Source organism: Spermophilus citellus (genome assembly GCF_964194105.1).
Source record: "Spermophilus citellus genome assembly, chromosome: 7".
NCBI lineage: Eukaryota > Metazoa > Chordata > Mammalia > Rodentia > Sciuridae > Spermophilus > Spermophilus citellus.
The window spans coordinates 24,892,273-25,146,435 of NC_138188.1; the positions used below are offsets into that span (position 1 = coordinate 24,892,273).

The 254,163-nt window shown below is 41.4% G+C and overlaps 7 protein-coding genes, 1 long non-coding RNA gene and 2 pseudogenes across 20 annotated transcripts; 5 read left to right on the forward strand and 5 right to left on the reverse strand.

The window, feature by feature from the left end:
- Positions 1–1,359: 1,359 nt before the first annotated feature.
- Positions 1,360–2,041, reverse strand: LOC308653834 (adrenodoxin-like; annotated as a pseudogene). Its single transcript has one exon. The product of its transcript is annotated as an adrenodoxin-like (transcript).
- Positions 2,042–3,191: 1,150 nt separating this feature from the next.
- Positions 3,192–79,262, reverse strand: PRKAR2A (protein kinase cAMP-dependent type II regulatory subunit alpha). Its single transcript, XM_081302553.1, has 11 exons — positions 78,708–79,262; positions 55,600–55,635; positions 44,429–44,481; positions 41,456–41,539; positions 35,197–35,303; positions 30,555–30,708; positions 24,932–25,033; positions 24,564–24,638; positions 10,700–10,765; positions 7,305–7,446; positions 3,192–6,754 (listed from the first exon to the last, which is right to left on the reverse strand). The coding sequence occupies exons 1-11, from the start codon at positions 78,952–78,954 to the stop codon at positions 6,621–6,623; spliced, it is 1,200 nt and encodes a 399-aa protein (XP_081158679.1). The 5' UTR covers positions 78,955–79,262; the 3' UTR covers positions 3,192–6,620.
- A 6,127-nt stretch (positions 79,263–85,389) lies between these two features.
- Positions 85,390–111,781, reverse strand: SLC25A20 (solute carrier family 25 member 20). 2 transcript variants are annotated; one of them, XM_081302558.1, is made up of 10 exons: positions 111,535–111,692; positions 106,896–107,158; positions 104,332–104,424; positions 99,696–99,823; positions 96,004–96,094; positions 89,233–89,350; positions 87,948–88,020; positions 87,464–87,573; positions 86,628–86,752; positions 85,390–86,208 (listed from the first exon to the last, which is right to left on the reverse strand). In XM_081302558.1, the coding sequence occupies exons 3-10, from the start codon at positions 104,377–104,379 to the stop codon at positions 86,146–86,148; spliced, it is 756 nt and encodes a 251-aa protein (XP_081158684.1). In that variant the 5' UTR covers positions 104,380–104,424; positions 106,896–107,158; positions 111,535–111,692; the 3' UTR covers positions 85,390–86,145. The 2 variants fall into 2 exon arrangements, with proteins under 2 accessions (XP_081158684.1, XP_081158683.1); XM_081302557.1 differs by lacking the exon at positions 106,896–107,158 and having other exon boundaries at positions 111,535–111,781.
- A 17,939-nt stretch (positions 111,782–129,720) lies between these two features.
- On the forward strand, positions 129,721–131,102 carry LOC308652747 (peptidyl-prolyl cis-trans isomerase G-like; annotated as a pseudogene). The gene has a single exon. The product of its transcript is annotated as a peptidyl-prolyl cis-trans isomerase G-like (transcript).
- A 23,298-nt stretch (positions 131,103–154,400) lies between these two features.
- On the forward strand, positions 154,401–220,187 carry ARIH2 (ariadne RBR E3 ubiquitin protein ligase 2). Its single transcript, XM_081302536.1, is given in 18 exon segments — positions 154,401–154,575; positions 160,504–160,565; positions 162,950–163,302; positions 187,438–187,470; positions 187,472–187,483; positions 200,158–200,225; positions 204,329–204,392; positions 206,790–206,940; positions 207,950–208,071; positions 209,435–209,544; positions 211,389–211,506; positions 212,410–212,460; positions 212,551–212,572; positions 214,580–214,731; positions 215,116–215,259; positions 215,862–215,930; positions 217,605–217,688; positions 217,907–220,187. Coding segments are annotated over 16 exon segments (1,527 nt in total). The 5' UTR covers positions 154,401–154,575; positions 160,504–160,565; positions 162,950–163,047; the 3' UTR covers positions 217,979–220,187.
- Positions 220,188–222,843: 2,656 nt separating this feature from the next.
- P4HTM (prolyl 4-hydroxylase, transmembrane) lies at positions 222,844–238,103 on the forward strand. Of its 7 annotated transcripts, none has more exons than XM_081302538.1 (9): positions 222,847–223,242; positions 223,395–223,476; positions 232,579–232,703; positions 233,595–233,691; positions 234,976–235,138; positions 235,912–236,097; positions 236,835–236,925; positions 237,118–237,241; positions 237,712–238,103. In XM_081302538.1, the coding sequence occupies exons 1-9, from the start codon at positions 222,886–222,888 to the stop codon at positions 237,930–237,932; spliced, it is 1,446 nt and encodes a 481-aa protein (XP_081158664.1). In that variant the 5' UTR covers positions 222,847–222,885; the 3' UTR covers positions 237,933–238,103. The 7 variants fall into 7 exon arrangements, 5 of the variants coding, with proteins under 5 accessions (XP_081158665.1, XP_081158667.1, XP_081158664.1 ...); XM_081302537.1 differs by having other exon boundaries at positions 222,848–223,242; positions 232,579–232,769; XR_014023118.1 differs by lacking the exon at positions 237,712–238,103 and having other exon boundaries at positions 222,844–223,242; positions 232,579–232,769; positions 235,912–236,101; positions 236,804–236,925; positions 237,118–237,175.
- A 144-nt stretch (positions 238,104–238,247) lies between these two features.
- On the forward strand, positions 238,248–246,435 carry WDR6 (WD repeat domain 6). Its single transcript, XM_081302498.1, has 6 exons — positions 238,248–238,548; positions 242,743–245,206; positions 245,318–245,401; positions 245,489–245,605; positions 245,703–245,821; positions 245,922–246,435. Exons 1-6 carry the CDS (start codon positions 238,449–238,451, stop codon positions 246,383–246,385), a joined length of 3,348 nt encoding a protein of 1,115 aa, XP_081158624.1. The 5' UTR covers positions 238,248–238,448; the 3' UTR covers positions 246,386–246,435.
- Positions 246,436–246,607: 172 nt separating this feature from the next.
- DALRD3 (DALR anticodon binding domain containing 3) lies at positions 246,608–249,659 on the reverse strand. Of its 4 annotated transcripts, none has more exons than XM_081302528.1 (12): positions 249,429–249,659; positions 249,053–249,348; positions 248,678–248,934; positions 248,516–248,595; positions 248,306–248,434; positions 247,888–247,961; positions 247,719–247,780; positions 247,538–247,620; positions 247,286–247,468; positions 247,097–247,210; positions 246,930–246,998; positions 246,608–246,845 (listed from the first exon to the last, which is right to left on the reverse strand). In XM_081302528.1, exons 1-12 carry the CDS (start codon positions 249,591–249,593, stop codon positions 246,765–246,767), a joined length of 1,593 nt encoding a protein of 530 aa, XP_081158654.1. In that variant the 5' UTR covers positions 249,594–249,659; the 3' UTR covers positions 246,608–246,764. The 4 variants fall into 4 exon arrangements, with proteins under 4 accessions (XP_081158654.1, XP_081158655.1, XP_081158653.1 ...); XM_081302529.1 differs by having other exon boundaries at positions 246,608–246,829; positions 247,286–247,369; positions 249,429–249,657; XM_081302527.1 differs by having other exon boundaries at positions 246,608–246,829; positions 249,429–249,656.
- A 48-nt stretch (positions 249,660–249,707) lies between these two features.
- Positions 249,708–251,488, reverse strand: LOC308653837. The gene is made up of 3 exons (XR_014023122.1): positions 251,448–251,488; positions 251,051–251,134; positions 249,708–249,802 (listed from the first exon to the last, which is right to left on the reverse strand). It is a non-coding gene; the product is annotated as an uncharacterized lncRNA (long non-coding RNA).
- Positions 251,489–252,227: 739 nt separating this feature from the next.
- Positions 252,228–253,770, forward strand: NDUFAF3 (NADH:ubiquinone oxidoreductase complex assembly factor 3). The gene is made up of 5 exons (XM_081302567.1): positions 252,228–252,803; positions 252,896–253,088; positions 253,264–253,330; positions 253,426–253,526; positions 253,594–253,770. The coding sequence occupies exons 1-5, from the start codon at positions 252,727–252,729 to the stop codon at positions 253,708–253,710; spliced, it is 555 nt and encodes a 184-aa protein (XP_081158693.1). The 5' UTR covers positions 252,228–252,726; the 3' UTR covers positions 253,711–253,770.
- The last annotated feature ends 393 nt before the right edge of the window (positions 253,771–254,163 follow it).

Sequence of the window (254,163 nt, forward strand, 5' to 3'; positions counted from 1 at the left end):
CTTCTCCAGTTGCCCATGTGGTGGGCTTTTGGAAGGAATGGTAGACTGTACTGGAGGTGTCCCCTCAAAGCCCGTGCCCCAGGGTTCAGAATGAAAATGTCCAGTATGACTATGATTGGATGTTATGCTGTGATACTTAGTTTTGCTTTATCTACTGGGTCTAGATTTCAGTTCTTCTTCCTTTTTATATTTTTAATAGACAAAAAAACAACTGAACATTCCTGTCCCATCATCATGGGGTCTGGAGGATCCTGTCTATTTTAATTTTTTTCATTATAAAATTAAGTGACTAAGATCATTGAGAACATGTTTGTGTAACTTTGAAGGGACAAATTTCTAGCTTCCTGTTATACTAACACAGAAAGTAAAGTCCTCATGTAATGTTCCTTCTTTAAGACAGAGACTGTAGATATGATTGTGACATTGCTGTGGAACTTTTTGTGTGTGTGTGAACCAGGGGTGCTTAGTCATTGAGGTACATCCCCAGGCTTTTATTTACTTTTTAAATATATATATATTTTTTATTTTTTTGGTACTGGGGATTGAACTCAGGGGCATTTAACCACTAAGTCACATCCCCAACCCCCCCTTTTTTTGTAAGATATTCCTTCATTTCTGGGACTGTAGCATATGCTATGCTACCCAGGCTGCAGACGTTGAAGTGAGAAGAATGGCGCCTCTTGGGCAGTGGGATGCAGCAGCCTGCTCATGTCCTCTGGCTCAGGGGCTAATTCACAAGATTTCCATTCTAAGAATTAACCTATAAACTAACATTATTTTCGAAAGATTGCTAAGACAGTTTGTTTTGCTTGAAATAGAAAAGATGGTTTAGTCAGAACAGACATCAACTTGACAGTGTCATAATGTCTAAGTGAATACTAAACATTTCTCATTGAATAAAATTCTGAAATATTTATAAAGTTAATAGCTATCTTGCAAATTAAGCAATTCACTGAATATTCTTTCACACACATTTACATTTAATTAGTGCTAAAAGTAAGATGTTCATAATTTCTCCAGTATCAATCTGAACATAAAACTAACTTAAAATAATAAGATGCAGGTTCCAGTACAAATTTCCTAGTTAGTCATATCATCCTGGACAAGCCATTTTAGATCTCTGCCTTCACCCACATCAAGCAGGGGTAATAATAGCTTTTTTTAACCTGCCTTCTAAATAAGCAGACATAAGATTATGTGGTAACATTTTGCATAAGTCACTAATCACAAATAAAGTAAACTATATAAGATTTTCATCATTTTCTGCTATTTTCTAATATTTGACTAATATTTTTATAACCAATGCAAAAATCGCATGTTTAATACTACAAAATTCAGTAGTTATACAAGGGTGAAGTAAAATGGTAAAGCTAGTCATAAGAATAAACCCATTCAGCCATGTTCTCATTTAATTATGTTAAAAATTATAAAAATAGGTAAAATTTCACAAAAATATTTCTTCTTATGGTAGTTTAGGAATTCTTGCCCACATCAATAGATTGTCTGGCATCAGCCACGGCCTCAGGTACTCGAACAGTCATATTGTCCATAAGATTTGGTCAAACAGATTTGGCAGCGCAACCGTGATCTGTGAGCCCATAAGCCAGATGGAGCATGTCATTCTCATCAGTGATTGTTTCTAACTTCTCATTTATGCGATCTTCAAAGATGAGGTGACAAGTAGAGCTAGCCAAGGTTCCCTCACAAGCACCAAAACCATCAATATCTAGATTATTTTTAACCACAACATCTAGAAGAGAGTCACCAAGTTTTCCTTTGGTTGTTAATGTTACACCATCATTGTTTATAAAGTGGACTGTTATCTTCTGAGCTGGCGGCTTGCCCGCGCGCCGCCGCCCAGGCCCGGCCCCGGGTTCCCAGGCAGGCCGCCGGCCCCCGCATGGGGTCCAGCGAGCAGCAGTGGGCGGCGGGCCGAGCCACCCAGGGCCGCGGAGGCGATACGCAGGAGCCCGGAACTCCCCGCGGCGGCCATGGCCCACGGTCGCTAGCTGCTGGATGGACGCAGGCCTCCCCAGCGGCGCGGAGGCTGGCTTTGAACTCTCGATCCTCCTGCCTCAGTCTCCTGAGCTTCTGAGATTACAGGCATGTGCCAACCCCATCTTTACTGGTGCATTATTGAGACAGCCCTTTTATTGAGGCAGCATCTTACTAAAGTTGCTCAGGCTGACCTTTAATTTGCAATCCATCTGCCTTAGCCTCTGGAATAGCTGGAGTGACAAGCTGATAACGTACCCAGCCAAGATTAACATTTAACTTGGTGGACCTCCCTAATGTAGGTGGGTGGGTCTCATAAAATCATTTGAATGCCTAAACAGAACAAAAAAGCTGACTTTTGCTGGGTGAGATGGCGCATACCTGTAATCCCAGCAGTTTGGGATGCTGAAGCAGGAGGATTTCAAGTTCAAAGTCAGCCTCAGCAATTCAGGAGACTTTGAGCAACTTAGCAAGACCCTGTCTCTAAATAAAATACAAAAAAAAAAAAAAAAAAAAGGGCTACAGATGTGGCTAAGTAGTTGAGTGCCCCAGGGTTCCATCCCTAGTACAAAAAAAAAAAATTTATTTTTTTTCTCTCTGCCTTTGAACTGGCACATTGATTTCTGTCCTGCCCTCAGACTCAAACTGAAACATTAGCAGTTCCTGGGGCTTGAGCCTGCTGACCTTCAGACAAGAGATACATCATTGCCTGATTCTTGGGCCTCTGGATTCAGATTAGAACTAAACCATATGCTGTCCTGGGTCTCCACACTGCTGACTCATCCTGCAGATCTTGGGATTTTCCTGCCTCTACAATTATGTGAGCCAATTCCTTATAATAAATCTCTCTACAAACACCACACACACACCCTATTGATTGTTTCTCTGGAGAACTCTGAATAGTACATATACCCAGGTTTCCTCCCTAATTTTCAAGGGCTCATACACCAGTTTCAACAGTGTATCTTCCTGATGAACTCTGTGATCCATGGAGCCCCCAAAAAAGAGTACAGGGGCTGGGGATGTGGCTCAAGCGGTAGCATGCATGTGGCCTGTTTTCGATCCTCAGCACCACAATCAAACAAAGATGTTGTGTCTGCTGAAAACTAAGAAATAAATATTAAAAAATTCTAAAAAAAAAAAAAAAAAAAGAGAGAGTACAAACACATGACACAAGACTGCACAAGAAAACCAGACATGATTTGTCAGCCTTTATTAACCAAGAGTGAAATTCTGAGCACTAGAGTTTTCTTTTAAAAAACCCAACCTTGTTTATGGCAAACAATGATTAAATTCTGAATGAATTTTTAGTTATATGTTCAATATCACAGAGCAAGGATTGACTGCTTTCTAATCACTTATTCTTCAGAGATTAAAATACAAGTGTAAAACAGGCTAAAATGAGATTCACCCCAATGATTTAAAAAGTAATTCCAATTTAAAGACACTTCAAACACCATGTATAGAACTCAGGACCAATGACCTTAAAACATTTTTACCTTTGAGGTAGCACTATAATGCTGAATTAGATTTCTTTTATTACAGTGAGTTAAAAAACAATGAGGAATCTAACCTTTGTTCAAGGTGGGCTGAGTGGTTTTCTGCAAATCCCCCATGAGGTTAGTGACAGTTTCACCATTTTTTTTTTTTTTAAGTATAAAGATAGCCCTACAGTGTGTAAAAGGAAACCCATAGGAAGGAAGGCCGCTTCCCATAAAATAGACATTAAAATCACTGAGGAACGTCAGCAGTCAAGACAGGAGCAACAAGAGGTAATTGTAGTGAAAAATCAAAACAACTCATACCTTGGCAAGACTGGTTTACAAGTGCTTGTCAATAACAAAATTTCCACCATCAGCCAAATGAAAACAAAGGATAAAAGATGACATTCATGGGTCCTTTTCCTTTTTCTCTGTGCCAAATTCTTTTACTTTTTCTAAACGAGAGAAGACTGTATACTGTGACACGACATGAAATGCTGTGTGCCCAGGGTGCTGCTGGGTGCCAGTGGCATTTCTTAACTGACCACTTTACCATTGTGAGCAGGGAATATGGGCAAAAAGAGGATGAAAATAATCTCTTGTGACTGGAGAACTATTTTTTTGCCACTTTGCTGCTGAATTTACTCATTAAACTGCTCAAAAAAAATTCTACCCTGATTTCTGAGAATCTATAGAAATTATATGTAACATAATTATATATGAAGACTATGGACTAAGAGGAAAAAAGCACATGAACCCTTCCTTCAGAGAATTAAACGAAGAGAAGACAGTGAGTGAGATAAGCTGGTGGTAAAAAGGAAGGACAATACTGCCAGCTGGACCTCAAGGCTCTCAGGAACCTTCTTACCATTCAAAATCAACAGAGCAAAGCCAGAAAAGAGGATGTGAAGCTCTCTAACCCTTGGAAGCTCTAACAGGATTCTCCCCATGAGGCTCAGCTATCAGTGTAGGTCTTGCTTAGCACAATGGGGATACCTCAGTCCTGAGTCAAACTTGGTCTGCTACATTTGATTCTCCAAGCTGCAGAGATTTGGAATACTGTCCCTGGCACTGTGGTAATGGCTATGTCCTTTTTCGCTCATGTTAGCCTCTGTCTCTTCCTCAGCAACACCCTCATCCCTTGCCACAGGGGCCTTATATGCAGGGAGGGTCTGGACTGATGATCCATATGTTAGACAGTAGTTGGAGCAGAAGGAGTTAGACCTGATGAATTCTGAAACTCTGTAAAACAGCAACCATCAGTGAATCAGGGGTGTCAAAGAGGGCTTGTGAAAGGAAAGACTAGACTGGAATGTGTGAGAACCTTCAGGAGTTAACTCTGGCACAGGAACCACAGCCATCCCTATTTAAGGCTGGCACAGAGGGTGGGGAGGGAGCATTAGCTCAGTGTTCAAATAGTCTTCACAAGTTCTGGGGCTGGACTAAAGTCACTACTGAAGCCAAAGTACCTATTACTTTTGCAAGAAACAGGTGTAGTTCTTGTCTATTAAGAGCATAAGACCTACTTCCTGAATTGTTTGATAAAGCAATACTACAGAAAAGAACCTTAGGAAAATGTGGGTTCACCGCACAGGCAATCCCAGTGCTAGCTACCTGGAGTATAAATTACAGTCTTTCACAAATCTGAGAGTTGCAATGTACGTTGTCTAAGGCAATCTGAAGAGTTTTTCTGCTTTCACTTCATGAAACACAAGAAAAAAGGAGGGATTACCAAGGTTTTGGTAGGTTACTCATTCTGGAAATCTCTTGGCCACAGTGTCTATGGAAAAAGCAGAGTCTAGTTTATGTGGACAATGAAAGGTGACTGGGTGATTCCACCATTACCCACAACATGAATGATTCAAATGCCAACAAATAATCTCTTAGGGATTTACTGAGTTATACACATTTAAAAAAAGGCCTTATACATATATTGGAAATGGCCTCTTGATTTAAAAGTTTTAAATACAAGCTAAACATCTCTAAGGGGAATTTCCTAAATAGAGAAATAATCTTCTTTAATTAAAAAATTAGCTGCTGCTTCTATAAAGTTTAAAAATTGATGTTTCAATAGTCAAGCTATGCAACAACTCTGGAGTAGAACAAAAGTGCTCTATGGGTAACAAACTCTTGTCAGGATATTGTCATGAGCCAGTAGTAGTAACTGGAAACAAGAAATGGCAGGAGTTGCTCAGGAAAGTTTTTAGGTCATAAAAAGCAATGGCACCTCCAGATCCTGGCTTCTTATATCAGCACCATGCTCTAACCATTTGAGCTAACTTGGCTACCCCTGGGCTCCTTTTAAATGGATAGCAATTCACTCATGCAAACTGCACAGAGATTAAACAAAACAAAAACAAAAACCAACTATAAAATAAAAAACTAGAACCCTTAACCTAAAAAAACCTTTCCTGGCTCTCTACTACTGGTAAAAAGTGATGAATCCAAAGTTTCTGTTCTAACATGGGTCTCACTGATTTCAGTCTGTTCTAGAGTACTCACCTTATGGGCCCTAGACAGGGTCTTTCCCTAAGCATCACTGTGGGCTTGGAGACAGCTGTAATGTGTGCAGCTGTCAGAAGACAATACAATGCCACTGGACCACAGACCTCTATTACATCTGCTGCCATTTTCTACCGTAAAACTAAAGGCAGCAACTGTGAACACACTGTGGACTTTCTCAAAAGACAAACAAGGAAATTGAGGCTGTAATCTTCCTTGAGAAAGATTGAAGAAGGATGTCTACAGTTATACAACAGGTTTCTGCAGACCTTATGGGTAATTCCAAAAGCAACAGTAGCAGCAAGAAAGGAAAGGAGGATGTTTACACTTTGGACTTTGTATCAGGCACTTAAATTGTTGGAGAGACATGCCATTCTGAACCAAAGATGTGAAAACTGGGTTGAAGTAATCATTACAAGTCGTCTAATAATGGGCTTTCAGAAGCAAAGTGGAGGTGTGGGTCAAACCTCTCCCCATCCTTTAGTGCTGACTTTCAAGTTTTCTATATGCCCATAACCACAGCAATGGCAGCAGCGGTGGCAACAGCAGGAACAGTTTTGTCGTGTCTGTCTTCTGTGTATGTTCTGCGGCTGACCGAAAGTTTTTGGTGTCACACTGAGAAGGCTCTGGGATGTGGCACATCTACTGCCCAGGGTCAATCAGATCCATGCTAGAGCCAAACATCTTCACCAGCTGTTCCTCGTAGTGTGAGATGTTTCTCTTCATGATATCCATGCAGGGCCCCAGAAGCCTCTCAAATGCTTGAACATCCATAACTGCATTGTTAAAAAGAGGTGAGGGAGAGAATGAATTCTCTTCACTAATAATTTAAGTCATTTTCGTTAAGCAGAACATTAGACTTTGGGATACTGGGTATGTGGATAAAGTGATGTTTCTATATGAATGTAGCAGGATTGTCATTTAAGTTTAAAACTTGCAGAGTCCAGTGGCATCTGCCTATCCTGTTCCCCAACAGCCCTGGACATGTGCCTCTTTTGACATGTTTGGAGGGCCTGAATGCCTTTCTTACTCACAGTGCTCAGAAATATTTTCTAAGGTGCTGGGGTGTAGCTCAGTGATGAAGCATGAGCTCAGTATGTGCATGTGCAAGGCATTGGGTTTAATGCCCAGCACTCCCCCTCCCCCACAAAAAAAGCATGCTGAAAGAATACATTTGTCCATCTCTGGTTGGTCATACAAACTACAAATTGTCCAGGCCTAGATGTGAGAGAGAGCTGGCAGAATAAGTCAAGGATTGCTGATGGGAAAATAGTAATATACTGACATTAGAAAAAAAAGTATTAATGCATAAAGAATTTTTCTTACCTAAGCATTTGACATCTCCAACTGCATAAGCTGAAGCAGCTCTGGGTTTGTTGGTAACCAGTGCAAGCTCTCCAAAGTACTGTCCCTTATGGCAGCGGGCAATCTCAACCTCTTGGTTCCCACCATCCTTGTTTGTTTTAGTCTATAGACAGGTAGAGAACATCACCTGGTCTGACTCTAGGATCACAGCTGGAGAGGTCCAATTGCACACGCTCACATTCTCTTCTCAGCACACTCAACACTAAGGAAATTACCTTGCAGAAACTCTAACTGTACCATATAAACTCCATAGATTATTTTCAGTGCTCTGGCTTAATCAAGAGTTGGCATTTTGAGCCAGGCACGGTGGCATACACCTGTAATCCCAGTGGCTGGGGAGGCTGAAACAGGAGGATCACAAGTTCAAAGCCAGCCTCAGCAATGGAGAAGCACTAAGCAACTCAGTGGGACCCTGTCTCTAAATAAAATACAAAAAAGGACTGGGGATGTGGCTCAGTGGCTGAGTGCCCTTGAGTTCAATCCCTGGTACCCTGCCCTCAAAAAAAAAAAAAAAAAAAAGAGTTGGCTTTTTGGATTTGGCTGGGTATGGTGGCATACATGTGTAATCCCAGTGGTTTAGGAGGCTGAGGCAAGAGGATCATGAGTTCAAATCCAGCCTTAGTAACTCAGTGAGACCCTGTCTCTAAGGATGTAGCTTAGTGGTTAAGCCCCCCTGGGTTCAACCCTTGGTACAAAAAAAAAAAAAAAAAAAAAAAGAAAAGAAAAAAAGAAAAAAGAAAAAAAGTTGGCTTTTGGGCTGGGACTGTAGCTCAGTGGCACAGCACTTGCCTAGCACATTTGAGGCACTGGGTTTGATCCTTAGCACCACATTAAAAAATAAACAAATAAAATAAAGGCATATTGTTGGGGCTGGGGTTGTGGCTATAGCAGAGTGCTTGCCTACCATGTATGAGGCACTGGGTTCTATCCTCGGCACCACATAAAAATAAATAAAGGTATTGTATCCATCTACAACTAAAAAAGAAAAGGCATGTTATCCAACTATTTAAAAAAAAAAAAGAGTTAGCTTTTACCTGGGGGTTTTAACTTCTGGGTGTTTTTTTTTTTTTCTTATAGTTTTTGGTCTTCTGATATATTTATATACTTCTCAAATGTTCATTAGAACTTTCTGTTAAGCATATTGTGAGTGAGACCTAACAAATTTCAGGTAATAGCTAAATATCAACAGTAAGGTATACACTATTGGAAAATTATATTTTCTATGGAAGATCTCTCTCTCTCTCTCTCTCTATTTATATATAAATGTAAAATCTTATCTTAGATAAGAAGTCCAATCCTGAACTACTTTTCTTTGATTCTGTGCCTGTATTGAACTGTTCTTTTCTTTCTTTCTTTTGGAACCAGGGGTTGAACCCAGGGGTGCTTAATCACTTAGCCATATCCTCAGCCCTTCTTATATTTTATTTTGAGACAGTCTCACTAAGTTACTTGGGGCCTCTCTAAATTGCTGAAGATGGCTTTGAAACTCATGATCCTCCTGCCTCAGCCTCTGAGTCACTCAGATTATAGGCATGCACCACCTCACCCAGCTCAAGACTGCATTTTTCTTTTTTTTGAGCAGGGGCTACTAGGGATTAAGCTCAGGGGCATTTAACCACTGAGCCACACCCCAGCCCTATTCTATATTTAGAGACAGGGTCTCACTGAGTTGCTTAGTACTTCTCTTTTGCTGAGGCTGGCTCTGAACTCGAGATCCTCCTGCCTTAGTCTCCTGAGCCACTGGGATTACAGCTGTGCGCTACCGTGCCCAGCTAAGACTGAATTTTTGACAAGCCTTCCAACTCCCCTTGCCATGCTGCTGTTGGTCTCACTCACAATATGCTTAACAGGAAGTTCTAATGAACATTTGAGAAGTACACAAATATATCAGAAGTCCAAAAACTAAAAACCCCAGAAGTTTCAAACTACTGTTTGATGTGAAACTACAGATCTATTTTAAATTAGGAATCACACTATCTTATAGATGTGATTATCTTATATCTTATAATAATCATAGTTTTCTTTCTCCATACTTATTAGACTTTACTAAATGTTTTGCAACAGGTTTCATAATAGGTTGATTTAGTATTAGAGATAACTCACTACTTTAACAAATTCTATGCTTCCCAAGAAAATAAAAAAGAGGGCTGGGGCTGTAGCTCAGTAGCAGAGCACTTGCACATGTGAGGCACTGGGTTCAATCGTTAGCACCACATAAAAATAAACAAATAAAATAATAAAAGGATTCTGTCCATTTACAACTATCTAAAAGAGGAAGAAGAAGAAGGTGGCAATCTGGTAATGATAGATTGGTCAGTAAGGCTCACTCCTTCCACTTACAGGTCATTAGTTTTCTAGTTCTCCTATATATCCTGGAGATGTCCCCCTAACAGTAGGAAGTTTTCTTCATATTCACCCCCTATATGTACATTTGGGGTGGGTATTGGGGACTGAACCCAGGGGTACTTAACCACTGAGCCAGCCCTTTTTTTATATTTTATTTAGAGAAAGGGTCTCACTGAGTTGATTAGGGCCTTGCTAAGTTGCAGAGGATGGCTTTGAAATAGTGATTCTCCTGTCTTAAGCCTCTTGAGCCTCTGGGATTATAGGCATGTACCAATGCACACAGCTCCATATATACTTTTGTTTTTTAATTCACTTCATTCATTTTAAGCTGTGATGAACTTTTTTTTTTTTTTTTTTTGGAGGAGGGGTACCGGGGAATGAACTCAGGGGCACTCAACCACTGAGCCACATCACAGCCCTATTTTGTATTTTATTTTTTTTTTTTTTTAAATTTATTTATTTATTTATTTTTTGGTTTTCAGCGGACACAACATCTTTGTTTGTATGTGGTGCTGAGGATCGAACCCGGGCCGCACGCATGCGAGGCGAGTGCCCTACCACTTGAGCCACATCCCCAGCCCACCTATTTTGTATTTTAAAGTACTAAGTTGCTTAGTACCTCGCCATTGCTGAGGCTGGCTTTGAACTTGCAATCCTCCTATCTCAGCTTCCTGAGCCACTGGGATTACAGGCATGCGCCACCATGCCCAGTTCATATATATGTTTTTGGTTTTTTTTTTTTTATGTAATTTCCCCATTTTCTTTTAGGGTTTTTATCTTTTTCTTGTTTACTTGGAGGGCAATATTCCTCATAACATTTACTACATGACAAATGTAAAGGCAGTAAGTAAGAGGAAATATACCAAATCCATATCAATAGATGGGTTTAACCATGTGTCTCTGGCAGTAACAATGATGGCTTGATCACATTTCACATTATTTAAAGCAAACAGTTACTTCTGTGTATACACCAGGCATCTGGCTCTTTGTAGCATCTCACAGAAACTCACCTTGCTTCTAATCAAGATGCTCACTTCACCAGATTCTATGATGTAAAAGCTATCAGCCTTTTCACCCTGAAAGAGAGGAGGTCAGGTCAGAGCCATAGAGAGTACTGAAGAAAAACAGAAATAGACTGTTTTCTCATTGCCTGATCTCTTATCTATACTTATTTCCAACTCTACAAATAAATCACTGGCTAACAAATTTAGAACAAAATAAGAAGATGCTGGGGAGCAGGAACATTAACCCAACTATGACTGACACCTCTCAAATACTCACATTTATCTCCATGAATATGCCCAGTGCACACAGCATTGCTGCTGATCGCTCATGTTGGTCTGCTACTGAAACCTAAGACAGGGCCAGTGACTAAGAATGCTGCAAATTGGGGCTGGGGATGTGGCTCAAGCGGTAGCGTGCTCGCCTCGCATGCGTGCGGCCCGGGTTCGATCCTCAGCACCACATACCAACAAAGATGTTGTGTCCGCCGAGAACTAAAAATAAATATTAAAAATTCTCTCTCTCTCTCTCTCTCTCTCTCTCTCTCTCTCTCTCTCTCTCTCCTCTCTCACTCTCTCTTAAAAAAAAAAAAAAGAATGCTGCAAATTAATGTCAAATTAGTGTCCTGGCTACACCTGAGTAGGGGGTCCAGGGACAATCCTGATCATCAAACAAAAAGATAGCATGGATCTGAAAGGCACTGCCTTGGTGAAGAAGATACTTTGATGCCACTTCATAAGCCTCAGGCTTTTATTTTGCTTGCTTTGATTTTAAACCACCTGGTCGTTCAGACAACTCAACAAATAATTTAATAAATTACTATGTACCAGGCACTTTTCTCAGCATGTAAGATATCAGTGGATACAACAAATATCCCTACACTTGTGGAATGTACAATCTGGTAAGATAAACAAATTATAAACAACCAACATCACAGTCCTGTTGTGTTAGAAGGTGGTAAGTTTTATAGGAAAAGAGGACAGGGACTGTGTGTAGAGGAGGGGCTGGCTACTGTACACCAGTTTTATTGAGAAGGTGAGATCTGAGCAACAGCTAGAAGGAGGCGAGACTTAAGCAAGCAGACATGGAAGAAGAGGCTTTCAGGCACAATTCAGTTTTTGACCCTTTTACCAACCAAATGGGCACCACATGTAGCTGATATTGACGTTCCCGAGTTAATCTAATCCCAGGACACATTCATATCACTGTCCCATGTAAGCAAAAAACACAGCTTCTTAAAGGGTTTTCTGTGCTGCTATATTAGGTAGCCAAATCACCAGGAAGTCTAACATTATACAAAGAACTACAGGATGGGAGCTGACAAAATATGGGGAGCCACAAGGAAAATCAAGGATCCAGAGGCAGGGTCACCAAGAGGGAAGGATACGTCTAGGTTTAAGAATATTTTCATAAAGCAAGAGCTTCTAGATGTAAGAAGAGAGTTCCATCAGTGTTCAGTACTGCTGGGAAATCAAGAATAAGAAAGATTCAAATGTGTGGAAACATACTGGTAAGTAAGAGGAAGGTAGTGAGTGGTAGGAAGATATGTAAAAGTGACAGATGGTGAAGGATGGTGCCCTTCTTATGTATATCATCCATAATTTAAAGTGCTCAAATTTCAAAGCTATACCTTTATGAAATTTTACATGTATGTAAACCCGTGTAACCACTCTAGATCAAAACAGAAAATACTTCCATTCTCCAAAAGGCTTCTGAAGCTCTTAGTCAAAATCACTACCAACCGCCCATGAAGTAACATCTAATTTCTGTCCTTATAATTTAGTTATGGCTGTTCCTTAACATCATAGTCAGAATTATGTAATCTTTTTTTTTTTCTGGCTTCTTCTAATCCACATTATTAGAAAACACCTTCAAAATGCCTGGCTATAAAAGGAATTAGATAGGCTAGTAGCTGTAGGAGAAACAAAGTGAGAAGAAGAGTGTGTATGTGCTCAGGAGAGATTCAGTCATACATACAGGATAGGAGGAGGTATCGGGGACCCCATATAGAAAAGAATCTGTTAATGTTGCTGTGTATTCCCAGCAGGCACTCTGGTGAGTATTTTACATGTATTTTAACATTCCACAGCCAAAGAAGTCTGATAAAGTGAATACAATTACCACCTCATTTTTATTTATTTATTTTTTTTATGTGGTGCTGGGGATTCAAACCCAGTTCCTCACATATGCTAGGCAAGCATTCTATCACTGAGCCACAACCCCAACCCCACCAACCCTTTTTTGTGGCTTAGTTTCTTCAGAAGCTCTTAAGCCTAGGAGGTAGGGAGAATAGCCAGTGGATTTAGGTTTGAGAGGCACAGGAAAGAATGTTACCTAGAACATATGAGGAACAAACTGGCCTCAGTAGAAAATAGTGGACCTTTCTGTGGACCACAGGAAGGGCAGACTCTGATCCCTTTAACTTTATTGATTTGCTAATACTTCATTAAAAAGGATTAGGATAGCTCACAAACAATGCAAGAAAATAAAATTTAAAATAAAACGATGTATGATCACACAATTGGACAAAAATAATCTATCTTTGTGGCATCCAGGAAATGCACTGTTTTATATTTCCAGCCTTGTGAAACTGCCTTGTTAGGATAGGAGAGAGATAGGCCAGTACACACATTTCCTGCCTGCCTTGCTACAGTGTAATAGACATTCCACATGAGCTGGCTGTTTATAGACTTTGTAGGACTCTGTAGGGTAGACAGAGCAAAATAGGATGGCTCTCTAGTAGAAAAAAAAACAACAACTCATTGTAAGAATATATTGCTTTTCAAATTTTTGATTATATTAATAGGCTCTGAATACAAATCTCATAGGAAGAACATTCAATGCTACCTTTCTACATTCAGAAGTTTAAAAAATGGGGCTGAGGATGTGGCTCAAGTGGTAGAGCACTCAGCATGCATGAGGCATTGGGTTTGATTCTCAGCACCACATAAAAACAAAATAAAGATATTGTGGCCACCAAAACTAAAAAACAAATATAAAAAAAAGAAGTTAAAAAAAATCAAAGTACACTGTATTTTACTTCTTTGTGACCATGCTCCAGGTACTTCCAAAACCAGTTTCTGAATGTCTACTATATGCCAGGGACTGACCAGGTTATTACATACATTCTGAAATTCACTGGGATTTATTAAATAAATATCCTTTTACAAATTATTATATATGAGACCTATATCCTACCATAAGAATGATTAAAACCTGTCACAGGAGGCACTGGTTCAATCCTCAGCACCACATAAAAATAAATAAATAAAATAAAGATTTGTGTCTATTTTTTTTGTTTTGTTTTTTTAAAGAATGATTAAAACCTAATGTTCAGAATACAATCTTTTGATTTAAGGAAAAAAAATCTTTTTTTTTTTTTTTTTTTTTTTTGTACTGGGGATTTAACCCAGGAACTTTTTACCACTGAGCTACATCCCTAGCCCTTTTTGATTGTTGAGACACTAAGATGCTTAGGGCCCTGCTAAGTTGCTGAGGCTGGCCTAGAACTTAGGATTCTCCTGTCTTAGCCACCTGAGCCACTGATATTACAGGCATGCACCACTGTGCCTGGCAGAAAATGGAACTTTAACATTGATAACGTGAAACATGCTTTTTGTTCAATATAAATGAGATTCTATCCACATTATTCTGAGAATAAGCAAAATATTTCATCAATTAATTAAACTGTGCAAATTGTGCAACCATTATAAGGAACAGATGCTGATGAAGTTGGAAAAGACTTAACAGGACAAACTCTCAAGGGGATACCTGGCCAGGGACTTACCTGGCAGCACAAATATGGTCTGGAGAACATCCAGAGACAGGATGAATTACACATTAGGATCCCACCTTCCCTTGCAACTAGCAGTAGGTTTTGTTTTTCCTGCTGTATCCAGGCCCTAGCTGGACATTTGTGCTAAGCAAGGCACCCACTATCATTACAACTCATAAATACAAAACAATTGGGGTTCAGAAAGAAGTTATTGGCAGATTGGTACTGCAGTCACAGTAGTAAGAGCACAGATGTTCAAAGGAACTTAAGAAAAATTTCCAAATGCTGAAGATTAATGTGGTTTTTGTTTGTTTTGTTCTGTTTTTTTTTTTTTTTTTTTGTATCAGGGATTGAACATAGGAGCACTTAACTACTGAGCTATATCCCTAGCCCTTTTTATTTTTAATTTTCAGACAGAGTCTCACTAAGTTGCTTAGGGCCTCACTAAGTTGCTGAGGTTGGCTTTGAACTTTCTATCCTCCTGCCTTAGCCTCCCAAGTCACTAGGATTACAGGTGTGCACCACCATGCCCAACCTGAAGATCAACATTTATAGATAAGATTGAAAATATTACATTCCAAAACTTGAGGGATATAGCAAAATTTCTATCTTTAAAATGCCCATAAAGGAAAATAAGATGGCTGAAAAGAGCTAAGCAGTCAACTCAAGAGAATAGAAAAAAATGTAACAAAAAGAAAATACAAGGAAAGAAACAATAATTTTTTTTTAGTTCTAGGTGGACATAATATCTTTATTTCATTTTTTAATGTGGTGCTGAGGTTTGAACCCAGTGCCTCAAGTGTGCCACAATTCTACCACGGAACCACAATCCCAGTCCCAAGAAACAACAAGAAAACATCCAAGCCAAATAGGGTGGTGCACCCTTATAATCCCAGCTACTTAAGAGGCTGGAACAGAAGGATCACTTGAGTCCAGGAATTTGAGACAAGCCTAGGTAGTATAGTGAGACTCTGTCTCAACAAAACAAAACAAAACAAAACAAAAAAAAAAAAAAAAAAAAACAAACAGACCAAAAACCATAAGGTTGGTTCTTCAAAAAGACTGAAAGAGAGGAAGGCTGCATTTCCAGTTACTCCATGACTCAGAATTCAAGCAGTTAAGAGTACTGCTTCTCAGCAAAGTGGGTAAAAGAGGGAACTCATTGAAATTCAATACTGGATTGTCAGAGACCCTTAGAGACTCAGAAATTTGGGTACCTTGAACAAAGGACAAGAAAGAATATACTGTAGCTAAGTTGGTGGTGGTAGTGGCAGCAGCACTAGTTCACTAGAGTGGAGGGATAACAGAGAAACATAAATTTGGCAAGGAAAAAAACCAGTAGAAGAGAAAAGTTGTCTTAGATGAACCAGAGGCTGCACACTAAGCAGGTATTTGAAAGTTCTGTTTCTCAACTGGTGAGGCAGGAACCATCTTGAGGAGCCATGCTGCAGTTTGTTGTTGCTTGAGCCCGGGAGATCATAGCAAATATTTCCATATTGTCCTGGCAACTGCCAACAGGGTGGCCAAGGATGTACCTAGCAGAACATGTTTTAAAAAGGCACCAACATGGGCTGGGGTTGTGGCTCAGTGGTAGAGCACTCGCCTAGCATGTGCGAGGCCCTGGGTTCCATCCTCAGCACCTCATAAAAATAAATAAACAAAATAAAGGTATGGCACAGGAAAAAAAAAAAAAAGGTACAGACATGATGAACCCAGGAGGAATCAAGTCAGAGATATAGAGTGGCATACAGCTCACCTTCCCTTTGAGACTGGTGATTTGTTCACATGACAGCTGAAGAGAGGTGGAAAACTGAACAGGTGGGTGTGACTACACTCAAGGATTCCCATTCAGGGACTGAGTCTAGGAAAGCCTCATTTGTGGGCAGAGGAATGTGCAAGACCTATAGAGAGTTAGCTCCCCCATACTACTGAAATCCAGAGGTCCAGTAGAGATTGGCATTTAACCTGCCCTAGGGATGAGTTAATCTAATATCTTCAAGACAGATACCAAGGAAGGCCTGATTAGAGCTAAACGCCAGGAGCCAGAACCTCCCATTTAGACTTAGTAGCAGCCCCACCCTGGAAGTACATCAATCTAGTCTGTCAAGGCAAAACTCAATTGACACTACTTCCCTTTCTATCCTTCCCTATAGTGGTGAAAAGGGAAGCTGAGAGATACTTCAACCAGCTACAGTTCCAGGCCAGGTCACTTGACAGCTCAATGAGCAATACAGAAAAGAGGAAGGTTCAACAACTTTCTACCCTTGCTCTAAAGGGTACACAGCCCAAGAAGAAATGGAGGGGCTGGGGATGTGGCTCAAGCAGTAGCGCGCTCGCCTGGCATGGTGCGGCCCGGGTTCGATCCTCAGCATCACATACAAAGATGTTGTGTCCCCCGAAAACTAGAAAATAAATATTAAAATTCTCTTTACAAAAAAAAAAAGAAGAAGAAATGGAAAGCCGATGTCTGGCATAGGGAGTAAACATCCATCTTTTTTTTTTTTTAAATGTTTGTTTAGTTGTCAATGGACTTTATTTTATTTATATGTGGTGCTGAGAATCAAACCCAGTGCCTCACACATGCTAGGCAATCGTTCTATCACTGAGCCACAACCCCAGCCCTGAACATCCATCTTTATCAATAGTTTTGCTCACCCCAACAGAGATAATTCTTTTTCTTCTTCTTCTTTTTGGTACCAGGGATTGAATCCAGGGCGCTTAACCACTGAGCCACATCCCCAGTCCTGTTTTACATTTTATTTGAGATAGGGTCTTGCTGAGTTGCTTAGGGCCTTGCTAAGTTGCTGAGGCTGGGTTTGACTTGAGATCCTCCTACCTCAGTCTCAGGAGTTGTTGGGATTACAGGCATGTGACACAGTGCCAGCCAAGATAATTCTTTAAGAATATTTTTAGGAATTGGGGCTGTAGCTCAGAGGCAGAGCACCTGCCAGGTATGTGTAAGGCACTGGGTTTGATCCTTAGCACCACATAAAATAAACAAATAAAATAAAGACATGCTGTCTCATCTACAACTACCAAAATATATATATATATATATTTTTAAATTAAAAAAATAATTTCTTTTTTAGTTGTAAATGGGCACAATACCTTTATTTTGTTTATTTATTTTTTTATGTGATGCTGAGGATTGAACCCAGTGCCTCACACATGCTAGGCGAGTGCTCTACCACTGAGCCACAACCTGAGCCCCATTTTAAATTTTTTATTAAGAATTTTTTTCCCTCCCTCCGCCAGAGTTCTTGCTGTAATGATTGGTTTGTAGATATACATACTTTTAAAAAAATTTTTATCATTTTTTAAAATGTTTGTTATTTTTCTTTGTTTTGTCTTTTGAGGGTTAGGGTTTGTTTGTTTGTTTTTCTTTCTTTTCCTTCTAAGAGACAATTTCTCTTGTTCTATTTCTCTTTGTTTTATTTTTTTTCTCCTCTTCTTTTATAGCCAGCATTTGCTATATCTCTTCTGATTTCTCTCTGCTCACAATTTGACTATTCTAAACTTTCTTTTACCCATTTTTTAAATTCTTAATTGTTAGGCATAACTTGACACAGGCAATGCCATTTTGAAATATACCCTCCAGGACTAGGGTTGTAGCTCAGCGGTAGAGCACTCACCTAGCATGTGTGAGGCCCTGGGTTCGATCCTCAGCACCACATAAAAATGAATAAGTAAAATAAAGGTATTGTGTCCAACTACAACTAACAAATAAATAAAATATTTATATATACCCTCCATCAAAGAACAACAGTCACCTCATGGTCCCTCTGACCTAGCCTCCCCTTAAACCCAGACAATACTCCATCATTATTCAAAGAAACCACAAGCAATACTCCATCATCATGCAAAGAAAGAAAATTGTTATCTGGGACTGAAATCCTCAAAAACACCTAGAAGGTGACATCACAAGAACCCTGCCCTGACAACCCCCTAGCAATAGGCTAACCACCTCATAGCAAAAATTACCCTCTCCATCACTCCCTTATATTTACCATGGCTTGTAAATGGATGGGTTTAGGTTTATTCTGAATAAACCTGTCTTATTGTTGAACCACCTCACTTCTCTCTTTATTTCCTCATTCAGTTCTTTCCTTACATTAATGAAGTGTACTTGACATTTTTTAGAACTATTGGTCTATATATTTCCTGCCCCCACCATTCATGTTGTTGTGGTCATTAGTACTATGGATGGCACAGCTGACATTTGATAATTACTTTAATGACAAATGTAGTTCAGCCATATTGCTGTTGGCAACTGCTGAACTGCCACTCCTCTTTCTGTAGTAATTAATATTGTAGATGTCATAGTAGGCACCTGGTATTTATTTTAATTATGTATGTCATTTGGTGTTATTGCTGTTGTTGTTTGCTTCCCTCTTTTCTGTGAAGTGCTAGGAAATCTACTGGGACACTATGAGCTCACAGGATAGAGACCCTGCTACTGAGCTACAGTCAAAACAAGCCAAGACAGTGTGCCTTGATTCACAAACAAACTAACCGAGCTCAAACTTCAAGTCCCTGGGATTACAGGTAAATGGTTTAAACCCTCCAATTAAAAGACATAGGTGAGAGAATGGATTAAAAAGCAAAACCCAACTATCCTCTGTTTGCAAGATACTCACCTTATAGGCAAACACAGCCACAGACTAAAAGTAAAAGTATGAAGATTTATATACCATGAAAATGGAACCCCCAAAGAAGCAGGAGTACCTACTCTCATATCTGAAACAGGCTTTGAAACAAAATTAATCTGAAAACAAAGAAGGTCACTTCATATTGGTAAAGGGAACAATCCAATGAGAAGATAAAATAAGAGTAAATATTTATATCCCAAATGTCAGTGCACCTAAAATTACTTGACATAAAGACTCAAAGAGACTCCGGTATAATACTGGGTGATTTCAACATACCTCTCCCACTAACAGACGGATTATCTAGACACAAACTAATTAGACTATCAGTAGAAACTATTTAGACTTTAAAAATCTTATAAATCAAATGGGCTTAAGAGATATCTATAGCCAGTCATGGTGATAATGCCTGGAATCCCAGCGATTCAGAAAGCTGAGGAAGGAGGATCACAAGTTCAAAGCCAGCCTCAGCAACTTAGCAAGCTTAAAGCAACTCAGCAGACCCTATCTCAAAAAAAAAAAAAAAAAAAAGGAAAGAAAAAAGTCATCTATCTACAGAATATTTCATCCAACAAAAGCTGAATTCACTTTCTTCTCAGCTTTCATGGAACCTTCTCTGTTTAAAACAGACCATATTCTAGGACCCAAAGCAAGTCTCAGCAAATACAAGTTAATTCCTTGTATCTCTTCTGATCATAATGGAATAAGATTAGAAATCAGAACCAAAAAATAAAAAAACAAAAGACTATAGAAACTATATAAACACATGGAGACTGAACAATACACTGTTAAATGATGAATGGATAACAGAAGAAATCAGAGGAGAAAATTGTAAGTTCTTAGAATCAAATGAGAATACCAATACAACACACCAGTACCTCTGGGATGTTATGAAGATAAGTTCTAAGAGGAAGGATTATAATAGCTATAAGAGCCTATGTAAGAAAATCAGAAAGAACCCAAATGTACAACTTAATGATGCATCTCAAGAGCCCTAGAAAAACAAGAACAAACCAATTCCAAAACCAGTAGAATCAGAGCTGAGAACAACGAAATAGAGAACAATGAAATAGAGAATAAAAAAAAAATACAAAGAATCAAATAAACAAAGAGTTGGTTCTTTGAAAAGATAAATTAGGTAAACCCTTAGCCAAACTAACCAAAAAAAAAAAAAAAAAAAGAGAGAGAGAAAACCAAATTAATAAAATTAGAAATAAAAAAGGAGAAACACAGAATCAGACATCACAGAAATTCAGAGATCAGCTGGGCATGGTAGTGCATAACTGCAATCCCAGCAACTTTGGAGGCTGAGATAGGATCCCAAGTTCACAGCCAGCCTTAGCAACTTAACAAGGCCCTAAGCATGACCAGGTTGATTTCATCCCAGGGATGCAAGAATGGTTTAACATATACAAATCAATAAATGTAATTCATCATATAATGACAGAATTAAGGAGAAATATATAGTCATTTTAATCAGTGCAGAAAAAGCCTTTGACAAATTCAGCACCCACTCATGATAAAAACACTGAAGAGACAGAAGGGACTTAAATACATCAGTAAGGTGATATGTGACAAACCCAAAGCTAACATCATAGTTAATGATTAATAGGGAAAAACTGAAAACATTTCCTTTAAAATCTGGAACAAGACAAAAATGTCTGCTCTCATGACTTCTATTCAATATAGCACTAGGAATTCTAGCCAGAAGAATTAGACAAGAGAAGTAAATAAAAGGGATAAAAATATTTAAGGAGGAAGTCAAATTATTACATTTTGCAAATTATATCATCTCAAACTTAGGAAATCCAAAAAGTTCTACCAGACGACTACTGGAGCTAATAAACAAATTTAAAGTAATAGGTTTCAAAATCAACTTGAAAATCAATAACTTCCTGTACACCAATAATGAACCTGCTGAGAAAGAAATCAGGAAAACAATCCATTTTACAATAGCTTTAAAAAAGAAAATACCTAGGAATAAATCTAACCAAGGAAATGAAAGACTTCTACAATGAAAACTATAAAACACTGAGTAAAGAAATTGATGAACATACAAGAACATGCAAAGACCTCCGTGTTCATGAATAGGCAGAATTAATATTTTTAAAATGGCCTTACTGAGGCTGGAATTATGGCTCAGCAGTTGAGCACTGTCTCCCATGTGCAAGGCCCTGGGTTCGATCCTCAGCACCACGAAAGAAAGGAAAGGAAGGAGAGGAAGGAAAGGAAGGAAAGGAAAGAAAGGAAGGAAAGGAAGGAAAGGAAGGAAGGAAGGAAGGAAAAGGGTGCTATGAAAAGTGAGCCCAAACAAAGACGAATGGGGGGAGAGAAACGGAGAGAGAAGGGAAAGCATATGGAAATGGTAGGAGACCTTCAAGGATACATAAAATTATAAGAGGTTATGAGGGGCAAGGGGGAGGGAAAAAAAAAAAAAAAAGGGAGAGAATTGAACAACAGCAGGGGAGGTAGAGAGGGAAGATGGGAGGGGAGGGGAGGGGAGGGGGGATAGTAGGGGATAGGAAAGGTAGCAGAATACAACAGTCACTAATATGGCATTATGTAAAAATGCGAATATGTAACAGATGTGATTCTGCAATCTGTATTTGGGGTGAAAATGGGAGTTCAAAGCACAATTTGAGTCTAATGTATGAAAGATGATATATCATGAACTATGTAATGCGATAAATAATCAATAAAAAAAAAAAAAAAAAAGAAAAGTGAGCCCAACGTTTAAAAAAAAAATGGCCTTACTACCAAAACAATACACAACTTCAATATAATTCCCTTCAAAATACCAATGATATTCTTCACAGAACTAGAAAAAACTGTTCTTAAATCATTCTAGGCCAAAAACAAGCAATGCTGGAGGCTTCATTTAAGTCTCTTCAAATTATATTACAGAGCTACACTAACAAAAACTGCATGTGCTAGAATAAGACACATAGACCGAGACAACAGAGGACACAGAGAAAATCACCCAAATATAGTCATCCGATCCTTGACAAAAGAATCAGAAACATATGTTAGAGAAAAGACAGCCTTTTTAACAAATGGTGATGGGAAAACTGGTTATCCACACGTAGAAAAGAGCCTGCACAAAATTCAACTCAAAATGGAGGCTGAGGCAGGAAGATCATAGTTCAAGGCCAGCCTCAGCAACTTAGTAAGGCCCTAAGCAACTTAGTGAGACCTTGTCTCAAAAATAAAAAGGGGCTGAAAAAGAGCTGAGATGTACCTCAGTGGTAAAGCACCCCTGAGTTCAATCACTAGTACCACAAAAATAAGGGGGGGGGAGGGGGTTGAGAGAGAGAGAGAGAGAGAGAGAGAGAGAGAGAGAAGACTATTAATACACAGATACAGAGCAGCTGGTATTTTCAGAAGTTGCTGGGTTGGGAGACATGCCTATCCTTGACAAGGAGGAAGGTCAATTCAGATTGGTTGGTCCATGCCTCCTCAGTCCTGTAGGTAGAGCTGACCTCCCCATAACTGCAAGGACTAGTCAGATTTATCATAAAAAAGGAGAAGGAAGCACCCACTGGAAGGGATAAAGGACTAAAAAAAGTATTTAAGTGTCATCTCTAAATGTCTTTGTTTTCTAGGTACTCTTATTGTTGTTTTAATTCTTTTAATTAGAAATTGGTTTAATTCTATATACATTTATTAAGATAAACTTGTAGTACTAGATATGAAAAGCATATATAGGAGAGTGTGAACATAAAAATGGAATCGATTCATATGATTTCATGGAGGAATGCCATTTGAGCCAGGTTTAAAGAGTAGGTACAATTTCAGAGTCTGGGAAAGATCTTTCAGGGCAAGAGAATGATATAGGCAAAGACCAGTGGTATCGGTGGTCTGAACTGGATTTCAGTGTAGATATCCTAGTGTTAAGAATAGAGAGCTTAGTAGCAGAAATGGGAGAAGCTGGCTGGTCACATTTACCACTGCTGCTGGTTTTTTTTTGTACTTAGCATTTAACTCAGGGTCACTTTACCACTGAACCACTACGCTATATTCTCAATCCTTGTTATTTTGAAACAACTTGCTAAGTTGCTTAAGGTCTCACTAAGTTGCTGAGGTTGACCTCGAACTTGCAATCCTCCTGTCTCAGCCTCCTCAGTCACTGGGATTACAGGTATGTGCCACCATACCTTATTCCACTTTTGCTTCTGAAACTGAAATACTTGAAGTAGTTTTCAAAGGACCTCCACACTTCATCCTGAAGGTCCCAGGCCTGTGTCCTTCACATTAGGTTTTCAGAAGGTATGTCAGGAGATGTGAGAAGCCACAGTACTTTCGAGGGTATCTGCATTCTTTTTTTTTTTGAAGCAGGGATTGAACTCAGGGGCACTCAACCACTGAGCCACATCCCCAGCCCTATATTTTATTTAGAGACAGGGTCTCGCTGAGTTGCTTAATGCCTTGCTTTTGCTGAGGCTGGCTTTGAAATCCAATTCTCTTGTTTCAACCTCTGAAGCTGCTTAGATTATAGGCTAGTACTAGATTGTAGTACTAGATATGAAAAGCATTTTCAGAACCACAGAGAAGCCAATCCTATTTAAGAGAAGCTAATCCTATTTACATATAATTGAAAATGCAAACACAGTAGGCAAAGATAATTATTACAAAATACTTTTTAATTACAATGGTTCAGTCCACTGTGTGGTGAATTTTACAATATACAAGAAATAACACAAGGGAGGAAAAAAGGCATAAAGGAAAGATTAAAGACATCTTACAGATCTGGTTAACCACTGAAGACCAAGGACTCTGGTTTGTGTTTCATTAGCCAAGAGTATGCCTTGTATCAAATGTAGAGAAGGCAGAGGGAACAATCCTCCAATCTTTTCTAGGTTTGAATAGCAATGAATGAAGCTTACTCAGGGTCATAATAAAAAAGACATTCACGAGCTGGGGTTGTGGCTCAGTGGCAGAGCATACTCGCCTCGCATGTGTGAGGCACTGGATTGGATCCTTAGCATCATATAAAAAAATAAATACACAAAATAAAGTAAAAAAAAAAGGCATTCAAAAGAATAAACCCCAGAAGACCAGCAAATTTGAATGGAGCTAGATGCAGTGGTATATGCCTTTAATCCCACCTACTCCAGAGGGTGAGGCAGGAGGATTGTGAATTCATGGCCAGCCTCAGTAACTTAGTGAGATCCTGTCTCAAAAAATAAAAAATAAAAAGGGCTGGGAATGTAGCTCAGTGGCAGAACACCCCTGGGCTCAATCCCTAGGTACAGCAAAACAAAAATAAAAGTGAATAGAAGCAAGAGATCTGCATTTGGTGAGATAGACATAAATGAGCTTCAGAGGACTCTGCAAAAGGCACGACCAAGTACCTTGCAACATGAGCTCTCAACAGTGGAGGACATGGAAATCTTACACTAGTCCTTCCGATGATGACTTCCTGGAAAGGAGCTGTGCAAGGCTGCAACTCACCTGAGTGATTATGCGCTCTCCATCCTTATAGATCTTTTCTCCTATCACATCCACAATCTTCATTCGTTCTGACACCTGAAACAATGGACACACTCACAAATTATAAGGAAAAGACCTTAACTGAAAGTCATAATACCTATACAAGGGTTGGGGTTGTGGCTCAGTGGTAGAGCACTTGCCTAGCATGTGTGAGGCTCTGAGTTCAATCCCCAGCACCACATAAAAATAAATAAACAAAATCATGCATTGTGTCCATCTACAACTAATTTAAAAAAAATAATACCTATACAACATAGAACTGGGTTAGGATAGTATGATTTGAAAAACCTAATAACAATAGTTTTAACAGCTTTTCATTCAGACTTTACCTCTAGTGATTTAAGGAGCGGCACAGACTCAATAAATGATTCAAACATCTTCCTTTTTTTTGCATTGTTTTTCACTATGATTCTTCTAAAAGTCACCCGATCCTACAAAAAAGAACATAAAAATTCTAGTATATGCTTGTTTCAGACCACAGGTTGTTACTTATGGTTTAGTTAACTAGACCACAGAAAATATTAGAGGACTATAGAAGTTTATGTCAACTGAGTGTTAAATGACACGTCAATCTTAGAGTCATCACTGGAAGAAAAAGACCTGTAACCTAAGTCCCTAAGTGCTGCTTACTGTCTAGTGCACAATGGGTGCCAACCATGGGTTCATTCATAGAACATAAAACAAAAAACTTCCATCAAACATTTGTGAGTTCACAGTCATAATTCAATGTCAAAAGTCATCCTTCCTGTGGAGAAAAGGGTACACTTGTACATTGCTGGTGGGACTGCAAATTTGGAAAGCAGTTTGGAGATTCCTGGGTAAGCTGGGAATGGAACCACCATTTGACCCTGCTATTGCCCTTCTCGGACTATTCCCTGAATACCTTAAAAGAGCATGCTACAGGGATACTGCCACATCGATGTTCATAGCAGCACAATTCACAATAGCTAGACTGTGGAACCAACCCAGATGCCCTTCAATAGATGAATGGATAAAAAAAAATGTGGCATCTATACACAATGGAGTACTATGCAGCAATAAAAAATGACAAAATCATAGAATTTGCAGGGAAATGGATGGCACTAGAGCAGATTATGCTTAGTGAAGCTAGCCAATCCCTAAAAAACAAATACCAAATGTCTTCTTTGATATAATGAGAGCAACTATGAACAGAGCAGGGAGGAAGAGTAGGAAGAAAAGATTAACATTAAACAGAGACATGAGATGGGAGGGAAAGGGAGAGAAAAGGGAAATTGCATGGAAATGAAGGGAGACCCTCATTGCTATACAAAATTACATATAAGAGGTTGTGAGGGGAATGGGAAAATAAACAAGGAGAGAAATGAATTACAGTAGATGGGGTAGAGAGAGAAGTTGGGGGGGAGGAAAGGTAGCAGAATACAACAATTACTAATAGGGCATTATGTAAAATTGTGGATGTGTAACCGACGTGATTCTGCAATCTGCATTTGGGGTAAAATTGGGGGTTCATAACCCACTTCAATCTAATGTATGAAATATGATATGTCAAGAGCTTTGTAATGTTGTGAACAACCAATAAAAAAATAAAAATAAAAATAAATTCAAGCCAAAAAAAAAAGAAAGCTAAAATGGAAGATGTCAAAATCTAGATTTAAACTGTATCCCAGGGTTGGGCAATGAAGCTGAAAAGAAAAAGATTAAATTTCCTAAGATTTCTATTTATTAACTATATGGCTTCTATGTGCCAGACAATTTTAGGCCTGGGATTGTAGTAATGAACAAAATACAACAAAAATCTTTTTTTTTTTTTTTTTTTTTTTTTTTTTTAAAGAGAGAGTGAGATAGGAGAGAGAGAGAGAGAATTTTTAATATTTATTTTTTAGTTCTCGGCGGACACAACATCTTTGTTGGTATGTGGTGCTGAGGATCGAACCCGGGCCGCACGCATGCCAGGCGAGCGCGCTACCGCTTGAGCCACATCCCCAGCCCCCAACAAAAATCTTATCCCCTGAAGTTGACCTAGGCAAGGTGGTAGGATGTATTTGGGGAGTTAGACATTAAATAATAAAAAGAAGTAAAACATAAATGCCAGGTGTGATTGAGGAGTCTAGAATGATTTATTGATGACTCTTTCTCTTTCTTTGTACTAGGGATTCAATGAGAGACACTCTACATCCCCAGTCCTTTTATATTTCTTATTTGAGACAAGTTCTGAGTTGCTCAAACTTGCCTCAGTCTCAAGTTGTTGGAATTACAGGCATGCACCTCTGCAATTTTGTGTAAGATGATCAGAGAAATCCTAAGAGAGCTGAATGAAATGAAGGAGCTAACCATGTGGATTTCTAGAGAGAAGGTTCTAGACAGTGCAAAGAACAAATACAAAAGCAACACTGTGGAAAAGTATGCTGTTCAAGGAACAGCAAAAGAGCTAGTGGGCCTGAAATGCAATGAACAAGGGGAAGAATGGTGCAAATTACAGCCAACCGGCAGACCATGACGTGACCTTGGTTTTTCTTGGGATGTTATGTGGAGCCACTAGCAAGTTATGAGGTGAGGAGAGACAAGATGTGATGTTTTTGAAGGCCAGCTTTGGCTGCTGTGTGGAGAATGGACTGCAGGGGGCACACACAGCCTGCCAGGAGTCTGGGCTTCCAGCACTCAGGCTGGGTATATGTGCTCTCTCTATCTGAAGTATACAGTACTCCCTCTATCTGAAGGAAAGGAACTTTTTCCTCTTGTCCTTACTCCTTAACATAACCAACTCCCAACCTTTCAAAGTCACCTCATGGGCCTCCTAGGAAAGGCCTTTAATACCAGCCCCACTCTGGACACCTGTAGCATCCAGCCTTCATGGTACTTACTAGAGCACAGTATAATTGACATTTTATATCCATCTTCTACTGTAGACCCAAAGTACCCTTGGAGCAGGGATCCAGTACCTTTTATAGCCCCAATACCAGACACAAGACAGGCTCAGTGAATACTTAAGAACAAATAAAAAGCATTTTTTCGGGGCTGGGGATGTGGCTCAAGCGGTAGCACACTCGCCTGGCATGCGTGCGGCTCGGGTTCGATCCTCAGCACCACATACAAACAAAGATGTTGTGTTTGCCGAAAACTAAAATAAATAAATAAATATATATATTTTTTTAAAAAGCATTTTTTCAACTATGTTTCAAAATCAACCCTTTTAAGTATAGGAGGGAGGATGCTACCTTATAGGACCCAGTGTAACAAAAAGCAAAAGTTTGGGTGACCTTAATTTCTGCCCCAAGTGCTGGGGATTGAACTCAGGGTCTTGTGCAAGACACACAAGCACTCTACTACTGAGCTAAATCCCCAGTCCTTTTTAACTTTGAAAAAAAAAAAAAAGTCATCCTTCCAAAAAAAGAAAAAATAAAACAATGAGATGGTTCCTGACCTCAAGGAGTTTACAATCTTAGTGAAGAGACAATACAAAATATAAAGAAATTTTAAAAGTGTACAGTTTAAGACAGCATATGAAATGTGCTAGGTGAAACCAGAGAAGACAAGTGCCAAAAAAATTTCCAGGTGAAAGAGATCACAGCAGGCAGGAATAATCAAAGATAATTTTATACCAAAAATATATTTATATTTTGGAATCTGAAGGAGGGGTAAGATTTAAATTAATGAAAAGGGAGAAAATACTTGGATCTGTTGAGTCTGCTGTCTTTTCTCATTGAAGCTGAGAATTTCCTTGTTCTTGGTATGACAAGTGATTTTCAAGTATACTTTAGATATTTTGGATATGATATTATATAATTTCTTTTGTAGCCATTCACCCTGTTTAGGTATACCATACATGTACAGGTGGGGGTACATGTTTAGCTCCCAAGTGGGACCTGTTGACACTACCCTGGCAGAGAAAGCACAGTACCAACTAGTAATAATATGCACCCCTTCATTTTGCCTCTTTGCAATTGGGTATGACTAGTAGTCCAACTTCCTCCTTGGCTCAGTGTATCATGGGGAGACATAATCAGTTTTTTGTTTTTGTTTTTGTATTTGAAGGAGTAAAGGTGCTATTATCAAAAACAGTTTTCTGTTCTGCTGGCCACCCTCTTCCTGATTCTTTGGCTAGAGAGTGCCAGGTTTTCATGCGGCTATTTCTATTGCACCTGTTGACAGATCTGGATTGTAGGCTTTCCTAGAAGCCTACCTTAGTTATATGGAAATATACAGAAACCTAGGGAACTCACTGTTACATCCTTCCTCAAGTCCCAAGATCTCTAGTGAGAATGCCTTCTTCTTTCTACCTTTCAGGGCCTTCCTATGTCCAGAGGTTTGTTTATCACAATAAAATGCTCTTTCATTTCTTTAAAATGTGATCTCAGGGCTGGGTTTGTGGCTCAGTGGTAGAGTGCTCTCCTAGCATGCGTGAGGCACCAGGTTTGATCCTTAGCACCACATATGATGTTGTGTGGGCTGGGGTTGTGGCTCAGCGGTAGCATGCTTGCCTAGCATGCATGGGGCACTGGGTTCGATCCTCAGCACCACATAAATGTAAAATAAAGATATCGTGTTCACGTAAAACTAAAAAATAAATATTAAAAAAAAAGATATTGTGTGCCCACCTACAAATAAAAAATAAGGGGCTAGGGTTGTGGCTTAGTGGTAGAGTGCTTGCCCAGCATGTGTGAGGAGCTGGGTTCGATTCTCAGCACCACATATAAATAAAAATAAAGTTCCATTGACAACTAAAAGAAATATGTTAAAAAAGTATTTATAAATAAATAAATAAATATTTAAAAAATGTGATTTCAATAAGAAAATAAGTTGATAATTCTGTGCTATACATATAATTCTACTTATAAATTAAACAGAAACAAATTACTACAGACATCAATATTCCTTTAAAAGTTCAGAGATTTTGGACTTATAACTTGATGTTGAAGAAAACAAGATGGGTCATGTACAATGGAAGACAGGTATCACAATAGTGTTAAGAGTAAAACATTCTGGAAAAGCTTTCTTTTCTAGAACATGGCCATCAGCCTTTCTAGTGATCCAAGTCTATGGATATTGTCATGGACCAAGGAAGAAGTGAATGGCTAAACATAAAGAAAAGTTGGTCCTGGGACATGTGGAGATAGAAAATGCTACTGACAAAGCCTTTTATGGCATTTGTTTTTCTAAGCTACTACTGCTGCTGATGCTTCTTTTTTTTATTTTGGTCCTGGGATAGAACTCAGGGGCACTCAACCAATGAGTCACATCCCCATTCCTGTTTTGTATTTTATTTAGAGAGAGGGTCTCACGGAGTTGCTTAGCATCTTGCTTTTGCTGAGGCTGGCTTTGAACTTGCAATCCTCCTGCCTCATTCTCCCATTTTTTTTTTGGGGGGGGGGTGATACTGGGGCACCACTTAACCACTGAGCAACATCCTCAGCCCTTTCATTTACATATATATATGAATAAAATATATATATATTTTTCTTAGTTGTTGATAAACCTTTATTTTATTTATTTATATGCAGTGCTGAGAATCAAATCCAGTGCCTCACACATGCCAGGCAAGTATGTTACCACTGAGTCCCAGCCCCAGCCCCCTTTTCTTATACTTTATTAACAGACAGGGTCTCACTGAGTTGCTTAATGCCTAAGTTGCTGAGGCTGGCTTTGAACTCATGATCCTTCTGCCTTAGCCTCCCAAGCTGCTGGGATTACAGACGTGAGCCACCATGCCTGGCTGCTTCTCGTATGGAGAATTATCTTCTCTCTCTACTTGTCTGATTAAAAACAAACAAAATATAACAAGAGCTATATACTACTATGGGGTCATAAGACGTAGTCGTGTCTCTGTGACTTGGAGTAACTGGTTTGTTGATAAATCACCTTAGAAAAACACACTTTCATGAAACCTTTCATTATGTCTTTCAGATAGTTGGCAATAAAAGAATCTCAAAAGAAATACTATGCCACGCAATGGGAACCATTTCACTCACGCACCAATCCCCAAAGGGAGCCTTCTGAGGTGGCGACAATGGTAGCAGCTCTCGGGGTGTTGTACATCAGAGCTAGTTCTCCAAAACTGCCACGGTTATCATACTGACCAACAGAACGTGTTTGATTATCTTTTGTCACTAAAATGTCGTAAGTTCCCCTGGAAGAATGACAAAAAACAATTTAATTAATCACTTCTGATTATGAATTAACATATAATATAAAACATCAATAGGGGATTTCCAACATAATTTTGTTGGTGTATAAACTGCAACAGATCTTTCATTTTGACTGTATCCTGTAATCCTGCTAAACACTAGTACCTATTTTAGGTGGCACTCTCAGGATTTCTCATGATAGAGGATCATGCTACTTGCATGTTGTTATGGTTTGGATGTGAGGTGTCCCCCAAAAGCTCAAGTGTAAGACAATGCAAGAAGGTTCAGAGGAGAAATGATTGGTTTGCAATCCCCCTGGTGCGGTGACACACAACTGTAATCCCAGTGGCTCAAGAGGCTGAGGCAGGAGGATCGAAAGTTCAAAGCTAGACTCAGCAAAAGCAAGGTGCTAAGCGATTCAGTGAGACCTAGTTTCTAAATAAAATACAAAAAAAAAATAGGACTGGGGATGTGACTCAGTGGTCAAGTGACCCTGAGTTCAATCCCTGGTAATCCCACCCCCACCCCAAAGAGTCTTAGCCCTAACCCAATCAATGAATTAATCCCCTGATTGGGATTAACTGATTGATAACTAAAATGGTAGGGTGTGGCTGGAGGAGGCATGGCTTTGGGGTATATTTTTGTATCTGGCAAGTGGAGAATTCTCTCTGCTTCCTGATCACCATGTGAGCTGCTTCCCTCTGCCACACTCTTCTGCCATAATGTCCTACCTCACCTTGAGCCCAGAGGAATGGAGCCAGCCACTTATGGACTGAGACCTCTGAAACCACAAGCCTCAAAATAAATCCTTCCTCCTTTACAGTTGTTCTGTTGGGTCTTTCAGTTGCAGCAGTGGAGAAAGCTGAGTGAAACACATTTTACTTCATTCTTTCCATCTATATGTCTTTCCTTTCTTCCTTTACTGTGGGAGGCTTTCACGTCATGTGACCAGCGTTTTCCCCTTCTGATCGGTTGAGGCACTGTCGGTCATCCTCCCATGATTCTGGCTACTCTTAAGTTGCTGAAGACGGTAGCCGATCTTGAGGTAGAAATAATGCAACCAAATGTGTCTTCATGCGTAAGCGTGCCTTCCTGCAGCCCCATGGGTCGACGAGCTACGCTCACCTGTTCCTTTGTGATATTACCCCTTGCCCTGTTTGGGATAGAATGCTCCAAGGAAACGCCCTTTATATGTCCTCTTCTCTTACTCTGCCCTTGGGTGTGGCCTTCAACCTGCTGACAGCAGATATCATGAAACTAGACTCAGCCCCTTGAAACTTAACTCCTTGCCTCTTTTGAATGGCTTCTCCTCAATAAAAGGGGTCACCACGTGCTCTCGCTCTCTCTCTTTCTGAGGACCCTTAAGGTCAGAGGAGCTGTCACAGCACCCACAAAGATAAAGGTATTTCTGTCTCTTGTGTGGTTATTTCATGCAGCCCAGTTCCCCTGGAGTGACCCTGAGTGTTTTAGTCATAAGCAACGCGACACTTTACTTTGCTTTTTGCACTGGTTAGGACCTCTGGTGCAACACTGACTGGAAGTGGTGAGTGTAGACATCCTTCTTATCCTTATTCTTCAGGACAGAATAATAATACATTCCATAAAATGCTTAAAATAGACTTTAAAGATTAGATTACATAATGTATGACCTAATGTAAAAATGTGTTAATGTAATAGAGACTCCATTTTTTGTTTGTTTGTTTTTGGGTACTGGGGATTGAATTCAAGGACACTCAACCACTGAATCACATCTCCAGCCCTATTTTGTATTTATTTAGAGACAGGGTCTCACTGAGTTGCTTAGTACCTTGCCATTGCTGAGGCTGATTTTGAACTCACAATCCTCTCTGTTTCAGCATCCTGAGCTACTGGGATTACAGGCGTGTACCAATGCACCCGGCTAAAGACTCCAATTTTGATACTTAGTTTTTGATAGTTTCAAACTCTATCATTCACCCTTCTCTCTTCCGTCCGACATCTGGGCAAGGTGATAAAAGTACCTGTGTGCTCCCTCCACTGGTACTGATGGGGAGCTCAAACAATATGCCATCTTATGTGAAAAAGTACCCTAACCCTATCCCTACTTTGTAACAACCATAAAATCCCAAGGAAGTCACCTCTCCCTATAGAACCTGACCTATAGTAGGCCTGGTATACAAGGCATTTTGGGTCCTGCTTAGGAACCTACCCTGCTCTCCTCAAAAAGCCTTGTTATATGAATAATAAGACTTTTATACTCTTTCAGTGGATATGCAGCATCAACAGTCTTTATTGTCTGAACCCAGTTTTGGTTCAGGCATCTGATCTCTACAGTAAAGCATGGAATAAACAATGGAGGGATACATTCTAACAATGAGATTATTGCTAAATTACTTCTAGACTATTTTCATTTCATTTATTTTAAAAAACTATAATGGTGCACACCTATAATTCCAGAAGCTCAGGAGGCTGAGGCAGAAGGATCACAAGTTTGAGGACAGCCTCTGCAATTCAGTGGGGCTCTAAGAAACTTAGTGAGACCCTGCCTTAAAATAAAAAATAAAAAGGACTGGGGATATAGGTGAGTGATAAAGTACTTCTGGGTTCAACACCTAGTACCATAAAACAAAACAAAAAGTTGTCTATAAAAAGATATCACTTTTTAAAAATAAATATCACTTATTACATGCAAAGCAGAGAATAAAACCAAGCCACTCAATCAATTATATGGTACCAAATGTACTCAACAGAGAACCTGACATATAGTAGGCTTGGTATACAAGGCAAGTTATAAGGTCATAAATGAGAAACATGAAATTAAGAATAACTTCAATGAAGTGTTTTTAGTCTCTCTTCTAAAAGACACTAGAAACTTAACTTCAGGGAAGACAAACCAATTCAGACAGAAGCACTGTAGAGGGCATCTCCTGACATCTCCAAATACTTCTCTAAATAATGGGACACATTTTATCACCATTTTACCACCATATTGCATAATAATCATCTATTTAAGGGTCTGTCTCCCTAACTAGAATAAGCTTTTTGAGATCAGAACTGTATCTTTTTACTTGAATGATAATCTTCCATTTTCACTACATATAAAGGATTCCTACAGGTGTTGACATTAACAGAATCATCAAATCCTATTTAAATGTATAATGAATCATTTCCTTTGTCAATAGGCATTTCAAACTTTAAGCTGTGGATGCCTGCAGATGGGTACTTATTTTTCAGATTGTAAAAGCCTGCTGGGAAGTCTATTTTGGTGGGAAATACACAGAAGGTGTAAGGTGACTTCTGGACGTGGAGATAACTAAAAATTATTCTTTCATTATTATCAGCATTTCTATATAGGAAGGATTAAACATAATAGGTAAAAGGTCTTTTCTTTGAAAAGATATATTATCTTTACTGTTTAAGTAAAAACATTTCCTTTTAACTATAATAATCACAGGAATCAAGAGCCAATAGGAAGTGAGAGCATTTTCTATTCAAAAACCTGAACAAGCAAAGGTTTGAGAAGGGGTCAACTGAATGTACCACAGGTACTTGATGGAAATCAAAAAAGCCAAAAAAAAAGAACAAACAAGAAAATGGACTCAATAATCAGGGAAATAATTGGAAATTTAGAATAAAATCTGTACATTAAACAATTCGATGCAGTAGTATACAATTATTTGAATGTTTTAACTGTTCTGTGCATAAGAAAATGTCATTTTAAGGAAATGCAAATTGAAGTACTTGGAGATAAAGAGCATTCATGATATCTGCACCTTACTCTCAACAATTTGATAAAGCAAATATGGTAGAACATTAACTTGGGGGACCTGTATTTATAAGAATTTTCTGTACTATTTGTACAAGCTTTCCGTAACTCTGAAATTACTTCAAAATTTTTTTTCCAAAAGATTAACAGATGATATTGGGTGAAAGAGCATCTTATTACCTTAGACTCTGGTGAAGGTGCTCCTTTCAGGACTGAGAGGAAGTCAGAAGGAACCCTACTGCACTACAAGAGAATACTGTCAACTCAAGAAGCTAAGACACAATAAGGTGGGTGGATCAAATTCAGATATTTAATTTTTCACAGTATAGCTTACCTCTATTCCTTTAGAACAAAGTCAAAATGGGCTAGAGGAATGGAGGTCAAGGTAGTGTATTCATTGTAAAATCAGGTTGAAATTCAGAGATCCAAATGATAATATAGCATCCTGACTATTCTTTAAGGAAATCAATTTACCTTAACACTGACTAATGATATATACATAATAAAGCACATCAGGCATTCTTTGTCAAACGTACTATAAATGGTTGCTCCCCACATATAGGTTGCTCTGAGGACTCAAGACAGCAATGGAGAGGGGCAGGCTGTGACCCTTCATAAGGCTTTGGGAAGCTTGCTCACCCGCTGCTAAGCCTCTCTGCATGGACACAGCACAGAGTAAAGTATGTTCCCTGAGTCATAAACCCACCTAAGTCTGGCAATACAATTGCAAAGCTCTATCTCCTACCTTTCTATGACATAAAAGTTGTCTCCATCATCTCCTTGGTCAATGACATGTTCATCAACTTTGACTATCCTTTCAAACATGGCATCGAGTACTTCAGAAAGCTGTTCCTACAGGGTACATACAAAGAGAAAAAGTAGCTTTTACATTTGCTAAAAAACATAATGGCCACAGCTATTTCAATTTATCTTCTATATAACAGAAGTTCCCAAAAGAGTCTATTCCCCAAAGTTATGCAGAACTCTAAGAACTTTTGCAAACAACTGTTATTCTAGGATTATTCAGCTTTGTAACTCCAGGTACCTCAGTAGGTAGCACAATTACCAACTTTTCTGAGGAGTACTGTTTTGAAAAAGCTTTCTACAACTTATACAAAAATAGATTATATAGATCATGGTCCCCGTTATCCCAGTTGTAGCTACATGAATCACCTGCCTTCATGGCTCCAGTATATCATGTATAAAGCCACGTACTGCCACCTTCTTACAGGTGTTGACATTAACAGAATCATCAAATCTAAAGAGCTGTGATAGCCTTGGAGGTTATTTTGTGGAGTAGTACACTGCCTCTGAGTAGTCCAGTACACCATTAATCTCTCTGAACTTCAGGTTCTTCATTCATAAAATAATAAAATTTCAAAATAATAAAGTTGCTAGATCATCAATTTTTACAATTAAAGGAGAAAAATCTGGGGGAAGTATTTACCATACAACAAGTACTTAATAAATGGGATTATTGCTTCATTTATCCATAATATGTAATTACTTACCAATATTACCTGCCACAAGAAGATAACTATGCTAATAAGTGTAATAAAAAATACTATTACATCATAGCAAGAGAGCTTTTGCTATGATTTAATTCAGTGGTAGCATGCCTGAGGTCTTGGATTTGACCCCCAGCTCTACAAAAAAAAGGAAACAGAGAAAGAAATAAAGAAAGAAAGAAAGAAAGAAAGAAAGAAAGAAAGAAAGAAAGAAAGAAAGAAAGAGGGGGGGGAGGGAGGGAAGGAAGAAAGGAAAGGAAAGGGAAGGAAAGGGAAGGAAAGGGAAGGAAAGGGAAGGAAAGGGAAGGTAAGGGAAGGTAAGGGAAGGTAAGGGAAGGAAAGGAAAAGGAAAAGGAAAAGGAAAAGGAAAAGGAAAAGGAAAAGGAAAGGAAAGGAAAGGAAAGGAAAGGAAGAGGGACTGGGGTTGTGGCTCAGCACGTGCGAGATGCTGGGTTCAATCCTCAGCACCACATAAAAATAAATAAATAAAATAAAGGTATTGTGTCCAACTACAACTAAAAAAAGTTTAAAAAAAAAAGAGTGCTGGGGTCATGGCTCAGTGATAGAACACTTGCCTAGCATGTGTGAGGCACTGGGTTCAATTCTCAGCACAACATATAAATAAATAAAAGAAAAGTCCATCAACAACTAAAAAAAATATTAAAAAAAGAAAGGAAGGAAGGAAGGAGGGAGAGAAGGAGGGAGGGAAGGAAGAAAGACCGACCTAACAAAATAGTAGTCTCAATTTTGGGCCAGCATTCCTCTGTCAGACAGGGAGACCAGTGATTGTTAGGGGACAGTAAATACTAGCTTCAAATCAAAGAGACTTTATTTATGGGACAATGTAGATTGAGGACCTGGCAAAGAAATAATTTTTATTGCTGAATAATTCCATGTTATTTAATCTTCTGTCAGAGTGACTGTGCTACCTAAAATAATATGACCAAAAGGCATCTTCAGGAAGAAAGAAAGGAAGGAAGAAAGAAAGGAAAGGAAAGGAAGAAAGAAAGGAAAGGAAAGGAAAGGAAGGAAGGAAGGAAGGAAGGAAGAGGGGCTGGGGTTGTGGCTCAGCAGTAGAACACTCGCCTAGCACGTTTCATGTGCTGAATACCATAAAAGCTGAAAATACTAAAAAGGACGGCTTAATACTCATACATATTTCTGTGGAACGTGGGTCCAGTGTTGCTTGAAATCTCCTATTTAAATACTGGCAAGTTTAAAAAAACGCAGAAAAAATACTGTCATAAATATAAATTTTCATGTATAATACAGATCAAACATACATCTATACCTGGCTTATGGGTTATCTCTTAGAAGCTGCTTCTAACTTTTCTTCTTCTAGTCTAGACTGTTCAAAAAAAACAGTGTCATAAGATATGGGAATACAGGGGGACAGGGGAGCATTCTAGGTTAGAGGGGGTAAAATGATACTACAACAACCAATTGCAATATGTGATTCAAGACTGAAAAACAAAACAAGTCAGGCATGGTGGTGTACCTGTAACCCCAGTTACTTAGAAGGCCAAGACAAAAGGATTGCAAGTTCAATTCTAGCCTGCCTGGACAACTCAGTGAGACACTGTCTCAAAATAGAAAGTTTTTATTTTATTTTAAAAAACTTTTTATTTGTCCTTTTTAGTTATACATGATAGTAGATTATATTTCAACATATTACCCATATATGAAACATAACTTCCCATTCTTGTAAATGATGCGGAGTTACAAAATAAAAAATTTTTAAAAAGGGCTAGGGCTAGGGGCTATGGTTGTGGCTCAGCAGTGGAGCGCTTGCCTAGCATGTGCAAGGCACTGGGTTCGATCCTTAGCACCACATAAAAATGAATAAATAAAATAAAGGTATAAAAAAGTGTTGTATCTGTTTTATTTTTTTATTTTTATTTTTTTTAAGGGCTGGGGAGAGTTGGTATGATGGCGCATGTCTGTAATTCTAGTGACTTAAAAGGCTGAAGCAGGAGGATCACAAGTTTGACGAAGGCTAACTTGGCAACTTAGTGAGGCCCTAAGCAGCAACACAGCAAGGCCTTGTCTCAAAATTAAAAAAAGATTAAAAAACAAATGGCTGTGGATGTTGCTCAGTGGTAGAGCACCCTGATACAAAAAAAAAAAAAAAAAAAGGAAGGAATAAAAACTGTCCCAGATTGGAGGACACTAAGAAGAAATAACAACCAAATGCAATGTGGTATTCTGGATTAGACCGTTAGAAGAAATGCATTAGTGAGGTTGAGCATAGTGGTGCACAACTGTAATTCCAGCTACATAGGAGGCTAAGGAGGATCACAAGTTTGAGGCCAGCCCGACAACTTAGAAATACTCTATCTTAAAATAAAAAGGGCTGAGATATGGCTCAGCAGAGCACTTACCTAGCATGGGAAGGCCCTGGTTCAATCTCCAGAACCACACACACACAAAAGAGAAGGAGCACAATTAGTGAGAAAACCAATTTGAACAAGGTGATTTTTAACTTATACTACTGTAATGATGTCAATTCCTTGGTTTTTTTGCACATGCTAGGCAAGTGCTCTATTACTACGCCACAACCCCAGCTCCAATTTCTTGATTTTGATAACTATATTATGACTATGTAAGACGGTAATGTTGTTGAGATACTGGATAAGCGATGACTTATTCCCTTATAGAAATATATACTATTTTTCAAACTTTTTTTTTGTAAGTCTAAAACTTGTTCAAAATAAAAAGTAAAAATTAAAAAAGGAGGAGGAGCTGGTTGCAGTGGTGCCCACCTGGAGATTGAGTAGTAGAATACCGAGTTTAAAGCCAGCCCCAGTAATTGAGCGAGGTCCTAAGCAACTCAGCAAGACTGTCTCTAAATTAAATACACACACACACACACACACACACACACATATATATAAATACACACACACATACATACACACAGAGCTGGGGATGTTGTTCAGTGGTTAGGCACCCCTGAGTTCAATTAAAAACAAAAACAAAAACAAAAACAAGAGGAAGAATGAGAGAGCGACCAAAAGGGAGAGAGAAGGAGAACAAGAGAGAGGAGGAAGAGAACTAGAGGAAGAGGAGGAAGAGGCCGAAGAAATGAATTACTGATATATACAAGAATATGAATAAACCACAGAAATATTATGCAACTTCATACAGAGTTGGGGATGTAGCTTAGTGTTAAGACCATTTGCTTAGCATACAAAAACATCTGGGTTTTATCCCCGATACTGAATGAAAAAGAAATTTCATGCAGGGGCTGGGGATGTGGCTCAAGCGGTTGCGCGCTCGCCTGGCATGCGTGCGGCCCGGGTTCGATCCTCAGCACCACATACCAACAAAGATGTTGTGTCCGCCGAGAACTAAAAAATAAATATTAAAAATTCTCTCACTCTCTCTCCTCTATCACTCTCTCTTTAAAAAAAATAAAGTGGATATAATGTTTAAAAAAGAAATAAAAAAAAATAAAAAAAGAAATTTCATGCAAAAGAGTTTATACTGCACCCCCCTACCCCAGGCTTTTAAAATTCAATACTGGGGTTAAACCCAGAGTGTTAAATTCTAGAACAGGCAATCTAGTTTATTAGGCAATAAATCAAAACAGTAGTTGCCTCTGGAGAAGGGAGATAAGAAATAATCATTAAGAGGCATGGGATGGGGTCTATGGCTAAAGCGGTAACGTGCTCGCCTGGCATGCACAGGGCGCTGGGTTCAATCCTCAGCACCACATACAAATAAAATAAAGATGTTGTGTCCACTGAAAACTAAAAAATAAATATTAAATAATTCCCCCTCTCTCTCTCTTAAAAAAAAAAAAGAGGCATGGGATGGGGGGCTGGGATTGTGGCTCAGTGGTAGAGCACTTGCCTGATGTGTATGAGGCACTGGGTTCGATTCTCAGCACCATGTATAAGTAAATGAGTAAAATAAAGGTCTATCAACAACTAAAAAAATATTTTTAAAAAAAGGCATGGGATGGTGGTAATGTTCTATATCTTAATACCTGCATATGCATTTGTCAAATTTCAAAGCACACTTAAGACAAGTGTATTCAATACTGAAGAAAATGTGGGGGGTAAGGAGCACTTTTACATTGTTGGGGGGATTATAAATTAGTTTAACCACTATGGAAATCAGTTTGTACATTCCTCAAAAGACTAGAAATGGAACTACCACATGACCTAACTATACCACTTCTCATATTTATCACAAATAATTAAAGTCATCATACTATAGCAATGCATTCATACCCATGTTTACAGCAGCACAATTCACAGTAGCTGAATAATGGAACCAGCCTAGTTGCCAGTCAATGGATGAATGAAATATGGGATATATACATAATGGGATTTCACTTAAGCATAAGAAGAATGAAAGAAAATCTGGCACATATACATAAAGGAGTTTCATTCAAGTAAGAAGAAGAATATAGCTTTAGCATATGGCTTTCAGAGTAGGGAAATAGAAACTCTGAAGATTCCCTATTGCTATAGGCAAAAGATATATGTTCTTCTCAAATTCATGTTAAAACCTAATTCCCGGGCTGGGGATGTGGCTCAAGCAGTAGCACGCTCACCTGGCATGCGTGCGGCCTGGGTTCGATCCTCAGCACCACATACAAACAAAGAGATTGTGTCCACCAAAAACTAAAAAAAATAAATATTAAAATTCTCTCTCTCTCTTAAAAAAAAAAAACCTAATTCCCAAAATAATAGTATTAAGGAGATAGGGTCTCCTAGTGAATGAGATTAATTCTCTTATAAAAAAGACCCTTGCAAGTTCCCTCCTTTTTTCTACCATGTGAGGATACAGAGAGAAGGTGACCATCCACAAACCTTGAAGTAGGTCTTTCAGAGACAGAATCTGCTGATATTTTTATTTTACACATTCCAGTCTCCAGAACTGTAAGAAATAAATTTCTGTTGTTTATAGGCCACCTGCACTCGGGTGCCTATCCTTAGGAGGCAGTCCTTGTTCTCTATCTCTACCACCAAAAGAAGAACAGGCTACACCACAGATTCTAAGACATACATGATTTGCAAGAAGTGCTTTATGTCTAAGGTCTTCACCAAGAAGCAGGAGCCCAATATCTGAGGTATGAAAAATAATCACATAATTCTAGTGGGTTAACATGTTACCTTGTGAAGAAAATTACAAGAGAGCATCTTTGGACAAATGAATCCATTTGCAGCATAAATTCAGACCCTCCAAACCAAGCCAGGCCAGAATCATGCAGACCAGAGCATTTTCTGGCAACACAACTAAATCACATGATCCTCATATTACCAGCATTATCTTTGAAGAAGTGTTGAAGCAGATCAGAAAAATATTAAAAGTCATGTGAAAAATCATGTTCACATTATAGTGGTCAACACAATAAAATGTTTGTTAAGCAAAAAGATTTCATGTTTCATACAACTATGACTAAAATGCTACAAACTTTAAATGATTAATAGGAAAAAAACTAAAAAGTAATTATAACAAAAATATTTTTTAAATCATTATTACCTGATCAAGATTTTTGAAAAGAAGAATATCTTTACAAGCTTCCTGAAGTCTGGATCTCTGTTCATCAGTTTTAGGATGAATCACCTGTCAAACCAAATAAAGCCAGGGAAAATGGTTTATTGCATTTAAAACTTACCTGCTTAAAAAGTGATATATCTCTTTCTCTTAAAAAGTAGGAAAAATTTGGGATTGGAGTTGTAGCTCAGTGGTAGAGCACTTGCCTAGCATATGTGATACACTGGGTTCAATCCTCAGCACAACATAAAAATAAATAAAGGCATTGTGTCCATAAAAAAAAAAAATATATATATATATGTATTTTTTAAAGTAGGAAAAACTAAAAGCATGTTTTCTATAATTTTAATTCTACACAAATACCAAGCAATATCCTGAATGTGAAGGAGCAATGTTATACAAGGGTGACGAGCATGACCCTGGAGCTATCTGATGGCTGTGTGACTGGCAGCAAGTCAACTATCCCTAAGGAGCCTCAAGGTCTTCATATATAAAGCAAAGGGTTATAAATTTGTTCATTCAAAAAATACTGAGTACAGGGCTGGGGATCTGGCTCAAGCGGTAGCACGCTCGCCTGGCATGCGTACAGCCCGGGTTTGATCCTCAGCACCACATACAAAGAAAGATGTTGTGTCCGCTGAAAACTAAAAAATAAATATTAAAATTTTAAAAAAATACTGAGTACAGACTCAGTGCCAAGTACCATCCTAACTCTTGTCACACAGCAGTGAACTCATAGACAAAAATACCTACCTTTACATTCAATGAGTATATAAATATGTTAGAGAGTATTAAGGCAAGGGAGATAAGAAGTATGAAGGGGATGGGGATGGGGGAAGCCACAAGTTAGGCCTCATTCAGGTGACAATGTGTACATATCTCAAGGAAATGAGTACAACCTGAGGGAGTAAGTCATGCTCTGTAGGAAGAGCAAGTAAAATCAAGGTTTTACAATGGGAAACTGAATATCAAATTCGAAAAATAACTAGGAGATAGATGTGATTGATGCAGAGTAAGAGGGAAAAATCAAGAGACTGGGCTGGGGGGTTGGGGAGAGAAAGATGCTCAAATCAGAGGTCATGGTAAATCATAGAGAAACTGGAATTTTCTCTAGCACCATGGGAGTGATTTGAGGATAATGACTGAGGAGGAAATCTGACTGTTTTTAAAGATACATACTGGCTGCTAAATGAAGAAAAGCTGAAAAGAGATTAGAACGGAAGCCAGGAAGCCAGAGTGTCTATCTTAGTGCCAGATGGTGGTGGTTTGAACCAAGGTGGTAGCCATGGAGGTGCTGAGAAGTACACAATATGCTCTGAAGACATGGGATTTATTGAAAAATTGGATGTGGGGGAAAAAAAATGAAGTAAACTGAAGGGGACTCTCAAGTTTTCGGCCAAAGCAAATGAACACTGGAGCTGGTATAAACGAAAACAGGGAAAGGCTGGGGGAGGAAAAGAATATTTAAAGGGAAATCAGGAGTTCTTGTTAAATTGTCTATTGACATCTAAGTAAAGATGGTAAGAAAACAATGGCTGTATAAGCTAAAGTATTAACAATTTATTATTAGCAAGAGTAGTGGTATCTGCAAATTAAAGTTGTCATAAGGATTAAATAACAATTAAGGATTTAACTGTCATAAGGATTAAACAAACGATAATTTGCATTCATAATAGGTGGTCAAAACACTATTATTTTCATTATTATTATAGATAATGAATGCTTCCTGAACTAAAAAGAAATAATTACTACCTTACACTGGTATTATAATTGAGATACCTATCAAGTTCCCTCAAAGCAATATCTTCACTCTAAAAAAGTATACCATTTAATCTGACAGAAATGCCATTATTTTAAATATGTAATATTAAATTGAAAAAAATGTGTCTTAATTTTTAAAAACATTAAGAATTTTATAGTATCCAGAATACTAAAATTTATCAATTTATTCTAAATTTGTAATTACACGATGGTAGCATTTTATCATTAGAATACTTCAAAAATCTTTCACAGGTTACCCATTTTAAAGTATATATGATAAAACATTAAAGTGTCTTTAATTTTCTGTATATACATAAAAACAAATACATAAACAGATAAATATATTTAAATTTTTATGCTATAAAATATTCTAAAATGTACCTCATACAAACATATATTCTATGACATTATCCTGCCCTATATAATCATTTTCAATGGCTGCAGATTCTGTTGACTTGAATTTAACATAGTTTAATCCCTGGTATTCCTTTATTTAAGGTCATATAGCTTGTTTCCATTTTTCACTATTACAACACTCCATTTGTATATTCTTAGAAAAGATCTAACTGTTTATTAGGGCTAAATTCCCCTTTGGGTTAACAGTTGAATCAGTTAGTTTCATCATGTTTAAGATTTCTGACAGCTACAGCTAGGTACTCCTCATCACACCCTTAAACAGTGCTGCTTTCAATCTGCTAGATAAAAAATGGTGCCAGGCATGTGGCACCATTACCCGTAATCCCACATACTCAGGAGGCTGAGGCAGAAGGATCAAAAGTTCAAGGCCAGCCTTGGCAAGTAGTGAGGCCCCATTTCAAAATAAAAAGAAGTGAGAATGTAGCTGAGTGTTTAAAGTATCCCTGGGTTCAATCCCCAGCACCAAAAAAGATAAAACTTAAATTAAAAAAACAAAAACATGACATCTTATTATAGAGCTTTTTAATTTATATTTATTTTAATCATCAGTATGATTAAATTTTTTTTAAAAAATATCTTTTGAGTTGTAGGTGGACACCATACCTTTATTTTATCTATTTTATGTGGTGCTGAGGATCAAACCCAGTGCCTCACATATACTAGGCAAGAGCTCCACCACTGAGCCAACCCCAGCCCCAGTATGATTAAATTTTGGTATGTAAAAGAAAGGAGATAGTGAGAAATACAACAATTCTACATAACTTTTGCTTTAGTCCTTACCCTTGGATCAGTATCTTCCTCTTCCTCATCAGGGTTATAGGTCTCTGCACAGACTAAAATTGGAGAGAAGAAACAGAGATGCATGACTTTAGGAAAAATAGGAAATGTACACAATTTCTTTTTATTCACTGTTTTCTAAAGTTCTAATGATTCTTTTAAATTCCCTCTTTCAATTAATATATATATTAAGTACCTACTACTGTTAGATATTCCCTTGGGTATTAAAAATCCAACTCTCTAGAGAATGATGATAGAAAATAGGAGAGAGACTGTCAGGAGCTGCCACATAGGAACCGAGCGCCCCTTAGCCTTGAGTGATGAGAATGTGGAGATGTGGCAAAAGCCAGCCATGGGCTGTGTGGTGAACTATGGGCATTGAGCCCACGTTGCCCCTCTGTTTGGTTAGGCTTCGCTCTGGTCTTTTCGCTTGTTCTGCCATGATCCCCACACAGCTCATGAGATGGGCAAGGCTTCCCTAGATGTCAGTCTGCTGACAGCAGACATCAACAAGCTAAATTCAACCCCCTGAAACTTGACCCCTTGCCTCATTTGAAAGGTTTCTCCCCAATAAAAGGGCTCAGCACATGCGCCACGCGCTCCCTTGCTCTTGTTCGCTTGCTCGCTCACACTCTCTCTCTCTCTCTCTCTCCCCCACTAAGGTCAGAGGAGCCTTCACAGGACCCAAAGAAAAAAGGATTTCTCTGTCTCTGTGTGATTATTTCGTGTAGCCCAGATCACCTGGAGTGACCCTGAGTGTTTTGTCCTGAGACACAACAAGAGATGATAAATATATCACCTGCTAAATCTTATGGTAGTGCAAGTACAAATAAGAAGGTGCTATCTATGCTAAGTTATGAAACAGAGACTTAAAAAAAACAAAGTATAATATATATGTACTATAAACACAAGAGAAACAAAGGTATTACTCAAAAAATGAATTAAAATACTTCAGAGTAATTATGTGCAGGTATAACTTTAAAACTCCTGAATTCAAGCAATCCTCCAGCTTTGGCTTTCTGAGTAAGCTGGGAGTACAGATCTATGACATCATGTCTCACAAAAAATTTTTTTTGTCAGTACTGGGGATTGAACCATCCACCTTCAGAAGAATATATTCCAACCTTAAAAAAGAACTGTGATTAGTAATGGAATAATAATTCTAAAACTCTACTAACACACTGATGTTTTATATTGGACAGGAGTACAAATATGGAATAAAAAGAAAGATTAAGACTAGAGATGCCTATATAAATCATTACCTAAGAATCTTACCTGTGGTATTACTGCTGGCAAATATACAATGAATTATTAGTGAATTTTTTTAAAAGGGGCTGGGCATGATGGCACACACCTATAATCCCGGGAGGCTGAGACAGGAGGATCAAGACTTCAAAGCCAGCTTCAGCAAAAGCAAGGTGCTGAGCAACTCAATGAAACCCTGTCTCTAAATAAAATACATAATAGGGCTGGGGATGTGGCTGAGTGTTGAGTACCCCTGAGTTCAATCCCTGGTACACCCCCAAAATAAAGGGGGGCAGGGCGTGGTGATGCAAGGCTCTAATTCCAACAGCTTGGGAGACTGAAGCAGGAGGATCTCGAGTTCAAAGCCAGCCTCAGCAATTTATCGAGGCCCCTAGGCAACTCAGCAAGACCCTATTTCTATATAAAATATAAAAAAGGAGCTAGGGATATGGCTCAGCGGTTAAGCGCCCCTGGGTTCAGTCTCAGTACAAAAAAAAAAAAAAAAGCGTTTGTACTAACAAAACTGTCTTGTCAAAATGATCTAGATGTGATTGTCGAGAGCTGCCACATAGGAGTCAGCATGAACCCTTAGCTTTGAGCAACAGAGGTGTGAGACTGGGCACCTCCGCTTTGGGAGTGGGTGTCACACCAATGAAACTGGCTACACCCCCCTGAAACCCAATCCCTTGCCTCATTTGGGTGGAACTTTCTCAAGTGTCTTCCCCTCAATAAATAGGTTCTCAGGGATGCTCTCGCTCTCTCTTTCCAATAGACCCCTAAGGTCACAAAATGTTCCTGATTCCTGCAAGCAAAAGGTATTTTTGTGTATTACAAGCTGCTTTCACCATTTTCTTTTTTAATTTTTTTTTTTAAGAGAGAGTGAGAGAGGCGAGAGAGTGAGAGAGAGAGAGAATTTTTAACATTTTTTTTTTTTTATTTTTTAGTTCTTGGCGGACACAACATCTTTGTTGGTATGTGGTGCTGAGGATGGAACCCGGGCCGCACGCATGCCAGGCGAGCGCGCTACCGCTTGAGCCACATGCCCAGCCCCCACCATTTTCTTAAGCTATTGGTACAGCCAACTCTTGTGAACCTAGCTAGCAGGTGATATGTGATCAATGTGATCATTGATGTCACTCAGAATTCAACAAACCAAACCTTTTCCCTCTTTACAGTATAGATCATTACAGCTGGGGAAAGTTTTCTTCTTCTTCTTTTTTTTTTTTTTTGGTACCAGGGACTGAACCCAGGGTTGCTTAACCACTGAACCACATCCCCAGTCCTTTTTAATAATTATTAATATTTCTAAAATCTCTAATATTTAGAGATGGGTCTCACTGAGTTGCTTAGGGCCTTGCTAAGATGCTGAGCCTTGCTTTGAACTCCTGATCCTCCTGCCTTGGCCTCCTGGGCTGATGCAGTGGTTACAGGCTTGTGCTATCATGCCTGGCTGGGAAAGTTTTCTTCTAATAAAGCTTCATTAACTACAATAGCTGTGTGACCAGAGGTGATTTACTGCAAATCTCCACCCTTTCTTCTGCATAAAGGAGTTCAAATAAGCAATTTTCCTCTGAATACTGTCCTAATGATTTAAGTAGTCAAGTGCCTGGCATACAGTCAGGATGCAGTAAACACTAATTCTTTAAGCTATTACTGTTATTACTTTTATTTCATTTGTTCTGGTTTTCAGGAATACTAGTTATTGTTAGCTTAGTCCTGTTCTTTATCTTAGCTCTTTTGACAACTGTTCTTCCTTCAATGCTGCCTTCCATCACAGATTTTTGCCCTTAACAACTTTGCTCTTTTTGACATCTTTAAGTACTGAATTGAGTTTCCTATTTATTCAGAATTCATAAAGGTAATGTTTTCTTGCACTGTACTGAGTCTTTTGTAGTGAATCTTTCTGGCCTTCATTCCTCTCATATCCTTAATTTGTTCACTTCATTCACAGGCCCTTATTGGTTTGTTGGGATTTCTCATCTGTTACCAGGCAAGAAAAAAAAAAAAATAGTTCTTGACCCTAATCTCAATTCATTTGTATGATAGCTAAAAGACTTCATAGATCAGGGTTGTGGCTCAGTGGTACAGTGCTTGCCTAGCATGCATGAGGCACTGGGTTCAATCTCCAGCACCACATTAAAAAAAAAAAAAAAAAAAAACCCTAAATAAACAAAGAGCTCTGAGAAGTCCCGTGTTATTAAAAAAAAAAAATCCATATATCTATAACTAGAGGATAGGCTAATATACACTCCCAATTTAAATCCCAGTTTCTTAAAGACACTTACTAACTGTATTCCTGGTCCAAATATATCCTAGTTTTCCATTCCTCAATGGTTCTCTGAACGCATTAAACATTTCAGAGACGGTAGCTTCCAGCATGTCCTATACACAGGACTCTCCCTTTTCTGCCTTAATACTTTACTTGTGTGGGTCATGACCTCTGTTGCTGTCAATACCCTGCCTTCTCAATGTGGACCTGGTTTCCTAAAACAGATACAGAAAGTTAGAAGAAATAGTGTAAGAAAAGACACCATTCCTGTCCCAGAAACAGCATCAAATAATGTCCTGCAGGGCAGATGCCCAGGACTTGGCTGGTGTGGGTCTTGGTCACTGAGTCAAATAAATAATAATGGAATAGAGTTAATGACTCACCACACCTTTCTCCAAGCATTTCTTCATGCTGGAGATGAAGTCAGGGTGCTTATCTCAGTTCTGCCCCAAAGATTAAGGTAGACACTTATCTTAGTTCCTGGACTATTTTTGCTACTACTTTTTGCATCTTCATAGGTTATTCTAGTAGAATATTGGGAAAGCTGCATCAAGGACATCTGAACAGACACAATGTTCTTTTTGTGTGTGTGTGTGGTTCTAGGGATTGAACCCAGGGCCTTGTGCGTGTGAGGCAAACACTCTACCAACTGAGCTATATCCCCAGCCCCAGACATCATGTTATTCAGATACTCCATGTTTAAGACTTAAAAATGTCTACTTATAATAATCCACTTTTAAAAATATTTATTGGGCTGGGGATGTGGCTCAAGCGGTAGCGCGCTCGCCTCGCATGCGTGCGGCCCGGGTTCGATCCTCAGCACCACATACCAACAAAGATGTTGTGTCCGCCGAGAACTAAAAATAAATATTAAAAATTCTCTCTCTCTCTCTCTCTCTCTCTCTCTCTCTCCTCTCTCACTCTCTCTTTAAAAATAAATAAATAAATAAAAATAAAAATATTTATTACTTAATTGTAGTTGGACATAATACCTTTATTTTATTTATTTATTTTTATGTGGTGCTGAGTATTGAACCCAGGGCCTCACACATGCTAGGCGAGTGCTCTACCACTGAGTCACAACCCCAGCTCAATAATCTACTTTTTAAAAAAACCTTCACTATGGGAAAAAGATGGATGCATGAGTATTACATTTTCTCAATTTTTATTTATGTATGAAAGTTTTTATTTAAATGTTTTAAAAAATTAAACCTTCAATGATAAAACTGACACAATTTTATTGATAGTGACACTTCATCTTGGGCAAGTTTATTTCTAGGCTTGTTTTTCCTTCAACGTTGGAGGAAAGTATTTTGTCAACTAGCTCATTTTTATATTTTTAGATATTACTATAACTGAGGCAACAAATGTTAATTATAGTCTTCAAGCCTTTAGATATACTACTATAATTTAAACAAAAGTAGCTGGGGCTGAAAACATAGCTCAATAAATAGTACTTCCTCAGCATGCACAAGGCTCTGGGTTCAACATCTAGACCACAAAACAAACAAAAAACCCAAAAGTCAAAAAGGGAATGCTTTTGTTAAAATTATTTATGTTCTATTTGTGGAAAGACATTAATGCATCGATTTTCCAAAACTGATTTTGAATTTACTTCCCTCTCCATTTCTTTATTTATTATGATATGAACACTTAATATGAGCTATCCCCTCATAAGAAATTTGCAAGTCCACAACACAGTATTGTTTATCCTGCATAACTAAAACCTTATACCCACTGAACAGCTAGCTATTCCACACTTCCCCCTACTATCAGTCTCTAGCAACCAACATTCTATTCTGTTTCTGTGAGTTCAATTTTTGAGGGGTACTTGGGATTGAACCCAGGGGTACTTTACCACGTAGCTCTATCTTTTTATTGTGAGACAGGGTACTGCTAAGTTGCTTAGGGCCTCACTAAATTGTTGAGGTGAGTCTCGAACTTGTGATCCTCCTTTCTCAGTCTCCCAAATCACTGGGATTACTGAGCCCAATGAATATTTTTTGGAGGGTGGCGGGCCACTGGACATCAAATCCAGGATCTTGTACATGCTACGCAAGCATTCAACCACCGAGCTACACCCCTGGCTCCTTGATGCTTTTAGATACCTCATTTAAAATAAGCATATGTCCTTTGTATTTGTTCTTCTAACACTATTTAATATAATGTTCTCCCCCCCACCCTGCTTTGAACTGTGTTCTCATCTCCCTCTCCCCTCTTTCTCTGTTGCTACCCAACCTCTCTACTTCCTCTTGTTCCCTAATTATTTCCCTTGTTTTCTTTTCTTTGTAAAAATTCTTTTTTTTTCTTTTGATTGGAACCTCAAACATGTTTTACCACTGAGCAACACTGCCAGCCCCAAATCCATTTTTAAGTGTCAACTTGATTTGTTGCCCTGCTAGTTCTGCATATCAAGGAGCTTGTGCTAGTGCATGAGTTACTTGGAAAAGGTCCAGAGTCTGTGCCATCCTATACATAGCCTTGGGAACCACACTATGTATGATAAGATGCTCAAGATCTATTGAAAATGAAGATGAAAACAACAGCACAGCCCCTTGCTTAAGGAAATTTTGCTGTGGTTCTCCAGCAGATGTCACTAGTTAGTAATGTGATACTGTACAAACTGAAAACACATTATCCAGCACAATTTCTTCCAAATTTTAATTGGAAGAAATATGAATCATTAAAATTTATTTGTGAGGGAAAAAAACCCTCTAATTTCTACAAAGAAATGAGTACAGGGCTGGGGATGTGGCTCAAGCGGTAGCGCGCTCGCCTGGCGTGCGTGCGGCCGGGGTTCCATCCTCAGCACCACATACCAACAAAGATGTTGTGTCCGCCGAGAACTAAGAAAAAATAAATATTAAAAATTCTCTCTCTCTCTCTTTAAAAAAAAAAAAAAAGAAATGAGTACAGATCCTGATCACAAACTCAAGGCCCTGTGCTGCCTACCTGCCCCCACAAACATTTGAAATAGCCCGGGTATATTAGTCAGCTGAGGCTGCCAAAACAAAATACCACAGATTGGGTGGCTTAAATAACAGAAATTTATTTTTTCATGGTTCTGGAGATTGGAAGTTCAAGGTCAAGGTATTGACAGGTTTTGTTTCTCCTGAGGCCCCTTCCTTGACTAGCAGACCGCTGACTTCTCATTATGTCCTCACATAGTCCTTTCTCTGTGTGTCCACTCTTGGTGTTTGTTCCTGTTCTTATAAGGACACCTATCCTTCTAGATTAAGGTTCCATCCTGATGACCTTGCTTAGTGTTAATTACCTCTTTAAAGGCCCTATCTCCAAATATAATCACACTGCTATTTATTTATTTATGACAGTGCTAAGGATTGAAACTAGGGTTAAATATTGTTAAATATTTGGATCATTGTAAGATTGTTTTGCCCTTTTCATTGTTGAGCATTTGATCAATTGAACTGTGGTATTTTTAAAATTCTTAAGCCATTCAGGATCTAATATAGACTACACTGTGGTGATATTTATCTTTAGTGATACTGTGTATGTGATGATGATGAAAACAAGAAACAAAAAGGTAAAAAGTTAATATTCAGTCAATATAGATAACATGTAACTTACAAGATTAAAAATTTCAGTTTGTGATATAGTCAATGAATTTCTTATATGACTTTAGACTTTTTAATAATATATCCTGAATTTTGCAGAAATTCAAATTCAATATATGAATTTGATAAAAAAAGACACAATTCAGTCTACAATACCAGGTTTCTAAATTATCTTAAGCAATACTTAGTAATATTTCAGTTTAAGATAAATATGGGTGGAAAAATATTGTATACTCAGTGTTTTAGTATATTGTATACATGTAAACCTTACAAGACAGGGCTATCTAGTAAAGAGTATCCACCATTCAGAAATCAGTGACTGATGTGGTACCAGACTCTCAGTGAACTATCCTGTTGACTTTCATAGTCATCAATAGATTCAGCATACTTACTGTCTAAATGTGGCATAATGCCAACAGATTTCTGATTAATGTGCTTTGAAGTTCAATACATATTTAATAAATAAACATTTTCCTTTTCTGATGGAGTTTTGAAATTAATAAATTCAGACTAACATTTCAAACTCAAAGACAGTTAAAACTAATTTAGGACTATACCAAGGAAGCAGCACTTAAAAGAATTCATGAACTTTCCCATTCAATATATTTATCAGTTGATATAAAGGACTGTGTCTATCTACAATTTAAAAAAATAGTCTCCTTTTGAAAACAAAGAAAGGAGAGAAAACAATACATTTCTTTGCTGCAAAGTTTTATTTTATTTTTATTTTTTTGGTGCTGGGGATCAAACCCAGGCCCTCATGCATGCTCACTCTACCAGTGAGTCATAAACCCACCCCCAGCTAAAAGGTTTTAAATCCTTAATAAAATAATAAAATCTAAAAAAGAAGGATAATACTTTGTACTTGTGTGAGGTCTCTGCAAAGTTCAAGGAATAAACAATACTTACAGAAGACCAGGCAGCAATTTATGAATTAATGCCATCAGTGACCTCTGAAGGGGGTATCATTGTACTCTTCATCCATCAGATCTGTTCTACAGATACCAATGGATATCACTAATCTTTTTTTTAAATACCTTTATTTATTTATTTATTTTTACGTGGTTCTGAGGATCAAACCAGGGACTCACACGTGCTAGGTGAAAGCTCTACCACTGAGTCACAACCCCAGCCCCGATATCATTAATCTTTTGGAGTCAAAATAGAGAGATGAACAGAACTGGAAGATCCATACTCTATTTCTTCTCAGGAGATTGACCACATATGAGAATACATTCGTCAATCTCCTTTCAACAGATTTTGGTATAGAATGTTAGCAAAGGGTTTCCAAAAGCAAATAAGTTGATATGCTCAAAGAAAAAGATTGAGGAATAGAAAAGGGATTTCTAGCTAGGCACAGGGGCATACTCCTATAATCCCAGCAACTTGGGAAGCTGGGGCAGGGAAGATCACAAAGTCAAAAGCCAGCCTCAGCAATTTAATGAGGCCCTAAGCAGCTAAGCAAGACCCTGTCTCAAAATAAAAATTAAATAGTGCTAGGGATGTGGCTCAGTATTTAAGGGCCCCTGGTTTCAATCTTTCAATCTAGTACCAAAATAATAATAATAATAATAATAATAATAACAGATTTCCTAGCCTTACAAGATAATAAATAAATTATATGACAATTTAATATCAAGAAACTTTCCCAAGAGAATATAAAACAATGATATAAATGCTTACTCAGCAATTTTGAAACACATTAACATCCTAAATTAACAACCAAATAAATCCTACCTGTAACAAAGTCATTTTTCAGAAAATATATTTCTCAGCTCTATGAAAAATGGGTGAGATTCTTAGCTTAGAAGCAATAATTTTAAAAAAAATGTATATTTTTTTAAGTTGTAGTTGGACAGAATATCTTTATTTATTTATTTACTTATTTAAAATATTTCATTTGTTTTTATTTTTTTTTTTAATGTGGTGCCAGGAATTGAACCCTGTGCCTCACTCATGAGAGGCAAGTGCTTTACCACTGAGCCACAACCCCGACCCTCTTTATTTATTTTTATGTGGTGCTGAGGATTGAACCCAGTGCCTCACATGTGTGAGACAGGAGCTCTACCAATGAGCTACAAAAAATGTAAATTTTTAATAGATATTAACTGAATGCCTTCTATATACCAGGCAGTATTTGATATATTTTTTTTTTTTGAGAGAGAGAAGAGAGAGAGAATTTTTTAATATTTATTTTTCAGTTTTCGGCAGACACAACATCTTTATTTCATTCTATGTGGTGCTGAGGATCGAACCCAGCGCCCCGCACATGCCAGGCGAGCGAGCTACCGCTTGAGCCACATCCCCAGCCCCTTGATATACTCTTTTTGTTTTGTTTGTTTGGTTGCAGTACTAGTGACTGAACTCAGGGATACTCCACCATTGAACTATATCACTATCCCTTTCTAATTTTTATTTTGAGACTGGGTCTGTAAATTGCCCAGGATGGTCTAAATTTATAATCTGCTTCAACCTCTCAAGTAGCGTATGTGCTTAAAACACACAAGGCTCTCAGTTCAACTTCTAGCACCAAAAACAAATAGTAATAATAAAATAAAAATTAAAATTAGCAGCATGACTAACCAGGAAAATTTTTTTTTTTTAAAGAGAGAGTGAGAGAGAGAGAGAGAGAGAGAGAGAGAGAGAGAGAGAGAGTTTTTTTAATATTTATTTTTTAGTTCTCGGCGGACACAACATCTTTGTTGGTATGTGGTGCTGAGGATCGAACCCGGGCTGCACGCATGCCAGGAGAGCGCGCTACCGCTTGAGCCACATCCCCAGCCCCAGGAAAATTTTTGATTAAAAAATTTCAAAAGGGAGCTGGGTGCAGTGGCAAAAGAATATTTATAATAGTATTTTATTAATTTAAAAAAAGTTTCTAGGCATAGTGTTGCATGCCTGTAATCCCAGCAGCTAAGAAGGTTGAGGCAGGAGGACTGTGAGTTCAAAGTCAGTCTCAGCAAAAGCAAGGTAGTAGGCAACACAGTGAAACCCTGTCTCTAAATAAATAGGCTCAGTGGCTGAGTGCCCGAGTTCAATCCCTGGTACCCACTCCCCAAAAGATTTTTTTCAAAAGGGGTCTGGGGATGTAGGTCATTGGTACAGTGCTTGCCTAACATGCATGAGGACCTGAGTTCAATCCCCAGCACTGCAAAGAAAGAAAGAAAAAAATTATCAGAAGAGCCAGGCATGGTGGCACATACCAGTAATCCTACTGACTTTGGAGGCTGACACAGGAGGATTGCAAGTTCAAGGTAGCCTTGGCCACTTAGAGAAACCTTGTCTCAAACTAAAAACTAAAAAAGGGTTGGAGATGTAGCTCAGTTTTACAGCACCCCTCAGTTCAATCTCCAGTATTGAAAAACAATTTTTTCTAAAAGGTTAAAAATCTGGAAAGTTTATTCCAAATCTAATTAAAATATAATCTGGTATAATCTGGACCATAATAGACAAAAGGGAAAATAATACCAAACTAGTCCCATACAAGAAAATACAAAAAGATTTCTCATATTTGGAACACATTCATTTTTGCTAAAAACCAAAGAAATGATCTTAGGTATTATTTTATATACAAACTCCATATTATTGAGATGGGTGGTTGAAAAGAGACATAAGCAGGTTAACTTTATCCTGCAACCTAATTTGTAGATGATCTCTAAAGCAAGATACAGAAAAAACTAAAGCAATGTTTAGTCTCAGACCAGAGAATGCCACTTAAAGCATTATAACTGAAGAAATAATTCAAGTGATTCTAAAGGTGTAACAGAAGCTATAGTAAGATAATCCAGAATACCAGAAATAGTGACATGTGAAATAGTTTTTAGAGATTCTAATTATAAACATGGAAAATTGTTAACAAAATAAATTCTAAGAGACAACCACAGCAATTATAACAATATAAAAATTTTACATATACATTCAGAACTTAAAATGAAAATGAAATGAAGGAATCATAGATAATTTTAATTTTAGTCTAACATTTTATAATGCTTATCTTTTTATTTAAAAGGTGAGTTTATTTTCACTTAAAATATTACTGTATGAAAACAGCATTTTAGTAGTATATAATAAAAGAGAACACATACCTGATACTCGTCTACTAAATCTGCTAGGAACTGGAACTGCAAAACAAAAAAGCAACATTTAGTTGTCATTATGTCATGTACCCATTCTTATCCCCCTGCCTGGCTTTTATTTTAAATATTTTTTACTTGTAGATGGATACAATGTTTTTATTTTTACTTGTTTATTTTTATGTGGTGCTGAGGATGGAACCCAGGGTCTCATGCATGAGAGGAAGTACTTTACCACTGAGCTACAACCCCAGCCCTTATCCTCCCCTTTTTGCAAAAATCTTTGACAACAAAACTATGTATCTTAAAAATCAAGTTGTGGGTCAGTTCATACTCTTCCATATTTAACCACAAATAACTGTTCAATATGATCATATAAAGACAATACAGAAAATAAAATATCTCCTTAAAAAAAGTTCTTTATAACTTCAACATACTTAAAGCGGTAATTTTACTTCTGTTCACATTCATGTTTCATCCAATTTTTATCATTCCATATAAGAAGTCTTCCAAATTTCCTGAAAGGTTATGGTACCAAGTAGTGAAAATTTCCTCTTTAATCTTTTTTAAAGATAATCCTAGACTTGCTAAATCATAAAACACAAATTCTATTTTTAAAGCAATTTAATCAGTATTACACTACAATTGAAAATAAATTGAGCACTAAGTTATACTTCTAGATATGGGTAGGTTTTCTTCTGCTCATAGTCAGTATATTAATCAGAAAAATGTATCACATCTTTATTTTGGGGGAAGAAAACCTTTCTCAGTTATTTTTTTCTACTTTTAACCCATCACATTATCTCTGGTGGTTATCTAAATTCCTATTGCTAAACTATATCATTTGCATAAGCCTTTTAATTTTTAATTTATTTTTATTTTTATTTTTGTGTTACTAGGGATCAAACTCAGGGCCTTGTACATGCTAGACAAATGCTCTACCACTCAGGTACATCCTGAGCCCTTTAATTTTTTATTTTGAGATAGAATGTCACTAAGGCTAAATTACCCAGGCTAGCCTCAAATTTGTGATTCTTCTGCCTCAACCTCCTGGTGCCCGACTGATTATTTCTATTTAAAAAAAATTATACACACACACACACACACACACACACACCTGGGCATGATGGTACACACCTGTAATCCTGTAATCCCAGTAACTCAGGAGGCTGAGGCAGGAGGACTGCAAGTTAAAAGGGCAGCATTGGCAACTTAGAGAGATCCTGTCTCAAAAAAGGGCTGGGGATGTAGCACAGTGGTACAAAGACCCTGGGTTCAATTCCCAGTAGAAACAGACAAATATAAATGAATGAATGACCAAATGAATGAATGAAGGGAATAAATAAAATAAACTGAGAATATAAAGGAATGTCCTCAACATAATAATGGCCATTTATTTATTTATTTATTTATTTTTTTAAAGAGAGAGTGAGAGAGGAGGGAGAGAGAGAGAGAAATTTTTTTAATATTTATTTTTTAGTTCTCGGCAGACACAACATCTTTGTTGGTATGTGGTGCTGAGGTTCGAACCCCGGCCGCACGCATGCCAGGCGAGCGCGCTACCGCTTGAGCCACATCCCCAGCCCAATAATGGCCATTTATTAAAAACCCACTTGATAAAGTTGCCAAGACCATTCAATGGGGAAGACAGTCTCTAAAAATACAGTGCTAGGAAAACTCAATCTCCTCATGCAAAAAAACTGAAGTTGGACCCTTACTTCAGACAGTATTTTAAAAAATTAACTCAAGCCAGGCACACTGGAGTATGCCTGTAATCCCAGAGGCTCAGAAGACTGAGGCAGGAGCCTCAGCAACTTAGCAAGGCCATATCTCTAAATAAAATATTTTAAAAGGGCTGGGGATGTGGCTCAGTGATTAAGTGCCCTCTGGGTAGCAAAAAAAAAAAAAAAAAAAAAAGAAATCATAAACTTGAAAACTAAAATTATAAAACTCTTAGAAAAAAAGATGAGAAAAATCCTGACGTCATATATAGGGAAAAAAAGAGATTCAATGAACTGCATCAAAATTAAAAACTTCTGTTCATCTAAGAACATAATCAACAGAACAAAAAGGCAAGCCATGGAATGGAAGAAAATTATTTGCAAATCAAATCAAATCTGAAATATGTAGACTAGAGGGGGGGGAAATACCCACAGCTCAACAATAAAAAATCAAATAGGGCTGGGGCTATAGTTCAGTGGAAGAGTGCTTGCCTTATACATGTGAGGCACTGGGTTCGATCCTCAGCACCTCATAAAAATAAATAAAGATATTATGTCCATCTTCAAAAAAAAAAAGGCTAAGTGAATTTAAAAAAATCAAATAGTAGGGGAGGTAAAAATTATGTACTAAGGATTGAAACAGAAAATTATGATAATAAGCATTTATGAATATATCAAAATAAACTCCACTATTATGTATCATTACAATATACTAAAAATAAATTTTAAAAATTTAACTAAAAAAGAACACAAACCAATTAAAACAGTGGGCAAAGGACCTGAACCAATATTTCTCCAAAGAAAATAAACAGATGGCCAACAAACACAGAAGATGCTCAACTTCACTAGGGAAATACTCAAATTCTAACTACAATGAAATGCCACTTTACACCCATTATTGGGATAACTACTATCATAAAAGAAAAGCAGGGGTATGTGGGGGTGCTAACAAGTATTGGCAAGAATGTGTTGCTGAGACAGGAGGATTGCAAATTCAAAGCTAGCCTCAGCAACGCAGCAAGGCGCTAAGCAACTCGGTAATACAAAATAGGGCTAGGGATGTAGCTCAGTGGTTGAGTGCCCATGTTCAATCCTTGGTAACTGCCCCACCCCATGTGGAAAAACTGAAACAAGTGCTGTTGGTGGGAATGTAAAAATGGTACAGGCCCTATGGAAAACAGTAACTCAGGCCCTAAGCAACTTAGTGAGACCTTTGATAATACAACGTGTATATGTTAAGGAGTATCCATTAAAAAAGGACTGGGGATGTGGCTCAGTGGTTAAGTGCCCCTGAATTCAATCCCCAGTACCAAAAAAAAAAAAAAGGGGGGGGGGGTGGAGGTTGAGGGATGTAGCTAAGTGGTACAGCACTTGCCTAAGCATGCACAAGGTCCTGGGTTCAACCCCCAGCAACAAAAACAAAACAACAACAATAAAATTCTGTTAATTAGAAAAAAGAATGTGCAATTTTTTTTCTTCTTTTTTTTTCTTTTTTTCTAGAATGTGCAATTTTAACCTTAGCCAGGCATGGTGGTGAGCACTTGGGAGGCTGAAACATGAGGACCTCTTGAGTCTAGGACTTCGAGACCAGCCTGCACAACATAGAAAGACCACAACTCAAAAAAAAAAAAAAAAAAAAAAAAAAAAGTGAAAGCAAGATCTCCAAGAGATATTTGTATACCTATGTTAATAGCAACATCATTCACAATAGGCAAAAGGTAAAAACAACCAAAGTTTCCATCAATGGATGAATAGATAAGTAAAATGTAGCATATACACACAATGGAACATCAGTCAACTTTTAAAAAGCAAGGAAATTCTGATACATGCTACAATGGATGAACCTTGAGGACATTAAGTGAAATAAGCCAGCCACAAAAAGAAATACTGTTGTGATTCCACTTATAGGAGGTACCTACAAAAGTCAAATTCATAAAGAAAGAAAATAGAATAGTTCTTACCTAAGCAACTTAGTGAGACCCTTGATAATACAACGTGTATATGTTAAGGAGTATAAATTTAAAAAGGACTGGGGATGTGGCTCAGTGGTTAAGTGCCCCTGAGTTCAATCCCCAGGGGATTACCAGGGGATAGGGGAAGAGGGGAATGGCGAATTGTTTATGGGCATAGTGCTTCAGTTTTACAACATGAAAAGAATTCTGGAGATAGATGGTGATGATGGTTGCACAACATTAATGCCAATCAATTGCATACTTAAAAATGATAAAGATGAGCTGCGCATAGTGATGCATGCCTGTGATCACAGCAACTCAGGAGGGCAGGAGGATCACAAGTTCAAAGCCACCTCAACAACTTAGCAAAGCCCTAAGCAATTTAGTGAGACCTTATCTCAAGATAAAAAAAAAAAATTAAAAAGTACTGGGGTAGCTAGGGATATAGCTCAGTTGGTAGAGTGCCTGCCTTGCATGCACAAGGTCCTAGGTTCAATCCCCAGCAACACACACACACACACACACAACTGAGGATCTGGCTCAGTGTAAGTGCCTCTGGGTTCAAACCCTGGTACAAAAAAAGAAAAAGGTAATATTTTAAATTTTATATTATATTTCACAATTAATTTTTTAAAATATATAAATTAAAACTTGATAATACAACGTGTACATGTTAAGGAGTACCCATAAAGAGAATGAAAGAGAAAGCAAATGTGGCAAAATATTAATGAGTGGTAATTTAGGAGTTCACTGTTCTTAATGGAGTTGAAGTTTTTCCAAAAAATATTTTTAAAATCTTTGTAAATTGTTGAGAGCCACAGCTAAAGGGGCCCCAGCAAACTTCCAGCTGCCAGCAAACTTCCAGCTGCCAGCTGATGATTGGCTCACAGCGGCCCCAACAACATCTAGCTGATTGGCTCCTCTGCAGTGATGTTCATTGGACTGTTTCCCTGCCCTTCAGACTGCCAGCTGATGATTGGCTCACAGCAGCCCCAGCAACATCTAGCTGATTGGCTCCTCCACGGAGCTGCTCATTGGGGGACTTCTTTGGCTCCGCCCATGCAACCCAGCCAATCGGCCTCAAGAGCAGGAGGATTGTGGGAGGTGGTGAGGTTTGTGTGGGGGTGAGAGGCTTGTGGGAAGCCGGTGGTGGCAGTTGGGCTCTGAGGGTTTTTTTCCTGAGGAGCTGTTTTGTTTGGTGTTTGTAGTTCTAAAAATAAAGTTCGTTTCTTTTGACAAGTGGCTCCTGAATTGTGCCCAGCCAGACTGTGGCATTTTTTTTTTAACCAGGGACCTTTAGGAGTTCACTGTTCTTAATGGAGTTGAAGTTTTTCCAAAAAATATTTTAAAAATCTTTGTAAATATACATCCTCAAATCAAATATGATAAAATCTCATTTTATTCTATTGTCAAATCATGTTTATAACAAATTCAAAGTTGAATGCATGAATTATTTAAGTATTTATAGTTGTAGATGGATACAATACTTTTATTTTATTCATTTATTTTTACCTAGGGTGCTGAGGATTTTTTTTTCTTTTAATATTTATTTTTCAAGTATCGGCGGACACAACATCTTTGTATGTGGTGCTGAGGATCAAACCCGGGCCGCACGCATGCCAGGCGAGCATGCTACCACTTGAGCCACATCCCTAGCCCGGGTGCTGAGGATTGAACCCATTGCCTCACATGTGCTAGGCAAGCGCTCCACCACTGAGCTACAACCCCAGCCTACATGCATTCCTCTTTAAAGTAAATTAATTTGTTGAAATTTGCTTAATTTTATAATACACTGACTTAAAATTTTTAAATAGCAAACCTATTCATCACTATTAAGTTAAAAGGTTATAGTCACTATTTAAATTTATCATGCATAAGACAACAAACAATTGTTTTGAAAATTCCTAAAGCATTATCTGTTTCTGTGAAATTAGTTCAAAAGCATTGAAAGAAAAATGTTGACATTGTAATGGAAAATATAATTAAATATGAAAGACCTCAGGCATTAACTTGAATGAATGAGAGGATGAAAAGATAAACAAAAGGGGTAAAAGGAAAAATGCTGCCTGATAAATTTAAAAGGAAAGTGTGACAACCAAGGCTTAATGGGAGAATTGGAGAAAAGGGAAAGTAAGAACCCTCTACCAAGTACCAGGGAAGGCAGTAAACTCCTCCAGTATAGAATACCTGTCTCATTCCATAGATTCTCCATCTGTAGGCTCCCTGCTTTCCCACTATAATGGTCAGCCATTAGACCACTGAAAAGAGGCTGGGAAATTTGAACACCCATAACAAGGCAGAATTGGGCAGAACCAGCTGGGAAAGTTCCCTATGAATGAATCAGCAGTGGATACAGCACTTCTGTTACAATATGAAGAAACTGGAATCTCTGTACACTAGATTTTATAAAGATCACCTTGGAGTCAGGCATGATGGCACACACTGAAATCCCAGCTACTTAGGAGACTGAGGCTGGAGGATCACAAATTCAAGGCTAGCCTGGGCAACTTAGTAAGACCCTATATCAAAAATAAAAAGGGCAGGCAAAATAAAAATAAAAAGGGATATGGCAAGCAGGCTTCACCTTACTTGGGAACTAATGGATGTCATTGGTCCATCCTTGACACTGCTCATCTACTTCATTAACAATTTTACCTCCTCTTCTTCCCACTTCCTCTCCTGAATCAGTCTATCCTTTTTCCATTCTCTACTATCCTAGTTTAAAGTACATAATTTCTTGCTTAATTGATTTTAAGTAGCCTCCAAACCTTTTTCCACTGCCAATTTCTTCAACAACTATCTTCCCCACATGGTCATCAGTAATCTTAAAATTGAGGAGACAATTAGGGAACATCTATCAAAATTTTCAAGTATGAACTGCATTTAACAATAATTTAACAATATATTCCACACATATATAGACATATGTGCACGCTACAAAAGTTGTTGTTATGGTTTGGATGTGAGATGTCCCCCAAAAACTCATGTGTGAGACAATACAAGAAGATATAGAGGATAGATGATTGGGTTATAAGAGCCTTAACCCAATTAGTGGATTAATTAACTGAGTGGTAACTGAAGGCAGGTCAGGTGTGGCTGGAGGAGGTAGGCTTTGGGAGCATGCCTTTGGGGGGACATATTTTGTATCTGGCAAGTGAAGTCTCTCTTTCTGCTTCCTATGAGCTTCTTCCCTTCGCCCACACTCTTTTACCATGATGTTCTGCCTCACCTTGAGCCTCAAGAAATGGAGCCAGCCTTCTATGGATTAAGACCTCTAAAACTATAAGCCTCTTAATAAACTTCTCTTCTAAAATTGTTTTTGTCAGATCTTTTAGTCACAGCAGCAAAAAAGCTGACTATAACATATATATATATGTGTGTTTATACATACCATAATCACTAAAACGTATAATAGCAAAAAGAAGGGAAATGAAAATTGCCTAGAGAAATAAATTAAGGAAATACTGGCACTGATAGAGTATAAACCTCTACACATCCATTAAAATGGATGCAATAAAAGTATACAAACTGATATGGAAAAACCTTCAAGAAGTATTGTTATATAATTCTGGGCATGGTGGTGCACATCTAAAATCCCAGTGGCCTGGAAGGCTGAGACAGGATTGCAAGTTCAAAGCCAGCCTCAGCAACTTGGCGAGGCCCTATGCAACTTAGTGAGACGCTGTCTCAAAATAAAAAATAAAAAGGGCTGGGGATGTGGGTCAGTGGTTAAGCACTCCTGGGTTCAATCCCTGGTACAAAAAAAAAAAAAAAAAAAGTATTGTTATGTGAAAAAAGTTGCATATCAGTTAAAAAAACAAATGGAAAAGAATTTTTTTTTTTAATATTTATTTTTTTAGTTCTCAGCGGACACAACATCTTTGTTGGTATGTGGTGCTGAGGATCGAACCCGGGCCGCACGCATGCCAGGCGCGCGCTACTGCTTGAGCCACATCCCCAGCCCTGGAAAAGAATTTAAATTAAAAAGTTGTACAAGTACAGCATGATATAATACTAATTTTCTAAAGTTTGTTTTTAATAAACAAATTTAATATCCTCACAAATCCAAGTAGTGCAATACATATATAAAATAATTAAGGAATGATATAAATTATATAAATAATAGATAACATTGATGTTTTCAGAAAAGCAAGTCACAGAAGAAAAGTGACTGTGTGTATGCATGCATGCACATGCATTTGGAATTGAACACAGTACCTTATGCATGCCAAACACAAGAGTATTGATTTTAGGGCTGGGGATGTGGCTCAAGCGGAAATGCACTCGCTTGGCATGTACAGGGAGCTGGGTTCTATCCTCAGCACCACATAAAAATTAAAAAAAAAATAAAGATGTTGTGTCCACCGAAAACTGAAAAAATAAATATTAAAAATTCTCTCTCTTTCTCTCTCTTTAAAAAAAAAGAGGGGGCTGGGGATGTGGCTCAAGCGGTAGCACGCTCGTCTGGCATGCGTGCGGCCCGGGTTCGATCCTCAGCACCACATACAAAAACAAAAGATGTTATGTCCGCCGAGAACTGGAAAATAAATATTAAAAAAAAAAAAATTCTCTCTTTCTCGCTCACTCTCCCTCTTTCTTTTAAAAAAATAAAATAAATTTTAAAAAGAGTATTGATTTTTAAATAAGCAAGGAATATGAGGTGCATGCACAAAAGATTGGAAAAGATCACAAAATTTAGATCACTCTCAGAAACAAATACAAGCATATAAATGACTGCCAGGAAAAACAAAACATGAATGCTTTTTTTTCATGCTTTCATTGATTTACAGCACGTGCCTGGCTTCCCCCTACCTTCGCAGGTTCATTCCTCTACCATCCTATACAGAGGAGCCCTCAAAATGCTGTGTCTATTAGTCAGAGGACTCTGCTCTTCTCCCTCCCTCCTTCCCTCCTTCTCTCCCCCCCTCAAGATCTAATTCACACTCACAATTTCTAACACTGACATATCTTTTTTTAAATTTATTTTTTAGTTGTAGATGGACACAATACCTTTATTTTATTCATTTTTATGTGGTACTAAAGATAGAACCCAGTGTCTCACACATGCTGGGCAAGCACTTTACCACTGAGTCACACAACCTCAGTCCCCTGACCTATCCTTAAACACCTGTTATCCACAGACAAGAATTTCCAACTGCAAGCTTGTCATCTTCTGTATATCTCAAATGCCTCAAACCAACATATCCACCATCAAACTCATCAAACTCATGAGCTTCCTCATCTTTCCCAAGGTGAAAGCTTTCTTACGTTCTTTTCTTTTGGTACTGGGGATTAAACCCAGGGTTGTCAGGACTCACATATGTATTTTTTTTTCTACAGTGTTGGGGATCCACCAACTCAGAGCTTCATCCAAGCTAAGCAACCACTTTCCCAATGAGTTATAGCCCAAGGCCCCATTTCAAGTACAAGGAAAATGGGTAGGACAAGAAAAACAGTACAGTTAATTGTGCCTCAGTATCTGCAGGGGATTGACTGATCTCCCATGGAGGGGGAAATTATGGGAACATTTTTGGAAATCCAAATGGACAAAATGTTTAAAATCAATTAAAATTGTCAAACTTAGTTCAAGGTTTAAATACTGTAGGGGGAGGGGCTTGCTGTGGGAATTGAAACCAGGGGCTCAATCTACTATACAGCTACGTTCCCAAAGCTTTTAATTTTTTTTGACACAACATCTCACTAAATTGCCAAAGCTGATCTTGAACTTGTGATCCTCCTGACTCAGCCCCTCCCCAAGTTGCTGGGATTACAGGTGTGCACCACTGTGCCTAGCAAAATACATCTTTCTTTCTTTTATTTTTTAGTTGTAGATATATACATTACCTTTATTTTATTTATTTTATGTGGTGCTGAGGATCAAACTCAGTGCAAGAAAGAAAACTGAGCCTCACTATCCTCACAAATTCAATAAGAGTAGTCCTACTCACCACAAAAGACCTGAAAGGTGGACTCAATGACCTTATGAATGAAGTGCTGAGACTGTAAAAATGTTAAGAGATTTCAATTTGGAGGGGGAGGGGTGTTTATTTTTCAAAATCATACGTGGGGACAAGTGTAAGGAATACTGCATACATGCATACGTTAAGGCCGTCTGAGTGGCAGACCATGCCCCTTGTGCTAAGCAGCCCTGGGCGTGAGGCCATGTGTTGCAGTCCTGGCACTTGCTCCACTGCCCGATCCTGGATTCGCTGCAAGGATAGTTAGCAAGAAATCGTTATTGGTGGCTGCCTATAAGCTTCCTAGCTACTGCCCGAGTATATATACATGGTAACTGCGCAATAAAATCAGACCAAGGTTTCATCTTAGTCTCCAGAGGTCTTGATTAGCAACTCCACAGCCACACTCTCCTCTACCCTGTTCCATGGACCTCCCTCCTCACTGGACGAGAAAGAGCCAGGCAACACGCAATCATATATCTTTAAAAGATTGAAATCATCTTTTTTTTTTTTTTTTTTTTGGTACCCAGGGCCTCAATCCGCAGCCCTTACTAATTTTATTTTCAAACATGGTCTCCCTAAACTGTCCAGGATGGCCTGAAACATGATCCTTCTACCAGTTTCCCACTTTGCTGGGATTACAGGTATGTACCACGAGCCTAACAACTACATATTTTCGTTTTCTTTTATAAATTTTTTAAAGAAACTATTTATTTAGCTTTTTCAAACATCTTTTCTTGGTTATATATCTTTTTCCCCTTTTTGCAGTACTGGGCAAGTACTGTACTTGCTAGGCAATTGTTCTACCAGAGCTACCTCCCCAAGTCCTTTATTTTTTAAATTTTGGGACCAGGTCTTATTATTGCCCAGGCTATTGCTTTAGCCTCCAAAGTAGCTGGGATCAGAAGCATGTGCCACTGTGCTTGGCTAGTTACAATTTTTTTAATCTCATCATGTGCAAATATCATGCCAACCATTTTAAAGATATTATCACATGTAATCCTCACAACAATCCTATTCCCATTTCATTTTGTTGCTGAGAAAACTGAGACTCAGATAACTGTCCCCTAGGTCATATAGCTAGGAAGTGATCAAACTAGGATTTGATTGATCTAAATTTGACAACTGAGGAAAAGTAATGATGTGATTAAATAGAAAGTTCATTTTTATACTTTAAAAAATAAATTCCATCATTCCATTATTTAATTATGGGTCCAAAGCAATATATTAGAATTCCCTCCAATTTTCTCCAATGGAGGGATCATTATATTATGTTGCCTGCTTGCATGCTGTTGCCCCACTAGATGATAAGCACCTGTAGGCAGAAACACTGTTATCTTCCCCTGTCTCAGTGCTGAGCAGAGTGAGCATCTGCTAAACTACAACAGAAAGGCAGAAGGGAGGGTGAAGGCCACTGCAGGGTTTTAGCATCTCCAGTGAGTTCACTACTCCACCCCTCTTCTTCCTTCTAGTTAGATACTTTAGGAGTGGTCTCTCACAGACTTGAAGTCCTTGTGGAGCTTCACTTCCAACCCTGTTCTCCACTTTTAACTTGGTCACAGGACAGGATGCATGATCCAAACTCGGCAGATTACAGTGTTCTCACTGCCCAGCACGGTAATTTGTTCCAAAATGGGAACCTGACCCAATGCAAGCCACTTAGGGTTGTTCCCTAGAACATACCAAATGAACATAGAAGAATAACTCATTATCTAGTTTGGATCAAGAACTACCAAATGCACTAGGGAGTCAATGGAGGATCTTCTACAAGGCAGTATCATAGAAAGATAATTCCAATAAGAATATCACAATGAAAGACCAGTATTGGGCCTATTGTAATAGCCCTACAAAAATAGTGAAAAGAGAGCATATTAGGGCTGGGGTTGTGGCTCAGTGATAGAGTGCTTGCCTAGCATGTGTGAGACACTGGGTTTGATCCCCTATACCACATAAAAATAAACAAATAAAATAAAGGTATTGTGTCCATCTACAACTTAAAAAAAAAAAAAAAGCATATTAGGAAACACTTTGGGATTGCTTTGTGCCTTACTGAAAATACTGCCCTGAAAGGCAGTAATATGCCCTTAAATCCCTTGTATAGAGATGACCACTGTGAATCGTTTATTCACACAATAAGTATTTGCGGAATATCTAGAAAGCATTAAGAGAAAAATGGTTAAAAGCATGGAGTATGAGCCATGATGTTTGAGTTTAAATCTCTACCTCACCTCACTTACTAGCAGACCTTTAACAAGTTAGTTAACTTCTGAGTCTCAATTTTTCTCATCTTTAAAAGCAGAATGATAACAATACCTATTTGATAGGGTTGCTGCTGGGCAGAAAAGGAACCATTGAACTAGTTAGTAAAAGACAAGCAGCAGTTCAGCAGGCAAAAAAGAGGGGGAGGATTAATACAACCTCTATGTAAATCAATATGGAGATTCCTCAAAAGACCAAGAACAGAACCTGCCATATGACACAGTTATCTCATCCTTGGTATTTATCCAAAAGAACTAAAATCAGTATACTATACTGATATAGGAACATCAGTGTTTTGGTAGCACAATTCACAACAGCCAAGTTAAGGAACCTGCCTAGATGCCCCCCAAGAAATGAATGGATAAAGTAAACACGATATATATATATATATATATATATATATATATATATATATATATATATATACACACACACACACACACACACACACAATAGTTTTATTTAGTAATAAAGAAGAATCCAATTATGGAATTTGCTGGCAAATGGATGGAACTGGTAAACATCAGGGAAAGTGAAATTAGCCAGACTCATAAAGTCAAGGGTCAAATGTTTTCTTTTATATGCAGAAGCAGAGTAAAATAATAAACTAAATTTAAAAAGTGGGTGTGTGGTGTGTGGATCTCACAAAAATAGAGTGAAGATCAGTAGAGTAGAGAAAGGGAATTAAGGGGGGGGAGGAGGAATAGGAAAAGGGAGGAACTGCAGAATAAAATTGACCAAATTATGCTATGTACATATGTGAATATACCACACTGAATTCCACCTTTATATATATCTATAAAGCATCAATTTTAATAAATAAATAGGACAACCAGTAGAGTAGAAGAAGGAGAACAGGGGAAGGGATGAAGGCAGGGAACGAAGAAGCACTAGAGACTAAAAAGGAGAAATAATATTCCATGAACGTATGGTTATATCAAAATGAACCCCAGTGTTATAATTATAATGCATTAATAAAAACATTTTTTAAAAAAAAGACGACAGGGAGGACAGCATTCCAAGCAAAAAGGAAGGTATATGCAAAGGGAAAAAAACATGAAAAACATAGCTCAGTGATAGAGGCACCCCTGGGTTCAAGCCCAAGACCATTAAAAGTAAAAAGAATGAAAATACTGACTGGGACACTAGAATGGCAATATGTAAATCAATGGAAGTGTAACTGATGTGATACAGCAATCTGTATAGGGGTAAAAAATGGGAGTTCATAACCCACTTGAATCAAACTGTGAAATATGATATATTAAGAACTATGTAATGTTTTGAACGACCAACAATAAAAAAAAAAAATACTGACTGGGGTATTGTTCAGTGGTAGAGCACTTGTTTAGCATGCCTGAGGCCATGGGTTCAATTCCCAGCACACACAAAACAATACAAAAATTGTTAGCTGCTAGGCAGGCTGAATAAATGTTAGCTGCAGGGTGGGCTAAACACTCAATCCCCACCTGTCTGGTTCCTTACCGCTTGTTTGCCTCAAGGCTTTACACTCAGCCCCACTCAAGGCTGAACACTGGACCCCCACTCATCTGGTGCAAGGGAAACCCACATCTGGCCCCTGCCCGGTCTGCCTGAAGGCAGAAGATGACACCCTTAGCAACTACAGTATGATCCAATCACCATAGGCCTTGGCTTACAGACCCAGAGACCCCATTAGATTTTGGCCCCTCTCCCCCCTCGCTTTGCTCTCTCCCTCTCTCTCTCCCTTTGCTCTTTCCCTCTCTCTTTCCCTGCTCTCTCTCTCTCTCTCCTCTCTTTCCTTCCGTCTATCAGACACTGCCGAAATAAAGATCTCTTGGTGGCTACAAGTGTGTTGGTCACTTTCCTTTCAAAAACAACAATGGAACAACTAAAACTGGGTGGCTATCATAGAGCTAGGATATAAACCCAGGTCTCCCTAATTCCTGTTTAAGTCAATCTCTAGTGAAATTAATTAATATAAATCAATCCTCTATTTAAAGCATTTTACTTGATCGAAAGTTCAAAAGCCAGCCTCAGCAATTTAGCAAGGTGCTAAGCAACTCAGTGAGACCCTGCCCCTCTTTCCCCTCCCCTGCCTCCCCTTTGCTCAAAGTTCCTCCATTCTTCCCATTCCCATTCCTCCCCATTATGGATCAGCATCCACTTATCAGAGAGAACATTTGGCCTTTCGTTTTGGGGGATTGGCTTATTTTTCTTGGCATGATATTCTCCAACTCCATTCATTTACCTGCAAATTCCATAATTTTATTCTCTTATAATGCTGATTAATATTCCATTGTGTATATATACCACGGTTTCTTTATCCATTCATCTACTGGAGAGCATCTAGGTTGGCTCCACAGTTTAGCTTCTGTGAACTGAGCTGCTATGAACACTGATGTGATTGCATCACTATAGTGTGCTGATTTTTTAATATTTATTTTTTAGTTGTAGTTGGACACAATACCTTTATTTTATTTTATTTTTATGTAGTGCTGAGGATCCAACCCAGGGCCTCACGTGCTAATCGAGCGCTCTACCACTAAGCCACAACCCCAGCCCCCGCCCCCAACTGTGCGACTATAAGTCCTGTGGGTAAAGACAGAGGAGGAGTGGGATAGCTAGGTCAAATGGTGCTAATCGAGCGCTCTACCACTAAGCCACAACCCCAGGCCCCCCCCCCCAACTGTGCGACTATAAGTCCTGTGGGTAAAGACAGAGGAGGAGTGGGATAGCTAGGTCAAATGGTGGTTCCATTCCAAGTTTTCTAAGGAAACTCCATTCGGTTTTCCAGAGTGGTTGCACCAAATTACAGTGCCACCAGCAATGTATGAGTGCACCTTTTCCCCCACATCCTCACAAAACTTATTATTGCTTGTACTATTGATAATCGCTATTCTGGCTGGAATGAGATGAAATCTTAGAGCAGTTTTGATCTGCATTTCTCTAATTACTAGAGAAATTAAACATTTTTTTTCATGTATTTGCTGTTTGCCCAATCAATTTTCTTTATTTTTTTTAGTTGTAGATAGACCTTTATTTTATTTATTTATATGTAGTGCTGAGAATCAAACCCAGTGCCTCACACATGCTAGGCAAGTGCTGTACCTCTGAGATACAACCCCAGACCCCCAATCAATTTTTTAAAATTATTTTTTAGTTGTAATTGGACACAATACCTTTATTTTATTTGTTTATTTTTATGGGGTGCTGAGGATTGAACCTGGGGTATCACACGCGCTTAAGCAAGCTCTCTACCACTGAGCCACAACCCCAGCCCCCCCAATCAATTTTTTTAATCAAACTGCTTGTTTTTGGTTTTTGTCATTTGGTAGAATTTTACAGAAGGCTTTCATCATCAGAATATCCTGGATTCAGTTGAAAAATCTTACAATCTTCCTGCCTCATCACCCCTAGTTGGTAGTATTACAGGAGTGCACTACTGTGCCCAGGCTCAGTAGAAAAACCTTTAAAAAAAAATTACTCTAGGTAACTGTAGGTTGACACAATATCTTTATTTTATTTTTTTGTGCCTCACCCATTCTAGGCAAGTGCTCTACCTCTGAGCCACAACCCTAGCCCTAGAGAAACCTTTTCTTTCTTTTTTTTAATATTTATTTTTTAGTTGGACACAATATATTTATTTATTTTTATGTGGTGCTGAGGGTCGAACCCAGGGCCTCGCATGTGCTAGGCAAGCGCCCTACAGCTAAGCTACAACCCCAGCCCCTAGAGAAACCTTTTCTAAAAACATTTAACTTTGAACAAAGTACCAGACTACACAAATGCAAAATGAAAACAGCATTTTAACTCAACCAAAAGTAGTCATCATAAAAGGAGTAAGTCACCTAACTTCACTAGGCACTGTTTCCTTTTTAAACTGGATACAATAAAAAAAATATTGTCCACAAATAATATTGCAGCTGTATGTAAAGTTTCAGAAAATCTTCAACTTCATGCTTTAACAGTAATGAAGTGAATGGCATCAAGTTTTGGAACATAAGGGGAAGGTGATCACTTTCTATAAATCTTATAAGTCTTGAGTAGCTAGATCTCCATCCACCTCTCCTCCTCTGTATGATCTGCTATAGTAGTCCCAATCATCATAGCCTCAATCGTATCCTCTGTCATAGTAAACCTAACAGTGTGAGCTGCCATAAATAAATCTTACCATGTAAATAAATGGCTAGTGTTGGGATATGTGGTCTTTTTGTTACAGAGAAATCAACTCTGATTCTATGTCCAACAAACTCTATTGAGTAAGCATGTTGTTTAGCTTCCCTGGCATCACCTACATTTTCAAAATAGACAAAGGCAAATCCTCTTGCCAGGTGTAGTGACACATGCCCATAATCCCAGAAGCTTGGGAGGCTGAGGAAGGAGGATTGCAAGTTTGAGGCCAGCCTCAGCAACTTAGCAAGGCCATAAGCAACTAAGTCTCAAAATAAAAAATAAAAAGGGCTGGGGACATGACTCAGTGGTACAGCACTTTGGGTTAAATCCCCAATACCAAAAAAAAAAAAAAAGGCAAATCCTTTTGAATGCCTAGACTGCCGGTCATATACTATAGACACATCAACAAAGGGGCCATATTTAGAGAACACTTCTAGGTCTCTTTCTGTGCTATACAAGCTAAATCCAAACATTCCAAGATAACAGTTGGGGTCAGGATTTGTCCAACTGCCAACATGACCCCTCTGAGTAGATTGTAAGTTCAAGGCCTACCTCAGCAATTTAGTGAGACCCTATCTTGGGAAAAAAAAGGCGGGGTGTTGGGGTTGTGGCTTAGTTGTAAAATGTCTCTATAACCAAACAAACAAAGGTTTGCTGAGCTTCAATCAAAAGCTGCCAACCTGTTCCTCCTTCATTATATAGGGTTCACAGCAGACACACAGGACATACACACAGTTTTCTGAGCTTTTCAGAACCAAAACACCCCACACCATCTCCAAATAGGCTCTAAGTCTTCCTAATATTTTTTTAGGGAGGGGGATGTACCAGGAATGGAACCCAGGGGGCACTTAACCACTGAGTCACATCCCCAGACTCTTTATTTTGAGACAACGTCTCAGTTGCTTAACGCCTAAGTTGCTGAGACTGGTTTTGAAACTGCTATTCTTCTGCCTCATCCTCCCCAGTCACTGGAACTAAAGGTACATGCCACCCTCTCTCCCGGCTTAAATCTCCCCAATTTTTGACAATAGTACCAAGACAATTAAATGAGAAAAGAATAGTCTTTTCAAGCTGGAGTGTAGCTTAGTGGTAGAGTGCTTGCATAGCACATGTGAGGCACTGGGTTCAATCCTCAGCACCACATATAAATAAAATAAAGGTGTTGTGTCCATCTACAACTAAAAAAAAAAAAATTAAAAACAGAACACTGGATATCCCTATGCAAAATATGTTGTAACTCATATGTTACCAAAAATAACTCAAAGCCAGGCGCAGTGGCACATACCTCTAATTTCAGCAGCTCAGGAGGCTGAGGCAGAAGGATCCCAAGTTCAAACCCAACCTCAGCAACTTGGCAAGGCCCTAAGCAACTCAGTGAGACTCTGTCTCAAAATAAAAAGTAAAAAGAGCTAGAGATTTGGTTCAGTAGTTAAGTGCCCCTGAGTTCAATCCCTAGTACCAAAAAAAAAAAAAAAAAAAACCCTCAAAACGTGTCAAAGGACTAAATGCTAAATGTAAGATCCAAAAGCTACAGAATTCGTAGAAGAAAATACAGGGGATAATCTTCATGACCTTAGATTTGGCAATGATTTCTTATATATGACCCTTAAAGCATAAACAACAAAAGAAAAAAATACATTGGACTTCATCAAAATTTAAACTTCTATGCTTCAAAAAAACACCAGGCAGAGGCTGGGAGTTAAGTTTAGTGGTACCATGCATACAGCATGCATACAGCCCTGGGTTCAATCCCAAGCACACACACACAAACACATACAAACACAAAATAAAAAACTTCAAAAAAACTGAAAAGGAATTGAGGGCACAGGTCAGTGGTAAAGTGCTTTGTCTAACATGCATGAGGTGCTGAGTTCAATTCCCAGCGTTTAAATAAAAATTAAAAGACAATCCACTGAATAAAATATTTATAAACCATGTATCTGATAGAAGATTGATATCTAAAATATACAAAAACCTTCTACAACTCCAAATAAAAATATTTTTAGTGGTCAAAGACCTGAAGACAATTCTTCAAAGTGATATATAAAGGACCAACAAAGGGTTGGGGCTGTAGCTCAGTGGTAGAGCACCTGCCTTGCACATGTGAGGATTGCACTGGATTCAATCCTCAACACCACATAAAAATAAATAAAGATATTGTGTCCATCTACAACTAAAAAAAAAATTTTAAAAAAAAGGACCAACAAATACCTAGAAAGATGCCCAACAACATTCAGTCATTAATTAGGATAATGCAAATTGAAACCATAATTAGGTACTAAGTTGGCTATAATAAAAAATGCACATGGGTGCTAATAAGGATGTGGAGGAATTAAAACCCTCAATAATAATAGTTATAATATAAAAAAGTGTAGCCACTTAAGAAAAGAGTCTACTGGGGGCTCAGGTTGTAGCTCAGTAGTAGAATGCTTGCCTAGCATCTGTGAAGACCTGGGTTTGATTCTCAGCACTGCATATAGATAAAGAAAGTAAAAAAGAAAAGACAGGTCCACTGACAACCAAAAAATGTTAAAAAAAAAAAAAAAAAAAGTCTACCAATTCCTTAAAAGTTTAAATACAGGATTATAATATGACCCTGTAATTTTTTGTTTGTTTGTTTGTGTGTGTGTGTTGCTGGGGATTTAACTCAAGGCCTTATACATGCAAGGCAAGCACTCTACCAACTGAGCTATACCCCCATCCTATGGCCCTGTAATTCTACTTCTAGGTGTATACTTCAAAAATTGAAAATTTGCACCCACTACAACAGGCATTGTGTCACATATCTGTAATCCTAGGAACTCTGGAGGCTGAGGCAGGAGGCAGAATAGCCAAGTTTGAGGCCAGCCTCAACAACTTAGTAAGACCCTGTCTCAAAATGAAAAATAATGGGGCTGGGATTGTGGCTCAATGGTAGAGCACTCGCCTAGCACATACGAGGCCCTAGGTTCTATTCTCAAAACCACATTTTAAAAACAAATAATAATAAAAAGGGCAAATGATATAGGTCAGTGGTAAAGTGCCCCTGAGTTCAATCTCTATACATTCACCACAAACTTGTACACATGAATGTTCACAGTAGTATGATTTAATAGTTACAAAGTGAAAACCATATAGTTCAACATTAGGGATGATCACTTGAGTCTACAACCAGCCTGGGCAACACAGCAAGAACTTGTCTCAAAAAAATTTTAAAAATGAGGAAGTTAGGGGCTGGGGTTGTGGCTCAGTGGTAGAACCCCTTCCTAGCATGTATGAGGCACTGGGTTTGAACCCCAGCGCCGCATATAAATAAATGAATAAAATAAGTCCATCAACAACAACAATTTTTTTTTTAATGAGGAAGTGATACATGCTACAACATGGATGAATTCTGAAAACATGAAGCTAAGAGCCCGGCATGTAGCTCAGTGATAGAGATTTGTCTAGCACACATGAGGCCCTAAGCCCATTACCCAACACTTCCAGAGGAAAAAAAATATTATGCTAAGTGATAGGTGTGAATCATACGATTAATTTATATGAAATGGGCCGGGGTTGTGGCTCAGAGGTAGAGCACTCACCTTGCATTCGTGAGGCACTGGGTTCGATCCTCAGCACCACATATTGTGTCACACCTACAGCACAACGTATTATGTCCACCTACAACTAAAATATAATTTTAAAAAATTTATATAAAATGTTCAGGATAGACAAATCTATAGAAAGATTACAAGTTGCCTAGAGATGAGAGCAATGAATAAGTGTTGGTGGGTAATAGCAAAAGTTTATAGGGCTTCTTGGGCTGGGGATGTGGCTCAAGCGGTATGCGTGCGGCCCGGGTTCGATCCTCGACATACAAACAAAGATGTTATGTCCACAGAAAACTAAAAAATAAATATTAAAATTCCCTCTCTCTCTCAAAAAAAAAAAGTTTATGGGGCTTCATTTTTGTGTGTTGTCATAGGAATCAAATGCAGGACCTCATGCATGCTAGGCAAGCACTTTACCACAGCCACACACTTCTTTTGGGGTGATGAAAATGTTCTAAAACTGTGGCTGAACACAGTGGTTTATGCCTCAGGAGGCTAAGGCAGGAGGATCCCAAGTTCAAGTGTCAAATAAAAAATAAAAAGGCTTTGGTGTGTGGGGCTGGGGATGTGGCTCAAGCGGTAGGGCGCTCGCATGGCATGCGTGCGGCTAGGGTTTGATCCTCAGCACCACATACAAACAAAGATGTTGTGTCCGCCGAAAACTAAGAAATAAATATTAAAATTTAAAAAAAAAAAAAGGCTTTTGGTGTAGTTCAGTGGTAGAGCACCTCTGGGTTCAATCTCCAGTACTGAAAAAAAGAATAAAAAATTGATTGTAAATTATATCTTGGCTTGGCTGTTACCAAGCCAGTTGTAGTAGCACACACCTATAATCTCAGCAACTCGGGAGGCTGATACAGGAGAATAGAAAGTTCAAAGATAGCCTCAACAACTTAGCAAGGCCTTAAACAACTTAGTGAGACCCTGCCTCAAAAAAAAGAAAGAAAGAAAAAAGCGGTTCCAAAAGAAAAGTTGGGAAACTCACAAATAATAAATGTTTTATGGTGATTACAAAAGTGAATCAAGGGGGCTAGGGCTGTAGTTCAGTGGTGGAGCACTTGCCTAGCACTCGTGAGGCACTGGGTTTTATCTTCAGCATCACATAAAAATAAATAAATAAAATAAACGTATTGTATCCCTCTACAAAAAAAAAAAAAAAAATGAATCAAGTCTGAATGCCAGTTTATTGTTCTTCTGCAGATTAATTTATAAGTCTGTATTCTTCCAGCTCTCCACAAATAAATATTATTTCATACTTTGATATTCTGTTACTGGAGTTAGCGTGTAACTCAGAGGTAGAGCATTAGCCTAGCATGCACAAAGTCTTGGGTTTGATCCCAAGCACCACCCCCCAAAAAAAGAAAAGAAAAAGAAAAAAGATGACAAATAATGAAGACATAATACAGAACCCTGTAAACTTATCTGGGATTAATTCCTAAAATATTAATGTTTTGTGTAAATAAAAATTGATGTGAGGCAGGTTATAGCTCTTATAATTTATAAATAACAAAGAAACAAGCCTAGGAGTCACTCAGAAATAATGCTTTTAAAAACACATTTATCTCTGGGATTGGTGTCACTGCCCTCATTTCAAAGATAAGAAAATCTGAAATCAAACAGGTTTGACAACTTGTTCATGACCTCGAGAGATTTGGAAATTTTCTTTTCCTTTTTTTTTTTTTTTTTGGTTGAGGGGGTAACTTGGGGATTGATTGGTCAGGGGCACTCAACCACTGAGCCACATCCCCAGCCCTATTTTTTGTATTTTATTTAGAGAGAGGGTCTCACTGAGTTGCTTAGCACCTCACTATTGCTGAGGCTGGGTTTGAACTCAAGAGCCTCCTGCCTCAGCCTCCTGAGCTGCTGGGATTATAGGTGTGTGCCACAGCCCTGGACTGGAAAATTCCTGATTTCCCCCAAATTCATAATGTAACATGCAAGGGAAACACAGAATAGCAGTATCTACTCTTTAAACATGAACAAATTTAGGGACACTTTTCCACTGAAGCTTATAATCTCCCACAGAAACTCTTTGCCAGCTGTGACTTGAAAAAGTCCCCCCCAGTGTGATCTAATAACACTAAGATTCTTCATCTCTCAAGTGTTTTCACTATTTTGTTAAATTCTATCACATAAAAAGTAGGATACTGGGGGCTGGGGATGTGGCTCAAGCGGTATCGCCAGGCATGTACCAGGCGCTGCTGGGTTTGATCCTCAGCACCACATAAAAAAATAAAAATAAAGATGTTGTGTCCACCAAAAAACAGTAAATATTAAATAATTTTCTCTCTCTCTCTCTCTCTCTCTCTCTCTCTTAAAAAAAAAGGATACTTATATTGTTAAATTGGCAAATCATATGCGAAAGAAATCAAGAAAATGAAACTGCTTCTAGACATTCCTTGCTTAAACAAGTTGTAAAAAGTGTTGTTTTATTTCATGCAATAAACTAAACAAGATACTGTCTGCTTATCAAATATTATTCAATTGTTTTAAACAAATTAAAAATATATGGGGCTGGGGTTGTGGCTCAATAGTAGAGTGCGCGCCTAGCACGCATGAAGCACTGGGTTCAATCCTCAGCGCCACATAAAAATTAAATAAAGATACTGATTCGACCTAAAACTAATAAATAAATAAATAAATAAATGTGTGTGTGTGTGTGTGTGTAAAGAAATGCATACTCAAGGCAGGCGCAGTCAGTGGGGGGCAAGCAGGAGGAGCTAGAGCTGAAATCCAGCCTCAGCAACTTAGCGAGACCCTGTCTCGAAAAATAAAAAGGGTTGGGGATGCAGCTCAGTGGTTAAGTGTTCCTAGGTTCAACCTCTGGGAAAGGAAGGGAAGGGGGAAGGAGGAAAGGAAGGAAAGAAAGAAATGCATACTCGAGCAAGCTGGGATGAAACGATCTGACACTTGGTTTAAAATTCTTCAGCAAAGGGGGGAAAAGATATATCTGAAACATTTGTGATACATATTGACATGTTGAATGTGATCGTATAAAAGGTTCATTCATCTTTTTCTACTGTCTATGCTCAAAAAAAGTTTCACAATAACCTCCAAAATGAATTATTTTCAAATTTACTGTCCTGGTTATTAAACAGGCTGGATGTTAATACTCTGATCTTCGGAACTAAAATAGGTTAAGGGTCTCAAGCAAAGGCGAAAAATTTTTTGGCGGGGGCCGAAGTGGGCTCCACGCCTCTCTGGCCCTCTCCGCCACCAAGACTGAAAATCCTCACGCTTCCTTCAAGGCTGAATCTGACTAATCACTCGTCTGCTCTCGGACTCCAGAACCATGCAACTCAATTTGGAAATGACACACGCTGGGCGCAAGCCGGCGGCTCAGGAACCCAACAAACTCCATTAGAGAGCTCCCAGGTCCAGGCCCTGGACAGTCAGATTGGCCCGGGCGCAACGCCCGACCCACCGCACGGCTCTGGAGACCTCTGAAGACTGCTTGCACCCCTCCCTCGGTCCCCACCACGAATCCTGGCCGGGTCCGCAGCATACCTTCCAGTTCCACGTCCTCCTCTGAGTCGCCGTCCGCTTCAGCTACAGCGTCCGGGCAGGGCTCTGGAGCGTGTAAGTCTAAAGGAGGGGCGGCGGACGGCAATGAGGCTCGGGCGCGGGCCTCGCGCAGGCGGGTGAAGTAGTCCACCGCGAAGTCGACGAGGTCAGGAGGTTGCTGCCGCAGCACCTCCACTGTGTACCCCTGCAGCAGCTCTGTGAGCCCCGGCGGGATCTGAATGTGGCTCATGCCGGCGGCGGCCTCGGGGACTGGCGAGTACGGGCCGCCGGTGGCCACAGCCTCTGCGCTCCTTCACACCGGCTTCTCTATAGGCGCCCGCGGTGTCCTAACGAGCGGCCCTGGTTTGCCTTCCTCGCGTCGCGCCCCTTTGGCTGGGTCTGTTTGTGAGCCACGCAACCCTACGCTACCGCGGCCAGTCTGGTGCTGCCGCTGCTGTCTCTGGGCCGCCGCCGCCACCGCCGCCACCGCCGCCGGGGGCACCCACAGCGAGGAGAGTTGGACAGGAGGGGCAGGCGCCCGAGTTGTGACGCACGCGGCCGCAGGCGTGCGCGTCCTCGCCAAGCTCTGGTCCTCAGTGCGCGTGTGCCGCTGGGCGGCACACCCTCTGGCGATCTGTTCTAACGTTCTCAAAGTGCTTGACCTGCTGCTCCCAGCGGGGAACAGGGGAAATTAAGTAATAAGTGGTCTACCTACGAAGCGGGCTGGTTAGTGCCTCTCATTTGGTCAGAAAGACCCTTCATTTATTCTTTTAAAATATGCTAAGAGTCTCTTAAAGGACAAAAGGGATACAGATGCAAAAACACATGCCCACCCGACTGTTGCCTCTGGTAGAGAGCAAGAGGGCCCGCTTTAGGGGGTAAAGTCACGTTAACCCCAAGAAATGAGCAGGACCCGCCTAAAGGAAGATATGGAGGAAAACCATTTTAGCAAAGAGCACAGCAAGAGCAAAGAAAGATTTAGTCAAATCAAGGCCACTCTGGCTGACAGGTGGAATGACTAGAGGCCCCTTGGGAGTCTGGCATGAGGTCTGTGACATGTCAAAATGGGAAGGCCTTGTAGGAAGTAGAAATTTCAGTGAGAAAATAATTTGAGAGTCACCAGCAGAGAAATAACATTGAAAGAGGTCACTCAGCCAGCTATATACAGTGAGAAAAGAATAATGCCCAGAGCAGAAACAAATTTTTCTCCCTGTTCTTCCTAAGGTCCCAGGTCTAGATCTGTGAACCCCTTCTCTCTCCACATTCCACCCTGGACCCTGGGCCAGCACTGCTTGATAAAATTGAGTAGACCATAAAGTATTGTTATCCTTTGCACAGGTGAACAAAAGAAGCCAGGCTACTACCCAACTTCCCTCCTCCCACCAGAGTGGAATGGAATAAAAGGTATTCCTTCCTGGGATGTCCATGCTAGAGGCCAGCTACTGACCAAAGACCAATAAGCACAGAACAGTCCTTCCTCTCCCTTTTCCTGCCAGGCCCAGTCAGTGATTAGCTGTAGGCTTGGGAAATGAAGGGCATTTGGGATGGTTAAGCACCACCTGGTAATTACACAGTATTAATTAAAATCCTCACTAGCACCTCCCATATAGCTTGGCACACACCCAGGAACTCAGTGCCGCTGGGAACTGTGCTGCTGGTAGCAGGAACATCTCATCTGCTCTGGTGGAGAAACCAGTCCAGGGTTTAGGCTCCATAAGCCTGTGATTACAAACAGGAGTATCTCCAAGAACAAGCTTCTTGATTGTAGGGAGGAATATTTGACCATCAACTTTGTGAAAGGAAGAGCACTGTCCAATTTTTTGCCTGCTGGGTCCTTATTGCACACTCCTAGAGAGGGTTTACTAACTGAATGAATTAAAATTTCAACATAGCAAACAGAGCCAAGGAAACTGCTTTCCTTACCTCAGTCTCAGAACTAGAATCCTTTTCTTCAAATTCTGCTGATCTTATGATATGAAGACATCAGTATGGATAGGCATTGAGGGTGTTAAGGGTATCTTGACCCTTCCAAGTTTCCTAGAGATTAGCCCTTGACAGGGATACCCAGAAATCCTGGTGTGACTCTCACTACACCACCACACCAGAGGATCTGTCCCTCTTTATGCAATCCTACAGCCATTTTTTGAAAATGCAAATTCATAATTCCACTCCAAAGTTTGGCCATACTGTCAGGTTTTATATATTTTAAAAGGGGGCAGGGAACTGTACAATTAGGACTCTGACCTCAATAATAAAATAGAGGAGAGAAAAGCTATTCCAAAGACTGGGGTTGTAGCTCAGTGTTTAGAGCACTTGCCTAGCACATGTGAGGCACTGGATTCAATCCTCACTAACACATAAAAAAATAAATAAATAAAGGTATTTTGTCCATCTTCAGCTAAAAATATTTAAAAAAAAAAAAAAAGGAGGTCTGGGGGCTGGGGATGTGGCTCAAGCGGTAGCGCGCTCGCCTAGCATGCGTGCGGCCTGGGTTCGATCCTCAGCACCACATACAAACAAAGATGTGTCCGCCGATAACTAAAAAATAAATATTAAAAAATTCTCTCTCTCTCTCTCTCTCTCTCTCTCTCTCTCTCTCTCTCTCTCCATCACTCTCTCTTAAAAAAAAAAAAAAAAAAAGGAGGTCTGTTGACAGCTAGATATGAGCAAGTTCTCCCAGTCCAAGTAACCTCCACTGGCCTCTGCCAGAAGCAGTTCTGCCCGACTTGTTCTTATATGTCCCACAGCTCCACCAGTCAGCCAAGCCAGCAAACAGCATTCAAAAGACATCCTAGCTGGTCACAGTGACACACACCTGTACACGGCTATTTGGGAAACTGAGGTAGGAAGATCACATCTTTGGCATCAATCTGGACAACATAGTAAGACCCCCATGTAAATAAAAAGAAAAAAAAGTGGACTGGGATGTAGCTCACTAGTAGAGTGTGAGCTTTAGCACAAGCCCCTACATTCAATCCCCAAACACACACACATTAAAAAAGCTTCTTAAAAGGAATGAGGACCACATAAACTGGAACTCCTATACCTGATTCTCACCTGTCTCCACAGACCAGACTCGAGTCAAGATGAACAGCCAGTCTCCATGTCCAACTTGACTCCTTCCCTCAGCCCTTGACCCCAGAGCAGGGGTCTATCTCTACCCCTTCTGGCCAATCCTTCATTAACAAGTGGAGCCCCAAAGACATTCATGACTACCCATTTGAGCTTGCCAAAGATGGCCCTATAACAGGAAAGAATATCAGGAGCCCGATCCCTGCATCTTCCACCTTTATCCTGAATCCATCCTGCTTGCATTCAAGTTTATCCAGCTGTACCACTGGAGGTTACCATGGTAACCAAAACCATAGGCTGCCAGTAACTAGAAAACAGCAAGTGACAGTGGGTAGAAAAGGCAAAGAGCAGAGACCCTCAGAAGCAAAAGAAATAGGAGGAGACTCCAGAACCCTGAGTGATATATTCTGTTCACAACCCAGCAGGCAGTCAACATCTTGCATAGACTGCCACACCATCAACCCCAGGCACAGACTTGGACATTATGGGGCAAATTATCAGAGATGTTTACAATTTTACAATTAAGGATGCATAATAGCACAGGTGGGACATACAGTGGGCCTTGATAAAAATGACAACTTCTATTTCCAGTGGAACAGTGAATTTCATGATTTTTGTGGGTTTTTTTCCCCCTTTGCAGTATTGGAGATTGAACCCAGGGCCCCATGCATGCTCGACAAGACTCTACCACTGAGCCACATCCCCAGACTCTTCATGAACTCTTTTTTTAATTTTTTAGTTGTAGGTGGACACACATTCTTTATTTCATTTTTATGTGGTGCTGAGGATCAAACCCAGTGCCTCATGTGTGCTAGGTGAGCACACTACCACTGAGCCACGACCCCAGCCCCTCTTCATGAACTTTTTTAAAATAGTTTTTTAGTTGTAGATGGACACACAATATTTTTATTTATTTTATGTGGTGCTGAGGATCGAATCCAGTGCTAAAGCTCATACTCTACTAGTGAGCTACATTCCTAGTCCACTTTTTTTTCTTTTTCTTTATGTGTGTGGGGGGGTCTTACTATGTTGTCCAGATTGATGTCAAAGTTGTAATCTTCTTACCTCAGTTTCCCAAATAGCAGTGTAGAGGGGTGTGTGTGTCACTGTGACCAGCTAGAATGTCTTTTGAATGCTGTTTGCTGGCTTGGCTGACTGGCGGAGCTGTGGGACCTATAAGAACAAGCCCAATAAAGCGAGGCAAGCGCTTTACCACTGAACTACAGCCTGAGTCCTCTTCGTGAACTCTTAAAAGGTTTATTACTAAAAAGCTGTCTCCCTCCCCCATGTTTACTGAACTTCTCTCCAAGAAGAAGAGAAGCCCAAACTCCTCCAAAGCTCTACTCTTGGCCCAGACCCCAGGCTTACATACCTTATGCCCTCTGCCTACTGGAGGAACTCAACTGCAGCAGGAACAACTCCCAAGTACCTGACCAAGGGTCCACTTCTCTAAGCCACTCCAGTCTCCCACCTGTTTCCTCAAACCTGCTGGTTATCTGACCACCTCTGCAAGGCAGCCCCTTGCTGATCTAGTCCTCACAGTTCACTAGTACCTATCACTACCAGTATCTGTTTCACCTTAGAAATGTTAATGAGCTGGGCATGGTGGCACAAGACTCAGCTGAGGTAGGAAGATTGCAAGTTCAAGGCCAGACTCAGCAACTTAGCAAGGCCCTAAGTGACTTAGTGAGAACCTGTCTCAAAAAATAAAAAGGGCCGGGATTTAGCTCAGTAGTTAAAACACCCAGGGTTCAATTCCCAGCACAAAAAAAAAAAACAAAAAAAAAAAACTTCATGAGCCTATAGTTGGCAGAGGGAATTGGGAAAGTGGGCAGTTTTTTCTATCCTCACTCAAGCTGCCCTTTACTCTCCATAATGCCTCCCCCTTGAGGCCACTGCCTTTGGTCTGATCTATTTTAACAAACATCCATGTTACAGGGAGCAGTTAATTCCCAGGCCACCTGTTTCTGTACCTGTGAGTCAACCCCTTCCCCAGGACACTGTGTCCCATGAAAGTGTCAGTCTCTATGGTAAAACCGCAGTCTTTTTCTAAGACACCTCAGGGCAAGGAAAGAAGCTGGAAAGCAAGGGGAAATCTAGACAGAGAATCATACCTGTATACTTACCACAACAGATAAAGCAGAAAACAGAGCCCTCAGGGAACACTTAGCCTTAGGGCCTTCTCAGTGCCTATCAGGACTCTGTGTGCCACCCTTGACCTGATTCACAGGATAGGTACCTGGGCTTTGACTCAGCAATACAGACAGGCCTCCTGGAGCCTGGGTCAAGTAGCTCCCAGACAGCTTCCGATAGCATCACAAGTCTTTCTTCAGCATACCCAGACACCCTGTGTCCATTCTATTATCAACTTGTCAATAACTTTTACAAATCACTTTTTCCAGTCTGAGCTTTGGCTTCCACATCTGAAAGTGAGGGTAAAAATCTCTATTCATTAAACTTTGAGTTACATGGTGAAAAAAAATAATAGTATGGGAGCTAAGCATGGTGGTGCACACCTGTAATTCCAGCAACTTGGGAGGCTGAGGCAGGAGGATTGCAAGATTAAGGCCAGCTTTGGCAATTTAGCAAGACCTTAAGCAACTTAGGGAGACCCTGTATCAAAATTAAAAAAAAAAAAAGGGCTGGGGATGTGGCTCAGTGTTAAACACCCCGAGTTCAAGCCCTGGAACCCCCCCAAAATTTTTAAAGGACTGGGGATGATGTAACTCAATGGTAAAGCACTCTTGGGTTCAATTCCCAGCACTATGATAGAGAAATCATAGGAGAGGGCCCCAATTCCCTAACCTGCCTCCACCCTTCATACCCCTGCCAGGAGAGAAGAGATATCAGGAACAGGTGGCATTTCAAAGTGCATCATAAAAGGAAGCCCCAGTCAGGAGAAAGTCACTCACCATCTGCTCTGCTCCCTTCACAAATATGTTACCAAGGACTTCCCAGTTTGATTTAACATCTATTTAACACTAAAAGGAGTACAAAAATCTGCCACCACTAAGAAACCAGCTGGGCAGGGTGGCACATGCCTGTAATCCAAGCTGCTCAGGAGACTGAGGCAGGACTATTGTGAGTTCAAAGCCAGCCTCAGCAATTCAGTGAGGCCCTAAACAACTCAGCAAGACTCTGTCTCGAAATAAAATACAAAAAAGGGCTGGAGATGTGAATCAGTAGTAAAGTTCCCCTAGGTTCAAAGGACTAAAAAATAAAATAAGAAGAGCTTCAGGAGACAGTATGAGATATTAAAGATACAGTATATGAGGGAGCAGGCTTAACACTGAATTAACCTTCCCAGGCAGAGGACTTGCAATTTTCATCTTTAAAAAACTATATTTTCTACTTGATCTTAATTCCTATCTGATCATATAGAAAATATCTTCCCAGGAATAAAGCCTCCTTCCTTAAAGTTGCAGATCAAGTCACCCTGTTCTCTCCACCCTTCCTTGAGTACTTAGGGCAATCAGAGAAGTCTGGGCAACTTCCTCCTTCACCTGCTAGAGGCCTTGCCTAAGGCTCCCAGGGAATGATACTGGATTCCTAATGACTTCCACCATGGACACAGATTGCCAGCTGAAATGTCACAGAATTGCAAGAAAAAATATCACACAATGCAAAAATTAGAAACAATATTTATTGTTTCCTGTAAAATTGGGTGCTTTCATGAGAAAAAAGTTGAAAAAAGAGCCTTCATATATCTTGGGCTTTCACACTTATCCCAGTATGTTGGTACTGTCCTCACTAAGTAGGAGGGAAAATTCTTCACCTCCTCCTGGGAAATTAGGCTACTCTAGCTTTATTTTTGTGTATTTTCTTGCGTTAAACAAAAAATCCAATGGTTAACAGGTTATCTGTTACTAGGTATATCCACCTAGTCCACTTTTATAGACTGATATGGTCTTTAAATAAGTCCACATCTTTATGCGCATCCCAGGATTAGATGGCACCCTGGACATCAGTTGGGTTTTCCTGGCTAGGGATTGAAGATCAATCAACTGATTAGCTAGCTGAAAATCCGCATAGTGCTGCCAATGAGAGGCTGAGATTACCTCTTTATCAAGGAACATTTTGGGTATAGTAGCACTCTGGCCACAGTGGTATCTGTTCTAGAAGCTACTTATTTCATCTCCATATTCTCTTGAGATCCCCTAAATTGACAAGAGTGAATTCAAGTTTCAAAATGGCACTCAAGTTATACAGGGTAGAGGACGTCATTAAGGCAATAGTTTCACCAACTCCATGCACAGAGGTCTGATCCCACCATTCCCCTCCCATCACCCTTCAGGACTGCCTAGTCCTGCCCTCTGCTTCTCCTCAACAACACTTTCCAGCATCGAGAAGTCTTGAACAGTCTTCAGCCTCACAAGTTGGGGGTCACCCAGTTAAGGAACTTCATGGCAACTTCAAAGCCAAGGAAACAAGCCTAAGAAGGGGTTGAGAGAAAGAAAAAAGCCAACAAGAGTATGACTATTCAGAGATACCACCCATAGAACCATGCTTGGCTGGCCCTGTTAAGACCAGAACCCCTCCCTAACCCCACTTCCATCCCAAATCAAGGAAGCAAGCTATACTTTCATTCCTAAAAGGAGAAGAAAACAGGTCCTACAATTGCCCACTTCTGATGGCCAGATCAGGATATAAAATCCCCTTACCCCAGAGAACCTTAAAGGCAGATCCTTCTGACAGCTTCAGGAAAATGAGCAAATAAAGGAGACTGTGGCTAAAGATGGACTAGGGGGAAAACTGAGTCTCTAATGCAATCCCAGGAGCAAGCAAAAGCCAGCTCATGTGTACCCTGCTCTGAGTCCAGAAGGAAAATTACAACCCCTGACAGCTACTCACTGCATTGGCTGGGAAGGCTCGGATCATCACTGCATTGAACCCTTTATACAAGGATGTAATTCCTTCATCCCGGATCAGCTCTCTCAGTACATCTCTGAAACCATTAGGATATTTTCCTGGAGGTGCTGTGGGGTAGAACCCAATTTTTAAGGCTTCAGGAAGCTTCCTGACCTTACTCTGGCAACCCTCATGGGAACAATCTAAGAGTTAAGTCTTCCTGTAAAGTCAGGGCCAGAATCAAGAGGGATGAAGAATGAAAAAGGAATAGGGGTAAACTCAGTGGGTTCTAGTCATGCTAGGGACTAGCCTAGCATGAAAAGAGGGAGAGGGATGGGGGAGGGGCAAGGGGAGGAAAGGAGAGGAGAGAAGGGGAGAAGAGGAATGGAGGAAGCAAGAGGAAAATTTTAAAAAGTAAAGAGAAAAGCAAGCTTTCTGGTTATGCAGGGGAGGAAGAGTGGATTTGACTTCTGTATTTTTTCCAGTACTGGGCACCCAAGGGGGCTCTACCACTGAGCCACATCCCCAGCGCCACCCCCACCTTTTAAATTTTGAGACAGTGTCTCACTAAATTACCCAAGCTGTCCTAGATCTTGCAGTCTTGCCTTAACCTCCCAAGTGTAGCTGCCACACCAGGCTTGGATTTGACTTATATCATTTATTTGCTTAGGCTGACAAGAAAATGAATCTAAGGTTCTTGGGACATGAATGACTGTGAGGTAGAAAGTTAGTCAGTCAGATGCTGGGTGCTTACATGGAAAGAAAAAGTATCCCAGGGTCTTAAGAGTTTTGCACACCAGGGATAGCCAGTGCTAACTATCTACAACCACCACACTCACCAGTCTGGAAGCGGGACTTGAGCACATCTGGGGGGATTGCTACAGCCCAGTTGAAGATCCCTGCAATGCCCCCAGCCACCAGGATCCGAGGTGCACTGAGTTCACTGACACTGTAGAACAACCACCACAACCCCAGTCAGACAAAGACTGTGAAAGTGTGGTGTTCAGACATCCCCCCTGTTGCAGACAAGGAAGTTACTGAGAGAGAAAAACTGGCTGAAGAGGAGATCCAAGGGCAAGACTCTCCATCCACTTCTTGGAGGCAGCCTATTTCAAATACTTGTTCCACTTGGTGAGTCACAAAGTAAGAGGTATTAGCTGGACCTCAGCAGACATGAAAGGAAAGGGTACATGTAGGAAGAACAAAATGTCACTTCTGCTCCTTCAGACTACCCACAGGAGAGGACAACCCATCCATGAATGGAAAAAGTAGCCAACCCATCCATGAATGGAGAAAGTGGCTTCTAATATTTAATGTTCTCACCTCTTTCCCTCTGGAGACAAAATGTTTTTCAGCCATTCATATGTCATGAAATACATTCCACTGGCTGGAACATCTGTTAATAGCAAAAAAGAGGTGAATTAGTCTATAAAACCTCCATAAACTACTTGTACTTAGAAGAGGCAAGCTTGATGTTGGAACATTCAAGATTTCCTGAGAAGTTCCTCAGCAGCCACATCATATTTGTTTTTTTTTTTTTAATATTTATTTATTTATTTTAGTTTTCAGCAGACACAACATCTTTGTTGGTATGTGGTGCTGAGGATTGAACCCGGGCCACACGCATGCCAGGCAAGTGCGCTACCGCTTGAGCCACATCCCCAGCCCTCATATTTGTTTTTTTTTTTTAACATATTTATTTATTTATTTATTTTAAAGAGAGAGAGAGAGAGAGAGAGAGGAGAGAGAGAGAGAGAGAGAGAGAGAGAGAGAGAGAGAGAATTTTTAATATTTATTTTTTAGTTCTCAGCGGACACAACATCTTTGTTGGCATGTGGTGCTGAGGATCGAACCCGGGCCTCACGCATGCGAGGCGAGCGCGCTACCGCTTGAGCCACATCCCCAGCCCTCATATTTGTTAATCACTTTGCAGTTATCAGATGTTGCTCTGGCCCAAGCACTGCTATAAGTGAGTATAAATATACATTTCATCTTTAAAATCCCCTCCAGGGCTGCAGTTGTGGCTCAGTGGTAGTGTGCTTGCCTAGCATATGTGAGCTGTAATCACCACTGATATGTTAAAAAGTTGTATTAAGAAATTGTAATTGTAACCACAGGTAATAAATCTGGCTTTCCTTTAAGCTGCCATCTCAGGATAAGAGTAGGATTATCGCTGTTTTTTCTAATTCCACCCCAGCAGAACCTGCCTCTCAAAACCAGTCTGGTGATTTGGAGACGGCTGGTGGGTATAGCCATGCACGAGGCCCTGGGTTCTATCACCAGCACTGAAAACAAACACACACCCCAGGAAATCACCAAGTCACTCATCCCTTCAGCCAGGATTTTCATCTACCAGCCCATCGTTTTCAACCACCACTGTCATGATTTACACTCCTGAAGACACACAAGAAGAATAGAAGGTCCTTCCATCCTTCTATGTCCATATAAGCTAGGGTGAGATTGCCTAAAACCAAGTCAAACACTGATGGTCTTGGCAGAGATGTGGCATATGCCAACACTAATATGGAAATCCTCTCAGGACCTTTTGTGGTATACCTTCCTCTGGTGACCTCCCCAGGTGACTTCAGATGAGGCCCTCAAAGGTTACCTCGCATGAGGGTAAGCACAGTCCCTTTGTAGATGCCTCGGATCCCAAACTCCTGGTATATCTTCTTTGCACAGTCCAAGGTACCAGTATATTTGGTTTCCCCTGAAGAAGCCTGAATCTGAGAGGGAGAGAAGGTCATCAGGTCAGAAACAGCAACATCAAAGTCAAACAGATCTAGCTGAGCATGATGGTGCATGCCTATAATCCCAGCTACTCAGGAGGCTGAGGCAGTAGGATAGTAGGTTAGCAAGACCATGTCTCAAAAAAAAAAAAATAAATATAAAGGGCTGAGCTCAGCATGGTAACACAAACATGGAATCCCAACAAATCAGGAGGCACGAGGATCGCAAGTTCAGGCCAGACTCAGCAATTTAGCAAGGGCCTCAGCAACTTCATGAGATCCTAAGACAGAGTTGGGTAGAACATTTGCTTAGCATGAATGAAGGCTTAAGTTTGATTCCCAGCACCACAAAAAGATAAAAAACATAAGCATGGCCCGGCATGGTGGTGCATGCCTGTAATCCCAGCAGCTCATGAGGCTGAGGCAGGAGGATTGTGAGTTCAAAGCCAGCCTCAGCAATTTAGTGAAGCTCTAAGCAACTTAGCGAGACCCTGTCTCTAAATAAAATATAAAAAGGGCTGGGGATGTGGCTCAGTGAGCATCTCTGGGTTCAATCCCTGGTACAAAAAACAAAAACATAAGCATGTTTATGTTTTTATTACTAATGAGAATGACACAGTGGGGAGTGAAAAACTGATATTGAAGGAGAAAGAAAGAGGAAATATGAAAGCAATGCCTGTGGCTGGACAAGAAGGGATAAGATCCAATACACAGAGAGCCAGGGGTCTAATAAAAGCACAGGTCATCCTTGGTAAAAACAATCAGGTCATGTATGGATGTACCATCACATAGACAGGTGGTGGTGACTGATAGAAGGCATCTGATGAAGTCCTCTCCTGATGGTTTCAGATTTCTCAGTTAAGCAGGAGCCAGGTGTTATGGTTTAGATATGAGGTGTCCCCAAAAGCTCATGTGTTAAACAATGCAAGAATTTTTCAGAGGTGAAATGACTGGTTCTGAGAACCTTAACCTAATCATTGGATTAACCCACTGATAGGGATTAATTGGGTAGTAACTACAGGCAGGGAAGGTGTGACTGAAGGAGGTAGAGGTAAGTCACTGGAAGTGTGCCTTCAAGGTTTATATTTTGTCCCTGGTGAATGCAGCTCTCTCTACTTCCTGGTGCCTTTGCCTGAACTGCTTTCCTCTGCCACACCCTTCTACCATGTTGTGCCTCGCCTTGGGCCCAGAGCAACAGATTCAGCCATCTATGGACTGAGACCACTGAAACCATGAGTCTCCAATAAACTTTTCCTCCTCTATATTATTCTTATCAGGTCTTTTGATCACAGAAGCAAAAAATCCCAATTAAAATAACAGGTCATACACTAGAGGGTAGGGGTTTAAGAAGAGGGAAGAGACAAAGTAGTAGCTCCAGCAGAGTAGGGAAGTACAAGAGAAGAGTACAGATAGGTCAATGTCTGATCTAGAAGTAGAAAAGGACTTTAGGCATAAATGAAATGAAAAAAGTCATAAGAGAGGGCTGGGGTTGTGGCTCAGCGGTAGAGTGTTCGCCTAGCACATGCAAGGCTCTGGGTTTGATCCTCAGCACCACATAAAAATAAACAAATAAAATAAAGGTATTGTGTCCAATTACAATTAAAAAAAGTCATAAGAGAAAATATTGATGTTCAAAGCTACTGAACAAAAATATTCCTTAGAACAAAATGAATATCCAGATTTTCACTTCTGAAACGATGCTAAATCTAACAAGAAAACTATGGATGCTGATTTTTAAACAAACATAAAAGACTCTGAAAGTCTGGAGAAAAGATATCAGACCAGCTACAAGGGACATTGAGACTTCAGGAATAAAGTGGTGAATTTCCAGAGTTTTCTTTTTGTCTCTTCTAACTCAAGACTTGAAGCTGAAAGGACTGGGAACCCAGAAACTGGCACGAACCCAAAAGAAGATACAACAAAGCTGCAAAGACCTTCTCCATGAAGGGCCAAAAAAGGAACAGTCTAAAGAGAAAATTTTTAGACATTAAGCTCTCTACTCCAGCCAAACACCATAGAAAAACCTTGGCCTCCCCTGCATACATCAGCAAAAAAACAAGTGGGAAGCCTAGACTTCCACTCTTATGAGGTTGTAAGGAAGCATGCAAGCATGCAACATGCTACTGGGTAGAGTCACCAAAGACCAAGTAGGGAACTAGGACTTTCATCCCTGATAGCCGGTAACCATCACTCTCCCACCCCATAGTATCAGTAGAGACTTTGGAACTCCCACACCCAGTAGTAAAAAAATGCCCTAGATGTCAACAGAACCCAAGGCAAATGGGAAGCCTAGGCTTCTGCCTCCACCTAACAATAACGAGGCTTCATCCTTCCCATCTCTGCTAGGGTACTGACAGAGAAAGTCAGCTAAAACAGAAAGTTCCTAGAATTTCTACATAATACATAAACATCCAGCTATCAATAGAAAAATTACTTGGAAGACTGAGGCAGGAGGATCACTAGTCTGAGGCCAGCCTGGGCAACTTAGTAGCACTATTTCAAAATAAAAAATGAAAAGGACTGGGTATGTAGCTCTGTGCTAGAACACCCCTGGGTTCAATCACCAGTACTACAAACAAAAATAAAGAAAAGAAAAATCGGTTGTCACACTCAAAACCAGAAAATCTTACACTGAACCAAAAAAGAAAAGCAATAGATGCCAACTAAGATATCAAAGCTATTAGAATTGTCTGACAACAATTTTAAGGCAGCCATGATCAAAAGAACCTTTAAAAAGCAATTATGAACATGTTTGAAATGATGAAAAATAGAAAGCCACAACAAAGAAATAGATACGTTTCAGAAGAGGAATAGAAGATTTAAGAAAGAACCAAATGGAACTTTTAAAGCTGAAAAATACAGTGCAATAAAAATTTTGTGAATAGCTCACTCAATGGCAGAGTAGAAAAAAAGAGAGCAGAGGAAACTGGTGAATTAGAAGAGAGAACAATGGAAATTAGTCATTCTAAACAACAGAAAAGAAAACAGAATGAAATAAACTGAACGGAACTTCAAGGAACTCTGAAGTTATAATATAAAACTTAACATTTCTATCTTCAGAGTTTCAGAAGAAGAGAAAACAGGATGGGACTAAAAAAAAGGGTAGTGTCGTGTTCCTCACGACTAAAACACTCAAGTCACTCCAGAGGAACTGGGCTGCACAAAATAACCACATAAGAGACAGAGATATGTTTTTCTTTGGGGTCCTGTGACAGCTCCTCTGACCTTAAGGGTCTGCAAAAAGAGAGAGTGCAGGCAAATGCTGAACCCTTTTATTGAGGAGAAGCTATTCAAATGAGGCAAGGGGTCAGGTTTCAGGGGGTTGAGTCTAGCTTCCTGAAGCCTGCTGTCAGCAGGTTGACTGACATCTAGGAAGGCCACACCCAAAGGCAGAGCAATAGAAGAGGACACACAAAGTGCTTCCATGGAACCTTCTATCCCAAACAGGGCAAAGGGGGAGTATCACAAAGGAAGAAGTGAGCATAGCTAAATCCATGGGGCGACATGCCAATGTCTGAAGACGTGTTCTCAAACTTCTGGGAACGGGGCAGTGTCCAGGTCACTATGAGATGTAGTGACGGCCGGGACAGAGAATGTGAATCATTCAAACTGGCCTCTCACAGGGTAGAACTGAAAAAACTGCTGAAAACTTCCCAAATTTGTCAAAACATAAACTTATAAGTTTAAGAAGTTCAGTGAATACCAAACAAATAAAACTAAAGAAATCTATGTCAAGAAACATCATAACTTAACTTCTGAAAACTGAAGACAAAGAAAAAACTCTTAAAAGTAGCTGGGGGCTGGGGATGTGGCTCAAGCGGTAGCGCGCTCGCCTGGCATGCGTGCGGCCTGAGTTCAATCCTCAGCACCACATATAAACAAAGATGTTGTGTCCACCGAAAACTAAAAAATAAATATTACAAAATTCTCTCTCTCTCTCTCTCTCTCTCTCTCTCTCTCTCTCTTTAAAAAAAAAAAAAAGATTTAAAAAACAAAAAAAGTAGCTGGGGTGCAGTGGATAAAAATCACCTTTCCTATAGGAAAACAGCAATTTGAATGACAGAAGAAAGGGAGATAAGAAGGAAGTGGCCAAGTGATAGCAGAGGCCTAGAATCTCCACGACTTGGGAGGCTGAGGCAAGAGGATGCAAGAGGATTGTAAAGTCAAGGCCACCCTTAGCAACTTAGTGATACCCTTTCTAAAAAAAAAAAAAAAGAAAGGAATGGGATATAGCTCAGTTACAAAGCATCCCTGAGTTCACTCCCCAATATTGGATTAAAAAAAATAGCCAGTACACATAGCAATCCAAAATGCATGTAAACAACAAAAAGCAATTTAGCGGGACTCTGTCTCAAGAAAATGGCACAGTATTTTTCAAGTGTTAAAAAAAAAGAATTGTTGGACTGGGGATGTGGCTCAAGTGGTAGCGTGCTTGCCTGGCATGTGCAGGGCGCTGGGTTTGATCCTCAGCACCACATAAAAAACTAAAATGAAGATGGAGTTTCCACTGAAAACTAAATATTAAAAAATTCTCTCTTTTTCTCTCTCTCTAAAAAAAAAAAAAAAAAAGAATTGTCGGGGCCAGGGTTGTGGCTCAGAAGTAGAACGCTTGCCTACAATGCATGAGGCACTGGGTTCGATCCTCAGCACCCCATAAAAATAAAAAATAAAATAAATAAATAAAGGTATTATATCCACTCATAACTAAAAAATAAATTTTTTAAAAAAGAATTGTCAACCCAGAATCCTATATCCAGTGAAATATCCTTCACAAATAAGTAGAAAATCAATCATTCTCAGATGAAAGAAAACTAAGAACATTTGAAATAATGGCAAAAGAAGGGCTAGGGTTGTGGCTCAGCCGTAGATTACTCACTCGCCTAGCACATGCAAGGCCCTGGGTTTGATCCTCAGCACCATATAAAAAGTAAAATAAAATAAAGATATTGTGTCCATCTACAACTAAAAAATAAAATATTTTTTTAAAAAAGAAAGAAGGAATGGCAAAAGGAAATTCTCTGAACAAAAGTAAACAATTAAAGAAGTAAACTTATAACAGCAGGAAGTAAATAATGTGGTAATCAAAATATGAGGCATTATATAATGATAAAAGAGGGACATTATATAATGGTAAAAAGATTAGTCCACTAAGAAGACATAGCAATCCAAAATGCATGTAAACAACAACAACAACAACAACAAAAGCAATTTAGCAAGACCCTGTCTCAAGACATTTTATTTTTTAATAAAAAGGGCTGGGAAGGGGCTAAGGTTGTGGCTCAGTGGTATAGAGCGCTCACCTAGCACATATGAGGCACTGGGTTCGATCCTTAGCACCACATAAAAATAAATAAATAAAATAAAGGTATTATGTCTATCTACAACTAAAAAAACAAGAAAGAAAAAGAACCTAAAGATAAAACTATTATGCAACCAAGTGATTGTACTCCAAAGCATTTATCTCAAAGAAATAGTTATTTTCTCACAAAATATCTATATATAAATGTTATACCAATTTTTTCAAAAAGCCCCAAACTAGAAATAACACAGATGTCCTTCTATGGAAAAATGGCTAAAGTGTGATCCATCTATCCTATAACTACGACTAAGCAATAAAAATGAATGAACTATTCACATACGCAGCAATCTGAACAAATATCCAGAAAATTATACTGAGTTGAAAATGTGGTTCTGGGGCTGGGAATGTGGCTCAGGCGCGCTCGTCTGGCATGCGTGCGGCCCGGGTTCGATCCTCAGCACCACATACAAACAAAGATGTTGTGTCCGCCGATAACTAAAAAATAAATATTAAAAAAAAAATTCTCTCTCTCTCTCTCCTTTCTCACTCTCTCTTTAAAAAAAAAATGTGGTTCTGAAAAGTACATACTTATCATTCCATTTAAACATTCTTGAAATTACAAAATTATAGAATTTACACACTAAAGGTACTGGGCTTCTGGGAAGTTTACAGAGACACACAACATCTCAAGCAGGAGCAGCTTCCCTTCTACTTCTGATGAAGCATGACTCACCTTTTAGAGTTCCTAAAATGGCTGCTAATAAAAGTGGGTAGGTCTGGGGTGGTGATGTGTCATGAGTATGACTTTTTTTTTTTTTTTTTAGTTGTAGATGGACACAATACTTTTATTTATTTATTTTTATGTGGTGCTGAGGATCGAACCCAGTGCCTCACACATGTGAGGCAAGCTCTCTGCTACTGAGCCACAATCCCAGCCCCGGTATGACATTTTCTTAATTTCATGTAGTGTCCTGGTTCCAATTCTATTAAAATTGCTTTCATTTTCCTGTAAACACTGAAATTTGTTTTGTTTTGTTTTGTTTTGTTTTGTTTTTGGTACCAGGAATTGAATTCAGGGGCACTCAACCACAGAACCAGATCCCCAGCCCTATTTTGTATTTTTTTAAGAGACAGGGTCTCACTAAGTTGCTTAGTGTCTTGCTGTTTCTGGGGCTGGCTTTGAACTCACAATCCTCCTGCCTCGGCCTCCCTGGGGCTGGGATAACAGGCATGCGCCACTGTACCCGGCTCTAAAATTGCCTTTTCAAAGGGTAAAAGGATATAAACACGCACACAAAATTGTACACTAAATGGAGAAAGCTAGCTGCCTCCCCACATATCACACCCTTACCTGTAATAAGCACTTGATCCGTTCTCCAGGGGTCATAATTCCTGTAGTGAACACACCAGATAACATCCCAGCTGCAAATAATTGAGGGTAGCTGCATTGAAAACAAAAACCAGAAATTAGCACCTGTGATTAACCACCAAAGACAAAGCAATCCCAGCAAAGTGGATGTTTTTTAAGAAAAAGATAAGAACTTGTACTGGAAAGAAGCACAGCCACAAATAAATCAGATTTCACATAAAATCTAAGTTCTACCAGGCCCAGTGGCATATGCCTGTAATCCCAGTGACTCAGGAGGCTGAGACAGGAAGGCCCCAAGTTCAAAGTCAGCTTCCACAACTTAGCAAGACCCTGTTTCAAAATAAAAAATAAAAAGGACTGGAGATGTGACTCAGTGGTTAAGTGCCCCTGGGTTCAATCCCCAAGACCAAAAACAGAGCCAATTTCCAAAGAATATTCTGTTATCAAAAAGATCAGATCAAGGATCTCAGTAGCAAGAACAATGGGAGCCTGGTCACGAGGCCCACTCACACGAAGTGTACAGTCAGAATCCCTCATTTATGGAAAAAGCTTTATACTATGACATGGTTTCCACCTCTGGAACTACCATAGTGACTATGGACAAGTTCCCAGGCCTCTCAGAGCCTGGATTCCCCATCTATAAAACGCTGGGCTATTGGCAGGAAAAAGGCTTTAGCGCAAAATCTGGACCTCAGGAGACCCCTGTTCCCCTCCAATCTTATTTCCCCTAGACCTCCAAGGGCCTGAGAATGCTCTAAGCCAAGACTCAAGCAGGACCACTTCAAAGCCAAGAAGAATGAATGTCTGTGGCCACCTCTACAGGCTGAGCGGTGGGCAGGCCAGTTACAACGAATGTATGGTAAGAGCCCAATTAAGACTAAGTTAGGGATGGTACTAAATTAGGATAATGGCTCCTGTAGCCCCTGTGTGAGGAATGGTTCCCTGGGGGCCAGAAGTATGGCTCCCACAAGATCACCACATTGAGTATGAGGAGGACCTGAAGCTCCAACTGTCTATCACCATAGTTGTCTATGCCACTTCTAGCACCTTCTTTTCTCTTTGGGAATAGCAATACCACATTCAGCATTTCAATAGTCTCCACAACTTAACAAATGTTGCTGAAAAACTTCACATAGGCCTGAGCCCCAAGATCCTGCTGAGCCCAAGTATCTCATAACTGAGCCTTCAGGCCAGTCCCACCCAAAGAAACCCAAGGCCGGGGCTGGGGATGTGGCTCAAGGGGTAGCGCACTGGCCTGGCATGCGTGTGGCCCGGGTTCGATCCTCAGCACCACATACAAACAAAGATGTTGTGTCCGCCGAGAACTAAAAAATAAATATTAAAAAATTCTCTCTCTCTCTCTCTCTCTTTAAAAAAAAAAATTTAAAAAAAAAAAAAAGAAACCCAAGGCCTAGGGAACAAATGCCAAATGGCAGTTGGGAGAGATCTATTATAGATTCTTCCCTTTACGTACAGGTCCAGCTTAGCTTCCACAGCCCTGTTTTTCCAAGTACTCATTCCAGGCAGGACTCACATGTCTACCTCAGACATACTAGGCAAGCATATAGGCTGACTATTGAACAGACAAGAGACTTGCTTTCATTCATAGCCAGTTCCAAAGTTGTACTTTTGCCAGGCACAGTGGCATATTCCTGAAATCCCAATGACTTGGCAGGCTGAGGCAGGAGAATAATAAGCTCAAAGCCAGCCTTCGCAACTTAGCGAGGCCCTAAACAACTTAGCGAAACCCTATCTCAAAATAAAAAAATAAAAAGGACTGGGGGCTTTGCTCAGTGGTTAAATGCCCCTGGGTTCAATCCATGAAACTAAGCAAAACAAAAAATTCCAGTTTACACTGTTGTCCTTAGAGGAGTCCTCTCAGCGACTAAATTTCCTCTTTAAGATCAACGTGCTCTCTTCTTTTCAGAATGTCCAACCCTAGGCTGGACACACCTTATATCCTGGGACAGAGGACTTGACTTTGCTCTGGATGGGATCTCTGTATGTGCACAGGGCACCTTGTGGACACTATGATCACCTGGCCTATTCGGCCATTCACTTCCTACTCCCATCCCAGGGAGGGAACTATGAATACTGGCCTTTCTGAGCTTCTACCCCAAGGCTCTGGTAACACTCCTTTCTGCATCATCCCCAAACACCACTGGAAAAAAGGTGAATACAGCAGGGCTGACAGGATTATGCAGGTGATGTCTTGAGTGTCTTCGGCTTTGTTCAGGCACAGGTTATTTCTCTGACAGCTGATGTGACTGTACAAGAACACAGCCCATAGGCATGGTCCTGGTACAGCTTGTGAATAGGTACATATGCTAGAAGACCAGGTGTTCAGATTGAACATGTGTCCATGAAACACTTGGACTACCAATAGTCAAACAGCTTCAAAATAACCCATCACATTTGGTAGCCATTGTGGTTATTTATAGAAGCATGGCACATTCCGAGGGTCACATGAACACCAGAAATAGTTTCCTGTTACAAGAACCACTATCTATATACTAGACAGTCACTCAGCCCACCATGACCTGAAATGGTGACAGAATCAACCACATGGCACATAGGGATTCCTCCCTTGAGCTCATAGATGCCAAGCCTATCCAGCCTCAGCGGTTCCTGTGCTGGCTGCAGTCCTCCCAGAGGTTGTCACCCGCATGCCTCATATTACGTGGACATTATCAACCCAAGTTTCCACTCAGAATTCCCTTGCATCTTGAGACACCCATCTGTTTTCATTAAAAGATTTAAAATTTTTGAGCTATTATTCTGATTTTGCTACCTCTTTATGACTCAATTCAACTTCATAAAGTTTGTTTTTGTTTTTTTGTAGTACTGGGTATTAAACCTAGGGCCTCATACATGCTGGACAAGCACTCTATCGCTGAATAACATCCCCAGCCTTTTTCAATTTTATTTAACAAGTCAAGGCCTTACTAAGTTGCTCCAGTAAACCTTGAGCTTATGATGCTATTGCCTCAGTCTCTGATTCATTGGTATTACAGGCATGTAGTACCACTCTGGTTAAGTGGATTTTCTTTGAATAAACTTTACACTAGGCCTGCTGGGCATACCTATAAACCCAGCAATTCAGGAGGCTGAAGGACGAAGATTATAATTTTGAGGCCAGCCTAAGCAACTTAGCAAGATTCTATTTCAAAATAAGAAAATAAAAATGGCTAAGGATATAGCTCAGTGGTAGAGAATCCCCGGGTTCAATTCCTAGTACTATTAAAAAATACACTAACTTATTTCACTTTCATAAGAAATTATTTAAAATCACAATCATATTATAATTGCATTATAAAAATGAAATAAAACAAAAGTTCCTCAACCAAGTGACAGAAAGCAAGGCTTGCTGCTGTAGTTACAACCATACCAGGTGCTTCTCACAGCATTTTACACATATTTTAGCATTCAGACCTCCCAACTGCATGTATAGTTGGTTTTACTAAGATCCCCAGTAATCCATATTACCTCATATAAGACATGACAATCTGGCAGGGAAGGGATTTTTTCTTCCTTTTCCCTTTAGGAACTCTTAGGAGTCAGTCCTGAGAGACCATGAGACAGCCACTGCCTATTTGTCAAGAAACTTTCCTTTTAACTCATGTCAAACCACCAAGCAGAATAGCATCAAGTGTACTAGGCCTATGAGTACTCACCTGAGTACATCCTCTGGTGACTTCTGTTGTAGTTTCTTCCCCAAACCAAACCCAAAGAAGCATACAGCAAACATAGGGGTGACCCCGATGATAGGGGCAGCCATGCCCCGGTATAGCCCCGTGATGCCCTGTAAGGAATCACAGAAGCAGAAATTGTTTACAGATACCTCTACTTTTTATATCACTAAAACAGGAAAGCTATGACCTCTAACCTGTGGCTTCCTTATCTTCTATAAACAAGAACTTTTAAAAGGAAGAAAATACACACATGTATCAGAAATAATTGTCTTCTTTACATTGCAGAAGCCAGAAATAGTTTCCATTCTAGAAGGCAATCTGGCAATTAGTAACATAGCATACCCTTTTACCCAGAAATTCTCCCTCTAGAATTTGCTTTAAAGAAGTACTACAGACACATGCCTGTAATCCCAGTGACTCTCAGAAGGCTGAGGCAGAATGATTAAAAGTTCAGGCCAGTCTTGGCAACTTAGCAAGACCCTATGTCAAAATTGAAAATAAAATGGCTAGGGATGTGTCTCAATGGTACAGCATCTCTGAGTTCAATCCCCAAAACTGCAAAACAAGAAACAAAGAAAAGGGCTGGGGATGTGGCTCAAGTGGTAGCGCGCTTGCCTGGTATGCGTGCGGCCCGGGTTCGATCCTCAGCACCACATACAAACAAAGATGTTGTGTCTGCCGATAACTAAAAAATAAATATTAAGATTCTCTCTCTCTCTCTCTCTCTCAAAAAAAAAAAAAAAGAAAATTAAAAAAAAAAAAAAGAAACAAAGAAAAAAACTCAGATGTGAAAAGAATGACATCAACTGGGTACGGTGGCCCATGCCTGTAATCCCAGTGGCTCAGGAGGCAGAGGCAGGAGGATCGTGAGTTCAAAGCCAGCTTCAGCAACAGTGAGGCACTAAGCAACTCAGTGAGACCCTGTCTCTAAATAAAACACAAAAAAGGGCTTGGAATATGGCTCAGTGGTTGATGGCCCCTGAGTTCAATCCCTAGTACCAAAAAAAAAAAAAAAAAAAAAAAAAGGAAAGAAAGAAAGAAATTTTTGGAAAAAAGTTAACAGCTGAAATAAGAATACCATAAATGAACTATCACGCAGCCATAAAATCACATTGTGATATGAAAGGGATTATTAAGGGGGGGGTGAGCTACAAAACAGGAAGTTCAATGTTATCTGATTTCCTTGGGGATGATATTACAAGTGATTAAGAAATTTTTGTACCAGATGTAGTTGTACACACCTGTAATCTCAGCACCTCAGGAGGCTGAGGCAGGAAGATAGAAAGTTTGAGGCCAGCTTCAACAATTTAGCAAGACCCTCAGTTACTTATCAAAACTGACTCAAAATTAAAAATGAATGAAAAGGCCTGATGATATAGCTTAGTGGCAAAGTACCCCTGGGTTCATTCCCTGGTGGCAAAATAAAAATAAAAAAGAAAGAAATTTTTGTATTTTCCAAGGTAGTTTTGATGTTTGGTGGTACTGGGGATTGAACCTACTACCTCATACATACAAAACACACATTCCAATAATGAGCAACACTTCAGTTCTCTATATTTTCTGAGTATTAAGATGTGATTTTTTGTCCAGACTGCACATCAATTTTCATGAGTACAGTGTGGTAATGAAAGTAACTATGTAGTAGGCAAATAATTAGACAGGGGCTGAGGTTGTGGCTCAGCAGTAGAGTGCTCATCTAGCATGTGCAAGGCACTGGGCTCAATCCTCAGCACCACATAAAAATAAATAAAATAAAGGCATTGTGACCAACTACACTAAAAAAAATTTTAAAATAAATAAATACATAAATAAATGATTAGACAGCCAGGCATGGTGGCGTACACCTACAATCCCAGCCTCTCAGGAGGCTGAAACAGGAGGATGAAGAGTTCAAAGCCAGGACTGGGAACATGGCTCAGTGGTAGAACACTTGCCTGGCATGTGTGAGGCACAGGGTTCGACTCTCAGCACCACATATAAATAAAGATTCATTCACAACTAAAAATATATATATATTTAAAAAAAAGAATTGAAAGCCAGCCTCAGCAAAAGTAAGGCACTAAGCAACTTAGTGAGACCCTAAATAAAATACAAATAGGGCTGGGGATGTGGTTCAGTGGTTGAGTACAAAAGAAAAAGGGAAAAAAAATCATAATTAATTAATTAGGCAGACAATTTGCTATCACAACCTAACAAGATAATAAACCCAGGAAGAAGAACACCTGGGATTTGGGAGACTAAGGATCCAGTCCAAGGGAGATGAAGTAGATTTATAGAATGTCACTAGGTATGGTAGACCTGAGAAGCAGCCAGTTCACACAGGAGTAGAAGAATGGAAGACTCCAGGATGAAGCATTTAGGATACAGAATGACAAAAGAGAAGCAATTCAAAGAAATGATTAATATTTGAGGGGAAATAGATACCGCGATTTGAACATTATGCAATGTATACATGTATCAAAACTTCACATGGGGACTGGGATGTGGATCAGCGGCAAAGCACTTACCATGTATATGTAAAGCCCTGGGTTTGATTCCCAGTTCCAAAAAAGAAAAGACAAAAAAGAACCCCACCAAAAAAATAAATAAATAAGAAAAAAAAATTCACATGGTACCCCATAAATAGATACAATTTTGCTGTGTCAATTAAAAAATTAAAAAGAACAAGAAGCAAAGGAAATTGACACAAGAATTACTAATCCAATCCCATGGGAAACAAAAAGTTATACAAGGGATGTCTTCATCCACACCATAGAACATTACTTGATTAAAAGAAAAAAATATATAAAACTATAATCATGAAGGGCTGGGGCTGTAGCTCAGTGGCAAAGTGCTTGCCTAGCACATGTGAGACACTGGGTTCGATCCTTAGCACCACATAAAAATAAATAAAATAAACACATGCTCTCCATCTAAAACTACAAAAAAAAATTAAAAAAAAATAAAACTATAATAATGAAAATAGTGATTTGTGAATCAGTGATAGAAAATACTAATCATCTTAGTATTCCTGAAGCACTGGGTTCAATCCCCAGCAACAAGAACAAAAAAGCAGATTGAAATAAAAGACAAAATGTGATAAAATTATATGAATGGGCAAGGGGGCAGAAAGAAGGGATAGAAAGTATAAGAATTAAAATAATCTAACTCTGGGGCTGGGATTGTGGCTCAGTGGTAGAGTGCTAGCCTAGCATGCATGGGGCCCTGGGTTCGAACCTCAGCACCACATAAATGTAAAATAAAGATATTGTGTCCACCTAAAACTGAAAAATAAATTTTAAAAAATAATAATATAATCTAACACTAATAGGTAGCTAAAATACATTAAAAATGTATAAAAAAGCAGGACATGGTGGCACACACCTATAAGCTCAGCAACTCAGGAGGCTAAAGCAGGAGACTTCAAAGTTCAAGGCCAGCCAGGCATGGTGGCACATGGCTGTAATCCCAGCAACTGGGGAGACTGAGATAGGAGGATTGTATATTTGAAGCCAGGCTCAGCAATTTAACAAGGCCCCTCAACAACTTAGCGAGACCCTGTCTTAAAATACAAAATAAAAAGGGTCAGGGGTATGGCTGAATGGTTAAGCACATCTATGTTCAATCTCCCCCCAAACAAACAAACAAACAAACATAAACCCAGAAAGAAAAAAAGAAAAAGAAAATTTCAGGCCAGCTTAACAAGGCTTGCTTAGCAAGGTCCTAAGCAACTTAGCAAGACCCTATCTTAAAATAAAAAATAAAAGGGCTGGCAATGTGGCTCTGTGGTTAAACACCCCTGGGTTCAATCCCCAGTTTAAAAAATTTATATATAGGGGCTGGGGATGTGGCTCAAGCGGTAGTGCGCTCGCCTGGCATGCGTGCAGCCCGGGTTTGATCCTCAGCACCACATACAAACAAAGATTTGTTTCTGCCGAAAACTAAAAACAATAAATAAAAAAAAATTTATATATAGATAAATATAGATATAGATAGATATGTAAAGGTAAATAAAATACAGTAATAAATGTATATTATAAATAGGTAAAAACAACATAAATAACTGAAAGACCTAAAAGTAGCTACCTCTGGAGAATGAGAAGAGATAAAGACCAATCTGTTACTTAGTTATAAGCCTTTCAATAAGGAACTAAGGACCTTTATCACTTCAATAAAAAATAAGAATTCTGGGCTGGGGTTGTGGCTCTGTGGTATATAATCAAATAATTCCAAACCAATCAAATGTCTCTGTCTAGGGTTATAGAAACTCTATTGACCTCTGTGTTTCAAAGATGGGCTGACTTTTCCTCTGTACTTCACATGCACTTCTGATATGAAGCCCTGTCAAACTGATTGACTCAAATGTGATTTCCATCCATTTCATATCTTCAATTATTCCTAGTTCTCAATGGTGCCTTACAAAACAGAAACATTTTATTGACTTCACTCATCTGTATAGAACGTAGCTGAAATCATCAATGACTACAGAACAGATAATAATAGAATACTTATGTCCTAGCATGTGGAACAGACCTCCAGCACAATCAAAGCTGTCCTATCACCTGGGGAGGGGTTAACAAAACAATTCCTTGAATGTGTTCCTATGAGTAAGAGGAATGGGCAGCACCAGATATCATACCTCTCTAATAAGAGTCTTCCGGAAGCAGTCAATGGTCCCAGAGTACATTGGTGGCTGCCCAGGCAAACTTGGTGGCTGTGTCTGCAGTCGGACCTGAAACCAGAAGTTAAAATAAATTACCCTCCAGAATCATATCTATCTGTCCGTGGCAATGGCCCCACTGTCTATCAAACTGAACAGGGAAATTTGCACCTCTGTACATGTCTTTAGCATTCCCTTAACCTATAAATTAGGACTTCTCTTTTATTTCATTAGTATTTCATTCCTTTTTTTTACAGTTAATTGTAACATTATGTAACATCATGATGTAAATTACTTATTCTCATGTTATTATACAAATACTATGTGATGCAGAAAGCACAAGTCCTGCCTGGCACTTGAGTATGATGTTTATATATTGTAGTGAAATACCGCTAAGTACAATTTCAAAAACAAAGAAGTGTCAAAGAAAACTAGAGGGCTGGGGTAGTGGTTCAGCGGTAGAGCGCTCACCTATTGTGTGAGAGGCCCTGGGTTCGATCTTCCCCACCACATAAAAATAAATAAATAAAACAAAGGTATTGTATCCAACTACAACTAAAAAATAAATATTTAAAAAAAACTAGAGAAAATCTGTAATCTTCTAATCAATGATACTCTCACAAGAACACTAAATATATTCATGGATAGATAAGCTTTATTCAAATATCTGCATAAATATGACTTGATGTCAAATGAGAAGAAGTTTTTACAAAGGGCTAAAATTTACTGAAAGTAAAATTCGGTGCTTCCCTTTAGTCTGTCTCTGAATTTAGCTGACCAACACATCATTATTAGTAATCTGCACTCACTACTCATTTTCATCACTCACAATTTCTCAGATCTTTGGGTGGCATTTCCCATTTCTCCGGAAAGCTCTTAAATTGCATTTAGTAACAGAAGGACAGGGTTTTTTATCCATTCCTTTCTACTCCAGAGGCAAAACCACATCCCTTGATTATCTTGTTTTCATTATGGCTGTTTGCAAATGGTGTGCAACTGAGGAACTTAATATACAAAAATATGGTATAATCTTTGTGTGCTAAAACAATAACTTCAGGGGCTGGGGATGTGGCTCAAGCGGTAGCGCGCTCGCCTGGCATGCATGCGGCCGGGGTTCGATCCTCAGCACCACATACCAACAAAGATGTTGTGTCCGCCGAGAACTAAAAAAAATAAAAATAAAAATATTAAAAATTCTCTCTCTCTCTCTCTCTCCTCTCTCACTAAAAAAAAAACCACAATAACTTCATTTTAATTTTTCATTAAAGAATTATTTTTATTATTTCTCCACAAAGAATAAACATTGTAAAAATTGTAAAAACATTGAAATAACTCTTTAAAATCTTTGATCGATGGAGCTGGGGTTGTGGCTCAGATGTAGAGTGCTTGAATAGCACGTGTGAGGTCCTGGGTTCGATCCTCACACCACATAAAAATAAATAAAATAAAGGTATTGTGTCCAACTACAACTAAAAAATATTTATTAAAAAAAATCCTGGCTTGGGCTGGGGATGTGGCTCAAGCGGTAGGGCGATCGCCTTGCATGCGTGCGGCCCGGGTTCGATCCTCAGCACCACATACAAACAAAGATGTCGTGTCTGCCGAAAACTAAAAAATAAATATTAAAAAAATTCTCTCTCTGTATCTCTCTCTCTCTCTCTCTCTCTCTCTCTCTTTAAAAAAAAAAAAATCCTGGCTTGATGATGGGTACCTTGTCAGCACACGCGTATAATTCCAGACACTTGGAAGGCTGAGGCAGGAGGATCACAAGTTCAAGGCCAACTTCAGCAATTAAGTGAGAGCCTATCTCAAAATAAAAAATAAAAAGAGCTGGGGATGTAACTCAGTGGTCAAGTGCCCCTGGGTTCAATCCCGAGTACTAAAAAAATTTTTTTAATTAGAATAAAATAAAATCTTGAGGGTTGGGACTGTGGCTCAGAGGTAGAGTACCCACCTACCATGCACGAGGCACTGAGTTCTATCCCCAGCACTACATACAAATAAAGATATTGTGTCCACCTATAACTAAAAAATAAATATTTAAAAAAATAAAATAAAATCTTGAATGGATATATCTATAATTTATAACTAAGAATAAAATGCTAAATTCTATGAGATAGAATTTCTGAATTATTTTGATTGGAATTTGCTAGGAGGAATCAGAGAAATTTCAGGCTGGGAGTAGAGTGTATGCTTAGCATGTACAAGGCTCTAGATTTGATCCCTAACACCAAAACCAAACAAAACAAAAAAATTATTTCTATTTCAACTCCCAATTTAATTTTTAAAAGCAACACATTGTTGAAGGCACTAATGATATTAATCTGGAAGGCAGATATTTGTACGTGAGGAGAGTTGGAACCTTTCATGTAACAAATGGAAGTGCTCTTTTCCTTTACATTTTCAATAAAAGTACAAATATACATATGGTAAAAAAATGCATATAGTACAGAAAGATCTAAAATAATAAGTAAATATCCTTTTCCTATAACATAGCAGATTGATGTCTTCAAAATCCTTTAAGAGTCATATGAGTAACATACCAACTAAGTCTTTTCAGGCCTTTGAAACTGTGTTGATTGTCTCCTATAATATCTCTGCTACAGAGGAAACAAGCAGTCTTCTCCTTCATAAAGAAAATTTAAAGGGCAACAGGCACACACTGCTCAGAGAGAGCAAAATCCAGGCAGGACCTCAGGTCTAGCTGTAGCTCCAGAGAGTCCTAGATAACATTCAGAGCCAAAGCTGCAGGAGTTCAGCAAAGTGCTTCTTCAATGCTGCGGATCCTCCTGGCCAGCTGCATCTCCTTGGGGAAGAGGAGAGGAGGTAAGCACCCTCAAAGAGGTGGACTAAAAATGCTTCTGCCGCCTCTTTAAGGGCTAACAGGACGTGGGCTTGCCATCTGCAGTACTCACCACGTGTGAATTTCATTCATATTTCTATTGCCAGGCGGCTGTAGGGGTAGTTCCTTATTAAGAGGTCTGTGTTCTTCTGCAGCTTTTTGCTCATTAATCCAGCCAATTCTCAGCCGACTGTATTGACCCGAGGAAGAACCCAAGGAGGCTTGCTGCAGCAGGGCTGGTGAGGGGGCGTCCCAAGGTTTGGGAGGTAAAGGCTGGCTGTCGACTGAGCGTCGACTGACCATAGTCAGCGTACTTTAGCATCGCCTTCCATTCAAATCTCCCGCCCCATTCTTTTTTATTGGCAAATAATATCCTATATCCTATTGTATATCACATTTTGTATATCCATTGATCAGTTGATAACAGTTGTGTTTTTGCTACTTTTTTTTTTTTTTTGGAGAATGCGTGTCTCCTATGGTTGAACTCCTGGGCTCAAGGGATCACCCTGCCTCAGCTTTCTTTTTTTTTTTTTTTAATATTTATTTATTTTTCTAGTTTTCAGTGGACACAACATCTTTGTTTGTATGTGGTGCTGAGGATTGAACCCGGGCCGCACGAATGCCAGGCAAGCGCACTACCACTTGAGCCACATCCCCAGCCCCCTGCCTCAGCTTTCTAATAGTTGGGATTATAAGTGTGTGCCAGTCATGCTGTTATAGATATTCGTGTATCTAAATGGATGTTTTTATATGGATGTGTTTTCAATTCTCTTGGGTACTATATTGGTCAGTGTTATCTAGAGAAACTGAACAAATAGGAGATATATAACTCAAGAGATTTATTATAAGGAATTGGATCATGCCAGTATGGAGGCTGGGAAGTTCCAAGATCTGCCATCATCAAGCTAGAGACCAAGAAGATCCAATATTTCAGTATGAGTCTGCAGGCAGGAAAAGTCTGATGTCTCAGTTCAAGCAGGCATACAGGAGCACCTTCCTTTAACAGACTTTTCTATTCAGGCCTTCACCTGATTGGACAAGGTCCACCTACATTAGGGAGTGCAGATCTGCTTTATTCACTCCACTATTCAAATGTTAATATCCAAAAACACCCTCACACCCAGAATAACGTCTGATCAAATATCTAGGTACAATAAGATTCAGTTTTAACCCACTAAGTTTTGGGTTAAATTGTTATAGTTCAATAAATAACTGATGCACCCAGTTACTTCTGTAGTTTTTTTTTTTCCTGCACACTACTCCGCTTAAATCCTTCTTAAGCATACCACCATACTAACCTTTCTAAAACATTCTTTTTAACATGTTGGTCTCAAACTTGCCATCCTCTAGTCTGAGCCTACCAAATCTCTGGGATTATATGTGTGTGCCACCAAACCTGGCTATTCCTTTTTTCTTTCTTTCTTTTAAATATATATTTTTTTAGTTTTAATAGACCTTACTTTATTTATTTATATGTGGTGCTGAGAATCAAATCCAGTGCCTCAAACATGCTAGGCAAGTGCTTTTCCACTGACCCACAACTCCAGCCCCCTTTATTTCTTTAGAATTTTTCACTGATGCATTTGTTAGGGCCTTCCAGGCCACAGTACAGAAGTCATTCCCTAGGTAATAAAGGTAACATGCAAGTCTGGGTTTATGGTATAGAACAGTAGAAATGAACAGAGGCTACCATTATTTTTTATCCAGAATCTCTTATATTGGCCTTCAGGTTCTTCATGGTCAGTCATAACTTCCAAGGTGAGCCAAGTGGATCAAAAACTGACTTGAGCCAGTGCTTGCCTAGCATGCAAAAAGTTTTGAGTTCAATTTTTTAAAAAACAGGATTTCTGATTGATACTCTTTTGTGATTTTTTTTTTTTTTTGCGGGGGGGGGGGTACTGGGGATTGAACTCAGTGGTACTCGAACACTGAGCCACATCCTTAACCCTATTTTATTTAGAGACAGGGTCTCAGTGAGTTGCTTGGCACCTCACTTTTGCTGAGGCTAGCTTTGAACTTGAGATACTCCTGTCTCAGCCTTCTGAGCTATCGAGATTACAAGTATGCACCACTGCACCTGATTTTTTTTAAAATAAACCTTATACCTGTCATTATGACACCAGCCATCCCAACAAGTGAGAATTTTAAAGTCCTCAGTTGGTGTTATTTTATATTCTGACACCCTACCTCAAGCCCACATTTGCCTTCACTCTTGCCAAAAACATATCTTAGAAACTTAATCCAAATGCACATAAACCATATAGGAGGTGTTTAGATCATGAAGGCTTCACCCTCATAAATGGATTAATGCCAACTACAGAAAGGCTCAAGGCTTGAGATCAACCTCTTGTGCTCTTGCCCTTCCACCTTCTGCCATGGGAAGACACAGTACAAAGACCCTGGCTAGAGGTGGGCCCCTGGATCTTGAACCTCCTAGCTCTGAAACTATAAGAAATAAATCTCTATTCTTTATAAATTACCTAGTCTCAGAGATTCTGCTACAGTAGCATAAAATGGAGTAAGATACCTTCCCATGCCAAATTGTCTGGGTCTCCCTACTCTTTCAGTCAGAATTCAGCCAGCTCTTCAATGTCTACCCAAAGAATTTTTCCAAGTCCCATCTCTGTGGTATTGCAGTTCTTGGCTTATTAGGATATATGGGCCACAGGTCAGTTGCCTTGAACCCCTGAAAGTACTTCAAGGTTAGGTTTTAGTTGAGCCAATTTAACTTTCCAAAGCCAAAAGGAGAACAGTCAGCAATTGGTGGATTTGATTTAATTAAAAAGAGACTTTCTGAATGTCAAAATGCCAAGGAGTATTTTCAGTCATTTACAATTCAATACAAAGGTCACTGGGCCCTACCTGGGAGTAATATCAAGAACAAGAGGATAGGGAGATAGAAGCAATATATACATAAGGCAGTAAATAAGGGTCTTTTATTTATTTTTAAATTTTTTTTTTAGTTGTCAATGGACCTTTATTTTACTTTATTTATAAGTGGTGCTGAGAATTGAACCCAGGCCCTCACACATGCTAGGCAAGTGCTCCACCCACCACTAAACTACAGCCCCAGCCCAAGAGCCTTTTATTTTTTAAGGCCCTATATACCATTGTCTGAGAAGCACCAACACACACTGTATTTACCATGTGCTGAATAAACATCTGATTTCATGTTGCACAATGCCCTAACCAGCCCAGCTGCTTTAAACCTGGTCATAGAATGACCCCAGTATAAGCTCTACCTCAGGGCAGTTTCCCTCTTGAAAGACATCATACAACCTATTGCCAAGCCTACTGAAAGGAAGGAAGGAGAAGGAAACTGGATCCAACATCCTAACAAACCCCACACATGTAGGTTTCTATAAGACACCTGTCTGCTGCCCACAGGCCCACCCTGACCATGACCTGTCATTTTCCTTCAAGTCTGTGTCCAAGAAATAAAGTTAGAAAACTAGGATAAAGTTTCAAATGCAAAGTCACAGGACGTGGACTTTGGTCTCCAGCAAGGACTTGCTTAAAGTGTTGCAAGGGGAAGAGTTGAGAAGTGATGTAAAAAAGACAGAGGAAACGATAAGTCTCCTCTCTCCCGGAGACTTTGACCATGGTTTCCTCACTGGAGAACTTTTGTTTGTTTTTTCACAGTTCTAGGAATTGAACCCAGGGCCTTATTCATGAAGGCTCTACTACTGAGGTACCCCCATTCTTTTCACGAGGAAGTTTTGAGCATTAGCCAATGGATCAGCTTGGCCCTTGGTAAAGCTGGGCATGTGTTTTCCTTGGAAAGGGCTTAGCCATTGAGGATCTCATTATTTCCCACAGGGGAATCTCTACACTGTATGGTATGGAGGCTACTGTGGGTCACAGAGTGAAAATGCCTTGTTGAGCAGGGAAAGATGCAAAAGAGATAGAGATGAAGCACTCTGGTCCCAGGGTAGTGTGTCAAATGACATCTCCAGATGACCATACCACTGTCTTTAGTTGTCCTCCTGGGACGGGCTTTACAAGGGATCTGTTTCAACCTTGATGATAAAACCAGGGCTTTAGAAAGCCGCTTTCTCTTTTCCATCCAAGAAGCAGTGGCCCGGGGACAGAAGACTGTGGGACAGAGACCTTTAAATAAGAGCTCCTGAAAAAGTAGTTCAAGGCTGCTCACTTTACGCAGTCTGGCTCTTTGGGGGCGCTAGGTACAGCTTCCGCCCACTCCTGAAAGGGAGTCTCTAGACCTTTCTCGGAAGCTCATATGGGCCCCCACTTCTGTCCAGGGGCAGAGCTTCGCCAAGAACACTTTCTGAGCCCTCTTCAGGCCTCCTCCCCAAGCCCGCGCCCCAACCTCCCCTCACCTTGACGGTGTCCAGAGGATGCCCCACGAACACCAGACACACGCCGCCAAAGCCGCCAGCCACAAAGTTCTTGAGCGGGCTGATAGTCTTTGGCTCGTCTGCCATGGTCAGTCCGTCCGTCAGTCTGCCTGTCAGTTCCTGGCAGTCTTGCTCCGGCGCCCTAGCTGCAGCACCAGCGCCGCAGACCTTTCACCTACTTTAGATTAGGCGGGGCACGAGCCGGGGCAGGTCAGGAGGAGGGCCCAGTTGGACTAGCGGAGCTTCCGTCAAGATGCTGCTTCCGGCTGCGGCCCCGCCTTAACGGGCGTGGCTTGGGTGTGACTGACCTTCGCGCGGTAGGAGTAATATTAGTTGGGTTTATTCCTCCTAGGCGGTAAGTGTTTCCTTCGCCGGGCTTTTGGACTCACATTCATTTACTCACTACACAAAGGTCTCTTGCACCCTGCTCTCGTACCCGACGCTCTTTCAGGTCCTGGAAGCGCAGCAAACATTATTTCTGCCCTGTAGAGTTTACACATCCTAACAAAGATAAATGAAAAATGCGTAGTGTATCAGACGGTAAAAGCCGCTCTAGAGAAAAAAAACCGGGAAGAGTTTGTGTGAAACAAGTAATTTGCAATTTTAACTAGTTGAGTAAGGGAGGATCTCTTTAAGGTGACTGTATCCAAGATCTGAGAAAGTGGGGGAAGTGAGTCCTATCCATAGATACAGGGTGGAAGATCAGAGACCTTACAGGCAGGGGGGAAAAGAAAATGCAAAAGCCAGAGGTGGTTTGTGCTTGGCCTGTTTGAGGAATCACAGAGCAGGAGAGGAGGAGCTATTGAGGATAGAAGTAAAAAGAAGCACATCAAGACTTGATGCTTCACTGTGAGGGCATCAGCCTCTTTTCCGAAGGAAATGGGAATTGTTGCAAGGTTCTGAGCAGATCTGACTCTGGGCTAATAGATTCACTCTAACTATTGGTGAATATGGATTGTAAGGAACAAGGAAGAAACAAGAGAGATTTGAGGAGGCTTAAAGCCATGGCCAGAAATATTGACTTGGACAGGACATGATAGAGGAGATGCCATGGTAAGAAGTTTTTAGATTCTGGATATATTGTAAAGGAAAACCTAAAGGAATTGTAAATGAATAGAAGATGACATGTGAGAGAGAGGTTAGGGAGTGATACTCCTGTTTTTGGCCTTAGCAACTATAGAAGAGGCATCACCTTTAATTGAGGTACATGCGGGAGGAGGTCAGTGGTTAAGTGCCCCTGAGTTCAGTCCACAATACCAAAAAAAAAAAAAAAAAAAAAAAAAAATTACAGTGGCAAAGCAGCAATGGTTATATTCAAAGCATAAAGTGAACCACTGTTATATTTCCCCACTGTCGATTTCTACATTTCATTTCTATGGAATATGGGTGATGACATATTGCCTGCTGACAGAGGGCAGAGTTGGGGAAAGTTACCTGAAGTCCTTGTTCTCTATTAGGTGGGGCATGGACAGTTAAAGGTATTTAGCATCAGGGCAGTCCAAAGGCCCATAGTGGCAGTTGATGGGTGACTGGACAAGGCACACATAGGATAGGTATCATGCTAGGATAACAATAAAAACAGTGAATTATTACATTTTTGTAAACAATTAGCACAAAAATATTTCACCCAGTCTCTAAAACCATGAAGACAGTAACTCGTACAAGGGAAAACCATATTGTGTTTATCTGTAGGTTTATCCTAACCTACAGATTAGGAGGATTTGGAGTCTATTAGATCAGGCTCAAGTTGACTCAGGATAAACTTGATTCTAGTGTCCTTTGTGATCATTTTTATTAGGCACTCCCACACAAGAACCCTTCCTTTATAGCCTCCAGCTTTACTTGCTTTTGGTAGAGCTTGTTAGCATAATTGCAGCCATCTTCCTTTTCCCAACCCCCACTTTGTAAATACTGTTCTTATTCCCAAGAAATAGAAAGTAGAGAGATAAAACCTACTGGCCTGGAGACATAATGGTCTCTCGTTGTTCTCTCCTTGAGAAATAGTAGACAATTTACCGGCCCCTGAGATGGGGACATATTGGTTTTCCTGTTCTCTCCTTGAGAAGATAAAGGGACATGCTGGTTTCCCTGTTCCCCCTTTGAGAGATAGGAAAACTTTCCCAAGAAACAAACTTGCCTTCCACAAGAACATGGGATGCCTACTATGTCTGTCAAGACTAAACCCACCCCTAGCACGCCATGATTCTAGCCTATAAAAGGTAACATTCAAGGGGAGTTGCTGCTGCTGTCCCTCTCTTTTTGCAGAGCAGTCTTGTCAGGCTCCTGACAATAAACCCGCCTCTTATCCCAGGTGTGTGTGTGATTAGTTCTGTGCCACTTTTCTTTCAGGGCTGACACTAGTGTAGATCTTAAGTAACATTTTAAAAATTGTCTTTCCTTTTAAATGTCTGTGTATGACTGCTTTGGTCATACTCTCCTGCCAGGTGTTTAAGACCAAGTTGGTCAAAATTAACCTTGTTCTTATCTACTCTTAGGGTCAGCTAAAAATCCTCAGAGATCATTCTGAAGAACATACGAGAAGACTCTTGGCTCCTTAAGCCTTCCTCTACCTGTTCTGCCATCTGCCAGGATGGGTCAAAGACTGGCTGACCACATGTGGCTTACTTTTGAAGCATCAGACATTTCCCTTTCCAGTGAACCTCCTCTTTGCAGAATGTGCACTGCTTGGCTTCCTGTTCTGTAGGGGAGATCTGGAGACTTACTGGAGTTACAGAGCCCTTGGAGGCATCCTGTCATTCTCTGGGTCCTGGCTGACCTTAGAGGAAAAGGGCCAAAATATTGGCTGCTTTTTCCTAGATCATTTTACTTCCTTGACTTTGGTCTCCAAGTTTTTGGTTTTAAATATCCAGCAGATGGGCTTGGGGTTGTAGCTCAGTGGTAGAACATTTGTCTTACACGTGTGAGACACTAGGTTCTATCCCCAGCACCACAAAAATATAAAATGAAGGTATTGTATCCACCTCAACTAAAAAAAATTATAAATAAATAAGTAAATATTCAGTAAGTGGGTTTCACCATGTTGTTTGTTTGTTTGTTTTGTTTTTGGTACCAGGAATTGAACCCAGAGGAGCTTAACCACTGAGTCACATCCCCAGCCCTTTTTTTATGTTTCATCAATTTTTATATGTTTTAATATTTTGTAGTTGTAGATGGACACAATACTTTTATTTTATTCATTTTTAAATTTTTTATTCTAATTAGTTACACATGATGGTAGAATGAATTTTGACAAATTATATACAAATGGAGCATTACTTTTCATTCCTCTGGCTGTACATTGTACTGAGTTATACCAATAGGATAATCATACATGTATATAATGTAATAATGTCTCATTCCTTCCCATCCCCACTGCCTCACCCCTCCCCTCACTCTCCTCTACACAATCCAAAATTCTTTCATTCTTTCCTACCACCCCTTATTCATGTGTGTGTGTGTGTGTGTGTGTGTGTGTGTATTTTATACATACACAAGAACTCTACCACTGAGCCATAACCCCTGCTCTTATATTTTACTTAGAGACAGGGTCTCTCTGAGTTGCTTAGAGCCTCACTAAGTTGCTGAGGTTGGTTTTGAACTCAGTCTCCCAAGCCACTGGGATTACAGGAGTGTGCCACCACACCCAGCTCGCAGGTCCTAAAGTGGGAATAACAGGTTATAATTTAAATATCTGTAATTTTACAGTTGTCTCTTTCATTTAATTGGGATCAGTATTAGAACTGGAAGCCAGCAATATATCCTATCTGTTCTGTAGGTGATGGCTTACTGTCTTTTTTTTTTTTTTAAAGAGAGAGTGAGAGAGGGGGACAGAGAGAGAGAGAATTTTTTTTTAATATTTATTTATTTTTTCTTAGTTCTCGGCGGACACAACATCTTTGTTTTTGTATGTGGTGCTGAGGATCGAACCCGGGCCGCACGCATGCATGCCAGGCGAGCGCTCTACCGCTTGAGCCACATCCCCAGGCCCGGCTTACTGTCTTAAATTAGCTCAGGTTGTTCTATTACAAGTAATATTTCTGCAAAACACTTATAGGTAACAGTTATAAAATTTTACAAGGAAAATACAAATGAACACTAATGTATCTTTGGTGTCTATTTAGCCTATTTTTTAAAATTGTTTTTGTAGTTGTAGATGGACACAATGCATTTATTTTATTAGTTTATTTTTATGTGGTGCTGAGGATAGAACTCAGTGCCTCACTCATGCTACGCAAACGCTCTGCTGCTGAGCTACAGCCCCAGCCCAAGAACTGTGTGTTTATTAACTTATTTACATACAATTTTTGTTTTTTAAAAAAATACACACACACACACACACATATATACACATACTTAGTTGTGGATTAACTTTTTTTTTTTTTATTTATTTGTATGGAAAGCTGAGAATCAAACCCAGTGCTCACACATGGTAAGCACTCTACCCAAGCCCTACAAGTTTACTTTTTTTTTAGTTGTCCAATGACCTTTATTTTATTTATTTCTATCTGGTGCTGAGAATCAAACCCAGTGCCTCACACATGCTAGGCAAGCGCTTTACCACTGAGCTACAACTGGACTTTTACTGGGCTAGTGTTGTGGCTCAGTGAGCACTTGCCTAGCAAGTGTGAGGCACTGGGTTGGAGCCTCAACATCATATAAAAATAAATAAATAAAATAAAAATATTGTGTCCATCTATAACTAAAACAAAACACACACACACACACACACACACATACACACATTAAAACACACACTTTTACCAACCTAACTACCTTTTACAATTTACCTAAACTTTTTTTTTTTTTTTTTTTTTGGTGGGGTGTACCAGGAATTGAACTGAGGGCACTCTGACTACTGAGCCACATCCCAGCCCTATTTTATATTACTGAGTTCCTTAGTGCATCACCGTTGCTGAGACTGGCTTTGAATTCTCAATCCTCCTGTCTCAGCCTCTCTGATTACAAAGCCACCGTGCAGGCTATGTAAACCTTTACTTAAATATCACTAGGTGTGGTGGTGCACGTCTATAATCCCAGCTTCTCAAGAGTCTGAGACAGGAGGATCACGAGTTCAAAGGTAGCCACAGCAATTTATTGAGGTGCTAAGCAACTCAGTGAGAACATGTACCCCCCCAAAAGTTTTAAGTTTTTTTTCTTTTTTTAGAGAGAGAGAGAGAGAGAGACAGAGAGAGAATATTTAATATTTATTTATTTATTTTTAGTTCTCGGCGGACACAACATCTTTGTTGGTATGTGGTGCTGAGGATCGAACCCGGGCCGCACGCATGCCAGGCGAGCGCGCTACCGCTGAGCCACATCCCCAGCCCCAAAAGTTTTATATTATATCTCCTGTTACTTTGAGATCACAACTTTAAATAAATTTAATGCTAGCCTACTTTGGAGCCATCCTAACATGGAGAATAAGAGGAAGAGCTTAAATTGGGTGAGGCTGGCCTTTCTAAAAATCTTAAAAAGTCTTATTTCTGCCAATCCATGAGCAAGGTAAATCCTTCCATCTTCTAAGGTCTTCTTCTATTTCTTTCTTCAGGGTTCTGTAGTTTTCATTGTATAGATCTTTCACCTCTTTTGTTAGGTTGATTCCCAGGTACTTTATTTTTTTTTGAGGATATTGTGAATGGAGTAGTTGTCCTCATTTCCAATTCAGAGAATTTGTCACTGATATACAGGAATGCCTTTGATTTATTGGTATTAATTTTATTTTATTTATTTTTTTAATATTTATTTATTTTTTAGTTTTCAGCGGATACAACATCTTTGTTGGTATGTGGTGCTGAGGATCGAACCCGGGCCGCACACATGCCAGGCGAGTGCACTACTGCTTGAGCCACATCCCCAGCCCTATATTGGTATTAATTTTATATCCTGCCACTTTGATGAATTCATTTACTAGTTCTAGAAGTTTCTTGGTTAAATTTTTCGGGTCTGCTAGGTATAAGATCATGTCATCGGCAAATGGTGCTAGTTTAAGTTCTTCTTTTCCTATATTTATGCCTTTAACTTCTTTCATCTGTCTAATTGCTCTGGCTAGTGTTTCAAGAACTATGTTGAATAGAAGTGGTGAGAGAGGGCATCCCTGTCTTGTTCCAGATTTTAAAGGGAATGCCTTCAATTTTTCTCCATTTAGAATGATGCTAGCCTGAGGCTTAGCGTAGATAGCTTTTACCATGTTGAGATAATTTCCTGTTATCCCTAATTTTTCTAGAGTTTTGAACATAAAGGGATGCTGTATTTTGTTGAATGCTTTTTCAGCATCTATCTAGATGATCATATGGTTCTTATCTTTAAGTCTATTGATGTGGTGAATTACATTTATTGATTTCCGTATATTGACCCAGCCTTGCATCCCAGGGATGAATCCCACTTGGTCATGGTGCACGATCTTTTTGATATGTTTTTGTATCCAATTTGCCAGAATTTTATTGAGGATTTTTGCATCTAAATTCATTAGGGATATTGATCTGACGTTTTCTTTCTTTGAAGTGTCTTTATCTGGTTTTGGAATCAGGGTGATGTTGGCCTCACAGAATGAATTTGGAAGTACTCCTTCTTTTTCTATCTCTTGCAATAATTTGTAGAGTATTGGTATTAGTTCTTCTTTAAAGTTCTTATAAAACTCTGCTGTATATCCGTCCGGTCCTGGGTTTTTCTTGGTTGGTAGTCTTTTGATGGCTTCTTCTATTTCCTCACTTGATATTGGTCTGTTTAGGTTGTTTGTATCATCCTGACTCAATCTGGGTAGCTCATATGCCTTAAGGACTTTATCGATGCCTTCACTATCCTCTATTTTATTAGAGGATAGGGTTTCAAAGTAATTTCTAATTATCTTCTGTATTTCTGAAGTGTCTGTTGTGATGTTACCTTTTTCATCCCATAAGCTGGTAATTTGGGTTCTCTCTCTTCTTCTCTTCGTTAGCATGGCTAGTAGTCTATCAATCTTATTTATTTTTTCAAAGAACCAACTTTTAGTTTTGTCAATTTTTTCGATTGTTTCTATTTCATTGATTTCAGCTCTGATTTTAATTATTTCTTGCCTTCTACTGTATTTGCTGCTGATTTGTTCTTCTTTTTCTAAGGCTTCAAAGTGTAGTGTGTGGTCATTTTTAAGATGGCTGAATTACCAAAAGCACTTTACAGATTCAATGCAATTCCCATCAAAATCCCAATGACATCCCTTGCAGAAATAGAAAAAGAAATCATGAAATTCATCTGGAAAAATAAGAGACTCAGAATAGCTAAAGTAATTCTAAGCAGGAAGAGTGAAATTGGTGGTATCGCGATACCAGATTTTAAACTATACTATAGAGCAATAGTAACAAAAACAGCATGGTACTGGCACCAAAACAGGCTGTGTAGACCAATGGTACAAAATAGAGGACACAGAGACAAATCCACAAAATTACAACTACCTTATATTAGACAAAGGTGCTAAAACCATGCAATGGAGAAAGGATAGCATCTTCAACAAATGGTTCTGGGAGAACTGGAAATCCATATGCAACAAAATGAAACTGAATCCCTTTCTCTCACCATGCACAAAAGTCAACTCAAAATGGATCAAGGAGCTAGGAATCAGACCAGAGACTCTGTGTCTAATAGAAGATAAAGTTGGCCCTAATCTTCATCACGTGGGGGCAGGCCCCAAATTTCTTAATAAGACACCTATAGCACAAGAATTAAAACCAAGAATCAACAAATGGGACGAATTCAAACTAAAAAGTTTTTTTTCTCAGCAAGAGAAATAATATGTGAGGTGAACAGGGAGCCTACATCCTGGGAACAAATTTTTACCCCTCAAACATCAGATAGAGCTCTAATCTCTAGAGTATACAAAGAACTCAAAAAGTTAAACAACAAAAAAGCAAATAACCCAATCAACAAGTGGGCCAAGGACTTGAACAGAAACTTCTTAGAAGAGTATATATAATCAATCAACAAATACAAGAAAAAATGCTCACCATCTCTAGCAATCAGAGAAATGCAAGTTAAAACTACTCTAAGATACCATCTCACTCCAATAAGAATGGCAGCCATTATGAAGTCAAACAACAACAAGTGCTGGCGAGGATGGGGAGGGGGAGGTACACTCATACATTGCTGGTGGGACTGCAAATTGGTGCAGCCAATTTGGAAAGGAGTATGGAGATTCCTTGGAAAGCTGGGAATGGAACCACCATTTGACCTAGCTATTCCCCTTCTTGGACTATACCCAAAAGACCTAAAAAGAGCATACTACAGGGACACAGCCACATCAATGTTTATAGCAACACAATTCGAAATAGCTAGAATGTAGAACCAACCTAGATGCCCTTCAATAGATGAATGGATTAAAAAAGTGGCATCTATACACAATGGAAAATTACTCAGCACTAAAAAATAACAAGATCATGGCATTTGCAGACAAATGGATGACATTAGAGAAGATTATGCTAAGTGAAGTTAGCCAATCCCTTAAAAAAAATGCCGAATGTCTTCTCTGATATAAGGGGGGTAACTCAAAATGGGATAAGGAAGAAAAGCATGAGAAGAAGACTACTACTAAATAGTGAAGAGAGGTGGGAGGGAAAAAGAAGGAGAAGGGGAGTTGTACGGAAGATGGAAGGAGAACCTCATTGTTATACAGAATACATATATGATGTTGTAATGAGAAAAAGAAAAAAAAAGTGTGTCACATTAGATTGGATAGAGAGAAAGGATGGGAGAGGAGGGGAGGAGTAGGGAGGATAGGAAGGGCAGCAGAATAGAATAGACAATATGATTGATGTATGTACATTCCATGTATGTATTATATGTCAAAATTCATTCTGCTGTCATGTATGACTAAAAAAGAAAGAAAGAAAGAATTTTTTAAAAAATCTTATTTCTGAATCTGATTTTTGCCCTTTTTAAAAATGTCATTCTACAAAGTTCTCATATATTATTTCCTGAGACAATCTGAATATCAGTTAACATAATACAACATTACAATTGAAACATGAACAGAAAAGCTAAGAGAGCTCTTAACTTACCTTTTGTGGAAAAGGTGGCAGAATGTTTTCATGTTTCACGTTGTTAAAACTGAACAAATCAGGGCCCCCTTATTAACTTCCAAAAATATATCTAAATTCCCATCCCAGTGTAAAGAGTAACAAAAATTTATATATAACTTATTGATAACAGGTTACCTTTATCCAATTACAAAACATTAAATTACATAAATACCAATACAATTTGTTATTTTTATACAAATCTGAAGGAGATGATTGCTACAATTTTAGTTTAAAGACTAACACCTTGGTAAAGTGCTCTTACAAGCTTTATATTTTAAAAGGTTTGTATACTTGAAAAGCATGAATGCATCTAATTATGGAGAAGTTGTCCAGCACCTCATTAGGGGGTTCTTCTTCCTGCCAAAGAGGGCGTAAGCCACCTAATAAATTAAAATCTAGAATAATTAATAAAGAACAAAAGACAAAGTCAGAATTAATTTCAAAGGATTGGAGCACATGATAGGTTCAGTTCACATATGAGCTGGAATTGGACAATTAGAAAATGGCTCCCATGGTTTATTTAAGAGGGTACATCAAAGGCATGGGTAAGATTTCAAGGACAGAGTTTTTCTTCATGACATCTTGCAGTCAGCAGGTTAATGGGCATCCTGGCAGGTCCCACTCATCTCAGAGGGGCCATTTGACTGGGTGGTTGTAGCAAGTCACCCCACCTCTGGTGCTGTGTGGGACCAGGCAGAGCAGAATAGGGCTTCAATGTGTCTGGGCAGTCAACCAGAGGAGATATCTACTGGAAGTTCCAAGACACCAGATTATCCTATTCACTAGACTACAATGTGCAATATAGTCTACATACAGTCCATGGAAGGCTCTCAATATCTAGTAATACAAATAAGCCAGTAATGGTTAGCGTCACAATTACACAGATGGCCTTATATTAGCTAAGTTTAACTTTGAAGTTTAGAATCGATAGTGTACAGTAACAATAATCACAGGTTTTCAATGGCTTAGCAGTACTAGCAAGAGTTAAAGGATAATCTTAAATCTCTTAAACATTTAGAAAACAATGTTAATCATCAGGAATAGACTTAGTCAAAGCTAACAGATATAAGCCAAGTCTTCAAATGGCAGTGTGGCACTTCTATGTCAGATACAATATATAAAAGAGTACTTATTGGTTACCTTGCTAGTAAACCTACTAAACTTTCATTTTACAAAGTTCAGACAAATGGGGGCTGGGATGTGGCTCAAGCGATAGCACGCTCGCCTGGCATGTGCAGGGCGCTGGGTTCGATCCTCAGCACCATATAAAAATAAAATAAAGATGTTGTGTCCACCGAAAACTAATTATTAAAACATTCTCCCCCCCCTTTAAAAAAATTCAAATTCAGACAAACATGTTTCTCAAATGTATACATATCTCTAGTCACATATATTTAGGCTATGAACTATTTTGTAATAACCTAAAATATCAGTTGTTTATTTAACCAGTTACAAAGTAATCATTTAAAAGACTTTACAACAGGTACAAACCCTAATTCATTTAAGACTTAGTTTCCCTAAGTAATAATACCTAACAGGCACACACACACACAAAAAATTTTTTTTTTTGATACTGGGAATTCAACCCAGGGGTGCTTAACCACTGAGCCACATCCCCAGCCCTTTTTTACCACCACACTTGGCAAGAAAATTATCTTAATAGATAAAAGCAGATTGATATTTCAGACTTTGCTTCATATCAGTACATTAAAATTCTAATAACCTTGCCAATTATAGTCAATTTAATCAAATAAATAAACTTTTTGAGATTTACCTTCCACTAACCTTCTGCAACTTACTTAGACATTCTACAACTTGTTTACATCCTTAGTTTTGTTCTCTTTTTTATATTGGACTTTAGTATAAGAATATTTTCCCATCCAGTAACATTTATTTTATCATCTAATTTTCTGTAATAAAATATATTTCCATACCTATAGCTTTCTTATATTTTTTTTCTAGTTTCAGACCCTTTATTAAATTCATATTTTAAAACAATCCTTATGGGGCTAAGGATGTGGCTCAAGCGGTAGCGCACTCACCTGGCATGCATGCGGCCCGGGGTTTGATCCTCAGTACCACATACAAACAAAGATATTGTGTCCGCCAAAAACTAAAAAATAAATATTAAAAAATTCTCACACTCTCTCTCTCAAAATAAATAAAACAATCCTTATGAATGTTATCTGTGCATTTAATTTACATAACAAATTTCATCCCATGAGAAGGTCAGAAAATCTGGCACATACAAAATTGCACCTTAATCTTTTTTCTCTCAGGTTGCATTCTAGGTGTTGAAGCACAGGATATTTTTTAACCTGATGTATATCTCTTATCATTATGACAGTGCCATCAAATTTAAGTGAGATACCCTTTGCTATTTATATCTGGAGTCTCCTTTTGGGCCTTTTTGTGATACTAGGCATATTGATATTCAATGGAGCAGGCCCTTTCCATCCTTCTCTTTCAGCTTTCTAGAAGTTCCCTTTGCAGAGGCTGCCAACAAAATACAGGTTAGCTTTAGTTTCTGTTTTTTTTCTTTTTTCTTTTCTGGATGCAATTGTTTATCCTGCCGGTCTCCCCATGCACTTAGTTTTTTGGGATACTATTAAAACAAGAATGACACAAGCCTGTAATCCCACAGGCTCAGTAGGCTGAGGCAGGAGAATCTCAAGTTCAAAGCCATTCTCAGCAAAAGCAAAGCACTAAGAAAATTAGTGAGACCCTGTCTCTAAATGAAATACAAAATAGGGATGGGAATGTGGCTTAGTGGTCAAGTGCCCCTGAGTTCAATACTTGGTACCCGAAAAAAAAAAAAAAAAACTGTTCTGCCCCAGTGATGGATATCCCCTTGCCATATGGGGTGTCCTGTCAGATTTTAAAAGGAGAGTCAATTCTTGTCCTCAGGTTGTAAACTAACAGTGCTGGAACCTACTGCCATGTCCTCTGTAGCCAGTAGTCTTCCACCCACTATGGGCAGAAGGGGCTGGAAGGCAGGGCAGAGGCCAGAATCTCTTTGTCCATTTTTCTAACTCCAGGCAGCTTTCCTGGGATTTTTTTCCCCCAGTCTAGGGCTGGTATATTTTTTGTTTTGTTTTGTTTTGTTTATACCAGGAATTGAACCCAGGTATGCTTCACCACTGAGACACATCCTCAGCCCTTTTAAAATTTTATTTAGAGACTGGGTCTTGCTAAATTGCTTAGGGCCCCACTAAACTGAGGGCTGGTATTCTTGACCCACATCAAGATTATCTGTGGCTGCTCTTTACCCACATCAAGATTATCTGTGGCTGCCTAAGATCAAGCTGAGAAACAGTACTGGGACTGTCAGCACTGGGTTGAAATGATTTAAACCTTTTGTTTAATCCTTTCTTCTGGTGTCCTGCTATCCTTGCACCCTAGATGCAGTGCCTTTTTTCACCCTTCAACTTAGTTTGACTGTTCAGACTCCTTATCATGAAACTACAGAAATTCCTGTACACACAGAATTTCTTTCTCATATTTTACTTCTGACAGACCAACACCAAGTGTAAGATTGTGTAATAAAACCATTCAAAGGCCAGATTGTGTTACAGTAAACCATTTTTCTCTTAGATAGGCTTATACCTATCCATGGCCCATTCAGCTGAGATCTTTCTTCTCAAGAGACAACTAAAAGATCAAAATATCAGGCTGGGGTTGTAGCTTAATGGTAGAGTACTTCCCTAGCATTTGTGAGGCACTGGGTTTGATTCTTAGCACTGCATATAAATAAATTAGTTAATTAATAAAATAGAGGCCCACTGACAGCTTTTAAAAATCCACTAACACTGCTTTTCTTAATATTTATTTTTTAATTGTAGTTGGACACAACACCTTTATTTACTTTTATGTGGTGCTGAGGATTGAACCCAGGTCCTTGCACATGCTAGGTGAGTGCTCTACCGCTGAGCCACAACCCCAGCCCCACTAACACTGCTTTAAAAAAAAGAAAAATCAATGTAGTGTGGCCCATTTCTTAAAGGTCCAGTAACAAATTTAAAAAGAAAAGAAAAGAAAGAAAGAAAGAAAGAAAGAAAGAAAAGAAAAGAAAAGAAATACAGAGATAGCCAACCATAAAGAATCCCCCAAACCATGGCTGACATACGACAATCTTTAAAACAGACAGACCAGGACATACAGAATTTCTTATATTTACTTTATCTCTGAGAGACCAATTCCAATTGCAAGATTGTATAATAATTGAGAAAGCCATTCAAGGGCCATATTATAGTAAAACATCATCTTTTTCTATAGGTGGCCCATTCAACCAAGATCTTTCCCACAGACTACCTATGGGATCAACACAGTATTGCCCATGTCTTAAATGGGGGCAGTAACACATATAAACAAAAACAAGACAACCAGAGGGAATTCCCAAAACCAAGGCCAAAAAACAGATGAAAACCTAAAACAGATCAGAAAGGAGTAAAAATCCCTAGGTTCTTAAGTCATGTTCAACCATGGCTCCTATACCAATGGTGCCACAGATGTCCTGACAAAGAGGATGCAGATGTGTGGAATCAAGGGTCTGGGCATGCAGTCTGGGGGACTTACCAGATAACCAAGGTTATTGTGATTTTATTGCATTCAGTTTCATTTTTCTCAAAGTGAACCAAGATGGAGCAATCTGCTCTTCAGGGAGAGAAGGTAGGAGTTTTCTGAAACAAAAAGAGCTTTGTCAGCTGCTGGGATGGTCCCTCAGTCCCTCCCTTTACTTACAGGAATAGCTCTTCCAGTTCACCCGGGTTCAACATACTCAGGAGGGTCAGGGAGGAGGAGCTCTTGAGCCTGGAAGTTTGAGGCCATCCAGGGCAACCCAGACACAGTCTTGTGTGGTGGATGTGTGAGAAACAAGCCATTTACAGAATACAATATTTAGCTTTAAATGTAAAACTAGTTGGTAAAATCAGCCAAAGAGGAAATAGAATAAATGGCTACAAGCAGTTAAAAATCTAGTGTGACAGATTCAAAACACCTTGACAAACAGGAGATGAGGCAGAAAGGGCCAGCATAGCCTGATAAACTTCACAGAGCCCAAATGCACTCAATCCAGGAAGGCCTTCCAGCCACAAGAGAACAAAGGGAGGTGGGAACAACTAAAGGTATATTTCATTAAATAACCCAACAGGAGAGAGTAAAACATAAGTGACAGTTGGAAAGATTGTACACACCATAGTACTCAGCCAACGAGGAACCAGGAGAGGGACCCTGTGCTCTAGCGGGGGATAAAATGCTGATTGTAACCACTCTGGGTTGTGCCTCCTATACCAGACACCCAATCTTGCAAGACTGTCATTAAAGTCTTGCTTTTTCAGTATGGAGATTCCTCAGAAAACTTGTAATAGAACCACCGTTTGGCCTAGTTATCCCACTCATTGGTATATACCCAAAGGACTTAAAATCATCATACTACAGTGACACAGCCACATTAGTATTTATAGCAGTTCAATTCACCATAGCTAAGCTATGGAACCAATTTACATGCCTTTCGGGAGATGAATGGATAAATAAAATGTGAGGGGCCGGGATTGTGGCTCAGCTGTAGAATGCTCACCTAGCACGAGCTGGACCTGGGTTCGATCAGCACCACATAAAAATAAAGGCATTGTGTTGTGTCCATCTACACCTAAAAATAAATATTTTTTTAAAAATGTGAGGGGCTGAGGCTGTAGCTCAGTGGTAAAGTGCTTGCCTCATATTTGTGAGGTTCTGGGTTCAATCCTCAATACCACATAAATATCTACAACTAATTAAACATTTTTTTAAAGATGTGATACATAAAAGCATAATGGAATATTACTCAGCCATAAAGAAGAATGAAATTAGGCGATTTTCCAGTAAATGGACACAATTGGAGTCTATCCTGCTAAAGTGAAATAAACCAATCCCCCCAAAAAACAAAGGCTGAATGTTCTCTCTGATATTCAGATGCTAACACACAATAAGGGGGAGAAGGAAGAATAAAAGTTCATTAGATTAGACAAAAGGGAATGAAGAGAAGGTAGGTGGGCATAGGAAAGACAGTAGAATGAATCGGACATAACTTTCCTATGTTTATAAATGAATACAAGACCAGTATGATTCCATATCATGTTCAACCACAAGCTAGGATCCTTTTAAATTTTAATAAATTATATTCCATGCACGTATAATATATCAAAATACACTCTACTTCACATATATCTAAAAAGAACAACAAACAAACAAAAGCTCTGCTTTTTGGTATACTTTGTGTCTCAGTACTTTCTTTGGGTTTGAACAGGTGAATTTCTCACAGATGTAGATCAATGTTAGACCATTTGCCTAGTGTGCAGAAGGCCCTGGGTTCAATCCCCTGGCACTGGAGAGAGAGAGAGAGAGAGAGAGAGAGAGAGAGAGAGAGAGAGAGAGAGAAAAGCAAGACATGGTCTTAAAAAATATATATATATGTCTAAGGTAAGAGACTCAAGGGCTAGAGTTGTAGCTCAGTGGTAGAGCGCTTGCCTAGCACGTGTGAGGCACTGTGTTTGATTTTCAGTACTGCGTATAAATAAATAAAATAAAGGTCTATCAACAACTAAAAACAGATTTAAAGAGAGAGAGAGAAAGAGAGAGAGAGAGAGAGAGAGAGAGAGAGAGAGAGAGAGAGAGACTCAAGTCTAGACTGCAGTTGTGTCTTAGTGGTAGAGCATTGTGTACCATGTGTAAGGACCTAGGTTCAATCCCTACCACCCCCAGAAAGAGAGAGAAAGAGAAGGGGAGAGGGAGAGAGAGAAAGAGACTCTAGTCTTCTCTGAGGCACCACAGAGAATCAAGCAGGACAAATTAAAAAAAAAGTGTCTACTTGCATTGTAGCAACATTATGGCAAATTTTTAGGATAAAGAGATAATGTTAGGTTGGAGTTCAGGTGCACCAAGATGGCAGAGAGAGGGTATAAGAAAGAAGCTGCTGGAGGACAGGACAAGGAGAGGCATCTGGTCCTTGTTTATAATAAATCCCATTACCATGACAACTCCCACCAAGGAGGACTTATCACCATGACAACTCCAGCGCAGTTTCAAATTTTAAAATGACCAAGGTGGGTGCTGGGGTTGTGGCTCAGTGGTAAGAGCACTTGCCTAGCACATGTGGGGGCCCAGGTTCAATCCTCAGAACTACATAAAAAAATGAATGAACAAATAAAGGTATTGCATCCATCTACAACTAAAAAATATTTAAAATAAATAAATATATGACCAATGTGATTCTGCAACCTGTACACTCAGAAAAATGAGAAATTATCCCCCATCTGATTCAAATGTATGCTATGTCAAGATCATTGTACTGTCATGTGTAAATAATTAAAACAAAAATAAATAAATAGATAGATAGATAGATAGATAAATAAATAAAATGATCAAGGGGTGGGGGGGTAAAGTGGCCAGTATTCTAATTGATTTTCTAAAGTAACCAATGGGGGTGATATACTTTGATCAGGTATCATAAGGTAATTAACCAATGACAGCAAATGGGGTGAGGTCTCCAATCAGGTTCCTATAAGGAAGAGAACATCCCACAGCTCAAAATATAAAACCCTAAGTTCCAGACGTTGAGGCCTTGAGCCGTTCTTTCTTTTTTCCTCTCTCTTTAATCCTCACCCCATCTTTCTCCCTTCTTTATTATCTCTCTCTCTCCCTCCCCACTCCACAGTACCTGACAGAATTCTCTCTTCACTTTCCATAAATCTGTACTTTGCCTGTTACTTCTGTGTGTCTTGCTCAATTCTCTGTTTGGGCACACCAAAGACCTGGACTTCATCTGGACATCCCAAAGGTAACAATATAAAAGAATATTGAAAGCTTTTAGAGGGAAAAAATTGAAGAATAAGAATCAGAACACATCAGATTTCTCATTTGCTATGCTTATTGCAAGAAGGAAAAAGAAAATAATTTCCAACTTCCAAGGTAAAATAATTTTTGAAACTAAAATCTTATACCCAGCCAAACTGACATTCAAATGAGAGGAAGGAACAAAAGAAAAAGAAAAAGAAAGTTTGCTGTCCAATTCCTTCTCTGAAATAATTACTCAAAGATATGCTCTAGTCAAGTATATCCAAGAAAGAACAGTAAGCACAGAAACTTTGGAAATTTGTATGTTTTTATGACTAGTGTTGATAAAACAAAAATAACAATTTGGTACAAAAATTCCAGAAGAGTCACATGAGAGGTAGCATCTGGGCCATAACTAATAGGATTCTTACTATATGTGGTTACAATCAGTCATTCCTAAGTTTTTTGTTGTTGTTGATTTTTGTTTTGTTTTTTTAGTTGTAGATGGATACAATACCTTCATTTTATTTATTCATTTTTATGTGGTGCTGAGAATTGAACCCAGTGCCTCACACATGCTAGGCAAGCACTCTTCCACCAAGCCACATCCCCAGAGTTTTGCTTTGATTTTTATGGTGCTGGGGATTGAACCCCCTACCCTGAGCATGCAAGGCAAGCACTCTACTACCTGAGCTATATTCCCAGTCCCCTCATTCCTAAGTTTTAAAAGTTAGAACAACCTCATACCAAAATACACAAAAAAAAAAAAATCAAAATTAATATCACTTACTATCCAAAAATATTAAAAGTAAAACATTAGCAAATCAATTTCATCAGTTTCAAATGGATGAGGTATTGTGACAAGCATGGTTTAAAATCAGTGGATGCCATAATTTAAAAAAAATTAGTTATAGATGGACACAATGTCTTTATTTTGTTTTTATTTACTTTTATGTGGGGCTGAGGATCAGGGCCCCAAATGTACAAAGCAAGCGCTTTGCCACTGAGACACAAGCCCAGCCCATGGGTGCCATAATTTTTTAATCACAATCCTAACATGGTAAAGAATAAAATTCCTGGGGAAGGAGGCAGTTAGTAGGCTTTAAGCACCTTTTCTGATGGTGGTAGACTTGAAGCGCTTTAAAGGACCAGACCCAGGGAAGAGGAAATTGTAGAGGTTTAGGAGCAAAGGATTGAATCAATTGCCCTTGGTGTTCTTTTTTCAATTTAAAATCTACATTGGAACCATGGGTTCAGTGTCTCCTAGTTGTTTTTTTTTTTTTTTTTTTGTTTGTTTGTTTGTTTGTTTTTAATTGCCATTAATAATCAACCTGCTGGAAGAGTTGTTTTTGAATTATTTTCTGATGTGTGTCCCAAAACAGCAAGGACTTTCATTGTCTTTGTGGGTGAAAAGGGGACAGGGAAATCAACTCAGAAGGCATTGCATTATAAGAATTGTCTCATCCACAGAGATATCAAGGATTTTATGGTTCAAGAGTGGTGACTTCAGTGAAGGAAATGGAGGAAGGGAGAATCTATTTATGGAGGATGTTTTAAAGATGAAAGTTTTGCTGTTAAACACAACAATGAATTTCTCTTGTCAATGGCCAACAGAGGGAAGGATACAAATGGTTCACAATTCTTCATAACAACAAAACCAATTCCTCATCTAGATGGGCATCATGTTGTTTTTGGGCAAATGATCTCTGGCCAAAAAGTTGTAAGAGAGAGAGAAATCCAGAAAACAGATGACATCTAGCAAACTATTTGCTCAAGTACAGATGCTGAGTTGTGGAGAACAAATTCCCAAATGTAAAGTTAAGAAAGAAGAAAAGAAAGGGCATAAGTCATCATCATCATCTTCCTCATTGTCATCCAGTGATTCAGATAGCTCAAAAGATTCTCAGTCCTCTTCTGATGCTTCTGACTCTGAAAGTGCTTCTGAAGAGAAGTCAAAAAAAAGAAAAAAGAAACATAGGAAAAATTCCCAAAAACACAAGAAAAAAGAGAAGTGAAAGAAAAGAAAAAAAAAAGCCCATCTAGTGAAAGTAAAGCAGAAAATCTTGAAGCACAACCCCAGTCTACTATCTATCCGGAAGAGATCCTTCGTATACCAGAAAATAGATTCTTAATGAGAAAAAGTCCTCCTAAAGCTGACAGAGAGAGAGAGAGAGAGAGAGAGAGAGAGAGAGAGAGAGAGAGAAATCTACCTAATTCCCAGGCTGCTTCATACCAGAGACATCTCTTAGTTACTAGGTCTGGCAGGAAAATTAAAGGAAGAGGACCAAGGCATTACCGAACAACTTCCAGATCCAGATCAAGGGATCTTTTCAGATGTTTCAGACATGGTGAGACTCCTCCACATTGGAGGCAAGAGATGCTGAGAGCTCAAAGAATGAGCATTATGAAGTGGTGAAAGATGGATCAAAGGGGATAAGAGCAAATTAAATGAAGTAAAATAAAACCAAAGGAGTCCGGTAGAGTAAAAGAGAAAAATAGCTGATCGCAGGCATGTGTCTGAGACTTCAAACAGAAAAAATGAAAGGGAAAAGAAAGTTAAAGACCATACGTCCAACAGCAAAGAGAGACATCAGAAGAAACTCAGAGAAAGATGATAAATATAATAAAAACAGGGGCTGGGGTTATAGCTCAGTGGTAGAGTGCTTGCTTCACACTTGTGAGGTACTGGGTTAGATCCTCAGCAACACATAAAAAATAAATAAATAAAATAAATAAAGAAATAAAAAATAATAAAAGCAAACTGAAGGAAAGGGACAGGACTCAGGGGCAAATCTAAAAGTAGGAATAAGAACAACAAAAAAAAAAATTTAAGAGTAAGGAAAAAGATCCAAAACAGTAGACATGAAGAAAAGAGGATGAGGTCAAGGAGTAAAAAAGGGATCATAAAAATGTTAAAGAAAGGGGCTGGGGATGTGGCTCAAGCGGTAGCGCGCTCGCCTGGCATGCGTGCGGCCCGGGTTTGATCCTCAGCACCACATACAAACAAGGATGTTGTGTCCCCCGAAAACTAAAAAATAAATATTAAAAAAAAAAATTCTCTCTCTCTCTCTCTCACCTCTCTCTCTTAAAAAAAAAAATGTTAAAGAAAAAGAAAAGCAGGGGCTGGGGTTTTGGCTCAGTGGCAAAGCGCTTGCCTTACTCTTGTGAGGCTCTGGGTTCAATCACAGCACCACGTAAAAATAAACAAACAAAATACAAATATTGTATCCATCTATAACTAAAAAATTTTAAAAAGAAAAAGAAAAGCAGCCTGATTCTAAAGGAAAAGATCAGAAAAGGAGTAGAAGTAAAGAAAAGTCTAAACAGAATCCAAAAGTAGTAAGTATGATCATAGTAAATGTTGGTAAAGATGGTGCCTGGAGCGCCTCTCTTTCGGAGCTCAGGTCTGTGACGCACTGAATGGCTTGCGAACCATCACCTCCAATCCTTGTGAATGGCGCGAACTTTGAATGGCACACCTCCAATCCCTGAAGTGGTGCGAACTCTCAGCCAATGAAAAAGTAGCAGCCCACTCACCTTGCTCCTTCTCATCCTGTGTTAAGCCCATAAATATAAACACCCTGTTCGTGCTTCTTCTCTTACTCTCTTACTCTCCCTTTCTCTCTTTACCTCTCTTACTCTCCCTTTCTTTCCCTCTCTTACTCTCCCCTTCTGGTCCTCTCTCTCTCCCTCTCTTCTCTCCCCCCCCACCCCTTGTCTTCTGTGACTGGCCACTACTGTCCTGCTAATAAAATCTCGGACAGGTAAACGGTTGTTTTGGCTTGTTGAGTTTACGGAGCTTTTCCACTGTTCCTTACAGTAAAAGAAAAGGATAGATGTGTCCTGGAGTAGAGAATGTGATATAATAAAGCTAAAGACAGTTACAACAGTAGAACAAGGAAACAAACAGAAGTAGTGACTGGAGTGGAAGAGTGCAATTTCAAAGCTATGACAGAGATAGAAGCAAAAGCAAAGAGTACCATAGATACAGAGAGCAAGAGTAGAGAAGAGAAAGGTCACGAAGCCAAGAGATAAGAGCAACACCAGGAAGATAGAGAAGTAAAGATAGGAGGAGAAGAACAGATTCATGGAGCTCAGAGAGAGAAGACAGTCAAAACAGAAACAAAGACAAATATAGAAAACAAGAAAGTAAGAATTCACACAGGAAAGAAAATACTGAGGGTGAGAAAAGAATGTACTCTAAAAATTGTGATCAGGGCTGGGGATGTGGCTCAAGTGGTAGCATGCTCGCCTGGCATGCGTGCTGCCCGGGTTTGATTCTCAGCACCACATACAAACAAAGATGTTGTGCCCACCGAAAACTAAAAAATAAAAGATTAAAAAATTCCCCCTCTCTCTCTCTCTCTCTCTCTCTCTCTCTCTCTCTCTCTCTCTCTCATTCTCTCTTTAAAAAATAAATAAAATAAAATAAAATAAAAGTTGTGATCATAGTAGCTCAAATAATTACAGTAGGAAAAAAAGTCTAATAGAGAATCAAAGTCCATTCTCAAAAATTAAAAATAAATAAATAAATAAAAGCAGTCAGGACAATTAATTAAAACCCTCCACATTGAAAAATAAGAATGAGAAGACCAGATCCCCAATGGAAAAATAAAACCAAAAATCAAAGTGAAGTGGCACCCCCTTTCTCCACAGAAAAGCCCTCTTCACCATGGCTGATTTTAGGACTGTCAGCAAAAGAGTCTCTGCGAAAGAGTCCAATGTAGATAAACTTACTATTTTCATGTTACCTGTTTATTTGGCCACTGGCCGAGAAGATACCAGCACTCCAGGTGCTGGACACCCCCTTACTAATTTTTCACAAACATATTCAGTATAGTACTTTGAAGAAATATGCAAACATAGGCTTCTGGCCTTGAGCTGGGGCTTCACAGAGATGTCTACATTTTTAAGATAAGTTACAAATGGGCTCCATGGTAACAGCTGGCAGGGGGAGGAAAGAAAGGAGAGAAGAAACTCTCCCCTTCTCAGGTGTTGTCCTTGAAGAGTTAACTTGCCCAGAACAGAGAAAGAAAAGCTGGTTTTATGTGAACTTCTGAGCCCCTCCCCTTACATGCTGTGTATAAAACTCTGAAACTCCCTGAACTCGGGGTTCAGGGGATTCATTAATTACAGCAAAAGCTGTGCCCTCTGAACCTGGCTGCAGCCAAATAACACTGTTTTCTGCTATCTTCCGTGCCTTGCCTTGTTTGTCGCTACAACAAAAGGATCAAGAAAATGACCATAAACATGATAAAAATTTAAAAAAATTTGATCATGAATCAATCCCTGGAACAGATGAAGACAAAAATGGATGAGTGAGTTGTGTAACATTATTTCCTTTCTGTCTCAATATTTAAGTTTTAGAGACTTGCTAATGAATCTCCTCTTTGTTTTTTTTTTTTTTTGAGTTGTTTTATGTTTGTCTTTTTATTATGTTTTTAAATGTGGACTTCATTGAGTTGAAGTCTGCAACCTAGATAATTTGTACTGCCAATGTTTTAATAAACTTGAAATGAGGAAAAAATAAAATTATGAGCCTTTCAATATATGACAAAAGCATTTGATATTTCTGGTAGACATGGAGTTGAGCCACCCAGAATCTCCTTCAGTGTGGTTCTTGCTGTCCAGCTGTGGGGAATACAGTAGCAGACAGACTCTGGCTCTCAGTCCTTCAGGATCTACCTCAGCTTCAGAGAGCCACCTCCCCAGAGGCTACACCATTCCCAAGACAGCCTATATCAGGTAGGCTGAGATAAAAGGGCATACCCAGTCTTGCCTGGTGGGGGTTATTCTGACAGATAATTCTCTCCTGTGTTCTCTGTTGGATTGATGGAGGTTTCATTGAGGCCTATAACACAGGGTAATTTCTCATTATGCCCTATTCTTCTTTCTATTCCTGTAGAAAGAAGAACCTTTACATAGATTAGTTCAGAATAAATATCTTGTTCTCTAAATTCCATCTCAACATTTTTTTTTTGGGGGGGTGTAAAGGATGATGGAAAAGCTCCGTAAACTCAACAAGCCAAAACAACCGTTTACCTGTCCAAGATTTTATTAGCAGGACCGCAGCGGCCATTCGCAGAGGAGAAGGGAGGAGAGAGAGGGAGAGGGAGAGGGAGAGAGAGAGAGAGAGGAGGGGGGAGAAAGAGGAGGGGGGGAGAGAGAGAGGAGGGGAGAGAGAGAGGAGGGGAGAGAGAGAGGAGAGTAAGAGAATGAACACGACCAGGGTATTGATATTTATGGGCTTAACACAGGATGAGGAGGAGCAAGGCGAGTGGGCTGTTACTTCTTCATTGGCTGAGAGTTCACACCACTTCAGGGATTGGAGGTGCGCCATTCAAAGTTCCCGCCATTCACAGGGATTGGAGGTGACGGTATGTCCAGTCTGTAGGGCTGGTAGAAAAAGCCTATGCCCAGGAGCAGGCAGACTAGAACATATAAAGCTGAAAACCAAGGGCTTATTTCTTTTTGGCATGGTGGGGTAGAGATGGACCTTTGGTGGAGTTGTCATTCAGTATCTTCATCTTTTAGCACTTGATGGAGGTTTCTTGGGATGACTAGATGTTCATGTTGTCCGCTCGTTGGCAAGTAGCTGGTAATCCCTGAAGAGGAGCTGGTTGAAAGTTTGGTTAGAGATTTTGTCAATTTGTCCTTGAAGAAATTTTAAAATGTATGGAAGGAAGGCACAGAACAAAAAGACCAACTAGAGGTCCCAGTATCGAGAGAATCCAGCAGCTGATGGGGTTTGTGAAGAGGTCCCAATAGGATTGTTGTGCCAGTTGCTGATTTCTAAAAAGGTGTGGGGGTACTGTGTTGCTGTGGGTTCCTAGATCCTATCAGGAGGCCCATTCTTATGTATTTTCTTCTCCGGAATGGGATGGAGGGTGGTGCATGACTGTGAAAAATGGAGCTTGAGAGGGTTATCTGGGGATATCTCACAGGTAAATCTGGGCGATTGTGGGGGTCCTGCAAGGTTGGGAGCTGTGGTGGGATTGTCCTGTGGAGGACTTGCCACTGGTTTTAACCTAGAAATATGAATCCAGGGGGTTAGTTTCTTTCCTTCCTGTTGGAATTTTGCAGCATTGGGTGTACACAGGACTACCTGTAATGGCCCTTCCCATTTTGGGGTTAGGGGAGCATCTTTCCCCTGGGGAAGAAAAGTAGACCCATTCTCCTGGTTTGAGCGGAAAGGAGGCAGCTGAGTTCTCTGGATCCAGAAGCAACAAATCTTGTTGCTTCCATAGCTCAGAGCATATAAGGAAGAGGAGGTGAAGAGCATATTGGTCGGGGAGGGGCCAAGGCTCTGGTGAGATTCCCGGGGGTAGAAGGGGATGACCATACATTATCTCAAAGGGGGGAAACAAGGGATGGCTTTTTTGGTAAAGCCCTCATGCGTAGCAGGGTAAGAGGGAGGAGTTTAACCCAATCTAAATGAGTCTCTAAAGATAGTTTCGTTTCGTTATGATGTCTTTCATTGTGCGGTTGGCTCGCTCAACCTTACCTGAGGCTTGGGGGGCGATAGGGACAATGAAAGTGCCATGGGATGGACAATGTCTTTGCCACACTCTGGGTTACTTGAGAGACAAACTCAGGCCCGTTGTCAGATTGGATTGAAGCAGGCATCCCAAACAGAGGGATTACTTTGGTTAGAAGGATGTTAGCAACTGTGGTAGCCCACTTATTTGAGGTGGGGAAGGCCTCTACCCAACCCGAGAATGTGTCTATTAAAACTAGTATGTACTTGTTGAAGTTTTTTACTCTGAGCATGTTGATAAAGTCGATTTGCCAATCTGCACTGGGAATATGGTCCCTAGCCTGATGAGAAGGGAAGGTTCCGGGTTTTAAAGATGTATTGGAATTCACTCTTTTGCATATCTGGCATGAGGCTGTGATTTGCTGTATCACTTCTTGATCCTGGGGAGTCAGAGTAAAGAAAGAGTGGAGAAAGGCTTTGAGAGTCTGCAGACTGGTGTAGAAAATGGAGTGGAGGTAAGTAAAGAGAGCATGTTTAGGTGGGTCTCCGTTATTGGGTAATGATGGAGAGCACATGGCAATAAGAGATCCAGTGGGGTCTGAAAGGGTGGCTGACCTGGATGCCTGATCTGCTTTTGAATTCCCCTGTGTGACCAGGGAGGAGTCCTTTTAGTGTGATCTGCAATGGACAACTCCAAGTTTTTTAGGAAGCTGGGAGGCTTGTAATAGCTGGGTGATGGATGTGGAATTGGTTATAGAGGTGCCCTTTGAGTTCAGGAGACCTCTCTCCTTCCAAATTGATGCATGAGATAAAAGAATGTGGAAAACATATTTTTTTTTAAGAGAGAGTGAGAGAGGAGAGAGAGAGAGAATTTTTAATATTTATTTTTTAGTTCTCGGTGGACACAACATCTTTGTTGGTATGTGGTGCTGAGGATCGAACCCGGGCCGCACGCATGCCAGGCGAGCGCGCTACCGCTTGAGCCACATCCCCAGCCCCTGGAAAACATATTTGTAATCAGTATAAATCGTAAGATTTTTTCCCTGCTGCCAATTCGCAGGCTCGCGTTGCAGCTTCCAGCTCTGCCTGTTGGTTGGTGGTATTAGCAGGCAGGGGATTGGCTTCTATTACTTGTGATAGGGACACTATGGCATATCCAGCTTTTCTGATCCCCTCATGCATAAAGGAGCTGCCATCAGTGAACCAGGTATAATCAGGTTGGTCTAGAGGTCCCTCAGTGATATTAGTTGGGCATGGGAGGAAGTTTTCCAGAATTTCCCTGCATTTATGTGTTGGGGACTGTGTTTGACCTTGGGCCTGAATGGGTAACAGAGTTGCCAGGTTGAGAGGGGCGCAGGTTTGGAAGGACATGGAGGAGTCATAGAGGAAAGAGACCAAGAGAGAGAGAATTCGACAAGGAGGGAGGGTTTGCAGTCCTTTGTATGTTAGCAAGTCCTTGAAGTGATGAGGGGAGGTGACAGTGATTTGGGCTCCAAAGGTAAGCTTTTGTGATTCCTTTAATAAAACATAGGAGGCCGCTAGGGTGCGGAGAAAAGGAGCCCATCCCCGGACAGTTGGATCTAACTGTTTTGAAAGGTATGCCACCAGAGCAAAGGTGGGCCCATACATTTGTCCCAGCACCCCCAAGCCTTGCCCTTTGTTTTCATGAACATAGAGAGTAAAAGGCCTATTACCATCTGGCAGGTGTAGAGCCCGTGCTTGTAAAAGGACCTTCTGGAGGGTTCTGAAATGTGGTGCTGCTGAAAGTAACAAGGGCTCATGCTTGTTCCCCTTTGCTAGATCATATAATGATCTGGCAAGTAATGAGCAATTTGGTACCCATGCCCTAAAATAGCCTGCAAGACCCAGGAACGAATCTCCTCTTTAGTTTTTGGTACTGGAAGGCTTTCGATAAGGCCTTTTCTATCTGTTGTGATAGCTTTCTTTCCTGGGGGAAATGTGGAACCCTAAGTAAACAACCTCAGAGAGAGAGAGCTGCACCTTTTGCGGAGAAACCCTATATCCTTGGTGAGCAAGAAAATTCAGAATGGTGGCTGTGTCAGACTTTGAGGTTTCCAATGAGGGACTACAGAGGAGGAGGTCATAAACATATTGTAGGAGGGTTGAGTCAGGGCATAGAGGGAAAAAATCCTCAAGATCTCCAGCAAGGACTTGTCCAAAAATATGTGGGCTGTCTCGAAACCCCTGGGGCAGGACAGTCCAGGTTAACTGTCGGGAATGTCTAGTTTCTGGATCAGTCCAGGTGAAGGCAAATATGTCTTGGGAAGAGACAGTGGAATCAAAAAGAAGGCATCTTTCAGATAAATAACTGAAAAACAGGTGGAGTTTGCAGGACTGGAGGAAAGGATAGTATAAGGGTTTGGAACCAGGGGATATATGGGCCTGGTTGAAGAATTTATTAACCTTAAATCCTGCACTAAACGGCATGTTCCATTAGGCTTTTTTACTGCTAAAATTGGGGTATTGAATGGAGAGTGTGTGGGATGGAGGAACCCCTTTCTTAGTAAGCTCTGAATGATTGGCTTTAGGCCCTTAAGCCTGGCAGTTGGCAGCGGGTATTGAGCCTGGTTTGGGAAATGGTTAAGGTCTTTAAGATGCACTTCCACGGGAGAGCAATTTGCAGAGGTCAGGGTTTCAGTGTCCCATACAATTGGATCTACCATTTTACAGGGGAGGGGAAAAAGTGTGTTCTGTCTCCACACCAGACACAAGGGGGTAAAGTCTCTTCTTCGTCGGGGAGTAAAGCCATGGCGAAGATATATAAGCAGGGGAGAACAATAAGGGTGAGGTTATGGGGCCCTTCAAGATAGATAATATATCCCTTCCCAACAAGGGCACTGGACACTGAGGCATAACCAAAAAATGGTGTGAAAAGAACTCAGATAAGGAGCAAGTGAGGGGAGAAGTTCAGTACGGGATGATGGTTTGACCTCCTACCGACAATAGGAGATTCAGAGGGATAGGTAGTTCCCCAAAACTCTCTCAGAACTGAGAATGTGGCCCCGGTGTCTACCAAAAAGTTTATGGGACGCCCATCCACTCAGATAACCACCCTGGGTTCCTGCTTAGTGATTGAATAGGTCGGGACAGAATTCCCAGGGCCCCATCAATCCTCAGCTGCTAGGCCCAGCAAGTCACTGGCAGGGTGACTGACCTCAGCTCCCCTCCGGGAATTGGGGCAGTCTGATCCCCAGTGGCCAGGACACCTGCATCTGGGACACAGTCTGGGTGGTGTCCTGGGGTTAGGGCAACCTCTAGCCCAATGTCCTTCATCACCACACTTAAAGCAGGGCCCAGGGGGTTCTCATTGGGGGGGGGGGTTGTTATCTCCCCCTTTCCATAGGTTGGAAGGAGCCCTGTGTAACACCTTGGCCAACATCTGGCATTTTTGGCATTTTGCTCTTTCATCTCTGTTGTGGTAGACCTTGAAGGCCATGGCCAACACCTCGATCTGAGGATTCAAGGGTCCCCTCTCTAATTTTTTTTAGCTTTGCCCGGATGTCGGGGTAGCTTTGTGAGGAAAAAAATATGTCATAAGAAGTTGCCTCCCGGGGCTGGGGATGTGGCTCAAGCGGCAGTGCGCTCACCTGGCATGCGTGCGACCCGGGTTCGATCCTCAGCACCACATACAAAGATGTTGTGTCTGCCGAAAACTAAAAAAAAAATAAATATTAAAAAATTCTCTCTCTCTCTCTCTCTCTCTTTAAAAAAAAAAAAAAAAAAAAAAAAAAGTTGCCTCCCATCTGGGGATTCAGGGTCCAGATCAGTGTACTGAAGGAGAGCCTTTGTTAGTCGGTCTAGGAAGACTGAGGGGTTTTCATTTTTCTCTTGGACGATTTCCTGGAGTTTATCAAAAGTTAATAGCCTTTTGTGCTGCCGCCTTTAGGCCAGCTATAAGACAGGTAATAAGGTGGTCCCTATGTCCCAGGTCTTGGGTCATTATAATCCCAATGGGGGTCTTGGTCTGGAACCGCCTGGGCCCCTAAGGGATGGTGGACATTAGTCTGATGAACCTGGTCTGCATAGGCCCTAGCCTGGTCCCAGACCCTTCTCCTTTCTTCAGGGAGGAGAGAATTGGACAGAATCATATAGAGATCATGAGAGGTGAGACTATAGGCGTTAGTTAAGTATTGAAACTCTTTAGTATAAGAGAGAGTTTGCAGTGTAAGATCCCAATTTTTTCTCTACTTGAGAAAGGTCAAGCATAGAAAAAGGAACATAAACCCTTAAAATCCCATCCAGCCTGGTGACCTCCCGAAAGGGGGCCACAACATGTGAAGTTTGAGTCAGGTGATGAGATGTGGTGACTTGTGGGTTAGGTGCTGTATTAGTGCGTGAACGGGTGGCTGGACAGGTGGCGGGTGGACTAAACTGAGGTGGAGGGACTGGGATGGAAGGAATGGAAGTGGGAGGAGTTTGTGTGAAGTATTGGGAGGAAGAGGAGAAGAGTCCAAAGAAGAAGCCACAGATGTAGAAGACATGTGTAGAGGGAGAAGGTGAAAGTGGGGAAAGCAGGGCTGAGGGCGGGGGAGAGCGGTATGGAGGCGGTTCATCAGCCGGATCGAAAGTGGAGGCAGAGGGCAGAGAAGAGGAAGGAGGAGGAGAAGGTGTGGAGGCAGAGAGTGGAGAAGAGGAGGAAGGAGGTTTGAGAGCAAGGAGTAGCTATTGAGGCTTTCATTGGGTGCAGAGATTTGGATGAGATCAAAGCAAGGAAAAAGCCTCCACATAAGGAATCCTGTTCCACTTCTTTGATTGCTCACAGTAATTAAAAAGATCCCAGAGTAAATTGGGATCCAGAGACCCACACGTGGGCCAAACATTTTGGTTGTCTAAGAGGTATGTAAGCCAGTCCTGAGTACAGAATTTTATGAGCCTTTTCGATTTAATATCAGGGGCCAGGCTCAGGGTTTTCAAATTATCTAAGAGGCACTGCAAGGGAGAATCCACCGGGAGGGACAGGGACAAGGAAGTTCCCCTGCTGGAAGGGCAAGATGGGAGTCAGAGAAAGAGTAAGAGAGAGGGACAGGAGAAAAGCCGGGCAGGAACAAGCTTCCTGAAAGCTCGGGGAGAATGGAGGATCAAGTGGGTGTCCCCAAAATGACTGACCACCGCTAGGAAATACAGAGGGCATTACCCGGTTGTCACCAGTGAAATGCGATCTGTGAGACCCAAATAGGGATGGGGCCATGGGCAACCTGATGTCAGGAAAGTTTTTCAACTGGAATGAGAGAGTCAAGAATGGAGTTCCAGGGGCTGGGGATGTGGCTCAAGTGGTAGCACGCTCGCCTGGCATGCATGCAGCCCGGGTTCAATCCTCAGCACCACATACAAACAAAGATGTTGTGTCCGCCGAAAACTAACTAACTAAATAAATAAATAAATAAATATTTTTTTTAAAAAAAGAATGGAGTTCCGGGAGAAACAAAGGGAGTTCTGGGAGGAAAGGAGTTCTGGACTCAGGTGAGACGGGCTGTAGCAATTACGCTAACCCGTCCATGGGAGATAAGAGTGAAGAGAGACGGAGGAGTTAGAAAGAGAGAATTAATCCTACGTTCCAGGTGGTCCATTCCCAGGGGGGTCCTAGCAGAGTGCCCGGGGTCCACGGTGACCCTGATGGGTCTGGGTAGGGTGCATTCCCCCCTAAAACACCTGGAGGGATTACCGGACACTTGACGGCCAATTCCCTCGTTCTGGTGAGTTAGGGTTCAGGCGCTCATGGGATGGGGGAACTCACCAATCTGCAGGCCGGTGGTGGATGTCAGGCAGGCGATCAGAGGAGTGGACTGGAACGTCTGGGCTCGGAGTTTGGGAACGGGGTTCTGCCTTGAGTGACAGGAATCCCCGGGATTTTGGTACCAATGTAAAGGACGATGGAAAAAGCTCCGTAAACTCAACAAGCCAAAACAACCGTTTACCTGTCTGAGATTTTATTAGCAGGACCGTAGCGGCCAGTCGCAGAGAAGAAGGGAGGAGAGAGAGAGAGAGAGAGAGAGAGAGAGAGAGAGAGAGAGAGAGAGAGGGAGGGGAGGGGAGGGGAGGGGAGAGGGGGGGAGAGGGGGGGGCAGAGAGAGGAGAGTAAGAGAGCAAGAGTAAGAGTAAGCAGGGTATTTATATTTATGGGCTTAACACAGGATGAGGAGGAGCAAGGCGAGTGGGCTGTTACTTCTTCATTGGCTGAGAGTTCATGCCACTTCAGGGATTGGAGGTGCGCCATTCAAAGTTCGCGCCATTCACAGGGATTGGAGGTGAGGGTTCAAGTGCCATTCAGTGCGTCATGGACCTGAGCTCCCGGAAGAGAAGTGCTCTGGGCACCATCTTTCCTGAGCTCCCGAAAGAGAAGCACTCTGGGCGCCGTCTTTACCAACTGGGGGTACTGGACATTGAACCGAGGAGTGCTTTACCATTGAGCCACATTCCCACTCCTTTTTGTGTTTTATTCAGAGACAGGGTTTCACTGAGTTGCTTAGTGCCTCGCTTTTTGCTGAGACTGGCTTTGAACTCTGGAGCCTCTACTCTTGGCCTCCCAAGCCACTGGGATAACAGGCATGTGCTCAGCCTTATTATGAAGTGGCACCCCTTTCTCTGCAGAAAAGTCTTAACTGAGCTTCTCCAAAAATCTTCACCATAGCTGATTTTAGGTCTGTCAGCAAAAGAGTCCTTGCAAAAGAGTTCAATGCCCTGTTTTACTTGGCCACTGGCTGGGAAGATACCAGCACTCCAGGTGCTGGACACCCCCTTACTAGTTTCTCATAAACATGTATCCAGTATAGTAGTTTGTAGAAATGTGCAAACAAGGCCTCTGGCCTTGAGCTGAGCTTCACAGAGATGTCTACATTTTTAAGATAAGTTACCAATTGGGCTCTGTTACTACTGTTTACTGGTGATGAGTCCTTGCTTCCCCAATGCTGAAGTATAACACCAGAGAAGCATGCCGAGGCAAGTTTAGAGTAAAAGCTTTATTAAGGACTGCAGAAAAGACTTCTCCCCAGAGGAAGAAGGGGACCCAAGAGGTGGAATCCGTGGAAGAGAAAGATCTTCCCTCTTTTATAGCTAAAATCTTCTTTCACTTTCCTGCATTCCTGTCCTTGGTTCTGTTATTTTGCAGTGATGGAATGTAGGTGGGAAGGCCCAAAGGGTGGGGGACAGATGGGCCCCGAGGAATAATCTGGGCGGGGACAGCTGCTTCATTAACATTTCCTTGGGATGGGCTCTGGGCCTTGGGGACATTTTCAATTCCCCTTTTCCTGGATTCCATTCTCAATATGGCCTTCATTCTCGATATTAGACCCGATTTACCTAGGGTAACAGCTGGCAGGAGTAGGAAAGAAAGGGGAAAAGAATCTCTCCCTTTCTCAGGTTGTCCTTGAAGGGTTAACTTGCCCAAAACAGTGAAAGAAAAAACTGCTTTTATGTGAATTTTTGTAGACTGTGAACTTTTGAGCCCCTCCCCTTACATGCTGGGTTTAAAACTCTGAAACTGCTCGAACTCAGGGTACAGCTGTGCCCTCTGAACCTGGCTGAAGCCAAATAAAACTGTTTCCTGCTATCTTTGGTGCCTTGCCTCATTTGTCCCTACAACATTTTAACTGTAACTTTGAAACAGGTCTCCCTTAGTTGCCCAGGTTGGCCTTGAAATTGCAATCTTCCTAACTCAACCTCCCAATAGTTGGGATTAGAGGCCTGCACATCAAACCCAGATTGTGTGGGTTTTTAAATTTTTACATATTTTTATTTGAGGTAGAGGGGGATTAAATCCAGGAGTGCTTTACCTTTGAGCTGTCCCCAGCTTGTAACAGTGGTCCAGTTTATGCTTTGAATATAGCCCTTGCTGCTCTGCCACCACAATTTATTTCATTTATTTATTTTATTATTTTTAACTGTAGATGGACACTATTGGCATCAGATTCGCCATTTTAGGTCAGGAACCATTTTATCTAGAGGCTCCAAACTTTAGATTCTGAGGCAATGCTGCTTAACTTCCTGGAAGAACATGTGCCTGCTAAATGATCAACCCCACCCCAGCTTATAATGCAACTCCTAAGCAGTTTATGAAATTCCCTTTGGGGGTTGTGGGGAGCTGGGGTTGTGGCTCAGTGGTAGAGAGCTCGTCTAGCTCTTTGGAGGCCCTGGGTTTAATCCTCAGCACCACATAAAAAGAAATAAATAAAATAAAGGTATTGTGTCAACTACAACTAAAAAAATACTTATATATGAAGATGTGAGGAAAAAAAGAATAGCATTATCTTAGATTAGGTAGAGAGAAGTGATGGGAGGGGAGGGGATGGGAGGGGAGGGGAGGGGAGAGGTGGGGGAGATAAGAAGGATAGTAGAATGAAACAGATATTATTATTACTGTGTGTATATATGTGACTGCATGACCAATGTGATTCTGCAACCTGTATACTCAGAAAAATGAGATATTATATCTTGTCTGATTCAAATGTATGATATGTCAAGGTCATTGTACTGTCATGTGTAACTAATTAAAACAAATAAAAATTTTTTAAAAATACTTATATAAAGAAAATCCTCTTGCAGGCTATAAAGCTGCTCTGTGAGTGCCAACAAGTTGCTGCTCTCCTTGGAAGGACTGCCTTCTCAGTTTGCCTTGTGTTACTGACAATAAATCTCTTGCATGAGATTACGGTGTGTGGCATGGCCTTTGGACTTTGTGTGGACTCTGCAAGTATCCTTTCAAAGCCCTTTTAAGGTTTTTGTGTTTTGTTTTTTATTTTGGTACTGAGGATTGAACACAGGGGCACTTAACCACTGAGCCACAGTTCTTTTTTTTTATTTTATTTAGAGAGAAGGTCTCACTGAGTTGCTTAGGACCTCACTAAGTTGCTGAGGCTGGCTTTGATCCTCCTGCCTCAGCCTCCAGAACTGCTGAGACTACCAGCATGTGCCACCACGTGTGGCCCCTTTTTAAATTTTTTGAGACAGGGTCTTTCTCAATTGTTGAGTGTCTTATTCTGGGGGTGTAACTCAGTGGTAGAACACTTGCCAAAATTGTTGAGGGCCTTTCTAAATTGCTGCACCTGGCCTCAAACTTGCAAAATCCTGCCTCAGCCTCCCAAATCACTGAGATTACAGACATGTCACTACACCAGGCTCCAACAGGATCTTGTTTTGGGGAGCACTAGGGATTGAACTCAGGGGGCACTCAACCACTGAACCAAATTGCCAGCCCTTTTTTTTTTTTTTTTTTAGAGACAGGGTCTCACTGAGTTTCTTAGTGTCTTGCCTTTGCTGAGCCTGGTTTTGAACTCATGATCCTCCTGCCTCAGCTTCTCAAACCACTGGAATTATAGGCATGTGCCACTGTGCCTGGCTCCAGTGGGATTTTTTCTTTAATATTTTTTTGTTGTTGTTGGTAGACTTTTATTTATTTACATGCAGTACTGTGAATTGAACCCGGTGCCTCACACATGCCAGGCAAGTGCTCAACTGCTGAGCCACAGCTCCAGCCCTCCAGTAGGATTTTTAAAATAAAACATGTCACCCTGAATTATGCAAATGAAAAATTTTTTTAGATTACTTAAGAATTTTTTGAAAAAGATATGTAAGGGTATCTTGTTCTACCATATAATGAAAACAATCCATGTTAAAGCATTGTGATCCTGGATATGGCTCAGTGGTAGAACTCTTGCCTAGCACATAGAGGCCCTGGGTTCAATCCACAGCACAGCAGAAACAAACAAAACAAGTAGGCAATGTGGCAGATACCTGTAAATCCAACAATTTAGGTTGCTAGGAGGGAGGATTTCAAGTTTGAGGACAGTCTAAGCAATTTTACAAGGCCCTGCCTCAAAAAATAAAAGGCTTTTGGATTGTAGCTTAGTGGCAAAGCACTCCTGGGTTCAATCCTCAGTATCAAAATAAATAAATATTTATTGGGCCAGGTGCAGTGGCACATACCTGTAATCCCAACAGCTGGGGAGATTGAGGCAGGAAGATCATGAGTTCGAAGACAGCCTCAGCAAAAGTGAGGTGCTAAGCAACTCAGTGAGATCCTGTCTCTAAATAAAGTACAAAATATGGGATGTGGCTCAGTGGTCCAGTGCCTCTGTGTTCAATCCCCAGTACCAAAATAAATAAATAGATAGATAGATAGATAGATAGATAGATAGATAGATAGATAAAAATAAACATTGGGTCCTGGAGTGGTGGCACATGCCTATGCAGGAGACTGAGGCAGGAGGATTGTCAAGTTCAAGGCTAGTTTGGGCAAATCAGTGACATCCTGTATCAGAATGAAAAATAAGAGCTAGTGATATAGCTCAATGGTAAAGTGCCCCTGGATTCAATCCCCAATATCAGGAATTTAAAAAAGCCTAACCCTAAAAACAAGCATATAAAATATTAGCATTTTGTTGGTGTCCTTTCAGGATCCTTACAGTGTGTTTGCATATATATGTTTAACTACAGCTTAACAGACACAAACTTATGCAAACTTTTTTTGAGGGGGTATTGGGAATTGAATCCAGGGGTACTTATCCACTGAACTACATCTCCAGCCCTTTTTAATATTTTATTTAGAAACAGGGTCTTGCTTAGTTGCTTAGTGCTTCACTAAAATGCTAGGCTGGTTTTGAACTCACAATCCTCCTGCCTCAGTCTCCCAAGCCACTGGGATTACAGGCATGTGCCACCTTGCCTAGCACCTTTTTTAAATTAAAAAATACTATTGTAAATATTCTTTTGCTCTTTTCACTCAGTATAAGATGCTGTTATTATTCCTGTTTAACAAATGAGCAAACTAAATCACAGACATGGGTGAGATTCCTTGCCCAAGGTCACACAGCTAGGAAGCTTCCAAACTGGGTTTCTAACCATTGCCTAGCTAGCTCTAGGCACTACCTTCTATAGACCTATATGGCCAAGCCTGTGGGAGGAAGTTAGAGTGTTATTAACAGGGATTAACATGTTTCATGCTTTAAAAATATCTTTCTAAACAGTGTAAAAAGTAAATACAGTAGAATAAGAGTAGAAGCAGGGAGACTAGTTAAGGGACTATTGCTCACATCCAGGGGTATCTGGAGTGGCTTGGGCTAGAACAGCAGATAGAAATTAAGAACAAAAGTCGGGACTTATGTTGGAATTGATTTTAGATTGAATGTGAATTTTTTTTTTTTAGTTGTAGTTGGACACAATGCCTTTATTTTGTTTATTTATATGTGGTGCTGAGGATTGAACCCAGGGCCTCGCACATGCTAGGCAAGTGCTCTACCCCAGGCCTGAATGTGAAATTTGATGAGGGAAAGAAAGATTCATGGATGTTTCATGAACTTTTGGCCTAAGTAAACAAGATAGACAGCAGTAACAAGCCAGGAAATACTGTGAGAGTGACAAATTTAGGAATAAGTTTGAGAAATTTATTTGGAACAAGTTAAATTTGAATGTCAATATGATCTCCAAATGAGGGTGTTGAGTGGACAATTGAATATATTGAGTGTGACATTCAGGGAATTAATTAGGACTAGAAATGAATATTTGGAAGTCAATAGTGTATGGGAAGAACTAAGGCAAAGAAATTGTATGAGATCAATAGAGCATGGGTTTAGAGGATGGAGCACACCTACTGTCATATGCAGTACTGGCCACAGAGGTAATTTCATCCTTACTTGAATTATTCAACTAATTTCTGCATCTCCTGCTAGACCAAAGCTCCCTGACTAATAGTACTATGGTTGCCTTTCCTCACCATTATGTTTAATGACATGATACCTGGCCTTTAGCCAAGTGGAAAAAAAAGAGGCATTTTTAAAAATGTGATCTGGGGCTGGGGATGTGGCTCAAGCAGTAGCGCGCTCGCCTGGCATGCGTGCAGCCCGGGTTAGATCCTCAGCACCACATACAAACAAAGATGTTGTGTCCACCAAGAAGTAAAAAATAAATATTGAAATTCTCTCTCTTAAAAAAATAAATAAATAAAAATGTGATCTGATACTATCCATTACAATGTAAAATGAGCATAGCAGTTGGCTCACAAATCCATTCTAGGATAAAAGCCCCAGATTTTCACGATTATGCAAATATATGTACATATAAAAATATTCACTGAAACACTATAAATGTGAAAAATTGGAATGAGGATATCTGCGACAGAAGTGTGCTCAAATAGATGACCTCATTCTTTTTTTTTTTTTTTCTGGTACTGAGGATAAAAACCAGGGATGCTTCACAACCGAGCTACATCCCCAGCCCCTTTCATTTTTTATCTTGAGATAGGGGTCTCACTAAATTTCTAAGGCTGGCCTCAAATTTTTGCTCCTCCAGCCTTAGCCTCCTGAGTAGTTGGGATTACAAGTGTATGTCATCACACCCTGCTTCAAATAGATAATATATCCATAAAATGAAATGCAGAAAAAAGATACAATACCGTGGAAAGAGTCAGATGGCCAGTGTTAGAAATCTTAGCTTGGGGCTGGGCATGTGGCTCAAGCGGTAGCGCGCTCCCCTGGCATGGGTGCAGCCCGGGTTTGATCCTCAACACCACATACAAACAAAGACGTTGTGTCCGCCGAAAACTAAAACGTAAATAAAATATTAAAAAAAAAAAGAAATCTTAGCTTGACCACTTTCTCTCTCTCTTCTTTTTTCTTTTGGCAGGGTGAGAGGAACTGGTGATTGAACCCAGGGTTACTGTACTGCTGAACTACTTCTCTAGCACTTTTTTGTTTTATTATTTATTTATTTATTGCTGTGTGGGCAAGTGGTCTACCACTGAGCTACATCCCCAGTTGTCACGAACTGCACAACAGTTAATTCAGGAAACTGGACAAGGGGTGATGGGGATTAGGAAAAAAAACAGACACACACAAATAGAAAAAGCTGAGACCAAGTGGGTACTACACTCTGATGGAGTACAATGACACAGAGTCAGCTCAGCACATTTATCATATAGATTATATCATTAAAAAGGATTTATTGCGGCTGGGGATGTGGCTCAGGCAGTGGCGCGCTCGCCTGGCATGCGTGCGGCCCAGGTTCGATCCTCAGCACCACATACAAACAAAAATGTTGTGTCCACCGATAACTAAAAAATAAATATTTTAAAAAAATTCTCTCTCTCTCTCTCTCTTTCTCTCTCTCTCTCTCCCTCTCTCCCTCTCTCCCTCTCTCACTCTTTAAAAAAAAAGGATTTATTGTGAGCAAGTTTCTTCAAAGCCTCAGAGTGAAGGACAAACTTCTGTGCATCCTAGTTATAATTATCAGCTTGCACCCATAACTCTCTACCCCCTGGGCAGCTAATGTTTGAACCCAAGGTTATGAACTAATAAAATTCTGTGGCTGGCACAAAATCTCCCTTTGAACAGGGTGTCACCATAACAAATGGGCAATCTTCAATTAGGGCCTTTGCTCTTGAGAAATTCCCAAAGGAAGTATAGCCTCTGTCTCTGGACAGTTCAAGGACCATAATTCATTTGTTGCTCTCGACATCCAGTCTTTTTCTTTTTCTTTTCTTTTTTTCTTTCTCTTTTTTTTTTTTTTTTTTTTTCCTGAGACAGGGTCTCTCTGGATTGCTCAGGAGGACCTCAACTTGTGATTGTCCTGCTCATTCTCACAAGTAGCTAGGATTACAATTGAGTATCACCATAAGACATTTACATGCTTTTCTTACTCAGTGATGGTGGTTAACTCCAGTGAGGGTTGGGCTACATTTATTCCATGAACCAAAGGGACTCTTGTAAACTCTTTTTTTTTTTTTTTTAATTTTTTTAAAAGAGAGAGTGAGGGGGGAGAGAGAGAGAGAGAGAGAGAGAGAAAGAGAATTTTTAACATTTATTTTTTAGTTCTCGGCGGACACAACATCTTTGTTGGTATGTGGTGCTGAGGATCGAACCCGGGCCGCACGCATGCCAGGCGAGCCCGCTACCGCTTGAGCCACATCCCCAGCCCATCTTGTAAACTCTTGATAGAAATAATGCTTTGTGATTTTGAAGGCTAGGTCAAAAGGTCAAAATAGCTCCTACCTGGCTTTCAGTTTTCTTGGGGGGGGGGGAGGAGTACTGGAAATTTAACCTAAGGGCAATTTACTGCTGAGATACATCAGCAACCCTTTTTTTGGGGGAGGGGTACTAGCAATTGAACCCAGGGCACTTACCCACTGAGCTACATCCTCAGCCCTTTTTATATTTTTGAGACAGGGTCTTGCTATATTGCTCAGGGCCTCCCTTAGATGCTGAGGTTGGCCTTGAACTTGCAATCCTCCCTTCTCAGCCTCCCAAACCACGGGGATTTACAGGCACACATCACCATACCTGGCTTGGCTTTCTCAAGACAATTGTCCTTGGATGTCATTACTGTTATCAGGAAGCAAAGGCCACATAGAGAGATTATATGCATATATGTTCTGCCTGACAATTCCAGTGAGAACCCTAGATGACAGTTACCATAGACCACCAGATAGATGAGTAAACAACCCTCCCTATGACTCCAGTCCACACCCAGAGTATTCTTGCTGAGGCTCCAGCAAGATCCTCAACTTGGTATAGCTGAGATAAACCATCTCCACTGTGGCCTGTCTGGATTATTGTTCAAAAGAAACCATGAGAGGGCTAGGGTTGTAGCTCAGTGGTAGAGCAGTTGCCTAGCACGTGTGAGGCACTGGGTTCAATCCTCAGCACAGCATGGCATACAAATAAATAAAGATATTGTGTCCGTCTACAACTAAAAAAAAAAAAAAAAAGAAAGAAAAAAAAAAGAAAGAAAAAAAAAGAAAGAAAGAAACCATGAGAGACTTTCTTTTCTTCTTCTTTCTTCCTTTCTGGTACCTGGAATTGAATCCAGGGACACTTTATCATGGAGCTACATCCCAGCCCTTAGGGCCTCACTAAATTGCTGTGGCTGTCTTTGAACTTGCAATCCTCCTGCCTCAGGCTTCTGAGTCACTGGGATTACAGGTGTATACCACAATGTCTGCTTATATTTATTTATTTTATATGCATTTGTATTTTGAAAATGGAGTTTCTTACAAATGGCTTTGTATCCTATTCTTATCACTTAAAGAGTATTTTGCAAACATCTTTCCATGCCAATAAATTGCCTCAGAACAGCTTTTTGTTTGGTGATGCCGATGATTAAATCCAGAGCCTCACAAGTGCTAAGCGCGCGTTCTCTCTCTCTCTCTCTCTCTCTCTCTCTCTCTCTCTCTATATATATATATATATATATATATATATATATATATATATATATTTTTTTTTTTTTTTTTTTTTTTGGCACCGGGATTGAACTCAGGGACATTTGACCACCGAGCCACATCCCACCCCTACTTTGTATTTTTATTAGAGACAGTTTCTCACTGAGTTTCTTAGTGCCTCGCTATTGCTGAAGCTGGCTTTGAACTCGAAATTCTCTTGTCTCAGCCTCCTGAGTCACTGGGATTACAGGTGTATGCACCACACCCTGCAGAACAACATAATTTTTTAACAGCTTTCTCCACTGTATTTTCTTTGTGTGGCACTGAGGAGTGAACCCAGGAGTACTTTACTACTGAGCTACATCCCTACCCCTTGGTTTTCTGTACCTTATCCACATCTGATTCAACTACAGACCCCAAATATCAACCCCCCCATTATGTCTATACAAACTTTTTTCCTAAGCAAGGGTATAAAAACTATTTATATATCATTTTAATTGAATTAGGTATTCTAAGCAATCCAAAGTATATGGGAGAATGTGAATAAATGTATATGTGCATATATAAATACTGTGCCATTTTATATAATAGACTCAAACATCCTTAGATTTTTGGTACCACGTCTTGGATGCAATTTCAACCCTCCTCTCCTGAAAGTACTGTGGAAGGACTGTACATAGGATTCCAATATTCTGTATATGTATGCACTTGATACTTAGCGTCTTCATTCTGTATTTTGCAAATGCAGGAATTTTTTTTTTCTTTTTGGTGCTGGGAATTGCTAAGGTACCAAGGGTACCTTACCACTGAGCTATATTCTGTTTTAGTCAACTTTTTCATGGCTGTAACTAAAAGACCCTGATCAGAACAATTGTATAGGAGAAAAAGTTTATTTGAGAGCTTATTGTTTCAGAGTTCTCAGTCCATAGACAGCTGACTCCATTCCTCAGAGCTCGAGGTGAGGCAGAGCATCATGGCAGAAGAGTATGGTAGAGAAGAGTGGCTCACATCATGATAAGTAAGCAGAGAGAGAGAGAGAGAGAGAGAGAGAGAGAGAGAGAGGGTCTCCATTTTCCAAATACAAATATATACCCCAAAACTTTGACCCTAATGCCCCAGTCACAGCCCCCTGCCTTCAATTGCCATTCAGTTAATCCAATCATATGATTAATTCATGTCTCCTCTAAACCTTCTTGCATTATCTCACACATGAATTTTTTGGGGACACCTCACATCCAAACCACAACAATCCCCAACCCTTTATATCTCATTTTATTTTGTTTTGAGACAGAGTCTTACTAAATTGCTGAGGCTGGCCTTGAACTTGAGATCTTCCTGCCTCAGCTTCCCCAGTAGCTGGGATCACAGGTGCCACCATACCTGGAAGTTCAGGAATTCTTTTTTTTTTTTTTTTTTAGTTGTAGATGGACACTTTATTTATCTATTTGGGTACTGGGATTGAATTCAGGAGTAGTCGACCATTGAGCCACATCCCCAGTCCTATTTTGTATTTTATTAGAGAAAGAGTCTTACTGAGTTGCTTAGTGCCTTGCTTTTGCTGAGGCTAGTTTTGAACTCTTGCCATCCTCCTGCTTCAGCCTCTAGAGCTGCTGGGAGTAATCCAGTGTTCATCACTGGCTTTTATTTATTTTTATGTGGTGCTGATGATTGAACCCAGTGCCTCATATGTGCTAGGCAAGTGCTCAACCACTGAGCAACAATCCCAGCCCTGTTCAGGAATTCTTTAGAAAAAGACTGAATGTGGGCTGGGATGTAGTTCAGCATTTGGCTAGCATTTGCAAATCCCTGGATTAGATCAAAAAGACTTAATGTCCTCTTCTACTCAATGGAGTAAACTTAATACTAGTAACACAAAATGATATTTGAAATTTCATTTTCAGAAAATGTATTTTGGGTCTTTTGCTAGTACCATAATAATTTACATGGATATGTTTTGTCACAACAAAATGAAACAAGTACACTGGATTATAGTATGTAGATCTTTGTGTTGCTAATATACAAAACTCATAATCTTACAACATATTACTCATTAGAATTAATTTTCACTTTAATTAATTTGAGTCTTTTAAATACTTGATTATACCTGATTTATGTACATGATCTTTGAATTATTTGGAAGCTGAAAATCATGTGTTTCTTACAGGAACTACCTAAGAAAGCCTGTTAGTCATAGGTATCTTGACTATTAGTATACAAGGGACTTCAGTATGGGTAGAAAGGCTTTTGTTGTTATCTATGGACCTGTACTGCCAGGAGGCACCCTAACATCATATGTTTCACTCTGGCATTTCCAATGTGCTGGAGCAGCAACTTGAGGAAGACTTGGTCCTACCTATCAACATTTGCAATCCAGTCCTAGAAGGTAATGGAAGTCCTAATGGCAATTAAGAAGTGTGAGAATAAATTGAGCAGCAAAGCAGTTAAGATGCAATTTATTTAATTTTATTTTTGGATCCGGGGATTGAACTCAGGGGGCACTCGACCACTGAGCCACATCCCCAGCTCTATTTTGTATTTTATTTCGAGACAGAATCTCACTGAGATGCTTACCATCTCAGCCTTTGCTGAGGCTGGCTTTGAACTCTTGATCCTTCTGACTCAGCCTCCCTAGCCGCTGGGATTACAGGCGTGCGCACCCAGTAAACTGCAATCTTATACAGCGAGTGGAAACCGGAAAACTGCATAATCCATTCATGGCGGGAAAGCTGAAGCCTGCAGCTGCATTGAGGCTCCCAGGCCACCTAGCAAACTTCTTTGGAGCAAAGACAGCTCCCCCTGTCTGTTCAGCTCCCCTCCGGTCAGAGAGCTGCTGGGAAACCAATGATCTTTTATCCACGCTATGGATACCAAGGTGTAAGAATAAACAGTGGAATCAGCAGCCAGTTCAAAAAAAAAAAAAAAAAAAAAAAAAAAAAAACGATGGAAAGGGATGGGGTTGTAGCTTGAGGCACTGGGTTTGATCCTTAACACTGCATAAAAAAACTAAACACCTAGTTCACCTAGCACTTGCAAGGCCCTGGGTTCGATCCTCAGCACCACATAAAAATAAATAAGTGAAAAATAAAGGTTTGCGTTCAACTACAAGTTATTAAAAAAAAATAAAGGCTAGATGTCTATCTACAACTATTAAAAAATTGAAATAAAAATCGATGATATAAAAAATATCTCGACCATCTTTTCGAACTTCTGGGCAGTGGGCAGTGTAGCGGTATCTTGACCCCAGTCCAGTAAAAAGCAAGTTTCCAAGAAAGCAGCCCCTGGGGTAACCCTTGCCTGCCGGGCGTAGCTACCCTGGCGACCGCGCGGCGACCCCGACCGGAAGTGACGCCAGTGCACTGAATACTTCCGGAGCTGCGGGGACGACTCCGCCAGAGGAAGCAGCGCGGGCCGGACCGGCGTCGGCCCGCAGCTTCCGCTGCTACTTGCACCTCAGTGTGTTCGTGTGGTCCGCCTGACCTGGTCTGGCCCGCTCGTGCTCTGCATCCGCGAATCCGCGGCTCCGGGTAAGTGCGCGACTTGAGTTGAGGCCTTGTTTACCCTGACTAGCCGGTGTGTGTGTGTGTGTGGGGGGGGAGTGTTTCGCGCGCCTCCCGGACCGGGCAGGGGCTCCGCCTTCACCGCCGCCTTCGAGGCCCCCGGCGCCCACAGCCTACCGTACGTGGTTCCAGGGTCTCTGCCGCCTGAGAGGGACGGCAAGGGCCGGTGAGCCAGAGTTTCTCTGGCTTTCCTTCTCATGCAGCTTTTTCGAGTCGCAGAGAGATCGGAGGCCAGCGCCTCTGAGCGGCAGGCGCTGGCACGTCTGGGCGCTCTCAGCCAGGCGCTCCGAGGCTCTCCACCCGAGTCATTTTTAGGAGTTCTGGTAGTGGTGTCCGCGCGGTTTGTTAACGCCTGTTCTCTGAAGGGTCTCCCGCCAGCGCGTGAACTCGTTGTCCGCGCGGGTGTCCCGTTGACCGCACCTCTGGAATAATATACAACTAGGAATTGCGTCTCCACCTTGCCTGCGGCTGCTGGGTTACCCTCGAGAGAGGGAAACGTGTTCTCTTATGACTTCGCCTTAGTATTGATTGTTATTATGTCCCATAGAACTTTCTGTCACAATGGATATGTTCTGTACATTTGCTGTTCAGTATGGTAGCACCTAGTCACACGTGGCCATTGAATGTTTGGTATGTGGCCGGTTAGACTGGGAAACTAAACTTTACATTTTACCTTTTAAGTTAAGTTTGAAAAACCGGACTACCTTATGAGACAGGACAGATGGAATGAAGAGTTTTGAAACTAAGTTCCTTGTTCATATTTTTGTGCCCAAACTGTTTTCTTTGGAAATGTTGTTAGTAATGACCTGTGCTAGATAATCATTTCTAAAGTAAACGTCTGTCAGTCTTGCCAAACGTCTTTTTGTTATTGTGAACTTTGAGAAATCTTCGGTTTGGACGCTTTTCCGTGTGTGACCAGGCCTGGTGAGTGAGCCTAGGGTGGGTGGCAGATCGATGAAAATATGACTTTGGCTGGGGGAAAAAGGGTTTTAATTACTCCATATTTAACATCCAAATGAAGTCGAAGCATTGCCATCAGTTTTGTTATAAAGGGAATAATAAGGCAGGTACAGTGATGTACACCTATTATCCCAGTTATTGGGGAGGTTGAGGCAGAAACACAAGTTGGAGATATGCCTCTGCAATTGAGTGAGACACTATCTCAAAATGAAAAATGGAGAGGACAGGAGATATAGCTCGGTGGTAGACCACCATGGGTTCAATCCCCAGTATGGGGGTGGAATACTGACCTCTTTGAGCAGGGTCAGCACTGATACTGAACTTTGAAAAAAATAAAATTTTTGTTTTCGTTCTTTGGCACTGGGAATTTAACTCGGGGGCACTCAACCACTGAGCCACATCCCCAACCCTGTTTTTTGTGTTTTATTTAGAGACAGGATCTCACTGAGTTGCTTAGTGCCTCACTAAGTTGCTGAGGCTGGCTTTGGATGCTTTTTTTAAAAAATATTTATTTTTTTAGTTTTTGGTGGACACAACATATTTGTTTGTATGTGGTGCTGAGGATCGAACCTGGGCCGCATGCATGCCAGGCAAGCGCGCTACCGCTTGAGCCACATCCCCAGCCCCTGAGGCTGGCTTTGATCCTCCCTTCTCAGCCTCTTGAGCCCCTGGGATTTCAGGTGTGCGCCACTGTGCCCAGCATGAAAATAATAAAAATTAATTATTATTTACTTTTTTAACAGTATGGAGATTGAATCCAGGGATACTCTATTATCAAGTTATTTTCCCAACCTTTTTTATTTTTTATTTTAGGATAGGGTCTGCTAAGCTGCCCATATTGGCCTTGAACTTGCAATTCTCCTGCCTCAGCCACCCAAGACACTGGGATCACAGGCATGTGCCACTCCAATTGGCCAACTTTTAATTTAAATCTGGACCTAGAATACCCACGATGTAGAATTAGAGTTCTTTTTTCCCCACAATTCTTCAATATTTGGTTGATAAGAAGCCTCTGGTCAACCTCTTAAGCACAGATCTTGAGGATAAATCGAAAAAAATTGAAAGCACATTCTTTTGTTGGTGTTATCCCAGAGGCTCTTCCTGTAGCTTTCTATCGGGCTCTGTGGGAAGGTGATAGCTAGTTATGAATCCCCATAGACCATGGGTCTAATGGAATACTGATGTTGTGTTCTGCTTTTTGTCAGTGGTGTGATCCTGGGCAAGTAAATTACTTAACCTTTATAGACTGTAGCATACTCATTGGTAGGAAGGGGAAAATAATGCACTTTGGCTGGAATGGTGGTACATGCCTATAATCTCAGCAACTCAGTAGGCTGAGGCAGGAGGATTGCAAGGTCAAGGCCAGCCTCAGCAAATAAGCGAGGCCAAAAATAAAAAGGGCTGAGATGTGGCTCAGGGGTTGAATACCTCTGGGTCAATCCCAGTTCAAAAAAAAAAAAAAAAGCTACTTTATAGGATTATGAAGATTAAGGCTGTTCTGTTATCATTTTTTAAAAATTTTATTTATTTATTTATTTTTATTGTTGGTTGTTCAAAACATTACATAGTTCTTTTTTTTTTTTTTAAATAGTATTTATTTTTTAGTTATAGGTGGACACGATGTCTTTATTTTACTTTATGTGGTGCTGAGGATCGAACCCAGTGCCTCATGCCTGCTAGGCGTGCGCTCTACCTCTGAGCCACAACCCCAGCCCTACATAGTTCTTGATATATCATATTTCACACTTTGATTCAAGTGGGTTATGAACTCCCATTTTTACCCCGTATACAGATTGCAGAATCACATCAGTTACACTTCCATTGATTTACATATTGCCATACTAGTGTCTGTTGTATTCTGCTGCCTTTCCTATCCTCTACTATCCTCCCTCCCCTCCCCTCCCCTCCCCTCCCCTCTTCTCTCTCTACCCCCTCTACTGTAATTCATTTCTCCCCCTTGTATTATTTTTCCCTTTCCCCTTACTTCCTCTTGTATGTAATTTTGTATAACCCTAAGGGTTATACATTTCCATGCAATTTCCCTTCTCTCTCCCTTTCCCTCCCACCTCTCATCCCTGTTTAATGTTAATCATCTTCTCATGCTCTTCGTCCCTACTCTGTTCTTAGTTACTCTCCTTATATCAAAGAAGACATTTGGCATTTGTTTTTTAGGGATTGGCTAGCTTCACTTAGCATAATCTGCTCTAATGCCATCGATTTCCCTCCAAATTCTATGATTTTGTCATTTTTTTTTTTAAAGAGAGAGTGAGAGAGGAGAGAGAGAGAGAATTTTTTTTTTTTTAAAGAGAGAGGGAGAGGGGGGGAGAGAGAGATCGAGAGAGAGAATTTTTTTTTTTAAAGAGAGAGAGAGAGAGAGAGAGAGAGAGAGAGAATTTTTAATATTTATTTTTTAGTTCTCGGCGGACACAACATCTTTGTTGGTATGTGGTGCTGAGGATCGAACCCGGGCCGCATGCATGCCAGGCGAGCGCGCTACTGCTTGAGCCACATCCCCAGCCCGATTTTGTCATTTTTTAATGCAGAGTAATACTCCATTTTTTGTATAAATGCCACATTTTTTTAATCCATTCGTCTATTGAAGGGCATCTAGGTTGCTTCCACAGTCTTGCTATTGTGAATTGTGCTGCTATGAACATCGATGTAGCAGTGTCCCTGTAGCATGCTCTTTTTAGGTCTTTAGGGAATAGACCGAGAAGGGGAATAGCTGGGTCAAATGGTGGTTCCATTCCCAGCTTTCCAAGAAATCTTCATACTGCTTTCCAAATTGGCTGTTTTTATCATTTTTGACAGGGTTGAACTCAGGGGTGCTCTACCACTGAGCTACCCCCAGCCTTACACTCACATAAACACACACACACACACATTGGTACTGGAGATCGAAACCAGGGCCACTTAACCACTGAGCCACATCCCCAGCCCTTTTAAAATATTTTAGAGTCAGGGTCTCACTGAGTTGTTTAGGGCCTCACTAAGTTGCTGAGACTGGCTTTGAATTTGTAATCCTCCTGCCTCAGCTTTCCAAGCCGCTGGGTACAGGCATATACTGAGACTGGCTTTGAATTTGTAATCCTGCCTCAGCCTTCCAAGCTGTTGGGTACAGGCATGTACCACTGCTCCTGGCTACAATAATTTTTTGAGAGGGTCTCCATAAATTGCTGAGGCTGGCTTGAACTTTCACACCTCCTGCCTCAGCCTCACTGGGATTACCTGTATGCACTACCATGCCCAGCTAATGAGACCTATTGTTTTGGGTTTTTTTGTGTGTTTGTTTTGTTTTTTTGTTTTTAGTATTGGGGATTTAACCCAGGAATGCTTAACCACTGAGCTACATCCCCAGCCCTTTTTATTTTTTATTTTCCAGACACGGTCTCTCTAAGTTGCTTAGGGCCTTGCTAAATTGCTGAGGTTGGTCTTAGACTTGTGATTTCCTGCCTCATCTCCTGAATTGCTGGGATGATAGACATGTGCCACCATCATCTATTGGTAATAATGATTTTTTTCTTGTAAATGGTAGCAATATTCACATTAAACTTGCCCAATAAGTAATATCTTATGTAAAAATATAGATAAAGACGCTTTGAAAAATCAATTCCTCCATTCTTCCCCCCCCCCTCCCCATACTGGGTATTGAATCCAAGGGCACTTTATCACTGAGCTACTTCTCCAGCAGTTTTTATTTTTTATTTTGAGAGAGGATCTTGCTCACTAAACTGCTGAAGTTGGCCTTGAACTTTGCCATCCTGCCTCTACCTCCTAAATTGCTGGGATTATATGTGTGAGCCACTATGCCCAGTTTTCATTATTTTGAAAATAATCTATAGTTATTGTTCAGACTTAGATTTTTCACTTAGCTTATATTTCTATATCTGAAGTATTTCTCTGGAAGTTATAGACCTGGTTTTTTTACGAAATTTTTTTCTTTCTTTTTTTTAAGATGTTCATGGACCTTTATTTTATTCACTGAGAATCAAACTCAGTGCCTCACACTTGCTAGGCAAGCACTCTCCCACTGAGCCACAATCCCAACCCCTTTTCATGAAAATCTAAAGAATAAAAGCAACTGACATTAAATTTCTTATTGAATAAGCAGGTAGTACTTACTAGTCTCTTAAGAAAGCCAGATGTCCCAGGAGGAGTAAGTCAGAAGAGAAATGGGAGATGGATATTAATATTGCCTATTGGGCGTCCTATTGGGCACATTTTTATTTGAGTATTAACTTTTTCATGAGTAAAGTGAGATCTGAAATATTACCAGTATTCTGTGTTAATTAGCACAGCAATGGTAACTTTATAGTAGTCCAAGTCAGTTACAAATTTTTTTGTCAACCTCTGTGTAACATTCGGAATTGAAATAGTGGTATTTAAGGGCTGGGGATGTGGCTCAAGTGATAGCGTGCTCGCATGCCATGTGGCCTGGGTTCCATCCTCAGCACCACATACAATCAAAGATGTTGTGTCCGCCAAATACTAAGAAATTAAAAAAAAAATAGTGGTATTTAAGATAGGGACTGTGAAGATTGGAGTACAGAAATAAGGAAGTAGGCTTTCAAACTGGGGGAGGGGAATTGGGAAGCATTTCTATCACTAGTACCCCAAGTTAAATTATAACACTGTTAGCTTTTAATGCTTTCTCTTTTTAGAAGATAATGTAATTCTTGTAAGTATGATATATGAGTTTTTTGGGGGGAACCTAAAAGAAGATAGTAGTTTCTCTGGTCCCTTGTTTTTTTCTGTTCATTTATTTTATGGTGCTGGGGATTGAACTCAGGGCCTCATACTTGATAGTAAATGCTCTACCACTGAGCTATATCCCCAGCCTATACTTGTCTTTTTAAATCTTTGCTTTCGAAAAAATAAATTTGTAAAAGCAGGTACTAGTTTTAAAAATATAAACATTCTGTGTTTTCATTTTAGATGGAAATCATATGACAAAATATTTGGGTGACAGCTGCCTGAAGGGTCTTCAGAAATTACAGGTATTTTTAAATTAAAGATTAACATTATTGCAGAGGAAAAAAATACCATTTATAAGTTCAGTTGTAATTAGGAGATTCTACAAAATTTGTTAAAAGCTAAACTGCAAACATCATTTTGCTGCCCTGTGTGTATTTTTCCTTTTATTTTTTTAAAGTGGTACTTTTATTAGTGTATTATAATTATTCATAATTTCGAGGTTCATTTTGAAAAAATCATTCTTGCATGGATTTTTTTTTTTTTTTTTTTTTTTTTTTTGTGGTACTGGGGATTGATTCAGGACTTTGTGCATGTGAGATAAGCACTGTACTAACTGAACTATATCCCCAGCCCCATGCATGGAATTTTATTTGCTCCATTTCAGTGCTTGGTGCCCCACCATGAGCCTATTTATTTATTTGTTTGCTTGTTTTGGTGGTGTATGTTAGGAATTAAACATACTACCTCATTTGTGCTAGGCAGATGCTCTACCACTGAGCTACATTTCCAGCTTTTCCCAGTAGTTTTTACTTTTCATTTTGGGACAAGGTCTTGCTAAATTGTCCAGGCTTGCCTTGGAATCATTCTGCCTCAGCTTCCCAAATTGCTGGCATTATAGGTGTGCACGATTGTGCCTGGCTTGATTTGTTTTTTTTTACTACCTCCCCTTCTCTCTCCATTTTTAAATCTAAACACTAGTTGATTTTTTGTTGTTGTTGAAAGTCATCACTTGAAATAGTATTTGTTGGGCTGGGTTCGATTATCAGCACTGCATATAAATAATTAAAATAAGGGCTCATTGACAACTAAAAAAAATAGGTATTTAAAAAAAAAGAAAAGAAATATTATTTATGGAGAGAAGTTAGTATTTCCTTGAGTAGAAGTTAACATTTGTGACTGATTTGCTTTCTCAACTAGTGTTCTTTTTTCATTTACATATAACTGAGTAACATTTTGATCTGTGAAGATTTTTCAATGGCTGATTGGATTTAAACTCTTGTTTCTTCATCCAATATAGATTATGATTTTTCCTAACCTTGATCCTGCTAGGCAGAATATGTGCAGTTTTTTCTTCACTATTGAATCACTTACTTTTCTTTCTCAGTACCTCTTTAAAGCTTCAGCAGACTCTTTTTTTTTCCACACTGCCTTTTTTTTTTTTTTTTTTTTTTGAGAGAGAGAGAGAACCTTTTAATTTTTTTTTTTTTTTTTTTTTTTAGTTTTCGGCAGACACAACATCTTTGTTTGTATGTGGTGCTGAGGATCGAACCCAGGCCTCACACATGCCAGGCGAGCGCGCTACTGTTTGAGCCACATCCCCAGCCCTTCAGCAGACTCTTGTTTGAGATGGTCTTGCAGAGTTGCTGAGGGCCTCTGTAAATTGCTGAGGCTGGCCTCAAACTTATGATCCTCCTGCTTCATCCTCTGGAGTAGCTTAGATTATAGGTGTGTGTGACCACATCTGGCTACTCACAGAACTCTTTTTTTTAAAAAAATAATTTTTTAGTTGTAGATGGACACAGTATCTTTATTTTATTTATTTATTTTTATATGATTCCAAGGATCGAACCCAGTGCCTCATGTGCAAGGCAAGCGCTCTGTCACTGAGCCACAGTCCCAGTCCCTCAGCAGAGCTGAAGAGCTATGTGTTTTTTTTTTTTTTTTCTTTTCATTTTTTCTTTTTCTTTTCTTTTTTTTTTTTTAACTAGGGATTGAACCCAGGGGTGGTTAACCATTGAGTCACATCCCCAACCCTTTTTTTTTATTTTGAGACAGGGCCTTGGAAAGTTGCTGAGGCTGTCTTTGAACTTGATATTCTTATGCCTCAGCTTCCTCAGTCCCTGGGTTTGCAGGTGTGTGCCACTATGTCCTGTTTATTTTTCTTTTCTAACTGTGCACCTATTTTCCAGTCATCTGAGATGGATGTCTGTGAAAAAATATTTTCTTTCCCTTATATTATACCAGGAAGGAACTGTCTCCCTAATTACATACTATCTGTGCCACCATTCACTGGGACATGCTTAGCAAAATTTTAAACTTTGATAGCTAAACTTTTAGATTATCTCTTTATGCAGTCAGCTGAAAGAATATGCTGCTTCTTTAAGAACTTTGGCAAGAAGGGCAATTCCAATAGAATTTGACTTCCTGATATGGGATAGAAAGCCCTGCCCTTTTGTGCCAGGCCCTTCTTGTGGTTTCATTACCAGCTTCTTTTGCTTCTAGAGGGAGGGTTTCCCTTTGATAAGCTTGAGTCAGGGAGATATGATGGTAAAGAGTCCTCATATGAAACTTAAGTTAGAATATGCCATATTGGGCATAGGGCCAAAGCTATGGCATTTTGATTTTTTAGTGGTTTTTGTTATAATTTCTCATGGGGAAAGTAATATTTCTTTTTTTCCTTTTTTAGAAGACAAAAACACTAATGCATTTGAGAAAGCGGTAAAGTTTGGGGGGAGGGAGACAAAGCAACTCCTTTCCTGATCTGCAACTTGACTGGATGCTAAGATGTCTGTGGACATGAATAGCCAGGGGTCTGACAGCAATGAAGAGGACTATGACCCAAATTGTGAGGAGGAAGAGGAGGAAGAGGAAGAGGACCCTGGGGACATAGAGGATTATTATGTGGGAGTAGCCAGCGACGTGGAACAGCAAGGGGCTGATGCCTTTGATCCTGAGGAGTACCAGTTTACTTGCTTGACATATAAGGAGTCTGAGGGTGCCCTCAACGAGCACATGACCAGCTTAGCTTCTGTCCTAAAGGTGAGTAATGTCAATTCCAAGTGTACTCTCTCCTGTTAAATCTAAAATGAGCTGTTGTTAACTAATGTCTCTTTTAGACTGATTGAATGACCTTGTAGCTCGAAACTAAATTTAAGTATATGTTGCATCATCTGGTTATTTTGTTACATTTACTTGTTTTCTGATATGTGCATGTCCTGAGATTCCCAGATTATTAAGAATTAGAAAGGAAGGGTAGAAAGGTTTTAAAAAGATCAGAACTGTGGTGGTAGCAAAATTGTACAACTGGGTGTTTCAGAATGTGATTCTTATGAAGTAGATAAGCATCAGAATTACCATCTTTTTTTATTAATTTTTTGTGGTACAGGGGATTGAAACCAGGAATGCTCCACTACTTGAGTTATTCCCAGCTTTTTTTTTTTTCTTTCTCTTTCTCTCCCTTGAGACAGGGTTCACTAAATGGCTTAACCTGGCCTCAAATTTGCAATCTTTCTGCCTTTGACTCCTGAGTTGCTGGGATTATAGATGTACATCATTTGTACCCAGCTACCATCCTCTGTGTAACACTGTTTGATAGTGTCTTGAGAATATTGACAACCTTTGGGTTTGCTCTAAATAATCAGTGCCTTTGGGTTAGTGAACTCACTGGTTTTGTATACTGATGACTACTATCTGATATTGAAAGGGATTTAAGCAACAACTGTAAGAATAAAGTAGGTTTGTATTTAAATTGATTTGGAGGGGTAATTAGTATTGACATTTTGAAGAATGAACAAAGTTGGTTATTCCAGCGAGGATTATATTTTCTTGGCAGTTAACATAGCATACATTTGGATCTCTTGCACCTCAGGCCAGTTATTGTTGCCAGTGTTTTTTATAGTTATTTAGAGTTTGCCAGCTTGTTTCCTTCTCTAACATTGGCCATCATGTGAATGGCGGAACATTTCTCTTACTTCATTGTTTCACTGATCTTCCTTCACCAACTATTATGTGGATTTTGTTGTCTGATCAAATTTGAAGCTTAGAAGGGCACAGTGGCATGCTTTCAATCAAATAAATTTTCTTCTTTGTGTTTAAGTGGAAATATCTAAAATGTGCTGTGTATGATTTGTATAAAAGTTGTTTTATTTACTAGTTTAAGAAATTTTTTCTTCAGATAATCAGCAAAGGTAAATACCTTGGATTTAGTTAATTAAGGCATTGTTAGCAACTGACTGGGAGCTGAAAACAGCTTTTTTTTTAATGTGTGATTTGTTTCTAGAAATGATTGCAAGATGTCCTCTCTTATGCTTAGCAGAAAACTGATGAATAGAGAGCCCTTGGAGATACTCTGGGTCTAGAGTTTTTGTCCCATGATTATAGCAAAGATGCTGGGCTCCGCTTTTGGAGGGCATTTCCCTAGTAGAGAAAGGCATTAGGTTTCTTCTTTTCTCACCATGTACACCTCTCCTTTTTGTTCAAGTAGTTTCTTTGCTTTAAACATACTGTGAGATTATATACAATATTGGTATTTAAAATTGGAAAAGGAATTGGAGAGTTTGTGGATGTACATTGGATAGTGTCATTTGACCAAGGTCAATAGGAGTCTCCCATTTTATGCACAGTTATTGTTTGTCAAGATCTCTGCACTGGACACAGTGGTGCACTCTTGTAATCCCAGCAAGTCAAGAGGCTAGGTAACAGGATCATAAGTTCTAGCCTCAGCAATTTAGGAAGACTGTCTCAGAATAAAAAATAAAAAGGACTGAGTATGTGGCATAGTGGTTGAGTGCCTCTGGGTTCAATCCCCAGTACTGCCCCTTCCCCCTCTCCAAAAATCTCTGTGCCAACTTTTCCGGCCTACTTGAAACATCTGAGGGGCTCCAAGCACCTGTCCTTCCTCCTCCTCTTCTTTCTTCTTTTGTGGTAAAATAAACATAACATAAAATTTACTATTTTATGTTCCTCTTTCTTGTGATATGGTCAGGCCCCCCCAAAGCCTTCCCTTCACCTCCTCACCTTTTCATGCCCTTAGGACTTCTTCAGAGTCTAGCTTCTACTTTTCCCTGAGTCAGGCTACTTGAGACCTTCAGGTCACAGTGGTCAGGGCCCTCCTTTGGTCTGTACTTAAACAGTATAGGTATGTCTATATTTTTAGTCTTCCAATTGCTTTATTTTGTTTTTCCTTTCACACATTTTTCATGATCATTCAACTAGATTTTTAGGTCTGGCCACTATTTCTGCTACAGTATTTCTTAGATTTGTATGCACACCATGCTAATCAAACACTCCATCACTGAGCTCTTTCCCTAGCCCTGTCGCAGCATTTCATCCACAGTAGATATTGAATAATTTCTTGGATACTTTTGGATTTTTTTTTTGAGAGAGAGAGAGAGAGAGAATATTTTAATATTTATTTTTTTAGTTTTCGGCGGACACAACATCTTTGTTTGTATGTGGTGCTGAGGATCGAACCCGGGCTGCACGCATGCCAGGTGAGCGCGCTACCGCTTGAGCCACATCCCCAGCCCAAGGATTTTTAAATTTTTTTAAATTTTTGTACATGGGATTGAATCCATAGGTGCATTACTACTGAGCTACACCCTAGCCCCTTTTATTTTTATTTATTTATTTAAATTTTGAGACAGGGTCTTGCCAGAGATTTTGCCACAGTGCTGTGGTACTTGAACTTGCAGTCTTTCTGCCTCAGCCTCTTGATTCTCTGGAATTAACAGGAATGTGCCAGTCAACATGCCTGGCAGTCCTTGTGGATTTTGTTATTGATGTTGACAGTAGCTACTGTTGTTGGTATTAACTAGATTCCTAATCCTTGCTGTACATCCTTTTCTATTGTCATGAAAGGGCATTATTCTGGACTTTAAGATCAAAAAGAGAAGCAAAAAACAGAAATGAGGGAATAAAAAGAGATGAAAGGGAGTTGAAACAGAAGAAAAGGATAAAAAGGAAATGGGGCAAAGAAGTGGAAAAGTTTCTTTGGTAGTAGAATAAAGATTTTGTTTATTTCTCTTCCTTGTCCTCTGTAAGGAAGGAATGTTTTTTGTTTTTCAGGGACTGGGCATCAAGAGTCATAGGTTAGCTATACCTAAAAGGCACTCAGTGGTGTTTCAAGTGGCTAAGAAACTTTGCTGAAGAGACTGAAGAAGTTGATTAAGAATAAGGAAGGGGCCTGGGTATGGTGGCACACACCTGTAATCCCAGCAGCTAGGGAGGCTGAGATAGGAGGATTGTGGGCTCAAAGCCAGTCTTAGCAACAGCAAGATGCTAAGCAACTCAGTGAGACCCTGTCTCTAAATAAAATACAAATAGAGCTAGGGATGTGGCTCAGTGGTTGAGTGTCCCTGAGTTCAATTTCCAGTACCTCCCCCCGCCTCAACAAAAAATAAAATAAAGAAGGGGTAGGGATGTGGTCTGTGTTGTCCTAGCCCCTTGGGAAACTGAAGCAGGGGAATCACTTGAACAGTAGTTTAGGACTGTTCTGAGCAACATAGCAAGATCCTGTCTGGAAGGGGGTGAATAGTAAAGGAAAAGCAATCTCACACAATTTTTCTATATTAATTATGGAATTAGAAATTTAAAAACTGGCATTGGTTTTATTTCTGTAATATTTTTTGAGGAAGGGAGGGAATGGTTTAAGAGCTGAATTTACCCAGTGGTGTTTATAATCTAGTTCCCTGCTGGGTGCAGTGGTGCATGCCTGTAATCCCAGTGGCTCAGGAGGCTGAGACAGGAAGATAGCAAGTTTAAAGCCAGCCTCAGCAGCGGCAAGGCGCTAAACATCTCAGTGTCTCTAAACACAGTACAAAATAGGGCTGGGGATGTGGCTCAGTGATCAAGTGCCCCTGAGTTCAATCCCTAGTACCAAAAAAACAAATCATTTATGTATTTAGTTCCCCTGTTGCACGTGTCTTCCTGAAAAAGGGACCAATAGCGACAGTCAACCAGATTACCCCTGGTGTGCCCATCAGTTGTGCTATTTGTACAATTCTGTGACATTGAGATATTTAATTGTTTTGTATAGTTTTACCAAAACTGTTTGGTTCATAGAAATCGTTAGATGTATATGTAACTTAAAATTATAGCCTGTGAACAGCTATCTATGAATAAAATCTGTATGTTTAAGGAGTGCCTTAAATTTTTCACTGTTACTTGTTTGTTGTGTCCTGGAAGTTGCCTGTAGATGAGCCATATTACAGTTTAAAGTTAAATAAGCCTTTTAAGATTTGAAGTCTTTTAATTTGTAAATTCTAATTTTCTGGGATACTGGGTTTTTAGTTTAAAGAGAACCCTGGTATTAGACAGTAACCAGGATTACTGGGACTGGTCTCTGAGTAAGATTATTAATTGAGAAAGGTACTGGGTGTTGTGTCATACACCTGTAATTTCAGCCAATGGGAAGGCTAAGGCAAGAGGATCTCAAGATCAAGGCTAACCTCTGCAACTTAGCAAAACTCTGATTAAAAATAAACGGAACTGGGATGAAAAAGGGGGGGCTGGTAGCTGGGATGCATTTTAGTAATACAACAACCATGGGTTCAGTCCCTAGTATACATATAAAGAAGACGAAGGAAGGAAGAAGCCTAGAAAATTAGACGAAGAGTTGAGGCTAGAGAACAGAGAAAAGGCTTATTATTGGAGGAAAACTACAGATGTTCAAATAGTGGCAAAATAGCTCTCATACTACATGAATAAAATAGTCATGAGAGATGAGGTTACTGCCAAGTGAGATGTTATGTTGTAGGAGTAGGAAGAAAATCTCTGACAAACAGGTATTTTTAACAATCATATAAACCTTTAAAGAGGGAATTAACCTTCATTACTTCCTACATTTTTATGTGAATTTTGTACAAAGATTTATTTGTCATAGATGAAAGAAGTCCTTTTTCATATTAATAGGCATTTTATTACAAAATATGTAGTAGTTAGCTAAGAAGAATTTTGTCACTTATTTAGTAAATTTTGTTAATAACATTCCATGAAACTTTTGAGATGTTTACTGACTGCTCAGAAAGTGGTTCAACTTTGGTAGTGCTCCAGAGGGAGCCCAGGCAGTCACGACCCTGGCTTTTGTTGGTGATAGACCAGAAGTCTCTGTCCATGTATGCCACTTTACTCAGGGTTGTGTCCAGGGGGAAGCAAATGTTGTTCAAGGGCCCGCTCAGTTGCTTTATGAGGGAAAAGAAATAAGACACTTTAGACCAAATTTAGTTTAGGAACTATAGTAAGCTACCTGAGCTTTTGGTTGAGGCAGGAGGACCTCGATGGTAACCTGCAGAAAGAAGTCCATACTCTCATAAGACAGTGAGCACTGGAGGTAAAAAAGTTACCTTCAGGGCTAGAGGAAGACACTTAAGATGTATAGGTAAATGAGATTAAAATTTAGAATTAAAATTCAGAATCATGAATGTAGTCTGAAGTGTCTTTACTATTAGAGGAAAGGAATGTTTTTTTTTAAACTTCCATAACACTTAAGTGGCATAGTGAACTACACTGTTCATTTCTCAGGTCTTATGTTCCCCATATAGGATTGGAGAAATAAACCAGTATTATGACTGTTCTTATTGTAGTTCTTGTTTTGTGAATTGCTGTATTAACTACAGTAGAATATTTCATTCTGCCATCCTCTGCTTGAATTTGTTTTAAAAATTAGTGTTTGTTCCAACAAAATGTGGATAAAAAACTCTTTAAGATTCTTCTTTATTGGCTCATTTTTCCCCCTTTGTTGGTGACTCATAATGACTTTTCAGAACTTTTCACTTTTTTTTCTAATATATATTTTTTAGTTGTAGTTGAACACAATACATTTACTTTATTTATTTATTTTTACGTGGTACTGAGGATCAAATCCAGGGCCTCACACATGCTAGGCGACCGTTCTTCTGCCGAGTCACAACCCTAGCCCCTAACTTCTCACTTTTAAGTGTGGAAGTCTTTATAGTCTTCTGTTCAAATAAACCTGATTTCTATGCCTTTGTCACAGGATCAATTAATGTTCTTAACTCAAAATACTGATGTTTATTTAGCCTTTTTCTTAAAGAGCATCAAATGTATATATCAGTGAAGATTTTCATGTTAATTATTAAATCAACTTTCTTTTATCCTGGTACAGCTGAATTTTAAGACTTTTACTATTTACAGAGTCGTTAATTAACCAAGTATTTTTTTTCGTTGATAATACTCATGGGAAAGTATTTTCAAGCTGAGCCTAGCGATAGTGTTTCTGAACTGAGCTGCTCTCTGTTTCTATTTTTGTGTCCTGATATCAGATTTTTTTCCATGCCTGTATCTAAGTAGAATGTATATTAAATTCCTGTTTTTCAAGTAGTTGGCCGTAGATTAGTGTGTTAACATATTTCATGATGCTTTAAGCTGTAAGTCTGATGTAATTTTTTACTGGTACATAAATTTATTTTTAAAAAGGAGATGAGAAATGTCTAGAGTAACATTGAAAATTGCCTGAGCACAACTGGTGCAAAGTTGTATGTATCTGGCACACTTAAAAAGGTTATTGTCATTACTTTGTGCCTGGAGTCCCTCACAACATGCTCACCACCTTCCATAAGGGCTCTACATCAGATCCAGGCCAGCTTTCATTCTAGTCTTCTTGTCATGTGTTTACACTGCCTAAAGAACCATGCAAAAACTGTGTGCAGTCAAGGGGTGATTTCACATTTGTGTCCTTTTTTTTGTGTGTGTGCCAAGGATTGAGCCCAGGGGTGTTTAACCACTGAGTCATATCACCAACCTTTTTATTTTATTTATTTATTTATTTATTTAGAGTGAGAGAGAGAGAATTTTAATATTTATTTTTTAGTATTTGGCAGACACAACATCTTTGTTTGTGTGCTGAGGATCGAACCCGGGCCGCATGCATGTCAGGCGAGCGCGCTACCACTTGAGCCACATCCCCAGCCCCAACCTTTTTATTTTATGTGTTGAGTCAGGGCCTCACTAAGATGCTGAGGCTGGCTTTGAACTTTTGATTTTCCTGCCTCAGCCTCCCAAGTCACTGGTATTACAGGTGTGTGCCACTGCTTGTGTCCTAATCTTGAAGTTATTTATGTTCAAGTTTTTATTGTTAAGATGTTACTACAGGATTGAAGTATATCATTCATGATTCCATTAACCTAAAATAAGTTTTTTTTTTTTTTTTTTTTTTTAGAGAGAGAGAGAGAGAGAGAGAGAGAGAGAATTTTTTTAATATTTATTTTTTAGTTCTCGGCGGACACATCATCTTTGTTGGTATGTGGTGCTGAGGATCGAACCCGGGCCGCACGCATGCCAGGCGAGCGCGCTACCGCTTGAGCCACATCCCCAGCCCCCTAAAATAAGTTTTATTTCCTGTTCATTATCCTTTAGTTCTTATCCATATTCATACATATTACTGTGCTGCGATTCACTCCTTCAACCAATATTTACTGAGTACCTATTATATGCCAGGCACTGGAAAAATACTGTGAACAAAACAGACAAAAATCCCTGCCCTGCTTGGTATTGTAGAAATCACTTTATTCACATACTTATTGTCAAGCAGAAAGGAACCATGGAACAAGAATGAGGCACCAAAAGAAGATTTATTGGGAGGGCACTTCTAGAAGAGGTTCACTGGTCGGCAAAAGGGTGAGAGCCGGGAAAGCCACAGGCTAGAAAGGCAAGAACAATGCTAATAAGCGAAACTGTAGGTAAGAGGGCCTATGCATCTAAATTGCAGCTACTAATAGCAGGTTGGCAGAGCCAAGTTTAGGGGGATTGTGTCTATTGCGGGTTGGTCAGGGGTGATTGAATTGATTGAGCGATTGCTTCCACCAGTGGGAACCCTTGGTGGTTGGGGTCCATTGCCATGTCAGCCTCTGATTGACTTTCGGGTCTCCTCAGCCAGGTGGAAAGTCCCTGCCCATAGCCACCATGAAAGGGGAGGAGGAAGGAAAGCCTGCTGTCCTAACATCCCGACCTTTTTGATGTTATAGGGCTCTGTTCTCATCTGGCTACTTCCTGCTGGTAGGGGGCATTGTTTAGGGAAGGTTGGGTGTTGGGGGCTCATTGGGAAGGAGGTTGTAGGGGTGGAGGAGCATCTGATTTACTGCCACCTGTGAGATTTTGCACATGTGGTTTTGGATAAATCTGAGGAGACAAGGAACAGTCATTAGCAAGACACAGATCATGAGGATGGGGCCAACAACCAGACCTAACCAAGTAGTGAGGACCAAGTTCCACTATCCCAGAAGGAGTAAGGTGGATTGCTGCTGCCTTTGTTTCAGTTCTTCATTCAGCCAATGTAGCACATCGATGTTTTCTTCTACTAGGCCGGTCTCGTTGATGTATTAATAACATTCTTCCCTGGAAATGCCAGTGGTAGTGTTGGGGAGCACCTGTAGGGACAAACTGAAGAGAAGAAGTGGGAGGCCCACAGGTGATCTTGAATTTAGTGGATCCCACCAATTGGGATGATCAGGACTTAGGGCCTGGGGCAAGCTTCAGGTGAGAAACATGATACCAAGAGGAGTGGCCTAGTAGTTTGGCTGATGTAGGAGTGGTAAGAATCACCGTATGAGGTCCTGTTCAGTGTTGTTGGAGTGACTGATGGAGTTCCTTTAAGAGGACAGAGTCTCCTGGTTGGAGTGGACCCTCAGAAGGTGCTAGTTTTGTTGGGGCAGAAACATGGTGGTCTTCGTGTTCTCAGAGGAGGTTGAAGACCAAGGTAAGATAAGGTAGATATGAGGCCAGAAGTGGGGATTGAATGGGAAGGTTGTGATTAATCAGGGAGAGGTTGCCATATAGCAGTTTGAAGGGGCTAAGCCCTGTGGGAGCGCTAGGAGCAGCTTGGATTTGGTTAAAAGCAAGGGGAAGTAGATTGGGCCAGGAGATTTGAAGCTTGGTTGAGAATTTTGTAAGGTGGTCCTTGAGGATCTGGTGGGCCCACTCAACCTTATCTGAGGACTGCAGCCAAAAGGAATATGAAGTTTCCAGGAGATGTTGAGACTTTCTGAGACCTGTTGGATTATTTGAGAAGTGAAGGCAGGGCCATTGTCTGACTGGATGGATGTTGGAAGGCTGAACCTGGGGATGATCTGCTCAGTGAAGACTGAGGCTAAAGTGTCCGCCATCTCTCGAGAGGTCAGGAAAGCCTCAATCCATCCTGAAAAGGTATCAACCAGGGTGAGTAGGTATTGGAACTTTTTGCGTCTGGGCATGTGAGTATAATCTTCCTGCCAATCTCCGCCTGGTTGGTGTCTGATGAGTGGGGACTGTAGGCCCTCTTGAGGTGTAACAAAGGAACATTTTGAGCATGTTGAGTGCACCTATGTAATGAAGTCACGCATGCCGGGTAAATAAAAGAGGTTGGAGGAATTGAAAGAGAGGTCGGGGACCAATATGAAGTGAATTTTGGAAGTCAGAGAAGAGATCTCGAGCTTGGAGTTGAAGAAGGGCAATCTTTTTTTTTTTTTTTTTTTTTTTTTTTTCTTTTTGGAGAGAGAGAGAGAGAGAGAGAGAATTTTTAATATTTATTTTTTAGTTCTCGGCGGACACAACATCTTTGTTGGTATGTGGTGCTGAGGATCGAATCCGGGCCGCACGCATGCCAGGCGAGCGTGCTACCGCTTGAGCCACAACCCCAGCCCATGGAAGGGCAATCTTGTCTCCCAGGAAAATCTAGCCCTTGCTCTGATCTGGCCTCCTCGTGCCAGGAGATCAGTCTGTCCTTAGGCCAGGTTGGTGAGCATAGTGAGAAAGAGAATGGGAGCCATGGGCGGCTTGCTGGTTAAGCTTTTAGCCACCTTGTTGTTTTCTAAGGTTATGGGGTCGGAAGTGGCTTGGTGACCCCGGCAGTGTGTGATAGCAACTTGGGAAGGGAGGTGGAGTGCCTCAAGGAGTTTAGAGATGAGAGAGGCATTAACTATAGGGGAGCCCTTAGTAGTTGGGAATCCGCTTTTCTTCCAGATGGCTGAGTGAGAATGTGCAATAAGAAAGGCATATTTGGAATCAGTATAGATGTTAACTGACTTGCCATTTGAAAGGTAGAGAGTTTGGATGAGGGCAAAGAGCTCTGCCTTTTGAGAGGTTATAGGGAGGCAGCTGGCCTCCAGGACTGACAAAGCAGTAAGGACAGCACAGGCTGCTCTGCGGCAGTTGTCCGGCCCAACAGTTAAGCTTCCATCTACAAAAATTGTCAGGTCTGGTGACGGCAAGGGGTGGTCAAAGAGGCATTCCCGAGACGTATGTAAGGCCTCAAGTACTTGAGGACAAGAGTGGGTAGTTGGAGAGGTAGAGCTGGATGTTGTGAGAAGAGAAGCCGGGTTAAGAGGTGGAGAGACATAGAGAAAAATGATGGGATTTTCGATGAAAAGTAAATGAAACCCCTGAATTCGAGAGGGGCCCAGGAAAGAGAGGTTTATGTCTGAGGAGGTGCTGGGTGGACAAGAAGGAGGGTCAACTTTAGAGATTGTTTGGTAAGTTCGGCTGCTACCGCAGAGTCAGGGCAGCCATCCCTGTACTGTAATAGAGAGTTATGCTACGTGACAGTAAGAGGGTCCAATGGGCGGGGTCAGAAGACCAGTGGCAATCCCTTGTTTTTCATCTGTAAAGAGGTGGAAGGGATGGGGTTGGGGTTGCGTAGGGAGAGTGGAAGTGAGGAGATCAAAGCATCTCTGAGTTTGAGGAAAGAACTAGAGACCTGTGCTGGTGATGTCAACGGTCCAACGGGAGTGTCTCTAGCTGCCTGGTAAAGGGGCTTGGCAAGAAGAGCAAAATTGGGAACCTAGTGTCAGAAAAATCCAGTGAGCCCCCAAAACGAGAGGATCTGGTCTGCTGACTCAGGAGGCAGCAAGTTCCTACGAGCTTGGATTCTTGTATAGTGAGGCTTTTGGAGGTAGGATTTATTTATTTATTTATTTATTTATTTATTTATTTAAGTCTACAGTAATGGGTTTTTTTTTTAAAGAGAGAGAATTTTATTTATTTTTTAGTTTTTCGGCAGACACAACATCTTTATTAGTATGTGGTGCTGAGGATTGAACCCGGGCCGCACGCCATGCCAGGCGAGCAAGCTACTGCTTGAGCCACATCCCTGGCCCCTGGAGTTAGGGTTTAGAATACCCAGGTAGGTAACTGAGGGGACCGAGAGTTGAACTTTGGTTGGGGAAACATGGTATCCTCAGGAACCTAAAAAGTTGAGTATAGGTGGGCAGTGTGTTCCTGGGAAGTTTCTAAAAATGGGCTGCATAAGAGGAAGTCATTTACATATTGTAGGAGGGTACTGACTCTGAGATCACAGGTAGCTAAATCCTGGGCCAGTACCTGTACAAACAGGTGGGGAGACTATCCTGGAAGCCTTGAGGGAGGACAGTCTAGGTTAGTTGATGGGAGGTGAGGGTGTCAGGGTCCTCCCAGGTGAAAGCTAACAAGAAGTAAGAATCAGGATGAAGCGGGACTGTTAAGAGGGCGTCTTTGAGATCTAGAACTGTGAATTAGAGGTTGAGGATGGTATGTGAGAGAGGAGGGTATAAGGGTTAGGGACCACTGTATGAAAGGGAATAATTGCTTTATTGAATAATTGGAGATCTTGTGCTAAGTGGTATGCTCCTAACAGTTTGCGGACAGGTAGGATAAGAGTGTTGCAGGGAGTCAATGGGAATAAGGAGGCCTTGATCTAGTTCGATGATGGGCTTGAGTCCCTTGCAGTAAGGGAAAGAAATGGGAAATTGAGGATAGAAGGGAACTTAGAGGCGGGCTTTAGCTGAATCTGTACTTTTTGATGGTGTGTTGCTATTACTGGTTTGAAAATGTCCCAGACTTGGGTCTATGAGGTCTGATGGGAGGGGATGAGTGATGGTGGGGGAGGATGTATCCATAGTGAATTGAATCAAGGGGAGGAGGAGCTGGGAGTAGGGGCATGGGGTGAGAGCTGGAGGGTAGCCCCCAAGAGCTGGAAAACGTCTCATCCTAGGAGGGGAACTGGACAGGAAGGGATAACTAAAAAGGAGTGAGTAAAAGGATGTCCCTCTAGGGGGTAAGTCAGACTGGCCATTCTCTTTGGGAAGGAGGGTGTTCAGTCTCCTATGACTGAGATCTGGGAGGGAATATAAAGGCCTGGAGTGGGCAGGCAAGACAGAATAGGTAGCCCCCATGTCCACAAGGAACGTAATGGACTTATCTGCCTCCTGAAGCCTTACCTTGGGCTCAGCGAGGGATATGGGGGCCCTTGAGTTTAAGCTTCTTTAGTCGTCAGCCAGTCCCAGAAGCTCAAGAGAAAGGATGGCCTGTCTGGCCATACCCCCATGTTGAGGCGCCAGTGGGGGACCAGCCAGGGAACAGTCACTTTTCCAATGTCCAGCTGCTTGCAGCTGGGGGGCCGAAAGAGAGGCCATGGGTTTGGCCCCTTGTCTGCATTTGAAGCAGGCCCTGGGTGGGGCAGACTTCTGAAGATCCCTGGGAGCCCTGGTGGGGGCCAGAAGTGGCCACAGAGCTGGGACCAGGGCTTGTGTCTGGAGTGCCACCTTTTTCTGTAAGCGGGCCTGAAGGCTAAGTTTAGCTGTTTCCTCACAGGCATTATAGACTTTATTTAAGGGCCATTTTCACTAGGTCTGGGATGGGGGCTTGGATCATCCTCAGCCCACTTTAGCTTTTTTCTAATATCGGGGGCTGACTGGGTGATAAAATGAGTGGCCAGAATGGTCACCCCAGAAGGAGATTCAGGGTCTAATCTAGTATAGAGAGCGAGGGCCTCTATTAAGCGGTTAAGGAACATTGCAAGCCCCTGAGTGACTTCTGTTAGTTTATTAATATTAACAACCTTATTAGAAACTGCCTGCATGCCTGCCAGCAGATATTGTATCATCTGGGCACAGCAGCATTTTTTCCATTTTGATAGTCCCAGTCAGGTTGGTGTTGGGGACTGCTGCCGTGCCTGTAGGCATGGTGTTATCAATCAAATGAATCTGGTCTGCATGGTCCCAGGCAGCTACCCGGACTTTCATCTGGGGTAAGGGTGGAGGTGAGGATGACATGAATATCATGCCAAGTAAGGTTATAGGATTGGGAAAGGTATTTAAATTCTTTGATATATGTAGTGGGGTCAGCAGAAAAGGAGCCTTTTTCAATTTGGGGAGAGGTCTTGTAAAGAAAAAGGGACATGAGGGCTGGGGATGTGGCTCAAGTGGTAGCGTGCTCGCCTGGCATGTGTGCGGCCCGGGTTTGATCCTCAGCACCACATACAAAGATGTTGTGTCCGCCAGAAAAAAAACTAAAAAATAAATATTAAAAAATTCCCTCTCTCTCTCTCTCTCTCTCTCCTTTTTTTTTTTTTTTTTTTTTTTTAATAAAAAGAAAAGAAAAAGGGACATGAATCCAGACAGTGCCTTCAGATCCTACCATCAAGGAGAGGACAGAGAAATTCAGGGTCTTGGGTCATTTGTCAAGACCTGGTATAGGGGAAGATCTTACTGGGGAAGAGACAGGGGAAGGAGGGTCATCTAATTCAGGTGGAGCTGGTTCTGGATAAGGAGGAAGGTCAGGAGGACAGAAGAGTCTGGGGGGTGGTGAGGAGAGTGTCTCCAGATGTGCAATAAGTGGAGAGGGATCAGGGTCAGGAGCAGGGGGGACTTGGAAGGAGGAGTTTCTTTTGAGAGGAGGACTTTGAAAGTGGAGCAGATAGAGCAGAAAGCGGGGAGGGAGAGCAAGCCCCAAAAGGCCTGAAATAAAGAACCCCTAACCACTTTTCTGTCTCAATTTGGAGATTTCATGTATAAACACCCCAAGGGAGTTTTGGGGTCCAGAGTGGACTCTGATGTTTCGACCTACACCCTCCCCCCAGCAGGAAGGAAAAAAACGGTCCCAATTACCTACTCTGCTCACAGAACAGAGTGGCCTAGCCAGGGACTGAGATGTCTCTTCAGGCCACTGGGGGTTGGATGTGTGGGGAGGGGAGTCTTTGAAGCAGCTGTGATTTACGGATAGAGTCCCTGCAATCTGGAAGGGGTCCAAAGATCAAAGAGAAAGGGACTTAGTCCACATCTGCTGGATACGATGAGGGTGAGTAGTCTTAAGATCGATCGCAGTTAGTTCTGGTGGAGAAGAATGGCAGCCTCAACTCCTAAGGGGAAGCTTTGAACTCCCAGATTTCAGCACCGAATGTAAAGCAGAAAGGGGCGCACAAGATCAGGAACCATGGAACAAGAATGAGGCACCAAAAGAAGGTTTATTGGGGAGGGCGCTCCCACAGAAGAGGTTCACTGGTCCTTGAAAGGGTGAGGGCCAGGAAAGCCACAGGCTGGGAAGGCAAGAACAATGCTAATAAGAGAAACTGGAGGTAGGAGGGCCTACGCCATCTAAATTGAAGCTACTGATAGCAGGTTGGCAGAGCCAAGTTTAGGGGGATTGTGTTTATTGCGGGTTGGTCAAGAGTGATTGAATTGATAGGGCGACTGCTTCCACTGGTGGGAACCTTTGGTGGTTGGGGTCCATTGCCATGTCAGTCTCTGACCATTTCAGGTCTCCTCAGCCAGGTAGAAAGTCCCCCACAGCCACCATGAAAGGGGAGGAGGAAGGAAAGCCTGTCATCCTAATGTGTTTTGCTTTTGTGTGTATGTCCAATGTTTTCTTGTTTTTTACTTAGTCCCCATAAATACTTATATAAAATGGCCTTATAGCACACCATCTTGTTGTTGAATCTTAATTTTCTTCACCTCTCCTTTTGGGGCATTTAGGTGAGTACTTTTGTGTTACAGTTGTTGGGGACTGATTGTATTGCCACAAGCATCTTCGTGGATATGGCCTTTGTGTCTGTTGGGCTTTGTCTAGACCTTGGGGTAATGGTTAGATGATATGGTTCCAGTCCTTTTTTTTTTTTTGTTAGCTATTTAATATAATGTGACCCAAGCAAGTCCCTCAAAATCTCTTAAGCTTCAGTGTCCTGATCTATAAAATAATGATTTACCTCCTTCACAGATTTAAATGTGATTATAATATGTGTGAAGTGCTTACACATGAATATTGAAATAAACATTGCATTGTATGGTGGAAGTAGTGCAAGAATGGAGCAATGGAAATGTCATTTTCACATTTGATGTGATTCCTTAAAGACACATTCTCAGAATTTTGCTTCTTGGGTGGTAATGGAGGTGTCACATTAAGGAAGGTTTTGGGCAACACTGCTGACTGGTGTTGCTAAATGTGCATATGATATTAGATCATAATTGGATACTTTTGCATACAATTTCTGGTGCTCTTCTCTTGGGGCCCACTGACAAGAAATGTGAAAACATAAAATGAATTTTACATAAGGGCCAGGAAAAGGATACAGGAAAATGTAGCCTGGTTGTTATTTCTTCATTTTGGAACAACTGCAGTGTTTGGTGTTGACAAGCACTACTTAAAGAAGTGCTTAGTTGATTTGGGTTCTCTGTTATTGAGGTACTCCCTTAATTTTCTGTAACTTTTGTTCTATTCCAAGTCTAATCCTCTTTTTTTTTACTTTGTCATTGCCTCTGTTATTCCAGGAATAATCTGAGGGATTAGAGATGTCAGCCCCAAAGAGGGAGGAAAGACTAAAGAAAGGTGCAGATTGAGAAAGCAGAAAGCTTATCTTGCTTTTCATGAAATGTGTCTGCCTGTGGCTTTATTGCTTAAACTGGCATGAACAGTCAGAACATGGACTTATTGCAATCCTTTTTTTTTTTTTTTTAATGGTACTGAGGATTGAATTCAAGCGTACTTAACCATTCAGCTAAATCCCAGCCCTTATTTATTTTTCATTTTGAGACAGGGTATCACTAAGTTGACCTAGAACTTGCAATCTTCCGCCTCAACCTCCCAAGGTGCTGGGATGGCAGGCATGTACTATCACTCCCAGCTGTTGCTTTTTTTTAAAGTTATAGGTGGATACACAATGTCTTTACTTTATGCAGTGCTGCGGATTGAATCCAGAACCTCACGCATGCTAGGTGAGCACTCTACCTCTGAGCCCCCAGCTGTTTCTTTTCTTTGATAGTCACAAATCTTTATAATCAGAAATGGTTTCTCAGTGATAATCACAAGTTGTACAAACAGGACAAGTGCAAGGTTTGTTTGAAGACTTTTAATAGGAAAACAGGGCTGTTCTTATATTTGTGAACAAAATGTTATCTCTATCTGCTAAGGATGATCTCTGTGACTAGCAGTTTTTTTTTTTCATGGTCAGCTCTTATTTCTTTTATCCCTTAATTTAGGCCTTTATCAGTCTCACCATTACTTCTGAGGCTATAGATAGCCTTGTCTAGTTTTTCTGTCTTAATTATTGGTACCACCATTCACCAAGCTGTAAACAAGATTTGTTCTTGATTTACTTTTCCCAGGCAGCCTTTCCTTATCTCCTGAGTCTGTCAGTTTTCGCCTCTGTACCATTTTATGCTTATTTCTTGGTATGCTTTTCGGAGGATTACAGATTAACAGTTTGTAAGCCAGGGTGTGAATTCTTTTGAGATGGAGTTCCACTTTTTTTTTTGCATATTAGCACCTACCAAAAAAGCCCAGTTATCTTGTGTTCTTAATAAGTTGTCCTTGTTAACTGGCTAAGCCCATGTCAATAAATTCAAAACTTAAGAATTTGTTTTTAATTTGTTCTACTTAGTTGTTCATGACAGCAGAATGCATTTCAATTCATCGTACACGAATGGAGCACAACATTTCAATTCTCTGGTTGTATACAATGTAGAGACGCACCAATTGTGCAATCATACATGTACATAGGGTAATGATGTCCATCTCATTCCACCATCTTTCCTATCCCCATGACTCCTCCCCACTCTCCCCTTTGCACAATCCCAAGTTCCTCCATTCTTCCCATCCTCCCCTTTCCATCATGGATCAGCATCTGTTAATCAGATATTAATATTTGGCCTTTAGTTTTTTGGGTTGGCTTACTTCACTTAGCATGACATTCTCCAGCTCTATCCATTTACCTGCAAATGCCTTAATTTTATTCTTTTTAAGTGCTAGTAACATTCCATTATGTATACATATCACAAAAACTCTTGATAATTTAACCCCCAAATTCTACTGTATGCTCCCACTTGTAAACAAAAGACAATACTTGTCAAAGGACCTTTTTCATGAAGCCAGCTGGCCTCTTAATTAGAGGGGGTTTAAATCTGAATATATGATTCCTGGCTTGTGACACATATCTAGGTTAATTTAGGCAATTCTCAACAGAAACCTGAACTTTATACAGTTGTAATGAAACAGTCTTCAGGAGTGAGGTTAAAGCCTTTTATATTTTTATTTTTATTTTTATTTTTTTATTTTTAATATTTATTTTTTAGTTTTCGGCGGACACAACATCTTTGTTTGTATGTGGTGCTGAGGATCGAACCCGGGCCGCACGCATGCCAGGCAAGCGCGCTACCACTTGAGCCACATCTCCAGCCCCCTTTTATATTTTTATATTGTAAATGTATTTTAAAAATAGTTAAATGATTCGGGTTACTGAAATGAAAGATTAGTGTTTGCTTTCTTTGACTGCTGAAAAGTTATGTGTCCGGTGTTTGGAATGTACTGGTTTCATAACCATAGTGGGACTAGGCCATAAACTGCCCAGTTATTCTATTCTCACAAGGCGGATAGGCTTTCTTTAATATTTTTGATGTCTAAATGTAACTCATATTTTATTGATTATCAAGATAAAAGGTAAGTTTTTATGCTTTTGAATAATGAGTAGCTGTAAAGACACTATCTATAATCATAACTATAATGAGTTTTAAAATTTTTGAATTTTATTTTACTGTAGTAGAACATGCCAAATCTTTCCTTTCAAACTTACTAACAGCAGACTCTGCCTCAAAATGATTGGCTGCACTCACATTCTTTTATGTTCCCTCTATTTGTTTTTGTTTGTTTGGATATCAGATGTTTGTAACAGTTTTATTTGCAATAGCCAAAAACTGGAAACAACCTACATATCCATAAACAGAAGAATGAACACACAAATACAGATCTAGTATCCCTAATCTGAAATCTGAACCTTTTTTAATACTGTTGATGCTCCTGGTAAAGTCGTGTGTGTGTGTGTGTGTGTGTGTGTGTGTGTGTGTGTGTGTGTAAACCCAGGCCTTACACATGATAAGCAAGTGCTTCTACCACTACTTCCCCAGCCCCTTGACCGGTAGAATGAATGCAAATGTTCCAAAACACTGAAATCCGAAAGGCTTTTGGCCCTGAGTATTTTGCATAAGGGATATTCAACCTGTAGTGGGACACTCTTAGAACAGCATACGTCTCGGTAATATAAAGAGAATTAACTACTCATATAAGCAGCATTGATTAAACCTCAAACTAAGTATGCCACATGAAGGAAACCAGAGGGAAAAAGGATTGATAGTTATCATGTCAATTGTGTAAAGTTGTAGAAATGCAAATTAATCTATTGCAAAGTAAAATAAATCAGTGGTGGTCTGGAGGACAGGAGAGTACAGAGAATTATTAAAGGGAATGAGGTAAATATGAGTGCCTCTCATTTTTAATTACCATGAAAGTGAAAATAGAGGCACATACATGTTATAAGTTCATATTAACAAAAAGAACAGACTGAAGGTGTCGTGTGGGACATAATTAAACTTGGAAGCCAGCTTGTTCAGCAGATCAGATTTGACAGATAAAGGCTGGAAAAGATAAGTGTGCTGCAAATATGGGGATTAATTAAAGGTCTGTTTATAGAACAATCAACCCTGCCCCCATTTGCAGGAGGGAAAAATCTGCTTATTTTTAAGAAATAGAATAAATTGGGGAGAAATAGGGCCCTTAGAATGTAAGATTTGGCCGATTTAATTTATCCCTTGAGTTATTTTTTTATTATTATTATATTTTTAGTTGTAGGTGGATACTTTTGTTTTATTCATTTATTTGTATGTGGTGTTAAGGTTGGAACCCAATGCCTGTGCTCCACTTCTGAGCTAACAACCCCACCCCCTCCCTTGAGTTTTGAGTAACAACTGCTTCTAATCCTTCACCCTAAAGGAAAACTTGTCAGTTGACAAGTTCTATCCATATACACAGATCTTAGGGTTCATTTTCCTGACCTTTGTCTACTTTTAAGAAAATAAAGGTACTATCATAAAACATTAAATTAACCATTTAAAGTATGCAATTCTGAGCTGGGGATGTGGCTCACTGGTAGAACACTTGCTGGCTTGTGCAAAGCCCTAGGTTTGATTCCCAACACTGCCCCCCCAAAATCAAGAGCATATGCTCGGCATGCACAAAACCTAGGTTCATTCCCCAGTACCAAAAAATAAATAATGTGTACAATTTAGTTTTATTTAGTACCTTCACAGTGTTGTACAGCTGTTTTTCCATCTAGTTCAAAACTATTTTCATTATCCCTAAATGAAACCCAGTACTTATTAAGCATTATTCCCACTACCTGCTGCCAGTAATATTTTTTCTTTTTTTTTTTTTATATATATTTTTTTTTTTTTAGTTCTCGGCGGACACAACACCTTTGTTGGTATGTGGTGCTGAGGATCGAACCCGGGCCGCACGCATGCCAGGCGAGCGCGCTACCGCTTGAGCCACATCCCCAGCCCCAATATTTTTTCTTTGTCAATTTACCTATTCTACATATGTCACATAAATGGAATTATGCATTACATGATCTTTTGTGTTTGTCTGCTTTTCCTCAACATAATACTTTTGAGATTCATTCAGTTGTAGCACACATCAGTACTTTTTTTTAAAATAGTGACCCTTTGTTTCTCAATGTGAAGGGCTAACCAAGAATCATGAGATATTGAGGAAAACATGCAAAATGAAAGAGACATAGAAAAAATTAACTTTAGCCAAAACAGACAGTAGATAATTTTGCTTATCTTTTTTTTTTTTTTTTTTTTTGTATTACGGATTGAACCCAGAGGTACTTAACTACTGAGCCACATCCCCAGCCCTTTTTAATATTTTATTTAGAGACAGGGTCTCATTGAGTTGCTTAGTGCCTCACTAAATTGCTGAGGCTGGCTTTGAACTTGGGATTCTCCTCCCTTGGCCTCCCATGCCAGTAAGATTACAGGTGTGCGCCGCCACACCTGGCAATTTTGCTTATCTTTAATAGTGGACTATTTAATTTTCTCTAGGATATTCAAGATGTGACATCCATAAAGCTATCAGATTCCATCAGGAAGAAAAGAAAAGAAAAAGAGCTCATGGGACAAGTTAATAAGTTTGCCAAATTAAAAAAAATTCCATAGATAGATGAGAAGAAGATCTTTTTCTTAATATTTGGTTTTTAGTTGTAGATGGACACAATAACCTTTATTTTATTTTTATATAGTGATGGGGATTGAACCTAGTACCTCACATGCACTAGGGAAGCACTCTATTGCTGAGCCATAACCCCAGCCAGTCCAAGAAGATTTTTCTTGCCAGGCATGTGGCACATATGTGTAATCCCAGATATTACAGGAAGCTTCTGCAGGAGAATCGTAAGATTCAAGGCCAGTCTTGGTGACTTATTGAGACCCTATCTCAAAATATCAAAGGGCTGGGGATGTAGCTCAGTGATAAAGGGCATCTGGTTCAGTGTCCAGTACTGGAAGAGAAAAGAAAACATCATTCTCAAAGTACAGGCAAAAATATATGTAGGAAAAAGGATATATCAATGCAGGAAATACAGCATCTATCAGCATTTTTGGAACATAAAAACAAAAAATTATTAAAGAGAAGAAAATGTTGGCAATAAAATAAAAAGAAAGTTTTTTTGGATCTAAAAAGAGGCGCAGCCTATGGTTTTCATATTGAAAGGGTCTTTCCATTGTTCAGAAGGCTAAATAAAGACCCAATAACAATATACCAAGTCTTCCATAAGAAATGGAAATCAGACATCTCATCAGGAGGAGTGACAAACAGAAGTCAGTAGAATAACAATCTTCAAAATTTTTTTTTTTTTTTTCCAGTACAGGGATTGAACCCAGGGGCGCTGAACCACTGAGCCACACGACAGCCCTTTTTATTTTTTGAGACAGGGTCTTGCTAAATTGCATAGAGTCTCGGTTATTGCTGAGTTGGGCCTCTAACTTTCAATCCTCCTGCCTCAGCCTCCCCAGTTGCTGGGATTAAAAGGTGTGAGTGCCACCATGCCCAGCTCTTCAAAGTCTTGGGGAGGGAAGGTGATTTTTTTTGGTAGGGGGATTATTTATTTATGTATTTATTTGGTACTAGGGATTGAACTCCGGGGTACTCAACCACTGAGCCAAGTCTTATTTTGTATTTTATTTAGAGATAAGGTCTTGCTGAGTTACATAGCACCTTACTTTTGCTGAGGTTTCCTTTGATCTCAAAATCCTCTTGCCTCAGTCTCTCAAACTGCTGGGATTGACAGGCGAGTGCCACTGTGCCTGGCCCTGGGGGGTTGGGGGGAGATTTAAAACTTAGAATCTTCATTGCAAGTAAACTTGTTTTCAGGCATGTTAGGATTCCCCAAATTTATTTCCCTTTTGTGTTTGTGTGTTGGTGGGCAACATTGGTACTGGGAATTGAACCGAGAGCCTTGTAGCTTTCTACCATGGAAAGAGAGCTGCATGGTAGAAATTCTTTTTTGAATTAGTTACTTGAAGATAAAAATTAAAAAACAGCAAAAAGAAGAAAATAGAAAAAAATGGAGTTAGTAATCACTAGAAGAATCTAGACAAATGACTGGAACACATTTCTCCTGGATAGGAAGACTGATAATGGTGGAGAGGAATGTGATAGCAGTATCATTCCTTTTTATCAATTTTTTTTTTCTTTTGGTATCAGGGATTGAACCTAGGGACACTTAACAACTAAGTCACATCCCTAGCCCTTTACTTTTTTATTGAGACAGGGTCTCACTAAGTTGCTTAGGGCTTTGCTAAATTGCTGGCTGGCTTTGAACTTGCAGTCCTCCTGGCTCTGCCTCAATCCCACTGGGATTACCTGTGTATATCACGTTACCCATCAGAGTGATTTTTATGAACGATTGGATTTTCTTTGTTCATTGGTAATTGGGATAGGTTAAAAATTGTTTCTCAGTAAATTTACTGAGTGCTTTCTTAAAAGAACTTAAAGGTTTCTTTACCTTTAATTTTGGTCCTTTCACTTTTTAGGATGATGAGAGAAGTATTTATAAATAATATAACCTTTTCTACTTCCATTTCAGATTTTTCTGATAGAGCCACTGCAGATATCTTTGATTATCTTGTTCTATTGAAAAACAGTGACTTCTTCAAACTCACCTTAAGAACAACTTTATATTGCTCTTCTCCCTAACCCATATACTTGAATTTTACCTCAAACTTTCTATCAGCATCTCTGCTTTTCCTGCTAACCTCAGGACATCTTAGTGCCCCATCTTTTTTTACCTTCTACAGAGGAACTTTATCTGGGTTTGTCACTAGATTGAGCATTGCTGAAGGCTTGGATGGTCTTGTGGTCTGCCAGCACTTAGAAGGCTGTGGGTATGTGATGACTGGAGGCTGGACTACTAGGAGACAAGCAGAGGGTGGTCTTAACAGATGGTACAGACATTGCCCCGGATGCTTGAATATGTTAGAAAAGGAAACAAAGCAAAACAGACAAACAAAAACTCCGCCTTCCAGGAGCTTGCATTCTGTTCCTTGTTGTTTATGAGGTTTTTCATAAAAGTTATAAAAACTGGATTATGTTTTTTTGTTGTTGTGGTGGTGCTGGGAATTGAACCAGGGCCTTATGCATTTTAAGTGCATGCTCTATCGCTGAGGTACGTCCCCAGCCTTGGATTATGTGTTTTGAGCAAAGCAGAGTGGATAGCTTAGGTTAGCAGTCCACAGGTAGAAACTGTACTTTGATACTTGCTGTTGAAATCTGTGGCTTTGTCATTAAGATGTGCTGGCCTCTTAGGTGTCCTCCCTTTGGAGAAGAGGAGAGACACAGATTGTACTGCCTAGCTGGTATTTAGTATTCCTTTTCTTTTGCCTGGTGGGAAGAGACAAAATATTGTTTGAAATAACATTTGAAAAGATGGGATTGTGGTTGTAGGAATAGAGATTCAACTTTTACTTATTGTGTGTGGTTCATTTGCTACTGGCTCCCATCTACATTTCTTTTGATTGTATTTGCTAGAATTGACCTTCATCTGCTGAAATGAAGTTACTGTATGTGATGCATCCCTGGAAATTCTAGAAGGGACTGAAACTAGCATTTTGTACTAAGTACTTCCCAGAGGGTTTTCAATTAAATGCACCCTAAAAAGATATGCTGGCTAAGATTTGTTTCAAAGTAATCTGGAGGGTGGGAATGGAGACACAGTGGGCCTGGCCACAAGTTCATGTTAGAGCTAGGTGATAGATACATGGTTTTTATTATTTTCTTTACTTTTGTAGATGTTTTGAGATTTTTCATAATAATAAAAAAGTACCCTTACGGTCAAAGAATGACTTTGTTTTCATTACTATATTTTGCATAAATAAACTCTTATTGAGTTTTTCAGTGATCGGCAACCATAGTAGTGAGACTAGTGAGAAATTTTCAAATTTGTTTTTATTAATTGGATTTGAAGCAAGTATAATGTGGGTGCCTCAGTTGTTAAGTCAGTCATCCTTCTAGTGAGCCTATAAAGTGAAAGGGGGTAAAGTTATGATTAGGTGCCTGAGATTTAACCTTTATAGAGACTGAGAATATGTAGGTGTGAAGTATGGGAAAAGTGAAGTTCCACCACTTAAATTAGACTTTGGGATAAGCCTTGTCTATTAACTCAGAAGCTCTCTGGGACATCCTCTATACCACCACCACCCACGCTCATTTTTCCCCATCCTATACTGGTGTTTACCTATTCCTTTGTCTCTGTGCCTTAACCTTGTTTCTCCCTCTTACCCCTTTATTACCTTCTTATGTCCTTCCCCTCTTTGACCTCTTAAGACCTGAATCCATCTATCTTGACCTCTTTAGGCTAGATTTCCTGTATCATATCCCCTTCTACCCCAAGATCAGAAGCTGACCCACAATTCACTCTTTTTCTTCATCTCTACATTTTAGTGAATGACCACTAGTGTTTGTTAAAAAAAAAAAAATGTGATTGGACCACGGAGTGGCTTAACAGAGGCTGAGGCATGAAGACTCATTCATGTAGCCTTAAAAGATTTCAGGCAGTTGGCAAGTAAGAATTTTAAATAAAAATTGAAACTACCACCTGTATTTTTTCAGGCCGTTGATGCTCACTGCCATCAGCTGCATCCTCCCTATGGCACTGGTAAGTTTGGGAAGGGCTGTTGACAGTTTTGGTGGGCTGCTGGATTTCTTATTTCTGGGGAAATAACTTGCAAGCTGTGTTAACTTGTCCTTGAGGGCTAGATAGCTTGAACCAGCTAGAGAAAGCTAAAAAGATGAAGCAACTGATCATGTTCATGGATTTCCTTGGGGGGAATTGTCAGGAACAAAAGCAATTCAGTGTGTGCCATGATCTTTATATAAAATTAGTATGTTCTGTGTATTGTTTTAAATATAAACATACACTCCAAGTGCTCTCTCTGGGATGTCAAATAATAGTTAAATTTCCTGAAACTCTTTAAAACGTTTGTCTGAAAGAAAGATGTTGGCTTTTAGAAAAGGTCCTAAATATCAAATGTGCTTGGAATTTCCTTCAGTAGCAGGATATATCTTATTTGGTATTTTAATTTTTTTGTGGTTAGGGGACCCAAATGTTTCTTCCAATGATTAATTCGAAATTTTGATAGACTCTCACCTAAAGTTTTTAGTTTGGAGAGGCTTAGTGGAAACCAGAAAAATGTGACTGTCACTTACTAACACACTTCATGTAGACTTGAAGTTAAATTTCCTGAAACTCTTTAAAACGTTTGTCTGAAAGAAAGATGTTGGCTTGGGACTTACAATTTGAAAAATGATTTCACCACAGTCTGCTTTCTGTTTAGAGACCTAGGGGAGAAAGTAAATACTGATTAAAGTTGAAAAATAAAGTGGAACAGCAAGTCACAAAATTGTAAAGTGTACACCCACAAAAAAATTCCTGTTGACATTGTTTCCTTTAAGATCTTGAATCCCTGCAACTGTCTCTTTGTAGTGAGTCTATTAAAGACCATAGAGATTCAGAAGTTTTATTTTACCAGGGTAGTTTCCATTCTAAACTGATAGTTGGAGTTCATTTCTCTGATCCCTAAAACCTTTTGAGACTGTGGAAGAAAATGCCTCCAGAACATCTTATAAAATGCTGAAGTTTTGGTTTTGTGTGCCGTGCTATTGATCATGTCAGTAACTGCTTGCTGGTAACAGCACCTAAAGCATTCATATATACTTCATTGTATGTCTGTGAGAAAAATCTTAGAAAAATTAACCGGTATCCTGGATTTCCCCGCGGTCTCTGCTCTCAGCTGTTCAGCTCAGCTTGCGGAGCAGGAATAGAATTATATGGTGCATTAATTGGTTTTACGTTTTTTGCAGTACTGGGAATTGAACCCAGGGCCTTCACATATGCTAGACAAGTGCTCTACCACTGAAATAAATCTCCACCCCTTTTTGTTTTTCTTTTGAGACATGGTCTCACTAAGTTGCCCAGGCTGGGCTTGAACTAGGAATCCTCATGTTTCAGTCTCCTGAGAACTGGGATTATAGATTTACTAGTTCTTTATTAAAAAGCAGAAAGAAAAATTTGACTTTGTAGCAGCTGACTTCTTTATGTATCTGTGCACAGTGTAACCAAGTAGCTACTACTAAATGTGTTTCAGGCCCTGTGTCAGTGATACATACCTTTCAAGTTTCTGTCATAAACACAGGCTTGTGATGATCAGAAGCAAAGTTCTTTTTGACATGCATATAGCTAAATGCTTTGTGAAATAAAGATCTGGAAACCACCAGGTAGTTGAGGTTTCAGTGCAATAGCAAAACAAAGCTCTATTGGTTTGAGGCCTGTGGGTAATGCGGAGCAGTTTCTAGAGTAAACGATAACAAACATGAACCCACAGTCCTTTGAGCTGGAAAGGAAGCTCCCCATCACTGTCTGATTCATTGTGGTATGGGTTTTGAGGGCAGAGGGAGAAGAGGGGGGAATATGGGATATATTAGGCCTCTGCTCTGACCCCATTTTGACCCACAATTCACTCCTTTTCTTCATCTCTACATTTTAGTGTAAAAGCCTTCTTTCTTTAGGCCTCCCAGAAACTTGTGGGCATCTTCATTCTTTAATGAACTTTGTACCATTGTTTGTTTGCCTCTCCTTCCCTATCTTGTGCATGTAAACTACCTTTCTCAGTTGTCAGCAAATGAAAGAAGAATTCTTGACTTTTGTGCTTATGTTCATACCAGTTAAGGTTCAGGCACAAATTTGATTGCTCAAAGATAGGACACAGAGTGACAAGAGTGAGAGCCATATCTTGAGGAACAATGACATTTATGGAGCTGGCAGATTGGAAGTAGAGCATCCAGTGGGAAACTAAGAAAGTTTGGTCAGGGAGATTGAGAAAGGCCAAAGTGTTGAAGTTATTAACATTGTAAACCTGTGTGGAAATTAAATAGCTTTATACTAGAATTCATAATGTATAATCAACCTTTAATTAAAAGTATGTTAAAACTCTAAAGGGGAATTTTTATTTTTGAAGAAATAGTCCAAGTTATTTGATACAGTAGTATAAAGGTCAGCCATTAGAATATTGTGATATTTGTTAATGCATGCAATTGCTATTGAATTAAGTTTGAAAAACTTTCCCCCTCTTTTAATATGAAAACTTATAAACATCTAAAAATTTGAAAAAGTTGTACATTGGATATCCATATATCTGCCATCCAGGTTTTTAATTGCCGATCTTTTACTACATTTGCTTCATCAATCAGCTTTCTTTTTTAAACAGCTTTATTGAAGCATTACTGTTAATTTCATTCATCATTGTGTACCATTATGTTTTAATAAATTTATATATCTGTGCAGCCATACCACATTCCCAGTTTTAGAACATTTCCATCACCCAAAAGGTTCCCTCTATTTGCAATTAATAGCCACTTTTAGCCCCAAGCAACTGCTAATCTTCTGTCTCTAAAGCTTTGTCTTTTCTAGAAATTTTATATGAATGAAATTATAATTTGTAGATTTTTGTTGCTTTGTTTGTTTGTTTATATTTTTGGTACCAGGGATTAAACCCGGGGCGCTTAACCACTGAGCCACATCCCCAGCCCTTTTCATTTCTTATTTTGGGACCGGGTCTCAATAAGTTGTTTGGGGCCTTGCTAAATTGCTGAGACTGGACTCAAACTTGTGATCTTCCTCCATCAGCCTTATGAGTTACTGATATTACAGGCGTGTGCAACTGCACCCAACTTGCCCCTGTCTTTTAACATAGTGTTTCTGAAATTCATTCATATTGTATCACGTGTCAGTTGCATGCTCCTTTTTATTGCTAAATAATGATTTTCCATTGTATGGATATAACACATTTAGTTCATGCATCCATTCATCAGTTGATGAATATTTGGGTTGTTTCCAATTTTGGGCTATTATAAAATATGCTGCTGTGACCATTCATGTCCAGGGCTTAATGTAGATGTGTGTTTTCATTTCTCTTGTATAGATATCTAGGAATGGGATTGCTGGGTCATATGGTAAGTGTATGTTTAACATCTCAAAGAAATTGCCAAACTGTTTTCCAAGGCAGCTCAATTGTTTTATCTTTCCATCAGCATTATGTAAAGACAGTTTTTCTACCTTCTTGCTAACCTTGGGATGGTCAGTCTTATTATTATTATTATTATTATTATTATTATTATTATTATTATCATCATCATCATCATCCTAGTGACTATGAAGTGTTATCTTTTGCTTTTAATTTGCATTTTCCTAATGACTAATGATGTCATGGTAATTAATGTAGTTAATGATTTTTCCTTCTCCTTATTTGCTATTCATTCCTTGTTTTTTTTTTTTTCTCCTTTTTTCTGGTGGTGAAATGGTGAAATGTCTTCAAATCTTTTGCAATTCTTTTTTTTTTTTTTTTTTTGGTACCAGAGATTGAACCCAGGGAGCTCTACCACTGAGCTACATCCCCGTGCTTTTAGTTTTAATTTTGAAACAGGATTTGCCAAGTTGCTGTGGCTGGCCTCAAATTTGCAATCCACCTGCCTCAGCCTTCTGAGTAGCTGGAAGTATGGTGTGTGGTACTGTTCCCTGTTTTTTTTGCCCATTTTTAATAATTGGATTGTGGGGTAGGGGGTATAGCTCAGTGGTAGAGTGTTTACCTAGCATGTGCAAGGCCCTGGGTTCAATCACTAGCATTGAAGCGGGGGGGGGGGGGGGGGGGGGGTGGGGGGGGTGGGGGGGGGAGAGTTAAAAATTGAGGATCATGTTCTATTCTCGAATTGTACGAGTTCTTTATATATTCTGAATTAAATTCTTTATCAGATGTAAGATTTGCCAATATTTTCTCCTAATCTGTGGCTTCTTTCATTTTTTTAATGTCTTTCGAAGAACAAGTTTAATTTTGATGGGATCTAATTTATTCCCTCTCCTCTCCTCCTTCCCCTCCCCTCCCCTCCCTTCCGCCACTCCTTTTTTAGGATTGTACTTTCAGTGTTATATCTAATAAATCTTTGCCTAAATCGGGTTGCAAAGCTTTTCTTTTTTGTTTTCTTCCCAGAGTTTTTTATTTTTAGGTTTTACATTTAAGTCTATTTCTGCATTTTGTATGTTTTATATACATAATTACTTATTGATTCCAGAACCATTTGTTGAAAAGATTTTCCTTTCCACTATGAAATTAAATTGGCACCTTTGTTGAATATTGACCATACACATAAGAGTTTACTTATGGACTCTGTTTTGTTGATTTGTGTCTGTCCTAAACCTGTATTCTCACTGTCCTGATTACTACAGTAAGTCTTGAAGTCAGATATTATGTCTTCCAACTTTGGTCTTCTCTTTCAAGATTGCTTTGGATATTCTAGATCCTTTATATTTGCACAGATTTTAGGATCAGTTAATGATTTGTACAAAATAGCCCGCTGTGATTTTGATTTTGGCTTTAATATTGTGTTAAATCTATAGTTGTATAATCTGGTATAATAGCTGTGGTCCTATGTGGTCACTGAGCATTTGAAATATAATCAGTTTGAATTGAGCTGTGCTAAAATATAAAATATACCTTGGAATCAGAATGAAAAAAAGACATGAAAATATTTTTTGTGCATTACATGTTGAAGTAGTAGTTTGGTATATTGGGTTAAAATATTAAAATAAATTTGAGTTGTTTAAATTTCTCTTTGCCATTTGTTTGCAGTTATATAAAAATTTGACTTTGATATATTGATCTTGTACTTTGTTAACTTACTAAATTCATTTTTTATTTCTAGTACTAATTTTGTAGATAACTTTAGGATTTTTTGCATAGACAGTCATTTTGTCGAGGAATATCTTTTCTACATAAACAATCATTTTTTCTATATTTGTTTCTTTTCCAATATCATGTCTTTTTTTTTCTTTGCATTAGCTAGAGCCTCCAGTATAATATTAAATGGTATGAGTATTTTTTGCCATTTTCCTGATATTAACATTGACTATTTCATCATTGAGTGAGTATCATGTTTTTCATAGAAGCCCTATGTTGGATTTAGGCAATTCACTTTTCTTCCTAATTTGCTGAGAATTTTTATCTTGAATCAGTATTGAATTTTTTCAGATGGTTTTCTGCATCTATTGAAATAATGATTTGGGTTGTTTTCCCCATTATATAGTTAATTCAGTGAATTATATTCAGGAGAATCCAAAATTAAATCAGCCTTGTATTCCGGTGCTAAACTACACTTGATTATATTATCCTTTTCTGAATTACTAGATTTAATTTTTTGGATTTTTTTGAATTAAAGATTTACATGTCTATAAAGAACATTGGTCTGTTTTAAAATTTTTTTTTGGTTATGCTTTTGTCAAGAGTTTTGTGCTCATGAAATGAATTTGGAAGAAATGTTTCTTCTCAAGTTTCTGGAAGTGTTTGTGTAAAGATTAGTGTTGGTAGAATTCATCAGTAAAACTCCTAGGTCTAGAATTTTGTGCAAAAGTTTTTGATAATGAATTCAATATCTTTAATAAAGAGATATTTTGTTTTTCATTTTGTGTGTGTGTGTGTGTGTGTGTGTGTGTGTGTGTGTGGCGGGGATCAAATCTGGGGCTCTCTGCTTCATGTCAGTTTTTGTATTTTTCAAGGAACTTACATTTTATCCAAAGTCTCTCTTTTTTTCTGAAAAAATAAGCGAATTGTTCATAGTGTTTTCTTATTTTCCTGTTAATATTTCAGATTTTTGTAGGGGGTTTGGGATATAACCCTTTGGTAGTACAATTGCCTATCATGCTCGAGGCTCTGGGTTCTATCCCAAGCACTGAAGAAAAAAAAATTGTACGGATAATCCCTCTTTAACTTTTGCTTTGGTGTCTTGTATTCGCTCTCTTTCCTTCCATAATTGCATAAGGATTTATCAACTTTGTTATCCCCCTTTTTTGGGTGTGGTGGGGGTACCAGGGATTGAACTCTGGGGCACTTGACCACTGAGCCACATCCCCAGCACTATTTTGTATTTTATTTAGAGATGGGATCTCACTGAGTTGCTTAGCACCTCACTTTTGCTGAGGCTGGTTTTGATCCTCCTGCCTCAGCTTCCCAAGTTGCTTAGATTACAGGTGTGAACCACCAGGACTGTTATCTTTTTAAATAATCAATTTTTGGTCACTCTGGTTGTAGCTCAGTGGTAGAGTGCTTGCTTAGCACGTGTGAGGCACTGGGTTCAATTCACTGCACTACATAAAAATAAAATAAAAATATTCTGTTCATCTACAACTCAAATAAAAAAAATTTTTAATCAGTTTTTTTTTGTTGTTGGGGAGCCTACTGGGTATGGAACCCTTTATATGTTTTATTTTGAGACAGGGTCTTTTTGCTGAATTGCTGAGGCTGGCCTCCAACTTTCTATACTTTTACCTCAGTCTCCTGAGTTGCTGAAATTATAGGCATGTGCCACTGTACCCGACTGGACTTTATCGATTTTTGCTGTTACTTGTTTTGTTTTTTATTGATCTTGTTTTATTTTCTTTCCACTTAGTTTGAGTTTAGACATCTTTTTCTAGCTTCTTAAGGTAAACCCTTATGTCTTTGATTTGGGGACTTTCCTAATATAAACATTTACTTACAGTTGTAAATTTCCCTGTAGGCTCTATGTTAGCTGCAAACCCCACCCCCACATATTTTGTTATGTGGCTTTTTAATTATTTATTTTAAAAGTTTTTTTTACTAGTGATTTGTGCTTTCTCACATGTGTTCTGTAGAAGTAATTGTACTTGGTTGCTACAAAGATGGTCATTTTTGGCAGAGAACAGTTAGAGAAATACATGGGAATGCTGGAATAATTTGGTTTGTTGCTATACTCCAAAGAGGGTGGTGTTTCAGTGATAAGTCCTGTTGACTCTTACAAGGCATAAAGTTTGTCCTTAGTACTGGAGAGCAGTAGTGTGTTTTAAACAAGTAAGAATTGGCAACATATAATGATTCTGTAAGAATTATCTGATACTTACTGTTACATAGCATGTCGGGAAGCCTATCTCCAGGATAATGAAGTAGAGGGGTGGGGACAGTTGATAGGCATATGCATGAACATTGACTATTTCATCATTGAGTGAGTATGATGTTTTTCATAGAAGCCCTATGTTGGATTTAGGCAGTTCACTTTTCTTCCTAATTGGGTAGTAGTGAGACTTTCTTGATGGGAGTGCTGAGGAGATGGAGTACTAGAGATTGGGAAGTGGAATGAAGAAGGTGAAGTGGTAAGGAAGAGTGAGATGTGGAGTCAAAAGTAAGCCTACTTTGAAAGGTATGGGAATATGGTATGCACTGCACCCCCCACACGACCAAATCCTCCCCCACCTTTCTCACCAGTACTGCCAAAAATTAAAAAATAAAAACATGAGGGCTGGAATTGTAGTGCAGTGGAAGAGCGCTTGCCTAGCATGTGTGAGGCACTGGGTTTGATTCTCAGAACTGCATATAAATAAATAAATAAAGTGAAGGTCCATTGACAACTAAAAATTAAATAAATAAAATAAATAATTTTAAGAAGCATAAGAGATGTTTGTTGAATTTGGCAACAAGGGAGTTTGTATTTATTGTCTAGTGTATATGTATAATGAATATCTTAGAATAACTACTGTTGGCAATTCTATATAGATTGAAATTTAGTGGTTGAAATAAAAAATCGTCACATTATGAAACATGGAATTAAAATCAGAAATAATCCAAGAGGATTTTTTAAACTGAATTTAGTAATCAAAGCCACTAAACTTTCTGAACTATTATATATAAATTATGAATTTTTTAAAAATAGCTTTAATATAGGGGCTTGGTTGTGGCTCAGCAGAGCCACAGTGGAATGTGGCAGAGCACTTGCCTAGCATGTGTGAGGTACTGGGTTCGATCCTCGTACCACATAAAAATAATTAAATAAAATAAAGGCATTCTATTAATCTACAACTAATTTTTTTCTTTTTCTTTTTTAAATGGCTTTAATATGTAGTTTAACATTTTGGATGGGAGAAACATCTCTCTGCTGTTGAGTTTGTTTAAATTTATTGTAATTGGGCTGGGGATACTTGTGTGTGTGTTTTTTTTTTTAAATATTTATTTATTTTCGTTCTCGGCGGGCGAACGCAACATCTTTGTTTGTATGTGGTGCTGAGGTTCGAACTTGGGCCGCACGCATGCCAGGCAAGCGCGCTACCACTTGAGCCACATCCCCAGCCCTGGGCTGGGGATATAGCTTAGAGTATTTGTCTACCATGCACAAGGCCCTAGGTTTGATCCCCAGCACTCACAGCCCCAACACACATTTCTTGACTCATGATCTTGTAAGTGTCTCAAGTAAATATCAGAGATAGTTTTCTCCTGGGGAATAGTGGAATAAGGATTTAATAGAAATAGCGACCCATTCCCATTGAGAGGGACTCTTTGGCCCCTGAGATGAAGAGAACAATAAACGTAGGTTCTATCTCTGTGATTACAGATGCAGATTACTCTGCAAGTAATTATCTTGGGAATGTGAATTTTTGGACAATGTAGTTTCTAGTTCTTCATTTATTTATTTATTTTAAAAATATTTATTTATTAATTTTTAGGTGTAATGCCTTTATTTTTATTTTTATTTTTTTAAATATACTGAGAATTGAACCCGAGTCCCGCTGGTGCTAGGCGAGCACTCTACTGCTGACTCACATTCCCAGCCCCTAGTTCTTCATTTATAATGTTTTCCTCGGTTAATATTTCTAAAGTAGAAAAAATATTCATAAATCAATGTGACTTATAAGCCTTTTATTACATTGATCTAACAGAATATTGATTATATATATATACACCTTCTTAAGTAATAAGTTTTGGAGCATGTTATGATATATTACTACCCTGGACCCATTTTCCTTTTGCTGAAGGTTTGTCCTTTTCCTTATAAGTCATCTTCATAATACTTAATCCTTACTACAAACAGATTGTTAGCCCAATTGCACAGCAAGAGTTCCTCCTAATCTGTTGGAAGATTTCTCTCCATAGAACATATACTGAATGGGCAAAAGGGGTGGAGGACCTTTCTATAACTAGAAGTGTTGGCTGTTAATAAGTTCTGAGTAGATTGCTGAGCTCACTCCCGTGTATGTGTGTGTGTTTTGGGGGGCGGGTACTAGGAACTGAAAACAGGACCTTGCACATGCTCAGCAAACATTCTACATCTGAGCTATATCCCACCCACCCTCATTTTTTCCTATATTGTGAAACAGGGTCTCACTAAGTTTCTCATTTTGGCCTCCAACTTTTGATCCTCCTACTTCAGCCTCCTTAATACCTGGGATTATAGACATGTACCACTGAGCCCAGCAGATTGCTGAGCTCTTGGAATATTAAATAGCATGATTTGAATACTAGTTCTGAGAAAAATCGGCTATTTGCAGAGACTGAGTTTTTTACCTTTAATCTGGCTTGATATCACCCCAAAAGTCTTGTCCTATCTCTTCTGCCAGGAAGCCACTTCTTCCTTGGGAAAACTACTGGGCTAGGTGAGTAGGTACAACCTACTCATTGTGAACCTAAATCAGGAAAAGGATAGCTTCCCTTCTGAGACAATATTTCAGAATAAATTCTTCTAGAGTACCATTTTCTCTTTGTCTTCTTCCATTGCTGTGCTACTTTTACTTACAGGGCTTTTTGGAACCTGGTGTCCATTACTGAGGTGCAGTCACACTTTTATTTTTGGTACCGGGGATTGAACTCAGGGGCACTTAACCACTGAGCCACATCCCCAGCCTTATTTTGTATTTTATTTAGAGACAGGGTCTCACTGAGTTGTTTAGCGCCTTGCTGTTGCTGAGGCTGGCTTTGAACTCTTGATCCTCTATCAACTCTTGAACTCTATCCTGAGCTGCTTAGATTACAGGCATGCGCCACCCTACCTGGCAGTCACATCCTTTTAATTTTGAGACATTGTCTCCCTAAGCTGTGGAGGCTGGCCTTGGACCTATGATCCTGCTACGTCAGCCTCCTGAGTAGCTGAGTTACAGGTGTGTGCCACCTTATCCAGTCCTCTAGTGGATCTATGGACACTATATGGGCAGTCTGTCACTGCTGTGACTTGGTTATCAAAATAGTTCCTCCTACAGAGGCTGGTGGGAGATTTGTGTGGCTGACACTTGAGAGTGTCTGCTATCTTGTGTATACTGATGTATTCCTGGCTGTTCACGTCACTCCACTTTTATAAAGGGCTAGTGTCTCCCTGCCCTGGCTCTTCTTTAACAGGGCTATGTTATCTGTAGGTGGACTCTACCTCATGTTTTATTCTGAAGCTTTGTTGTTGCTATTAGTGCTGTTGAGATAAAGGTGTCAGATTTTTTTCAGTGTTAAACTTTCTTGACCTTCCTGAAGAAATAGCAGAATTTATTTTTAAATGCATGTTATCATTTAATAATCAGCATAACTGAGTGGCCATTCTATATCCAGTCTAGTTCTGGGCTCAGTGGATCTGAGAGGAGCATAGTGAGACATATAGGAAGCAGTGGGTGTGATGCTGATTAAGCCTCACTAGGTCAAAGAACGAGTTTATCCAAAACAATATAGTAGTAGTATAACTGTCATAGTTTTGCTTATGTTTTTGTTACTGGGGATTGAACCCAGGGGTGCTTTACCATTGAACCACATCCCCAGACCCTTTTTTATATTTTATTTAGAAACAGGGTCTCGATTAGTTGCTTAGGGCCTCACTAAATTGCTGAGGCTGGCTTTGAACTTGATCCTCCCACCTCAGCCTCCCAAGCCACTGAGATGACAGGTGTGTGCCACCATGCCCATAACTCAAGTTTTTAAAAAAGTATTTTTAAACAAAAGCTACATTCAGTTGTTAAAGTTTAAACCAAATGTCTGGTTTCTATTTTCATTTCATGATAATGGTCTGTTGTAATGAATAGTTTTGTTAGGGCCACAATTAGAAAACATCAGCTCTAAGTGAGGAAACAGGCCTTCCATGGGCCTCAGTAAGAGAATACTTGGGCAACATGTATTACAATTTGTGGAAGGCAAGTGGGGACCCCTGCTCCATTTGAAGTAAACTGTCTTTGAGTCCTCTAGATAGACAGACTGTAGGACAGGAAGACATTCATTGATTATTTAGCCTTTGACAATGAGTGTGCCCTTTTAAAAATGTTAAGTTTAGTCTCCTTTCAAGGGTGACTTGAGCTCCGGGGATGTGGATCACATATTGGTTACTTTGTCTTCCTCCTGAAGTTCTTTTTTGTGGACCAGGCAGGCCCTGTCTTACAAGTCATTAGTGGATGCATGTAAGGACTCAGTCCAGTGAGCAGAGTATGTTCTACATATTTTTCCAGCCTGAAGTTTGTTCCTTATTTCTTGATTTAGTGGTATCCTCATATTCTGTTACAGTGCTGTCTGGAAAGTTTGATCTAGGCCTCCAGCCACGTCCCAGTCTTTTATGGACACACCCTAGTTTTGACACTCAAGGTGAATTGTTAGCTTTTACTTGACAATTACCAAGATATTATGGCTGATATTATGACTATAATATGCTATCTCAATACTTGCTTTTTTAACCTAATATTGAAATGTGAAATTCTTTCTCTCAATAAACATCTACACGTTCTTTTCAAAAACTACATAGTAGCCTATTGCATGAATCTGTCATTATATTATTTACCTAGCTTGTTTTTTGTTGGACAATTTAAGTTATTCTAACTTTCTACTATTGTAAATAACCCAGTGGCTCACTTATCCACTGTCCTTTCTAAGAAGGAATTTGCAAAAGGAATTGCTAGTTTAAAATACCTTCTGAGGCTCTTTAATAGCTAGAACCATGTGCTTTAAATGTTCCCTAATAGAATGTCTGGGCCAGAAAGACTGCCCACAAATGTTTAAAAAGTCTTTGCAGTTAGTGCTCATCAGATGCTAGGAATCCAGGGATTCTAGACAGGAGTTTGGTTATTTTCTTTGTGGAATTCATACAAGGAAGTTGAGGCTGGGAGATTTTCTGCAATATAAGGCCTAAATAGAGGTGTATGGCCTCATGACACCCTACAGGAATATACATTACATTAGAGAACCCATAGCTCTTTCATTCATATTAGATGCTAAGTTGTTACTTACTGTAGAATAAGTTAAGTTTCAAATTAGAGTTTGCAATTTTTTTAGAAGGGTCATTCACCAAAACAAAGATCGAAAATCAAGAGATTCATAAAATCATTAGGATTTTATGAGTCTGAACTTAAAAGAGAAAAATAGTATCAGGAGAAAAAAATGGAACTCAAACCTGAGCCTGGGATAGATGTGAATATATGCATTTCTCAAAGTATATAGCACTCTAAAAGCAACTTCAGTTAATTTGATTTTTCTTTCTTCTTTTCAGGTATCTCATTCAGTTGCCAAACTCATATTAGTTAATTTCCACTGGCAAGTCTCAGAGATATTGGACAGGTAAGGTCTTTAGGGGAGAGGAGATGACATTGTCCATAGCTCCTTGCTCTTCCTCCTCACCCACTAGTGATTATTGTTTTTATTTTGGAGTATATTCTTCTAATGTGCATATTAAATTTTTAAAACACTGGATCATATTGTATATCCCTTTCTTTCAGTGTATTATGAGCATTTTCCCATGTCTACAGCATATTCTACCTCAATTTTAATGCTAGCACAGTATTTCATTATAGGCGTTCCATACTTTACTTCTTTTGGATATATCAAGTAAGGATGTGTCGTAATACATGGCATATTGCCTTTAGAAAAAATCGGCCATCAACAGACCTGGAGACACATGCCGGTGATCCCAGCTACTGGTGAGGCTGAGGCAGAGGATTACAAGTTTGAGACCAGGCTCAGCACCTTAGCAAGGCCCTAAAGGAACTTACTAAAATCTTTAAAATAAAAAAATAATTGGGCTGGGGTTGTGGCTTAGCAATAGACGTGCTCGCCTAGTATGTGTGAGGCCCTGGGTTCGATCCTCAGCATCACATAAAAATAAATAAATTAAATAAAGGTAAAAAAAATAACTGGGAATGTAGCTCAGTAGTAAAGTGTCCTTGGATTCCAGTCCCAATACCAAAAAATAAGAAGAAGAAAAAAAGCCCATGCAGGGGCTGGGGATGTAGCTCAAGCGGTAGCATGCTCGCCTGGCATGCGTGCGGCCCGGGTTCCATCCTCAGCACCACATACAAACAAAGATGTTGTGTCTGCCGAAAACTAAAAAATAGATATTAAAAAATTCTCTCTCTAAAAAAAAAAGAAGAAGCAGCTGAGCCAGGAAAGGTTAACAGGTTCAAGGTCACCCTCATCAATTTAGTGATACACTGTCTCAAAATAAAAAATGCTAGAGATGTAGTCCAGTGGTAGAGCATGTTCCTGGCATGTTTGAGGCCTTAGGTTCAATCCCTAGTACTGTTAACAAAACAAAAAGCCAGCTATGGTGGTACATACCTGTAATCCCAGTGGCTTGGGAGACTGAAGCAGGAAGATTAGTTCAAAGCCACCTCAGCAATTTAGCAAGGCCCTAAGCAACTTAGTGAGACACTGTCTCAAAATAAGAAATAAAAAGGGTTGGGGATATGGCTCAGCAGTCAAGCACTCCTGGATTTATTTCCTAATACTAAAAAAAGAAAAAAGGGGCTGGGCCTGGGGCTCAGAGGTAGCGCACTTGCCTGGCATGTGTGAGTCACTGGGTTCGGTTCTCAGCACCTCTATTTATATGGAGGTGTATCCATAAAGGTCTATCAACAACTAAAAAAATTTTGAAAAAGAAAAAGTGGCCACTTTACCACATACCTCTGCCTTAGGATATTTGAGTGTTCCTTCTCACCTCCTCCAGAACCAGAGTTCTTGAACCTCAGACCTTAGAGATATTTTAGATGTTGTCATAAAAAGGTGTCCTCTTCCTCTTACGTTCTCTGGATAGATCTCTTGTGTCCTACCTTCAGAGGCATATGCCTCTGTCTAGCTCAGTGTTTCTCATCCTTAGCACATTTTGGGCTATATCATCCCTCCCTCCCTCTCTCCCTTCCTTCCCTCTCCCCCCTCTTCCTTATCTCCTCCCCTCCCTTCTCCTTCCCCTAAGAAGGAATTTGCAAAAGTGGAATTGCTAGCTCGTTCCTTCCTTCTTTAGATCCTTCGTTCACCTTCCCCTCCTTCTCCTCCTAAAAACAAAAAAAAACAGTACTGGGGTTTGAGCCCTAGGCCTTGCCAATGCTAGGCAAGCACTTTTCCACCAGACAGTATCCCTAGCCCTTTTAAGTTTTTCATGTTTGGATATTTTTTTATGTCTCACTAAATTCCCCAGGCCGGCTTTAAACTTGCAGTCCTCCTGCCTCAGCCCCACTGGTAGCTGGGATTACAAATATGTGCCACTGCATCCAAGTGGATAGTTCTTTGTTTTGTGGGGCACTGCTCTCTGGGTTATAGAATGATTGTTAGTGCCTCTGGATTTGGCCTACTCGAAGTCAGATAAGGAAAGTCATCCCTAAGTCTTTGACAGTAAAAATGTCTTTAGACATTGTATGTCAGATAATCCCTGGAGAACAAAATTTCCCTAGGTGAGAAGCAGAATTACTATCTCCACCCACTTGCAGTGCAGCAAGTCTTCCTTTCTCCATGTAGTGTGTTTCCATTGATCTATGAAAGAAGATTATGCCTTCCGTTCTTCAAGCTATATATGGCTGGGGTAGCCATATCAACTGGAGCAGCTCAGCACAATCAGGAAAAGTCAAATGATTTGATTCCCTAACTTTGGCATGTTCTGTACTTCAGACTCAGTATGTTTGGATACAATTGCAGATGAACTTTTATTACTATTATTGGACATGGGTTCTGGTAATGGGGTTTCTCTCAACTGTTCAAACTCTCCAGCATAACTTGAGAGTATATATTTGAATTGCTAAAAGTGTTTAGAACACTAGTTTGAGAACCAGGTATAAAACAGATCTTTTAACAAAGGTAGCTTAAGGAAGCATTCTGACTAGATAGGGAAAGGCAATCACATAAAGGAGATACGGTCCTTGCCTGATGCAATTATCTTACCTTGTTTTTTTGGGGGGGGGGCAGTACTGAGGATTGGACCACTGATTTACATTCCCAGGCTGTCCCCCTTTTTAAAAGTACTGATTTGAACCTAGGGATACTTAACCACTGAGCCACATCCTTAGCCCTATTTATTCAAAATTTTTCCCCTCACAACTTTATTTTATTTATTTATTTATCTATTTATCTATCTATTTATGTATGTATGTATGTATGTATGTATGTGGTGCTGAGTATTGAACTCAGTACTTCACACATGCCAGGCAAGTGCTCTCCACTGAGCTACAATCCTAGCTCCATCAGCCCTTTTTATTTTTTTATTTTGAGACAGGCTCTCACTAATTTGCTTAGGGCCTCATTGAGTTCTGAGGCTGACTTGGAACTTGCTATCCTTCTGTCTCAGCCTCCTGAGCCTCTAGGATTATAGGAATGTGCCACCACACCCGGCTACCAGCTTTTCTTATTTTATTTTGCGACAAGGTCTTGCTAAATTGTCCATACTGACTTTTAACTTGCCATCCTCCTGCCTTAACCGCCAAAGTGGCCGGAATTATAGGCGTGCATCCCCATACCTGGCCCAAATTGCTCTCCAAAGTGTTTATTCAACTTTGTTTCCATCAGTGGTATTTGAATGATCCTGATACTGTCTTACTTAATTTTGTAATCTGGTAGTAATAAATGATATTTCAATGTTTCTCTCTTTTTTTTTTTTTTTTGTTGTTGTTGGTTTGTTTGGTGTTTGGATTATTTTGGTACTTGGGATTGAACCTAGGGGCACACTTTACTACTGAGCCCAACCCTTTTACTTTTAGTTTTTTCTTTTGGATCAGGGTTTTATTAAGCTTCAGAGACTGGCCCTGAACTTGGAATTCTCATGCCTCAGCTTTTGGGTAGCTGGGATTATAGACCTGTGCCACCTTCCCTGGCTTTTGTTTTTAATTTCGTTTTTTTTTTTTTCCTGTCCCCTGTGTGAAATGCCTATTCTTTTTCTTGTGGTTTTTTGTTTGTTTGTTTTGTTATTTTGTCTTTTGAAATGGACTTTTAGTTTTAATTTGTTCTGATACTAATTCTTTGCCAGTTTATAGATAAGAGATACACACAGTGATTATCTTCCAATATATGGCAGGTTTTCACATGGTATCTTTTGATAAACTTAAATGCAGCATAATTTGTTAGACTCTTATATTTTGCCTTTTGAGTCCTTAGGAATTCTTCTATCTTGAAGACGGTATTTGAGATATTTGCCTATATTTCCTTAACTAGATCTAAAACAGATCTGGTCTATTATAAATATTTTTGTAGTTCATTAATTTTGAAGCAGTTATTTTTCCTTATACTGATAGAGAGCTGAAATGTTGAAAGAGAACAAAAATCTTTCTACTCAGATAAAAACGAAGTTTAGTTCTGTGAAAAGGAAATGTAACCACAACATATGGTGGTCTTTTCTCTTCATTGTTACTAGTAAAAATGTCTTTAGCTTCTGATTTCCTTTATTTCTGCTTTCTGTTTTGTAGATACAAGTCCAATTCTTCTCAACTGCTTGTTGAGGCACGAGTTCAGCCCAATCCATCAAAACATGTAAGTATTTTCGATTTGAGTGAGGCTTCTCTGGATTCACATTGTTCTTGCTAAGGCTTAGTATCATGGAGAAACATTTTCGCTTTGTTTGTAGCAAGCATGTCCAACCAGTGAGCATGCCAGACCTAAATCTTTTATATCTTTATAGTTTCAGGCCAGAGATGTAGTTCCAGAGTGGGACATTTGTATAGTAGATGTGAAGCCCCGGTTACTATCTTTAGTACCACCAGCCAAAAAATGTTTCCTTTATAGAGAGTAACTCATTGCCTGTCCCTGGGTTCTTTCCAGCCTTGCCTTACCTTCCTTTCTGTCTGCACTTACACATAGCTTATACTCCCTTCCTTCTAGGTGCTTTGGTGTTGTCAAGATCACTGCATACCTCTTTGATTCTGTTTATGCCTTTTCTGACCCAGAATGTTTGGACTCTGTCCCCATATTGACTTGTAGGAATGAAATTTGCCTTCTTTTTCCCTCAGTGTTGGTGATCGAACCCAGCGGTCCTCTGTCACCTTATCTCTTTTTTATTTGAGACATGATCTCACTAAGTTGGCAAGACTGGCCTCAAACTTGCAATTCTCCTGCCTCAGCCTCTAAGTACCTAGGATTATAGGCATTTGCCACCATGCATGACTGAAATTTACCTTTAAAGATAAAGGGGTAAATTTACCTTCAAATCCAGGGGCTGGGGATATAGCTCAGTTGGTAGAGTACCTTGCCTTGCATGAATAAAGCCCTGGGTTTAATCCCCAGCAACATACACACACACACACACACACACACACACACACACACACAAAAGATTCAAACCTAGCCAGGCATGGTGGCATTAGCCTGTAATACCAGCAATTTGGGAGGCTGAGGCAGGAGAATCAAAGTTCAAAGCTAACCTCGGCAACTTAGCAAGGCTCTAAGTAATTTAGTAACATCCTATCTCAAAATAAAAAGTAAAAGGGCTGGCTCAGTGGTTGAACATCTCTGAGTTCAATGCCTGGAACTAAAAGAAAAAAAAAGATTTCAAATCCAATCCACCATTTCACAAAGCCTCTTCCCTGAGATCATTTCCCTCCAAACTTGTCTGATTATATATACATTGTGTGATGTAGTGATTAATTCATATCTTACCTCCCTACCATAGGAACTGTCTTAACAATGAATAGCAAAATCCTGGGTATATTTAGCAAACATTTGTCCAATAATTTTTAAGTGAGGGCTGTGTTAAAAGAGCTCTGAGGAAAAAGAATTGGAGCATAGATCCCCAAATAGTTTCTGCACCCTCTTAGGAGAAAGGTTTCTAGAAGCATACTGGACAAACAGAATATAGGCCTTTTCCTCAACTTCTTGTTTTCCTAATGAACCAAAAAGAACCTAATGAAACTTGTAAGTGGAATTTTCCATTGGCTTGTAATTTTAGCCAGGGTATCCAAATTGTCTTTGCCGATTTATGTATCATAGTGTTAAAGTGACTTAAAGCTCTGTGGTCATTTACGACATTCTAGAATAGTTCCTTCTTTATCCCTCCAAGTTAATTATCTGTGACATCTTTTTGATATATTAAGGATGAGTTGTAACTTGGTAAAATCTATAATATTTTGTGGTTTGGTCAATGTTTTGTTTTGTTTTTGAACTGGGGATTGGACCAAGGGGCACTTGACCACTGATCTACAATGCAAACCACCCCCCTATCCCCGCTCCGCTTTTTTTTTTTTTTTTTTTTTTTTTTTGAGGCAGAGTCTCTCGCTTAAGTTGTTTAGAGGTTTAGAGCCTCATTAAGTTGCTGAGACTGGCCTTCAACTTGCAATCCTCCTGCTTCAGCTCCCAAATTGGTGGCATTATGGGCATGCACTCAGTGATTTGAGCATATTGATATGGAAAAACCATTGTCCTTGACATGTAATACTACAGTATATGCTGTGAGAAGCTTCACAGACTCAGCTTCTAAGAACCTTTATGACTGGGTTTGTACTTATTGAGGACCAACTCTGTGCTGTGCTGAATGGGAGTAGATCCTCAACCTCTCAGTTTGCTGGGATTATAGGTGTGCACTACCATACCTGACAATCCTATATAATCCAATTTAATTCACTGAACCTGGTTTACATTATAAACAACTGTAAATTTTAATTTCATTCTCTCTTCCTCTAACTCCTAGTGATTTTGCAAGCTCAGTTCAGGTACTATTTCCCTCAGAAAGCCCTTCTGGTATATTTTATCCCTTTTGCTACTTAGTCCCTTTGCTACTTAACCCCTTTGGGACTCAAGAGTCCACACATTTCAGTTGGGCTTTGACACTTATTGCAAAGTCAGGATCACCTTCCATGTACCAACTACTTGAGGCTGTCCTGTGGCCTTCCTAGACCAGAAGGCTTCTTTTGCTCACATGGATTTACTTCTCTCCAGGTCCCTACCACCCATCCCCCTCATCACTGTGCAGTGTGTATGCAATTTGTGCGGAAGGAAAACCTACTCTCTCTGGCCTGCCAGCACCAGTTTTGCCGCAGCTGCTGGGAGCAGCACTGCTCGGTTCTAGTCAAGGATGGCGTGGGTGTGGGTGAGTCTGTCATGGAACTTGTAAAAGGCTGGTATATGAAGTACTTATCTTCAAATCTGCCTTTTCATACTCTATTTAACTTGACTATTTTCTTCTAAGATTGAGCTTTTTAATCATCAGAACTAGTTATTTTTAAACACATCAGCTCACATAGTGGCAGAGGTTGCCCCAGTCCTCAGCAAAACAAGGAAATTAAAGCTATTGTAAATACTAGTGTGTAAGCACAAGGTTATCTCTCTCACCTTTTAGGTGAACAGCCCTTTAAGCTGCTTACCCTTATCTTGGTGGCAGCCATAACTCAGAAACACCTAAGAGAGTTTGCTGCTATTTAGACAACATAGCGTAAATCAAATTTAGTGATTAGCTTCAGGAGTATTTGTTTTACTATGACTTGATGACATTGATACTAATTATCACATTTAATGGTATCTATAAAATCTCATTTGTATTAATAATAATCATAAGCACATAATATTAAATATCAGAACTATCATACAGAACTATCTCATTAGTCAAGAAATCTATAAAAAAGGATCCATAGAAATTGTTATTTTGTGGTGTTATTGATATATATGTATATATAAATGTGGATCAGTATTGTTGCATTGCTATGGAAATGTGTAGGTTCTCCTCTTAGAATAAATTCTGTTGCTTCAAGCATTTCTTATTTTTTCTTTCTTTCTTTTTTTTTAATATTTATTTCTTAGGTGTAGATGGACTCAACACAATGCCTTTATTTTTATGTGGTGCTGAGGATCGAACCCGGTTCTCGCCGGTGCTAGGCAAGCACTCTACCGCTGAGCCACAATCCCAGCCCCTTCTTTTCTTTTATGTGGTGCTAAGATTTGAGCACAGTGCCTCACGCATGCAAAGCAAGTGATTTACCACTGAGCTACAACCCCAGTCCCCAAGCATTTCTTAGGGAATCTGAATTTGTTGTTTGAACCCAGTGGGCAAGTATTATGTCTCCTACAATATGGTTGTCCATCAGGTTGTCTTTGTTCAACAGGAGTCTCTTGTATGGCTCAGGACTGTCCACTCCGTACACCAGAAGACTTTGTGTTTCCATTGCTTCCCAATGAAGAATTGAAAGACAAATATAGGCGCTACCTCTTCAGGGATTACGTGGAGGTATGACTGACCCATGTTTTTCTGCCCTCTCTTTTATTGGGCTTATCTGTATTTGATGGTTACCATAATTATTTTATAGGTGAGGCTTCTTTAGGTATTGTTGTTTGGAGAGAGATTTCCATGGCTTTAAAAAAGTTCAAAAACCACTAGAGTGGTAGTGAAGAACATAGGCCCGGTAGTCAGGTAGACCATTGTGCAAATCCCAGATATATTGCTTCCTTGTTTGTGATCTTTGACTAATTCGTTTACCTCTCTTGAGTCTTGGTTTCCTGTTCCATAGACTGGACAGAAATCTCTACTTTATACATAGTTGCTTAAACAAGCTATTGTATATTGGAATTAACACAAGTCAGGTGAACCTCAGAATTCCATTCAGTTCACTGTGATTCTGCATAGAGAAGGGATATTTCTTTTTTCTTTTGTTTGGGCGGGGGGTGGTTAATACTGGGAATTGAACCCAGGGGCGCTTAACTTGAGCCACATCCCCAAGCTCTTTTTATTTTTTATTTTGAGACAGAGTCTTCCTAAATTGCTGAGGCTGGCTTTGAACTCACGATCCTCCTGCCTCAGCCTCCCCAGCAGCTGGGATTACAGGCGTGCTCCACTGTGCCTAGTAGGATATTTCTTTTTTTTAGCATTTTGAAACCTCATCCAGAATTCCATCATTATCAGTTTTGAAATTTTTTTCTCTCTTGAGCTCTTGTCTGGTGATGATAATTCCATGCAGCACAATTTTCATCTTTGTCTTTTATGTCTAAACTTATTGGATTGATTTATGATCTCATGCACATGGTGCAGGATAAGCAGAAGGCCTTCTTCTTTGTGATATTTGCTGCCTTTAGTAGATTCCTGAGGATCATTGAGCCCTCAGAGCTATCATATTCACAGCTGAGTGGAATGTGTTCCTTTCCAGCCCAAGTCCATATGTACTTTCATCTCAGTGATAGTTACCCCCCCCCCGGGGGGGGGGGGCCCACTTGAGATGATTTCTCATGTTACCCAGGCTAGCCTCAAATTGCTGGGCTCAAGTAATCCTCCTGCTTCAGCCTCCTGAGTAGCTAAAACTACAAGCACCTTCCACTGCACCTGGCCCACAGATACATTGCGATATTTGATTTTGTAATATAACCTTAGGTCATTCTAGTGAGTTTTTACCAGGTTTAAGTTAAACTTTTATAGTTCTTCTTCACTATCTGGCCAATGTCTGATCTTTACAGCATCTGTTCTGAATTTGTATATAGCCTCTTAATCTTTGTCAACAAGTGGAAGAACAGAAAGAAAGCATTTTAGCACTCAACACAGGTCTGTTTTGGAGGCAGCATATTGGCAATATTCTCATTGTTTCCCTTTGCTGTGTTCACAGAGTCATTACCAGCTCCAGCTGTGCCCTGGTGCAGACTGCCCCATGGTTATTCGGGTACAGGAGCCTAGAGCTCGCCGAGTGCAGTGCAATCGGTGCAATGAGGTCTTCTGGTAAGATTGAGTGGGTGGCTAAGCAGCCCTGGGCTTGTGCTTCATCCTTCTCTGTAGCACCACTGTTGTTGCTCTGTGTGAAGGTGGGGCTGAGAGAAACAGGGTCTCTGAACCAGAAAAGCAACTCTGCTCTCAGTAGGCAGGTTTGTGCCCAGCACCTCATGTTCCATTAATGCTCAGTCTGGAGACAGGAATAGCATAGTTTCTTAAAAGAAAATGTGGGCTGGGGATGTGGCTCAAGCGGTAGTGCGCTCGCCTGGCATGCGTGCGGCCCGGGTTCGATCCTCAGCACCACATACCAACAAAGATGTTGTGTCCGCCGAGAACTAAAAAAAAATAAATATGAAAAATTCTCTCTCTCTCTCTCTCCTCTCTCACTCTCTTTAAAAAATGAAAAAAGAAAATGTGTAATGGTTTATGCTACTCATAGCCTAGAGATTGTGTTTGTGTGGATCTACCTGCACAAATGATTGACATTGATATGTGTTTGAAAGGTACAACACTCAGTGTTTTGTTTTTTAAGATTTTTTTTTTTTAGTTGCCAATAGAGCTTTTATTTTATTTATTTATATGTGGTGCTAAGGATCAAACCCAGGGCCTCACACATGCCAGCAAGTCTTCTACCCTTGAGCCATAGCTCCACCCCCAACACTCAGTGTTTTAAATTTTTTTCCCCCAGTCATGATCTTTCTTGGCTAATTTTTGTAAAATGAATTCATAAATGTATTCTACATTTACATTTGAATGTATATTTGGGTTTACTTTATACAGCAGATAGTGTAATATCTAACTAATGGCTTACCTGATGACAGGTACTGTCCTGATTACTTTTCCTGCATTATCACAACTGTATGATTGGCTGTATGTAATAGGTAAGGCAGTTAGGATACAGGCTAAATTGGGGTGATAGTAAATGGTAGAGTCGTAATTTAAGTTCAGATCTGTCCTACTTGGCAACTTCCTGGAATATTCATGATGGGGCTTTAGAGGAAGTACATGGAAAATGTGATGTGTGTGTACATGTCTTCTGTCTTTTAAGACATCAAGGGACTGTATGTCGAACCAAAAGTTAAGAATAACTAAATAGTTGTTCTTTATCCTTTGTCCCACATTATGAACTTCATTTTTCTAAGGCATTTGTTTGGCTTACCACCCAAGGGCTTTTGCACAGAGTACTGATGGCTTGGACAAAGAGGAAGTTGAAAACATGAGAGCCTAGACCAATGGGTATCAGAGTCTTTTTCTTTTCTGATTTTAAGTTTTAAGTATTATCAGATATATTTTGACCCTGCAGATTTTGCAAGTTCTGGAATTTGTGCATCTTCATGTAACATGTGGCTAGAAGGTGAAGTTAGTCTTTTGGGTCTGAATCAAGGGGTCCTTCTTAGAGCACCTCACCATACCCTTCAAGAAGCTGGACTCAGGTGGGCATGTAGGTCAGTGGTACCTCACTTGCCTAGCATGTGCAAGAGTCTTAGGTTCAATCCCTACCACTGCAGGTAGGGGGAAAAGAAGCTGAGGTCAGGAATGGGACTAGCTCAGGGGCAGAGAACTTGTCTAGCCCTGCTTTTGTCCCCAGCAGCACACACACACACACATATTAAGAAGCTGGGTTCTCTGTTTTGACATCCTTTCAGAAAGAGTTGACACCACACAAGTTTTTTAAACAGAAACATTTTATTTATATAATCCTGGTTAAGTAAAGGTTCCAAAGGCTTTGAAAGGTGACTTTGTCTCTTTGAAAATCTTTAATTCAAGTTCTACTGGCTTGAACAAAAGGAAAATTTAAAACGTTGGACCCTGATTTAATGAATTTTTGAATGTTTTTCTTTTCTAATTTTAAGTTTCAAGTGTCGTCAGATGTATCATGCCCCCACAGACTGCGCCACAATCCGGAAATGGCTCACGAAGTGTGCAGATGACTCTGAAACGGCCAACTACATTAGTGCTCACACTAAAGATGTAAGGACTATATCTTACCTGTCATGAATCTGCCCTCAGTGCTGTCCAGGGCCCTCTGGCTTGGAGATTTGCCACCTGAGAATAGAACACATAGAGTCCCAGGGTTTTTGCTAGGGGTTATGGATATTCACCCAGAGTGGGCAGAGTTTGTAGCAATTTGTCATAGGGTGCTTTGGGTGTATATAATTTAATAAAATGCCAAAATATTTGGGAAAGTTTGACCCAAAGGAAAACTAATTAAAAGAAAACTAGTTTTGATTGAATGCTTTTATCATCTATACCTGATAAAAGAGCAAAACAGCAAAGCTGTGATATGAGCACAGACCTGTCCAATTCTCATTTCCCATGGGAAAGAATGTCCTGCAGGCTTTAGAGGCCATTGTATCCTGGGCCAATTAACTTGCCAAGTCAGTGTGCTCACAAGCACAGTTATGACTATGACAATAAAAGTCTCTTTCATGGTGCTGGGAGACACAGCATCAGACTAGTCTACATTGCTGTTTGGGATTTCAATGTCCTCTTCTGGAAGCAGAAGTCCAGGCAAGCCAACTAGGACTTAATCCAGTTTGGCAGTTCTAGGCTTCTTTGGCAATATTCCCTAGCAGGTAGGCCTTCTGCTGATTCAGCCTGTGCTTAATCTGAGCAGCTTCATGGCAAGATACATGGTGGAAGACTTAGTGGGGTTCAGCTGGTGCTTGAATTGTTTCAAAGCCAAACATGCTGACCTCATTTCCTTGAATTGCTGTTCCAGCTTCAGCGACCTGCCACATTTAAATGAGATGCTCCTCCCCAGAAGTGCTCGCATGATGAGCTACTAGGCAAAGGAGCCAGGAGTTTTGTGTAATTTGTCTTAGAACTGGCCTGATGGTGCGTGAGCCTAATGGCACCGTTCTGTCTCCTCAGTGTCCCAAGTGCAACATCTGCATCGAGAAGAATGGAGGCTGCAATCATATGGTGAGCAGAAGCCTGTACACTTTGCATGTGTGACATGGAGCCTTTGGTCAGCGTGCCCCTAATGTGTTCTCTTCTGTTTTCCTCTGACAGCAATGCTCCAAATGTAAACACGGTGAGTCCCAGGCCTGGTGCCTAAGGCCCACTGGCACAGTCTGTTTCTTGTGCTTGGGTCTCCACTGCTTGTTTAGTAAAGTTCTTTTGTAGTGAAATGACAAAATAAAGGGGAACCTTAGTCACTCGTAGTCATTATAAGGCATAAAATAGCTTTTTATTTACTTATTATTTATTGGTCCCTTTTGTAATCCCTCTGAAGAGTGACAGCCAGGTGTGGTTGTATGTGTCTGTGCCTTCTGACGTGTAGTCAGAAGTCAAGCTTGGGATGAATCTGTGATCCTCGGTCATCTAAGAAGATTTTAACTTTATTATTTTTAAGGAAGGTAAGTAGCAAGGAGCTTATCTGTGCTACCTTTAGATACTTGAGAGCAGGTTGCACCTGGATTTACCAGATGTAGTAAAATCATACTTTCCTACCAGAGGAATTTTCAGAGAGGCTTTTGATTTGGCTTTTCAGATCTCCTTTATCTATCAGGAACGCTTCACATAACTAGAGCCTGTTGATTTTGCTTTCCTTCTTGCCAGATCGAGAAACAAAATTCTTCCAAGTAGAAAAAATATTCAAATAGCCTTCTACATGGCTTCATTGATGTGGACTAGGAAACTATAGTGGGTTGTTTATAAATCAGAATGCATATTACAGGATCCTAGATGGAAAGAGTGACTTTGAAGATGTTTGAATCAGGTAGAAGTATATCATACACAGAACAATGTTAGGCAAACATATTTTAGAAAAGAGTGACAGCCAGGTTTGGTGGTGTGTGCCCTTAGTCCCAGCTATTCCAGAGGCTGAGGCTAGAGGATCACTTATCCCAGGAGTTCAAAGGCAGCCTGAGTAACATAGACCCCCTCTCAAAAAATAAAAATAGAAGATGACAGATACTCTAGTACCTACCATATTCCTAGTGCCTCAGAAGACCCCTCTGTGCCCCACCCTTAGCTATAGTCTTCCAATTTCCTAACACCCAGAGTTAATGATCATCTATAATTATACCACCTAATAGAGCGACCCTACACAATATACATTGTTTTTTCTTGGTACTAGGAATTGAATTCAGGAATGCTGAGCTACATCCCTAGTCCTTTTTTAATTTTTTATTTGAGTTGTTGTGGGTCCTGCTAAATTGGTGAGGCTGACCTTGGATTTTTAATCCTCCTGCAGTCTCCTGAATTACAGGCATGTTCCACCATGCCCTGTTTATACTTGAAACGGGAACAAGCACAACCTAGCTGATTAAAAAGACAGCAATATTACCAGTATTAATATTTATTTTTTATTTGTAGTTGGACACGATATCTTTATTTATTTTTATGTGGTGCTGAGGATCGAACCTGGGACCTTGCACACGCTAGGCAAGTGCTCTACCACTGAGACACAATCCCAGCCCTCCTTTTTTTTTATTTTTTAATAACTTTATTTTATTTATTCATTTTTATGTAGTGCTAAGGATTGAACTCAGGGCCTTGCATATGCAAGGTGAGCGCTCTACCTTGTTGATTTCTTTATTATGGAAGCAGAATTATAATTCTGAGTATGAATTGTTGCCTGAATATAGCTTTTATAGAAAGAGCTCTTAAAAAAAAAAGAAAGAAAAGAAAAAGCCTTTATTCCCAGCTTCACATATAAAAACTCTGTCGAGAATAAGCAGGGGTTGTGAGGATCGGAGTCTCGATGATCAGGTAGGCCTCATTTGAACAAGTTTTTGCTTCTTATAATGACATCAACATAACAGACCAGTGACTATACATTTAGCATCTGTCTGAGATCAGTAAGGTGCATAGCACATGTGCTTATGGAATGGAAAGTATGCATAGGCTGTCATTTCTATTGACCAGCACAGGATATGGGGACAGTAAAATGTGACTGGGATGAGAGATAGACATTCCTTCTGGAAAGAGGCACCATTGAGAGGTTCTGCCCCTGTGGAGCAAGGTCTGTTGATCTAACTGCTTTGCCAATTTGGGTTTTCTTATGGGTATAATGATCACCCTCTGTTTTGCACAGACTTCTGCTGGATGTGTCTAGGAGATTGGAAGACTCATGGCAGTGAGTACTATGAGTGCAGTCGGTACAAAGAGAATCCTGACATTGTCAACCAGAGTCAGCAAGCCCAGGCCAGGGAGGCCCTCAAGAAGTACTTGTTCTATTTTGAGAGAGTAAGTATTCTCTCCAGCACCTGCTATTCCATTGTAGGGTTCTTTTAGTTGACCTCTTAAGATAGGATAACTGGGGTAACTGAAGACCAGAGCCAGTCTGTTCACACAGAAGTCAGTGAAGGGAGCTTTTACAGCAGCCTTGGGTGTTGTCTCTTTAGATGTGGCTTTCTGGCTATAAAGGGCAGCCACAGCTGACTGGGAAGACCTGGTACTTAACTTGGTTGAATGATGAGTTGTAGGAGAATGCAGGGCCATCAAGTTTTTCCATAAGTTAGAGGAGTCTGTGGTCATGTCCTGATAGCCAAGGTGGCTGTCCTAAACATCTATGTGGACCTCTGTACTTTCTTGGGATTCCTGTACTTTTCTCCATCCTCTGCTTTGTAGTGGGAAAACCACAACAAAAGCTTACAGCTGGAGGCACAAACATACCAGCGGATTCATGAGAAGATTCAGGAGAGAGTGATGAACAATCTGGGAACTTGGATTGACTGGCAGTATCTACAGAATGCTGCCAAGCTCTTGGCCAAGGTATCTACCAACTCACTCTTGGGTTTTCTTATGGGTATAATGATCACCCTCTGTTTTGCCTAACCCTGTCAGGGGCAGACTTCTGAGACCCCATCTCTAAAGGATAGAGGGATTTGCCATCCTGCATATACATTCATGCTTGTTTATGGATTTACATTTCCCTGTGTTAGGACTACCAAGGACCTCACCTTTTAAGAAGAATCTTTCACTGCCTCTGCCTGCAGGAAAAATTGGAACCCTTTTTCTTCTCATTTTGTTGCATCTCTGCATCACTCAAGGGAAAAGAGATTATTATCTTTGGACAAGTAGTAACATAGATAACTGGACTCTGATATTTGATTTAAGAGGGAAAGTTATGAGGTAGCTACTGGTGATTAGTTTGAGAAAGAACTTTGGGTATTCTGAGTCCATGCTTTGTTGTTTCAGTTTTTCCCATGTCTTCCCCTAGTTCATTCATTCTTTAGTTTAGCTTCATTTCTTTCAGTCCCATACCTACAGACCCTGGTTAATTTGCATGGTGAGGTAAGAGTTGTAAGAGCCACCTGAGAGGTAGGTCGGTTAGAATCACAGATACAGGTTTATTTTCTTTTCCTCCTATGCAGTGTCGATATACCCTGCAATATACCTACCCATATGCATACTACATGGAGTCTGGCCCCAGGAAGAAGCTGGTAAGGCAAAGCAATCCCTGCATGCTTGTCCTATAGCTTCAGAGGCACCCTTGTCTACCAGCACTTTTGCAGGAGAACAGGGATCTGATCCTGGGTATTGGAAGGTCAAAATCAAAACAAAACTTGTCTAATTGCAAAATTCCATTTCTATTCTGGGCATTCGGTACTGTCATTTTGTGTAATGGAAAGGCAGATGTACCTAACTTCTGAACATTGATGGCCATTGGGTCTGGTCACATGCTTATAATCCCGCAACTGAGAAACAGAGGTAGGAATATCACAAGTTAGAGGCCAGCCTCAGCAACTTAGCAAGACTCTGTCTCAAAATACAAAACAGCTGGGGGTATAGCTCAGTGGTAAAGTGCCACTGGGTTCAATCCACAGTACCTCCCCTTTTATTTAAAAAAAAAAAAAAAGTGTGTGGGGTGGGGCAGTTGGCCAAAAAGACCTGTCCATTTACCCCTTTGAATCTGCTCTCTTCCTCCTCAATCTTTTAAGTTGATTGTTTTCAATCCCTTTATTTAATTCTTCATCTTAAATATGGGTTGTTTCCTGCTAAAGCAATTCCTATTTTTTGTTTAAATGTTGGAAAACAGAGAAACATTTGTATCAGCCATATTCCCACCAAACAGAAATGACCATCATTATCATTTTCCATGCTTTTGAATTAATATTCTGGGGGTTGGAGGTGTAGTTTGGTGGTAGAGCACTTGCCTCGCATGTTTGAGGCTCTGGGTTCAATCCCTAGCACCACCACACACATACAATATATGTGTGTATGTGTGTGTATGTGTGTACATATACACATACATATGTATAAATGTACATAGTAATAAATGTAACATTTTATTATTACCATAATTAATTTTGATAATTGTCACTATTTACCAGACTGGTAGAAAATTCCTTTTTAAGAATGGCTTTTTCGGGGCTGGGGATGTGGCTCAAGCGGTAGCGCGCTCACCTGGCATGCATGCGGTCCGGGTTCGATCCTCAGCTTCACATACAAACAAAGATGGTGTGTCCGCCGAAAACTTAAAAAATAAATAAATATTTAAATTCTCTCTCTCAAAAAAAAATAATAAAAATGGCTTTATCAGTTTTCCATTTTGTGGTTATACCATCATTTGGGGCATTGATTGTTTCTGTTTTTTACTATATAAATAAGACATTGAGGAAAATTGTTGTGCTTTCTCTCTTCACATGAGAGAAATGTTCAGTGTGAATACAGTGTCTGAGCATATCCATTTTGACTTTTTGCAGCATCTGTTTCCCTATATGTTGGGAGCCTTTTTTTTTTTTAAGAGAGAGAGAAGTTTTTAATATTTATTTTTTAGTTTTCAGCGGACACAACATCTTTGTTGGTATGTGGTGCCGAGGACCGAACCCGGGCCGCATTCATGCCAGGCGAGCTCGCTACCACTTGAGCCACATCCCCAGCCGGGGAGCCTTCTTTTTAATGTCTTTAAATTCTTTCCCTTTCCTTGGTGTTAGAGGACAAGTATGGTCTTGCCATTTGGCCATACTCTTTAATTTGCCTTTTGTTTGGAGACTCTAGAGTCTAGTCTGTTAGGGGTTGAAGCGAGCCCGAGGTACTGCATGTGACCCTCTATCTTCAGGCTCTTCCCGGCTACATTCCCCTCTCCTTTTGACCCTCCTGCTCTACCCATACAGTTTGAATACCAGCAGGCTCAGCTAGAGGCTGAGATTGAAAACCTTTCGTGGAAAGTGGAGCGAGCGGACAGCTATGACAGAGGGGTAAGTGCCTGTTGTCTTCTTGCAGTGCAGGTAAGGGAAGATGGGTAGGGTCATAGATGATAGGGTGTTGGTATGCGAACTGGAAGCTGCTGCTGAGATGGGTGGAAAGGGCATTGCTTTGACTCCTTGGAGCCCCTGATATGGTGGATGTGACTTTGGTTACTCCCTACTCCTGGCACTGAACCATGCAAACACCCATCCTTGTTTCCTTTGTGCAGGACTTAGAGAACCAGATGCACATAGCAGAACAGCGGAGAAGAACCCTGCTGAAGGATTTCCATGATACCTAAGTTGGGACATGGACATGCCGGGATGAAATGTGGCTGCAAGGACTCCCGGCTGCCGTACTGCATGCTGCAGGCTCTGCCTTTCACGACTCCAGGCAACAGCCAGGGCCCCACTCCTGAGAGACACTGGCAACACACCTTTTAGTTAATTTGTTTTCTTCTCATCTTTTTGCTTTTTGTTTCTACCAGGGTAGAGTTCATATTGAATTGGCTTCTTTTCAGGACTTTTAATTCATCCAGATGGTTGTTGGGAGGGAGGGAATGTTTTGTTTGCTTTGTTTTGTTTTGTTTTGTTTATTTGTTTTTGAACGGCTATTAATAGGATTAGATCATTACAACTTATGTAATTTTCAAAGATTGTACAATATTAAAAAAAAAAAAGGCAAACCATAGGATAACACAGAGCCCTTTTAAAAAATAAATTGGCATTGGAGTGTTTTACCCTGTAGCTATTTTACTTGGAATGTAACATGTGCTGCCCACCTACCCTGCCTCAAAAATATCTATACTTCAAGGGGCCCTGGAGTGGTCTCTGCTTTCCAGCTTCACATGTTTGGCCACAGCTAGAGTCCCAATGAAAGAACATGAGTGACAGATGGTAGGGAATTGAGTTGGCCTTTGTCATGGGCATGGAGCACAAGGAGTCACATCATGCCTCCTGCCTTAGTTGGACAGTAAGGAGATAGTACCGAATAGGTGATCTTCTGTGGGTTCATCTTTATTCTTGAAAGTGAGGTTTACCTGGGTCTGGCATTTGAAGCCAGAACCCACAGCAGAACATAGGTGGGCTTGTGGCCACCCAGACTAGGGGACGCTGGTTTAGCACCATGCTTCCTTTGGTCTCCTATAGAGAATCATTTCGAAAGGGAGTTGTTCCTTAAAATAAATTTGCTTTACCTTGGTCTCTCCTTTTGTGCCAGTATTCAAGTGGTGTAACTCTGACCAGGGTCACATGCAGCCATACCTGACATTGACCTGCTGCACTCTCCTTACAAACATCAGGGTCAGAGTTCAACATGGCCCACTTCAAGGGCATTTGGCCTTCCTGGCTCAGGGGCTCAGTTCGTGCAAGTTGTTTTCATATTACTTGGAGTGTGCCCAGCAGCTACTCTGGCAGAATGTGTTTCTCTTTGCCTGGTTCCAGCTGTCAGAAGACCCCACCTCTAGGGTCTGGGAGTATAAGGCCAGGAGAATCCTTGGTTTATGGTCCCAGTTTTTGTACTGGGAGGAAAGGCTGGCCAGAGGATAGGAACAACTTTCATATACTTGAGTGCAAGAGAGTAAGCAGTTTGCCTTGTATCCTGCCTTTCTTGAACCTGGTCCTGTGGGCCTTTGAAAAGTTAGATCTGTGATCTCTGGGGTTTCTGAGGCTTTGTTCAGTGCCTCCACTCTGAGACTGGCAGAGCTGTCTATACTTGACAGGGCCTCCTTCACCTCCTAGGAGAGCCTATAGGAAAATCTGTGAATATTATAGTGGGAGTTCTTCAGTGTCCATACATTTTCACCTCCAGTCAGCAATTTTCTAGGTACTGAGTAAGCTGTAAACGGAGTCATTCTTGAAGACAGAGGACAGCTGGGACTTTTAAGGTACATGGCTGACTGCAGGTTCACTTTCTTCCCTCAAGTTTTATCTCTTCATATAGTCCCCAACAAGGGAGGGGATTTGGGAGAACAGGTCAGGAATGTAGCAAATGAGCCCAGAAAGGGACAACAGGGAGCTAATTGTGAACAGAAGGTACCTCCTACAGGACCATGGGTGGGATGTGAATTCTGCATTGGCATATGAAATATCTTGGTGTCTGGAGCCTTTACCTCTTTGTCAAGTCCTTCCTGTAGCTCTGCATCTTTGTCACACCCTGGCTGGGTATTCTCTGGACTTCATGGCTGCCACATTCTTTACTTACATCCACTTGTGACCCTGACCACTAGAGCTACAGGGGGTTCTATGTCCAGAATAACCTATAGCACTTGACCTGTGGAGAGCTTCCTTTTGTGCCCCCAGTGGCTATCCTTTATTAACATTACTAGGAAGATGGGAGATGTCAGGCAGAATTCCTCCGCCCCCCTGCCAAGGGTAGAAGAGAGGCACAGTGTTTTCATGAATTTATCATATATCTTGTTTTTCTTCAAAGAAAAAGTTAATTGAAGCAATGTCATCTGCTCAAAGTTGAGTGGTTTATTCAAAATAAACTTAAGTTTCTGATTATAAAAATGTGTGTAGAGTCTTTCTTCCAAGGATACAGATACATTCCCGAGTCCCAGATTCTGGCCAGTGAATACCAGATGAGGGTACTCCTGTTTGCCCTCTCCCCACTTGGGTGCTGTGAAGGCCCTACTGGTCAGATTTTTTCCCCTTTCTGGATGTATGGGAAAAGGGTATCTGTAAGGTGGTCTCTGCGGAAGGAAGTAGAATATGCTGGAAGTTTTGACTCTCGTCTCTCTGGGTGTAGGCTGAATCATTCCCTACCATAAACATCCCAAGATGTGGTAGGGTAAATACAAATGTGCCAAACCCTTTATTCAGACCTCTGTGTTCCTCCAAAGCAGATGTAGGAAGGTATGGCAGTGGACAGTGTGGCCTCTGGAGCCCTGAGGGTTATGAAGAGACAACTCAGGACATAAACAAGGATTTAGGTCCTAATCCCAAGGGTGAAGGACAGGAAACAGGGTTTGGGTTCTAATTGACAGATCCATATTTGTGTTGTCAGGAATGCCAGCAACTTTAGTGGTAGGAAGCTCTGTGATAAAGTCATCTTCAGAACTGGGTAGCATGCACAGGAGGACAACTGAGGCCAGCAGAGACCTCACACTGCCCATCTAAATTCAATGAGAAGGTATGGCATCTGAGCCTCAGCTATTCAGTAGGCTCTAATTTGGGCACAGGCCATCAATCAAAAAACCAGACTAGTGCCTATACCCCAAGACAAATCATGCTAATGTTGACTGAGCACATACTCGTGTCCTCATGGCAACCCTGTGCAATAGGTGCTGTCAGGGTCCACATTATATAACTGTTTAAAAAGAAAATACAGGTATGGCACACATCTGTAGTTTCAGCTGCTTGGGAGGCTGAGGCAGGAGCATGATGAGTACAACAGGAGACCAGCCTGGGCAACATAGAATCCATCTAAAAAAAAAAGAAAGAGAAATAATTTGCCCAAGGCTGCCACTGCTGGTAAATGGTAAACTGTTTACTTTTAGGAAGTTCAACTTTTTTAATACAAATTAGAACATAGCTCTGCACAATGCTCGAATTTGGCAATATGTGTATATCGGCTGTTGAGGTAAGACTGCCCTAGCATCAAAAGGGTCAGAGGGTTTAAAATGTCAAAAGTCAATTTTATGGTGATCTGATTTTAGAAGGTGAGAGAGATCACTACATTGGTACCAGGAAATTATGAGATCCTTGGTAAAATTGTGGTTCTATTGGTTGACATTTATGTATAATTGAGAATTACACCATTTTGGAAACTTTGAATTATTTCTATTGTAACTATACTCAGAAACAGATTTCTGACCTAACTAGGATTAATTAAAGACGGACTGCAGAAAATGTGAACAATCCTGAATTGGTAAATAGAATTTTTGTATATTGGACTCACAAATATTGATTAGTGATTATATTTCCTTTACAATTCATTTTAGGGGAAAGGGAGTAGGCCCTTTACTTCCTCTGCCTCTCTGCATAAGGAGGTCCAGACCTAGCTAACTCCCCCCAGAGCTGTGGGTTCCCATTCCCTCTGATGTGAGATGCTGGACTGCTTTCTGGTGGTAGTGTTTGGTTAGCATCCCAACTTTGGCTCACAACAGCTATTGCTGTTGTTTCCCCCTCTGTGCAGAAAAAGTCCAGAACCTCTCCTTTTGTGGAGTCAAATAAAGAGGGGTGGCTAGATTAGGGCACTGATGAAGCCTGTCATTGTAGAATCTTGGGGATAAGGAAGTGGTCCTGCCCTGACTGAGAAGACCAGAAAATTCAGTGTTAATGTGTTGTTCTTGAATGCATGGGTGGTTAGAGTGTGTGCATATCCTGAGGATAACCCAAACCTAGAAAAGCAGCACAAAAATATCTTGGCACTGGGCCACTATATGTCCTTCCACTCCCATTTTTTATGATAATCTGAGGTGATGGTGTCTCAATAGTGGAAAAGTCCCTTCCTCCCTCTTACAATGTGCCAGTTCTGAGACAGAGTGTTCCTTACATGGAGCACCTCCCGCATTCCTGGGTGTTACTGTGGTGGTGGTGACCCCCCCCTCCCAAAGCTTACCTTCCTGATGCCAGGGCTCCTCCAGGAATCCTCTGACCTCCCCAGAATCTTCTGACCTTCTCCCCGTTCCCCGCGCGCACACACACTCAGGCAACTTCTTCCTAAGGCCTGATTCCTGCAGGACTCCCTAGAAAATGTAGACCCACTGCGGTATGGACCTACAAGAAGGTCGTGGGACCTGCTACTTCATCACGTGCTCAGTCATCGGCCTCCGCAGTATTGAGTCATCTCCTGGTGCTGTCTCCTCCATGCGGCTACTCCCTTCCCCAACCCCCACTCCTGGGAGATAATTGCAGATCCTATACTTTTCTGGGTGGGAGGAGGGAAGGGGGGGGTCTTAACCAAGGACAGATAAATTACCAGATGGATTTGCCTTAATGGTGCGGCTCTTGTCTAAATCTACATTTGGTGAATGGTCTGCTCTGGGGAGTGTTTAGCTCCTGGAAAAGAAAACCCAGTGTGGGCTGGGGTTCAAGGTGCAGAGAGGCCGAGAACTATGTGCGACTGTAGCAGGTGCTTGTCCCCAGGAACGGTCTCCTGGTGACAGCAGTGTGCGCGGACTCTGAGGCTGTTGTCCCAGCGACTGCGCAGCGCAGGCACCCTGTGGCCCCTCCCCTGGGCGCGCGCGCACGAGACCTAGGCGCCATGGCGGCGGCGGCTGCAGCCTCAGACCTGTGTCCGGAGGCCGCAGTCGCGGATGAAGCTGCGAATCCGCATTGGGTGCCTCCGGAGCACAGCTTGGCTGGGGCAACAACCCGGCCCGGCGATGACCAAGATGCACCGGTGCGGCCGCTGTGCAAGCCCCGCGGCATATGCTCACGCGCCTACTTCTTGGTACTGATGGTGTTCGTGCACCTGTACCTAGGCAACGTGCTGGCTCTACTGCTCTTCGTTCACTACAGCAACGGCGATGAGAGCACGGATCCCGGACCCCAACGCCGCGCCCAAAGCCCCCGGCCCAAGTCAACTTTGGGCCCCCTCACCCGCCTCGAGGGCATCAAGGTGAGGACAACCAGCCCCCACGCCGCCGTCCAGGCCCTGTCCCCCACACTGACCCACAAGCCATGCGAGTCCCACGCACCGGCCAGCTGTTGAGCCCGTTTTGAGTAGTGTGACCTGGCACCTCATCTATTCGCTGTGCGCCTTTCCTTTAGGTGGGGTACGAGCGTAAGGTCCAGCTGGTTACCGACAGGGATCACTTCATCCGAACTCTCAGCCTGAAGCCGCTGCTCTTCGGTAAGTCCACCAAATGCTCCCGGGAAGGGCCAGGGGCTGCTGTGGTTACCTCAGGGCTCTTTCTGACCACAAGCTTTCTATTTTGAAAACGGCTCCTTCAAAGCAGCCCTTTCTTTATCCATCTAGATGATTACCAATATGAAGTACCCACTCCCTTCTCCATGATAGGGTAATAGAATGGCCTTTTCATTCCCCCTCTCACTCAGATCCATTATTCCCTGCAGCAGTTTTTTTTTTCATCACATGGCCAGGCAATGTGACCCTGAGGCTAGCATCCAATTTCAATTTCAATTTCATTGAAATTGTCTTTAGACATTCCATGCCACAACTAATTCTGTCATCTTTTAGAATGTGGGGAAAGTGGGGGTCCGATAACCAATTCCCAGCTGATCTCAGGGCCTGTGGGATCTTGTGAAGAGAAGCAGGCTGTTCAAATGTGGATAAACTGATGTCCCCAAGTATGCCAACTAGGACACCAGTCAGAGGCACAGTTTTTGCTGCCAGCATTCTAGGAATCATCTTAGTGTTCTTTTTAGTCATCATGGGCAGAACCTTTCAGGGTGATCCCATTCATAGCCGTATCATAGTTCATGTTTTCTGAGTGTGTGTGTGTATATATATATATATATATATATATATATATATATGCTGTAGATGGACACAATACCTTTATTTTATTTATTTATTTTTCTGTGGTGCTGAGGATTGAACCCAGTGTCTCATTCATGTGAGGCAAGTGCTCTACCACTGAGCCGCAACCCCAGCCTGTCTGAGTTCTTATTACATGATAGGCTTCATGTGATTGTTTCATTTAATTCTCACAAACCCCCTTTGAGGTGGATGTAGATGCTACCCACAGGCAAGAAGGTGAGAAAATGAAGCAGAGTCCCTTGGCTAAGCTCACATAGTAGTTCAGTGGTCACATTAGGATTAGAACCCAGGCAGCCTGCCTCTAGAACTTGCTCATAGAAGCCACAGTGCTAACTGGGAAGATCCAGAAGCCTTCCAAAGATTATCAGAGTCAACAAGGTAAGGGTCCCCAGACCTATGGAATTTGTCAAAGATAAATTTGTGCAGCCCTGTCCTGGGTACCTGGCCTCAGTGACATATATAGTAGACCCAGGACAGGCCCTGGCTACGAGGGAATGAAGTTAATAAGGAGTTTTAAGAAGGGGGCTGAGGCAGAACACCTAAACATATGCTATTGTCCCTGTGCAGAGGGCTCTGACTGGGGATTATGACTAGACCTGTAAGTATGTCACATGCATCCTATTCATGGGGAATTAGGTTATGCTGTCAGTTCTGTTGTGAGAAGGGCCCTAAAAGATGATGGCTTTTGTTATCAATATTACTACTGAATGACATTGAATTCTATACCAGGCACTATTTTAAGTGCAAGGGAACACAATATGGAACAAAAAATGAAGGGAATCATAACAAAACAAAATCCTGAAGCTGACATTCAGATGGAAACAGATAAACAAATAACTATACATCAGGTGGTAATATATGATTGCAGACCAGTAAGGCAATCATATATCAACACCTGATGGGGTTGGAGCTCTTAATAGGGTAGCCAGGATGGGCCTCCTTGAGAAAAAATATTTGAGCAAAGACCTATAGGAAGTACAGGATCGAGTAAAAAGTGATCCTGTCAGGGAAAGGTGATCTAGGCAAAGGGTACAGCATTTGCCTTATTAGTACCATACTGCTGTGGGTTGGAGATGTAAACTCAGTGGTAGAGTACTTACTAGCATGCATGAGGACCTGAGTTCAATTCCCAGTACTGCTATGAATAGATATACTGAGTGATTTTGTTTTCTTTCATCAGCCTTCCTGGAACCTGTATGTATCTAATTCAAATCCACATTAGGTTAAGTGAGCCATGAAGCCAAAATCCTTCTAACATGCAGCTTGTCCTATAAAGCAGAGAATGAGAAACCCACTTCTGAAGTCCCCCAAAATAAATTACAAGAAGCAGAAGAGATGTGATAACAGGTAAACTATTCTGGTTAGGCTATCAGATGGGCCCCTGTTTCTGCAATTACAAAGGGCACAGTCAAGAGATTTGGACAACTGTGGCATGGACTTCCTGTTTGTAGTCCTCATTTTCTCCAAAACATTTACATTGCCTGCTAGTCAGTTGGGGGAAGATCCCAGGTTTCATCCTGAAAGCCCTGGAACATGCTGCTTGGTGAAATGAGGTAGGTGAATGAAAAAGAGATCAGGGGTTATGAAAAGTCCAGTTGTGAGGGAGGGAAACCACAGGGGAGAGTGTCCAAGGTCAGGCATTTCCAGAATGCTTTGGTGTTGGATGAATCCAAAGGATGCCTTATCCTAAGAAGAAGCAGTGTCTGTTTTCTGTATTTGTATGTCCATCAGTTCATCATTGGTCTGGAGTTCACTGTTATCCTAAAAAGGCAGGCAGAGCCCAAGGAGAGTGTAGGCTGTGCTCCCTCTGCCCTGCTGTTCCTGGCTCCAAATCTGTGACATGCCAGCCTCAGAGACTCAAGGTGCCAGGGCCTGGGATGGGTACCTAAGATGTTAGTTGGGAGCCAGGGATTGTGGCACACACCTGTAATCCTAGCTACTCAGGGAGACTGAGGCAGGAGGATTGCAAGTTCAAGGCCAACCTGGACAACTTGGTAAGACCCTGTCTCAGAATAAAAAGGGAAAGGACTTGGGCTGGGACTATAGGTCAGTGGCAGAGTGCTTGCCTAGTAGAGGTGAGGTACTGAGTTTGATCCTTAGCACCATGTAAAAATAAATAAAATAAAGGAAAATCTGTCCATCTATAACTGCAAAAAAATAAAAACAAAGATTAAAAAAAAAAAAAGATGTGAGTTCATTCTAGGGGACTTGGGTTCCATCCCAAGGTGCCTACTTCTCTGTGGAAAAGAACCCAGCCCTGCAGGAAACACTCCAGGCAGCCTCTCATCTCTCCCTTTGGGAACATTTCCTTTTCCCAACCTGTTCCTCGAGACACTTGGCAAGTGGGATCTGGACCAAAAGGCCCTACTCTGAGTTACACAAGGGTAGTAGGTATTTTTCAAAGATGTGGAACACTAGGAATCCATTTCTGAGTCATTGTGACCTCTTTGGGAACATTGCCTTCTTAAATGTGGCTTACATTCTCTCAAACACAGCTTTTTCATCCTTGTTCTATCTTTAAGCAACAGATTAGATCTTTTCTCTTCCTATCTTAAAAGTCTCCAAGATAACCCCCTTTCATATCTATCCCTCCCTTCCCCCCCCCTCTCTTCCCCCCTCCCTCCCTCCCTTGTAGTACTGGAAATTGAACCCAGATCCTTGAGCATACTAGGCAGTACTCTACCACTGAGCAATCTCATTTTACTTCTAGGTCTTACTTGGTGCCTCAAAGCCCTCTTACTTCTTAGACTTCATCTCCTGCCACTCTCCCTCGTTCCTTGAGGATTCTCAGAGACACCAAGTTCATTGCTGCCTCAGGGCCTTTATATGTATGGTTAACTCACTATAAGGCTCAGGCTTGGCTCTTCCCATAGATGGGGCTTTATCTCCATTTGCTCAGATGTCCCTTCCTCAGAGACCTCTCTTGTCTTCAAACCAGTCTTGAGAGGTTCCCAGGCATCCCGTTACATCGGCCTGTTTGATTTTCTTCTTAATGCTTAGCACTGCTAGAAACTGTTTTGTTCTCTCTGTCATTTGTGCCTCTACCCACAAAGATGAGCTGCATGTATGAAAGGCTTGATTTGTTCTGGCTATGTGTTTAGTAGTCAAGAATTCTGTCTTCTGCTGATAAATTTTGGGTGGTTTGGAGGGTTTGACTGGATGCTCAGGCCTGTCTGCTTGCTCTGCCACCACACTCCTGACTTGGTGCCCTCTTCAAGGGCAGCAGTTAGCACCTCTAGTTAGCCAGTGAGAGTTTTAATCCATTTTTCTTAACTACTTAAGGTGAACGAGTAATCACCACTAATATATAAAACAATTTATTTAAAAATCTTGACTGCTTTTTCACAGGATTTCCAAATATATTGTTTTTCAGCTTAAAATAATTAGGCAGCTGTGTCAGATCACTATGCCCATGACAAACACTGAAGGCCCCGAAGTAAGGGGAAAAAAAAAATTTTTTTTCTTTTTTTTTTTGTACTGGGAATTGAACCCAGAGGTGCTCAACCACTGAGCTACATCCCCAGCCCTTTTTTATATTTTATTTAGAGGCAGGGTCTTGCCGAGTTGCTTAGGGTTTCTCTATGTTGCTGAGGCTGGCTCTGAACTCATGATCCTCCTGCTTCAGCCTCCTGAGCTGCTGGGATTACAGGTGTGCACCACTGCAGCCAGCAAAGAAAGAATTTTTAATGTGCATATAATTTCAAGTTTTTAAGCGTATTAATATAGTTTTCTCTGTGGACTGCCGCTTTCCCCTAGCCACATGCACACTCCTACTGTTTCACTGGCTGGCTGCTTGGCAGACTTAACAGAGCTCATGTGGATATAGTTGAGTGTGTCTGGGACTGGACAAGCACCATCCTGCCCAAAGTGAGCATAGCCCAAGGATGTGTGCCTGCTCTGAAATACGGCTTGGGGTGCTAGGGCTTGTGGACAGTAGCAGGGCAGTGTCTAGACTGTCTTCCCAGGCCTGCTCAGCATACTCCAAGGAACCTAGCTAGCCTGCATGCCTTCTGGGCTGGAGAGAGCTAAGAAAGCAGGCCCACCCTGTTTGAGATTGGGGCCTCTCTGTTCTCTGGTCTGCAAATCCCCTTGGCAGGGGCAACAGAAAGAGGGTTCAATGTGTGTCCAGGAGAGCTTACATGATTAGTGTGACCAGTGCAGAGGCCATGGCTAAAAGTCCAAGGCTTTCTTTGGTATGGTTAGTCCCTGTTCTTGGCACTGGTAATAGTGACACCTATGATTTTGGTGGCTCCGGCTCCAGGCATAGGCTGTGGTTACCAACAGGTGGTTGCCCTGCATCCTCTCACTTAATACATAGGTCCCTGTGTGCCTTCCTCCCAGGAGATTATACACACATGTGACATCCAGCTGCAGCCAGCGTCTCAGGGTAGGCACTAACTCTGTGGGGAGCAGTGGTCCCATCTTCAACACATCTAGTCTTGAATCCAGGTCACGGTCCCAGGGGCCAGAGGATGTCCTGTTACATCAGAAGAGCCTGACCTTCACTGCTGAATGGAATCAGAGGGGCCAAGTGATCAGCTGGACTTCCAAGAGTGCCCCCACCCATCCCCTGGCTACTGAACTCTTGTCTGATGCTCTCCCCTTGGAATCAGTCTCCTAGGGATGCCACCCTCCTTAGCAGAATTTTTGTTTTGTTTTTAGCAACATCCCATGCTTATAAAGGAATTAACTTTTCAGCTCTATTCAGGCATATTTGGATATTTTCTTAATATTTGCCTTAGTACTGAGCCAGGCAAACATTGTATAAAGGATACTGTCCACTCAGGGCTTATATTACAAAGTCACGGTGCAGAGTGTGTCCAGGACCTCCTGGGGTAAGCTTATATTCTGCAACTCACAGTCTCTGCTGCTGGCATGTGACACTGGGAGGAGAGACTCAAGTGAGAAGGCAGGCAAGAGGTGTGTGTGTGTGCGGGGGGCAATCAACAAAATCCCTCGTGTCTGCCCCTCCTGTTTTACTCTCTTTGAGACAGATTGCCTGCTCTAGGGGTCCTCTTCCCTTTCCCCCGACCAGTTTACCTGATCCCCTCCTAGAATGACATAGTAGACAGTGGGTGAAGACCTGTGGGGAAGTCACACAGAGAGTCATCGGACATGGCTGAGATACAGAGATCATGGCCCACAGAGAAGCATCCACAGTTCAAGATAGCTGGCCAGGGGTAACCATAGCCAGCCGTGATGGGTGAGCAGCTGGCCTCCATTTCCTCACACAGGCTGCAGCACAGGTAGATGACCCTGCAGGGTGGGGAAAACAATTGGTATGACTAGGCTGGTAACTGGGCACCCAGATTAACCTGGAACTTTCCATGGTTGCTTGGCAACGACATTCTGATCACTTAGCAACAGCCCTGCAGCCTTGCTTTTCTACTTGTGCCACATTTCAGCCCTCAGCTCTGCCTCCCCACTTATCTGCCTGTAACCTAGCTTCTTTCCAGCTTTTGAAACTCCCTCTCCAGCTCCAAGGTTCTCTAGTATCAGGTGAGGGATGTGGGAGGCCCTGTTCTCTGGCCTTCACCCCTCAGGTCAGAGGGAAAAAGCAGGGCCCTCCCTTTTGTCCTAAAAGACCTTCAGGGCACTGCAGTCTCTGGACAGGGCTGGTGCTGGCACAGAGTGCAGGGGGCCCACCCTCCAGTTCTGAAAGAATCCATTCTTGTTGGTACTGACAGTCACCAGAGATTGCAGGAAGGACTTCCTCTGCTGGGTGGGGGAGCTGAGGTAATGTTCACTGGAAGGTTAGGCTGGGGAAGAAGAATTAGCCTTATGACCTCGGGGCTTTAGGAGAAAATGTCACCAGATGGATCTCAGCTCCATCTCTTGCCAGCATCCTGTGGGCAGATTAAAGCTTCCACATTTCCCTGCAAAGGGGCTCACAGACCCCAGCCTAAAGCATCCTGCCACTTGTCCCTGTCTTGACATTGAAGAGCCTTTTATAGGTTGTGGGTATAGACTGAGGGACCAGCCCCACATGCCCACCATTGATGGTACCCTGCCCAGTGATGGTCACCTCTGTCCCCTGGGTACCTGTTTCCTTCTACTGGGAACTCTCATAAAAATAATTATTCATTTTCCTCCTTGCCCCTGTGAATAACCAGCAGTGACAGGTGCTCAGAGGATTAGTGAAGAGCTCAACTGCCAGAGCAGGCCCTGGCTAAGGACATCCTCCCCTCTGTCTGGCCCTGCTCTACCTGTCAAGGCACACAGGGGCAAAGAGGGAGCAAAGGAAGAGGCCAGCATCAGGGTGGCACTCCCGGGCAAGTAGGAGCAACCTGCTGACTGTCTGTTTGATGGCCTCAGCTGCTGTCATGGTCCAACAAGTTGGTCAACCGCCTCTCTGTGTAGCCAATGTCATAACATAGTTTCTTTGCTTGGGGAATGAGCATGCTCCGTGTGTAGCTCCAGGGAGCCCCAGCTGCACCATCATTCCACAGTACCACCAGCAGCTACAGTCCTCTCTCCATCACCTGCCTTCTCTATCCTGGCCTCACTGAACTGAGGTCCAGGGCTTTATAGGGTTGTACCCCCAAGGAACCAACAGAGGAGGAGGTCCTCCAGGTGTTTGCAAAGCTCCCAGGTACCTGCACCCACCTGATTAGGCCACAACATACTGTCTGGGCTGGCTGTTTTTGATTAGCACATGACAAAGGGAATAGAGACTGAAATCATCTCCACTAGGCCTGTGGATTTACTGGCACCTAATAAACTGAAGAAAACTCAGCCTGTGTTTTCTTTTCCTTTTTGGCTTGCTTTTCTTTCTTTTTAAATGTTATATGTTAAGCAATCAAGAGGTGACAATTAGCAGTTTGGTCTAACCCATTGTCCAGCAGTGCTGTCTCCCAATGGCTGACTCATACCTTTTCTGGGTTTGATGGTTTGAGAGTTATGCATGCGGGGGGGGGGGGGGGGGGGGCTTTGTTCTATCCTTAATATTATCACATCTGGGATCATGTCACCTACCCCTGGGATTTGATCTGGACTTGAGCATAGATTCGGAGTAGAACAGCCTGGGTGGCCCTGGGCAAGTCTGTGCTTGTGATTTCTCACAGATTGAAAGGGTCAGTTAATGGGGCCTGGCTTTCAAAGATGAATAGAGGGAATTAAGGAGTTGATGTACACAGAGTGCTTTAAGAGACTGTGCTACCTGAGTGTCATCTGCTGTGGTCACTATTAAAAATCACTACCATCCTGGCTCTGAGAGACCTTTACCTTACCCTGGGGAATGACTGGAACTTCATACTGGGAGTATGACTGAGAGAAGTGACAGACCGCTCTGTAGATGGCAGTTTGGCCCCCTCCTCTAATCTGTTCTTTTGTGAACCTCTTGTTCCCCAAGGAAGTTCTCCTCCTAGGAAAAGGAGAAGGAAGCAGGACCTAGGCTTCTGACCTGAAAGTACCTGGGCTATTAGGTTGGGAACTTCCCAGATATAAGGCTTATATTGCAGTTCTACCAAGCCACCTACAAACTGTGGCCAGTGTATGGACAGCCATCCACTCCTAGGTCTCAAGCATGACTGATCTTTACTCACGAGCTTAGAGGCACAGAGTAGGTGCTGAGTTACCCGCCCCCCCCCCACACACACACACACTCACTTCCCAGCACTAGGCAACTCAGCCCTGTTCAGATGACCAGAACCTACTTATACGGGAGAAGAGAGGACAACCCTTGGACGATCCTACACTATTGGATGTCTGGGCTTTGTTTGTTTTTATTTGAATAATGCTTGAAAGCAAGAGCCAGCCAGCATTTCTCTGCTTTAAATATATATATCTGATGTAAATTGGGCATGGTGGCTCATACCTGTAATCCCAGCAACTCTAGAGGATAAGGAAGGAGGATCACAAGTTGGAGGCTAGCCTAGCTAGGCAATTTAGCAAGATCCTGTCTCAAAATAAAAAATAAGCCAGGTGCAATGGCTCATGCCTGTAATCCTAGCAGCTCGGGAGGCTGAAGCAGGAGGATCCAGAGTTCAAAGCCAGCCTCAGCAAAAGGCACTGAGTAACTCAGTGAGACCCCCTTTCTAAATAAAATACAAACAGGGCTGCGGATGTGGCTCAGTGGGTGAGTGCCCTTGAGTTAAATCCCTGCCCACCTCAATAAATAAATAAATAAATAAGGGTATAGGGATATAGCTCAGTGGTAAAATACCCCTGGGTTCAATCCCCAGTACCAAATAAATAAGTAAATATACCCAGTAAGAAGAAGAGGTTAACCCTCTGCCCTTCAAGTCCACTCTCTGGCCTTTAGTTCCACTCCAAGTTGGGTCAGCCCATATCCATTAACGTAAGAACAGATATAAAGGGGAATGTGGACTCTTCCAAACATTGTGACCACCAGGGGACAGAGAGGACCCCTGAAACCCTGCAGGGAGGAGGATACTCAGTGCACAGTGCCCCAGCTCAGTCCTTGGCTTCACCCACCTCCTCTTATGGCAGAAATTCCTGGCTTCCTGAGTGACGAGGAGTGTCGGCTCATCATCCACCTGGCACAGATGAAGGGATTACAGCGCAGCCAGATCCTGCCCACTGAAGAATATGAAGAAGCAATGAGCAGTATGCAGGTCAGCCAGCTGGACCTCTTCCGGCTGCTGGACCAGAACCACGATGGTCGCCTGCAGCTCCGAGAGGTTGGGATCCTGGGGCCTGAGTAGGCACAGGGAGGGAGTTCCTAGAATTACCTTTCTGGTGGCCATGCCATTTGTCTGACTCAACTGGCCCCATACTCAGATGCCAACTCAGGCCTTCTTGGGTATGCCCAGGCCCAGGGTCACTCTTTCCTCTCTATAGAGTCCCTACTACTCTGGAAACCCCAGAGGATTGCAGGAGGATCCACATGGGGGTGATGGCATTTATCACCACAGTTTGGAATGGTATTTCTTTTGTGGTCTGGATTCCTTGCTGCCATGGCTAGAAACCCATTATGGTGGATGGGGTTGGCAGGTCTGATGTAGCCAGCAGCCTGCATCTCTCTTCACGTGCCTCTCACACCTGGGCTTCTGAGAAAAATCCAGCAGGGTTTGTGTTGGGGGGTGGGGTATTGGTCCATTGCTCACACAGAGCACTCCACTGAGTCTGGTCTTCCTGAGGGTTCTGGTGGTGGTCATGTCCTGGACAAGTCTCCCCCTGTTGCCTCTTCCCTCTTTATAACCAGACCTTTGGCTCTCCCTTCCTCCACATTACCTGAGGTATCTGAGTGTGATACAAGGCCAACAGTGCTCCCCTGAAAGCCAGAGTCCCAGCAGGGCTGGGTATGCCAATGGTCCTCATGCCTCTTGACCCTTTTCCTGGCTTTCTCTGGACCTTTCTTCAGCCCAGGGACCTTGGGCTCTGTCCTGAGTCCTCACCCATGCCCTATTACTGCAACCCTTAACTCCATAAGAACTGGTCCTTTTATGCTCTGATGGCTCTTTATCCCTAGGGTCACCCCACTGAGGGACCCTCTTATACATCAGGTACTGGCCCAGACTCGCCTGGGAAATGGACGGTGGATGACTCCAGAGAATATTCAGGAGATGTACTCCGCGATCAAAGCAGATCCCGATGGTGATGGTGAGCTCACATCCCTCCACAGTTCTATCCCTATGAGCCACCTCCTTTCCCCAGACTATGACAGTCTAAAGGGCAGCTCCTAGAGATCATTTTGACCTTATCAGGCAGAGTTTATAGAGTCTGGGGCACAGGAAACAGGACTCCTAGTTGGGAAATGGCAAAGTGAGTAAAGTGGAAGCAAGGAGACATGAGGGCAGCTTGATTTTTTCCATTCACCCTGCTCCATCTGCCTTTCCAGGCCTCCCTCATCTCACTGAGGCCTCTCTCCCTTCCTTTTGCCCATCTGGAGTTTTAATGGAGCACTGAAGTGGTAGTGTTACTACTAATTTTCTAACTGCAAGGAGCATGGGGCAGCAACCAAGAGATTTCTGAGGTGTAGTCTTAACCCTTATGCCCAAGTTATGGACAGCTGAGGAAGAGATAGAGCAGTCAAATAGGTCCTGGAAGAACAATCTTGTGACTGGTGAACAAAAGGTCTTGGAAAAATAGCCTGTGGCTGGAGGGTTGTCATACTCTTCCTAGTATAGAAATGGTGTCAGATTCACAGTGTTTGGATGTTCCCCATCCTCAGGGGAATCTAAGCCAAAGGGTGGAAGTTATCTCCCTTGGGTCAGCTAGAATAACCTGGAGCAAAGACACCAGATCCAGAACCCCAAGAATGTGGGGCCTCTGCTTTCTGATTTGGGCAAGAACAGGGAGAATGTTCTCATTTGGAGGACATGGCCTGGCTTTCTTTGCTAAGGTGAGCTGGTAGTTCAGCAGGCAAGACTGGCTAGGTTGGTTCCACCCAGGATGGGACCTGAGTTCATGAGGGTTTCCCTGGGGACTTGCCCTGCTTGCACCCTACCATGTGGGAGGCCCTGGGTGGACTCAGCACTTTGCTGCTCTCTTCACCTTCTACAGGTTGGAGTATGGCCACCACACTCTATATGGCCAGGCTGGAAGGCATAGAGTGACTCATGGGCTGAGGTCCTGGCCATATGGCTCAAGTTCCTTTGGAGACCCCACTCTGGCACTCTAATGGGTGTTGAGATTCTTCCTTTTGGGAGCCAAATCAAGGCTTAAACTGAGAAAATGAACTTCTCTGGGTCTTCCCTTAGGGCCCGATGTGACAGAAACCAGGTTCATCTGACCCAAGAGTCCAGGTGGGGACAAGTGCACATGGCCCCCAGTGCCTGAGGCCAGGGGCTGCTGCTGCCTTTGGGGTAGGTAGGGAGGTGCTGCCTGCCACTGTGGTCCCCCCTCATGGGCCTGGCAGGCACTAATGGTGGGTGCCCTGTACAGGAGTGCTGAGTCTGCAGGAGTTTTCTAACATGGACCTTCGGGACTTCCACAAGTACATGAGGAGCCACAAGGCGGAGTCCAGTGAGCTGGTGCGGAACAGCCACCACACATGGCTCTACCAGGGTGAGGGTGCCCACCATGTCATGCGTGCCATCCGCCAGAGGTGAGCACTGAGGCCATTTTCCCTGGGACAGGGTCTCCACATAAATCCTTGGAGGGGGCTAAGAGAACAGAATTGATTAGCCAATGGGGATTAAGTTCCACTTGTTAGACCAAGAATGGGACCCACTGAAAGGCAATTAGCAAAGGCAAATTATCCCCAGTGTGGGAAAACAATGTACATATGGGATTAGAAATAAATCAAGTTTTTGTTTTCTGCTAATTAGAAAAATGACCCCTTATCTTTGCTCATAGTAGCCCTGCCCCTGAACCAGCAGGAGTTTTAGATAAATAACCTCCTTCTTGAGAGGACTTCAATTTTCCCCATCCCCCCAATTTTGTGAAAATCTCATCTTTCCCAAATAGTGGGTGGCATTTAGGAAAAAGGGTTCATCAAGAGTAGCTCCTTCCTGCTCCTGTAAAGCCAATCTTAGATGACTCTTGGAGCTAATCGTGGTAGCACACACCTCTAATCTGAATGATTCAGGAGACAGAGGTAGGAGGATCACAAGTTCAAGGCCAGCCTCTGCCTCTTAGGGAGACCCTCAGCAACTTGGCAAGACCCTGTCTCAAGAAATAAAAAGGACTGAGGATGTAACTCAGTGGTAAAATGCCCCTGGGTTCAATTCCCAGTACAAAAAAAAAAAAAAAAAAAACCATGGCTCTAGGGCTTCCATGGGAGGTGGGCAAGGGTAGAGCTCGTGGCAGGTCTTGGCTAGCTCCTTTAGGTTACCACCTTACATGGTGCTGCCCAGCCAAATACCTGCTACTCACCAGGGTGCTGCGCCTCACTCGCCTGTCACCTGAGATCGTGGAGCTCAGCGAGCCACTGCAAGTTGTGCGGTATGGAGAGGGAGGCCACTACCATGCCCATGTGGACAGTGGGCCTGTGTATCCAGAGACTATCTGCTCCCATACCAAGCTGGTGGCCAACGAGTCGGTACCCTTTGAGACCTCCTGTCGGCAAGTACCTCCCACCTGGGGGCTGGCTTCAATTCCCAAATCAGGCATCCTCGTAACACTGGCACAGCCTGACACTATGGACCTGACTCTTAGAATGGAGTCATGAAGGCACTTGGCCATCCTGGTCAATGATGCTCTTAATCTCTTCCCAAAGTTGTTTACCAAATGACAGAAAAAGCTAGCTACTGGCCATTTTGTCCGCTTGAGTCAATGTAGACTAAAGTATCCAGAGACACCAAAACTTGCTCCCAAAACTTTGAAGCAAGGGACAATGCTAGGCACTCAGCTCTTTCAATCTACTCCCCTAGTTATTGATCTTGACTCCACTGCTTGGAGGTCTTGGTCTCTCTCTAAAGCTGTGTCCCTGCCCCTGCCAAGGCACAAAGTTAGGTCTCTCCTTTTCATGTGGCTTTCTGGCTCAGCCTTTTACAGTCCCCACGGAGACCTTGTGCATGATCTTCCTGCCTCTAATAGCTAACTTTCCGAGCCAGGCCCTTAGTCATGTAACTCAGCTATGTGTGATCTTGGCCAAAAAAGCATTGGCACACTCAAAAAGAGACTGGGTTTGTGGAAAGAAGGAGGGGCTAGAGATACTCTGGCATTGGACTACCCTGTTGTCATCCATCCTAGCCTGTCCCTCTGACCCCTGGGAACCTGGGTAGCTTTTCCTACCCACGAGTAAGCCCTTGGGAATGTCTGCAGCTAGGGACCTGCTCAGAAGCCCCCCTGCCTTACAGCTACATGACAGTGCTGTTTTATTTGAACAACGTCACCGGTGGGGGCGAGACTGTCTTCCCTGTAGCAGACAACAGAACCTACGATGAAATGGTAAGGGTCAACTGGGCTATTCTTGTGGGCTGGCAGGGCCTTGGGCAAGTGTAGTACACACCCCTCCGGTCCTGGGATGAAAGCCTAAGTGGTCCCCTAGGCACATCTGGTTGTTTTTCCTCTAGCCATCTTTGGCTGCCTGGTCATACAATGGGGGCCCCCCTGAAAACACCATCACCTTGCTGCCCACAGAGTCTAATTCAGGATGATGTTGACCTCCGTGATACTCGGAGGCACTGTGACAAGGGGAACCTGCGTGTCAAACCCCGGCAGGGTACAGCAGTCTTCTGGTACAACTACCTGCCTGATGGGCAAGGTGAGGGCCTATGGCTAGACCAGGGGATTATCTGAGGGAAGCTTCCCCTTACCCTGCTCCTGTCTGCCACCCTGGAGAGCTGTTTCTGGCTGTCCTCCAAATGGTTTTCTGTCTTGGTGTCTCCCAAAGATCATTGTCTAGTTTCAGTAGGCCTCTCCAGCATCTGTGCAGCCTGTTGGGTTATCTCAACCCCTGTCATTCCCTGATGCCTCACCCTTCCTTCTTTCTTCACTCTGGAGCTGGAGACAAAAGTCTCTCACTAAACCAGGCTGGGAAGAGCTGTGGACAAGGCTCAGCAGCAAGAAAACTGGTTTCAGAGGGCCAGTGGTGTTTACTATAAATTAGTGGGGAAAGGGCCAAGGTATGCACAACTGGCCCTACCTTTGCCATGCTACTGGTCTTTAGCTCAGGTCAGCTCAGCCTGGGGTCCCTCCTGGCCTGTCCTTTCTCATACAACGCTCCTTTCGTAGGTTGGGTGGGCGACGTGGACGATTACTCCCTGCATGGGGGCTGCTTGGTCACACGCGGCACCAAATGGATAGCCAACAACTGGATCAACGTGGACCCCAGCCGAGCACGGCAAGCCCTGTTCCAGCAGGAGATGGCGCGTCTGGCCCGCGAAGGTGGCGCCAACTCGCAGCCTGAGTGGGCCCTGGACCGGGCCTACAGTGATGCGCGCGTAGAACTCTGAGGGGAGGGTCAGTCCCAGCCCTCAGTTGCGGGTCTCACGCCACCCAAAGTCTCTGGTGCCCAGCTGGTCCCCATGTACTGCTTCAGACTCAAGTTCTGGCCGATGTCTTGTCCCACCCCTGCCTCCAGCCGCGATTACGGCGCAGAAAGTATATTCTTGTTATTTATTGTGTACAGATCCTATGCTGCTCAGTCAAATAAAATCACAGGGCTTCGAGTTGCCTGGCCAACAAGCTCCAAGTCGGTGTGGGGGGTTGGGGGAGACGCCACCCGCTACCCTGCAAGCGTCATGTGAGGGGGCGGGGTGAGGGTTCCCTCTGCGGGCTTCGCCAATCATCAGCTGGATTGTGTGGGGCGAAGGGTCTTCATTGGATGTCAGCAGCTGGGCGGCCCTGGCCTCTGCTACCTGTAGCTAAGTGCTCAGTTGATCCGCAACGCGGCGCGCTGGGAGAGCTCGTTCTCGCGAGAGTGCAGCTCCCTTCTTGGCGGTGACAGCCAAGGCTGCCAGAAGGCCGACATGGACGCCCTCAGTGACTACGTTTGGCCGCGGGCAACCTCCGAGCTCATACTTCTCCCAGTCACGGGACTGGAGTGCGTGGGGGACCGGCTGTTGGCGGGTGAGGCTTGGTTCGAGGCGGGCTAAGAAACTGAGAGCCTGCTTGGGCGGGGCCACAGGGACAAAGGGATGCCCAGAGGTGGACTGGTGGCCAGATGAGGCCGGCTGGAAGATTGGAACTGAGACCATTAGATGGCGGGAACGAGGGCCAACTAAGGAGGGCTGGGCCCGAGAGACCGAAAGTTGATGTGGTTGTTACATCCCCACGTTGCAGCCAACGTGGAAAGAAAGGGTGGGCAGAGACGCGGGAAGGTGCAGAGAACACAGTCGTTCGAAGTTGGGGGAATAGGGTGCATGTCCCGAAGAGCTGGGCGGATGTTTGGCCTCTCCTGAGGACGCCCTAGTAAATCGGTAGGTCAAGAATTTGGCGCCCCAGGGGGGGGCGTGGCAGGGGTGTGGCCTCTCGTGGGCTGGTGAGGCTCTTCTCCAGAAGGTAAAGGGTTGATGTAGGTCTTCTGAAGAGGGTGGGGTCGCGAAAGATTGCGCGTGAGACCTCTTAATGGAGCAGTGCCCAGAGAGACCAGAGATGAGGCTCCCACTAAGATGGTTGGGGTACCTGAAGACTGGTGGGGAAGCATATGCCTCGGTACATATCAGCAAAGGCTTGGGACCCGAGGTCTCAGTCTTAGGCTTGACATGAAACCGCTAGGGACTGAAGATGGTGCTGTGAGCTTTGTAAGGGTTCCTAGGCTGGGGGCACTGGCCATCAGGCCTCAGTGTGCTACCACCTAAAAGGATCAAGTGTATGAATGTGCATGTGGCGGGGTGGGATAGTATAGGTTTCTTGGCTTTTAGTTACTGGGAATTCCCCACATGGTTCGTGCATGCTAGGCAAGGGCTCTACCACTGAGCCACATCCCCAGCCCAAAAGTTTTAAAGAGAAAACATAATTTTAAAGGGAAAATATAATTGGTTTTTTAATTTTAAAGGTCAGGGATAGTAGGTCTTGGATGTAGCTCACTGATAGAATGCTTGCCTGCTATGCGCAAGGCTTTGGATTCTATCCCCAGGGAGGAAAAATGAAAGAAAAGAAAAAAGTCAGGGGTAGTTACTGGCATGACTGACTCCAGATTATTGAGTCAACAGGATTCTACATTTCCCAGATCTTGGCTTCTGGCTCCATTCTCATCAGGCAACATTAAGGGTTTTAAGCAGGAGAAGGACTTGGGAAATAAAGGTTAGGAAGCACTTCAAGTGAATTCACCTATTCATATGGGTTATCTGTTTGTTTGTTTATTTTGAAGTCTGGGGATTGAACCTAGGGATGCTCTATGAGCTACATCCAGCCATTTTTATTTTTTATTTTGAGACAGGATCTTGCTAAGTTTTCCAGACTAGTCTCAAACTTGTGATACTCTTGCCTCAGTTGTGAGAGTAACTGGGACTATAGACATGTGCCACTGTGTCTTGTTTAAAGGGCAGTTGCCTGGGTGCCTCTTAGTCAAGACATGACAAGCAGGATACCACTATACTTAGGAGGTTGACCCCAAGATACTTTTATAATTTTTTTTCCTTTTGATACTGGGATTAAACCCAGGGGTGCTTTACCACTGTGCCACATCCCCAACCCTTTGTGACAGGGTCTTGCTAAGTTGATTAGGGTCTCACCAAGTTGCTGATCTTGGCGATTCTCCTGCTTCATCTGTGTCACTGGTATTACAGGCATCTGCCACTGCTGTCTGGTCTTTTTTTTTTTTTTTTTTTTTCCTTTTAAGATGGGGTCTTGTGGGCTGGGGTTGTAGCTTAGTGGTAGAGGCACTGGACTCAATCCTCAGCACCACATAAAAATAAATAAATAAAATAAATGTATTGTGTCCAACTACAACTAAAAATATATATATTTAAAAATACCAAAAAAAAAAAAAAAAGGTATTGTGTCCATCTACAACTAAAAATAAATTTTTAAAAAAGAAGGGGTCTTGCTATGTTGACTAGGCAGGGCTGAAAGTCCTCGGCTCAAGTGATCATCCCAGTTCAGCCTCCCAAGTAGGTGGGATGATAGGCAGGGGGTTGCTAGGTTGCCAGAATACTCTTCAACATCCCACACCCTTCCTTCTTTCCTTTTTCAGTGTTATTGAGGATTGAACCCAGACCCATATGCTAAGTACATGCTGTATTATAGAACACATCCCAGTCCTTATCTACAGCTTAAATTCCATCCATGTACACCTATAATCTGAAGTTAGCCTTGTTCTCTCATGAAAGAATTCTAGGTCTAAATACACAAGTGCTTACAAATAGAAATATTCCTGCCACTTCCAGCGGTCCTCCAGCTGGGTGGTCCAGCTCTGCAGGAGAACACCAGCCACTTGGGTGCCCAAGACTGTACCACACTTTCCAAGCCAATCTAGATGACTTTTATTTCATGTGGTACCTGTCTATTTCTCTGCTTTTATGATCATCATGTTCATGACCCCCTCAGTTGCATCCTCTCTAGCCTTTTCTTGAGCCCTTCATTTCTTGCCACGTTACCCAAAGCTCTTGTACACTTTAGGGCCTGTTGTATTCTCTGCCAATTTCTTCCTTCCTGTAGCTGACAGTTTTTTATCTTTGAATCCTCACCCTAAATGTTGTAGCTTCATGTTGGCCTTCCATGACTTTTATCTAGTCTTTTAAGATTGAACAAGGTTTCTCAGTATTGCCACTATTGACATTTGAGATCAGATAATTTGTAGCATGTTTGGCAGCATCTCTGGTCCTAGTTGCCTACAGTACAACCCCTAGTTATAACAAAAAAGTCTCTAGACATTGCCAAATGTCTCCTGGGGGAATCTTGCTGAGAATCACTGGATTACACACACACACACGCCCATGTGTATCTCTCTATATATATTTTTTTAAAGAGAGAGAGAGAGAGAATTTTTTAATATTTTTTAGTTTTCGGCGGACACAACATTTTTGTTTTGTATGTGGTGCTGAGGATCAAACCTGGGCCGCACACATGCCAGGCGAGCGCGTTACTGCTTGAGCCACATCCCCAGTCCAACCATGTGTATATCTCAAATATATAAAATGCAGGGGTTGCCTTTTGCATGTCTAAGCACATGCTCTACCACTGAATTACACCCCTATTTCCGTATTTATTTATTTATGCAGTACTAGGGATTAAACATTGGGCTTCCCACATACTAGACAACTGCTGTACCACTGAGGAAAATCCCTAGCCCTTTTTTTTGAAAATTTTAAGACAGGGTGTTGCTCTTAGAAGAAGAAAGAAAGAACACCCCTGCATTCAATCCCCAATACCAAAAAAAAAAAAAAAAAAAGGAAGGGAAGGAAGAGAGAAACAAATTGAACACATTGCAACAGAAGCCAGAAGAGATTTTTGCTTTTTGTTGTGTTCCTGGTATGTGCCAAACCCTGTGTAGGCTCTTGATGACAATACAACTATGCCTTCTAAGGGCTCTTTGTGTTGCTACTGTGCCAGAGCTCTTTAAGCCTAAGTCTCCATACACAGAGGGGCCTTTCACAGCTGAGCAGTGGTAGGGCAAGAACTCAAGCCCACACTTCTGCCACCAAAGTATGGGCTACTGCCTGGTGTGGAAGTGTGCACCTCTAATCCCAGCAACTTGGGAGGCTGAGGCAGGAGTATTGCAAGTTTGAGGTCATCCTGGGTAACTTAGCAAGACCCTAAAAACAGGGTCGGGGTGTAGCTCAGTAAAATGTTTGCCCAACATGTGCAAGGCTCTGGGTTCAATCCCCAATACTACACACATACATACATATACACATATAAAATGTGTGGGCTGCCTCTGCTACTTCCCTTCATTGATACTGAATATGCTCATATATTCTGCAGTCCAGGGAATAGGTTGCTATGGCCCCAATACAGGAAAGTTTGCCTTACTGGGCATAGCCGTGCTCCTAATGGAAGGGGAATCAGGAAGAATGAATGTAGAAATAGAGGAAGCTGAGGATTCAGGAACTAAAACTGAGGGAGGGAGTTCCCATCTGAATGTAAGAGGGAGGGGGACTGTGAGTTTGAGGATTTCATGGTGATTAATGAGGAGAGCAGAAAGTTGCAATGGGAGAGAGCTAAAGATGAAACCAAGGATGTTTGAAGGTTCAAGCTAGAGGATTTTGTGACCTGATTCATTCATAGGCTACATGCTGAAGTCTCCTTGCCCCCATCTCCTCTCCATGGGTCATCAGAGTTAGGAGAGTGATTCTGATATGGCTCTTTGCCTCTGTCTAGGTGAGGGACCTGATGTCCTGGTGTACAGCTTGGACTTGGGCGGGCATCTGCGGATGATGAAGCGAGTGCAGAACCTGCTTGGCCACTACCTTATCCATGGTTTCCGAGTGCGGCCAGAGCCCAATGGAGATGATTCGGAGGCCATGGTAGCTGTGTTTGGGAGCAAGGGACTCCGAATTGTGAAAATTAGCTGGGGCCAGAGCCGCTTCCGGGAGCTCTGGCGCTCTGGCCTATGGAATATGTCCGACTGGATCTGGGATGTACGCTGGCTTGAGGGCAATGTTGCCTTGGCCCTGGGCCACAACTCAGTGGTGCTATATGACCCTGTGATAGGATGCATGCTACAGGATGTACCCTGCACAGACAGGTGTACCCTCTCCTCAGCATGCTTGATTGGAGACACCTGGAAGGAGTTGACCATTGTGGCAGGTGCTGTCTCCAATGAGCTTCTAGTCTGGTACCCAGCAGCTGCCTTAGTAGACAACAAGCCAGTGGCACCTGACCGACGAGTCAGTGGCCATGTGGGTGTCATCTTCAGCATGTCATACCTGGAAAGCAAGGGCTTGCTGGCAACAGCTTCAGAAGACCGAAGTGTCCGTATCTGGAAGGTGGGCGACCTGCGGGTACCTGGGGGTCGGGTGCAGAATATTGGTCACTGCTTTGGGCACAGTGCCCGTGTGTGGCAAGTCAAGCTCCTAGAGAATTACCTTATCAGTGCAGGAGAGGACTGTGTCTGCTTGGTGTGGAGCCATGAAGGTGAAATCCTCCAAGCCTTTAGGGGCCACCAGGGCCGTGGGATCCGGGCCATCGCTGCTCATGAAAGGCAGGCATGGGTGATCACTGGGGGTGATGACTCAGGCATTCGGCTATGGCACCTGGTAGGGCGTGGCTACCCAGGCTTGGGGGTCTCAGCTCTCTGTTTCAAGTCTCCTAGCCGGCCAGGTACCCTCAAAGCAGTGACACTGGCTGGATCTTGGCGACTACTGGCAGTGACTGATACAGGAGCCCTTTATCTCTATGACCTTGAGGTCAAGTGTTGGGAGCAGCTGCTAGAAGACAAGCACTTCCAGTCTTATTGTCTGCTGGAGGCAGCTCCTGGTCCCGAGGGCTTCGGACTGTGTGCCATGGCCAATGGTGAGGGTTGTGTCAAGGTTGTCCCCATCAACACTCCAGCTGCTGCTGTAGACCAAGCCCTGTTCCATGGGAAGGTTCATAGCCTGAGCTGGGCCCTGCGTGGCTATGAGGAGCTCCTATTGCTGGCATCAGGCCCTGGTGGGGTTGTGGCTTGCTTGGAAATCTCCGCTGCACCCTCTGGCAAGGCCATCTTTGTCAAGGAGCGTTGCCAGTATCTGCTGCCCCCAAGCAAGCAGAGATGGCACACATGCAGTGCCTTCCTGCCTCCAGGTGACTTTTTGGTATGTGGTGACCGCCGCGGCTCTGTGCTGCTATTCCCATCCAGACCAGGTCTGCTTAAGGACTCTGGGGTTAGAGGCAAGGCTATTGCTGAAGGACCTGTAGCAGGTAGTGGCAGCGGGAATGCTGTGGCCGGGTGGGGCCCTGTATCTACCCTCCATTCTCTGCATGGGAAGCAGGGTGTGACCTCAGTCACCTGCCATGGTGGCTATGTGTACACCACAGGGCGTGATGGCACCTACTACCAGCTCTTTGTGCAAGGTGGCCAGCTTCAGCCAGTCCTGCGCCAGAAGTCCTGTCGAGGCATGAACTGGGTGGCTGGGCTTCGCATGGTGCCTGATGGGAGCATGGTCATCCTGGGCTTCCATGCCAATGAATTTGTGGTGTGGAGCCCCCGGTCACATGAGAAGCTGCACATCATCAACTGTGGTGGAGGACACCGCTCCTGGGCCTTCTCAGATACTGAAGCAGCCATGGCCTTTGCCTACCTTAAGGATGGAGACGTCATGCTATACCGGGCTCTAGGTGGCTGCACCCGGCCACATGTAATTCTTCGGGAAGGTCTACATGGTCGTGAGATCACTTGTGTAAAGCGCGTGGGCACCATCACCCTGGGGCCTGAATTTGAGGTACCCAGCCTTGAGCAGCCTGATTACCTAGAGCCTGGAAGTGAGGGCCCTGGTCTGACAGATATTGTGATTACGTGCAGTGAGGACACTACTGTCTGTGTCCTGGCACTCCCCACAGCCACAGGTTCAGCCCATGCACTCACAGCTATATGTAACCATATCTCCTCGGTGCGTGCTGTTGCGGTGTGGGGCACTGGCACCCCAGGTGGTCCTCAGGATCCTCGACCAGGTCTGACAGCTCATGTAGTGTCAGCAGGGGGTCGAGCTGAGATGCACTGCTTCAGCATCATGGTCACTCCTGACCCCAGCACCCCAAGCCGCCTTGCCTGCCACGTTATGCACCTTTCATCTCACCGGCTGGATGAGTACTGGGACCGGCAGCGCAATCGGCATCGGATGGTCAAGGTGGATCCTGAGACCCGGTAATGTGCACTTTCAGGCAGGGGAATAGGGTGGAAATACGAAGGGCAAGTCCTGGGTGGTGTCCCCAGGCTTTCAGACTCCATCTGACAGCTATATTGTCTCTACTGTAGGTACATGTCCCTTGCTGTTTGTGAACTTGACCGGGCTGGACTTGGCCCCATTGTGGCTGCAGCCTGTAGTGATGGGGCAGTGAGGTGAGAGCATGGGGCCCAGTAGGTGGGGTGACAGGGTATAAGGTTGTCTGACATAGCTTCTGAGCTGGGCCACCTCCTGGCCCCCAGGCTCTTTCTTTTGCAGGACTCTGGGAGAATTCTACAGCTCCTTGCCGAAACTTTCCACCATAAGCGGTGTGTCCTTAAAGTCTACTCATTTACCCATGAGGCACCCAACCAGCGGCGGTAAGGGGCTGAATGACAGTCCTGCATGGGTTAGGTGGGGAGTTCCTGCTTCTCTCTCCATTCCTCACTGACCTGGCTGCCCTTTCCTGGCTCCTAGGAGGCTGCTTCTTTGCAGTGCAGCTACTGATGGCAGCCTAGCCTTCTGGGATCTCACCACGGTGTTGGACCGTGGATCCATGGTCCTGGAACCTGCAGGACACCCTGGGCTTCCTTACCGTGAGTAGTTAATGTGTAGCCGTGACTGTCCCTTCCCACCTCTCACTTTGCCCTTACATACAAGGCAGGCAGGGCCCTAAAATCCAACCTTTTATTTCAGAGCTGGGTACTCCCTGCCTGACCCTCCAGGCTCATAGCTGTGGTGTCAATAGTCTGCACACCTTACCAACATGTGAGGGCCACCATCTTGTGGCCAGTGGCAGTGAGGATGGCTCCTTGCATCTCTTCAAGCTTGCTGTGGAGATACCAGAGCTGGAAGATGCTGTGGGGGAGGCTGAGCTGGTGCCCCAGCTGCGTGTGCTTGAAGAATACTCTGTCCCCTGTGCACATGCTGCCCATGTGACAGGCCTCAAGATCCTAAGCACAAGCCTCATGGTCTCAGCCTCCATTGACCAACGGCTAACTTTCTGGCGTCTGGGGCATGGTGAGCCCATTTTCATGAACAGCACTGTATACCATGTGCCAGATGTGGCTGATATGGATTGCTGGCCCGTGAGCCCCGAATTTGGCCATCGCTGTGCTCTTGGGGGCCAGGGGCTTGAGGTTTACAACTGGTATGACTGAGGTGTCCCACAGTGGCTGGTGTGCTGGGCAAGGGGTCTGCTCACAGATAGTGGAGCAGGAGTCAACTGTCTGTGCTCATGCCCAGTGTGCCTTGAGGAGGGGAGGAGGTGGAGGCTGTGGGTTCCTGACTCCACAGCAGGAGCTAGAGGTGAGTAGAGTACTGCCTAGGTGGACCAAGAATATGCCCAACTCCCCATAGTAGACATAACCTTGTAACAGAAGCAATTTATTTTGGCTTTAAGCTCCTGAAGTCTGTGGAGTTTGGCATTTTTCTTCCAGTTGATAATTTTACAAACATTCCCGTATACTTGGCCCTCTGTGGCTTTAGATGTGGTTCAATGGAGGGATGCCCAGCATAGCCAGGCCAGTATGGAGTATCTCACGCACGGCTTTCAGAAGCTGCAAGCGGGCAAACATCTGGCCAAAGAGGTGTGGCCGAGGCTCCTGGAGGAGAAGGGACCTGCTGGTCTCATTTTTTGCTTCCCTTGCCTTTACTCTGAACTCCTCTGCCCTTCCCACATATTCCCTTTTGCTGTGTACTCACTCCTAGGACATGTATCCGGTTATAGTATGAGCTGAAATCCATGCTGAGCTGTATCAGGAATTTGCATACCTAGAGACAGAGATAGTTACTGGCCCATGTCTTTTTGTGCCCCATCTTAGAATAAAGAATAGAGTGTGACATGTCTGGTCTGGTCTTCTGTGCCTCACCATCTCTGTGTGAGCAGTGACACGGAGCCCCGGGGATACACAGGTCAGGACTGCAGTCTGACTCAACAGATCCGAGAAGGGAAGGACACTGTTGAAGAGCAGCAACCACTCGCCCTGTGGGGTAGAAGGGTGCTGGGAGGCAAAGTCCAAGGGTACTGCTTGTGTCAGATACTCAAGAAGGGCACTCACCTCATCTTGTAGCAGCGAGAAGTCCAGACTGCTCACAGGTGGGAACGTGGGGTACAGACCTTGTTCCATACAGCGTTTGTAACCCTCAAAGAGTGTGGCAAGACGGGCACAATTATACATGACAAAGGTGCCACTCTTTGTGCCCTTTGTGGAGATGCTACTGTCAGTCAGGGCCAGATGGATCTAGAGAATGAAGACACAGTTTCAGAGAGTAGACATCAAGCTTTAGTCCTATGAGGTGTCCAGACTCACCTGACTCTGTGGGGCTGTGCTTAGCATCTCAAACTTGATGGTAGCCACAGAGAGAACCCCAAAGATCTCTATCCAGGCTGGGTCTGGGGGAATATAAGTTAGTATTTCAGTCTCTGCAAATGGAACGGGTACAAATGACCTGGCCTTACTCCAGGGCACAGCTAGGGTTTCCCAGGTGCACCTTGTGCCAGACTACCACCGTGCTTCAGAGCTGAGGCCTTGCACACCTGGGTATGTCGGGACCTGCATGTTGAAAGAAGAGAGCCAATAGGCACAGTCCTAATAAAAATCTCTACCTCCCAATCTCAATCTCCCTGCCTTGGGTTGGCCTTCCTTCCAGCTTCACTTACTCATAGTATTCAGGGGCAGTCATCAAAGTTCCAGGTGCACCAGCTACTTTTACTGGGCCACAGACTAGGTGCTTCTGTAGAAAACATCAGGGGTTCAGCCCAATTGGCACTGCATTCCAGCCATTAGTTCATTAAGGAACCCAAATCTGGTGCCTCTACTCCATCCTCCCTCCAACCTGTATTCACCAAGCACAGTGCCTTCTTTTCAAGCCCAGTTCCTCAAGACATGGTGCAATTTATTTTTTTATTCAATGTTCCTAGGATGTGCCTTCAGATTTTACCTTCTCCAGGGCTTCTGCAACTGTTGCATATGCCTGTTCATTCAGTCTCCCGCAAGCTTAAGCTCAAGTCTCAGTTTCTTGATCTACCAGCTAATGAGCCTCTTTCAGTTTGGGGGAGTTTATTATCACTAACCTACCTGTCTGAGTGGAGCCTGGTCATCCAACTTCCACCAAAGTAGGTCCAACTTTTGTTGTTGGAACTCCTCCTCACAGCTCACCACATGTACAACTATGCAGCTGTCTACACCAGCATCTGGAGCCACCGTCTTATAAAGAGAAACGACAGTTACTGCAAAAATGCAGGATATTTGGTTTACCAGAGGCTTATGGAACTGGAAGTTACTAACCAGGCTTTGGTAGTTGTCTTCTGGCCAATGCTGCACAGCTTCCTGCAGCTCAGCCAGCACAGAGAGCAGGTCCTCAGTCACTGCAAACAGAACAATAAAACAGGTACTGAGACTGACAGAGATACTTCCTCCTTTCTGATTCTGCTAGGCTCCAGGTCCTACCAAGACAGTTGTCCACACTGGGGTCATAGCCAGCCCTGTGGCCCTGTTCTTCCACCAGATCCTTCAGGCATAGTCTTCCCAAGACGCCAGGGGGCAGTGTCTCCCCATCATGCAGAGAGGTTAGCTCTGCTAGCACACGGCTCTTCAGGGTTTCAGTAGACGCTCTTGCCGAGGCAGTGGGCCAGTCAACCCTCAGTTTCTGCAGGAAAGTTGGCATGTGCGGGTCCCGCACAGCGGGCACTAGGTGCACACACATCCTGCAAAGCGAGGGTGGTCACGTGAGCCTGGGCACCGAGTCCCAGATCGCTTCCCACTCTCCGAGGCTATCCCCAAAGATCCCGCCTTTCTCCATTCTAGCCTCAAGTCTGCACTTACCCTTGAGTACGCAGAGTTCGCGCCAGGTGATCCGCCACAAGTACTGCACGCAGCTGGCTCAGGCGGAGTGCGTCAGGGCTGCAGCGCAAAGCCGGGCAGTGCAGAACTACTCGCGGTCCGGGCGAGGCAGGTCTGGTGGGCGTGGCATAGGAGGCAACTGAGCCCAGGACACGCTGAAAGACTGCAGGTCGCTGCAACTGGAGCGCCAAACCCGCTGGTGTCGGCGCGCAGCGCAGCACCGGGGCCACACCGGGACCCTGCAGACTAGCGACCGCATGGAACACATGCTCCGGCACCTACGAGCAGACAGGCGTGTGAGCAGGCCGCAACTTCCCCGAAACCCTCGACCTTACATCCCCGCCGGGCTCCCGCACACCTGCTCGTCCCCGAAGCGCGCCCGTAGAGCTTGTCTCGGTGCCAGGAAGTCTCGGACACGCAGGTGCCGGGCACGGGTCTCCTTAAACCACACCGGACCCCCAGGTCCTAAGGCAGCGTTAAGGGCCCCCAGCGTCTCCCCGACCCCAAGTCGCCCAGTCGCCATGGCGACCGGAAGTAAAATATTCGGAGGTGGAACTTCCGGGTGAGCCCGGAACCGCTCCGGGAGGATCTGGTGGAGGTCTGGTTAAGTGGACAGGTGCGCTCTCAAGTGAGCCGAGTCAGCCGCATTCGACCTACCTACCCAGTGTTCCCTCCGTGTGGCCCTCCTGCACTTCTGGGCCCCGAGAGTGCCTAGGGTTCTTTATTGTTGCTCTGCATTAGCAATCAGTAAAAGAATTCTTGTGAGGGGTGGGGGCGCAGACAAGAAATCTTGTCATCAGTCTCAAAAGTGTGTTCGTGTTCATTTTAAATAATGTTTCATTTCCCCCATTTTAAACGTGATGAAAATGTCAGAAGTACCAAAGGAGTTGTCATTGGAATGCGGCTGTAACATTAAACACTTTCACGACCTACTTTTAAAAACCTTATTTTTAAAAGAACTGTGTTCTATGGTTTCAGGTTATTGGCAAGCCTTCTCTTGAGATTCAAGTAGTCTTTACTCCCAATAAATGCCCAATCTGATAGAATTGCCCGTTTCCTTCTCTTGACACCTGAGGAATTAGAACCATCATGGACCATGCTCGGATTCACGATACCAGCGGCTCGGGAGGCTGAGACAGGAGAATCAGGAGTTCAAAGCCAGCCTCGGCAATGGCGAGGCCCTAAGCAACTCAGTGAGACCCTGTCTCTAAATGAAATATGAAATAGGGCTGGGGATGTGGTTCAGTGGACAAGTGCCCCTGAATACAGTCCCCAATATCCTCTCCACAAAAAAAAAAAAAAAAAAAGAACCATCATGGTTTCCAGAATTACCAGTTCCTTTAACCTGGTGTACTTCACTAGAGACCCTTTAATACTTAGAGTAAGCACTAAAATAATACACAAATAAACAATGTGACCATGAGAAGACTCAACAAGTCATAGGAGTATCCTGCTTTTATACCAGCAGGAAAGCTCTTTTTCTGTATACCAAAAGGGTTCCAAATGTTTTCATTTTAATGTAACTTAAGCCTGTGCTGCCCTTCTAATAGCGATTGAACCTAACTCATGATCTCTGGAATAGGGGACAGTGCCCAGAGGTTGGACAAAGAGGGAATTCTAAGGAGAGGGAAAGGTTAGCAAGGTCCCTTTCTGGGCTAGGGTTATGAGGCCCTGTTGGAAGGCTCCGAAAGAGCACTGGGCGGACACGACATTCCCGATGGCTTCTTGGGTGCCCACTCAACGGGAGTGATCGTGTCATTCCAAAGCACTTTCCATGCCACAGGCGAAAGACCTGGAGACAGCTGCTAGCAGGGGCCCACCGGCAAGCTGGGGACCTCAGCTACTCTCAGTCCAAGAAGACGGTTGGGGTGGTTTTTCCCCAGGAAGTGAAGGGCTATCTTTAGCAAGCCGTGGGCTGGGGCGGCCTGTGGGACTCACCGCCATTGCAACCCTACCCGATGGACCCAGGTCCTCCCTCACCAAAGCTCTCATGGAGTTCCAGTGAGGGACACCAGCCCCAGCTCTTCGATGTCTACGCTTTCCATCTGCAGCCTGAGGGCGCACCTGAGAGAGGGACGGAGACCAGAGTGGCCCAGTACAGTCAGTGTGCCTGGGGGTCAGGGGCCACTCCATCTGGGCTAGGGCGCTGCTCAGGCAGAAGAGCAGGGAACGAAATCCAAGCGCAGCTGGAATGCTCTGGAGACAACAGCTGCTTTTGGGATTCCGTTGCCCGCTGTCCAGCCGTTGGAGGGGGGCTCCTGCCCCCAGGTCACTCGCACTGGGATCAGCTCAAAACCCACACCCATCCCCAGTCCCAGGGTGTGGACTAGGCAGAAGTAGGTGGTGTAATCGAGTCTAGTGAGAATGAGGCGCTCACCTGGGCCCCAGAACAATAGGAGGGAAGGTGGGCGCCTCCCCTGGGACCAGGTCCCGATCCGGATTAGATCCGCAGGGCAGGATTAGCCCTGTGGGTCCCACGAAGCTGGAGCCACTGGTGCGGTGACGGTGGTGGGGCGAGCTTCGGAATCTGCCAAGAGGAAAGCGCGCCCGTGGGGGCCGGAGAGGAAGTCAACGCGCGCGCCCACTTCGGGGACACCCCCGCGCTCGGGGGCCTTTGTCCGCTGACGCTGCCAGCGTCCAGACAGCCAGGGGCCGAATGGGCCCACACAGTAGTCACAGGACAACTGGAAGGCCGTTGGGACTGGCCCTGGCAAATCCAACCCCAGGCCAGACTGCGCTGAACCTCCTGCCCACCCGACCCCGCGGGTAGCAAACGCGACGATGTCTCGCTGAGGCCACCACAGAGCCAACGCGCGGAGATGTCCGAACCCCGCGCGGGCGTTCGAGAGTCTTGCGCCAGTAGGCCCTTTACTTGGCTGAGAACAGGGGCAGGGAAACCCGGAACGCGCGAGAAGAGTGAAGGAGGACGGGATGATGTTCCAGGTGCTGTGTAGTTCACGTCTGGTCCGGTTCGGCCCAGTTAGTCCCACCTGAACAGCTACATTAGTCGTGCCGTGGCGTGCCCTTCCGCTGGCTCTGGCTGTCCTCAGGCTTGAAGCCATTTTAAGGCGAAACCACCTGGCCACGCCCCCTCGCGCTCCCGAGAAGCCAATCCACGCGCGGCCACGCCTTCTGCAGCGCGCGGCAGTGCAGCCAACGGTCGCGCGAATGACGGTTGGTGAGGGCCGTGATTCCGAAACTAGCTAGGGAAACCTTAGCCACCCGTCCCGCCCACGAAGCCCGACACCGAAAAGCCTGGGATTAGGTGCTTGGAGGCTGGCACCACACCCTGGCCAGGTGTGCAGCAGAGGACCAGGTGCTTGGTCGCTCCGCCCCTGGTCCCGGGAGCCCTGCAGAATGCCTGAGAGCCTCGGGGCAGGGCCGAGACTGCGGCCCAGGCAATGCCCGGAGGACGGCGACGGGACCAGGTGTCCACTCCCTAGGGACGATGGGCGGAGAAACGGGGAGGGGCTGGCGGCAGGTGCCGTCACCCGAGCGGCGCCTGGAACGCGAGCTCTTGAGAGTTAAAATTGCCTGCTGTGCCGGCCTAATTGCGCAGTCCCCTCCCGTACGCATGGGGCGCTGTAGCTGCACTAGGTCAGGCTCCGCTACCTTCTCACTATTCCTGCGGAGGACTCGCTACGCTCAGAGCAGCCATGGCCACCGCTCTCTCGCTCCGCTACCTCTACAGAGCGCGACCCGTGCCGCGCTTCCTACATGTTGCGCTGCAGTGGTAAGTCCGGAACCCCCGGCCCCGACCTTCTGCCCCCCACCTCCAAGACCCGCACAGCCCCGGATATGCGCCCGACCTTGCCCCTTCCGCAGGTTTCCACAGCGTGGGCACCGACTGTCGCTAGCTGATGATGAATTGTATCAGCGGACTCACATTTCTCTGCTGCAACGCGAGTTCCCGCACATCATGTACATTGACAGCTACAACAGCCGAGGCTTCACTATCAACGGAAATCGAGTGCTCGGTCCTTGTGCGCTGCTCCCGCACTCGGTGGTACAGTGGAATGTGAGCCCTTCCCCGCAGTGGGCAAACAGGCCAATTTACAGTCCTTCTCCCTGCTTGTGTCCCTGGCAAATTTGGCTTTTCCTTGTTATCCGGTAGTCAGAGTTTGGAGGGCGGCGGCTAGAAGGTAACTTGGGTAGATTTGATTGTCGTATTGAATTGGCCCCCACCCATACAGGTGGGATCCCACCAGAACATCACAGAAGAAAGCTTCTCCCTCTTCTGGTTGCTGGAGCCCAGGATAGGTATGAAGGGAAGACTGAGGTGCTCTGAGCCCGGAAAGGATACCCGATCCTCTCAACAGACCTGATTGTAAAATAGCCATCTCTCACTTCCCTAGAGATTGTTGTGGTGGGCACTGGAAACAGGACTGAGCGGCTACACTCTAAGGTGCTGCAAGCCATTAGGCAGCGGGGCATCGCTCTGGAAGTGCAAGACACAGTAAGTCTTGGAAATGCTGTGGGAGCTCAGGCCTAACCCCAAGGAAACTAACGACTTATCTTTGCAGCCCAGTGCCTGTGCCACCTTCAACTTCCTGTGTCATGAAGGCCGAATGACAGGAGCTGTTCTCATCCCCCCACCCGGAGAGACTTCACTCACATATATGAGCCAAGATGCAGAATGAACAGGAAGTGATCAGCTGTTCAGGAGGGACACTTTATAAAGTGCAGATGTTCCCATTGTTTTCACTGTCCTCTGCATTGGCACTAAACACTTTTCATGTTTGACAGGAATATAATTTATACAGTTCTCCCATTTTGTATCAGGTGTATTGCTGGCCAGGGGTTGCTGGGTCAGTGGGCCACTGGTGGAGGTGAGGAGAAAGCAAAGTGTCGCTATTTTATCTAGACTATTCCTGATTTCCTGTTCTTCACTTCAGAGGCCAGGAGGCAGATGTTTTGTTTCAGATCTTATGGACATTTATATGAGTTTCTCCAGGATCCTTTTAAAGATTCATATTAGGGAGTACACGTCCAAGTCTTGAACTAGTCCCATGCAGCCAAGATTTAGGCTAGCAGGAGGCTTTGTATACACCCGTTCCAGACTATAATGTGACACCCCCAACTCCCTCAAGAGC

Bases quoted from the DNA above. Each gene is read 5' to 3' on its own strand.
- SLC25A20 (XM_081302557.1), bottom strand. From the start codon at position 111,639: ATGGCAGACGAGCCAAAGACTATCAGCCCGCTCAAGAACTTTGTGGCT. The intron at 87,574-87,947 runs GTGAGAACATTA...GTTGTTCTACAG, and splicing joins TTGTCTCCAGAGGGAAAGAG to TGTCAGTGAACTCAGTGCAC. The intron at 86,209-86,627 runs GTGAGTAGCTGT...ACCCCTTCTTAG, and splicing joins GAGCCTTCCCAGCCAATGCA to GCTTGTTTCCTTGGCTTTGA.
- PRKAR2A (XM_081302553.1), bottom strand. From the start codon at position 78,954: ATGAGCCACATTCAGATCCCGCCGGGGCTCACAGAGCTGCTGCAGGGG. The intron at 41,540-44,428 runs GTAAGGACTAAA...TTGGTTTGACAG, and splicing joins AGGAAGATACTGATCCAAGG to GTGATTCATCCTAAAACTGA. The intron at 24,639-24,931 runs GTAAAGTCTGAA...CCATTGTTTCAG, and splicing joins CGCTCCTTAAATCACTAGAG to GTGTCAGAACGAATGAAGAT.
- P4HTM (XM_081302537.1), top strand. From the start codon at position 222,886: ATGGCGGCGGCGGCTGCAGCCTCAGACCTGTGTCCGGAGGCCGCAGTC. The intron at 223,243-223,394 runs GTGAGGACAACC...CCTTTCCTTTAG, and splicing joins CCCGCCTCGAGGGCATCAAG to GTGGGGTACGAGCGTAAGGT. The intron at 233,692-234,975 runs GTGAGCTCACAT...TGCCCTGTACAG, and splicing joins AGCAGATCCCGATGGTGATG to GAGTGCTGAGTCTGCAGGAG.
- WDR6 (XM_081302498.1), top strand. From the start codon at position 238,449: ATGGACGCCCTCAGTGACTACGTTTGGCCGCGGGCAACCTCCGAGCTC. The intron at 238,549-242,742 runs GTGAGGCTTGGT...GCCTCTGTCTAG, and splicing joins GGGGGACCGGCTGTTGGCGG to GTGAGGGACCTGATGTCCTG. The intron at 245,606-245,702 runs GTAAGGGGCTGA...CCTGGCTCCTAG, and splicing joins GAGGCACCCAACCAGCGGCG to GAGGCTGCTTCTTTGCAGTG.
- NDUFAF3 (XM_081302567.1), top strand. From the start codon at position 252,727: ATGGCCACCGCTCTCTCGCTCCGCTACCTCTACAGAGCGCGACCCGTG. The intron at 252,804-252,895 runs GTAAGTCCGGAA...CCCCTTCCGCAG, and splicing joins CTACATGTTGCGCTGCAGTG to GTTTCCACAGCGTGGGCACC. The intron at 253,331-253,425 runs GTATGAAGGGAA...TCACTTCCCTAG, and splicing joins GTTGCTGGAGCCCAGGATAG to AGATTGTTGTGGTGGGCACT.
- DALRD3 (XM_081302526.1), bottom strand. From the start codon at position 249,593: ATGGCGACTGGGCGACTTGGGGTCGGGGAGACGCTGGGGGCCCTTAAC. The intron at 249,349-249,428 runs GTGTGCGGGAGC...GTCTGCTCGTAG, and splicing joins CGCGCTTCGGGGACGAGCAG to GTGCCGGAGCATGTGTTCCA. The intron at 248,435-248,515 runs GTTAGTAACTTC...TCTCTTTATAAG, and splicing joins AAGACAACTACCAAAGCCTG to ACGGTGGCTCCAGATGCTGG.